Source organism: Ornithorhynchus anatinus, unplaced genomic scaffold (genome assembly GCF_004115215.2).
Source record: "Ornithorhynchus anatinus isolate Pmale09 unplaced genomic scaffold, mOrnAna1.pri.v4 scaffold_264_arrow_ctg1, whole genome shotgun sequence".
In the NCBI taxonomy this organism is placed as follows: domain Eukaryota; kingdom Metazoa; phylum Chordata; class Mammalia; order Monotremata; family Ornithorhynchidae; genus Ornithorhynchus; species Ornithorhynchus anatinus.
Genome location: NW_024396743.1, coordinates 719,289 through 953,048, shown reverse-complemented (window position 1 = coordinate 953,048; position 233,760 = coordinate 719,289). Strand labels below are relative to the sequence as shown.

The window sequence follows — 233,760 nt, the reverse complement described above, 5'->3', positions numbered from 1 at the left end:
ACCCTGTATCTCCCCCAGCGCTTAGAACAGTGCCCTGCACCTAGTAAGCACTTAACAAATACCAACATCATTATCATCTCTCCCAGCGCTTAGAACAGTGCCCTGCACCTAGTAAGCGCTTAACAAATACCAACATCATTATCATCTCTCCCAGCGCTTAGAACAGTGCCCTGCACCTAGTAAGCGCTTAACAAATACCAACATTATTATCATCTCCCCCAGCGCTTAGAACAGAGCTCTGCGCCTAGTAAGCGCTTAACAAATAACATTATCATCATCTCCCCCAGCGCTTAGAACAGTGCCCTGCACCTAGTAAGCACTTAACAAATACCAACATCATTATCATCTCCCCCAGCGCTTAGCACAGTGCCCTGCACCTAGTAAGCGCTTAACAAATACCAACATTATTATAATTATAATATTTATATATTTATAATATATTCATATATTGTATAGCATATAGTTGTGCTGTTAAATATACTAACCGACATTATTATAGTTATGTTTATAATATATTTATATATTGTATGATATATAATTATATTATGAAATACAATAATAATGTTGGTATTTGTTAAGCGCTATGTGCAGGGCACTGTGCTAAGCGCTGGGGTAGACACAGGGGAATGAGGTGGTCCCTCGGGGGGGCTCCCAGTCTTCACCCCCATTTTCCCGATGAGGTGACCGAGGCCCAGAGAAGCGAAGTGACTGGCCCCCAGTCACCCAGCCGACAAGTGGCAGAACCGGGGTTCGAACTCAGGCCCGCTGACACTGAGCCAGGCTGCCAGGGGGCCCACTCCATCACCTGGGATCCCCACAGCGCTTGGCACGTAGTAAGCGCCTAGCAGCTCCCCCCGCCATCCCGGTGGCGAGGGAAGGAAGGAAGCCGGTCCTTTCCCCGGCCCTTTCCCCGGCCCTTTCCCCGGCCCCCTTCGGGCCTCCATTTCCGCCCCCGTTGTCCGTTTTTTCGGGCCCGGCTTCCGGTGGAGGCGGCGAGAAGATGGCGGCGGTTCCCCTGGAGGAGCAGCTGGTGTGCCCCATCTGCCTGGAGCTGTACGCCGAGCCGGTGACGCTGCCGTGCGGCCACAGCTGCTGCCGGTCCTGCATCGAGGATCACTGGGCCCGGCGCGGGGAGGTCACCGACTGCCCGGCCTGCCGGGCGCTCTTCTCCCGCCGCCCCGACCTGTGCAAAAACGTGGCGCTCTGCGACGTGGTGGAGGCCGTGCGGGCCGGTCCTTTGACCTCCGACCCCGCCCCCGGGGCCCGGTGCCCGCGCCACGGCCGGGCCGTGGAGCTCTACTGCCAGACCGAGCGGCTCTGCGTCTGCTGCGCCTGCACCGTGCACGTCTGCCGCGGCCACCGCCGGGCCCTGCTGGAGACGGAGCGAGAGGCCCAGCAGGTGAGCGCTTACTACGTGCCGAGGCCCCCGGTCGGCCCCATTTGACGGATGAGGTCGCCGAGGCCCGGAGACGCCCCCGCCCGGCTGACGAGCGGCGGAGCCGGGATTCGAACCCGTGACCTGTGACCGCTTTCCACGCTGCTTCATCATCACGGTGGTGCTTCTTAAGCGCTTACTCTGTGCATCATCATCATCATGGTGTTTGTTAAGCCCTTACTATGGGCCGAGCGCTGAGGGGGTAATAATAATCATGATAACGGGGGTATTTGTTAAGCCCTTACTATGGGCCGAGCGCAGAGGGGGTAATAATAATCATGATAACGGGGGTATTTGTTAAGCGCTTACTATGTGCCACGCACAGTTAATTATAATGATGATGGTGCTTGTTATGCCGTTACTATGGGCCAAGCGCTGGGGTGGTGATAATAATCATGTTAACGGGGGTGTTTGTTAAGCGCTTACTATGTGCCACACACTGTGGATCATCATGATGATGGTGTTTAAGCCGTTACTCTGGGCCAAGCGATGGGGTGGTAATAATCATGATAACGGGGGTATTTGTTAAGCGCTATGTGCCACGCACTGTTGGTCATCATCATCGTGGTGTTTGTTAAGCCGTTACTATGGTCCAAGCGCTGGGGTGTTAATAATAATCTTGATAACGGTGGCATTTGTTAAGCGCTTACTATGTGCCACGCACTGTTAATCATCATGATGATGGTGCTTGTTAAGCCCTTACTATGGGCCAAGCGCTGGGGTGGTAATAATCCTGATAACGGTGGTATTTGTTAAGCGCTTACTATGTGCCACACACTGTTGATCATCATGATGATGGTGTTTGTTAAGCACTTAGTATGGGCCAAGCGCTGGAGTGATGATAAGCATGGTAACGGGGGTATTTGTTAAGCGCTTACTATGTGCCACACACTGTTGATCATCATGATGATGGTGTTTGTTAAGCACTTACTATGGGCCAAGCGCTGGGGTGGGTAATAATAATAATAACGGTGGTATTTGTTAAGTGCTTACTATGTGCCACGCACTGTTAATCATAATGATGGTGCTGGTTAAGCCCTTACTATGGGCTAAGCGCTGGGGTGGTAATAATAATCATTAGCAGATACCACAGTCATTTCTCGTTACAGTTACTATTATTACGCTGGCCTCTCTCCCCCCTCTATCCATCCTCCACCTCCTTGGCCGGCTTCTAGGATCCCCTGCTAGTTGACTGTAAGCTCCTTGAGGGTAGGGATCATATCTACTTAGCAATCAGTGGTATTTATTGAGCGCTTATTGTGTGCAGAGCACTCTGCCAAACACTTGGCAGAATACAGTACAACGGAGTCAATAAACGTGTTCCCAGCCCACAGCGAGCTTACAGTCTAGGTATTTATTAATATAAACGACAGACATGGGCATAAAAGCCACGGGGCAGGGAAAGGGGATGAGAAACGGGAGCGAGGCAGGGTGACGGAGAAGGGAGTGGGGGGAGAAGAAAGGAGGGAAAGCACCTTGGAGGAGATGGGCTTTCAGTGAGGCTCTGAAGGGGGAAAGTCACCGTCGGACGGTCTCGTCCTCTGGCCTCGGCCGGCCCAGGAGCACCTCAGGGAGAGCCTGGCGGAGAGCCGGAGGCAGGTCGTGGCCGCTCAAGATCGGCTCCACCAGTTGCAGCGGCAGAGTGACGGGATCGAGGTACCGCCGTTGCCGAGGCCGCCCGGGTCCCCTCCCCACCTCCCCCCATTTCCCGGGAGGGGAACCGAGCCCCCCGCGCCCCCACCCCAGTCGCCCGGGAAAGGGACCGCCGGCCCCCCCGCCCCCCATCCCGAGGCCCCGCGGCCGCCCCGTCTCTGCAGGACTCTGCCTCTACCCTGATCGTGGCCGTCACCAACAAGCTGTCCTCCCTGCTGCGGGCCCTGGAGGCCTGGCGGGAGGAGGTGCTCTGGGACCTCACCTTGGCTAAGGCCGCCGCCCTGGGCCAGGCCCAGGACAACCAGAACCGACTTCGGGACCACCTGGACGGCCTGGCCCGGTACCAGCAGCAGATCGAGATGCTGCTGGCCTGCCCCGACCACGTCCGCTTCCTCCAGGTACCTGGGGGCTGGGGGGAGGGGGCGGGGCCGGGGAGGGCTGAGGTCCATGCGGGGGCTGACACCGTCCCATCCCGGGGCTTCAGGAGTCGGTGCGGCTGGCGGCCCCGCCGGCCCTGGCTGCGCTGCCCCCACCTCAGTGGGACGAGGCCGGCCTGCGGGAAGGACTGGAGGCCGTGCTGGCCCAGCTCTCCCGACTCCTGCTGCACAAGGACCCCCAGCCCCCGAGCCCCACTCCCGCCGCCAGCCCGGAGGGTAAGGATGACTCTCGCCCACCTGACCCTGGGTCCACAAGTGTCCACTGAAGGACCCTTCTGCTTCCTTCCCCTACACACCGGGCTTGTGATTGCTGGCCAGCCATCCCCCTCCTAACATAACCAGTCCCTGCTGCACAGGGGGTGAGGAGGGGGATCAAGCAGCTGTGTCCCCTCACCCCGGACCCGTGCTTTGCCCACAGAGACCACCAGACCTACCCCGCTGTCCTCGAGCCCACAGTGCAGACAGAGGAGAGAACTTCAGAAGAGTAAGAGCGCGGGATGATGGTGGGGGGGAGGGACGACAGCTGGGCCGGGAGTCAGGGGTCTGCACGGCCCAGCCCGCCCGCCCCCCTTGGGGGCACCGCTGCTTCCGGGGCCGCTGGGCCTTCCAGAAATGCTGAGGGGACTTCTGTGCCTGCCTGAGGTGGCCCTGCAACCTACCCTTCCCAGGGTTGTCATTCCCCTGCTGTGCCAAGCTTGCGAATGTGTTTCCGTGTGTGTTTGCGCCTACCTCTGCCAATGTGTGCATGTGTATGTCTGGGTTGTGTGTGCGTACACACTTTCCCCCTCCGGCGCTCCAGTAATCCTGGGGTCCCCAAAAAGGGCTGGGGCAGGTGAGGGAGAGGAGTGGTTCCCCCAGCCCAACCCTGAGGACCGACCAGTGGGCAACGTATGAGCTGGGGAGTCGGGAGACCCGGGCGGCTGGAGACCCGGGCCCGGGTCCCAGCTTTGCCCCGGGACTCGTCACGTCACGTCACATCCCTGGGCCTCCGTTTCCCCTTCTATAAGACGGGGAGAAGATCCTCCTTCTCCCTCCCCCTTTGACTGAGAGCCCTGGATGGCCGCCGTCTGTCCGATCTGATTACCGGTCGGTCGGTCGTATTTAGCAAACACTGAACTAAGCATTTGGGAGAGTGTAGTACAACAGAATCAGCAGGTATGTTCTCTGCCCATAAGGAGCTTACAGTCTCGAGGGGGAGGCGGACATTAATATGAATAAATAATTTATGAGATTTAACTTAAAGAGATGTACGTAAGTGCTGTGGGGTTGGGAGTGGGGTGGGACGGATATCCCTTGCATCGGCCCCAGCGCTGAGCACGGAGTAGGTGCATCACAGATCTGAGTGACTAACGAGCCCCGCGGTGACCGGAGACTGTTCATTTATTCATTCAGTCATATTATGGTGCGCTTATTATGTGCAGAGCACTGTACTAAGTGCTCGGGAGAGTCCTGTAGAACAAGAAACAGACGCATTCCCTGCCCACAAGGAGCTTACAGCCTCGAATGAGGTAACTAGTGGAGCATCTTGCTGCCCCGCGCACCCCCCCCCAACACACACCCGTGTCTCCTCACGCTAGATTACCGCAACCTGACCTTCGACCCCGACACGGCAAACCGCTACCTGGCCCTGTCCTGCCAGAACCAGCGGGCCTCGCACGGGCGCAGGGCGGTGGAGCGAGGCCCGGGCGGGGACGGGGAGCGTCCCGGCCGCTTCGAGCTGTGGCAGGTGCTGTGCTCCCAGAGCTTCAAGTCCGGCTGCCATTACTGGGAGGTGCGCTTGTCTGACCACGCCGTGGTGGTGGGCGTGGCCTACGCCGAGCTGGAGAGACGCAAGCGGGGCCACAACCCCAACAACATCGGGCGGGGGCCCTGCTCCTGGGGGCTGCAGGTGCTGGAGGACCGCTACGAGGCCTGGCACAACGGGCAGAGTCAGCAGGTCCCGGAGCCCCGGGGCCCGCCCACGCAACGCCTCCTGGGCGTGGAGCTGGACATGGCGGCCGGCTGCCTGTCCTTCTTCAGCCTGGAGCCCCAGACGCAGCTCCTCCACTCCTTCTCCGGCTCCCTGTTCACCAAGCCCCTGCACCCCGTTTTCTGGCTGTGCGAGGGGCGGACCGTCACTCTGTGCCAGCTGCCCGAGCCCCCCGCCGGCCCCGTGTGAGCGGCCCCCCGGGCTCCGGCCTCGACTCTGGGCCCGGTCCCGGTTCTTCCTCCTCCTCCTGGGGCAGATCTCTGCCTCGGTTTCCCCGGGGCAGCTGTCACAGCGCCCCACCCCGCTGTGTACGATCGGGTCGGGGGCTCCTAGAAGAAAGAAAACAAGGCCCTGTTCTGGGCTTCAAATTACATTGCAGCCTCTTTCTGTCTCTCATTCCAGATGGAGAAATGCTGGGGTCAAAGGGCAAGGCGGAGGGGGCGGTGAAGAGGATTGGGTGGGGAAGGGACGAAGACTGTGAGCTCGCTGAGGGAAGGGAACTGGTGAATACCAGTAATATACTGGTATATTTACTGGTGGTAAATTCCGTTGACCCGAGTTGGAGGGTTGGGGGAGGAAGGTGGTCTGAGTGAGAGTGGTCTGCAGTGGGTGAGGGACGGGGTTTGGAGGGTTGTCTGTGGGGGCGGGGGGGTGAGGCATTGGAGTATTTGGGGCGACAACTGTGGAGGGAGAGGCCCCCCTCTCCCCTGCAGGACCTTGTGGGGCCTGTATCCCCCCATCTCCCGCATCACCCCAAACTCTTCCACCCCAGAGGGGCGGGAGCGACGCCGTGGCCCCAGGAGACTGGATTCCTCCCCTGCCTCCCTATATGACAGAGGCACCTGGGGGGCTTGGGTAGAGGCACTGGCCCGCAGACCACCCCCCTTCCCGAACGGACACCCCCTCCAATAGAGAAGCAGTGGGGCTGAGTGGCCTGGGAGTCAGAAGGACCTGGGTTCTAATCTTGGCTCTGTCACTTGGCTGCTGTGTGACCTTGTGGAAATCACTTCACTTCTCTGTGCCCCGCTTCCCTCATCAAGTAAAATGGGGAATTAGACTATGAGCCCTATGTGGGGCAGGGGCTGTGTCGGACCCAATTAGCTCGTATCAGCCCCAGTGCTTAGTATAGTGCCTGGCACCTAGTAAGCACTTAAGAAATACCACCATTATTCAGCGTGGCTCAGTGGAAAGGGCCCGGGCTTGGGAGTCTGAGCACCTGAGTTCTAATCCTGGCTCCGCCACTTGTCTGCTGTGTGACCTTGGGCAAGCCCCATACCTGCTCTGTGCCTGGGTTACCTCATCTGTAACATGGGAACGAAGACTGAGCCCCACGTGGGTAGGGATTGCCTCTGTTGCCGAATTGTACTCTCCAAGCACATAGTACAGTGCTGTGCACCCAGTAAGCCCTCAATAAATACGATAGAATGAATGAAGGACAACCTGATCACCTTGTATCTACTCCAGTGTTTAGAACAGTGCTTGGCACATAGTAAGCGCTTAACAAATACCATAATAATTATATAATAATACTACAAGATCATCAGGTTGGACCCAGTCCCTCTTCCACTTGGGGATCAAGCGCTTACCATGTGCCCAGTACTGAGAAGCAGCGTGGCTTAGTGGAAAGAGCACGGGCTTGGGAGTCAGAGGTTGTGGGTTCTAATCCCGCTCTGCCACCTGTCTGCTGTGTGACCTTGAGCAAGTCACTTAACTTCTCTGTGCCTCAGTGACCTCATCTGTAAAAATGGGGATTAAAAAAATGTGAGCCCCACGTGGGACAATCTGATTACCCTGTATCTATCCCAGGGTTTAGAACAGTGCTGTGCACATAGTAAGTGCTTAACAAATACCATAATTTTTTTTTTTTAATAAACGCCCAAGTGAGTACAATAAAACAGTCGGTAAACATGCTCCCTGCCATTTAGACTGTGAGCCCGTTATTGCACAGGGATCATCTCTGTCTGGTGCCGAATTGTACATTCCAAGCGCTTAGTACAGTGCTCTGCACAAAGTAAGCGCTCAATAAATACGATTGAGTGAAGAACGAGCCAAAAGTATGGAGAGGAAGACCCACGATAACATAAATAAATTATGGAAAGGGAGGTAAGTGCTGTGGAGCAGAGGAAGCAATCAGAAACGGATAGATAAATGAAGTCGTGTGTAAAAAGGGAAGACAGTCATTTCGTAATTATGGTGCAGCGTGGTTTAGTGGAAAGAACACGGGCTTGGGAGTCGGAGGACATGGGTTCTAATCCCGCCTCTGCCCCTGATTAGCTGTGTGCCTTTGGAAAAGTCGCTAGACTTCTCTGTGTGTCAGTGACCGCATCTGTAAAATGGGGATGAAGACCGTGAGCTCCACGGGGGACAACCTGACTACCCTGCGTCCACCCCAGCGCTTAGAACAGTGTTCGGCACATAGTAAGCGTTTAACAAATACCATCGTCCTTATGACGAGAAGCGGCGTGGCTTCGTGGAAAGAGCCCGGGCTTGGGAGTCGGAGGACACGGGTTCGAATCCCGGCTCTGCCACTTGTCAGCTGTGTGACTGTGGGCAAGTCACTTCACTTCTCTGGGCCTCAGTGACCTCATCTGTAAAACGGGGATTAACTGTGAGCCTCATGTGGGACAACCTGATTACCCTGTAACTACCCCAGCGCTTAGAACAGTGCTCGGCGCATAGTAAGCGCTTTACAAATACCAACGTTATCATTAATCCCGCCTCTGCCCCTGATTAGCTGTGTGCCTTCGGGCAAGTCGCTAGACTTCCCTGCGTCTCAGTGACCGCGTCTGTCAAATGGGTTTGAAGACCGTGAGCCCCCCGTGGGACGACCTGCCTACCCTGTACGTCCCCCAGCGCTTCGAAGAGTGCTCAGCACACAGGAAGGGCTTAAGAAACGCCCCGGCCAGCGTCAGGAGGCCCTGGGACGGGGGCGGGGGGACGCCCGCGAATCCGTCGTGCCTCCAGGCCGCCGGGGAGGAGGGCCGGTCCTCCGGGAGGGAAACTGAGGCCGGGGCGGGGCGGCGGGGGCGGGGCCGGGGCCGGGAAGGGGCGGGAAGGGGCGGCGCCGGCTCGCTCGGGCCCCTCCGGGGCCGGCGCAGAGCGGGCGGAGCCCCCGGCCGGTCCGGACCGTCGCGGCCATGGAGGCGGGCGGCCCCTTCATCTGCCCCATCTGCCTGGAGCTGCTGCGGGAGCCCGTCACCCTGCCCTGCGGCCACAACTTCTGCCTCGCCTGCCTGGACGCGCTGTGGCCTCACCGCGGGGCGGGGGGCGCCGGGGGCACCGGGGGCACCGGGGGCACGGCCCGCTGCCCCCTCTGCCAGGAGCCCTTCCCCGACGGCCTGCAGCTCCGCAAGAACCACACCCTGTGCGAGCTGCTGCAGCTCCGCCACGGCCCGAGGCCCTCGGCGCCCAGCGACCCCGAGGAGGGCGAGGGCGAGGAGCCCCTGGGCCGCCGCGCCGCCTGCCCCGACCAGGGCGAGGGCGAGGGCGAGGACGAGGAGCCCGTGCCCTGCGACGCCTGCCCCGAGGGTGCGGCCCAGCCGGCCGTGCGCTCCTGCCTGCCGTGCCTCGCCTCCTTCTGCCCGGCGCACCTGGGCCCGCACCAGCGCAACCCCGCGCTGCGCCACCACCGCCTGGTGCCCACCCTGCGCCGGCTGGAGGACAGCCTCTGCCGCCGCCACCTGAGCCCTCTGGACCGCTACTGCCGCACCCACCGCCTCTGCCTCTGCGCCACCTGCGCCCACCAGGACCACCGAGGCCACGACCTGCTGGACCTCGACCAGGAGCGCGCCCTCCAGGAGGTCAGCCCGGCCCGGATCCGCTCCTTAAGCGCCGGCCGTGTGCCGGGCTCCGGCCCGAGCGCCGGGGGAGATCCGGGGACGTCGGGTGGGCCCGCGGTCTTCGGCCCCGTCCGTCCCACCTCGGTCTCGCTCCGGGGTCGCCGGGGCGCCGAGGAGTCGCGCGACTCGCCCCGGGTCGCCCGGCTCGTAGGTGGCAGAGCGGGGATTAGAACCGGCGACCTCTGACCCCTAGGCGCCCGGCACCCGCCGCCGGCCTGAGAAATGCCCCCGCCGCTGGGGGGGGTCCCCGGGCGGGGACCAGAGAGCCGGGGCGGGTCGACGCTGGGCTGTGGCAGCAGGTTAACAATAACGCTAATAACGCGGGAGTTTGTTAAGCGCCGACTGTGCCGGGCACTGTTCTAAGCATACGGGGCAATCGGGTGGTCCCACGTCAGGCTCACGGTCTTCGTCTCCATTTGACAGATGAGGTCACCGAGGCGCCGAGAAGCGAAGTGACTCGGCCAGAGTCACCCGGCTGACGGGTGGCAGAGCCGGGGTTAGAACCCATGGCCTCTGACTCCCGTGCCCGGGCTCTTTCCCCTGAGCCACGCTGCTTCTCTGGGGACGGTCCTTCACCCGCCCCGGGCTCAGCCGGCTTCTCCCCGACGCCCCGCTGGTCGGCCCGGGCTGCTGTGGGCCCCGGTCGCAGCCCCGAGCTTTCCGGCCGTCCGCCCTGCCCAGCCTTGAGTCCGAAGCGGGGCGGGTCTACAGATGGGCTCTGTCCAACCGTCCCCGGGGGCCCCCGGCGGGGACGTGTGCGCCGGCCCGCCCCCAGTTTCCTTTGGCCCCGGGCCCGGCCTTAGCGTCTCCGGCCTCAGGATTTTCCGCCTCCCCGCCCGGAGCAGTTGACTCACGCGCCCCCGGAGACTTGCTGGGAAACCCACCCTGGAACGAGGGAGGGCCCCATAGGCGGTGACCGAGGAGGGCGGAGACCCCGCCGGACAGCCGGCTTCCGGCCGCAGCCATGCCCCTGCCTCCGACCCCGGCCCGGCCAGAAGACTCCCCTTCGAAGTGGCTCCGTCGGATGGTTAGAACACGGGCCTGCACGGCGGTGAGGGACAGAAGGACCCGGGTTCTTCTCCCGGCTCCGCCACCTGCCTGCTCTGTGGCCACGGGCAAGTCGTTTAGCTTCTCTGGACCTCATGACCTCATCTGTGAAATAATAATAATGATGATGGTATCTGTGAAGCACTTACTGTGTGCGAAGCACCATTCTGAGCCCTGGAGGGTACAAGGTGATCAGGCTGTCCCACGTGGGGGGTCACAGTCTTCATCCCCACTTTAGAGATGAGGGAACTGAGGGACAGAGAAGCGACTTGCCCAAAGTCACACAGCTGACAAGCGATGGAGCCACGACCCCTGACTCCCAAGCCCGGGATCTTTCCACCGAGCCACACCGTGAGCCCCACGTGGGACAGGCAGAATCGACAAAAGATGGGGCAGCCCCCATCCCCGGAAATGTCAGCGGCCAGTTAGCTGGCCCCGGGGCCTAGGGGAGGACCGACGGTAGGCCAGACGGAGAGCCGCGTTCTAGGAGAGGGGTGGTGATGGGCCGGGCCCTGCCTCTGTCCGCAGGCCGAGCGGCCGCAGGTCCTGAGCGCCGCGGAGGAGCGGCTGGACGAGCTGGGCGCCGGCATCGCGCAATCCCGGCGCACAGTGGCGCTAATCAAGGTGAGAGGCCGAGACCCCCCCCGCCCTCTTCCCCCCTTCCCCTCCCCACCGCGGGCGGGTCTGGTGGGGAAGGGGGGCAAGGTTGGGCCAAAGCAGCATCCCGCCCCCCCATTCCCACCCCCTGCAGAGCGCTGCCCTGGAGGAGCGGGAGAAGGTGAGCCGCATGTTCTCCGAGGCCTCGGAGGCGTTGCAGCGCTTCCAGCGGGAGGTGAGCGGCTTCATCGAAGAGGGCGAGCGCGCCATGCTGGGCCGGGCGCAGGAGGAGCTGCGGCGCCAGGAGGACCAACGCGCCCGGCTGAGCCGGGCCTTACGCACCCTCCACCACGTGCCCGAGGCGGACACCGTCGGCTTCCTGCGGGTGGGCCCGGGCCCTGGGGGTGGAGCCTGTTGGCAGGGATGTGGGGGGAACCCCTTGGCGAGGGTGGTGGGGGATGGAGGCTCCCTGTTGGTGGGTGGGGATGAGGGTTGACCATGTTGGCGGGTGCAGATAATGGTGGAGCCTTTCGGGGGGCGGGGGAGTGGGTGAAGCTGGTTGGGGATGGGGGCCAAGATGGTCGGGGGCTGGTGCTGGAAATATCGGGGAGTGTAATGCTGGGGGCTCCCGCCCCCAAGGGGTAGAGCGGGGCAGCAGCAGCAGCAGAAGCATTTAAGAGCCTATCGTGTGTCGCAACACTGTGCGAAACGCCAGGGTAGACACAAGATACCCAGGTCGGACCCGGTCCCGGCCCCGATGACTGGTGTTTCCCTGGCACAGGAGCTCCTGGCGCTGAGGTTGGCTCTGGAAGAGGGTCCTGGGCCTGGGCCCGGCCCCCCGAGGGAACTGCACTTCACCAAGTCAGCCCAGGCCGTGCGGGCAGTGCGGGATCTGCTGGTCACCGCCTGTGCCCGGCACTGGGATCAGCTGCAGGGGCGGAGCGAGGACGAGGAGGACCCCCCCAAGCCGGGGACCGAAGGTGGGTGTCTCCCCGCAGGTGACTCAGCTGCTCCAGTGCCCCACCCTCAGTCCTGCGTCGCCTCTCCCCCGACCGCATGGCTCCTGGCTGGGAGCAGGAGTTGGAACCATCCCCCCTCCACCCCGCCCTGCGCAGGCCCACAGAGAGGGTGGGGTCGAAACGTCGCCTGTGGCCAGCGGCCCAGTCCCCGCTGGTCGCGGGACTGGTCTGGCACGGGGGGGGGGGGGCGTGTACCGGGCCGGCACCCGGCCTTCCGTACCCCCAGGACGTCGGGCACAGGAGAGTGGCCGTCCGAATGGGCGCGGACACCGGGAGCGGAACCGGGGCTCACGAATGAGGTGCCGGCCCGGGTACGGAGCGGGCCCCTCCCGTCTCCCCCGGTGGGCCTGAGCCATCCTCTTTTGCATCCCTACAGGGGAGGCTGACTCCCAAGACCCAGACAGCTCCAACAGCCTGGAGTGTGAGGAGGCCCGAGATTACTTCCTCAAATGTGAGCGGCTAGAGGATGGGGGCTGGGGACTTGGGGCAGGAGCTGGGGCACGGGGACTGGGGTCTCCCCCGCCTTGCGCTCTGGAGCCAGAAAGCACGCAAGCTCCTGCTGGCTCCGTTTCCAGGCTGGCGCATCCCCTCTCTAACCCCTGCTCTCCCAAGCACTTAAGACAGTGCTCGGCATGCCGAGCCTAGCCAATCGGTCAGTCGCGCAGTGCCGTTCGCTGCGCCCTTAGGTTCTTAGCGCTGTACTACGCGCTGCCCTCTAGGAGCTTCCAGTCTAAGTCCCTTCGGGGCGGGTGGGGACCACCTCGGTGGGTTTGGGTGGGGTGCCCGGCCCCGTAGGCAGCAGGTCGTGACCCCGGTTCTGGTCTGCTCTCCCTCTCCCCCGCCCCGGGCGGTCAGTCGCCTTCATCGTGGACCTGGACAGCGACACCGCAGACAAGTTCCTGCAGCTGTTCGGGACGAAGGGCGTGAAGCGGGTGCTGTGTCCCGTTGCCTACCCCGAGTCGCCCACGCGTTTCGTCCACTGCGAGCAAGTGCTGGGCGGGGGCGCGCTGGACCGCGGCACCTACTACTGGGAGGTGGAGATCATCGAGGGCTGGGTGAGCGTGGGGGTCATGGCCGAGGACTTCTCTCCCCGCGAGCCCTACGACCGCGGCCGCCTGGGCCGGAACCCCTTCTCCTGCTGCCTGCAGTGGAACGGCCGCAACTTCTCCGTCTGGTTCCACGGGCTCGAGGCGCCCCTTCCCCAGCCCTTCTCCCCCACGGTGGGCGTGTGCCTGGAGTACGCGGACCGGGCCCTGGCCTTCTACGCCGTGCGCGATGGCAAGGTCCAGCTCCTGCGGAGGCTGAGGGCCTCCCGGCCCCGCCGGGGCCCCCCGCCCTCCCCGCTCGAAGCCTTCCAGAGCTGCCTGGACAGCCACTTCGGCGGCCTGTTCTCCCGTCGGCTCAAGCCCGCCTTCTTCCTGGAGAGCGTGGATGCCCACCTGCAGATCGGGCCCCTCAAGAAGTCCTGCATCTCGGTGCTCAAGAGGAGGTGACGGGGGAGTAAGGGGAGCGGGGAAGTCTCTGCCCTGCCCGACCGGGACTCCTGACCCTCTGCCCCTGGCCCTGCCCAGGGGCCTCTGGGGAGGTCTCTGTTCTTCTTCCCCGTTAGCCAGCCGGGAAACTTCCCCGGTGCTTTTCAGAGCCCCCTCAGGGAGCAGGGGGAGGTAGCGGCAGGAGCGGTCACCCCGTGTCTTTCGGTGATGCTCTCTTAGACTCATTTTTCTCGGGAGAGAAAATCTGCCGGCCTCCCCCTACCTCACTGCCGGGCTCCCCCTGGAGCAGAAGACGCCCCCGATTCCCCCCATCCTCTTCTCCTCCCCCCACCCCCCCCCATTCAGGACGACAGGGCTTCTTAGGGGTCATCCCGGCCTCCGGCCTGCTCTCCCCACTCCCTTCCCTCCATTGCTGCAGCTGGCCCGAAGGGGCCGTGTGTCTCCCCCACCCACACCGGGGGGGCTCAGCCCCGCATCGCTGCCGTCCTGGACCCTCCCGTCTCCACGTCCCCCACTCCCCGCAGCCCCCGGCCACAGTGTTCTGAAACGGTCTCCATGAGGGCCAGAATCAGGCCGTAACGTTTCCCCGGGGGCTGAGGAGGATCTCGGGGTCACGGGCACAGAACATCATGCCCTGACACAAGTATTCCCCACCCCTCACCTCCTTGCTTTCTCAGTCACTTGCCGGGGGGGCGGGCGGGGACGAGTGGGATACGTGGCCTAATTCGTCTGGGTGTGCAAAGTAACTACAATAAAGGGTTGGATTATGGGCCTGAGGGTCGTCCTTTCCTCAGCCTTCCGGTTCTGTGGCCTGAGTTAATTACGGGAGGGTCCAGAAGGCGGTCCCCCACGCTCCGCGCCCCCCCCCCCCCCCGGGCTCCACACCCTTCTGCTGCAACCACTTGCTTTGCTTTTAAAAAGGAAGATTTTATTTCCCACATTCGAGACCAGAGCGGAAGGCGTGGGCCAAGCCTGGGGTTGGGAGCCCAGAACTCTTCCCTGGTTGTCCCGGTTCTGTTCCCGCTTCTCCCCATCTTTGGGCCTGGGCTGAGAAGAGGCCCCCGGGCCACTGGGCAGCCAGCTCCGGCCCACAGCAGACACAGAGGGCTTTTGAGCCTGGGCCAGGACAAAGGCAGAGCTGTGCTGAGCCAGACAGGGAGGCTATACAAGTCCTGACGGCTCCCTCAGTAAAGGCTAAAAATAGCCCCTCCCTCCCACACCCTTTTCCCCCTGAAATGGGGTTGTTTTTTCCGGAGGTGGAGGGGCCCTCTAGCTCCTTGCCACGTTGTTGTTTTATGCCCCGAGAAGCAGTTCGGTCTAGTGGAGAGTGCCCTGGCACGGCAGTCAGAAGGACCTGGGTTCTGATTCTGGCTCTGCCCCTTGTCTGCCCTATAACTGTGGGCTAGTTGCTTCACTTTTTTTATGGTATTGGTTAAGCACTTAATATGTGTCAGGCACTGTACTAGGCGCTGGGGAAGATGATGGAAGGTGATGAGGTCGGACCCAATCCCTGTCCCACATAAGGCTCACCGTTTTAATCCCCATTGTGCAGATGAGGTAGTTGAGGCACAGAGAAGTCAAGTACCTTACCCAAGGTCACACTGCAGACAAGTGGCAGAGTACTTCTCTGCACCTCAGTTTCCTCAACTGTAAAACAGTGATTCAATACCCATACTCCCCAACACTCTGGGCTGTGTCCAATCGCATTATCTTGTTCTCTACACCTCAGTGCTTAGTATAATGCTTGGCACTTAGTAAGCCATAACAAATGCCACAGTGATTATTTTTACGAGGTGTCCCGGTCCCTGTATGCGGCATGGAGTGGAGAGGGGCTGCCTTCATCTCCCCCTGATCCCTCTCCCATTCCCAGTTCCTTGGACCTGAATATTTACCGCTTTCTGCCGGGAGTGAGGTTCCCACAATAGCCAAAGAGGTTTTTGTGCCCGTGCCCTGGGAAACTGGAGCTAGGCCTTTAGGACTACAGAAACTCTGCCAAAAACCACAGGGGTCTGTGGGAGGAGGGAAATGGTCTGGTTTTAAACTAAATATCCTCCTTCTGGCCAGAGACAGCTCACATTGTCCAGAACTGGATGCTTAGAAGCAGCATGGGCTAGGGCAGAGAGCACAGCCCCAGAGCGAGGAGGGGACCAGGGCTCTAATCTCGGCTCCGCCACTTGCCTCCTCTCAGATGAGTTACTTAATATCTCTGTGCTTCTGTTTCCTCATCTATAAAATGGGGATTCAATTCCTGTTAGACTGTGAGCCCCATATGGGACAGAATCTATTGTCTGAAGGGACTGTGTCGTATGTAATAATAATGTTGGTATTTGTTAAGCGCTTACTATGTGCAGAGCACTGTTCTAAGCGCTGGGGTAGACATAGGGGAATCAGGTTGTCCCACATGGGGCTCACAGTCTTCATCCCCATTTTACAGATGAGGTAACTGAGGCCCAGAGAAGTTAAGTGACTTGCCCACAGTCACACAGCTGACAAGTGGCAGAGCCGGGATTCGAACTCATGACCTCTGACTCCAAAGCCCGTGCTCTTTCCACTGAGCCACGCTGCTTCTCTAGCCACGCTGCTTCTCTGTACATCTGCGCTAAATTACACTTGGCAGATAATAGGTGCTTAACTATTATTATTATTACTTCCTTGGCCCCAAGGACCAGGGAATAATAATAATATTGGTATTTAAGTGCTTACTATGTGCAGAGCACTGTTCTAAGTGGTGGGGTAGATACAGGGTCATCAGGTTGTCCCACGTGAGGCTCACAGTTAATCCCCATTTTCCAGATGAGGTCACTGAGGCCCAGAGAAGTGAAGTGACTTGCCCACTGTCACCCAGCTGACAAGTGGCAGAGCTGGAATTCGAACCCATGACCCAGGGAAATGAGAGTCCTGTGTCTCCCGCTTAACTGGACACTCCTCTAGGTCCGGGATTGAATCTACCACCACAGCCGCACTCCCCCAACCACCCAGTTCTGTACAAGCGGGCAACTCCCCGGCCCCGGTGGGTGCCCAGGACAGTGCTCGGCACACAGTAGGCTCCCAGGAAATGCTGGGGATCCGTCCCTCGGGCGCGGGCGACGACTCGTCAGCCTGGGGGAGGGTGGCATGGGTGGGTGGATGGGGGGCTTTCAAGGAGGACGGCGGGGAGGAGGATGGGGAGGCCTAATGTCAACCTTGATTAGACTGTAAGATCGTCAAAGCGCAGGGACTGTCTCTATCTGTTAATAGTAATAATAATAATAATGTTGGTATTTAAGTGCTTACTATGTGCCTAGCACTGTTCTAAGCGCAGGGGTAGATACAGGGTAATCAGGTTGTCCCACGTGAGGCTCACAGTTAATCCCCATTTTACAGATGAGGTCACTGAGGCCCAGAGAAGTGAAGTGACTTGCCCGCAGTCACACAGCTGACAAGTAGCAGAGCCGGGATTCGAACTCATGACCTCTGACTCCCAAGCCCGTGCTCTTTCCACTGAGCCACGCTCGATCTGTTACCGATTTGTCCATTCCAAGCGCTTAGTCCAGTGCTCTGCACATAGTAAGCGCTCAATAAATACTATTGAATGAATGAATGAGGCCTCAAGTCTTGCCCCGGGCGCGTGGCATGCCGGGACTGGTAGTTGGAGGTTGGCGAGGGGCAGCGTCACGTGACGCGAGGTGGCGGGGTCGCGCGCTCTCTCTCTCTCTCCCCCGCCCCCCGCCCGCGCGCGCGCGGCGCTGTCGATTGGTCCGGCCGTTGGGGCGTCCTCGCGGGGGCGGGGGAGGGGAGGGGAGCGGCGCGCAGGCGCAGTGCGCAGCGGGCCATGGCGCTCAACAAGAACCACTCGGAGGGCGGCGGAGTGATCGTCAACAACAGCGAGAGGTGAGAGGGCCGCGGAGGGAGCGCAACGCCGGCCTCACCCGGGGGGAAGGAGTCAGCCCCCACGAGGGGGAGGTGGACGACGAGGGAGGGAGGATGGAGGAGGACGAGGAAGGGAGGAGGAGGGGGGATGGAGGAGGAGGGAGGATGGGGGCAGATGGAGAGGGAGAGAGATGGAGGAGGACAGGGGAGAGATGGACGGGGGGAGGGTGACGAGGAGATGGAGGAGGAGGGAGGAGGAGAGGGAGATGGAGGGAGGGAGGGTAAAGGGGAGATGGAGGAGGGGGAAATGGAGGAGGGAGGGAGGACGAGGGGGAGATGGGGGAGGGAGGAGATGGAGGAGGACGAGGGGGAGATGGAGGAGGGAGGGAGGACGAGGGGGAGATGGAGGAGGGAGGGAGGACGAGGGGGAGATGGAGGAGGGAGGGAGGACGAGGGGGAGATGGAGGAGGGAGGGAGGACGAGGGGGAGATGGAGGAGGGAGGGAGGACGAGGGGGAGATGGAGGAGGGAGGGAGGACGAGGGGGAGATGGAGGAGGGAGGGAGGACGAGGGGGAGATGGAGGAGGGAGGGAGGACGAGGGGGAGATGGAGGGGGGAGGGAGGACGAGGGGGAGATGGAGGAGGGAGGGAGGACGAGGGAGGAGGTTGACGAGGAGATGGAAGGGTGAGGGAAAGATGAGAAAAGCCCAATTAAGGAGAGGGGCAATGGGGAGGTGGGGCTCACTGACACTCCCCACTTTCCAGTCAGTGTAACGGGCCACCTGCCCCTCGGCAGCCCGGCACCCCCATCACACGTGAACAGCGCCCCGGGGAGCCAGCTGGTAGGGGGTCGGGAATGAGTGCGAGGCAGAGCCCTGCCAGCCAGAGCTCAGCTAGGCCTCCGCACCGGCTGGGCCCCCGGCCCTCTCCCTCCCCTCCTGCCACCGCTCTGGCCTGGTCCGAGTGCCCATCTGCTGCGTCCTTGCCCAGCGGCCTCGCCCCCGTGCCATCCCTCCCGCTCCCAGAGGACAGGGAGAGACTGGTCCTTGGGATCGTGAAATCAGAGAAGGCCCCGATGGCCCAAGGCGGATCGAGTCCCTCCTCCCTGTGCCCGGCAGCCCATTAAACACAAGCCACCAACGTTGGGGAACGGTTCCAGAGATGGTATTTTCTTCCCTCTTGCAAGTCACGGGACCAACGACTGGGGCATAGCTTGCCTCCGACCCTGTCACTTATGTATAATGTATATATCTCTAATTCTATTTATAATGATGCCTGTTTACTTGTATCGATGTCTTTCTCCCCCACTCTAGACTGTGAGCCCGTTGCGGGCAGGGATTCTCTCTCTCTATTGACTGTATTGTACTTTCCAAGCCCTTAGTACAGTGCTCTGCACACAGTCAGCACTCAACAAATATGATTGAATTGAATTAATAATAATTGTGGTACTTTTCAATCTTATTTGTTGAATGCTGACTGTGTGCAGAGCACTGTACTAAGCACTTGGAAGGTAAAATTTGGCAACAGAGAGTAACAATCCGTACCCAGCAACTTGATAAGCACTTAGTGTGTGCTAAGCGCTGGAGTAAAACAAGATACTCTGGCTGGACACGGTCCCTGTCCCACATGGGGTTCATCATCTATGAGGGAGGGAGAACAGAGATTTTATCCCCATTTTACAGATGAGGAAATGGAGGCCCGAGAAGTGAAGTGACTTATTCATTCGATCGTATTTATTGAGCGCTTACTGTGTGCAGAGCACTGTACTAAGCATTTGGAAAGTACAGTTCAGCAATGGAGACAATTCCTGCCCACAGTGGGCTTTCAGTCTAGAAGGGTGGAGACGGCCCTCCTTTAGACTGGCAATCAATCAGTGGTATTCATTAAACTCTTACTGTGGGCAGACCCCTGTACTAAGGACTCGGGAGAGGACATTACGACAGAGTTGGTAGATGCATGCACCGCCCACAATCTTGGAGAAGCAGCGTGGCCTAGTGGAAAGAGCCCAGGGCCTGGGAGTCAGAAGGACCTGGGTTCTAACATCGGCTCTGCCACTTGACTGCCGTGTGATTTTGGGCAAGTCACTTGACTTATCTGTGCCTCAGTTACCTCATCTGTAAAGTGGGGATTACGACTTTGAGTCCCATGTGGGGCACGGACTGTGTCCAACCCGATTATCTTGTATCTACCCCAGTGCTTAGTACCGTTGCCTGGCACCTGGTAAACACTTAACAAATATCAGTTTATTTCAAAAAGGGAACTTATAGCCTATAAGAGGGGGAGAGAGACATAAATGTAAAGAAGTAAATTACGGATAGGGTCATGAGCACTGTGGTCCAAGCATGCCTCAGGGCTTAGTACAGTGCTCTGCACACAGTAAGTGCTCAATAAGTGTGACTGACTGAAAATAAGGGGAAATGGGAGGCTTGTTTCCTTGGGTTCACAGTTGAGGTTGTTTATAGAGGGGCCAGTTGCTGAGCTGTGAAAGGTGGTTAGAGGGTGAGCCTCTGTTTTGAGAAGAGGCCTGTGAGAGTCACTGCCCCGACTCCAATCAATAGTACTTATTGAGCACTTTTTGTGGGGGGTGTAGAGCTCTGTATTAGGAGCACTTGGGAGAGTACAACTGAATTACAAAGATCCCTACCCTCATGGAACTAAACAGTCTACTGAGGGCAGAGCTCTGTCCTGAGCCCTTGGAAGTGTACTTACTGTAGTTAATAAGGACCATGCCCTTAAAAAGCTTCCAGCCTATTATGTGCAGAGCACTGTACTGAGGGCTTGGGAAAATGCAGCCAAAGGTGTTGGTGAGAACCCAAGTGCTTAAGTGATGAGGAAGTGCTGAAGAAAGGGGCAGGTGAGGTGTTTTCGAAGGGGGAGAAAATGAAAGAGAAATCAGGGAAGCCCCCTGGAGGAGCCCTGCCATTTCCCCTGTCTGAATGTCCGCCTCCTCTAAACTGTAAGCTCCTTGTGGGAAGGGATTGGGTCTACCAACTCTATAGTATTGGACTCTCCCAAATGCTTAGTAGGGTACCCTGCACACAAAAAGCACTCAATAAATACCATTGTTTGATGGGGCTCCCCAGGTAATCCAAATCGATGGAGAATTCATCTGTAATTTATTTAAAGTAATGTCTGTCTCCCCCTCTAGAGCGTAAACTTGTTGTGGGCAGGACATGTGGGCAGTAAGCACTCAATAAATACGATTGAATGAATGAATGAATGAATGATTGGTTGATTGATGTGATTTCAAAGGGGCTTGGAAGATGGGGAGTCCGGCAGGCTGTCAGAGGTGCAAGGGGAAGGAGTTCCAGGCAGTAGGGAGGACGTGAGCAAGAGGTCCTTGGCCAGAGAGACCAGAATGAAGCACGTGAGGGCTCCAGAGGAGTGGCGAGAGTGAGCTGGAGTGTGGTGGGAGAGGAGCAAGGATAAGTAGGAAGAAGAGTTTTCTGCCTAATACGGAGAAGGTTGGTGGGTAACCATTGGAGGTTTTTGAGGAGTGAGATCATGTTTCTGAATCACCTCCTGAGGTCCCTTCCCCCTCCCCCACCCCCTCTGGTTACAGCGTTCTCATGACCTCTGACCATGTGGAGGTGACGTTCAGCGACATGGAGCCCATGCAGGATGCCTTCAGAGGGGCCAAGAAAGGCAGCCTCTTCCTGACCCCGTACCGAGTAAGTAGGGGACGCCTTCTCCGCCCGAAGCTCGGGGGATCCTCCAGGCCTCGAGGTCTGGGGGCTCTGCCAGGGTCCTGGGAGCCCGGCGCCCACCGGCCTTTGGAAGAGCTGACCTGGCCACTTGGCTGCTGTGTGACCTTGGGCAAGTCACTTCACTACCTTCGGTTCCTTCATCTGTAAAATGGGGGTTCAAGAGCCTTTCTCCCTCCTGTGTAGACCGGGGACCCCTAGTGGGACATGGACTGTGTTCAACTGGATCGTTTTGTATGGTCTTCTGAGCTTTGAGTACAGCGCTTGGCACGTAGTAAGTGCTTAACCAATACCACAGTTTATATTATTATTATACTTATTATTCCAAGCCAGGACACAAGGTGCCTGCAGCTCTTTGGTGGGCACAGGTCCAGGCCAGGGAATTCTTCATTGCAGGGTTAGAGAGGAAGCTTTTTGTGGACAGGGAGGGTGTCTCATGAATTTCTTGTACTTTTGCTCAATACCAGTCAATAATATTTAGTGAGCACTTACTGTGTGCAAAGCACTGAACTGAGTGCTTTGGGAGTGTATAGTAGAGTTGGGAAATACAGTCCCTGCCCTCAAGAAGCAGCATGGTTTAATGGAAAGAGCATGGGCTTGGGAGTCAGAGGACCTGGGTTCCAATCCTGACTTAGCAGTTTGTCTACTGTGTGGCCTTGGGTAAAGTCACTTAACTTCTCTGTGTCTCAGTTACCTCGTCTGTAAACGGGAATTAAGACTGCGATCCCCTTGTGGGACATGGACTTTGTCCAACCTGATTAGCTTGCATCTACCCCAGCACTTAGTATACTGCCTGATGTATAGTAAGAGCTTAACAAATGCCATTTAGGAAAAAAAAAGTTAGTGAGACTCAATTCCTGCCCAGAAGGATCTAACAGTCTAGGGGATGGAGGCAGACATTCAAATAGATGGCAGATCTGGACATAAGTGCTGTGGGACTGAGGGAGACCACTCTAGCAGGAAAAAGACCACTGTTATCTCTCTTGCCCTTCACCGGGTGGTGGGTCTGAGGCCCGGAGACCGACCAGCCCTGCTCTGCCTCCTCCTCTGACTCTCCCTTGGACTCTCCCTCGTCTTTCCTTGCAGGTTATCTTCGTGGCCAAGGGCCGGGACCCCCTGCAGTCATTCATGATGCCATTCTACCTGATGAAAGACTGTGAGATCAAGCAGCCCGTCTTTGGCGCCAATTACATCCGAGGGACAGTACGGGCTGAAGCGGGAGGTGGGTGGGGCCGCAGTTGAGGAGGGAGGTGGGTGGGATCGTACCTGAATTGGGAGGTGGGGGAGGTCTGGACCAGAACGGGGAGGTAGATGGGGTGTGAGCCAAAACTCTTGAGTTGTGTGGGATGTGAGCAGAAGAGGGAGGTGGATGGGATCTGGGCCAAACGGGGGAGTTGTGGGTGGTCAGAGCTGCAGTGGGGAGGTGGGCAGGGTCTGGTGATCCCGGGCCAGCAGCCTGGAGAGACCAGCCTGTTGTTGGGTTGAGCGTGGCTGGGCCTCAGCTGGTGGCCAGGTCCAGAGGGGTCCCACTGGGGGCAGAAAAGGGCCAGGGGGGCAGCGGAGGGCTGGAGCCTGGCTTGGCGCTGTAGGGGGCTGGGATCAGAGCCCTGGGCCTTTCTCTTTGGCCTCCTTAGCCCAGAGAGGACTTGTGATGTCTGGGGCACGGCCTGGAAGACCTCCCCTCCGCCCCCGGTCTACCCTAATCGGGGTCGGGGGAGATGGAGGACCCAGGCCTCTTTCTTGGAGGTTCGGGAACAACTGGGGACCCGGGTCTCTCCCTGGGAGGTTTGGTGGAGACCTGGGCCTCTCCCTGGGGGCTTGAGGGAGACCAGGGACCCAGGCCACTCCCTATAGACAGTCTATTTTCTTGGTTCAGGCCCCCAGCATTCGTTTCCTCTTTTTTCCCCCCCCGCACAGGAGGCTGGGAAGGGTCGGCGACCTACAAGTTCACCTTTGCGGCGGGAGGCGCCATTGAGTTCGGGCAGCGCATGCTGCAAGTGGCGTCTCAAGGTAGCGAGCCGGGTCTCCACCTCACCAAGTCTGGCAGCCTCCGGAGGCGCCGAGCCCAAGGGTCTGAGCCTGGGGAGGGTGGGGGCGAGCACGCGGCATCGCACATTTCCTCAGCAGCCACCCTCAGATTCCCCCATGGGGTCCTTTGGGGCGGGGTGGGGGACTTCCCCGTTCTCTGACGGCAGTCACCATCGTTACCGTGTAGATTCGACGCTTACTCTAGACTAAGCGCTGAACCGAGTGCCGGGGTCGAAGCGGTGGGATTGAGACGGAGGGAGAGCAGGGATCTCCCCCACCACTTCACGGGATGGATGAGGGGTCTGAGACCCAGAGAAGTGAGATGAAGTGACAGGCCCCCAGGTCAGGCGGGCCTGGGAGTCAGAGGACCTGGGTTCTAATCCAGCTCCTCTATGTCTACTGTGAGACCCTGGGCAAGTTACTTCACTACTGTGTGCCTCAGTTCTCTTCTCTGCATAGTGGGGATGAAGACTGTGAGTCCCATGTAGAACATGGACTGTATCCAACCTGATTAGCTTGTATCTACCTACCAGTTGGTACAGTGTCTAGCACATAGTAAGTGCTTAACAAAAACCATTTGAAAAAAAACAAAACCAAACAAAAAAAAGCAGCGGGCCAGTGGCCAGGCAGAGACCTGAGCCCAGATCTCCTGCCGTGCTCCCCCCGCGGGGCAGCATTGACCCAGTGGCTAGGCACGGTGGCTAATGGCCAGTTCTGTTTCTGCAGCTTCCAGAGGGGAAGTTGCCGGTGGAGCCTACGGGTGCTCCTACCTTCCCAATGGGGCCTACGCCGTCTTTCCCCCGCCGCCAGCTGCCAATGGCCTGTATTCCAACTCCCCTGGCTATCCGTACCCACCACCCCCACCTGGTGAGTTTTGGTGGGGAGGGGCGGGCGGGGAACCCGACCTCTGGGTTTCTGGGCTGGGGGTGGGGGGTAAGGTTGGGGTCTGGGAGCGCCAAGGTGATGGGGGTTGTCTGGTCGTGCAGAGCTGTACCCAGGGCCGCCTCTGACCGCGGGGTTCATGGCACCCCCACCACCTCCGTATCCCGGGCCGATGATGCCCCCTGCCAGTGACCAGGGCGGCCCAGACCTCCCCTCCACCCCTGCAGGTAAGGATCCTCCCAGTGGCAGGGCCGGGGGCCCCGATGGGGATGGGCAGAAAGTACCTCGTCCCTCTGTGCCCCTCCTTCTCCCTCTTCTCTCTCCCCACCCCCGACTCCTTCCATCTATCTTCGGTAGGGGAACGGGGCACAGCAGAAGTCATGATGGGTCGGGGTGGGCAGAAGGCATCTTATCCCTCCATGCCCTCCCCTCCTTGCCTCTTTTCCCCATTCCTTCCTTCCCTTCATCTTTCCCTCACCCCATTCTGGGCCCATAAGGCAGGAGGAGGGAGCTGCAGCTGGGGTACAGGGTGTGTGTACGTGTGTAAGTGTGCACACACATGCGTGTGGGTGTTTTCACAGCGGAAGCCAAAGCTGCAGAAGCAGCTGCCAGTGGCTACTACAACCCTGGAAACCCTCACAATGTCTACATGCCTCCGGTGAGTGGGTCCATAATCACCTTGGCACACCCTGGGCTTATTTTCCCAGACAGGGCTCTCCTGGGCTGGCATGCCCCGGGTGAAAGGCGTGCCCTTCGGGCCAGGCCAGCAGTGGGGGTGGTTGGCGGGAAGCCCAGTCTGTGAGAACAGAGGAGAGCCAGCTCCTTTGGCATTCCTGGTGTTCGTAGGGAGGGCAGGTGGGAAGCGAGCAGAGCACTCTGGGAAGTTCCTGCTTGATTCCTGTTGTTTTCTCTCTGCTCTAGGACCAGCCTCCACCTCCTCCCTACTACCCGCCAGAGGACAAGAAGACTCAGTAATCGGGCGGCTGGCACCTTCCATGGCTGCCCGAGGGCTGAGTCCGGAAAAGGGGGCATCGGTCCGGGGCCTGGGTGTGGTCTGTAGTGGAGGGAAAGGAGAGGAAGGGCCAGGGCAGGTGGGCAGAGCTGCCTCTTCCAGGACTATCCCTTAAGTTTCCCTCAGGAGACGGGGTCTCTCTCCATGCCGCTTTGGGATCATGCCCCGCCGTGCCCTGCCACACCGGCCTTCCCCTCAGGTGGGTTCTGGCTTCTCCAGAACCTAATGGAGGAGTGGTGAAATGTCCAGAGCCTGGTGGGGGACCTGGGGTGATTGGGGAGGGACCCCCCCCCCCAACTTCCTCTTCATCTGCCCCCACCCCCAACCCACTTGAGTTATCTCACTTCTGTGTCCTAGCCCGAGACCTAATGTGGTCCTCAAAGCGTTCTGGTCTTGGCCCCCAACCCTGGTGGGGCCCCGGCTCTTGTCTGGATCACTCACTCTCCTGTCCTCTCCTTCCCCCCACCCCCTCCCCGTGCCTAACACTGATCTCCGAAATGGTTCCCACCTGGGTGTGCTCTGAGATTTACTCCCTGCACCTGGGGCTCTCACCGGGTGCTGCTCCCCAGCTGTGACTGCCGGCCCGGCCTCAGGAGAAGATGCTGCTGCAGCCCCCTCCCCAGCCTAACCCCTCACTCCCCTTGGCTCTCTCCCCCCCACGGTGAGCTTCCAGGCTGATGGGCCCTGCTGGGGTTCCCTGGGTGGGTCAGAGCCAGCTATTTAAGAGAACTCTTTATTTATCCCCCAGATTCCCAGTTAATATATGAATGCGAAGCGTGCCGCACTCTGTTTGCCGAAGCTGTGACTCAGTAAATAACGTTGCTGCTACTGACCCTCCCAGGCTCCGTGTGGGCTGTGTCCGCCCGTCCCAGGGTGTCAGAGTGGGGGGCAAAGGGGAGGTACCTGGATGTTTCTGAACGGCTCTGGAGGGCCTCATCCCAGGCCTCCTCGTCCACCCTTGGGCCTCCCTCTGGCCCCAGCTGCCAGCACCAGGTTGGTTCAGCAGCCGGGCCCCGCCCTGTTTTTGCCCACTAAGATTTCCCGCGCGTTCCTGGCCGGGGTCGGGGTCACCCAGGATCCAGTGGGTGAGCGGCACCGAGAAGGCCGAGCACGAGTCCGTAGTCTCAGCTTTGTGCCAGCTGGGTCCTGGCTGCCCCTTCCACCCTTCTCAGCCACTCCCTCCCCCCAGCCCCCGTCCGGCTTCCGCCCTCCTTTGCTGAGGGACGGTCCAGGTCCCTGGTCCGGCACCAAGAGGCTGGTGAAGGAAGTTCTCATCTGAAGTGGGGGTCGTGATTGGGGGGCCTCCCTCTACCCTGGGGGGGCTTTAGAAGTCTCCCCCTCTCTCCCCCCGACCCCGCTCCAAACACTTCCCCCTTTCCTTCCCCCTTCCTCTGGCCTCACCCCCACAGTGGCTTGCCACGGGCTGGCAGGGGGCCAGCAGTGACAGGCCCCGTCAGGGAAGGCAGGGCAGGGGGAGGAGGGGGCCCGGACGGGGCCTGGAGCCGGGACTGATGGTCACTGCATTTCCCTCTTTACCCTGCAGGGTGGGGCCGGCCAGGAACTGTGGTCAGGCAGGGGAGGGGGCCCGGTGGGCTGAACCCTCTGGCCGGGTGGGGGGAAGAGGAAAGTGCCCGCGGGGCCTCTTCCCTCCAGGCAATGCCACAGTCCCCCTGGCCGGCTGGTCACCGGCCGGTCGGTGCTGAGGGACTCGTAGAGGTGCTGGGCCGCACTACCGGTCGGGGGGGTGCCCCCTTCTCAGGCCACGGGGGGCTCCGGCCCCTGGACTTGGGGGGAGCGGGCACGGTCATCTTCCCTCCCTTTGTACCCTTTGCCCTTTCTCCAGGCCTGGCCGGGAAGGGGTCCTTCCCATTGGAGAAGAGGCTCACCTGCCCCTACTTGTGTCCCCCACTTGGCCCCCGGGGGAGGGGCCTGCCGGGAAGGAGGGGCCGGGTTTGGACGCCCCAGGCACTCGGCTCCAGCCGGCCTGGCACGGGGGATGGCGAAACGCGGCCCCCTCCGCTTCCTCCTCTTCCCCCGCCCCGCCGCGCAGGTGTCTTGCACAAGGCTGCGGGCTGACCGGAGGCCGGACGGCCGCGGCCATGGCGACACCCGCCCCTCGACCCCGGCTCCTTCCCCTCATGCGCCGCGCCATCAAGATAAAGCGCCAGCGGGGGCCGGCTGCCCTCCCCCAGTCGGGCCCCCCGCTGCCCAGCGCCGAGGTAGGAAGGCGCCCCGGGGGAGGGGGACACCGGGGGCGGAGTCTGGGCGGCCCCGGGCGCCGACCGGCCTCGGTGTCAGCGGGGACGGGCGCCGGGGGTAATTAGGGTAACTTAGGAGTGGCCTTTATCTGGGCCGGACACGACAGCATCAAACCGGACACTGCCTCCGCCCGAGCCTCAAGGCCTCAACAGGGAGGGAAGAGATCTTCCCCTCCTCCTTCACAGGGGGAAACGGTGACTTGCCCGAGGCCAGCCATTCGGCCAGCTGGGGTTGTCTCTATCTGTTTGCCGAATTGTCCATTCCAGGCGCTTAGTCCAGTGCTCTGCACATAGTAAGCGCCCAATAGATACTATCGAATGAATGAACCCACTCTCCTCCTCTTCCCACGGGCCTTCCCGTCCTTCCAAATCCCATCTCCTTGTTGGGTGGCGGGCTCAGGAAGGCCCGGGCACCCGTGGAAGGCTTGAGGCACCCCAGAGGTGGCTCTGGATGGGGGCTTGTACAGTGTGTCCGTGTCTATGTGTGTGTCCCCGCCGGTCGGCGGAGGCTTCCCCTCCCGATGCGGGCCCGAGGCCCCGCGCTTCCGCTGGGGCCCGAGCACCGCCGATAAGCCCCCGTGGTTTCCTCCCCGTGGGGAGGGCACGAAGGGAGGAGGGGCCGCGCACGGCACGGCACAGCGCAGCGCAGCTCCCCGGGTCCCCCGGGTCCCCCGGGTCCCCCGGCCCCATGGAGGCCGGCGACAGGCAGCCCCCGGGGAGCCCCGGCCTGGGCGCCCACGTGGAGGAGGTAGCCGGGGGCGGGAGGGGCACCGGGGGCAGCCGGGACCCCGGGCCGGGGGCCTCGAGGACACCCACTCTTCCCCTTCCACGGGGCCGGGCCGGGCACCGAGGCTGAGCCCCCGGGGGCCGCCGCTTCCCGAGGGGCAGTGAGAGAGAGGGGGCCGAGGGCGGAGGCCTCCGGCCCGCTCTTAGGAGGGCGGCCCCGCCCCGTCTCGTTCAGCAGATGGATCCCGCGCCCCACGGCTTTTCCCCGGAGGAGGTACGGGCCGGGGGGGGGGGGGGGAGGCGCGGGGGGCGGGCCTGGGGGGAGGGGGCGGGGGGCGTCCGGGGGGAGCGGCGGGGCCTGAGCCCGGGGGTCTCTGCGTGGCCCCCAGCGGGCACAGCTGTACGAGGAGGCGCTGTACACCGTCCTGCACCGCCTGGGCCGGCCCGAGCCCCACCACGTCACCGACCTGGACGACCTCTTCCGCTACCTGCAGGCGGTGAGACGCCCCCCACGACATCCCCCCCCCCCCCACCGGCCCATTTAGGGGAGGGGGTGCGGGGACCCCTCAGACCTGGTGCTTGGTGCCGCCGACCCCGTAGTGACCCTTCTCGATGTCCCGCGTCCCCTCCAGTGCCTGCCTTTAACCTGAGCCTGGCTGCCCTCGCCCCAGTGGACGGAAAGCCCCGAAAGGGCAGAGAGTATGGGCCTGCCTTCTGCTCTTCTTCCCGCAGCACTCACTACGGTGCTCTGAGCTCGGTAGTATTCAGTAAATACCTGTGCTCGATAGGCTGGTTAATGAGGAACACTGCCCATTCCCTCCCTGCCCTCCTGCCCCCCTACCAAGCCTTCTCCATCCCCTCACTGCCCCTCAGGCCTTTCACACGGAGCCTGAAGAACACAGGCAGCTGCTACACCAGGTTCAGAAGCTTGAGGTATCCCGATTGGGGGGGGCGGGGGGCGTGTCTGTGTTGGGGAGGCGATTGGGGGGGCCTGTCTGTGGTGAGGAAGAGCTTGGTGGGGAGGTGTCTGTGATGGGGAGGAGGTTGGGGGGGCATCTGGTGGGGAGGAGATCGAGGAGGGGTGAAGGATGACCGGACCGGTCCCTTTCGCCTTTGCCCCACAGAAGCCTGTGCTGTGTTTAAAGGCCACGGTGAAGCAGGCCAAAGGCATACTGGGAAAAGATGTCAGCGGTGAGCAGCCGGCCGACCCGGCTGGGGGGAGGTGGGACAAGCCGTGCCTAGTTGTGGGGTTGACCGGGGGGATCTTTGCAACAGCCTGGCGTCACCCGGCCAGACTCCTTGACTGCCCAACCGACTTCTGCTTCTGCCCCCCTGCTCCTCCAGTGTCCCAGCCCCAGGAGGCAGGACCCAGAGAAGGGGATGCTGCCGGGAGGCTGGGCCAGGGGCTCAGGCTGGGATCCTGTCCCCCATCTTGCAGGGTTCAGCGACCCATACTGCCTGCTGGGCATCGAGGGGCGGGGGGTCCCCGGGTCAGGGGACAGCCCTGGGCCCCAGCGGCGCCGGCAGAAGGCCGTGGTGCGAAACACCATTCCTGAGGACCAGACCCACCGCACCCAAGTCATCAACCAGACCCTCTGCCCCGTCTGGGACGAGACTTTCATCCTGTAAGGCTCCGCCCCTCCCTGGCCCCCAGCCCTGCCCACCCCCTTCCTCCTTCATCTCTCCCTCCCGGGGTTCTGGAACTCCTAGCCGGGCTTCACCCCAGATGTGGCTGCATTGTAGGGGCTGGGGGACTCCGGTGTGGTGGTGGTCTGGGCTCAGGGAGGGCGGGAACATGACTTCACTCTCTCTGCTCCCCTCCACAACCTCCCCCACAGGGAGTTTGAGGATGTAACCAGCTCCAGTTTCCACCTGGACATGTGGTGAGTGAATGGTGAGGGGTGGGGCTCGGCCTCCGGTGGAGGCCTATACGTGCTCGGGGCAGGGAGGGGGTCCTCGCACCTGTCTTCAGCCCTCCCCTTTTGTGTCCCTTCCCCTTCCCCCCGATCCTGCCGCCCAGGGACGCGGACGAGGTGGAGTCGGTGCGGCAGAAGTTAGGCGAGCTGACGGACTTGCACGGGCTCCGCAGGTGAGCCAACTTTGCAGCCATGGGCACCTGCGGGCAGAGGGGTATGTGGGGTGGAGGTTACCCACCTGGGACTCCTGGTTTTTGGTGCAATGCCCTCGAAGGCACTGCCAGGATTCTTGAGGTCGAAATACCCAAGTTTGGTCTGTCAGTGAGTCGAATGTATTTATTGAGCCTGTACTAAGTGCTTGGGAGAGTCCAATATGACAGTAAACAGGCACATTTCCTGCCCACAATGAGCTGACAGTCTAGAAGGGGAGACAGACATTAGTATCGTCCCCGACCCTAGCTTCCCCCCCGGCACCTGGCCTCTCAGTGTGTTTTTCTCTCTCTCGCCCCCAGGATTTTCAAGGAGGCTCGGAAGGACAAGGGGCAGGATGACTTCCTGGGGAATGTGGTCCTGAGGTTGCAGGTGGGGGCTGACGGGGCCCGGAGCGGAGCAGAGGGCACGGGGGTGGGGGATGGGGAGGCCAAAGCCGAGCCCCGCCCCCCGTCCCCTCCGTGAAGCCTTCCCTGATTCATTCTCTCATTCTCCCACCCCTCTTCCTGCCAACCCAACGCGCCCCCCCCCCCCCCCCGCCGGCTGCTCCCTTCCACGTTGGTTCATTCATCCTAAGATCCCCTCCAGTCTCACTGGGGCCCCCCTGCCTGCCGGTCCTCGTTCTACCGCCCGCTCTCACTGTCGGGCAGGCTACCAGTTGTCTTTTGGGCTGGCTGTGCTTTGGGCCTGAAAGCACCCTGAGCACAGGGACTGTGTCCTGCTGATGTCTTCTCCCAAGTGTTCGGTACAACTCTGTGTGCCCAGTAGGCATCCAAGTCATGCTACTGATTGAGGTGGAAGGCTTTTTTTAATGGCATTTGTTAAGCACTTACTATGTGTCAAGCACTGTTCTAAGCACTGGAGTAGGAACAAATTTATTCAGTTTGGACACAATCCCTGGCCCACGTGGGGCTCACAGCCAAAGTAGGAGGTGTTTATTTGGGGGTGAGGGCGTGGGAGACACCCTGGGTCCTGATGGTGCCCCTGCTGCCCCCTCAAGAGACCAGAGAGCTGACCCAGGACCCCCATGTGTCTGCCCCCCCCCGCCCCCTGGCTCATCCTGGTGTATGTCCCTCCATGTGTTCATCCCTGGGCAGGACCTACGTTGCCGGGAGGACCAGTGGTACCCGCTGGAGCCCCGGACAGAGACATACCCGGACAGAGGGCAGTGCCACCTGCAGTTCCTGCTCATCCACAAGCGGGTATGTGGTGGGGGCAGGAGAGGAGGATGGGAGGAGTGTCACTGTGTCAACCTCTCCCGCTGCCCAGTGATCCCAGAGTCCTGGTGGGCTTGGACACCCCCTCCACCCTAGGCCCTAACCTCCAGGGCCGATGCCCTCCTGTGAGAGGCAACAGAGAACAGCTTGGAGTTCCTGTTTCTAGTCCCCTTTTCCTCCCATGGCCTGCTGGGTGACCTCAGGCAAGTCACTTGTCCTCCCTGGGCCTCAGTCTCCTCATCTGTAAAGTGGGTAAAAGATTCCTGCCCTCCCGTCCTCGGGGGCTGTGAGCCCCGTGTGGGACAGGAAGGAACGGTGCCCGCTGAGACTAGCCGGGTATGGGCTTGGTGCCCGGCACGGAGTAATGGCTGCGAACGAACGGTTGCAGAGGGCCACCGCTCTGAGCCGCAGCCAGCCCAGCTACACCGTGCACCGCTGGCTCCTGCAGCAGTTGGTCTCCCACGAAGTCACCCAACACCAGGTACGTAGGTGTGGAGGGGGCACCGAGGGCGGGGCCGACATGGCATCCTTCCTGGCGATGGCCCTGTGGTCCCCACCTCCACACCCCCTTCTACAGGCCAGTACCTCCTGGGACGGGGAGCTGAGCGCTCAGGCCTCCACCATACTCTTCCTCCACGCCACGCAGAAGGACCTGTCCGACTTCCACCAGGCCATGGCGTGAGTGGGCCCCCTCCCCGAGGGCCGCCGCCCCCCGGGTGGGTCCCCCCCTTCGGCCCCCGGTCGGGCAGGGTGGGCGGAGTCGGGAGGGAAGCGGCCTTGCCGGGCCGCTGGGGCCAGCGGGTGCCCGTTGCCCGCTGCAGGCAGTGGCTGGCGTACAGCCGGCTGTACCAGAGCCTGGAGTTCCCCGGCAGCTGTCTGCTCCACCCCATCACCAGCATTGAGTACCAGTGGATCCAGGGCCGCCTCAATCCCGAGCAGGTGGGGCCTGCAGCCGAGGGGGCCGGCGCCCGGGTGTGAACGGGGGTCCAAGGGGAGGGTCCCCCCGCCCCGAGGGCTGAAGCCATGCTGTCCTGACCCCACCCCGCTCCCTGCAGCGGGCCGAGCTGGCCACGTCCTTCAGCTCATTGCTGGCCTACGGGCTCCGCCTGCTGCGGAGGCTTCGTGACGTCTTCCCTCTCTCAGCCCCCGGTTCCCCTGCCCGGCTCCAGTCCCTGCTCAGGTCAGCCCTGCTCCTTTGACCCGGGTGGAGTGGGGTGGGGGAGCGGGGAGCGGGCCGGGCCAAGGGCTGGGAGGGAGATGCGTGTGGCACTTTAGCTGGAGATGGGCAGGGAGAGGTCAGAGGGGGCGAGGGAAAGAGCCCGCTGGCAGGAGAGGCGTTCCGGACTCGGGTCCTTCTCACCCGCAGGGTCCTGGTGCAGATGTGCAAGATGAAGGCGTATGGGGAGCTTTGCCCGGACAGCACACCCCTCCCCGAGTTGGTCACTGATGCGCTGCGGGTAACAGCCTCCCCGCCCTCCTGCCCTTCCCTGTCCCTGCTCCCTTTTCCCTCCCGAGGCTCCCCCTCGGTCCCAAGCTCTGACTGCTGCTTGAGATGGGAGGGTCCTGGAGTCCCCGCTCCGCCACCCCACTCTTCTGGAGACTCCCGAGTTGTAGGGGCCGGAAGGCCTCCGCCTCCCTTTTCCCATTCCACGCCCCCTCCACCTTCTCCCCTTCATTCCTCTCTTCCTCCCCGTCCTCCTTCTGGGCTCGCGGCTCTGCCTCCGGCCGACCTGGAAGTGAGGCTGCGTCACGGTCTGACTGGCACTCTCTCTGCAGGTGGGCACCCGGGAGTGGTTCAACATGCAGCAACATCAGCCCATGACGCAGGTGCCAGGCGGCGGGGGGATTCGGGAGGGCCCGTGGCCGGGAGAGGGGAAGCGGGGCGGGGGCCTGGGGTGGGTGGCAGTTACCTTGGATGCCAGGGGAGGACGGATCAGGGTCCTCTCCTGGAGTCCCCCTGGTGGGAATCTTGTTTCCAGGAGGTGCAGGAGATGGGCAAGGCGGTGCTGAACTCGGTTCTGGAGGTCACCGGGGCCCTGCAGCAGACCTTGCGCACCTGGAGCAAAGTCTTCAGCAAGTGAGAGAGGCTGGGCCGGGGGCATGCGGGGTCGGGGGCACGGAGGGAGGTGGGGGAGTGGGGCCCCGGGGGGCATAGCGGTCAGAGGTGCCCGGGAGAGAAGCTCCCCAACCCCCTAACTCAGCCCTTCTAGGCCCTGATGTTTTGTATGTATTATCTACTGTGGGTGCTTAGCACAGGGCTTGACCCAAAGTGAGTGCTAAAGAAATCCCAAATGGCTGGCTGACTGACTGACTGACTTTCTCTCTCCTCCAGCGCCCTGAAGATCGATATCTTCTCTATAACCTTCCTCGAGCTCCAGGAGCAGGTGAGCCGAGCCCCTCCTCCCCTGCCCACCTTTTGTCCTCCTTTTCCTTCTCCTCCTACTCCCCTCCCTCTTCTCTGCCTTTCCTTCCCCTTCATCACCTCTGGCCTCTGGCTTCTCCCCCTCCCCCCGCCCCGAGGACTGAGCTTTCCCACCAACTGATCCTCCCTGGATCCAGCTGAACGTTGCCGCCTCCCCATCCCCCAACCCCCCACCCCCACCGCCCCCGGATTCCCGCTCCATCGGTCCGCCACTCCTGACTGCTGTGGGCTGTGGCCGGGCAGGTGGCCCAGCAAGTGCGGGAGTACACGTCCACAGCCGGGCGCCAGGTGTCCCCGGAGGTCGGGGAGAACCTTTTCCAGCTCTACATCAGCCTCAAGGAGCTGCACCAGCTGGGTGGACACCTGCCCCGCAGGTGTGTGTCTTTGGGGGCGGGTGACGGAGATGAAAGGCCACCTGTCTGTGGGTGTCTGTCCTCAGGATGGGCGGTGGGGACCCACGGCCATGGGAATAGTTGGAAAAAAGCTGGGGAGAGGTGGGTAGGGCCGACTGGGTGGAGGCTCCAGGGGAGCCACGGAGACCCTGGGCAAAACCGCCGGCCTCCCTCCCCTACCAGGGACAGTCCCCTGGCCCTGGATGGCTTCCAGCGTTGGTTCCAGCCGGCCATCCCCTCCTGGCTGCAGAAGACCTACAGCGTGGCCCTGGCCCGGCTGCAGCGGGCCGTGCAGATGGACATGGTACGGGGCTGGGGGGCGGGCCCGGCTGGGGGGCTCTGCGGAGGAGCCGGGCTGAGTGGTGAGGATGTCTATTGGTCTTTTTCCAATCAACTGATCGATGGTGTTTATCGAGCACTTAGTACCGAGCACTGAATTAAGTGCTTGGATTTAGCAGACACGATCCCTACTCTCGAGGAGCCTACAATTTAAAGGGGGAGATGGATATTAAAATAAATGGTAGGGGAAATGGCAGAGTATAAGGATGTGGACCGAAGCGGTGTGAATTTCAGTGTGCTTAAAGGGGAGCACAGACCCAAGTAGACAACATTAGGACAATGTAAGAGGGAGAGAGGATTTATGGCATCTTTTAAACACTTGCTGGATACCGGGCGCTGGACTGGGTAAGAGGGAGAATACCTGCTCCCAATCCTCAAGGGGCTCCCCGCCGTCTTATGAGGTAAGGAGCCAAACGGGGAGACGGGTTGAAGCTGGGGTCACCCGTGAGCTCCGAGCCGGACAGGGCCGGCCTGGCCTGGGGATTATCCGTCCCCCTTCCCAGCGGTCAGAGGCTCCGGACCTCGGGCTCGGAGGCTCTCCCGTAGTCTCCTCTCTCCCGCTGCTCCCCAGCTCATGCTCTCTGCTCCTCCTCATCCCACCTTCTCCCCCTGGTCCTATTTCCTCCCCAGATCCCCACACTCCAACTCATCTGCTTTTCCCCAGTCATGTTTGTTCACCACTGGCTCTCCAAGCACCACCATCCCCTCTCCACAAAACTCCAGTGTCCTCATGAGCACCTACTCTACTATTTAAATACTTTCCACACTCGCTGTCATAATTCCCCCGGCCCTGATTTTTGAGATGGTAATACATTATTTTTGTAAGCAGTGATAGCCACTTGGAAGAGTCCAACAGATTGCATCTCTTTATAGTCTAGAGTCTGTACCTCTCTCTTGCCCCCTCGCCTTTATTTTTATTCTTTTTTTCTCTTGTTCCTATTATCGCTAGGCCCGCTAGACCCGCATAACAACCTCTCTCTCTTCGTCTGGGGTTGCCAAAAATATTCAGTTTATGCAAATAAATAAGGTGTCTATTCTAACTATCTGTCCATTCCCTTTTCCCTCCTTGCTGTAATGTATTTGGTCTGTCTCCTCTGCTAGACTGGAAGCTCCTCGAAGGTGGGGATTTTGTTTTGATGACGTTCCCCTCCCCCGCAATATTGTACTCTGTCTAGTACTCTACCTGCAATAGTTGCTCGGGAAATACTATCGATCAATTGGAGCATAATCAGGGCAGGCCCCCCTGGAGGAGGTGGGCTTTCAGGAGGCTCCCGATGTGGGGAGAGCTGGCGTGCGGCATTCTTGGTGTGCGGGAGGGCCTCAGTGAGAGTCGGTGTGGGCCCGGCTACCTGCGGGGGGAGGGGCTGGGGCCAAGGCCAGGCCCCTGAGCCCCTCCCTGGCTCGGCCCCGCAGCTGGTGCCCCTGGGCGAACTCAGCAAGCACAGCACGTCGGCGGTGGATCTGTCCACCTGCTTCGCCCAGATTGGCCACACGGCCCAGCAGCTGGACTGGCCGGACCCCGAGGAAGCCTTCATGATCACGGTCAAGTTTGTCGAGGTGCAAGGGACACCCCCGCCCCGGGCCGCTCGATTCGCAGGCCATCCAGCTTCACCTACTGCCCCCGCTCACCCTTTCCTTTCCCCTGCAGGACACCTGTAAGCTGGCCCTGGTGTACTGCAGCCTGGTCAAGGCCCGGGCCCGGGAGCTTTCCGACGGCCACAAGGACCAGGGGGAGGCGGCCAACATGGTGAGAGCCCAGACCGGGGAGGGGACGTGTTCTTGGGGTGCCCATGGGTGGGAAAGGGGCTGGGGGCTGAGGCCGGTCCCTCTCACCTCCTCACCGCAGCTGTGTGTGGTGGTGAACAACATGGAGCAGCTGCGGCTGGTGGTCTTACGGCTGCCAGCCCAGCTGCGGTGGGAGGAGCTGGAGCAACGGACAGAGGCCGTGCTGGAGCCGGGGCAGCTGCAGCACACCCTGCACGCGCAGCTGCGGGGAGCCCTGGCCGGGCTGGACCACGAGATCCGCAGCGGTGTCCACACGCTGGCCCAGGAGGTGACCTGCCCCCACCCTGCCCCGCAACGCCCCAGACGCCCCCGTTCTCCAGCTCCCCGATGCTGGGACCTGGCTGGTCCCCTCTGGTCCCTGACTCCCCGTCCCGGCCCCTGACCCCTCCCCGCCCCCCATCCCAGGCACTGACCCCCGTCTCTCTCTCGACCCCGGGGTCCCGCAGCTGGAGGTTGGCATCGCCAAGCACATTCAGAAGCTGCTGAGCTCCAGTGAGGGGACCCTACCCGAGGATGTGAGTGTGGGGCTCGGGGCTCGGGCCTGGCAGGGAACCTGAGGGGATGGGGATTGGTCGTGAACCCCCCTCCCCGGCCCCTCCCCGCTACAGGCCATCCTGCCCCTGATGAAGTTCCTGGAGGCGGAGCTGCAGTACATGAATGGGAACCTGGTGCAGGAGAACTTCAACAGGTCTGGAGGGAAAGGCTGGGCATGTGTCCGTCCTGCCCCGTTCCCCACCCCCCTAACCCCCCATCCCTGCTACCGCCTGCCCCCCATGCCCCTGGACCCTGCCAGGGTTCTGTGCCCAGCCCCGGACTCAATCCAAGACAGGATGGAGAGGGAGAGCGGGGAATCTGGTCCCCATCTTAAAGGAAAATGCAGCCCAGAGATGCTGAGCACCATGCACAAGCTCACACAGCAGGTTGGGGGCAGAGCTGGAGCTGGACCCCTGGGCTCCCAGCCCCGAGCCCTTCCCCACAGGCCATAATGTCTGCCCCTTCCCCGCCCTCCGGGGAGCCCCGCAGTCCCTCTGATGGTCTCATCCCTGCTGTCTGGGGCCCTCCAGCCTCCTGGCGCTGCTCTGGTCTCACACGCTGACGGTGCTGACGGCTGCTGCCTTCCAGCCCCATCCGCCCTCCGCCTACCGCAAGCTGTACATTGCCCTCAAGGTACCCTGCGGGGAGGGAGCGCCCGGGGCTGGGGAGGGGGCATGAGCGGGTGGGGGTGGCCCGGACCGACCCTGCTGGTCTCGCTCAGAACCTGGAGCTCTGCTTCCACGGCGAGGGCTGCGGCCTGCCCACCGAACAGCTGCACACCATCCCCTTCCACGTGAGTCTTAGCTTGGGGGGGCGGGTGTGTGTGTCAGGAGGGGGCGGGAAGGGGAATATGGGACAGATCCCATCCCCCACCTTGCTCTGGACATCCCGTTCACCCCCCCCCCCCCCAGCGGATATGCTCGGGGTCTCCGGCCAAGGGGGCTGACTGGTCCCCATCGCCCACCCCAGGTCCTGCAGGAGGAACTGGAGCTCCGGGCAGCCTCCAGCCACGAACTGATCCAGCGCTACTTCAGCGGCCGCATCCAGAATCAGGTGAGACCCGCCCGGAGGCCCCCTCCCCCTCCTTCCTGCAGCCCCCAGGGCCCCACCCTCCGGAGCCACAGCCCCTCATCTCCTCCGGTGCGCCCGCAGCTGGCCGTGACCTCGGAAGAGTTTGGTGCCATCACGGTTAAGGTGTCGTACCGGCCAGCGGAGCAGAAACTGCGGGTGGAAGTTCTCAGCGCCGTCAACCTGCTGCCCCTGGATTCTGACGGTGAGCGGGGCCCCGGCCTCCCCGCGGGCCGTGGGGGTCCCGGGGAGACAGCGGGAAGGCTGGCCCGGTCCATCCTGGTCATGCCCGGTCCCCTCCCCATAGGCTCCAGCGACCCCTTCGTGCAGCTGACCCTGGAGCCCCGCCACGCCTTCCCGGAGGTGGCTTTGCGTCAGACCCAGCGCCGCAAAAAGGAGCTGCATCCGCTGTTTGACGAGGCCTTCGAGTTGTGAGTGACCCTAGGGGCCCAACCCCCTGCCACCCAGGGCCGCTTACCAGTCACTCCCTGTGTGCAAAGCACTGGACCAAGTACAGGGGCGAGCACCAGCCCAGGGTCTCTGGGCTGGAGGCCTGGCTCCCAGCCCGATCCCCCTGTGCCCACTGTGTCCTCAGCCTGGTGCCCACAGAGCCGTGCCAGCGGGAGGGGGCCTGCCTGCTGCTCACCGTGCTGGACCACGACACGCTGGGGTCCGACGACCTGGAGGGAGAGGCCTTCCTGCCCCTGAGCTCCGTGCCTGGGTTGGGCGGGGCCCCAGAGTCTGGCCCCGTGCCCCAGACCCGCCTGCCCCTCACTCGTCCCAGCCCTAGTGGTAATTGGGCCTGGGCACTGGGCTGGGGGTGTGGGGGGGGGAATAGAGGGGCTGAAAGAGGTTGGGCAAGTCCAGTGAGAGGAGGGGTGAGGGCAGAGGATTTGAGGGCAAAGAGAGGAGGAGTGACTCTCACTCAGCCAGGCTCTCTGCTCCCCGTCCCCTAGGTGACCCGATCCTGAAGCTGCTGGAGAGTCGGAAGGGCGACCGGGAAGCCCAGGCCTTCGTCAAGCTACGACGGCAACGGGCCAAGCAGGCCCGGTAGCGGGCGGCTCGGACCCTGCCGGGCGGAAGGTGGAGGCGGCAGAGGCCTGGCGGTGGATCCACCGTGGCCGAGCACCCAGCTGGAGATGGCGCAGCCCGGAGCAGAGCGGCCCGGCTCAGACACAGAGGAGCCACGTGCCAGGTTACATGTTCACCCTGGGCCCAGCCGCCCTGTTGCACAAGCGGGTGGAGCTGTGCGGGAGAGCAGCTCTAGATTCTTGCAGGGCAGTGGAGCCTCGGCAGCCCACTGTGTCAGGTTGGGGGAGCAGCGTGGTGCCCCCCACCCCCCCCCCCCCACTCAATCCTCCCCACCACCTCTCCCCAGTCAGACACGGGCCAGCTGCATTTTCTTAGCAAAAAAATAAAAATTTATTGTCCTCTTAAAAAATCCATCCTGCTCTTTGCTGCGGAGAGCCAGCCGCCTCCCTGCCAGTTCCACTCTGCCCACCTGTGCCCAGCCCCAGGCGGAGGTCCGAGCCAGGGCCGCAGGGCAGGAAGAGGTCGGGCGAGCCACCCTCCTCCCTCTCCGCAACCCCGGACCCCAGCGGCCCTGGCCCCTGCTGGGGGTGGGGAGGGTCTCTTCCCGCCACCCCCCGCCCCCAGTGACCCAGACTCCCAGAATACCTGTGCTGGAACTGCCACTGCACCTGCCCTCTGGACTGAACCACGCTGCCCTACGCCTTGGACACACCGGCATCCCGGACTTCCTGGCACTGCCGCCTCTAAGCATGTATGTTAACCCTTCCCGGTCTGGGAAGCTCCCTCTCTTTCTCCCCCAAACCCCCTCCACTGCTGGTAGCTGCCCTTGGGGGGGAGTTGCAGGGGTCTAAAGGAGGGGCAGCACCCCCTCCCCATCTGTCCTCCTGCTCCCCATGCTCCATCTCTCTCACCCACACATACACATACACACACACATGCACGCTCGCTCTCTCTCTCTTTCAGACCCATACTGGACTCCCATGGGAGTGAGAGCAGGGTGGACTCTCACGCATGTTTCCCCTCAACCTTAGGCAGTGGGAGCACAATAAATACTGCTGGCGAACAGGCCGCCCCAACACACACTGACACAGCTGCACACACCACACACATGCACACAGGCCCCTCTGCCCAGAGCCTGATGCCAGGGGTCCCCCTCTCTGGCTGTAGGTTCCCCCCCCCCGCCCCGCTGCCCAGCCACACACCTACTTACCCACTAAGGAAATGGGAGAGAAGGGCAGGGAGGTGCCTGCTCTGTGTGGGAACACAACCCCACAAAAACCCTTCCCACAGCCAGGCAGCAGAGCGTGGGGTGGAGGACGGGAACTGACAGAATTGTGTTGATTCAATCTGTTTCCCCACTTGTAAAGAGAGTGTAGGGGTGGGTGTGGAGAATGCCTCACTGAGCCCTCCCCACACGCCGGGCCAAGAGGAAGGATACCACGGCCACAGCCCGGGTCCCTTCCACCAGCCCATGGCTCAGGTTGGAGGAAGTAAGTCCTCCCTCCCGCTGCCCCCTGAGCGATCAGGGTGGGAGGCTGCCCAGAACCCCGCTACCTCCTCCCACCCCCAGGCTGGCTGGTTTGACTCTACTGCCCTTTTCCTAACACAAATTTGGTCAAATCCTCAAGCCCCTTTGAGTGCTGAGGGTAGTGAGGGGGGCCTGCTGGCCAGGCTCTGGACCCAGGGGTGGTCCCTTCACCACTCTACACACACACACACACACACACACACACACACACACACCCCACCACCGGCCCCCGCGGCCTTCCCCTTGGGGGGGGTCAATGGCCAGCCCAGTCAGCCCCAGCCACCTACCCCAGGCCTGACCTCTTCAAAGTGCTTGTAACTACCTCTGCTTTAAGCATGTGCCCACCTCTCTGTACAGATATATATATATATATATATCTACAGATCTATAGATATATATATATACATATAGATACACACATACACACACACTCACAGACAGCCGCCGCGTGCACACGCACGCACACGGACACATATGTACACGGATATCTACTTTAAGCAGCTCCGCGGCGGACGGGCGGGGACGGCGGGCAGGCGGCGTCAGGAGGGCGGGGGCTGTGGGCGCGGGGAGCGGCAGACGGGACAGTCGGCCTCCTGGGCGCACGGTTCGCACAACACGGCGTGTTGGCAGGGCAGCACTACCCGCTTCTGTTCTTGACACTTGAGGCAGGTCTGCGAGCGCAGCTGGAACACGGCCTGTGGCAGACGGGGGTGGGGAGGGGGTGAGCTGCCACCGTCGCCCTCAGCCTGGCTCCCGCCAGGTTGCGGGGGGTGTGGGGGACTCACCTTGTCCACCTTATCCAGGTTGGAGCGCAGTTGCTGCTGGAGGCCGTACAGGGTGGCCAGAGGCAGGGCCTCCAGGTCGGAGAAGGAGCGCGGCGGGGCCGGAGGGTCCGCGGGGTCCGGGGGGTCCCGCCCGCTGTGCAGCCGCTCCAGGTCCCCCTGCAGCTTCCTCACCTGCTGCTCCAGGGCGTCCCGTTGCCCCCGCGCCACCTCGCACTCGACGCCCGCGGCACTGGCGCGCTCGCTGGCCTCCTCGGCCTCCTTCTTCCAGGCGTCGCAGGCCTGCGGAGCCCGGCACAGGAGCATCTAGCCCCCTCCCTCCTCCCCGTCTTGACACATTGCGGGGGCACGTGGGGAGAAGAACAGGAGGGACCGTCCCCGTCGGCCCCCACGCTTCGGCCCTCCCGGCCCCGGCCCCGCACCTGCTTGGCCTGTTTCCACGACTCCTCCCACTGCTTGATGGTGCCGTTGGCTTCTTCCAGCTCCTGGCGGAGGCGGGCCAGCTCAGCGGCCCCCAGGCCCGACGGGAGGGCGGGGGATGTGCCGGGAGAGAAGCTCCCCGAAGGGAAGTGCTCCCAGATGCTGCTGCTCATCCCATTTAAGCCTGGGAGGGGGAGGGAGGAAGCGGGTCAGGGCTGCCACCCCCTGCCGCTGGCACTGTGCCCGCTCCCTGCCCACCCGGCCCCCCCACCCCGCCAACCTCTCACCCAAAGAGCCGTGGGGCGCAGAGGCCCCCAGGAAGGGGCTTTCGGACTGGGGCTGCTGCAGAAAGTGGGAGGACAGGCTGAGCGGCGGGGAGGGGGAGGCCGAGTGGAAGGAGGCGGAGCTGCCCAGGGAGCGGGGGATGTTGACCGGAGCGGAGCTCTGCAGTAGACTCCCGCCTGGAACAGAGCCGGGGGTTGGGGGGGGGGGGGGGGGGGGGAAGGAAAGGTGTGGGGGCGGGGAGCGCAAGGTCAAGGGGGCTGGAGGGGAGCCGGGGCGGGCCTCCCTCAGAGCTTGGGGAGCTGTGAGCCTTCTGGAGGCTCAACCTTTGCCCCACCCCCCCGGCCACGCACCGATCACGATGCCGCCGCCCGTTGGGGGCACGGGGCCGCTGTCGAACGTCTTCTCAAGGGCGGCCACCCCGAACTCGGTGAGGTCCAGATCATCCAGGGCCGACTCTGGCAGAGAGAGCGGGTCCCACCGTCACGGGCCGGGCCTCGCTCCGCCCCGCCGTCAGCTGGGCGGCCCCCCGGCAGTCCCGGGGAGGGTGGGGCAGCGGCATGGGCCGAGGCCCGGCAGGGAACAGGGATGCACCCCACCTGATCCCTGGCCGTCACGAGGGGGAGGGTCGAGGTGGGGGGGCCCCGTTCCAACCGCCCAGCCCAACAGCAGTCCCAGGCTCTACATTTCTCCCCTGCCCCCCACCCCCCCAAAAGCCACTCTGCCCCAGACTCCGCCGGGAAGGTGGCCCTCGCTGCCTGTGTCCCGTCAGCAGTTACCTATGACAGACTCGACCGTGTCGCTGGTGGGGTAGAAGGGCAGGGCGTTGGCGTTCATGCCGGGGGCGCTGCTGGTGCCCGCGGGGCTGGGGGGTGTGGCTGCCAGGCTGGAGGTGAGACTAGAAGAGATGCCGGAGGTGAGGGGGCTGGCCCCGGGGAGAAGGCCCAACAGCTCCTGGAACGAGACAGTTAGGAGGAGGGAGTGAAGCGGAGGTGGCGACAGCGGCAGGCAAGGGGTTACTGAGCCGGGCAGCAGGTGAGGGGAGAGACGGAACGAGGCTCTGGTCCTGGCCCCAAGGGGCAAGGCGGACGCAGCCCAGAGATCCCAAATGGCAGAAATCCCCGCCTCCTCCGTTCGGACTGCTGCCACTGGTGCGGGCTGACAAGCTAAGTGCCCCTGGCCATTACAATGAAGGGGTAGGGAAAGGCTGCCCAGGAGGCAAGTGTGGGGCAGATTTAAACAGGAGGTGGCAGGGATGGGGGGAAGCTGACCCACTCCCCTTGGGTTATGGGTATCCCCAAGGATGGGGAGCGCCCAGGCCCTCGGCCCCTCGGGCGGGCCGGCGCCAGGGCGGGGGGCGAGCGGTCGGGGGCCATACCTGTTGGGACTGCCGCGGGGGCTGGTCTTGGCTCCTGGGTTCCAGGGGGTGCGGTTTCAACTTGGCCTGCACAAGCAGAGCAAGTGGGCACAGGTGGGCAGGGATGGAGCAGCCTCCAGCGGCCGTACACCCACCCGCAGGAACGGGCACTCTCTACTCCTGGCCCACGCCGATCCCGGGCCAGAGAGAAGGCCGAGTGATGAGAGCAGGGGCCCAGGGACCCCCGCCCCGAAGCCGGACGACCTCCACGACAGCCTTGTGGCCTTCTTCCTCCGTTACAGTCAATCTGTCAGATACACTGGGTGCCAGCTGGGGTGGGGTCAGCAAATGACTCAATCCCTCCGTCAGTAGCATGTACCGAGCGCCGACTGTGCTCAGGGCCCTGCACCGAGCACTTGGGAAGACTACCGTAGAGTCAGCGGACATGATCCCTGCCTCGTGGTACTTCCATTCTACCGGCTGCCGAGCGCCGTACCAAGCCAAAGAGAGAACCTAATGGGGTTAGCAGACACAGGCCATGCCCACGAGGATCTTATGGTTCAACAGGGAGACACACAGAATTTTGGAAAGGAAGGAAAAGAGAACTGTCATGAGCGTTCAGGAGGACGCCTGCACAAAGTCGGCGCTCAATAAATACGACTGACGGATCGATCTGCCGCTCTGACCCCATCAGCCCAGGGTACTCAGAGCGGAGAGGCCCTGCCCCTGCCCCGGAGCCTGGCCCACGGTGGCAACCCACCAGGCCAGGTGTGGTCCGTGGGGACTGAAAGCTGAAGGGCTGGGGAAGATCGGGGGTGCGGGAGGGGGAGGCAAGAAGCGGATCAGAACCCAGGAAGAAGAGGAGAGACAGAGGGATCGGGAAACTGAAGGGCCGGGGAAGATCGGGGGCGGGACGCAGAGGGGACTGGGGAACCGGGGCCTAGGAAGAAGAGGGGAGGGGGAGGGAGACGGAGGGGGAGGGGAGGACTGTGGGGCAGGGAATTGAGGGACTGGGAAGGGGCAGGGAGGCAGGAAGCGGAGGGGAGCCCCCCACTCCACAGCCCACAGCCACGTACACTGCTGAGGTCCGGGGCGTGGGGGCTGGAGGGACTGGCGGGGACCGAGTCTCCGGCCGCAGACGGCACAAACAGCACGGGGCCGGCCTGGGTGGGGCTGGGCACGGCCGAGGGCGGCGGCAGGTCGTCCCCCGGCGGGGGCTCTGTGGGAGACACAGGAGGGTGGGGAGGAGTCGCCTCGCCCCCGCCTTCCCGGGGTCCCGGCCCCGCCCGGTCCCCCAAAGCCCAGGCACGTACGGTCCACGTGGGCGAAGGCACAGAAGGGTCCTCGCGGGCAGCTGCCCGACTGCTGCATGTCATTGCACTTGGTCGACTTGTATATCTGGTGGGGGAGGAGGAGTTCTGTCCACTCGGCGGGGGTCTCCCCCATACACCCCCCCCGTGCCTCCACGACACGGCTCCAGTAGCCCGGCCCCAGCCGGGACCCGCCCCTCTGCCCTCTCCGGGACCCCGTGTCCGGGGGCACTGGCCCGCGCCCCTACCTCGGGGTGGAACTGCTGCTCGGTGCGGGTGTGGCAGTGCTGGCAGGCGTCCCCGTGCTCGCACTTGCTGGGGTCGCCCCACTCGTCTCCGTGCTTCACGCCGGGGCATGGCGAGGACCTGGAGGGGAGGGAAGAGGGTCAGCGGCCCCATCCCCGCAGGCTGGGTTCTCCCCCAACCCCGCGCCCCCCCCCGGCAGCGGGCAGCACCTGTATTTGTGCTTGCGGGGGCTGCGGCGCCGGTCCTTGCTGCTGTGGTAGTAGGGGCAGGCGTAGCCCTGGCGGCACAGCCGGGGGGGCTTCTTGCACAGCTCTGTTTTGTAGTTGCCCAGCACGTAGGCAGTGTCTGGTGGGGGGAAGGGGTCGGTCGTCAGGCCACAGTCTCACCTCTGAGAGGCCCCACCGGGTCAGGAGGGTGACTGGGGGGGGGTGGTGGCAGCTCAGGGACCCTTATCCCTCGCCCTCTCAACCTGCCGTGGCCCTTCCCCCTTGTCCCCCCGCCCCAACCCCTCCTCACCCTGCCAGCGGGGCTCCTCGCTCAGGATCTTCTCAATCATGATGTGACTAGCGGCCAGGGCCGACTGCCCCTCGCCAGCTGCCTCTGCCACCGCCTGGCCGTTCTGCAGGGCCTCCATGGCCTGCAGCTCCCTGCCAGGGGAGGGCAGGGGGGACGGACGGACGGACAGACAGGAGAGGGTGAGAGCCGGACCGAGGGGCTCAGGGTTGTGTCATCCCGGTGGGCTCTGCTCCCTCCCCCCGGCCCTCCCCCAGCCCGCCGGCCCACCTGATGTCATAGACGGGGGAGCGGAGGTCGTGGGGGCCGTGGGCGAAGGCGCAGTGGGGCCCGTTCTTGGCGCAGTGCCCCTTCGAGTCCGTCTCGTGGATGCAGATGCCGGTTTTGTAATAGCGCAGGTGGTAGCGCCGCTCCGTGTCTCCTGTGGTTCTGTGCAGGAACGGGCACCTGCCACGGGCAAGAGGGGCCGTCACCCCAGATGCACGGGCCGCCGCCCCCCATATGCCGCCCTCCCGGCTCCTCCACCGAGCCTGTCCAGATGGGCCTTGCGAGGCGGCCCAGCAAGCCTGTGTTTTGTGTGCGACAGGGTCGCTGCTGGGAACCCTTTGGCCGTTTGTGGCTTCTTGGTGTGGGTCGGGGGGAACACGCATTTCTCTGGAGGACGGGAGAGGCACGGGCCCTCACATGGCTGCCTGGAAAAGCCCCTAGAGGTCCTGGCTGGTCCAGGGCACCACGACGGGGTCTGGAATGCCAGATGCTCCTGGGCCGTGGCAGGAGGTGGGGACCGGAACCCAGGTGCGCTGGGCTCCGTCCCTTCCCCTTGACCACCCGGGCTCCGCATCCACCCCCCCGAAGCCCGCCGGGGGGAGGGGGTGACTCACTCATCTCCCTCCGGGCAGAGGCCAGTGGTCTCGTCGTACTTGGTGCAGTAGATGTCGGGGCTGTAGTTGAAGGCCCCGTCGCGGCGGCGGACGGAGCGGCGGCGACGCTGGTTCACAAAGTGCCAGTGGAAGCAGCTGTACGGACGGTGCTGGGCGCACTTATGCTGCACAAACAGCGGGCACTGCTCCGTGCGGAACTCCTTCAGGTACCTGGCGGGGAGCCGGAGGGGGCAACTTCGAGAGTCCGTGTCCCTCCCAGAGCTCCAGTCCTGCCCTGCCCGAGCCACCGCGGAGGGCACGTGCCCTGCTCGGCAATGGCTGACGGACAAGGCGAGGGCGTCGCATGCCGCCCACTGCCCTGTCAGGAAGCTGCTCGCGGTGCCCACTCTCCCGGTCGACCTCTTTGCCGGGCATGTGGCTGGGCCTAGGGGACCGGGCTGGGGCACAGATGGCTCGGGGTAAGCCATCTGGATGCCATCCTCGGGCTCAAAGGGGGTACTGCTGCCAGGGAGGGCCGCTCCTCGGGTTGGGGGCGGGGGCGTGACCGGCTTGTCCCCCACAGCTTTGCAGGCTTGTCAGCGGCCCACCCTCGGGCCTTGGCCCTCGGCGGACGGACAGACCGACCGACCACAACACACTCTCCAAGGGTGACCGCTGGGGACCTTGTCTCCCTTGTCTTTTTTTTTTTAAATCAATATATATGAAGTGCTTACTCTGTGCCGACCCCCAGCTCACGCCCTCCCTCCTCCAATCCGACAGACCACCGCCCTCCCCAGCTTCAAAGACTTCCTTGAAGGCCCATCTCCTCCAAGAGGCCTTCCCAGACTAAGCCCTCCTTTTCTCTTCCCCCATTCCCTTCTGCGTCGCCCTGACTTGCTCCCCTGGCTCTTCCCCTCTCCCAGCCCCAAAGCCCCTATGTCCATATCTGTCATTTTATTTCCCCCTTTGCTTTCCTCCGCCCCCGGGGGTCCCAGTCCCAAAGCACTCATGTCCATATCTGTCATTTTATTTATTTGTAATTATGTCTGGCTCCCGCACTCTAGACTGTGAGCTCATTGTGGGAGGGAATGTCACTGTTTATTGTTGTACTGTACTTTCCCAAGCACTCAGTACACTGCTGTGCAGCAGTAAGCGCTCAATAAATCTGACTGACTGAATCAATGAATGAATGTGCCAGGCACTGTACTAAGCGCAAGCTTACCAGGTTGGACACAGCCCCTGTCCCAGGTGGGGCTCATAGTCTTCATTCCCATTTTACAGACAATTCCGACGGGTGAAGGAGCCGAGATTAAAATCCGGGTCATTAAAACCCAGGTCAGTCTGACTCCCAGGCCCGGGGCTCTATCCACTGGGCTATGCTGCTTCTGCATAAGAAGCTGTGAATTGGCCTGAAGCGGACTTAGCCAGAGAGTCTGGGGGCAACTCCTAGAGGCTCCCCCACCAACTCTGTTATAGCATACTCTCCCAAACGCTTAGTACAGTGCTCAGCACACAATAAGCACTCAATAAATAATAATTATGGTATTTGTTAAGTGCTTACTATGCGCCAGGCACTGTACTAAGCACGGGGTGGATACAGGCAAATCAAGTTGGACACAGGCCCTGTCCCCTGGGGCTCATGGTCTTAACCCCCATTTTACAGAGAAGGTAACTGAGGCACAGTGAAGTGACTTGCCCAAGGCCACTCAGGAGACAACATTTTCCGGGATTAGAACCTATAACTTTCTGACTACCAGGCCCAGGTTCTATCCACTACACCACACTAATTCTGGTATTTGTGAAGCACTTAATGTGTGCCAGGCACTACACTGAGCACTGGGGTGGATACAAGCAAATAGGGTGGGACACAGAGCCTGTCCCACGTGGGGCTCTCAGTTCCAATCTCAGTAAATACCACTGATTGAGACTTTCTTAACAAAGAAGGAGTGAAACCCTAACTTGGCCCCTTCACAGCTAAATTACAGGTGAAAATCGTGAAAATCCTGGCTACCCTGCAACGCCTATCATTTTTCAAAACAAACCAACAAACAAACAACAACTACAAAAAAAACCCACAAAAGTTCTGCCCCATCCCCGGGGCAGAAATTTATGTTTCTCCATTGCATAAATGCCTCTACTGATGGCCCATCCATCTCCACATCAAAAAGAAACTTCTCGCAGACCAGCTTTCTTCCTCCTCCCTATCCTCACTCTATTCCTACTATACCCCAGGCCACACATATCGCACCTCTTAACACCCACACAAAAATACAAACTGTCAACTCAATGGTGCTTCCAGTGACAATGTATGGATCCGAAAGTTGGACGGTGAAAGAAAAGGAGAGAAAGAACATCGATTCTTTTGAAATGTGGTGTTGGAGGACTGCCCGAAAGACAAAGAGATGGATTTTGGAGCAAATTAAACCAAAGTGGTCTTTGGAAGGCCAAATGACTTAGATTAGCATATTTTGAACACATAATCAGGAGGACTAATTCTCTGGAGAAGACACCAATGCTCAGAAAAGTTCAGGGAAAATGTGGAAGAGGCACTCCAGCAGCTAGGTGGATGGAGACCATAACAATGATAACGGAGGAACCGTTTAAACAGTTGGGGCTTACGGCAGGGGACAGGACGGTCTGGAGAAAGTATATCCATGGCATCAGAAACGACTGGACGGCACTTAATAATAATAATAACACAACCTACTCACCGTCTCTTGGAGGCCTTCCCTTAGATTTGCACCGTTTTATTATTCATCCCGCCTTCAGCCCTCATCCGCATAGCACTAAACCGCACTTTAGACTTTAGTGTCTCCCCCTCTAGACTGTAAATTCCTTGTGGGCAGGAAAATGTCTACCAACTCTGTTGCACTTAGTACGGTACACTGCACATAGTAGGAACTCAATAAATATGATGGATCGATCGATTGACTGATTGAGTCTGTTGTGCTTTCCCCAGGGCTGGGGGCGCAAGCAATCCCCTCCTTGCTGCTGCCACTTTAGACTGTAAGCTCATTGTGGGCATAGAATGTGTCTATTTATTGTACTCTCCCAAGTAAGCACTCAGTAAATACTACTGAATGGAGGCCTGCTCTGCCCCGTAGAGGGGTGGGGGTGCCAACCGGTCCCTTGCCAGGCAACTCTGAGGAGAAGGCGCTGCCATTTCGCCCCGATTTCTCTGCCTGGCCCTGGCTTTGAGCTGCCCGTCCCAAACACCATCCGACAGGTGTCTATGGATTGAGGGGGAGCCTGGCTCGGGGGAACGTAGCTGGGTGTAGCTGGGTTCCGCTGCCAAAAAGTTTGTTGGCCGCCCCGGGGGACGATGGCCTGCATTTGATTCCTATATTAAACAGTCCGTTGTTACTTTTCAGCTGTTTCGCCTTGCTCCCTTGCTTTATCTTTTATCCAAAACAGTCCTACTTAGACTGTGAGCCCTATGCGGGACAGGGACTGTGTGGGTCCAACCTAGTTCACTTGTTCCTTCTCTGGGGCTTAGAACAGTGTTTGTCACAACTGAAGCTATTAACAAATACCACTAAAGGAAAAATAAAGTTTATCTTTTCACCGAAAACCCTGTCCTCTTTTGACTTTCCCAATACTGTAGACAACACCACTACCATCTCTGACTCACAAGCGCTGGTATCTTGACAGTGTCCTCGACTCATCTCCCTCGTTCAGGCTGTCACCGAATTCTTTCGGTTCTACCATCACAACATTTCTAGAATCTGCCCTTTCCTCTCCAAACTACCACACTAATCCAAGCACTTATCTCCCGCCTTGACTACTGCATCAGCCTCCTCACTGACCTCCTTGCTGATCTCCCCCCTCCATTCCGTATGTCACTCCACTGCCCACATTATTTTTCTATAAAAAAAATAAAACCAAAAAAATTCAATACATAACTCCCCACTCCTCAGGAACCACCGGTGGTTGTCCATCCATCTCCACATCAAACATAAACTCCTGGCCCTCGGCTTTATGGCACACTCAATCAGCTCTCGCCCTCCTACCTTCCCTCATTGATCTCCTACTACAACCGGACCTACACACTTTGCTCCTCTAACGCCAAACTATTTTCTCTACCACATTCTCATTATTCTACAGCTGACTCCTTGCTTACATCCCCTCCCTGGCCTGGAACTCCCTCCCACTTCGTATCCAAAGAGACCACCTCCCTCCCCACCTTCAAAACCCCCCCTAAAAATCACATCTCCTAGAGACCTTCCCCCAAGCCCTCATTTTCCCTTCTCCCTCTCCCTTCCTTTCATTCAATAGTATTTATTGAGCGCTTACTATGTGCAGAACACTCGGATCTGTATCCTTAAGCACTTGATATTCACCCCACCCTCGGCCCTAAAGCACAGAAGCAGCGTGGCTGAGTGGAAAGAGCGCAGGCTTGGGAGTCGGGGGTCATGGATTCTAATCCCCGCTCCGCCACCTGTCCGCTGTGTGATTTTGGGCAAGTCACTTAAGTCCTCAGTGCCTCAGTGACCTCATCTGTAAAATTCATTCATTCATTCAATAGTATTTATTGAGCACTTACTATGTGCAGAGCACTGTACTAAGCGCTTGGGATGAACAAATTGGCAACAAAATGGGGATTGACTGAGACTCCTGTGGGACAACCTGATTACCCTGTATCTACCCCAGTGCTTAGAACAGTGCTTGGCACATAGTAACAAATACCAACATTATTATTATTTTGCACATCACCCTACACATCCATGATTTAGTTCATAATCTGTCATTCCCTCTAGACTGTGTAAGCTTCTTGTGGGCAGGGATGGTGTCAACCGGCTGTATTGTATTGTACTTTCTAAAGCACTTAGCCACAGTGCACATTGGAAAGAGCACGGGCTTTGGAGTCAGAGGTCATGAATTCGAATCCCAGCTCTGCCACGTGTCAGCTGTGTGACTCTGGGCAAGTCACTTCACTTCTCTGTGCCTCAGTTACCTCATCTGTAAAATGGGGATTAAGACTGTGAGCCCCACGTGGGACAACCTGATTCCCCTGTGTCTACCCCAGCGTTTAGAACAGTGCTCTGCACATAGTATGCGTTTAACAAATACCAACATTATTATTATTAGTGCAGTGTGCCCATTAGGTGCTCAATAAATATCATCCATCTGTTGATTATCCACATCCTGCCTCCCGCCTTCATTGTCTACACCCATTTTTGCCTGTCTCTATTAGACTGCAAGCTCCGGGACAGGAGGGCACCCGTGCCTGTCCCATAACGATGCCGTCAAGCCCTTCCCCTAGGACCGTGCACCGTAGCATAGAGAAGCAATGTGGCTCAGTGGAAAGAGCCTGGGCCTGGGAGTCAGGGGCCGTGGGTTCTAATCCCCACTCTGCCCCTCATTGGCTGTGTGTCTTTAGGCAGGTCAATTCACTTCTCTGCACCTCAGTTACCTCATCTGGAAAATGGGGATTAAAACTACGAGCCCCATGTGGGACAAACTGTACAAGAACAGTGCTTGGCACCGAATAAGAGAAGCAGCGTGGCTCAGTGGAAAGAGCATGGGCTTGGGAGTCAGGGGTCATGGGTTCGAGTCCCGGCTCTGCCACTTAATAATAAGAATAATGTTGGTATTTGTTAAGCGCTTACTATGTGCAGAGCACTGTTCTAAGCGCTGGGGTAGATAGAGGGTAATCAGGTTGTCCCACATGAGGCTCACAGTCAGGAAACTGAGGCACAGAGAAGTGACTTGCCCACAGTCACACAGTTGACAAGTGGCAGAGCCAGGATTCAAACCCATGACCTCTGACTCCCAAGCCCGGGCTCTTTCCACTGGGCCACACTGCCCTTGCCAGCTATGTGACTGTGGGCAAGTCATTTCACTTCTCTGTGCCTCGATTCCCTCGTCTGTAAAATGGGGATGAAGACTGTGAGCCTCACGTGGGACCCCCTGATGACCCTGTATCTCCCCCTGCGCTTAGAACAGCGCTCTGTACATAGTAAGCGCTTGACAAATGCCAACATTATTAACAAATACCAGGTGATTAGTAGTGGACTGATGGGCCACCCCTTCCACCCCACAGTGTGGGGGGAAAGTGACTCGCCCAGGGTCACCGGGCAGGCCCGGCAGGACTGGAACCTGCCAGGCGCCATTTTTTATTTTTATTTTAAGAAAAGACCGAGGGCTTCTGGCTTGGGGAGTCTACTTTTGAAACTCCTGGGCCGGGCTTTCGTCGCCTGATTTTAATCTCCTCAGAACCCGCGGTTGGGCCGCGGTGAGGCGACGTGGGCGGGGGCCGGGTTCGACGGGACCGGTGTCCGTCGGTTTCCCGTCGGGCGGGGCCGGGAGGGGGAGGGGGTTGGGTCATGTGGGTGCACGTGCGTTTGTGTTTTGGGGGGCTCGGACTCCCGGGGCCCCGAGGCCTCGACCGCCGGGCGCCGGGGGCGGCCGCCTCGCCTTTCCCGCCTCCTCGACCGGCCCCGGCAGGTTGGAACCGGTCTGGGCCGGCCGGGGGGGGGGGGGGCGGGGGGAGGGAAGGAGGAGGCCGCCTCGCGCTCTCCCTGCGCGCGTGACTCACGCTGGCCGCTGACGTCAGGCGTGCGCGCGCGGCGGGGGGGCTCTACGTACGTGTAGTGCTGCGGTTTCTCGGGCTGCGCCTGCAGCACCTGGGCGGTAGCGGCCGAGGGCGCCGAGGAAGCCGCGGGGCCGCCGGGCCCGGGGCCCTTCGACATGGTCCTGTCTTCCTGCCTCTCCGCCGCACCCCTTTTATTATTCAGCTTGCGCGGTCCGCGCCGAGGGCTCAGTGCGCCTGCGCCGCGCCATGAGCCCGCCAAGACCCCCCGCGCTGCCGCAGGGGCGGCTGGGGGTTGTAGTCCTCCCGGCCGGGCGAATCATAATGCGGATGGGCGTCGCTGCCGAGCGGAGGGACTACAGTTCCCAGGGACCCCTCGCGGCCGCGGCCCCGGATGTCGGGGTGCGCGCGGGGCCGGCCGGGGGCTGTAGTCCATCCGACTCCACGGCCTCCCCCGGCCCGCCGGGACCGGCTCCCCCATGGAATTCCGCCTTCTTTGCCCGTTTCCATGAATCAAACTTATCGAGCCCCTACTGTGTACTAAACGCTTGGGAAAGTACAGTATAAAAACAGAAGAGCGTTCGTAGGCCCTGTCCACAACGAATTTACAGTCGGGAGGGGGAGACATTACTATAAATAATCATCATTAATAATAAATAATTACCTGTAACCCGGTGTCTGAGTCGTACTTGGTGCCCTTCTAGTCACTTAAACTAGTCAAGGCCCAGTCTTAGTCTAGTCGAGTCCCAGCTCGGCCACTTGTCCGCTGTGTGACTTTGGGCCAGTCACTTCACTTCTCGGTGCCTCAGTTACCTCATCTGGAAAATGGGGATGAAGACTGTGAGCCCCACGTGGGACAACCTGATTCCCCGTGTCTAAGAGAAGCAGCGTGGCTCAGTGGAAAGAGCACGGGCTTGGGAGTCAGAGGTCATGGGTTCGAATCCTAGCTCTGCCACTTGTCAGCTGTGTGACTGTGGGCAAGTCACTTCACTTCTCAGTGCCTCAGTTACCTCATCTGGAAAATGGGGATGAAGACTGTGAGCCCCACGTGGGACAACCTGATTCCCCTGTGTCTACCCCAGCGCTTAGAACAGTGCTCTGCACATAGTAAGTGCTTAACAAATACCAACATTATTATTATTATTACCCCAGTGCTTAGAACAGTGCTCTGCACATAGTAAGCGCTTAACAAATACCAACATTATTATTATTATTACCCCAGTGCTTAGAACAGTGCTCTGCACATAGTAAGCGCTTAACAAATTCCAACATTATTATTAAATCCTCTCCTCTTTCTCTTCAGCCTCTTCCCTCCCTTTTTCTCTCTCCATCCTCTCTCCTCACTCTTTATACCACCCTTAACCAGTCTCTTTTCTCTACTCTCGCCTCTCTTTCTGCCCCCCGAAGTGAAGTAAGGTGCAGAGAAGTTAAATGACTTACCCAAGGTCACACAGCAGGCAGATGGCAGAGCCAGGATGAGAACTCAGGTCCCCCTGACTCCCGGATCTGCGTTCTTTCCACTAGGCCACACCGCTTCTCCTGTTGGTCCTGTTTCCTCATCTCTAAAATGGGGATAAAATACCTGCTGCCCCCTTCCTTTGGGGCCTTGTGAGGGAAAGGGACTGGGTCCAGTGTGGTTATCTTAATAATAATAATAATAACGTTGGTATTTGTTAAGCGCTTACTAGGTGCAGAGCACTGTTCTAAGCTCTGGGGGAGATACAGGGGAATCAGGTTGTCCCACGTGAGGCTCACAGTTAATCCCCATTTTACAGATGAGGTAACTGAGGCACCGAGAAGTTAAGTGGCTTGCCCACAGTCACACAGCTGACAAGTGGCAGAGCCGGGATTTGAACCCATGACCTATGACTCCCAAGCCCAGGCTCTTGCCACTGAGCCACGCTGCTTCTATCTACCCTGGTACTTGGCACAGAATAAGTGCTGAATAAAGATTAGTAGTAGTAGCAATAATAATAATTATCTTGTGAAGAAGGAGAGGGGAAGCCCTCCCAGCCTCAGAGCATTTTAGAGGCTTCAATCCCAAGGTTTATAATAATAATAATAATAATTGTGGGAATTGTTAAGTGCTTACTGTGTGCCAGTCACTCTACTAAGCGCTGGGGTAGATACAAGGTAATCGGGTTGAACACAGTCCCTGTCCCACATAGGGCTCGCAGTTTTAATCCCCATTTTACAGATGAGGTAACTGAGGCCTAGAGAAGTGAAGTGACTTGCCCAAGGTCACGCAGCAGACAAGTGGCAGTAGAACCCAGGTCCTTCTGGCTCCCAGTTCCATGTTCTCTCCACTGCTTCTCTTCTGTAGGTTCTGTGGTTCTGCACTGGAGCTGGTCAGCTTGGTTCCCGGGAGGTAGGGGGCAGAGGAGGAATTTTGCCACAACTCACTCTAGTGTCATGGAAGACAGGGCGTCGTGGAAGACAAGACATCATGGAAGTGTTGGCCCCAGTTAATCCTCTGATTTACTGGCAAAAAAAAAAGAATATTTTCTCCCATTTAATTACGGAGACCATTCCACGATCAAAGCTCCTGGGAAAGTCAAAGATCTCTCCATTCCTCCTATTGATTATTGGTAATACTGCCCCAGCCCAACCCCAAAGCCATTAGGCACCTTATGTACTGTACCAAGAAGCAGGATATTATTTTAGTCAATAATCAGCGTTTAATCATCAGCCTTACCTCCCTAACATGTTCCGGGCCTTAAATATTAGAGTCCTGAACACGAATATATTATAATAGATGCCATGTATTGATGTCCTTAGATATGGCTGAGTTTTATGACTGCAATAAAAACACTGTGAATACATCTGGAATAAATGCAGGGAAGCAGCCTGCTCTAATGGGTAGAGCACGGGCCTGGGAGTCAGAATAATCTGGGTTCTAATCCCAGCTCTGCCACTTGTCTCCTGTGTGGTTTCAGTTACCTCATCTGTAAAATGAGGATTAATAATAATAATATTAATGTTGGTATTTGTTAAGCACTTACTATGTGCAGAACACTGTTCTAAGCGCTGGGGTAGACAAAGGGGAATCAGGTTGTCCCACGTGGGGCTCACAGTTAATCCCCATTTTACAGATGAGGTAACTGAGGCACAGAGAAGTGAAGTGACTTGCCCACAGTCACACAGCTGACAAGTGGCAGAGCCAGGAGTTGAACTCATGACCTCTGACTCCGAAGCCCAGGCTCTTTTCCACTGAGCCACGCTGCTTCCCATTAAAATTAAGATTAAGACTCTGAGCTCCACGTGGGACAGGGACTGTGTCCGACACGATTAGTTTATATCTACCCCAGTGCTTAGAACAGTCTCTGGCACAGAGTAAGTGCTCAACAAATACCACAGTTATTATTATTATTAGCATTACAAGCCTTGGGGTTGCAGACTCTATGCTGCTCTGAAGCTGAGGGCCTGGCTTCCCCTCCCCTCCTTCATAAGATAATAACAAAAACAATAATAATAATAATATTCATGATAATCTTTATCAAGAATTTATTCTGTGCCATGTGCCAGGGTAGAAAGAAAATAATCAGATTGGACAAAGTCCCGGTTCCACACAACGTCTCACAGTCTAAGAGGAAGGGAGAACAGGTATTTTATCCCCATTTCACGGATGAGGAAACCATAAAAAAAAAAATTGGAACTTTAATAGTGTTTGAAGTGATAGATGCGTTTTGGTCATAAAAGAAATTTACGATGTTTCTTATGAATGACTCAATCAATCAATGGTATTTACGGTGTTAATCGGAAGCTTTCAGACCTACTTGAGAAACTCTGACGTCTCGAAGGTGGGACCTATCCCCTCTTCATACACTAGGGCATTGGATAGAGGTTGGAGCTTTGGAAAAAACAAAAGACTTGCTCAATTCACGGAATAGCCAAATCTAAACATTTGCGATTATGGTGCTGCTCTCCTTGCATTAGAAGAAAACGCCAGTGACCACGAAAATCACCTACAGGCACGGCACGCAGCCTAAAAAGGCCAATGAGGGACCCATTATGTGCACACAAAGGCCGTGATGTTTGCAGCACCTGGCCCTGTTTTCACTTCTGCCTCCTTGTCTCGGGTTACCCCTCCCTCCCCCACACCCATAAACATATACATGATTTCTCTCTCCCTCTCTCCCTCTCTCACACACACACTCGGGGGCAAATTTCACCATCAGTGGCAACTCCTTTGACTACAAAGGCCCACCACACCTATACATTTACCTCCTCAATCCTGCTCCATTTCATCTTTAGAAAAAGCAACAAGACAAGTGATAAGATTGGCCAATGAAGGCAGAGTAACAGCCTGGGTTTCCAGCGTCCAGTACAGTGCTCTGCTCCCAGCGGGCAGAGGTGGCCTAACTATAATGATCAATCAACAGACAAGGTTTGCCTGCTCCTGCTTCATCAGGGCTCTGGATGTATGTGTGTGTTTCAGTGCGTGTATGGCTGTGAGCAAGATTGGGGTACACACCAGAGAGGGAAATGGGTGCTCTGCCCCACCATGCCAAGCCTTATTGAAGGCACATCTCCTCCAAGAAGTCTTCCCTGACTAAACCCTCCCCTCCTTTTCTCCCTCTACCTTCTGCATCGCCCTGACTTGTTCCCATCATTCAACACCCCCCGCTCCCAGCTCCACAGCACTTATGTATATAGCTATTTATTTGTTTATTTATTTCTGTATATTAATATCTGTCTCCCCCTCTCAGCCGTGAGTTCCCTGTGGGAAGGGAATGCATCTGTTTATCATTCTACTGTACTCTCCAAGCGCTTAATACAGTGCTTTGCGCATAGTAAGTGCTCCATAAATACGATTGACTGAATGGCGAATAGAGGCTGAGATGGAGAGGATACATTCAGTAGTGACCCCACAGAAGCCCACCCCCAGTAAGTGTGTTTCCCTTGCCCCCTTTGCATGGCCCAGTAAGAGGTGAACTCGGATCCCTGCGGCCTTTAGAAATTATGCGCGATGCAGACCTGACCCCATCGTTCACCTTTTGGTTTTTAATCAATTCCGTTGATGCGGGAAAGAAGGCTGGACCAGTCGCACCCCAGCAAAAGCCCTGGAATTAGAGTCTGAGCTTCTGTCAGAGGGGGATGGCCGACATTTGACACGGAAGCGGTCCCTATTAATCATGTTTGGGCGTTTGGGGCCTTCACGCAGAGCCCTGCGGACAGCTTTAACTCCCTGCAGTCCACCCAAGGGAGATTGAGGCAGGCATCCCATCGGATGCCACACTGATAGACAAGTCATGCTTGTTGGGTGCCTGCCTCTTTAAACAGCACAACAGATTGATTGAACGCCTATTGTATGCTGAGATTGGGAGAGCAGCAATAGAGTTAGTAGACACCATCCCTGACCTCAAAGAGTTGAGCAATGTGATAGAATGGATAGAGTAGGGCCTGGGAGTCAAGTCATGAGTTCTAATCCCCACTCGGCTACATCTGTTATGTGACCTTGGGCACTTCTCTGTGCCTGTCATCTCATCTGTAAAATCGTCAGCGCTTAGAAGAGTGCTTGGCACATAGTAAGCGCTTAACAAATCCCATTCTTATTAGTATTATTATTAGGGAGATTGGGACTGAGTCCCCCTAGGACAGGGACTGTTGTCCAATCTGATTGGCTGGCATCCACCCAGCACTTAGTACAGTGCTTGGCACATAGTAAGACCTTAACAAATACCATGATTATTATTCTCTAGTTGAGGACACAGACACCAAATTAAATGACAGATGGGAAGTTAGAAAGGATTGAGAATGTGAGCCCCACAGGGGACAGGGACTGTGTCCAACCCAATTTGCTTGTAACCACCCCAGGGCTCAGTACAGTGCCTGTCACAAAGTAGTCGCTTAACAAATACCATACAAAGGAGTCAGAGAAGAAACTTGGCATAGCCTGAACCTGGGAATTAGAGGCCTGGGGTTTTAGTGCCAGCTCTGCCACACGCCTGCTGTGGGATCTTGGGCAAATTACTTCCCTGAGCCTTAGTCTCCATACCTGTAAAATCAGGGGTGCTCCCTTCCCCCAAGACTCCACGTGGGATCAACGAGGACCTGATTATCATGCTGCTAACACGGTACTTAGCACGTAGTTAGCGCTTAGCCAAAATCACATTTAATAGTAATCGAGGTGAGAAAGCAAGGGCCGGATATTCCATAGCCCACACTGAAAACTCTTTGAGGACAGGGAATGTGTCTGTTTAATGTTACATTGTACTCTCCCTAGCGCTTAAAGACAATGCTTTGCACAAGGTGAGCACTCCAAAAATAGAACGGAATGAATGAACTTGGGCCACCTGGGTGCAGAGATTTACAATCCTTCCTCTCCGGTCACCGACTACAACTGCGGGATTATGTAAACGAGCGGCCGTGCTTCCCCACACGATATTCCTTCCTTAACGCTATAATCCCCTTATTAAATCCGGAAAGCGCTAGACCCTCCTTTAGGAAAGGACGTTTCCTTTCGAAGATTCAGTTTTGTCATTCCGCTGTCACCTCCTTTGGGGAACTTTGTTTTCCTTGGCCAAGACCGTCACCGGAGGTGTGAAACTCTCCGAGCAAGGAAAAATAAAAGCAAATAGGGGCATTTAATCAGGTCTTTCCGGGGAGGGTATTTTACGTGTGAATAGGGGCTGCGGGTGACTCGGTGATAATAATAATAATAATAATGTTATCCGTTAAGCCCTTGCTACGTGCCAAACACTGTTCTAAGCGCTGGGATAGATACAGGATAATCAGATTGTCCCACGTGGGGCTCACTTTTTTTTTTTTGTGATGTGGGAGGGGGCCGAGGGCACCGCAGGGCCTTTGGCCCGGGGTAAAAAAAAAAAAAAATCCTCCCGGACTCCGGGCTCCGGGCCACCGGGCTCCGAGTGGCGGCCGGGACCAACGGCGATTCATTTGCATTGACTTTCCATTGTAGAGCTTTGCGACAAAGGGAAGGATCCAAACATAGCTCCGTTTCGTCCAATCAGCGTCCCCGCCCGGAGGCCGATGCTGATTGGCCCCTTCCCCTTTCCAAGCGGCCAATCGCCGCGCGACTTTAAGAACCAATCAGCGGCCCGCGATCTTACCAATCAGGGCGCGGGGCCGGCGCACGGCCTTTGTGTCGGGGGATGTCAGCGCGTCGGCGAGGGCGCCGGCCAATGGGAGCCGGCGTCGCGCTATGCAAATGAGGGGCCCGAGACGCAGCGACGCAGCGTGCGGCGCGACTATAAAAGGCGCCGTGCCCGGGGGGCGCCCGGCGCAGAGCGGTTTGGCCGTTGGAGCGGACGGGGGTAAGGCGCGGCGTCGGCGGTTCTCGGGACGCCCCCGAGCGGACAGCAGCGGCGTCGGACGCTTGTGACCGGTGAGTGCGGCTGGCCGCGGTGGGGGGGAGGGGGGGGTTTCCGGGGACCGGCGAGGCGAGGGACGTTGACGGGGGAGCGGCGCCGCCCTCCTGAGTCACCGGCGGCCCCGGTCAGCCCTGCCAGGTGAGCCAAGATGGCCCGTACCAAGCAGACCGCCCGCAAGTCCACCGGCGGGAAGGCCCCGCGGAAGCAGCTGGCCACCAAGGCGGCGCGGAAAAGCGCCCCTTCCACCGGCGGCGTCAAGAAACCCCATCGTTACAGGTAACGGGGGAGGGGAGCAACGGGCGCGCGCGCGCGGGGCCTGCCCCCCCCCCCGGCCGGTCCTCACCCACGTCTCCCTTCCGCCCAGGCCCGGCACCGTGGCGCTGCGGGAGATCCGCCGGTACCAGAAATCCACCGAGCTGCTGATCCGGAAGCTGCCCTTCCAGCGGCTGGTGCGGGAGATCGCGCAGGACTTCAAGACCGACCTGCGCTTCCAGAGCGCGGCCATCGGCGCTCTGCAGGTGAGGGACCGGGGGCGGGGGGACACCGGGAGGGGACACCCCCCCCACCCCCCACCCCCTCTCCCAGCCCCGGTCCGTCCATCCCGGGACTGACCCCCTGCCTCTCTTTCTCCAGGAGGCGAGCGAGGCCTACCTGGTGGGCCTCTTCGAGGACACCAACCTCTGTGCCATCCATGCCAAAAGAGTCACCATCATGCCCAAAGACATCCAGTTGGCTCGCAGGATACGGGGAGAGAGAGCTTAGGCGACGGCGGTTTTTACGGTGTTTTGTAGTAAATTTCTGTAAAATACTTTGGTTTTAATTTGTGACTCTTCCTCTTTTTTTGGTTGGTTTTTTTTTTTTTTTGTAAGAAATTGTTTATAATATGTTGCATTTGTACTTAAGTCATTCCATCTTTCACTCAGGATGAATGCCGAGGTGACTGTCCCCAGACCCGCCGGGCTGGGGGCCCAGGGGCTCAGGAAGGACAAGTCGCTTAATATGCAGAAGGGATGGGTGATCTTTCTCGCTTCTCATGCATGTTTCTGTACGTTCATGACTCGTTGGGTAGCTCGAATCGTAAGGTACTAGAATCGATCTAAATGTGTACAGGGTCCTTTTGCAATAAAACTGGTTATGACTTGATCCAAGTGTTTAACAATTGGGGCTGTTAAGTCTGACCATCACTGTGATCGAACGTGGCTCTCCCGGAGGCGAAGATCCGACCCTTCACCACAGTGTCACTTACAGTTTCCTAAAGACGTAAACCTGGCAGCTAGAGAATACACTATGTGCATTTATAATAGCTATTTTCTATATTGTAGTGTCGACATTTTTAAATTAAATGTTTTACATTCACACGTGAGGAGTCTCGTCATTGAGGGAGAAGCGGAGCGGGGCCGGCCGGCTCCCCTCGCCTCCGGTTTCCGGGTTGCGGGAGCGGCCCGGCCCAGGGCTCCCCTTCCCCTGCCCCCCTCGCCCCGCCCGGGGCCCGTCCCAGCCCGCGCTGGAGGGTTCAGCCGGGCCTTTCGGACACTTGGCCGCACGCTCTCTTCTCCCCTACGGAAGGGAGGTTGGTGGGGGGACCTGCCATCTTGGGGAATCACTGAAAGGTGAACTTCAAAGTGGTTTTAAACTTTATCCTTCTATTGAAGTTTTCAGGTCGAACGTGTAATGTTGACGACAGCCATTTACCAATAAACTTCCTTATTCCAACTAAGTGTGGAAAACTTAATACGCTAGCTAACCTACAGGCTCAAGATGCCGATCGGACACGTGAATTGGCTTCTGAAAGTGGCCCCAGGCCCCGGGCGGGCCCATCAACGGCCTTCACCACAGGAAACCCGTGCTGGGGGGGGGGCAAGGGCAGGCTGGAGGAGAAAGAAGAGGTTCTCCATCTTTCCAGCGGAGGCTCATCTCGGGTTGGGGGACTGCCTGCCGCCCCTGTTGAAGGGAAGGGTCTGGTGGGCAGGGCAGCCTGGCTGACCTTGTATTTCTTCTGAAGTGGGATTGGAAGGGGAGCCCCGACGGTTCCAGCATTTGGTTTTGACTCAAGGGACCCAGAGCCTGGCAGAGACGCTGGCCACGGATGGCCCCGCGTGGCCAGAGAAGCAGCTGTACCCAGGTCTTCAGGTTTGCTCCGGGCCTGCTGCCACCTTCCTCCCTGAAATGAGCACCATCTCACCAACCTGCTGGGCTATCTTGTCACCTTTTGTCAGAACTGGCCACAGAGGCTGGGCATTTAACCCTGGCTATGTTTGAGGGTGTTGCTTCTGTCAACAGCTGAGACAACAGGGGGCTCACGTGGACGGTGAAGGCTGAGACACCCCCGCCCTCCCCCCATCCGTGGAGACAAGGCCCTGTAGTCTAACCTCCCCTTACACTCCCACTCACTGGGCCTCACATCTCCCCCTCTTCACATCTGGCAGACTACCTGACATGTTCAAAGCCCTTCTGAAATCCCTCCCCCTACAGAAAGGCCGCCCTGATTGACCTCTAATTTCCCTATCTCCCTCCTGCAACATCATCACTTCAACTAAGCACTCTCCCACTTGGCATTTATATTCATTCATTCAGTAGTATTTATTGAGCACTTACTATGTGCAGAGCACTGTACTAAGCGCTTGGAATGTACAAATCGGCATCAGATAGACACAGTCCCTGCCCATTGATGGGCTTACAGTCTAAGTGGGGAGACAAAAACAATAGCAATAAATAGAATCAAGGGGATGTACATCTCATTAAAACAATAGTAATCTACGGTAGTAATCCTGTTACAAGTACCATTTTCAGTGTCCAAAGGCCCTCTTCAAGCTCCTATAGTGTAAATTTCTCGAGAGCAGGAATTGGATCTGTTCACTGTACTCTGCCGCCCACTTACTACAGTTCCTTGATCACGGGTTAAGCTCTTTAAGGATAGAGATTACATCCACAAAATCAGCAATTTTTCTTTGGTGTGACCTTGGGCAAGTCACTTCTCCGTGCCTCAGTTTCTGCCTATAAAATTGGAGATTTGATACAGTTTTTCTGTTCTGCTCACTTGGGCTATGAACTCCAATGGGAAAGGGGTTGTGTCTGGCGTAATTATCTTGTATATAATAATGGTGGTAATTAAGAGTTTACTATGTGCCAAGCACTGAACTAAGAACTAAAATAGACACACGATAATCAGGTTGGACCCAGTCTCAGTCCTTCACTGGGGCCACAGTCCAAGAATCTACCCCGGCAATGAATGCCACAATCATATTAGCTGAGTGTTCAAGACTCTGCCCAAAGTAGGCACTCATAATTGATCCAATTACATTTGTTGTTAATAATAGTAATAATAATGATATTTAAGTGCTTACTATGTGCCAAGCACTGTTCTAAGCACTGGGGTAGATACAAGGTAATCAGGTTGTCACACGTGGGGTTCACAGTCTTAACCCCCATTTTACAGATGAGGTAACGGAGGCACAGAGAAGTTATTGAGCACTTACTATGTACAGAGCACTGTACTGTGCGCTTGGGAGACTGTAATAAAACAAATTTTGTAGACTTGATCCCTGCCCACAAGGATTTTATAATCTAGGGGGGAGATAGTCATTGACATAAAAATACAAATATGTACATAAGTGACATAAAGAGTACCAATCCCACTGCAAAGGCAACACAGATGGGAAAAGGAGTAGGGGAAATGAGGGCTTAGTTGGAGAAGGCCTCTTGGAGGTGACGCATTTTTAATACAGCCTTGAAGGTGGGGAGGCTGATGGTCTCCTTGTCTGTGAAGGAGGAGGGAGTTCCAGGCCAGAGGCAGGTCAACGGGCGAGGGGTGGGTGGGTGGTGAGGTAGATGAGATCGAGGTACAGTGAGTAGGTCAGCATTAGAGGAGCAAAGTGTGCGGGCTGGGTTGTAATAGGAAATCAGCAAGGTAACCTAGGAGGGGGCAAGGTGATAGACTGCTTTAAAGATTGATTCTATTTCCTGCAGTCGCAGATTGGCTTCACAGTACTGGGCAGGCTGCAGTCACACACCAGGGGAGACCTTGCCCAGGTCTCAGTGTGGGGAATGAGAATACCGCAGGGGCACCAGAAGAGAGAGAAAACCATCCTCACCTGGGAAGAATCTTCCTCCTGGACAATGACTTCTGCTTCCTTCACGTCACTCAAAGCTTCATATCACATCAGCTCTGGGGGGACAAAAGGCAGGGACCCCAGTGAGCCCATCTGGGTCGGGGGGAGGGGAAGGAGCTCAGAGCCCCAAACCAAACTGGGCCCAAAGTGGGATCCTCACTCCTGCCAGCCCGGGGTGCCATGCGAGGATAATAATAGTAACAGTGGTACTTGTTAAGTGCTTCCTATGTGCCAAGCACTGTATTCAATGCTGGGGTAGGTACAAGATAATGAGGCCAGACACAGCGCCTGTCCCCCTTGGGGCTCACAGTCTTCATCCCCATATTCCGGAGGTCACTGAGGCCCAGGGAAGCGAAACGACTTGCCCAACTAAGCCCTCATTTCCCCTACTCCTTCTCCCATCTGTGTTGCCCTTGCAGTGGGATTGGTACCCTTTATTCACCCCACCCTCAACCCCCCATCACTTAGGTACATATTTGTATTTTTATGTCAATGACTGTCTCCCCCTCTGGATTATAAAATCCTTGTGGGCAGGGATCAAGTCTACAAAATTGGCTTTATTACACTCTGCCAAGCAGACAAGGGTTGGATCTGGATTAGAAGCCAGGTCCTCCGACTCCTAGGCCCGTGATGGGGAGGCGGCCGAAGTCTGAACCAGCATGGCTCAGTGGAAAAGAGCCTGGGCTTCGGAGTCAGAGGTCATGGGCTCGACTCCCGGCTCTGCCACTTGTCAGCTGTGTGCCTGTGGGCAAGTCACTTCACTTCTCTGTGCCTCAGTTCCCTCATCTGTAAAATGGGGATTAACTGTGAGCCTCACATGCGACGGCCTGATGACCCTGTATCTCCCCCAGCGCTTAGAACAGTGCTCTGCACCTAGTAAGCGCTTAACAAATATTAGGGAAGCATGGTGGCTCAGTGGAAAGAGCCTGGGCTTCGGAGTCAGAGGTCATGGGGTCGACTCCCGGCTCTGCCACTTGTCAGCTGTGCGGCTGTGGGCAAGTCACTTCACTTCTCTGTGCCTCAGTTCCCTCATCTGTAAAATGGGGATTAACTGTGAGACGTGGGACGGCCTGATGACCCTGTATCTCCCCCAGCGCTTAGAACAGTGCTCTGCACAAAGTAAGCGCTTAACAAATACCAACCAAAAAATACATTATTATTTTCTGGTCAGGCCGGCGGCAAGATGGAGGCCGGGGAGCCGAGCCTGTCAATCATCCGCTAGCCCCGCCCCCCCCCGGCGCGCCCTCCCGCACCGGCCGCTGGGTGGCGCTGCGGGCCCGCCCCGCCCCCTTCCCGGTCACGTGGCCTCCCTGCCCGCGGGGTCGCCCCGAGGTCTCCCGCAGAGCAGGCGCCCGCGGGCAGGATGCGGGTTGGGGGCGGGGGGGAGTCCAGGTGAGGAGGAAGAGAGGCTGCGTGACCTTGGGCAAGTCGCTTCACTTCCCTCATCCGGAAAATTCATTCATTCAACAGTATTCATTGAGCGCTTACTATGTGCAGAGCACTGGAATGGACAAATCGGCAACAGAGACAGTCCCTGCCCTTTCACGGGCTTACAGTCTAATCGGGGGAGACAGGCAGGCAACAATGGCAAGGAAGAACACATAAAAACAACGGCAAATAGAATCAGAGTGATGTACATCTCATGAAACAAAATAAATAGGGTGATGAAGATATATACAGTTGATCGGACGAGTACAGGGCTGAGAGGAAGGGAGAGGGGGAGGAGGAGAGGGAAAGGGGGGAGAAGAGGGTTTAGCTGCAGAGAGGTGAAGGGGGTTAGAGGGAGCAGAGGAAAAAAGGGGGGAGCTCAGTCTGGGAAAATGGGGATGAAAACTGTGAGCCCCACGTGGGGCAACCTGATTACCTTGCATCTGCCCAGCGCTTAGAACAGCGCTCTGCACATCGTAAGCGCTTAACAAATACCAGCATTATTATTCTCTGGGCCTCAGTGATCTCTGCAAAAGGGGAATTGAGACTGGGAGCCTCACGTGGGGCAACCTGATGACCCTGTATCTACCCCAGCGCTTACAACAGTGCTCGGCACATAGTAAGCGCTTAACAAATACCAACATTATTATTCTCTGGGCCTCAGTGATCTCATCTGCAAAAGGGGAATTAAGATTGGCACCATCACGTGGGACAACCTGAGGACCCTGTATCTACCCCAGCGCTTACAACAGTGCTCGGCACATAGTAAGCGCTTAACAAATACCAACATTATTATTCTCTGGGCCTCAGTGATCTCATCTGCAAAAGGGGAATTGCGATTGGGACCATCACGTGGGACAACCTGATAACCCTGTATCTACCCCATCGCTTACAACAGTGCTCGGCACATAGTAAGCGCTTAACAAATACCAACAGTATGATGATTATACAATGGGGGTTAAGAGGGTGACCTCCAGGTGAGACATGAACTGTGTCCAATCTGATTAGCCTGTACCTACCCCAGCGCTCAGTACAGTGCCTGACACATAGCGGTAAACAAATGCCCAAAATAAAAAGGAGGTTGGTTGCTGTTTCAGCGCCCAGACGGCAGAGTCACCGGCTGGATCCCAGCAAATATTGACTTTCTCTGGGCCTTGCCCCAAGCCCTTCCCTCCCTCTCGGTCCAGGACAGGGAGGGTCCTGTAGGCCGAAAATGGAAGATCCGGGAGGGCGCCACTCCCTCTCCCCCGAGGGTGGGCCCGGGTGGCAGACAAGCTGAGCGGATACCTGCAGGATCCACAGCTGGGCCCGGGGGCGGAAGCCCGAGGGACCGGACGGGAACCCGGAAGTTGAGGCCTCCCCCCCCCGGGGGCGGGGCTGGACCGTCCCACGTGGGCCCGCGCGCCCCCGCAGGAGGCGGGTGGGCGGGAGCGCGAGGGCCGCGAACGCGCCTCGGGAGCTTTGGGCGCGCGCGTGGATGGAACGTTCCTCTTTGTGACCGGCGCGGGGGGGGGGGGGGAGGCGGCGCGAGGACGGAGCGCCCCCGTGGGGACGAAGTGGGGCAGATGGAACGTCCCAGAGAGGGGCGAGGGGATGGATGGGACGCCCCACTTTGTGAGAGGGCGGGGGGGGGGGAGGCGCGAGGACGGAGCGCCCCTCTGGGGACGAAGTGGGGCAGATGGAACGTCCCAGAGAGGGGCGACGGGATGGATGGGACGCCCCACTTTGGGAGCGGGAAGGGGGGGATAGGTGTAAGGACGGAGCGCCCCTCTGGGGACGAAGTGGGGCAGATGGAACGCCCCAGAGAGGGGAGCGGAGATGGATGGGTCGCCCCACTTCGGGAGCGGGCGGGGGGAGAGGTGTAAGGACGGAGCGCCCCTCTGGGGACGAAGTGGGGCAGATGGAACGCCCCAGAGAGGGGAGCGGAGATGGAGGGGTCGCCCCACTCCGGGAGCGGGCGGGGGAGGCGCGCTGGCGCAGATGGAACGATCCGGAGCGGGGGGGAGTAGAAAGTTGGAACATGCCTCTGGACTGCAAGGACCGTCCCTCCGGAGCGATGGGCGGCTGGCAGGACCGTCCCTCGGCGAGGGGGGCGACTGGCAGGACCGTCCCTCTTAAAGGCGGCAGAGACGATGGATGAGTGCGGATGGGGGGGGGACGAGGAGCTGGGCCTCCCCTCCGGAGGCGGGGCCGCGGCTTGCGCCACCCGCACAACGTTGCGCCAGGGGCACGTGCCTGTTCCCGGAGCGCCCGGAGCGAGCTGCGTCCGTCTCCCCATGGCCGCTCGGCGGGACCTCGAGGTCGGGTCGCTGCTGTCCGCGGCCCGCCGGACCTTCCGGGAGCAATTCGGGCACGACCCCCGGCTGGCAGCCTCCGCGCCCGGCCGGGTCAACCTGATCGGGGAACACACGGACTACAACCAAGGCCTGGTGCTGCCCATGGTGAGGAGGCCCGGGGGGCGGTTTGCGGCCCCCCAACCCGTGGTGGTGGTGGGGGGGGGGGACGGGGGCATTGCCCACCTCTCCCCGCCCTTTCGTTCGTTCAGTCGTCTTTATTGAGCGCTTACTATGTGCTGAGCGCTGGACCCAGCCCTTGGAAGGTACAGTTGGGCAACAAGTAGAGACCACCCCTGCCCCACGGCGGGCTCCCAGTCCCCCACTTCTGTTATTTTGTGCTCTCCCAAGCTCTTAGTACAGTTCTCTGCTGTTGTGACCTTGGGCAAGTCACTGAACTTCTCTGCCCCTCAGTTCCCTCATCTGTAAAATGGGGAGCCCCGTGTAGGACAAGGATCGTGTTCGACCCGATCGCCTCTCCTCCTTGATTCTGTTTATCTTGACGACGTTGTCTTCTTTTGGTTTGGTTCCCTTTTGCTTTGCTGTCTTCCCCGTTTAGACCGTGAGCCCGTCACCGGGCAGGGATTAATAATGTTGGTATTGGTTAAGCGCTTACTATGTGCCGAGCACTGTTCTAGTCGCTGGGGTAGATACAGGGGAATCAGGTTGTCCCACATGGGGCTCACAGTCTTCATCCCCATTTTACAGATGAGGTAACTGAGGCACCGAGAAGTTAAGTGACTTGCCCAAAGTCACACAGCTGACAAGTGGCCGAGCGGGGATTTGAACCCATGACCTCTGACTCCAAAGCCCGCGCTCTTTCCACTGAGCCACGCTGCTTCTCATTGTCATAGGGATTGTCTCTTTCCGTTGCCCAATTGTCCATTCCAAGCGCTTAGCACAGTGCTGTGCACATAGTAAGCGCTCAATAAATACTCTTGAGTGAATGAATGAATTCACCCACCCCCATCACCTCCCCGGGACCAGAGGGGCCCCGGCGTCCCCGATAGCAGGGGGGCAGAGTCCGCGGCGGAGGAGGCCCCGGTCACCCGTCCGGTCCCTCCCCCTGACGGCCCTGCCCGCCCCCTCAGGCCCTGCAGCTGGTGACGGTGCTGGTGGGCAGCCCCCGGGAGGACGGACTGGTCTCCCTGCGGACCACCTCGCCCTCCGCCGATGAGCCCCGGAGCCTCAGCTTCCCCTTACCGACGGCCGAGCGGCCCCTGGAGCCCGGGAAGCCCCACTGGGCCAACTACATCAAGGGGGTGATCCAGCACTACCCAGGTCCGGGCTGGGGAGGGGCCGTGCCGGGGCCCGGGAGGCTGGACCAGGTCAGGAACACTCAGCATCTCTTCTTCCCTCCCCCTTGCAGCCGGCCCCCTCCCCGGGTTCAACGCGGTGGTGGCCAGCTCCGTGCCCCTGGGCGGGGGTCTCTCCAGCTCGGCAGCCCTCGAAGTGGCAACCTACACTTTCCTGCAGCAGCTCTGCCCAGGTACGGCACCCCCGCCCCCAGGACGGGCACCTCCCCGGCCCTTCTCCTTCCAACACCCTCTGGGGCTAGTCCGGCCCCCTCCCCACCCTCGGGGCTCCCCCTTCCACCCGGGGTGGGTCCCTGCTCCCCGCACTCCGGCCCCCAGGCCCGCCTGCAGCCTTCCCCGTCCCTGTGCTGTAGACTCTGGGCAAGTGGTGGCCCGGGCACAGGTGTGCCAGCGGGCGGAGCACAGCTTCGCGGGGGTGCCCTGTGGCATCATGGACCAGCTCATCTCCGTGCTGGGGCAGGAGGACCACGCGCTGCTCATCGACTGCAGGTCCGGGGTCCCTCCCCCTCTGCCCCACCCCCCGGCCCTCTGGGCTCCGTTCCCTCGGCTCTGCCCCCGGCGCCCGGCCTCGAACCGGACCCCGAAGGCAGCCTCCCCGGGGCCCCCGCGTGGTGGGGGAGCAGGAAGGCTTAGAGGCATACGAGAGACCGTGCGGCCTCGGCACTGAGCGCCGCCTCGCCCTCGCCGCAGGTCCCTGGAGACCCGCCCGGTGCCCATGTCTGACCCGAGTCTAGCGGTACTCGTCACCAACTCCAACGTGCGTCACGCACTGGGCTCCAGTGAGTACCCGGTCCGCCGGCGCCAGTGCGAGGAGGCCGCCAGGGCGCTGGGCAAGGAGAGCCTGCGGGATCTGTCCCCTGAACAGCTCGAGGGTAGGTGGGCACTGAGGGATGGGCAGCGAGGGGGAGCCGGGGGCCGCGGTTTGGGCTTACCTCTGATACCACCTGGTCCCCAGCCGGGAAGGGGCTGCTGAGCGAGGTGGAGTTCCGGCGAGCCCGGCACGTGGTCGGCGAGATCGGGCGCACGGCCCGGGCCGCGACGGCACTGGGTGCCGGGGACTACGCCACCTTCGGACGCCTCATGGTGGAGAGCCACAACTCCCTCCGGTAAGGCTGGGGGCGTGAGCGGATGGGGGATAGGGAAGGACTTCGGTCTAGCCTGGTGGAGATGGCTGGGGGGCCCACGAGAGGAGTCCAGCCTAGAGCGGGGAGTGACTCCGAGGGAGGGGAGTGGGCATCGAAGGAGCTTGGGGGCCAGTGGAGCGGCCCTTGCCCGCTTCGCTACCTCTCTCTGGGTCCTCCTGCAGGGACGACTATGAGGTGAGCTGCCCGGAGCTGGACCGGCTGGTGGCTCTGGCCCTGGCCGTACCCGGAGTGTATGGCAGCCGCATGACCGGTGGCGGGTTCGGGGGCTGCACGGTCACCCTGCTGGCGGCCGACGCGGCCCCCCGCGCCATGCAGCATATCCAGGTGAGGGGTGTGCTGGGGGTGAGGGGTGAGGGGTGGGGCCTGCATCTGTGCCTCTCCTGATACTTCCTCTCTCCTACAGGAGCACTATGAGGGCACCGCCACCTTCTACCTCTCGCAGGCGGCCTCTGGAGCCAGGGTACACCCCCTGTGAAGAGCCCTCACGGTGCCCATCCTGGCTGCGAGTGGGAGAGGCATTTGCCGGTTGGTCCCAGGGGTGGAAGGCAGGGCTGTCCCCCGTTGGAGAGAGAGGGACAAGGGGCGACATTGCCTGCAATACAGGTGTCACCGGTGGCCAATGGTGTGTATTACTGTGGAGACTGAGTCCTCAGGGCCGGGGCGCTGCTGGGTTGGGCACTGCCCGCTGTCGTTCCTGGAGATCAGCCTCCTGTGAGCCTGGGGAAGGGGGGTGCCAAACCAAGTTGTAGCGAAAACGTTTATTAAGTGCAAAGGAGTGTGCAGTGGCTCCAGGTTTTTGGTTACAGATGCATCTGGGGGTGGGAGTGGGGGCTTGTTTCCCTCCTCCTCCAGGTAGGGGGCTGAGGGCAGCAGGGAAAGGAATCTGCAGGACACCTGAGACTTCCCCGGTCCCCAGCAAGGGGCAGCAGCGACCCAGCCGAGGAAGGCAGGTTTCCCAGGACTGAGGTTGGGGCTCAGGCCTGGTAGAACTGGCGCTCCGTCTGCTTGGTCAGGGTCCCGCTGGAGGTCAGGGTCCGGGACACGAACTCCTGGGTCACCTGCCGCGTGAGGGTCCCGCCAGCCTCCAGCCCCAGGGGGCCCAGGGTCAGGCCATCTGCAGAGGGGAGAGGACGGCGGGGAGCATGGGGGGGTCACGTTCGCCCCTGCCCCCTATCCGTGGTGAGCTCCCTCCGCACCGGTGGCCCCCCTCACCTGTTAAGAAGGTTTCCAGGGTGGCAGGGTGGGTGGTGGTGGAGGTGGTGAGGATGCTAGTGCTGAACTCTCCGGGCAGCGTGCAGAGCTCCTGGCACAGAGTCTGCTGCCCTCCCAGCTGGGTGAAGGGGCCTAAAGAGAGGCGGGCAGGATGAGGGGAAGGTCCAGGCTGCTGTGTGCATCTCTCCCCTCCTCTGATTCATCGGCGATGTTCATCTCAGGGTTTGCAAACGACGGCCCTGGGCCCTGCTTGCATCCCCACCCGCAAGGAACACACACAGACATACACTCCCTCCCCCTTCCCGCTCCTCGCCCCCCCCCCCCCGGACCTCCGTCCTGTGACTCGATGGTGATGACGCCCTCGCGCTCGGGCCCGAAGCCCTGCGTGGTCTTGGCCTGGACCTTGAACTTGTAGGGGACGTTCTCGCTGAGGCCCGGCACGGTCAGCCGCATCTCCGCCTGGTCCCCTTCCACCTGGAACGTCTTGGAAGACCCTGGTCGAGGTCGGGGGGCAGTGGGAGTCAGGGCCACTGTGCCGCACCTACCCGCCTCGCCCCCTCCCGCCTCCCCGAGGGTTGGGGCTACCTCCTTGGCGGGCCATCTCACAGGTCACCAGGTAGCCTAGGATGTCACCGTTGGGCCGCCGGGGCCTCTGCCAGCTGAGCTGCAGCGAATCGGGGCTGAGGGCGGTGAACACCAGGGGCCCGGGGGCGCTGGGCGTGCTCAGGGTGAAGGGCGAGCCTGTGAGCAAAGTGGGCAGGGGGAGCAGGGTGAGGGAGCTTAGGTGGGTTTAGGGATGGGGCTGCTGTCTGCCTACATCCACTGTCCTGGCCCCACTCCTGTGTCCCTCCAAACAGCACCCTGACCCAACTCCAAGGCGGGGGGGGCAGGGCCCAGGGCCCAACAGCTCCTTAGCCCTAATAATTGTAGCATTTGTTAAAAAATTTGTTGGGCTAAGCATGGGGATAGATCAAAAGAATCTGGTCTGACAGTCCCTACCCCACCCAGGGTTCACAGTCTAGGTGGGAGGAAGAGCAGGTATTGAATCTACATTTCAGATGATGGAAGTGAGGTATATGGGAAGTCAAATGACCTGCCCAGGGTCACTCAGCAGGCCAGGGGGTGAGCCAGGAGTAGGACCCTTTCTACTAGACAATACTGCTCAGGCTGGGGAGGAGGGGGAGGGAGTGTGTGTGTGTCCCTTCATGCCACCTGCAGGTCCTTTCCTTGATGCCTGCTGGAGTGGCTGAAGCCCCCCTCCAGCTCTCCTGGACCCTGCTCAGCTGGGCGGGCAGCAGACTCACCTGGCATGGGGCAGAGGGGGCTGTGCGGAAGCACCTGGGACTCAATGGTGATGACCCCCTCGCGCTCGGGGCCCCAGCCCTCCTGGCTCTGCGCCTGCACCCGGAAGATGTAGGAGTGGTTGGGCACCAGGTCTTCAACTACAATGGACGTCTGGGCCGGGTTGTTGATCAGCAGCTCCTGGCTCTCACCTGGGCATAGCGGGCCAGAGGGGTGTCAGGCCTGGTCCAGGTGCCCCAGTGGGGTGGCGGGGCAGTGTTACAGCCGACGGCGGGGGGAGTCCCAGTAGGAGTGGGGGCAGAACCTCACCTCCTCCCAGGAGCTGGTACTCCACCCGGTAGCCCCGCAGCTCCTGCTCGCACTGCGGCTCCTGCCAGCTGACCTTGAGGGAGGTGGGCCCCAAGGCGGAGAAGACCAGGCGCGTGGGTGTGTCGGGCAGCCCCGGGGCCAGGCGCGACTCTGGGGATGGAGAGAGACGAGGCTTTAGAGGAGGCGAGGACCAGGAGGGGCAGGGGTTCTGCTGCAGAGCGGCTGGATGGGGGCCGGCTGGCCTGGGCACGGTCCCCCTCATCTGTGCCCTTCAGTGCCAGGGCGGGCGGGAGAGACTCACCCTGCAGCGCCCGGTCCAGGCAGTGCAGTGCCTCCCGCACCTCCTCAGAGTGAGCGCGGGTCCGGCCTGGCCCGACCCGGCCTGCGCGGAGAGAGGGGCGGGGGGGCCCGGTCAGCCAGCCTGGAAGGGCAGGACCTCCGGCGGGCAGCCCCAGGCCGGGCACCAACGCCCCCACCCCGGCTTCCTAGCCAGTCTGTACGGCGGGCCGCACGCCGTCCCCCCGAGGCCGTTCTGCAGCAGACCTGCTCCCTGCCTGGGACGGGGTGGCATTGCCGGGTGCCGGTGGTGCCGGTGGTGCCGGTGGTGCCGGTGGTGCCGGTGGTGCCGGGGAGGATGAGCAGCCCACGTGGAGGGTGGCGGGGTGAGAGCGAGCCGACACGTGGTACCCCTTCCCGCCCACCCCGCAACCCCAGCATGATAGATGAGTAGTCAGACAGATGAAATGTGAGCAGCCGGGCGGACACAGAGGCTGGGGGTACCTAGGCCCCAGCTGGGCGGCGCTGGCTCTCCGGCCAGGACAATTGATTCTCGGAAGCCACTGGAGGGCGAGAGGCCCGTACCCCGGGCCCAGCTCTGGGGCGGCCGCGGGGGTCTGGCCCTCCCAACCCTCCAGGTGGGAGGGAGGCCTAGTTCGGGACAGAACAGAGAAGAGGGTGAGGGGGGCGGGGTCTGTGGGGGGAGCAAGGCGAGGATCGAGGGTGGGCTGGGCAGAGGCTCACCGTGCGAGGTGACGGAGGTGAGGGTGGAGTAGTCGCGGGGCAGGGTAGAAGAATGCTCGGTGCGGGTCAGTGAATGGTAGTCGCGGGTGGTGAGGGTGGAGACGCTGCCCATCACGGCGTGGGGACCGTGCGGGCTCAGGTGGGGGCCGTAGGTGGAGGTGCTGCTGGTCACCATCCTGTTCAGGGAGTGGACGCTGCCCGGGTACATGAAGTCCAAGCGGCCGTTCGCCAGGTGCTCTGTGGCGGGGGGACGAGGGGGAGGTTGGACCGGGGGACCCTCGGGCTCGGCCCAGAGGGCACAGCCCTCGAGGTCCTGTCGGCCTGGCACCCAAGCGAGGCTCCGCCAGCCCTGCCCATGCTCCCACCACCGGTCCGGGCAGCAAGAGCTCTGGAGGGGTGGACGGGGCAGGATGAGCCTCCCCCGCCCGCCCCTCACCCCAGCCAAAGCATCTCCCCCTTGGCCCAGCAGAGCAGGCCCGCCGGGCACACGGTGCTGATGTGTACCTGTGTGCACGCCCCAGCATCGGTGCTGAAGGACTCTGTGTCTGTGTGTCTGTGTGTCTGTGTGTACACGTGTGTTGGTGTGTGTCAGAGCAGGGTTTCACCTGGGGGCGGCCCGGGCGTCACGCTGCGGGGGAGGCTGCCGTCTGCTTCGGAGGAGAGGCAGCTGCTGCCGGACAGGCGGGGGATCAGCTGCGCGGGCAGCTGCCAAGTGATGTGGCGGAGGTCCAGCTCCTCCCCCAGCAGCGGCACGAACTGCCAGCCGGAGCCGCCTTGGGAACAACGGAGGGGCTGCGTGGGCGGGGTCCCCGGGGACGGAGACGAGGGTCCGGGCCCTGGCACGCCCTCGGACGGGACACATGGGGCCAGACGCCCTGGCCACGCCCCGGGGCCTTCTGGGCTCCTGTGCCCCTGTGCCATGGGCGTGTTGGTGCGCATGCATGTGCCCGGTGTGTGCATGTGCCTATGTGGCCTGTGTATGTGTGCACGGGCCCCTGGGTGTCTGGGCCGGGCCTCCTGCTCTCAGGGCCCCCGCCTCCGCCTCCCCCGGCCCACCCCCCGGCCCTGTACCCGTGTCGTCGGAGACGCTGGGCCGCTGGCTGCCAGATTGGGAGCGCAGGACCTCGTCGCTGTACATGAGGTAGCTGTCGTTGCCCTCTCTGTCCTGCGCGTCCACGATGGGGATGTCGGGGATGATGGGGACTGGGAGGAGAGGGGGCCGGGTGAACGGTGGCTGGGGGCCCTCTCTCCGCAGCCAGGCCCGGCCCCCCAACCCACCCCGCCGTGGCCGGTCACTCACTGGACATGGGGCGCTTGGGCTGGGTGGCCAGGTTGATGGTGGCCTCGCGCTCTGGGCCCCAGCCGGCCCCGTTGCGCGCCTTCACCGTGTAGCGGTACGGCTGTGACTCCCGCAGGTTCTCGATCAGCAGTGTTCGCTTTCTGGGGGAGTCCACCAGCACCTTCTTCATGGGCCCGATGGGTCCTGGGGGCACAGCACCCGCATGGGGATGGTGGGAGACACTCTGAGCAAGGAGCCGGAGGAGGCGGCCCTCCCCTGGCTCCCCGGGGTTTCTGTGACGCGGGCCGTCCGTTGGGGAGGGGGTGCCCCGAACGGTCCCCGGGGTGGGTTGGGGCGGAGGGTCCTTACTGTTGTCGTCGTTGACCAGGCCGTAGCAGACCTCATAGGCCGTGATCTCCCCATTGGTCTCGGCCGGCTCGCCCCAGCTCAGCTGGGTGACGGTGGTGGATACGATGTTGAAGGCCAAGCGGCCGGGCTCGCTGGGCACTGGGGGTCGCGGGTGAGAAGGAGGGGGGAAATCAGTCCAGGGAGTAAACATGGTCTCTCTCTCCCCCGGGGCCAGGCTCTCCTCTGGCTGACGCCCGGCCTGCTCCTGCACGGTACCATCTCTGGGACCTCACAGCCCCACTGGCCCTCCCGGTCACATCACCGTGTGCAGACCCCCTCCTCCAGGCAAATCCTCAGCAAATCCCAGTTCCAGCTCTACTCCCCAGGACTTCCTAGATCTGTTTATGCTTTGGTCGCCTCTGCCTACTTGCCTGTCTTCTCACCATCTCTCATGCCAGTTCTCAGCTGTCTCTCTTCACTCCTGCCGAGAGTACCTCCTCAGCATCCCTCACTCTCAATTCCCCTGCCTCCGAGCCCTCCCTCATGCTGTGCCCCAGCTGGAATTCCCCATCTCCCTTGCCCCAAATTCTCCAGATCACAGATCTTGGGTTCAAAGCTCTCCTGAAATACCACCTCCCCCTGGAACCCTTCTCCAATTAATTCCCCTTAGGTGCTCACACCCTCTCTCACGTATGTATGCAGACTAAACTCTCCCAAGTGCTTTTTTTTAATGGTATTTGTTAAGTACTTACTGTATGCCAGACACTGTTCTAAGCACTGGGGTAAATACAAATCAATCGGGTTGGACACAGTCCATGACTCAAATGCAGCTCACTGTCTCAATCCCCATTTTAAAGATGAGGTAACTGAGGCACAAAGAAGTGAAGTGACTTCCCCAAGGTCACCTGCTTCCTCCACTCACTTCCTCTGTGTGTAAACCATTTGTGCGTGCCTGTTTCTCCCCACTAGTCTGGAAGCCCCCCAGGGGCAGGGACTGCATCTTCTACCATTATGGAACTTGCCCCGGTGACTCTGCACGCAGTAGGTGTTCAGTAAATACTGCCAGTCGGTCAAACGTTAGGTCGACGCCTGGGGCGGGGCATCTTTCTCTCTGCCCAACCCCTCCCAAGGGGCCGGCCCGGGGCTCGGCCACAGCTGCCGGGCAGCACAGGGGACTCACCCTCCTCACTGGTACGGCAGGAGATCTTGTGGCTGTAGGGCCCCTCGCCCAGTGGTCCGAAAGCACACACCTTCATCTCATAGTCGCAGTAGGGGTACAGGTTGCTGAGCTCCACAGAGGGGACCGAGCAGTCCACAAATTGGGCATCTGACTCAGAGTCTCCCTGGATCCAATATTTCACCTGTGCCATGGTGGGGAGGAGGGGCAGTCAGTCACGAGGGGTGGGGGATGGGGGAAGCAAGACTCCCCCTAAGCCGCCCTCAGGGGCCAGGCATTCCTGGCACCAGAGATGCAGGGCCAGGCACGATGTGAGTGGAAGGAAAGCCCGGGCTCTGAGGGCAATGTGACCACATGGGCATGGCTGGCACCCAGTACCTCCTCTTTTCTAGTGCCCCCTAATAATAATTAGGTAACCGCGTCATTTGTTCAGTGTTGACTATAAGCGAAGCACTGTGTTAAGTGCTTGGATAGATACAAGATAAGCAGGTCAGACGCACTCCCTGTTCCCCATGAGGCTCACCGTCTAAGGGGTAGGGAGAACGGGTATTTAGCCTCCATTTTGTAGCTGCGGAAACAGAGGCCCAGAGAAGTTAAGTGGCTCACCCAAAGCCACAAGGCAAGTAAGGGTCAGGGTTAGAACCCAGGTCCCCTGATTCCCAGGCCCAGGTTCTTTCCCCTAAGCCAAGTAGCTTCCCCTGTGCTGGGCTCTGGGGGCACGACTGACCCCTGGGAGGCACCCTCTCCGACTCCTTGGGGCCCTCTGCCTCACCCTGTAGCCGGTGGGTGTGCCCGGGGGAGGCAGCCAGGTGAAGAGGATGGTACGGGAACTAGAGGCCTGGGCGGTGAGGTTCTGGGGCACCCCCAGCTCGCCGGACTGGGCGGCAGAGGACAGGGGCAGGCCGAGGAACTCCTTGTTCTGCTGGTCTGCAGTGGAAGAGAGCATGGCCAGGGCAGTCACACAACACACGCATACAGATGACTAGCTGTTCTTCCTGTGGTCCAAGTCCCTCTTCCCCAGCCACCAACCCCTCCTGTCCACCCCCGGTCTCCCCCACCCAGAGTCCCAAGGGCCGGGGTTTATGGCACAGCTTTGCTCCGGCGGGGCTGGGCAAGCAGAGGGAGAGGCGAGGACCCCAGAATCACCCGCCCCTCGGACCACCACCACCACCACCGGGGCCCTCGGGACGCAGAGAGAGAAGGGGGTCCTATCATTCTATTTATCTATTTTGATGGTATTGATGCCTGTCTACTTGGTTTGCGGTCTGTCTCCCCCTTCTAGACTGTGAGCCCGTTGTTGAGCAGGGATTGTCTCTCTCTGTTGCCGAATTGTACTTTCCGAGCGCTTAGTACAGTGCTCTGTACACAGTAAGTGCTCAATAAATACGATTGAATGAATGAGTCTGCCCGGCCCCAGCTGGGTGGACGAAGGCCATGCCTCTACCCTCGTCGCGGCCACCAGGGGGAGTCCAGCTCCCTAATAATCATAATAATAATAATTATGGTATTTGTTAAGCGCTTGCTATGTGCCGAGCACTGTTCTAAGCGCTGGGGTAGATACAGGGGAATCAGGTTGTCCCACGTGAGGCTCACAGTCTTCCTCCCTATTTTACAGATGAGGTCACTGAGGCCCAGAGAAGTGAAGTGACTTGCCCACAGTCACACAGCTGACAAGTGGCAGAGTCAGCATTAGAACCCACGACCTCTAAACTCCCAAGCCCGGGCTCTTTCCACTAAGCCACGGAATAATGGTATTTGTTAAGTGCTTACTATGTGCCAAGCACTGTTCTAAGCACTGTAGTAGATACGAGGTTATAATAATGTTGGTATTTGTTAAGCGCTTACTATGTGCCGAGCCCTGTTCTAAGCGCTGGGTATCAGGTTGTCCCACGTGGGGCTCACAGTCTCAATCTCCATTCTACAGATGAAGTCGCTGAAGCCCAGAGAAGTGAAGCGACTCGCCCAAAGTCGCCCAGCTGACAAGTGGCGGGGCCGGGATTAGAACACACGACCTCCCACTCCCAAGCCCTGGCTCTTTCCACTAAGCCACGGTGCTCCATGGGCCCGTGGGCGCGGCGCACACCTGACTCTCCGATGAAGATGGTGGTGGAGTGGAGTTGGCCCAGCCGGGCCCCGTGCTTGGGGTGGCTGAGGACCAGGCGGAAGCGCGGGAGGCCGCGCAGCAGAGAGTCTGTCTCCCGCGGGTCCAGCAGCTTGATGTGCACCTCCTTCCGCTCCTCCCCGGGCTGGAACACCAGCTCTCCCTCGACCTGGATGTAGTCCTGTGGGCCAGGGCAGGGGGCCTCAGCCTCGGGCCAGTGGGCCGGACCCCCGCGCCCTCGGCCTCCCGACCGCCCTGGGCCTCCCCCGGGATGGCCGTACCCGCTGGGCCTGAGCCGTGTCGTCCAGCGTGCGGTAGGAGACCTGGGATCTGCTGTTGTCCAGGACGCGCCGGACCACGGGGATCCGCACCATCTGGTCCGTCCGGCTGAAGGTGTACTCCGGCCGCTCGAAGGACACCACACCGGTGGCTGCAACGGCGACATGGGACCATCAGCCCCCTCCTCCTCCCCCTCCCCTGGGGGTCCCCCAGCCCCCTCCTCCCAGCCCTTCAACCTTGCTCCTTGATGATGGTTATGTGGACCAGACGGCGCCCGATGGTGGCGGTGCCCTCGGGCACGTCGATGGCCTCGACCAGCAGCTCCTTGTCGTCGTCATCTTCCGGGCGGATGAAAAGCGGCACCCGGACGTCCACCAACTCCACACCCTCCTGGAACTCCACCATCCCCCGGGCATCTGGGGGGCAGGGGCAGGCCGCGGGTCAGCGCGGGGGAGGGACAGGCCAGGGGGGTGCTCGGATGCTGGTGCCCGCCCCAGGCCGGGTCCCTTACCCTGGTCAGTGGCAAGGGTGTAGTATCCAGGGGCCACCTTGAGGTCTTGAAAAGAGCCTTGGTCCACCTGCTTCTCGGTCAGCTTCAGCAGGTCCGCCTTGGCGGAGCGGGGGGCCAAGAACGCCGTGTCCACGATGGTGAGGTCCTGCCTGAGCTCGGGGACGAGGGGCAGAGTGGTGGGGGGGCCGCCTGGCCGGCCCCAGTTGCCCCCCCCCCCACTCCTTCCTGTCCCCCAGGGCAGGAAGTTTAAGGCAGGAGGGGAGATTCTGGGAGGCCGGAGATATCCTAAGGGAAGGGGCTGGGACGGAGGGATCTTTGAAGTTCGGGCCACTCGGGGGGTCCCTGGGAAAGTCCCTGTTCCAGGGCAGTGTGTCGCCCCATGAGCCTTTGCTCTTTCCTGGGGAGAGGAGGGGATGTGATGCTATTGGGCCAAGAAAAGAAGGGGAGGGAATTTTAAAGCACTAAAGTCCTTCCCGGGGGACAGGCCCTCCCCCTCTAGACAGAGTGGAGGTTGTGGAAGTGACCAGCAGGTTGGGGGGACAGAAGTGACCGGGCTGGGGGGGCGCACCCTCTTCCACCAACCCACTTACTTCTTGCCGGAGTTGGGCTGTTGCCTGGAAGGAGACAAGAGGTTTGGGTGAGTTGTGCCTGGGTGGGGAGTGGGGCAAAGCCTGGCACAGGCAGATCACTTTCCAAGGGGCATCCTTAGCACTCAGTGGTACCCTCCTCTGGTTGGCAAATGCCAGGCTTATCTGGGCATGTCCACTGAGTGTCCCAAGCCTCCTTGATGGCAGTGCTTCCCAGTTGGTCAGTCAACCGTATTTATTGAGTGCTTACTGCATGCAGAGCACAGTACTGAGCGCTTGGGAGAGCACAATATAACAATATAATAGGTACATTCCCTGCCTACAATGACATTTTTTTAAATGGTACTTGTTAAGCACTTACTATTTGCCAGGCTCTGTTCTAAGCGCTGTGGTAGATAGATACAAGGAAATCAGTTTGGACACAGTCCACGTCCCGCATGAGGCTCACAGTCTTAATCCCCATTTTACAGATGAGGTAACTGAGGCACAGAGAAGTGAAGATACTTGCCCAAGGTCACACAGTAGACAAGTGGCAGAGCTTACAGTCTCCCCCCAACCTAGGTACCACCCATGTGACCTGGGGTCATGATGGCGTAGCATAACAGCCTCAAGCCTCAGGGAGATGGGTAGTGGGGGTTGGCACTCACCGAAACTTTGTCTGCTGGAACTTCTGAACTCCCGGGACCTGCCCGTAGACCTCATTGAGCTGTGGGCGGGGAGTGGGGGGAGAGTGAGAGGGGCCAGTGAGACCATCTCCCGGGGTAGGGCAGATGGGCAGTGCCCATGCCAAGGGCTTCTGCTGGAGGAACCTATGCCAAGACCTCGAGGCAGCCGTACCCATCCCGGGCCCGCCCTAAGGCTCCAGGCCCTTCTCTGCCAAAGACCTCTCAGCCACAGTGCCCTCTGCCATGCCCTTACCTTCTCCTCCACCTCCTGGCGCAGCTGGTTACTCTCCCGGGTGTCAGACTTCAGCAGGTTTTCGGTGTAGATCCGGGTGAGGCGCAGAGAGAGGTTGTACAGAACTGTGGGCATAATGGGGGGGTGGAGTAAGGCATCATCAGTCCCGCAGCAGATGCCAGAGTGGCTATGTGGGGGTGAGGTGCTGGCAAGGTGTGTGTGCGGGGGCAGAGGCAAAGTGGGTATAGTGGGCAGCCAGTACAGTGCCCTGCACAGAGCAGACATCCAATAAATATAAATCCCACTGATTGTGAAGGGAGGGAAGCCTCCGGGTAGAGAGTGCCCCTCACCCAGGTCCTGTGGGTTGGCGTTAGCAGCGTGGCCGGCTAAGTTGGCGCGCTGTACGTTGTTGTTGATCTTCCAGCGGACGGTGTCACGGCTCTTGAGGTTCCCGCTGCGTAGCAGGGGCGTGTCCAGGTGGTCAGAGGCCATGAGGTTCTCCCGCAGCATGTAGTGGTCCTCCTTGAAGCCCACCATGTGTCCTGGGGGAGGGGGAAGGAGGGGCTCAGCTCAGTGCCCGCACCTCCCCACGGGGCCCGCGGCACCCGGTGTCCAGCGGGGGACTCTCCCCCCAGATGCCCCTTCCCACGGTTGGATACAAGTCCGTGGCTTAGCGTCCAGGGCTCTCCCCCATTGGACCCCTTCTGCCCCCGACACAGGAGGGCATCCCCTAGGTGGTGTCCCCAATCCCTGCCTTGCCCTGCTCTGGGCTTCCCGGCCAGCCTCCGCCCCTCCCGTCCCCATGCCCTCCACCCTGCCCTTCCTGGTCCTACCTTTTTTACAGCAGGGACAGAGGGCCAGGCAGGCAGCCAGGCAGGCCTAGGAGGCAAGTGCAGAAAGGAGGGTGGGGACCTGGGCCAGAAGCGGAGGCACTCCCAGAATATCCCTAGGGGCCCCACCGCACCCAAGGCAGCCCTCCTAGCAGCCCTCCGTGCCCCAGGGTCACCAGCCTCTCCCCTCCCTCTTGCCAGTGCCCTAGTCTGGACCTCCTTCCCGTCCCCCGTCCACCAGATCTCTGCCCTCTCCCTTCCTCTCCCCATTCTCCTTCTCCTCTTCCTCCTCCTTCAGCAAGTCTTCGCCGATGAGGTCCCATCAGGCCCGTGGGATCCCACCAGCCCTGTGCCCACCGTCCTCTGACCTTGCAGCAGGGGCAGAACTTCCAGCAGAGCAGCAGCAGCAGCGGCAGGAGCAGCAGCAGCAGCAGCAGCAGCGGGATAAGCCACCAGAAGGTGGCCGGAGGGCAGTCTGGGGACAACAAGGCGTCAGGCCGGGGGCCGTCCCTGCCCCCGAGGGCTGGCCGGCCATCCCGGACGATGGTCTGTACTCTAGGGCTCCATGCGGGTGGGCAATTCTCCCAATTCTGTTGGACTGTACTCTCCCAAGCACTCAGTACATCGCTCTGCACACAGTGAAGGCTCGATAAATACGACTGATCGGTCCAGGGTCCCGTCCCAGTGGCTCTGCCCGTGGCATCGTGGTAACTTGCCTGTCCCCCTGTCTAACCCCTCTGGGCTGGGGGGGAACCACGGGGAGCCACGGGGGGAAGGGGTGATGGGAGCCAAGGAGAGGCCGGGTTGGGGGCTCCGCCCTGCCCTCCTTCGGGTTTGGCATTAATAAGAATGATAGTAATAACGGTATTTGTTAAGCACTTACCATGTGCAGGGCGCTCTACTAAACGCTGGGGTGGATACAAGCAAATTGGGTTGGACACAGTCCCCGTCCCACGTGGGGCTAACAGTCTCAATCCCCATTTTAGAGATGAGATCACTGAGGCCCAGAGAAGTGACGTAATTTGCCCAAAGTCACATAGCGGACAGGTGGTGGGGCCGGGATTAGAACCCACGACCTTATGATTCTGTCCCAACCCCCCCGCCCCGCCCCAGGCCCCCTGACCGAAGGCCTCACCCACCCTTGTTCTTGTGCACCAGGACGGTGTCATTAGGGCCGGGGACCCCATCGTTGTCCACCGTGTAGCTGTAGGTGCAGTCGTCCTCCTCGTCCCGGAACGAGCAGTACTCCGTCACCTCTTCCCCTGCGGCCACCGGACATGAGACCACCGTCAGCCCGGCCCCCAGCGGCTTTTCGCCCCACTCGGCTTCCGCCCCTGCTCCCTGCCCCCAGCTCAGCCCCATTCCTCTGCCCAGCCACAGGTCCGGGCCGCCTCGGAGACCCGGCTGGGGAAGGGCAGGCCGTGCCCGGGGGAAGGCAGATCGGGCACAGGGAGCCAGTGGGCCGTGGTACCTTTCTTGAGCTCGTCCACCATCTGGACCTGGAAGCTGCAGGATTCACAGTTCTCTCCCTTCTTCTGCCCCGTGCCCCAGGCCTTGCATTGCACACAGGAGCGCAGGTCCTCACAGAGCCCCAGCAGCATCCCGTCCTGTTCAGAGAACGGCGGGCGCGGGGATGGGGGTCCACCTTACAGGACCCCCACCCACAAGAAGGGTGTCTGTGCCAGCCATGCCCATCTTTCTCCTCCCCAAGCGGCACACACCGACCCCCCCCCCCCAGGGCCCGGTCTCACTGAGTGCTTGATTTCACAGGTGGAGTCGATGTAGGGCGTCATGTGGTCACACTGGCAGCGCCCGCACTCACAGCGGCCGCGCCCGTTACAGAGGCCCTGTGGGGAGAGGGCTCGGCTAGTCTGCCACCTTCCCCGACTCCCAGTCCGGCCCAACCCGGCCCAGCCTGGGTGGCCGGGGGCAAGTTCCGAGGACAAGTATGACGGACCCCACTCCTCCCAGCGTCCAGGCCACCGGCCCCGGGACCATTGGACCGGCCTCCCTCCCTCTGGCCATCCCCCAGCCCTAGCGCCCTCTGGCTCCAATCCCGACTGACCCCCTTGCTGTCAATACAGGTGGCGTTGCTGAGGGGGCACTCGCAGCTCTGGCCCGTCCAGCCACTGGCACAGACGCACTGGCCCATGGAGCATCGGCCCCGATCTGCAGGGGGAGAAGGAGCCCGGCACCATTCGCACCCTGAGCCGCCCCTCCCTATTACCTCTGGGAACCGAGGCATCCCGAGGCGTGGGCCCCCCCACCTCCCGGGATCTCCACCCTGGTATACCATTGCAGAGGAAGCCTGAGGCCCTGGGGCACTGGAAGACGTCGAACTGGCAGAACTGGCCCTCGTAGCGGCCGTCTCCGTAGCAGATGCAGTTTCCGCACTGGCACTCTCCCCGTCCCGAGCAGGGCAGGGTGTCCCCGTCCCGCACGCAGGGCTCCGTGTCGCTGAGCGAGCCTGTCGAGCAGTTGCAGGTCTTTCCGCTCCTGGAAGGGCATTGGGAGCCTCAGCCCGGCCCTCGGGGACCAGCACACATGTGCCCATGTGTGCACATGCACAGCACCCCGTGTAGCCCGGCACTCACCAGCCCTCCCGGCACAGACAGTGTCCACACATGAAGTCCCCGTGTTGGTTGCAGCGGACCGAGTTGACCTCCTTTTGCTGCAACGACATGAGGCGTGGTCAGCGCTCTCCCCCGGGGGTGTGGTGGTGCCCCGGCCCCGAGGGCTCCCCGCACGGGCTCGGTGGGGCGGTCCGGAACCCCGGCCCATACCTTCTCGCAGGAGCACTCGTCACAGATGATGCTGGTTTCGACATAGAACCCGTCGGAGAAGGACGGCTTGAAGTGGATGACGCCATTCCGGTCGCCCTCGGGCAGCTGGCACACGTGCTTCCCGTCCACCGAGTCCACCGCCTGGAGCATCACTTCGTAGGTCCCCTGGAGGCACAGTGAGACCACGCTGGGGGCAGCGTCCGGGGGGTCAGGGACGGAGGTAGGCAGTGCCTGCCCTTCCTGCCCTCGATTCCTCTCCTGGGAGTAGGGAAAGCCCCACAGAGGCCCAAGAGGCAGGAAGGGGCCTGGCGGGGTTGGGCGTTCAGGGGCTAGAAAGGGGGGATTCACAGACTCAGGGCAAGCCAGCTAGGCACTGCCTGAACGTCCCCACCCGACTCCCTTGCTCCTGGGCACCAGGTCTTCCCTCTAATCCCTCCCCATCTCATTCTACCCCAGAAAAAAAGACAATCAATGAGCCCCGCAGCTTCCCGGGGTTGCCCACTTCTTCCCTGGCCCCCGGACTCCCAGAGATCACCTTGGGTACCCCAGCCCCACTCTCTCCCGCCACCCCCCACCCCCTTCACCCCCCCCCCCAGCTGTCCGTACCACTTCCCCCCGCTTGATGGAGAAGGAGCCCATCTCCGACTTCTTGTAAACTTTAGACGAGACCTCGGATTTCAAGCCCCGGGGTGTGTCTAGGGCCCGGATGTCCATCTGGGAGCGGATTCGCTAGGTGAGACAGGGGAGATGCTGGAATGAGCCACCGCCCTCCTCGCCCTGCCCAGGAGACAGCGCTTTCCGGGTGGAAGCCAGCAGGAGGCCTGAGGATGCTTCTTCTCCGTCGTTTCATTTTCTGGTTCTAGTGAAGGCTTACTCAATGCCGAGTGCTGGGTTATCTAATCAGTCCCCCTTCTCCCACGGGCCTCACGGGCTAAAAGGAAGGGACAGCAAGGATCACCTCCCCATTTACAGATGAGGAAACTGAGGCTCAATGAGGGTAAATGATTGGCCCGAGGCCCGGGGCTGGAGCTGGGACAAGAAAGCCAGGTGTCCTGACTCAGGGCCGCCTGCTCTTAGTAGAGGAGCCTTGGGCTGCGGGGGGCAGCTTTGCCACACCTCCAACACACCCCCGCTCCCTGGACCAGCAGGCCACTCCCCGGCGGCCCCCAGCGGCCCCCGCCCCCAGCTACTCACGTTGAAAGCGACTCTCAGCAGCTCCACGATATTGGACGAGTCTTCCTTCAACTCGTCCACTGCCGACACAGGGAAATACTTGTGCAGTTTCTGTCAGGGGAGAGGACACGCCGGCCGGCCGGGCCTCGGCTCGGGGAAAGGGCCGAAGGGGGAGTGCAGCTCCCGTGCTAAAATTCCCAACCCCTCACCCCCTCCCTTGCTTGAGTCCCTGCCAGCCCCCCACATCCATACCTGCCCTGCTTTTCCGCCCAGTGGTACCCAGCCCTGGTCTCTAGCCACTCTTTCCCATCCTCTTTTGCGGGCTCTTCCTCTGCCTCCCACCCCCTAAACTGTGGGAGTCCCTCAAGGCTCAGTTCTGGATCCCCTTCTATTCTCCATCTACACCCACCCCTTTGGAGAATTTACTCGCTCCCACAGCTTCAACTACCATCTCTACCTAGCTGTAATTTATTTTTATGCGTCTCCTCCTCTAGACCGTCGATTCCTGGAAGGCAAGTATCGTAGCTATCAACTCTGGTATTTTATTTTCCCAAGCACTTAGTGCAGTGCTTTACCACAGGAAGAGATCAATAAATACCACCGACGATCACGACTGACAGATTGAGTGGCACCTGGTAGTAACTGTAGGAGTAGTTGGTGACGGCGAAGATGGGGATGATGTTATTCTGGCCGAGCAGGCGCACCAGGGTGGGCACAGAGGGGTAGTCTTGTCCACCGTAATGGGTGTAAGTACCCGTGGCATCCAGGTGGCAAGTCTCATCGTTGCGCTTCACGATGCCCGCCAGCACGTTGGCACCGTCAGCCTCGTAGTGGAAGGCCGACTCGGTGGAGAACACCAGCAGGTGGGTGCTGTCTGGGCGCCAGCCGATGTCCTTCTGCGGGGTGGTGGGCGAGGGGGGTCGGGGGGTGTCCGGTGCCTCCCCGCCCTCCTCCCCATTGGAGATGTACGCAATAATAATGACAATAATTATGGTATTTGTTAAACTCTTACTAAGTGCCAGACACTGTACTAAGCACTGGGATGGATACAAGCAAATCGCACTGGATGCAGTCCCTGTTCCATGTAGGGCTCACAGTCTCATTTTACAGATGAGGTAACTGAGGCACAGAGAAGTGAGGTAACTTGCTCAAAGTCGCATGGCAGACAAGCGGAGGAGCTGGGATTAGAACCCCTGACCTTCTGACTCGCAGTCCCGTGCTCTATCCACTACGCCATGCTGCTCCTCAATCCATTTATCAATCCATCATCAATCGATCGCTTGCCTTGTCCCCCGTCCCCCTGACCCTGGAGGCTCTGAGGAGTAGCACTTGGGGCCTCTTCTAGACTGGAAAATCCCCTCTAGACTGTAAGCTCCTAGAGGGCAGGTAATGTAACTATCAACTCTGTTATATCGTCCTCTCTCAAGGGCTTAGTACAGTACTCTGCATCCAGTAAGTGATCAATAAATTTCATCGACTGATCGATTGGCTGGAGTCCCTCCCGGCGTCCTGGTCTCCAGAGCCCCTGGCAGCTCACCTTGCACACGGCCGTCTGCAAGATGGCGTCGAAGCCGCCCTCGGGGGCGTCCAGGTTGCCAGAGATGCGTTCCCCGTGCAATTTGGTGAGGAATTCCTCCAAGTCGCTGGTCAGGCTGATGACATTCTTGAAGGAGAAGGGGGGGTCGCTGTTGGGCCAGGGCTCCCTCAGCCTGCGAGGAAGAGGTGTGGGGTGGGGGTCAGGTCGGGCCCGGGCCCCACCCCTGGCTCCTTCCCCACTCCCAGGGCCACCCTCACTGACCGCTCTGGCCGCATGTCCGTCTGCGGTACGCTCACTTTGTCCACGAACTTGCCGAAGCCGATGGTGTAGTCATCAGACATCTCCTGCAGGACCTCGGCTGGACGGGCCAGGGGGTTCAGGTCAGCCCAGGGGAAGCAGGGGGGGCAGCTGGGAACCTTCTCCAGGAAGAACCCCGAGGGCCCTCAGCCCCAGAGTCCCCCTCTAACTCTTTCTGCAGTTCCACCCCGGCTGCCCCCATCCACTTCCACCCCTTTATCTCGAGATCCCCTCCTGTCTCATTTGGGTCCCTCCCTGCCTGCTGGCCCTCATTCTCCCTTCCGTTCCCTCCGCCTCGCCGCCCCACCAGACTGCAAGCTCCCAGAGGGTGGGGATTTGACCTCCACTCAACCCTCCCAGACATCCAGAATGGGGCTCCCCCGGTCTCCGACCGGCCCATCTGTCCATCCTCAGTGAGGGCAGACCCCCGTACCCAGGTTCTGGCCCATGTTCTTGAGGTTGTCCAGATCGTCGGACATGGAGTTGGAGAAGTCCATGAGGATGTAGAGGTCCATGGGGCTCTCCTTCGGCTCAAACACCTGCAGCTGCAGCTGGCGTTCCTCCCCGGGCCGCAGCCTCAGGGTCGCCCGCTGCGGGGACACCTGGCTCCGCTTCAGGGACATGTCGATTTTCTTTTCCTGAGGAGGTCCGGGTCCATTGATGTTTCTAGGCCTGCCCGTAGGGGTCCTTCCCAGGAGCCGCCGTCCATGGGAGCCCCACGCAGGCAGGCTGGCATCCCTCCCTCCCTTAGTAGAGTTCAGACCGGGGCCGAGTCCTCCCTCGCTGCCTGGCCCGTGCCCACCCCCCGGCAATCCCACGGGGAGGCTGGGGGGGTAAGTAGGGTAGGTCCTATGCAAACAGCAGTGTGCACAGTCTGGGTTCTCCCTGGAGGCGAGGAGGCAGACTTTGCTGTCTCGGGGCCTCGCGCTCTGACCTGCAGGATGTAGTAGCTACTCTCCATTGTCAGCACGCTGGTCGCCCCGCAGCCCGCGTCCTCCAGCTCCACCCGTGTGTTGCAGCGATGGCCCTGGAACTCCTGGCCGGGAGAGAGAGGAGAAAGCAGTTTGGGCATCGCCCTCTGCCCACGCTCCCTTGTCGCCCTTTTCCCCGGCCCCCGTGACCCTAGGTTTCCCTCACACGCGGCTTTGGCTTTCACTTGGGACCACCTCCTTGGGGGGGCCAGGGGACGGCCATCACCTTTCCCATGCTGTAGGCCCAGTCCTCATCTGTGTGGATGGGACAGGAGGGGTTTAGGCAGAGGGCTGGGGTGGGGGCCGGAGGCAGGGAGTATGAGGTAGGGGGCCGGACCCTCACCTCATCCGTGCAGTAGGCACAGTCCTTGTCCAAACGGATGCATTCGGTGCAGTTCTTCACCGGGATGGACTTGCAGCGATTGGCTGGGAGGGTATAGAGGGCCAGTGAGTGAAGGGCGGCGGGGTGAGTGGGGCCAGGGGTGATCCCGGGGGCAGGTGATTTATTTATATTAATGTGGGTCTCCTCCTCTAGACTGTGAACTCATTGCGGGCAGGGGATGTGACTGTTTCTTGTTACACTGTACTCTCCCAAGTCCTTAGTAAAGTGCTTAGTATAAGTACTTAGTACAGTGCTCTGCACACAGTAAGTGCTCAATAAATATGACCGACCGAATGAATGAATGCAGTGTGGGTGAAGGGAGATGGGAGGCAGACCGCCAGCCAAGTGGAGGGGAGACGGTGGGAGTGGCTGGAGGGTGTGGGTACCCTGGAGGACAGGGCAGGGGGCACCCTGAGAGCAGGGCCTTGGGTGGGGGAAACACCTACCTTGGCAACTGTAACAGAGCCAGGCCCAGACCAGCAGCCGGAGCAGTGCCCCCAGGTGCTGCCCGCCCATCCTCTTCCTCCTGAAACCAGAACCCGGGCCCGGGAACAGGGGAATTCCTGAGAGGAGATTCTAAGTCTGGAAGCCTCGCCTGCAGGAGGACGAGGCGAAGGCGGGGGGTTGGAGTGGGAGAATGGGGCAGCCCAGCTTTGCTTCTTCTGTCCTTTAACTCGATACCCACCTAGCCACAGCTTGGCCTGTTGTCTGCGTATGGGTACATGTCAACCCTTTCTCCCACCTCAGCCCCACCTGCCCAACTCACCAGGGAGTAGTATCCACTTTGCCTACGGCTGCTGCCCCCGCTCACGCCCTCTGCCCCGAGGTAATGGGCAGTGTCCTGGGAGCCCAGAGCCAAAAGCACCACCGGATAGGGAGGAGCCAAGTATCTGATTTGCCGGGCATCGGGTCCAGAACCTCCAGAACCAGAACGTGTGCCACCTCACCCTCCCCAGCCCTACAGTATCCCTCTCCACTCCCCTATCATCCCACATCATCCCCAATAGCTCCACCCAATCTCACACAAACACCCACCCATCCTCCCACAGTCACCTAGTTAGTCACAGGGACCGACATACCCATTTTTCAAATGGGAAAACCAAGGCGCACAGGAAACGCCACAGGGCAGCAGAAGGATTGCGAGAGAAGCCAGGCCCCCACTGCCCCTTCTGGTGTCCCTGCCAGTTGCAGAGACCAATGTGTACCAGGAGTCTCTCTGCCTTCAGCCATCCCCAGTGACACCCCTCAGCATGGCTGAGGTCCAAGGAGGCCACAGCCCGGTCTAGGACCTTGTCTTGGGCTGGCAGGGGCCCAGAGCCCTGTCCTGGGGCTGGCAAAATGACCATGAGCAACTCTTAGGTGGGTACACAGAAACTTCCCCATCCCTACAGGGGTAGTCAGGCCCATCACTGGGCCTGGCATTAGGGTCTAGGAGGGGTACAGGCACCGCCAGACCTGGGCTCCAGACACCTACCCCTCATGCCCCCTGTTAGCCCTTCTTTCTCTGGCTGGACCCAGTCCACCGCCCTTTCCGGCTGCCGCAGTCCCTTCCCTCGGCGAACAGGGGGCAGAAGAGGGCCCGTGGACCACGGCAGTACTCGGCCCTGGGCGCACACTCAGCCCAACCTGACCCTTAGGGCCCACTTCTCCGCACCCGACTCCTGCCCTGGGGGTCGGGTGCTTCACCCAGGAAGTCCCCGGCCCTCAGATTCCCTCTCTGGGCTGGCACAGTGCCCACCCATGCCATCTGCCCACTGCTCCCCAGAGACAGCCCGGCCACGTGTAGCCCCGGTGCCAGAGGGACCCTGCTCTCAGCCTCCCCGACCCTCACAAACTGCCTGTGCAGTTAGATGAGCAGGAAAGGCACCCTCCACCCCACCCCAAAGATTCAGCCACTGCTGGTCCACCCCTCCCCAGCACAGCCCTGGCAGGGCAGGACCCACCCTGTGCCCTCTCCTTCCACGATCCTGGCCTTTGACCCCTTCAACCCCTTGAGCTCAGGGGCTGACAGCTACCCCGGGTCCAGAGAGAGGCCACTGGGGAGGCACGAGGCCCCAGGAGAGGACGGGAGAGAGGACAAAGGGCAACTAGTGGGACCTTCCCTTCTCAGGCCTGTCTGAATAGCCTCTGCCCACAGTGGACAAACTCCACCGGGCTGAGGTCAGGGGAGCCACCTGCCCTGGGGGTAGAGTTCCCCCAGCCCTCCTCTTCTACCCTGAGGCACCGCTGCCCAGCGTAGCCCTCGACCCGGACATACCTGTGCACGAGAACTCCGCCTCTTCCACTCCGCCGATCTCCCCCGCTGCCCAGTACCGCCGCTCCCGTGTCTGGGTGTGCGTATGTGCAAGTGTGTTTGCGTGTGTGTAGTTTAAGGGTGGGAAGAGGAGGGAACAGAGAAGAGGGAGGAGGAGGGAGCGGCAGGAAGGTGGGGGGCGAGCACGGGCCCGGCCTGGTCCCAGCCCAGGTAGGAGGGCTCCGGTGAGTCAGCCTGCCCGCATTCCTGGTTGCTGCCGCAGCACCTGTACGGGCAGGAGCAGCCTGGCTGCGGCTGAAGCGAGGCCCGACCCTGCCTCCCGCCCAGGAAACGGGCCGGGCCCGGGCCGGGCACCGCTCCGCCGGGCCCTGTCCACCGGTTCAGTGGCTCACAGGGAGGGAGCCCACGGGCAGCACGGGACACTGGTCCCGGGGAAAAGGAAAGGGAGGGAGAAGAAAGGGCCCCCAGCCCCTCCTCCAGGAGGGAGGGGAAAGGGGGCTTAGACTTTCATGGGAGAGGAGGAGCCTCCATTTCCCTCTCTCCCACCCGATGGGGGGCTAACGCCTCCCTTGGCCCGGCTCCAGGTTTTCAACAACAGTAAGGCCGGCGTGAAGCCGGTGGGCGCGGGGGCTGGCCTCCTGCATGCCAGGCTCCCTCCAACTGGCCTGCCCAGCCTGCCCCCTCCCGCTTTTCCTCCAGATTTCCTCCCCTGGCAGTGTCGAGATAATCTGTTTCCTAAACTGCTCGGGACCAACGCCGAGGCAGCCGGGGGCAGCAGTCGGTGGGCAGGAAGAGGAGGGGGGTGCCTGGGGTCCAATCTGAGCCAGTGGAGGGTGGGGAATGGGGGTTGGGGGCTGGCCAGTGGGGAGGGGCCGGGTGGACCAAAGCCACAACTCACCCCAGGCTGGGGGGGCCTGGCCGTCCGAGCTCCCAAGCCCTTGCGGCGGGGGTCTGGGCCCGTTGCCCCAGGCGGGGCCCAGCTGGTCCTGGTTTGGACCTATCTAGAGCCCCAAGGCCCCTCTCAGAATCGCACCTGGAGAATCTCCACTCTCGGCTCCTGGAGGGAGAGTCAAGCAGAGGCCTACCCATTCCATTCCTAGCTTGGGCAGTGGCGGCTAGAGAGTGGAAGGCAGTCTCTACAAGTCAAAACTCACCCGTGCTGGGCGGTAGCGGGACGGGAGAGAGTCAAGAGCGGAGACTCGAGTTACTGTGCGGAAGAAAGTAACGGTATATCACTTCCATATTTTGATCGAGAGAAGTCTAAGGATACGGTACCAGAACGACTGCAGATGGAGGTGGGGCGTCTTGGGAGAGATGTGTCCATGGAGTTGCTATGGATCAGAAATGACTCGACAGCATAAAAGACAAGAGCCTCCAGGATTTCAGTGGGCCCAGTTCCCAGTGGGGGGGGCCCACTTCCTGTTAATTATGGTAGAGAAATAACGCCCACTCTGCGCTAAACACTGGGACAGGCACCTGACAATCAGATGGGACCCAGTCCCTGTCCCCCATGGGCAGACTCGCAGCCTACCAGGGAAGGACGGTGGGGACCCGATCCCCGTTTTGCAGAAGGGGACAATGAGGCCTGGAGAGGTGAAATGACTTGGCCAAGATCCCAAAGCAGGCCGGGGACATAACTGGGATTAGAACTTGGATCTCTCCTCTCTCGGCCCCTTGAACCCCCGCTTCCCCCAACTCCCTCCGTTATTATTATTATGGTATCTACTAAGCACTTCAATGTGTCAAGCACAGCTCTAAGCTCCGGGATAGGTATGAGTTAATCAGATCAGACACAGTCCCTGTCCCAGATGGGGCTCACGGTCCAAGTAGAGTCTTAGAGAATCAGTGTCGCCTAGCATACAGTACATGGCGGAGTGGGACTCGGCGGAACCTAGGTTCTAATCCTTGCTTCCCCAGTTGTCTGCTGTGCGACCTTGGGCCAGTCGCTTCACTTTTCTGTGTTTCAGTTACCTCATCTGTAAAATGGGGAGTAAGACCTAGAGCCCCACGTAGGATATGGACTGTGTCCAACAGGTTTAACCAACCCAGGGCTTAGTACGTTTGCCTGGCACACAGTGAGCCTTAAGAAATACACAAAAAAGTAGGAGGATGTGCGTTGAATCCCCATTTTGCAGATGAGGAAACAAGCCCTGAGAAGTGACTTGCCCAAGGTCACGCAGCAGGCAACTGGCAGAGCTGGGATCAGCTCCTGTGGCTCCCCGGCCACGCTTGTTCCACTCAGCCATGCTGCTTAGCAAAATGTTTGGGGAGTCTGTGCTGCCCGAGGGCAAGGGGGCTTCTATCCGTCAACTCCTCATATTGAACATAAAGCAGCTCAGAAGGCGGGCTTGGCCCCTGACGGTGCCTCACCCCCAGAACACGTTCAGTCTACACCAACACCATCAGTGGTGTCTGAATCCAAAAATCAAAGCACAACTATTCGTGTGTACACCACCTCCTCCCCACCTCGTCCCAAAGTGATTTAGAGGCGGTGGGACCTAGACTGGAGCTCCCAGTAACCCTCCTGGGCCTGGAAGCAATGGGGTCTTCCCCTACAGGAATGCAGGTCTGCCCTCCCTCTCCAGGGAGTGGGAAGGAGTGCCTAGGCAGGCAGGCAGGCAGTTGGAAGGGCCAGCAGGGACAACCAGGGGAGCCCAGCAGGGAGAGTGTGGGAAGAGGAAAGGCGGGGTCGGCTGGAATTCCGCGATTAAGGACGCAGCGGCTGCTAGGGTGTAAACAATGGCGGCCCCTCTGACCCCCGGGCTGGTGATTCAACTTCCCAGCTCCCGGGCTCTTGGCGGTCCTGATTCTACCCAGGAGAGGCGAGCATTACCCACCGCAAGGGAAATGCTTTGGAGGAGGAGAGGGATTGCTCAGTTGAGCTGGGAGCTTGGTTCGGGACAGGGCAGGGGAAGGGCAAGGCTGGCAGCCAGGAAAGGCAGCCAGAGCCCAAGCCGCTGGACTGGAAAGCTCTTTGAGGGCAAGGATGGTCTCTTCTTCCTCCACCCCCAGGGAGAACTTGAGCTTCAGGACTCTATGGGAGTTAGGGTTGAAGGGGGAGGTGAGGGACTTGGGGCGGTCCAGCCTTTCGCCGGGGTGAAGGGCCTGCCTCTTGGTAGCACCCCAAGACTCAGCGGGCAGCACCCTAGATAGGCCCCATCAACTCTCTGAAGGTCTGAATTTCAGTCAGCAGAGACGGAGCATGGGCTGGGACCGGCAGCCCCAGGAGCCGGTCTCGCTCCCAGGCTCATTGCGCCCTCTCAACGCTGCCCGGCTACAGGCCGGATGGGCTGTTGGCCCACCAAAATCCGGCCAGGACACCCGGCCGGAGGAAGTCTTGCACTTTATTAGAACGGTTCCCACACCCACAGAGTCCCCTGCCCGTGCCCCCCTGCCCGCAGTGGGGCATCCCTGCTGGGCACCAAGGGCAGTTCCACAGTGAGGGGCTAGGGGCCACAAGCCCCAGTCCTGGGCGACAGCGCCTGACCCTTCTCCCGTCGGCTCACCCGGCCCGTCTCATCGTCCCAGTCACGTCCTGCAGTCAGGGAGCCGGGCTGGCGCCGGCGTCCTTCCCAATCCCAGGGGGCTCGCCCCTGCCGGTTGTCCCCGCCCGCCCTGCCCGTTACTGCTTGGCCTTCTTCACTATGGTGCCCACGGCGGAGATGACAGTTGTCTTGGAGCCGCTGGCGCTAGTGGTTACCGTGACGACCGCGGGCAGGGTGGCTGTGGTTGTGAGGATGGTAGGCTGGGCGATGGTGGTCACGGGGATGGCAGAGTCCCATTTGCTCTTCCGCTTCTGGGCATCTGTGGGGACGAGGGAGCCTAGTCTTAGCAGGGCCAGGGTCCGCCCCTCCGTGGGGGGCCCGGTCAGCGGAGAGCCCCAAGGCCATGAGAACACAACACCTGGAATAGCCGCCCGCCCGCCCAACCTCCCCGGCGGTCCCCCTTCCGGTTCCCTTGCAGGGGCCCGAGGAATCTCACCGGCAACAGCGGTGCTGGCTGTGGTAGTCGTGGGTGCTCCGGGGGCCGCCCCCGCTGCGTTGGTGGTGGTCCCCTTCTTGGTGCCCGTCACAAACTCAATCTGGGGAGGGAAGGAGGAGGAGGTGGAGGACAGCAGGGAGCGGGACCCTGATGGCCTGCTGGGAGGGGCAGCAATTTGGCCGGAAAGAGATTCCTCCCTCTTAAATACTTCCCAAGCAGGAACTATATCTCTTCTTCCAACTCTGCGTCTTCACCGCCAGTCCCCTCTTCCCATGTGTCTGCCCTCCCTCCCTTCCAGGGAACAGCCTAGCCTGGAGCGAGTATGGGCCAGGAGACTGTGGAGCCTGAGTGGCTGCAGGGACACGTGCCAGCCATGAACCGGGGCATGGAGGGGAGGCGGGCATGGGGGACCCAGCGTGCAGCCCGTCGAGGTGAGGGATAGATCACAGAAGACCCCTCAGGGCCGCGCGGGGAGCCACTCCAAGGCTGGCGTCACAGCAGAGGGGGCCGGGGAAGGGAAAGACCAACTGCTCCCTCCCAGGTCCCGCCCCCACCGGAGAACCCCCTGGCTCCAATGACCCAAGCCAGGCCAGGTGTTGGGGCTGAGGCTCCCATGGAGGAAGACGGGGCAGCCAGCAAAGGCAGCGGCCCAGCCGGTGCCCCTTTGAGCCCTGCGGGGGCCAGCTGACCACACTCTGAAATGGGGGAGCACAGAGGGACAGAGGACACCTTCTTCATGCTGAGCCAGGCCGGGGTCTGGAGGGAGCACAGTAGGGCAAAAAGTCTCCTTTGTAGGTCTGGCCCAGCCGCCTCCCTGGGGCTCTCGGTTCCCCCCAGCCACCTCCGTCCACATCCCTACCTTGGTCCTCTCCTTTTTGGCCTTTTCCAGCTTGTCCATTTCTATCTTCTGTGCTTTTGCTGGAAGGAAAGGGCCATCACACACGGTCTGGCGCCAGGCAGCCCGTGTTTCTGCCAAAGCAGAGTTGCCACAGCCTCCCCTCACCCCACTGATACCCACCCCCGCAACCAGGGCTGCAAAGCGGGGACGTACCCAGGGCCTCGTAGTAAGAGTCCTCAGACCATCCGTGGGGGTCAAACATATCCTGGAATGCAGAGGGGTAAGGTTCAGTCTCTTGCTGCCAGGCAGCAAGCACCGACCGCGGGCACGGTGTTCCCCAGGGTTGGGGTCTGAGGAGAGGCCTGGATGCTGAGGCCTAGTCGCAAGGGTGCTTGGGGTCATCCCGTCCCGGCCTGCTGGTCCACCCTCGCCGCCGCCTCCTACCTTGGGGTAATTGGTGCCAAGTTCATCGATGGCGCAGAACTGGATCAGCTTCTCGTAGATGCTACGAACACAGAGGGACTTCGATGGCAACCGGCCCTGCTGTTCTACCCAGCAGCCTCAGCAAGTGGGAAGCCCATCCAGTGCTACGTGAACCACGGCCCATCCGCCCTCCCTTCCCCAAGAAGCTCGCTCCCCTTCTGAGGCCCGGGGCCGACTAGCCCAGAGGGACTGCTGGGGGCCCCGCCGAGCTCTGGCACCGCTGGGCGCTTCTGCCAGAAGTCGTGCCTATGCAACTGATGGGGAGCGAGCAACTGTGACCGACTGGCACCTTGGAACCACCAGTCTCTGCCTGCCAGTGCCCGCGGTCACCGGATCAGCTAGAGTCCAGTAGCGCCTGCCGTCTCAGTCCTACCGGTCAACCCACCTGGGATTGCGAAACTCCTTCTTCCTCTGGATAATGAAGTTCATGTCCATCCCCTCCTTCACCTTCCGCTCATACAGCTTCTGGATCTTGTCCTGCCGTGGGCCACACGGTGATGGGGAGGGGGCTTAATGTCCACAGAATCCCAAAGCCATGACGTCCCCCGGCTCTAACCTCACCTCCCCCCACCCAACCGATGCCAGCTCTCCTCCCTGCCAGGAATCCCATCTCCGGGACTCGTCCATCGTCTCTCCGGCTGTCTGGTTTCACCTCCTTTTCCCGAACAGTGAAATGTTTGTGTGCCTGCCTCCCGCCGTGAGCTCCGTCGGGGCAGGGATCGTGCCTTCTACCTCCACTGTGTTCTCACTGTCCTTGGGTCCCAGTGGGCGCTCGGTAGGATTGCAGTAATGACGGGGATGCAGCCTGTGTGACGGGGGCCCATGGGGGCAACGGTGCATAAGGGCTCTCGGGGCGGGGGGGAAAGAGCTGAGCTCAGTTCTCTAAATATTGGGGCTGCCCACGGGTGACGAGTCAGCCTGGCAGTGAGTCAAGTTGGCCCACAGCCAGCCAGGGGACACCAAGTCTCGTGCCCCTTGCGGACCATGCTGACGGGCGGCACCGTCAAAGCTGCTGGCATGGATCACCTGACTCTCGGGCCAGAGGGAAGCGGCCTCGCCGGAACCTTCCGGGGAGCGACTCTGACCCTCCGTCCCCGTCCTGGGCTATCCCAGGGCTCAGCCCAAACCTCATTCCTACCTGCAAGTGGTTTGAGCATCTGCCGGGAGGCTCTGGGGGGATTTTGATCTTGTCAGGAGACATGTTCCTTACCCTCTCGGAGAAGGAGGCTGTGGGAGAACAGAGAGCCCCGTGAGATTCCTAGGCCCCCCAGGGAGTCCCCCTCCCACCAACCTCTGAGATCCAGTCCCCCCATTCTCTGAGCCCGGGATCAGGCTGGGACTTGAGGGACCACCTCCAGGTCTGGAGAAGTGAAGGGGCTTGGGCTGAGCGAGAGGGACCTAAATTCTGTTGTGGGGGGAGTGGAGGAGGAGGGGAGTGTACATCCCGCCCACAGATCCCTCTGCCCCCTCTGGCGACTCCACAGTCCTACTCGGAATCTGCGAGACAATGCGCCCTTGTAGCAGAGGGTCCCGGCTCTACACTTCAGAACTTCAGAACGACCTCCTGCAAAAGGGGGGCCCTCCCCGCTGCACTGGCCCGAGGCACGAAGCAGAGTGGGGGTAGGCAGCCGAGAGATCGGAGGACATCGTGACCAGGAGACTTTACTACGGCCGGGGCGGCTGGCGGCGGCCAGCGGACTGGGGGTGGGGCACCGGCCTGGCCTTGTGGGGGTTGATTCTGGTCCTGGTGGCTTGTGTGGCGCCGCCAGTCCTCTCTGGTCCCCACCCGCCGCAGCCCAGCACCGACAGCCAGCAGGTGGCACGGGGGAGGGGGGTGGATGACCAATGGATGGATGATGACGCTGCCATCTGAGCCACCTGTGGGAACCAGCTGTTTCCAAGATTTCTGAAGAATACCTGGGGCAGTTTTCCAGTCAGATATCTTCCCCTGACCTTACAGCCCTAGCGGGCACACCCATAAACAAAGTGCTTTAGGGCATAGAACCCAGGCCTCCGGACTCCCAGAGCCAAGGTGGCCCCATGCAGACCAAACAGTCATACTTAACATCCTGGGTCCTTCCGTCTCCCAGCCCCCTCCCTGTGGTGGCAGCTGCCCATTTGGACCCAATGGAGTCCACCCTTCCTCTTAGTGACTCCCAAACCGGACCCTGGTGCCCCCAAGGCAGCTCAGGTTGGTGGTAGTGGGGGAGGATGGTGCTGGTCTTGCTTCACCTCCCTGAGGGGTTTCCACAGCCTGGAAACCCAGGTTAATCCCAGTGTGAGTCAGGAGCAACCCCATCTGGCCCTCAGGATGCCGAGTGGGCAGCCACCACTGAGAGAGGTGGGTGGGATGGGGGTCTGCCTTTGGGCCGGGCAGCAGGGGAAGGAGCCTGGGCTCTGCACGGGAGTCCCGGGGGTTAAATTCTTCCACTCGGTGGTGTGTGAAAGCGGCAAAGCGCCCTTTGGCATTTGCCAAGCATGCCAGAGGAGGAGGGAGGGTGGGGCGCTGGATTCATGAGGACACAGCCACCCCGCTCACATACTGGGGCCCATCCCGCTCCCTCACAGCAGCGTCCCCTGAAGGGAAACGGAGGAGAGGGCGGGTCCCGGGGAGGGGCACTTCGGGCAGACTGACAGGGCACCAGAAACGGGAGGGGGGCTGACGGCCCTGAGAAGTCTGGCTGGGCTTCCCAAATTGCTTGCCACCCCGGGGCCTGGAATTCCCTCCCGCTGCCTATCTCACCTCCCACCTCCAAGAGATTTTCCCCAACTAAGCCCTCATATCCCCCACCGCCCTCCCTCCTGAGTCGCCTCTGTACTCGTATCCATCCCCTTTAAACCCTTGCTAGTCACTCCAACTCTCACCCCGCGGCGCTTATGTACTATGTACATGGCTGTAATTTATTTTGATGTCTGTCTCACCATCCAGACCTTAAGCTCCTTGTGGGCAAGGAGCATGCCTACCAACTGTTGTACTGTACTTTCCTAAGCACTTGGTACAGTGCTCTGCACAGAGTAAGCACTCAGTAAATACCACTGATGGTTTACCCCAGCTCACTCTCCCTGCTCTTCCCAAGAGGTCCGTTCTCACTCAGTCATAATAATGGCGGTCCATGTTTAGCACCTACTATGTGCCAAGCATTGAACTGAGCAACGGGAGAGATTCAAGATAATCAGGTCAGGTCTCCCTGTTCCTCACTTTCACCCCGGCTGCCTCAGGCCCCAGAGGGCCTGTTCCTTCATGCCTGGGACTCCCTCCCCCTTTAACAGCCTCCTAGAATCCGCCCCCTCCGGGAGCCCTGCCCCAATTCACTTTCTTCACCCCCTGGGTCACATCTTCCCAACTACAGCAAGCTCAGCACCTAGGCACGCAGTCACCTGGAGCGCTTAGATCAATTTACGTCTTCTACCACCTGAGCGCTTACTCATCCAATGACCCGTCTTCCCGTCCTCTTGTTCTAACCGGTTTTATATGTGTCTTCATTCCTCCGAGTCCCCATGCCTCACTCCTCTCTCCCTTCCCCCACCTGGAACGTCCTCCCCCTTCACACCCGCCCGACCACAGCTCTTCCACTCTTCAAGTCGCCCCCGAAATCTTATCGCCTCCAGGAAGTCTTCCCCACTTAGATCCTCTCCCCGCCCCGCTGGCCACCTTAATACTTCTCTGGCAATGACAAACCAGTTGCTCACCGTCCCCAGCACATCTGCCACGTCTAACAAGGCGGGTACCGTAACCACTAGCGTGGGTCCCCCTTCCCCCGGTTGGCAAACTGATCCTAGACTCAGGGCTTTGCCTGCTAGATGGTAAGCTTCCGGGGGCCAGGGGCTGGGTCTTTCACCTCCCCCGTCCCTTCTGAAACACTCAGTCCAGTGCTCCGCATACTGGAAGGCCAGTAAATAGAGTTGACGTAGTTGAGCAGAAGGGAAGACTCGGTCACCCAGGCATCTCCAGATTCTGACCTCGAGGGCCCGGTGGCGGGTGCCAATAGGGCAGAGCACCAGGCCTGGTGGGCAAGGGTGGGGAACCACCATGGGGATGTCCTGGTCTCAGCTCCTGCCTCAAGTGCCAGGCCCCTCCTGCCGCATCCTGGGGCAGCGGCCCACAGCAGGACCCGGCACATCCTCCGGGCCCCAGTTCCCTACCGCTCCCCAGGCCCCTCCTGCTCATCTCTGATCAAAGCTCCTTGCCCTGACGAGTCAGAGGCTGCTGGCGGGGGGGGTGAGGGGCGGGGATGGGGTTGGCTCCTGGCCGAGAGGCTCTTCTAGGCTCAGGAAGTCTGCTGCTGGTGGTGATTCACCCGTCCTGGCACTCCCGGGCCCCCAAGGCCCAGGAAGCAGTCACCATCGCCGCCACCGTAGCCAGGGTTCAGCCTGGCTGGGGATGCTGGCTCGTTAGGAAGTAGCCGGGGAGCACCAACTAGTCAACGCCACCTCGGGACCACCCAAACCTCGAGACTGGCCAGACAGCCGCTGCTGCTGCCATCACCCTGCAGGGAATCAGGGAATACTCTCATCTGCCTCTACCCGCTGCAGCTCCATTCTGTCTCCCGGGGACCTCGGTGGCCCCGGCTCGGTGGGGCACACCGGTCTCCTCCTTGGGCCGCAGGCTGGCTGGGAACCGTGTCTGGCCCAGGAGCTGCAACAGCAGGAAGCACAGGCTTAGACGGCGCCCCCGACACCGGCTTCCAGCTCGGGAGGTCACCGTCCGTGGTCAAGCCAGACTGATGATCAGTTTCCCCCACTGCGGGAAGGCTTGGCAGATATGGAAGATAGAGGTGGGGAAGGTGGAGGAGTGAGGATTTCCAGCTTTCTGGCGCCAGGGACTCCAGTAAACACCACCTCCTGGAGTCACCCAGGCCCAGATTTTGGAACTGAGCCACCACTCACGGATGGCGGCATGGTTCACAGCCAGATGGGGGCCAGAACACTTGGGAAAGAGTCCTGCCCTCCTCAATAAAGGGTCCGTGCCGTCCTGGGGTAGGGTACATACCCACCAGCTCCTGGGGATCTCTCTTCTCCAGTTCCGAAAAGTCCTGGAAAAGAGAAATCAATCCTGGGGGTGAGGTGGAGGGGGCCTGCTGTCTCACCGCCAGCCCTTTCGCCCCCTGGTAAGGAGTCAGCCTGAGCCTGACCTCGTCCTCGGGGTCCTCGTCCCCCAGCCAGGACGGCGGGGCCATCCGGCCTGAAGAGGGGGTCACCCCTTGCCGGCCGTTCACTCCCTGGGACCACCCTACCCGGACTGCCTCAATGCTGGCAGCAAGGTGCCGGGGCCTGGCGCTGGCCCGTCCTGCCTTATTGGCACTAGGCCGCCTTGGCCTCTGGTGGGTGAGGGAATGTCAGAGGCACGGGGGTGCTGAGAACCCTGCAGGGCCCTGCGGTCTGGGCACACTGGCACGTGCCGCCCTGGCTGCAGGAGGAGCCAAGGGCAGAGGCAGGCTGCAGCCCGGCTGTTGGCTGAGTCAGCCTCGGGCCCAGTCTGGGCTCCAGGTTGGGAAGGCTTGGGGCTAGCCTAGGGATACACACAATGACTCAGTCCTATCGACTCACCGCACCCTGGCTGCCCCTCCCCATTTCTTTGTACCTCAGTTTTCCCTCTTGTAAGATGGGAGGAAGTTATCCCTCCACAACACATACTCACAGAAAGAGTCCAAAGCTTAAAGGATGAAAATAGCAGCTAGCACCCTGGGGGGAGGGGTTAGCTTCTCCTCCATTCCACTCCTCACAACCCTTCCTGTGAGTGTGAGCGGTCTTGGGGGGGCCGGGAACACAGGACATGGGAGGAGCAGCAGATACACCAAAGAGTTCAGGGATGTAATGGAGGCAGGTAGCCAGATACACCGCCCCTCTCCTCCCCTTGCTGGGAGGGGCTTGCAGCTCCCTCACCCCTGCTTGCAGGCTGCATTCCTGGGGCCCCTCTCACGCTGCCATTGGGGGCAGAGAAGGTGCTCTGCTGGGCGGAGACAGGGCCCCCTGCCCAATTCGAGCTGGCACCGAACACTGGCTGCTTCCCTGCCAGGGCCCGTCTCTCGGGCAACCACACAACAGCCCTTTGTGGCCCAGGTGGGCGGAGCCGAGTTGGGGGGACTGGGTGGCCCCTCAAGAGGGCGTGCTAAGTTCTCAGGGTGTGTGGAGGGGGGCGGGCATGCATGCTTGGCTGTGGGAACCCAGCACGGGGCAGTCTCCCTCCACTGGAGCCCTTCAGCCTCCAACAGGGGGAGGGAGGGCATGTGTGTGAGCAGGGGTGGGAGAGATGGAGGTCAAGACGCCGGTCCTTGAGGGGTGGAGATGGGGAAACCTCTCCCCAGAATGTCGTCCTTCAAACGGGGCCTCTGTGGACCAGCTCTACTGGCCTTGCGGCAATGGGAACTTGGGCTGGGGGCCCACTGGCCCGAATGAGCCTGGCCAATATGGGCCAAGGACTTGAGCCCCATCCATTTGTTGGCTGATATTCAGGGCAATTAGGAGGGGAGAAGGAGAGAGACCCAACTCCCTGCCTGCAAGGAACTTCCCGTCGAGCGGGGGCGGTGGGCCAGTTGGCCGGCGGGAAGTCCTTGGGCACACGGGCAGGCTAGGCCTCTGAACTAGTTCTAGGAAGGAGGGAAAGAAGGCAGAGAGGGAGCTAGGGAGCTCCTTGGCTACCAGAAGTGGGCTCCAGGGGCCCAGCTTCGGAGGGAGCCGCCGCTGGGAGGGTGGAGAGCGGGAGAGAAAGGAGAGGGAGTTTGAGTTCAGAAGAGGCGGGATATTTCCGGCACCGGCCAATCCGATTTGAGCAGACATCCCTTGGGCCTAGGCATGCCAGGACTCGTAGTGGGGCTTGCTGGGCTCAGCGGCAAAGTGGAAAAACCTTTGCCCCGGGCCGCTCCCCGCTCTGGCTCCGATCCGCCCAATCGCGCCACGACACCGGGGGACGCGCCAGGGTCTCCCTTCGCCCCCAGCTTTCTGCCTCTGCGTGGGGGTGCCTAGCGTCCCCTCCCGACCATCGCTCTGTCCACTCTCCCAGCCCCTGAGAGAATGGACCACTACGGCCCACTACGATGTCTAGTCCCAGCTGACGTGGCGGGCCAGACCCAAGACCAAACCCCTGACATGGGGGACGGTCTCCTGGTGATCCTCCACGCCTCTTGTCCCCATGGAAACAAGCCCTTCCTGATCCTCCAGTCCTCTAGACTAAGCTTATTGTGGGCAGGAAATGCTTATTGTTCTGCTGTACTCTCCCAAGCCCTTAGTACAGTGCTCTGCACACAGTAAGCCCTAAATAAATACAATTAACTCACTGTCTGGATGATCCAAGCAGTCATTTTGTAGTGTCCCTGCCCCAGGGGCTTGTAGAAAACTCCATCTGGCCAGACTCTGGGCAAAGGAGGCTGGGGCAGTGGGATGAGCCAGGTGAGCCCAGACACGCATGATTTCTGCTCCTGGCGGGTGGGGACACCGTTGCTGTGCGGAGCTCACCCTTGGATGCTAAAACTCACTGTCTGTAGATCCTCTCCTCTTCTTGCCCCATGAAACTGTATCAGCTAACTCTACCATCTTCTCAGTACAGCGTTCTATGCCCGGAAGGTGCCCGGGAATCCTACTGATGGATGGATTGGCACCCTAGTCATCGGCTCTAATGGCACAGGGTGCCGGGGTGGCCCAGAGTCCGTCACGAGGAGACACGGCTCTCGGCAGGAGTGGCAAGGGCCCGGGATGTGGGATGAGCGACCGGACCAGGCCGAGGGCCCGGTGGGGTCCAAGCAGGACCGGCCGGGAGAAGAGGAAGGGAATCCGTGGGGGGTGGGGGGAAGAACGGAGGCGGGGGTGAGGCAGACAGGCAGACAATGCCAACCGTTCAAGGAAACCAACGGAGCGGCCGCAGCCACGCCCCTGGCTCCCCCCCGGCCATGGCAAACCCGCCCAGGCGCCGATCAGTAGGCTGAGCTCGTCGCTGCAGGGGCAGGTCGAGGGAGGCTCCCGAACTCCTCTCCCTCCCTCCCCCATCGCCCTCCCTCTCCAACCGCCGGGCGCCTCCTAGAACTCAGACCGGGGTGGGGGCGGGGGGCGGAGGCGAACCCGCCCATCACCGCCACCCCCGTTGCCGGGGTTCAGGTGTTGTCCCGACTCTTGGACGGGGGCTCCCCACCCCCACGACAGGGCCCCTCCCAGCCCCCTCCCGGGCCCAGGGCAGGAAATGGAAACAATAGGAAGTGGTCGGGGGCAGATTTACTCAGGAATCTTCAGCCCTGCTGCTCGGCTGGAGGGAGCGACCTTTCATTCCCAGCAAGTGGCCGGCCAAGCCCTTCCCAGAACCGACCGCCCGGCCCTCGGACAAAGCTCCGCTTGGAACCGGCTGGGACAAGGCAGCAGCGCCGCTGGGCTCGGGCCAGAGCCAAATGTCAGCTCCGCCTCTCGGCTGAGGGGGCTCCACTGAAGGGTCAGGGGGCAGGAGAACCGTCCCGGTCTCCGCTCAATCTCTCTGTGCCCTCTTCGCTACCCTGCTAGATCCCACATGCCGGATCCTGAGCGCGCTCAGGTCCCTGGTTGGCATTTATGCAGTGTCTGGCGCTCAGTAAATACCACTTCTGCTACTAGAGAGTGGCCTAGGGGAGAATGCACAGGCTTGGGAGTCAAAAGGTCCTGGGTTCTAATCCCGGCTCAGTCACTCGTCTGTGTGACCTTAGGCCAGTCACTTCACTTCTCTGTGCCTCAGTTCCCTCATCTGTAAAATGGGAATTACGATCACGAGCCCCATGTGGGAGGGAGACTGTGTCCAACCCAGTTTGCTCGGATTCATCCCAGAGCTTAGTTCAGTGCTCAGCACACAGTAGGCGTTTAATAAATGCCACAGTTATTATTATTATTAGGAGAGGCTCCAGGCCCGCTGGAGTGGGGAGCAGCAGCAGGCATGGTCTGCTGAGCATTGGGCGAAGTGCTGCGGCCATCAGAGGGGAGGGGGAAGGCAGACAGGATGAGAACACTACATTCTCTTTCCGCCACCCTGCCTCTCTCTCCGCACCCGCCTCCTCCAGGCCACACTTGTGGATCTGCTGCCCCTCCACCCTGGAACCCGGGAGCCTGGGGGTCGGGGGCACCTCCCTAGGCTGTAGCTCGCCCTGGTATTGGCAACTCAGTAATGTGGTCACTACCTGCCTCCCTTTGCAGGGTCCACCCGGGGCTAAGGGACCTTTGGGCCCTTCCTTAGGTCGGCCCCCAGGGGGCCAGTAGTACCTTGGGGAAACTGAGGCGGAAAGTAAGGAAGGAACTGGGACCGCTGTCCCGGCTGTCCCCCGGAACGCCTGCCTTCCTGATGCTACCCAGTCCCTGCCTGAGATGAGCAGACACAACGGGCAGCTCACCCCCTCCCCAGGCTTCCAGCTGCTGTTTCTGAATCTGTTCAGGGGGCTGGGGGTGAAGAACACAAGAGGGGGACACACCGACAGGGCCGCCATGAAGCTGAGAACAGGAAAGTCAAGTTTTTGCAAGGTGAAACTCCATTTGCTGCACAGCTGTGTTTCAGCGTGCCTGGGGAGGACGGGAGAGAGAGAGATGGGGAGGGGAACGTGGGCCGGGATCGTGTCCACCGACTCTTTTACGTTGTTCTCTCTCAAGAGCTCAGTATGGTGCTCTGCACCCAGACAGCGCTCAATGGATAGCATTAACTGGTCCGCTGGGATGCCCAGCTCTCGGTCACCCAATTCCCACAGCCACGAGGTCCTGGCCCACTTGGAACTGATGGCTGACAGTAGAGGCCTTGGGCTCCGGGAACGGGAAGCTGGAAGGGCAGAGCTCTGGAAAGGCTCGCCCTGGGGGCAGGAGGCCGGCTGGGCTCGCCGAAGGCCACAATCACCCAAGCGACGAGAGGGAGGGAGGGAGGGAGGACACACGCTTCCCGAGGGTGGCCAATGTGTACCCAGGATAGCTCCCTGAGGTCCGTCATACCAGGGGAGAGGTAGCGGAGTGACGACTGGAGGCACCAATCGACTCTCTCGCCACGCCCCCAGCAGAAAGCCAGGAAGAGCCACGTTATCAGGGCCTGACTGCCCACCTGGGAGCAGGATCGGCTTCCCTCTTGCGGAAGCAGGGCTCGAGGCCTCGGCCCGGCTAGGTAAACGGGGCCGTCTGGGCAGGGGCACGGCCCGCCAGATGCCAGGCCCCGTGCCCGATCCTGCTGGCAGCTCCATCGCCCCTACCCCGCCTCACCTGCTGCGTCTGGGGGTGGTCGGCCTAGGAGAGCCTGGCGGAGGGTGGGGAGGGGGTGGCCAAAGCCCTGGACTCTGCGGACAGTCGGGAAAACCCCTTGGTCGGGCGGTCCTTAACCCCTCCGGTGCCAGGAACCCCCGCCCACCGCAGCCTCCACATGCTCCCTGCCGGGGGGGTGAGGTTGGCCGCTCGAAGCTCGGGGTGACCTCTTCCCCAGCGCTGAACGGAGGGCACAGATAGAAAGAATCATCTTCCTTGCCTGTCACTAGCCACCAATTTGGCGGGTGTTTATTTCCAAGAGGCGGGGAGTGAGAGCGCGGGGCGGGAGAGCGCGGGGCGGATCCCTCCATCTCCAGGAATTACGGCCCTGGAAAAGTCAACAAACAAGAGGAACGGGGCGGGGAGCCCCGGGCCAGGACAGTGCGGTGGGGGGAAGGGGCGCACGCCTACCGGAAAGAGAGGGAGATGAGCGTCCTCGCACCATCTCCCGACCGGGACGTCAGGCTGGCCCCGGGACAGTGATGCCATCTGCTGGCTGGCAGGCGGGCAGGCTCCCCGACCTGCCCACCCCGGGTCTGGCGATCCCGGGGGCAGGGCCAGCTTCCCACCAAAGGGCCCGAGCCCAAGGAACGGAGGAGCCAGCACCGCAGCAGGAAGGGGGAGGGCACAGGGGATACGTTCCCGAGGAGCAGGTCTGAATGGACCACGGGGGGGTATTTCTTATTGGTTTTTTTTATGGTATTCGTTAAGCGCTTGCTATGTGTCAGGCACTTTACTAAGACCTGGGCCATAGACAAGTTAATCAGGTTGAACACAGTCCAGGTCCCACATGGGGCTCATGGCCCTAATCCCCACTTTACAGGTGAGGTAACTGAGGCACAGAGAGTGAAGTGACTCATTTAGGGTCACACAGCAGACAAGTGGCTGTTGGGTGGGCCGGGGGGTTGGCGGGTCACGTGGAGGTGTCCCATGCTGCCCTAAAGCAACGCCGGCCCGACATCACCCCCATCTCCCCCTCCCCTATCCAGCTTGTAGATAAAAGACTTTTGAGGCTAGTAGCCCTGTGGTCTAATTCTAGTGGGGTGGCCAGGGCTGCCGGCTCACTGAGCCCATCCGGTCAGAACGGTCAGGAACCGGAACACAACGGCGGGCACGGGTCGAAAGGGAATCGGGACCGGCTCGCTCCGGTCTCCCGGATCAGAGACCTCTTCCACCCTCAACCAGTCCTCGCCGCCCGCCCCGGCCCAGGGTTCCCAGGACGAAGGAAGGGCAAGAGGGCCACCGCCATCCCGACCAGCCCCGAGGGTCAGAAAGGATTCCACAGCCCCCAGGAGGGAGAGCAGGACAAGGGGGAAGAGCAGTGGGGAAGGCCTCCAGCCAGTAGGGGAATGCAGAATAAAGCCAGCCTATGCCCTGCGGGCACGACTCCAACAGGGCACTGGAGGAGGGGGGCTTGAGGGAGACGGACGGGTCCCCGAAGAAATCCCCAAGCTGGCTCAGGCCTTCCCTCAAGCTGGGCTCTTGTTGGGGTCCGGGGTGGAGGAGGATTCGGCAGGAGGGCTGAGCCCCCACAGAGAATACACCCACAGCGGCACGCTCTTCTCGGAGCTTTGCGGTTCCTCCTTTGCTCTCAGGGACCAGGGCACGGGACTCAACGTGCCCCTCCACCCGCCGAGGGAGGCACCAAGCCCTGGCAGCCAGCTCTGGCCAAACCTCCGGTTTAGCCGTCTGTGACTGGGACGGCCAGGCAGGGTCAGGCCGCACCCCCGGGGGGGGATGCCCACAAGGACAGGGATGAGGCCGTATTAGCAGCCCGTCCACCTCCACCCCCTCAACTTCCCGAGTACCTTTAAGTCAGCAGCCTCGGGTCTGTCTGCCTCAGAGTCGTCATCATCCTGCGAGACCCGAATGGACAGAGTTAAGCTCCCGGGGCGGCCTCCTCCATCTCCACCTCTCCACCAGTCCTCGCGGGGCCGGGGCGCCAGCATCTCCTCTGCCCCTGCCCCATCACATGATCCGTGCTGCCACCCAAGTCTGCCCACTCCACACTCCTGCAGGCTCCCAGCCCACAGCCAGCTCCCGCCCACGCCGCAGAGATCCTGGCCACAGCTAGCAAAGGGACAAGAGATGGAGCCACCTCCTGTGATTCCTTCCCAAATAAAAGTGCTGCTTGGGCTACAAATGCCATCTTTCCTGCCCAAATTGCCATGGGGCCAAAGTCAGTGGCATCAGCCCAATAGGAGTCATGGGGGTCTTGGATGTCTGCGTAACCAATGGCATTTGCTGGCTATCAGGCTCAAATACAAAGTACTGAATGTGAATCCAGCATATCTAGAGGGGGCATTCACTCCACAGGCTACCTAAGCTGGACTCTCACACTCGCTCCTCTGACAAGACCCGAGAGTTTCCAGCCTGAGCTGAAGATCCCAAACGGTGGCTTTCCGGCCTGTTCATTCTCTCAAGCCGGTCTCTCTGGCACCCCGCCTTGCCTCCCTTTTGTTTCCCGCGCTCAAAATGGAAAGTTGGCACTTATGACCTACTGCGGAGTCAGTGCACGGAAAAGTCAGACCGGGACCCATCAGAGATGGAGACAACTGAGAGGAGGCACTCGGGAAAAACAAAAAAAATTCCCTGGAAACGGGATTCCTGGGTTAAGCAGCCTTGGGCAGGGGAGACTGGAGGACGGGGATTCATACCGACTGTCTGCTGTTCTCTTCGTCGTCTTCTTCATAACCATCTTCATCTCCCTCCAAGCGGGAAAAGTCATCCTCTCCATAGGCTTCGGAAACCAATCCCCCTTTCTCCTCTAGGACAAGAAATTGTTAATCTTTACGGTGGTACCTCTTAAGCACTTACTCGGTGCCAATCAACACTAGCTATGATACAATACAATCAGATTGGACAAAGTCCCTGTCCCATGCAGGGCTCAAGGTCTAAGAGAGACAGGGAGGAAAAGTTTTTAATCCTCATTCTACACATGAGAAAAATGAGGCACGGAGAACTGATGTGATCTGCCCAAGGTCCCACAGCGGGTCAGGAATGCAGCATGGCCTAGGGGAAAGAGCACAGGCCTGGGAGGCAGAGGACATGAGTTCTAATTCCAGCTCTGCCACGTGTCTGTTGTGTGACCCTGGGCAAGTCACTTAACTTCTCTGTGCCTCAGTTCTCTCACCTGTAAAATGGCAATTAAAAGGGTGAGCCCTAGGTGGCAAATAATAATGATTGGTAATTGCAAAGAGTTTACAAAGTGCCAAGCACTGTTTTAAGCGCTGGGGCGGAGACAAGGTGATAAAGTTGTCCCACGTAGGGCTCCCAGTCTTAATCCCCATTTTCCAGATGAGGCAGCTGAGGCACAGAGAAGTGACGTGACTTGCCCAAAGTCACGGAACTGACAAACGGCGGAGCCGGAATTAGAACCCATGACCTCTGACTCCCAAGCCCGGGTCCTTTCTGCTGAGCGACACTGCTTCTGTGGCCAACCTGATCACTATTCAATACTATTAAATGAATGAATGTTCTGCACAGAGTAAGCGCTCAAAAAATACTATTGAATGAATGAATGCTCTGTCCAGAGTAAGCGCTCAAAAAATACTCTTGAATGAATGAATGCTCTGCAAAGAGTAAGCACTCAATCAATACTATTGAATGAATGAATGCTCTGCACAGAGTAAGCACTCTATCAATACTAGTGAATGAATGAATGCTCTGCACAGAGTAAGTGCTCAATCAACACTATTGAATGAATAAAGGGTCTGCACAGAGTAAGTGCTCAATCAATACTAGTGAATGAATGAATGCTGTGCACAGAGGAAGCGCTCAATCAATACTAGTGAATGAATGAATGAACGCTGTGCACAGAGTAAGCACTCAATCAATACTAGTGAATGAATGAATCCCGTGCACAGAGTAAGCGCTCAATCAATCCTAGTGAATGAATGAATGCTGTGCACAGAGTAAGCGCTCAATCAATACTTTTGAATGAACGCTGTGCACAGCGTAAGCGCTCAATCAACCCTATTGAATGAATGAATGTTCTGCACAGAGTAAGCGCTCAATCAATACTTTTGAATGAATGAATGCTCTGCACAGAGTAAGCGCTCAATCAATGCTAGTGAATGAATGAGCGCTGTGCACAGAGTAAGAGCTCAATCGATCCTAGTGAATGAATGAACGCTCTGCACAGAGTACGCGCTCAATCGATCCTAGTGAATGAATGCTCTGCACAGAGTAAGCTCTGAATCAATCCTATTAAATGAACAGATACCCAAATTATTATTATCATTACGGTGGGCGCTCGGCATTCCTTCCTTCCCTCCGGCGTGTTGATTGAGCGCTGGCTGCGCGCGGCAGGCAGGGCTGAGGGACTGAAGCAGGACCGGCAGGGGTCAAAGGTCAGTGAGGCCATGCCCCTGCCTCCCAGGGCGCCAGGCTTCCGGAAGGGGGTGTGAGGACCCCTCCCCCCCCCGGGGACGCCGGTCCTCACCGGCCACCGGGTTCGTCGCCGTGGCCGCCGCCGCCGCGGCCGCCGCCCCGGCCTCGCCGTCCGACTCGGCCTCCGAATCCTCCGCATAAACGGCCAGCGACGACAGAACGTTCCTCTTGCCCGCCATCTTCGGCCCGTCGCGCGCCGATGACGCGACGGCGAGCCGCTCCCAGAGGGAGCCAATCAGGGCCCGGCCCGCCTCAGGCCGGGGGGCGGCCCGGCGGCCTGACGTCATCAGGGCGCGACGATGGGGGGGGCGGGGCGGGCGTTATGAGGGGCCTGAGCGGAGGGCTGAGGCCAGCAGGGCTTAGCGTGGGTTCTGGGGGCGGCCAGTACGTAGGAAGCCCTGCTGAACTAGACTGAGCGCCCCCGGCCGTCCTCACCCTCCCTAAGAGGCGCCTCTGCTGCGAGCGGGGGACTTCTGGGGTGAGGGGCGAGCGAGAGGCAGCCAGGAGGGAGGCTGGAGCTGGGGAGGATAATAATGTTGGTATTTGTTAAGCGCTTACTATGTGCAGAGCACTGTTCTAAGCGCTGGGGGAGATACACGGTCATCAGGTGGTCCCACGTGAGGATGGAGGGGAGAGGAAGCCTGGGGCAGGGGTGAAAGGAGAAGAGGAAGCCTGAAATTGGGGGCGATAACCATAATGTCCTTTAACTTACTTTGTCCTGAGCACGGGAGTAGCTGCAGTACTGTCCTTGTCTCATTCATTCATTCAGTAGTATTTATTGAGCGCTTACTATGTGCAGAGCACTGTGCTCAGCGCTTGGAATGGACAAATCGGACATCTCGTATGGCATGTGGGGAGGGAGAACAGGGATTGAATCACCATTTTGCAGGTGAAGAAAAAGGCCACAGGGAAGTTGGGTTCCTTGCCCAGAGTGGCGGAGCCGGGGGTTAGAACCCAAGCATTCGGATTCCCAGTTCTGGGCTCTTGACACTAAGCTTCTTTCTGGGGGTTGGGGAGGATGGGAGGAGGAGCTTTGGTGGGGAGGGGCTAGGGAGAGGGGAAGGCAGGCTCTAAGGGAGTTGAGAAGGAAGGAGCCCAGGAGAGGAGGGAGAACTGGAGATTCAATAATATTTGTTGAGCGCTTACTATGTGCAGAGCACTGTACTAAACGCTTGTCATGGACAAATCAGCAACAGATAGAGACAGTCCCTGCCCTGGATACGGGGCAGGTCGGTCGGTCCTGAATTGGGGGGCAGCCGGGCTGCAGATAGTTACCCCTCGTGGGCACTATCTTTTGCTCATCTTCCTACCTTCCTTTCCGGGCCCCAGAACCAAGATGAGCTCCAGGCGTGAGCGCCAAGTCCAGAGCACCCTGAAGAAGGTCTTTGGCTTTGACTCCTTTAAGACGGCCCTGCAGGAGAGCGCGACCATGGCTGTGGTGAAAGGTAAAAGGGCCGGCAGCTCGGCCCTGGGGCAGCCGAGGGTCTGCTGTGTTCCCTACCTCAAGGCCCTGTCTCCCAAACCCACTCCTAATAGGGGAAAATTGGCCTCTTTTGTCGAGGCCCCCCACCCCCAATCTTGCCCGAGTCCTGCAGGTTGGATAGGACAGACCGGTAACTGAACTAGTTCAAGTAGGGTGACTGGACCCTGTGGCCCTGCGGGAAGGAGCTGGGAACCTCTACTCGAACTGGGGCCTGTTTACCTCTCTGAAGTCCAAAGGTCCCATCTGTAATACCCCCACCCCCCGCACCGAGCTACCTGAAGTTACTCCCTCTCTGATGCTAGTGATGTGTATTAAATGCTTACTCTGTGCCAAGTACTGTGGAGTGGGAGTACAAGATACTTAGGACGCAGTCCCTGTCCTATGAGGGGCTCACAGTCTAAGGGGAAGGGAGAATGGGGATTAAATCCCCATTTTATGGAGGAGGAAACAGGCCCAGTGAAGGGCCTCGCCCATGGTCACACAGCAGACAAGTGGCAGAGCTGGGATTAAATGTTGGTATTTGTTGGTATTTGTTAAGCGCTTACTATGTGCAGAGCACTGTTCTAAGCGCTGGGGTAGACACAGGGGAATCAGGTTGTCCCACGTGGGGCTCACAGTCTTCATCCCCATTTTACAGATGAGGGAACTGAGGCACAGAGGAAGTTAAGTGACTTGCCCACAGTCACACAGCTGACAAGTGGCAGAGCTGGGATTCGAACTCATGACCTCTGACTCCATAGCCCATGCTCTTTCCACTGAGCCGCAACCCAGTACCTCCGAGTCCTGTCCCTGAGATCTTTTCACTAGGCCACGAGGGAAGCAGGGATGTTTCCAAGAGGTGGTGAGGCTGAGCATGGGGATTTGCTGTCTTCTCCGCTCTAAGGAGACGGTGAAATTCCCACTGAATGTGTGGATGGTCGGAGAGGCCAAAGTGGGACCCACGGTCCTGGCTGTGCTGTGTACAGACACGCAAACACACACAAACACAGACTGATCCTTGATGTGATTTTGTGTTGCCTCCACACTGCTTGTACTGTACCTCCTTGTCTTCTGGTGCCCGGTGGTCTTCCGGAATAGGAAATCATATTTCAGAGGAGGGCAGATTAGGAACGTCTGATGGATAGTTTGAACTGTTCCTTCACCCCCCTCAGCCCTGTGGAAGTGGGGGTGTTTGGTCTTTACAGGGTCACAGGCCCACTGGGCTTAATCCTTGGGTCATGGAGATGATCGCCCAAGAGTTAGAGGGTTTGGTACCTAAGTTGGGAGTGACTTGCCCCAGGACTTGGGACCCGCACCCCCTCCCCTTTCCTAACATCGAACAGCGCGTCTTCCCCCTGCCTCCCAGTGGTTCCCTGGTGACGGGTCCCTCTCTGCTGTTTGCAGGTGAGAAGGACGTGTTTGTCTGTATGCCCACGGGAGCGGGCAAGTCCCTCTGCTACCAGCTTCCTGCTCTGCTGGCAGCGGGCATCACCATCGTGGTGTCCCCCCTCATTGCTTTGATTCAGGTGAGGCCCGGACCCGTCTCTCTGCCCCTTCCCCCCGCCCTCGGACAACTGGGGCCAGACCTGCTCCGAGGCGGGGCCCGGGGCGGGGGGGCAGTCCTTGGCACGTAGCAATCTGTCAATTGGTGGTATTTATTGAATGTTACTGTGTGCAGAACAGCATTCCAAATGTTTGAGGGACCACAGTCCAGTAGAGGTGGTAGACACAATCCCTGTTCACGAGGACTTTACAGGATAGTGGGGAAGATGGACATTAAAATAAATTTCAGAGTGGGGGAAGTAGGAGAGTATAAGGATGAGGACACATGGGCCGTCAGGCTGTGCGGGGGAGGGTGAATATCAAGTGTGCAAAGAGAACAGCTCCAGGGCCATAGATGTTGCAGAAGGGGGAAGTGAGGCTTAGAGAAAGCCTCTTAAAGGAGATGGGTTTTTAATAGGTCTTTCAAGGTGAGGAGAGTGGTGGTCCATCAGATATAGATGGGGAGGGAGTACCAGGCCAGAGGGAAGATGTGGGCAAAAATTTGGCAGTAGATGAGATGGATAGGTTGATGTTAGAGGTTAGGTTGGAGTTAGAGGAGCAAAGTGTGCAGGCTGGGCTGTAGTAGGAGATGAGTGTGGTGAGATGGAGGGGGACCTGACGCATCCTGCCACTGAGACCACTGTTACTGAAGGGGGTTGAGGGCTCAGTCCTCAGCCTGACCGGGCGGGTTGCGGCTCTCCCCAGGACCAGGTGGACCATCTGCTGGCGTTGAAGGTGCAGGCGGCCTCCCTGAACTCCAAACTGCCGGCCGCCGAGAGGCGGGCGCTGGAAGCGGAGCTGGGGAGGCCGGAGCCACGTCTCAAGCTGCTGTACGTGACGCCCGAGATGGTGGCGGCCCCCTCCTTCCAGCCCATCCTGAACTCTCTGGTGTCGCGCCGCCTCCTAGCCTACCTGGTTGTGGATGAGGCCCACTGCGTCTCCCAGTGGGGCCACGACTTCCGGCCTGACTACCTGCAGCTGGGCGCCCTACGGGCCCGCCTGCCCCACACCCCCTGCGTGGCCCTGACGGCCACCGCCCCCCGCCAGGTGCGGGATGACGTGGTGGCGGCCCTGGGGCTCCGGCAGCCGATCGCCACCTTCCAGACGCCCTGCTTCCGCGCCAACCTCTTCTACGATGTGTGCTTCAAGGACCTGCTGAGCGACCCCTTCGCCGACCTGTGGGACTTCTGCCTGCAGGCGCTGGGCGAGAGGGATGCCCGGGGGGTGAGCCCGGTGGTGGGCCGGGGTGGAGGGGGCACCCGGGGCCCTCAGGGGCAGCCGGCTAAGCCCGACTCTTCTTCCCGGCCAGGCTTTCTCCGGTTGCGGCATCGTCTACTGCAGGACCAGAGAGGCTTGTGACCAGTTGGCCCGGGAGCTCAGCTACCGGGGCCTAGAAGCCAAGGCTTATCACGCAGGTATAGGCCCACCGGCCTGGGTGGGGCATCCAGAGTCCCCTGACCCAGCTGGGGGTGGGGAGGGGCGGGCTCCCACCAGGGCGCGCTCGCATGCACGTGCACCCCCCCCTGCCCCCCGTCGGTATTATACCAGCGTTGGGACAGATACAGGAAGGCCCAGGAGGTTGCGACCCCCTTTGAGCCCACCCTCCCGCTCACTTGCCTCTCCCGCCCCCACGACTGGCCAGGGCTGAAGGCAGCAGAGAGGGTACTGGTGCAGAATGAGTGGATGGAGGAGAAGGTGCCCGTGATCGTCGCCACCATCAGCTTCGGGATGGGGGTGGACAAAGCAAATGTCAGGTTGGTTCCAGCCCCTGCCCGTGAGGATGGGTGTCTCTTTCCCGGGCCGTTCAGCCGGCCAGCCTCTGCCTCGAAGTACCTGGCCGGTGACCTCCCTCCAGGAGGGGTGCCTGTCTGGCTCTTCCACAGCACCGGGTGGGATAGAACGGCCAGCCGCTCCTTGCTCCCCCTCACCCATTCTCACATTCTCAGCCGGGCTAAGCGGGGCCCAGGACCTGGGAACCACGACTCGATCTCCCCTGCCTATTCTGCCTGCCCTTGCTCCCACCCCACCCCACCCCCGAGGCTTCAAGGAGGCACCAGCTTCCACGGAGCAGCCTTGGACCTGGCTCTCTAGAGTCCTAATGGGAATAACTGCTGGGCTGGGATAGCTTTCCAGGCAGAAGGTGTCCCTTCCCTCACTCTCTCCCCTCCCCGCCATTCTCCTCTCCACTGGCAGCCCCGGCTCCTGCCCCTTAATTCACACGAGCTGTGGTGTCTTTGGGACCGGCCCCTAGACTTGACTGGTGGTAAGGTCTCGCCTGGCTCCCCGCCCTGGGCCCAGAGCCGGGAAAGCCGGCGGCCTGGCCTCTGTCTCCGGCTCCTGTGCTGGGCCTTGCGGGGAGATGCCAACCCCACCGGTGCCCGGCCCCCTGTGCCCTCTGACTCCAGGTGTGTCGCCCACTGGCACATTGCCAAGTCGATGGCCGGGTACTACCAGGAGTCAGGCCGGGCGGGCCGGGATGGAAAAGCCTCCTGGTGCCGCCTGTACTACTCCAGGAAAGACCGGGACCAGATCAGCTTCCTGATCAAGAAGGAGATAGCCAGGCTCCAGGTGAGAACCGGGGGTGGGTATGTAGCGGCTTCCCCTTCCTCACGCGGCCTACCGGGCACCCCTGCATTGGCGTGGAGGTGGCGGGGTGGCGGGGCTCTGACCGGGCCTCTCGGCTCGCCCCCAGAGCAAGCGTGGCCACAAGGACTCCGACAAAGCCGCTCTGAAGGCCTTCGACGTGCTGGTCGCCTTCTGTGAGGAGTCAGGGTGAGTGCTCGTTTCTCCGGGCGCCTTAGGCGGGCAGTCTGGACTCGTGGGCGGGCTCGTGACTCAGCCTGGGGGCCGACTTGGAGGGTCCCTCCGGGGCAGCTGCCTCCCCCTCGTCCCCTGCCCCGGCTCTGGCCCCGGCAAGTGGTCCTGCTTGGGGGGCTGAGAGCTGACCGCAGGTACTCTTCTGCCTTCAACGTGTCTTGCTCCCCCTTGCCCCGTCTCCACTCTTTCTGGGGGAGATGAGGGACGCCGTAATGCACGACTTCTGTCACACCAGGAGAGATTCAGTGAGGCCACCAACTCCTGGGCCTGACCGCTGAGCTGACTCAGCTGGTCTAGGTGGCTGTCTCTCTATCACCTTGCCTTCTCTCTCTACTCCCTTCACTCTCCCAATCAGTAGTATTTATTGAGCACTTACTGTGTGCAGAGCACTGTGCTGAGGGCTCTGGAGAGTACAATCCAGTAGACACGATCCCTGCCCAATGGGAGCTTCTGGTCTGGAAGAGGAGACAGACCTTAAAATAAATTACAGATGGATACGTACATAAGTGTTCTGGGGTGGGGTGAAAAGTATTTAAGGGGTACGGACCCGAGAGTGTAGGTGACGCACAGGGGAGGGTGAGTAGGGGAAGGTAAGGGCTTGGGGGAAGGCCTCTTAGAGATGTGATCTTAGGAGGGCTCTGAAGGTGGAGGGAGGAGCGGACCATCATATGAGAAGGGGGAAAGAAGTCCCACGCCAGAGGGTGGACACAGGCAAGGGGTCGAAAGTGAGATAGATGAGGAGAGGTCCATTGAGTAGGTTGGTGTCGGAGGAGTAAAGTGTGATGCACTGATCCTCCCCTCCGGGTCTTGGCCCGCTGCCCCTCCAAGGTGCAGCAGTCCTGGGTTCCGCCTGGCACCACCGAGTTTCTTAGGGACACAAGCCTCCCGCCCCGGAGCCCGCCCACCTGCCCGCCGAACCCGTCCGACCAGCACAGGGAGAGCGGGAGCGAAACTGGCCGGGGCAGTCGGCCCCGTCTGGTCTCCCCGGAGCAGTTCGGGGGTGGCCGGGCTATACGTGTGAACGCGGGCCGCGGAGACCCAGAGCCGGAGAGTCGGCCTTCACCCTGTGCCTAGGGTGCCCGGGGGCTGCTGCTTGGGGCAGCCGGCCTGTTGCGGTGTGGCACGGGCCCGTGTTACCTTGCTTGGGAGACTGAGAGGTGACTGCCGGTGGTGCCTGGGGTTGGGGAAGTCCACTCATTTCCCCTCCGCCCCCCCATCCATGGAAATGTGGTAGGAGGAGGGGCTGAGATCCCTGGTTGTCCATGAGCTGGGTGGTGGCGCCGTTTGTCTTCAGCATTGAGAGAGGTGGGCACAATGGGTGCCCCGGGGCTGCTGCAGGTGCCAGCTGTGAGCCCGAGGCAGCTCCAGCAACTGGGATCCCCCTCCCTGCCGTTCATTCTCCCTGCCCCGAGCTGGGCTATTCCTCCCTGAGGTTGGGAGGCTGACCCCCAGGGCCCTGCGGACCCCTCTGCCAAATTCAGACCCCAGGGAAGGAGGTGGCACCTTAGTGGTCCGTAACCAAAACACATTTATTGCTAAAGAAAGAAGCAGAGTCCCAGAAGTGGCCTATTGGCCTGTAGGGCCGGAGGGCAGCTTCGCCAGGAAGCCAGCCTGGGCAGCTGTGGCACTATACACCTGTTGGCACTTCTCTCCTCCAGGAGCCAAATGGGCACTGGTTCTTCTCTTACGGGGACGGGGGATGGGCGGTGACATCTCGCTGCTGCCCTTCCCTGAGGGAACCTGAGCATCCCTGTGCCCTGGCCTGCAGGCAAAGGGACCCTCTTATCCCCCAGGCATCACCCTTCTGCCTTGGGCACGGTCAGCGTCCTGGGGTCATGTCCCCATAGGGCAGCCACAGTGCCACTCCGGACCCAGGCGTTTCTGGCCGAAAAGGCAAACCATCCCTGGGCGTCTGTCTCCGGGAACTTGGGCAGCCGGGATGGCGGAGGGGTGGCATCCTCTCCGGTCGCAGTGGCCCGACTGGCCTGGCCTAGGGCTTCCTGGCCCGCCGCTCAGTCCGGAAGCTGGGTGAGAAGCTGCAGCAGCAGCAGCAGCACGCCATCCCTAGCAGCAGCAGCAAGGTGGCTGCGGGAGCAGAAGGAGAGGAACGCGTGAGCCCACCCCGTAAATGGAAGTTGTCAGACGTGCACCTCTTGGGAAGCTGTGGGGGGAGGGGTTTCCCCAGGAAAGGGCCGGGGCCTTGGGGGAAATTGCCGTGGGCGGCACGGAGGGAGCCCAAGGGGAGTTGGTGTGGGAGAGGCTGGGCGCCAGGGGTGTCCGGCTGCTCGCCTAGGCCAGGAGGGATTTGGGAGGCCGGGTCCGGTTCTGCCCGGGTGGGGTCCAACCCGAGGAAACCGCCCCTGGGGCTGGGGAGGAGCGACCCTCTCTGATTCTGTGATGCTGAGTTGTGGGGGGAGCCTCTCCCGCTGCCCCTGACGGGGTACCAGGCCCTGGAGGGTGGTAGGGGAGAAAAGGCGTCCAGGGTCGGAGAGCGGGGGCAGGGGTGGGAGTGTCAGCCTTACCGACAAAGAGGAGGATGACGGAGAAGGCGGCGATCTCCACCGGCTCCGCCTGGGGCAGCTGCTTGAGCCTCAGCAAGAGCTTCTGGCCCAGGGACTGCATCTCCTGCGGGAAGCCCTGGGCTGCCATGCTGAGCCCCGAGGTCCCCGGGCCTGCGCGGGTGGAGGGTGGCTCAGCTCCCGAGCAGCGGCGGCCCACCTCTGGCCTGCTGCCCCGGGCCTTCTCGCCCGTGACCGCGGGACCAGTCTGGCAGGTGCCAGTCCTCGCTCCCCAGGGGGAGGAGGGGAGCCGTCGAGCCGCCTCTGTGAGACCGGACTCGGCCCTGGGCCAGCTCACCGGCAGGTGGGGGCTCTGCCCAGGTACCGGCGAGGGTGGCGAGTGGGGCTGGAGTCTAGCACTGGGGGAGGGCCAGCAGCTCCGGGCCTGGGGACGGCACTCCCCGGCTGGCGCATTGGGTGTTCCTCCCGGGGCCCGCCGGAGTGTGGAGCGAGGCTGCTGCCGGGACACCAGCTTCTGTGACGCCCTGTGTTCCGTACCCCTCCCTGGCCCCAGGCCTGTGGCGCCACCCCTTCGGGAATGCCATTCTGCCTGCCTGCCTGCTGCTTGTCCATGTTGTGCCCCCTGCCCCTGGCAGGGCAGGGAAAGAGTCTCATTCACTCAGTCTCTTAATTGAGCACTTTCTGTGTGCCTAGCACTTTGCTGAGCACCTGGGAGAGCACAATGTAACAGAGTCGATAGACCCATTTCGAGATCAGTGGTTGGCTGAACCAGTTCTGAAACTAAGTAGGTCTGCCCTAGTTGGCATCAATCCAGAACCTGAGAAGCAACATGGGCCTAGTCAATAGGGAGTTGGAAGGACCTGGGTTCTAATCCCAGCTCCTCCACTTGTCTGCTGGGTGACCTTGGACAAGTCGCTTAACTTCTCTGTGCCTCAGTTCCCTCATCTATAAAATGGGGATTAAAAGTGTGAGCCCCATGTGGGAAAGGGACTTTGGCCAACCTGATCGCCTTGTGTCTACCCTGGAGCTTAGAACAGTGCTTGGCACATAGTAAGCACTTAACAAGTGGTGCTTGGCACATAGTAATCACTTAACAAGTGCGATAATTCATTCATCACTCACTGCCCTAGGCCCTCCGTGCCACGTTCTCATCTTCGGGCTCTCCCGGTGCGGGGACCGTCTTAGGGAGTCGGGAAATGGAGTCCGGGGGGGTGAGCGTCGGGGGGGAAACAGGATGGGGTAGGGGGTTGGCCTAGTTTTCTGCTCTGCCACATGGCACGGGTGGTGAGCGGAGGAGGCTGGGACTGACCGCAGGCTCCTGGCCGTTCTCCCCTATTTCTCACCCTTTCCCTGGCCAGGGTGCCCTGCCTGACCCCCCATCCCCGCGTGGTGCTGCAGCCACCTAGCTCCACAGGGCTCAGGGGCAGTGTCTCAGGTGAGATTGCTTCTGGGTGGGCCAGGAACTGGCGGGGGGTGTGGCATGTGTTCCTCCCCCCTTCCCGACTGACGGAGCTCGTTCAGCTAGTTGCCAGTCACTCAGCGAGGTCATTGGCGACTGCAGAGATCTGGAGTGAGTGCTTTGGGGTGTGGCCCTAAGTGCTCCGGCCGCTGCTCGGGGGGAGCGGCCTTCAGTGCTCTGACCATCGCTTCTTTGTAGGAGGTGGGTCCGAGTGTTCCCGGCTGCTGGAGCCGATAGCCACAGGTCTTTTTCTAGGCATCCTCCCACCCTCCTGTCAAGCTCTGTTTTCTGCAGGACTCGAACCGTCCCAGGGTAGAAATGGGGAGTGGACTAGGCCGGGCGAGTGAAGAGGTGGGGGGTGGGGACTGAGAGGGAGCGGGGCATGCTCAGCTCTTCCTTGCCCTCCCCCGCACCCTGCACCCCCGATGCCCAGGGCAGTGAGGTAGCAGGTTCCTTCCAGAGAGCCCCTCCGGGCCTCCTCCCCCGAGCTGGGAGCCGCCAGCGCTAATGCTCCTCTGGAACGGAAGCTGGGTGAGGGGCAGGGGCCGGGGGCAGGAAGACTGGTCCCTTGTGTGGCTTCTTCTGGCACAGGGAGCCCAGTGATGGAGCAGAGCGGCTTCCGGCGGGGCCCTCCAGCTGCCCCATTGTGCCCTGGCTTCCTGCACCGCAGAGCTGCGACCGCGGTTTGGGGGTGGTGAGGGGGGAGTGCCTGGAGGGGAGGGAGAGGGAGTTTCTCACTAGTGAATGCAGAGTGCTGAGACATAGATGCCAGCTCTGCGAGGAGCCGGCACTGCCCACTGGTGCCAGCGGGCTGTAGGTCAGGCGGTCCTGGAGCGTGTGGGCACCGAGTGTCCGTGTTGGTGGGGCATAGAGGCCTAGGATCGGGCTGTGCACTCAGGCAGTCTGTCCCCCTACCAACCTTGGCCATGCCCAGAGAGGTTGGCCCTGCCCAAGGGAGAGAGTGGGCATTTGGGGGTCCGGAGGGTCCACCTCCTTGGCCTGTGGTCGGTCTCCGGGATGGCACGGGTTTTTCCAGCATGTCGCGGCTGGGCTGCCGGTGGTCCGGCCGTATGGGGGGCCAGGGTGGGGAACGGCAGCTATGTGTGTGGTGATGGGTACTGTGGGGGTGTGCAAGTGGGGGGGTGGGGGGAGTGGGGGGGTGTCACCTCTCCACAGGAGCCCATGAGGCCCACCCCAGGGGTCATTGGAGGCAGGGCCAGGCTACAGTCAGGCGTGGGCACCTTGCCTTCTTGCCTGGACTACCACCTGCTCTCTGGTGCCCACGGGCTCAGCGTGCCTGGGACCCTCCTGAGGCCCAGGTGAGCAGGAGGATGGGACTGGGGACCAAGAGCTGTGATACAGCTGCCCCCCGGCTCTGGGACCGGGACGGCCACTCGGTGACCACTGTGGGACAAGGGAACCCAGGCCTCTCAGTGCCTCCATTGTCTGCATGCCTCTGGGTTTTCTCAGGGTCTCTCCGGGTTAGGGGAGGTGGCGCAGAGGTGGAGATAATAATAGTAATAATAATGGCATCTGTTAAGTGTTCGCTGTGTGCCAGGCACTATAACAAAGCTCTGGTTTGGATACAAGTTAGGTTGGACGCAGTCCCTGTCCCACGTGGGGCTCACAGTCCCAATCCCCACTTTACAGATGAAGGAACCGAGGCCCAGCAAAGTGAAGTGACTTGTCCAAGGTCACACAGCCGACAAGTGGCGGACCTGGGATTAGTACCTATGACCTTCTGACTCCCAGGCCCATGCCGCATTCACTATGCCATGCTGCTTCCCTCTGTCCACCCTCCCCCTCCACCCCGGTTTGTCTATCTGTCGGTCTGTCCCCCTCTGGGCCGGAAAGGGAAGGAAGGGCCCCGGAGGAGCTGTTGAGTGCAGAAGCCGTGCCAGTTTGACAGAGCGCACATAATCTGGGCCAGGGCCTGGGGTCACCACAGTGAGGAACTGGGGGTGAGCTCCGGACACTGCCCCCCGCACTCCCCAACTCCCCACTGAGCCGTCGGGCGCGGGGGAGAAGCTTAAACTCCCCTTGGCTGGTCAACCGAGCCACAGGGCTCTTCACGGGCGGTTGGCTCTGTCAGTCCTGGCCCAGCACCAGGGTGGGGGGTGGGGGGAGGAAGGGTCCAGCCCACCCTGACAGGGACCAGGCTGCCTCCTGGTCCTTTGACCCAGAAGCAGCAAGGCCTAGTGGCAAGAGCTGGGGCTTGGGAGTCAGAGGACACAGGTTCTCATCCCAGCTCCACCACTTGTCTGCTTTGTGACCTTGGGCAAGTCAGTTAACTTCTCTGGGCCTCAGTAACCTCATCCATAAAATGGGGAAGAAGAATGTGAGCCCCATGTGGGACAACCTGTTTACCCTGTAACTACCCCAGTGCTGAGAACAGTGCTCGGCACATAGTAAGCACTTAACACATACCATAATAATCATTATTATTGACCTCTCGTGGCCCCCCCACGGGGGGGTGAGGGTGGGGTAGGGCTTGGAGTCCAGGGTAACCTCTTGGACACCCCACCCTCGCCTTCCCAGCTGGTAGGGCTGTGCCCACCTCGCCCGGTCTTACCCCGAGGTGCCCTCCACTGTCTCCGCCGGCTCCTGCTTCGGTCCCCCGGGCTGCCGCTGACAGCCAGCTGCTCCTCCTCCTGCTCCTGCTCCCTCAGCCGCCGCTCCTCCTCTGGCCGCCGGCCCCGGGGTTTCGGGTTACAGGCCGGGAGGGTGGAACTCGCGGGAACTCCAGCCCCGCCTTGCATACTCGCCTTCCAATTTGAGAAAACGCCACGGCCGAGGGCCAGGCCCGAGGCATGGCCGGCCCGCCCCCTGCTCCCCCCCCCCCCCCCGTAAGCAGAACCTGGGGTCTCCTGCACCTTCCTCTTAATAATAATGTTGGTATTTGTTAAGCACTTACTATGTGCAAAGCACTGTTCTAAGCGTAGGGGGATACAAGGTCATCAGGTTGTCCCACGTGCGGCTCACAGTCTTCAGCCCCATTTTACAGATGAGGTAACTGAGGCACAGAGAAAGTGAAGTGACTTGCCCAGAGTCACACACTTGCAAGCGGCGGAGCTGGGATTAGAACCCATGACCTCTGACTCCCAAGCCCGGGCTCTTTCCACTGAGCCACGCTGCTTCTTCCTCTTCCATCCGTCAGTCAATAATCAATGGGATTTGTTGCGCAGGACTCTACTGATCGCTTGGGAGAGTACAGTAGAATAGAGGTGGTAGACATGATCTCTGCCAACAGGGAGCTTACAGGGTTGAGGGGGAGGTAGACATTAAAATAAACTACAGGTGGGGGGAAATGGCTGATTATAAAGGGTATGGACGTAAATGCTGTGGGGGCTGAGGGTGGGGCGAATATCAAGTGCTGAAGGGGTACAGATCCAAGCGTACTGGCGACGAAGGAAGGAAGGTGAATTAGTCTGAGCCCCATGTGGGACAGGGTCTGTCAGATCTGATTTATTTGTATCTATCCCAGCACTTAGAACGGTGCATGACGTATTGTAAGCGCTTAACAAATACTACTTAAAGAAAAGTGGAGATGAGAGTTTAGTCAGGGAAGGCCTAGTGGAGATGTAATTTTAAGGTTTTGAAGGTGGGAAAGAGGGGTGTTCTGTCAGATATGAAGGAGAGGGAGTCCCAGGCCAGAGGAAGGACGTGGGCAGGGGTTGGCGGCGAGACAGACAAGATCAAGATATAGAGAGTAAGTTGGCATTAGAGCAAAGTGTGGTCTGGGTTGAGGTAGAAAATCAGTGTGATTTTAAAATGGAGTTAGCTGATTGAGTGCCTTTATGTCGACGGTGAAGAGTTTCTGTTCGATGCAGAGTTAGATGGGGAACCATTGGAGGTTTTTCAGGAGGGGGCAGATGTGGGCAGAATCGTTCTTTAGAAAAATGATCCAGACAGCTGACTGAAATATGGCCTAGAGAGGGCAGAGGCCGGAGGCTGGGGGGGTCGAGGAGACAGTTTAGGCAGGATAGGACAAGCAGAAATATGGACAGAGAGGAAAGTGTGGATTTTAGAGATTCCTTGAAGGTAGAACCGACAGGATTTTGTGGCAGATTGTATGGGTTGAATGAGAAAGCTGTCCAGGATGATGTCAGGGTTATGGGGTTGTGAGACAGAAGACGATGGGGTTGTCTACAGTTACGGGAAAGCCTCAAGGTGGACAGGGTTTCTGTGGGAAGTAGGGGAGTTCTTTTTTGGACAAGTTTGAGTTGGAGGTGGTGGCCAGACTTCCGGGTAGAGGTGTCCTGAAGGCAGGAGGAGCTGCGACATGGCAGAAGAAGAGAGAGATCAGGGCTGGAGGTGGAGATTTGGGAATCATCTGGGTGGAGATGGTAGTTGAACCCATGGGAACGGGTGAGTTCTCCAAGGGGTGGCGAATGGGAGGGGGACTAGAACTGAGAGATGAGGGACTCCGTCGGTTGGTGGGAGGCATTGGAGGAGACAATTATAGACACCTGAGGGGGAGCAGATGGTGCCAGTGAAGCAAAGGTTAATGTTTCTCTCAGAAGGGACAGCACTTGGCCGGAGCGTGAGTGTCCTCCTCACCCCCGGCAACTGTTTGGGGTCTGATCTAAGGCAGCTCGGGTTTGGCGGTTGACCCCAGACCCATGCGGGAGGGCACTTACTTCTTTCTGGGGGTCCCTCCAGCTCTTCTATCTTCCCCAGACTTGGATGGCAGCTTGTTTCCCTGTCACCCCTCCACCCCCCCGAGCCGGACATTCCCCAAGAGTCACAGGACCCCTGAGGCGCAGGGTCTGGCAAGGCAGCACCCAGAGAGCCTGCACCCTGGGGCTGCTCGGAGGGGAGCTGAGGAGCTGACCCCGGCCCTGCTCAAAGGGTTCCTTTCACCCAGGACAAAACCCCAGTGAGTCCGGCTGGCTGCCCGCCACAGCGGGGAGCAAGGGGGAGCGGTGAGAGAAAGCCAGCTTTGTGGCTTTCTGGAAAGGGTACCGATCCCCCCAATCTCCCCACACACACTGCTTGTACCCTGTCACCTGACAGGCCCCAAACCACTTTACCCCTGAGCTCTCACCCACACAGAAATCAGGGCAGTGAGCCAGGGGTGACAGGGGCCCTGCTTGGCTCGGCTTATCCCTTTCCAGGGTCTAGGCCTTCCCCACCCAGCTGGCCGACTGCTAAAGATAGATCTGGCATGACCGACGGCCCCACGCACCTGTTCCGGGCCTCAGGGCCGCCTCCCTGGCCCAGAGGACACGCAGGCTGACCCCCGGATGGCAGCCGGGGGCCGAGGAGAGAGAGGGGGCTGGGGGATGGCGGGAAGCCGTGGTCCGGACTGGAAGGTCCTGCTGAGCTGAGAGGGACGTGGAGTCCAGTGAGTGAGTCCTGTGGGGCTTGGACTTCCATGTTCTCCTCTGTGTCTTGGGGGACAGACCGCCACCATTACCACCACCACAGGGCAAGGACTGTGTCCAGCCTGGTTTTCCCGTGTCAATGCAGGTGCCCTTCTCCAGGGAGCCGTGGGGTGAGAGGGCAGGGGAGCCGGAAGGGGAGTCCTGGGACCCTCTGCCGACGCCCCCACCATAGCGGTAGGGTCCGTGCTCCCGCTCCACTGGCTCACTCTGCTGCCCGGCCTCCAGGTGCCGCCATGCTTCCATTGCCAAATACTTTGGGGACCCCCCGCCGCCGTGCTCCAAGAGCTGTGACCACTGCCGGCATCCCGCCCAGGTCCAGAAGCAGCTGGACGCTCTGGAACGCTGCCACAGCTGGAGCAGGACGAGCCTCGGGCCCTCCAGGGGTGACGCCTCGGACCCTGAGCTCTATGAGGGGGGCCGCCGGGGCTCCCACAGCTTTGGCAGGTGCGGTGGGATGGGACCGGGGTGAAGCGGGGTGCAGGGCAAGGGATGGGGGGATCTTCTGGCAGCTGCACAGGCCTGGGCATCAATACCTGAGTCTTAATTCCGAGTCTGCCGCTGGCCTGCTTGTGACCTTGGACAAGTCACTAGACATCTCTGGGCCTCAGTTTCCTCATTTCTAAAAGGAGAGTTTCCAATACTTGCTCTCCCTCCCCCATAGACTGGGAGCCCCCTGTTGGCCAGGGACTGTGACCAACCTGATTAATTTGTATCTACCCCAGCGCTTAGTACAGTGCTTGGCACTTGATAAGTGCTTAAGAAATACTATCATTACCCTAATTATTGAGGTATGAGGAGGAGTCAGGCGGCAGCGAGGACGAAGCCAGCCGTGAGGGCCGCAAGCGGGAGTGGGACCTCTTCTACCAGAAGCAGATGCAACTGCGCAAGGTGAGTCCGTCCGCCTGGGGTGGGAGGACTAGGCCGGCGCGGGGGCTGCTCTGATCTGTCCCTCTGTCTCCCCCAGGGCCGAGAACCCAAGAAAGAGGAGTTTGTACCCCCAGGTGCGTGGGGGGAGTGGAGAGGCAGGGGATGGCAGGGATTCAGGGGAGGCCGGGAGCACCCTCTCACCCCAAGGCTCCGTGTAGAAGAGTACCTGCAACTCCACACTGGGGGGCTCCCCACACCCTGGGCCCACCCCACTCTTGCCTTCCTGCCTGCCCCTGTAGCCCCGGGGTCGGGGGTGCCCTGGAACGGGATGGTGGGAGACCTGGGGTGCTCAGAGGGAGGAGACTTGGGGCTCGCAGCTTTTGGGAGTTGGGGAGGAGAGGAGTGGGGAGTCCTTTCTCCAAGGGAGCTGCGGGCCGAATAGATGAATGGCATGACCGCTGGGGCCTGGATAACCACAGCCCAGGGCTTAGTGGGCAATGCTTGTACCGTGCCCGCAGAGAGCTGGTGTGCCCCGACTCCCCCAACAGATTCACGGAAGGGCCTGCCCAAACTGGGGCGTAGTTGTGCGGTTTGGCCACCCCTTCCCCTCAATCCGTCAACCCACAGTATTTATTGAGGCCATACCATGTGCAGAGTGCTGTACTGAGCGCTTTGCAGAGTTCATTGCAGTAGAGATGGTAAATGCTTATCTGAAGGGTCTCACCTGACCCTCGCGGGGGGCTACAGGGCCAAGCTTCCTCCATCCATCCGCTCATATTCCTGCTAGTCTGACTGGGACCAGCTGGGTAGAGTGGGTGCAGCCCCTTTCCCATTTTGCCTGCTAAAGCTCAGGTGCCCTTCTAGAGCTGGGCGGGTGTAGGGAGCAAGGGGTCAGCTCAGGAGGGCACAAGATCCTGTGCCAGCTCTGCCCGTGTTGGCAGGGAGAGGGCTTTGCCCTCCTGGAGCCTGGGGCAGTAGAGCAGGGCACCTTTCCTGGACTCAGCCCATTGTGATAAGCCCTGCTCAGTTTGCAGGGGTGAAGAGGGGAGAAAGGGGGTGTCCTCCCACTAGCAGGCTCTCCCTCAGAATAGTATTTGTGGGGGTGGGGATGGTTTGCCCTGAACACTCTCATCTCGTCCCCCTGTGCCCAGCGGTTTGGGCTTAGGCCGGTCCCCAGACAGCAGGCCTGGGCAGCACCCTGGGGCCCGGGCCCTTGCCCAACCACTTCTCTAGCTGTGTCCTGCTGCCCCGAACCCCATATCTCTGGGTCCCCTGTGGGGAGAACCCACCCCCCATATAGTTCCAGGAGTGACTGTTCTTCCCCCAGGAGCTGACTGTCCCCTGAAGGAGGCCTCCAGCAGCAGGATCCCCCGGCTCACCGTCAAGGTCAGGCAATGCCCCAGCCTCACCCTCCTGTGGCCTGTCCCCCGGGGCTCCTCTCCCTGGCGGCGGGCAGGGCGGGGGCTGGCTGTGGCCCTGACCCCTCGTTGCTGGCCCAGGCCCGGGAGCACTGCCTGAGGATGTTGGAGGAGGCCCTGAGTGGCAACCAGCAGGCAGCCAGCGCTGGGGACAGGTAGGAATCCCCCCGCCCCCCATCCAACCCAACTCCTCTGGCCAGAGCCCATGCCCAGGGCCCTGCTCCCTGGCTGGTGCAGTCCCATTGAGGCTCCACAAAGTGGCAGCATCAGTCACCATTCCCCATTAGGGAACCGCGGTGGGGTGGGGACTGCGGGGGGCGCTGGGTTGGGAGCCCCCATCCCCCTGTCCCCCACATCCCCTTTCCCCCTTCAGGCTCCACGGAATCCTTTTCAGTGTCACTGCCTCTCACCCTCTCCCCTTGTGGGTTTGCCCTGGGGTCCTGGCAGCAGGGAGTCTAACCCCTCTGGGAGTCCTAACCAAGAGGTGTGGCCCCAGGGAAGACCCTCCTCCACCCATACTGACCACCACTCCCTCCCTCAGAGTGGACCCCCAGGCCAGCGCGCTGGAGCTGGAGCATGAAGCGTTCCGAGGCAGCAAGGTGGCCAACCTGTACAAGGCCAGCGTGCTCAAGAAGGTGGGGCTCCTGATGGTTCCCTGCCATGGGTGAGGCCCCCCACCCACCGGCCTTGCCCCCGAGGGTCATCTTGTGCCCCACTCTGTGCCCACCCCAGCCCTCCCCATCTCCCGCTGGCCTCGCAGGTCGCTGAGATCCACAGGGCCTCCAAGGATGGACAACTGCACCCAGCGCTTGGGCCCGACTCCTCTGAGGCCCAGCCTGCACCCTCTGCCCCTGCCCAGGATGAGGAGGAGAAAGTGCTGCCAGCCTCCCAGGTGTACTCGGTGAGTGGGGAGGGGGAGGGGGGAGACGGAGGGGACCCCACCCAATTCTGTCCTGCCCCTTCCTGCCTGGTGCCGGAGAAGGAGTATCCAAGGCGGTAAGGCCATTCAGCCTGGTGGGGAGAGAGATGAGCGGGTCTTTGCGCTCTCCCCTCTGTGCAGTTCAAGCCCAAGCGTGTGGGGGCTGGCGGCCAGAGGGGGGGCCCCCAGTTCCAGACAGCGGCCGAGCTGCTGGGCAGGACCCGAGCCAAGGAGCCAGAGGAGGGGAAGAGACAGGTGCCCAGCGACAAGGGCGGGACAAGCCCAGGTCCCTCAGCTGCGACGGAAAAGGGAGCGGCGAAGGCCGCCCCGAGCCGGAGGGCCTGCAGTAGCAGGAAGCAGCAGCTTTTGGCTGAAGCGGCAAGGACTGAGGCTCAGGACATCTCCAAGTTCTTCTCCCGGCCTCCGTGCCCCCAGCCCCCCAGCCCCACCCATCCGGAGACCAGCGAGGAGGAGGAGGGAGGCGGGCACAGCCCGGTCGCCCTGGGTGAGGGCCTGGACGCCAGCCGGGTCCCAAGGTGAGCTGGGCCAAAGCGAGTAGGGAGGGGAGGGGTAGGGATGGGGCCTGCAGGCCCAGGACCCAACTTCCAGCTCCCAGAAGCTGGATTTACGGTGAACGTGAGGTGCTGGGGGTCACTGGCTGGGCCTGGCTGAGCTGTGTGGAACCCTGAGAATCCTGATTGCTGCCTCATCCTCACACCCCACAGCTTGGAGGCTCGGCTCCCCTCCCAGGAGGATGACCAGAAGGGAAAGAGACCTGGACCCCAACAGGTGTGGCTCAAGCAGTCTCCCCCTACATGGGGGGATCCCCAGAGGAAGGAGGCTCGGGGGGCTGGGGGAATGGGGACAGAGGGGTTTGAAGAGAGATCCCCGAGTCTGTTGGACAAGGGTCAGTCCTTAGGGTTGGGTCCTACCCAAAGTGAAGTGCCCTGAAGTGATGTGACACAGGTCCTCCCCTATCCTTCCCTCCTCCCCAGGATCACCCCACAGGTCCAGTCTCCAAGAAGCCTAGGGTCAGACACCTGACCCAGGCCCCGGCAGAGGACCAGGTCAGTGCCAGGAAGAAAGTGACCTTCAACCCCAGCCTGCCGGAGGGCAGGGACCCCGCTCCCTCCGGTCCGCCCACCCCCTGCGTGTCTCTGAAGGAGGCAGCCAACGTGGTGGTCAAGTCACTAACTCCGTTTTACAAAGAGGGCAAGTTCGCTTCCAAGGTAGGACCCCAGCCCCGACCCCCACCCTCAGTCCCTGGAAAAGGGGGATATGCCCACACCCCCCGCCCTCTGGCCCCTGCACCACCTCTAAGGCAGGCCGGACTGGGCCTGAACTAGATCCCTCTTGGCCTCCAGGAACTGTTCAAAGCATTTGCCCGCCACCTCTCTCACCTGCTGGTGCACAAGACACCCGCCCCGAGCAACGGTGAGTGGGGCCAGATGTGCGATTGGCAGGGGTGGGAGGACGGTGGGTTGTCTTGGTCTAAGGGTGAAGCTTCACTGCCCCCTCTCTGTCCCCTCACAGTGAGAGAAGAGGCCCTGACCCTCATCCAGCAGTTCTTCAGAGGCCGAGGACGCTGTGAGAGCACCGATGACTGGCAGGGCCTACAGGGCTCCTCCAGCTGACCCCTGGCTCCAGGGGGATGGACACATGCCTTCGGCGACTACAATTCCCCGTTCCAGGGGGTGCCCCTGGAGCGGGAAAGAAGTGGGGTGCCGTTTCCCTAGCAGCCGTCCTGCCCTCCTGCAGCCTGGGGTAGGGGCCGCCCCTACCTCTCTTCCCCTTGCTCAGGGCTCTGATGGGAGAAGGGAATCTTCTGCCCTGATCCTGGCAGAGGTCAGCCCAGCTCGAACTTCCTGCCGGACCAACCCCCTGCCCCTTCCCGCTGCGGCTGGGCGGAGGGGCCGGGGTGGGACGGCGACCGCAGCGAGAATTAAAGCCATGGTGTTGCTACCGCCCAGTCTCTGGCTCTAGGTTTGTGCCCCTGCTGTCTGCCGTGGCCTCTGCCCCCGCGCCCCCCACCCCAACCTACCAGGTGTGGACACCAGATTCCAGCTGGGACTGGGTTTTATTGCTGCAGCAGCAGCTGGTCCGCTGAGTGGTGAGGGGTTAGGGAGGGCAGGGGTGGGCACAAGGGGGAGGGTAGATGGGGGATCCCAGGCCACAGTATTGTGGCAGGGAGGGGCGCAGTCTGGACCCAACGGGCAAAAGCTGAAGGAGTCTCGGGCCCTGAGCCGCCCAGCCTAGGGCTGGGTACTACTCTCCTCCAGTAGGTAAGCGAGGACGTGCCGCAGTTGCTGAGCCTGGGGGAATGAATCGGAGGGAGGGGAGATGAGGCTGAGTGGAGGGGCCGTCCCACACTGGGCGGGGGGGGCCGCACCCCTCCCTTCCTTGCGGGCCTCACCTGGGGCAGCTCCAACCAGAGGGTCTTGGGGTTGGCCGGCGAGCCGTAGTTGACCTCCAGGCCCGGCATGCCATCGCTGTCCAGGGCGCTCAGCAGCTGCAGCCTCTGCACCTCCTTCAGCGGGATGGAATGGCACGGCTTCTGGGGGGCGGCGGAGCGAGGGGACACGGATAAGGGTGGAGGGGCTAGAGCACCGACCGAGTGCCCCCCGCCCCGCCACTGGGCCGGGACCGTGGCCGTGTCTCTCCCTTCCCTTCCCCCAACCACCCTGCCGGTGGCCGCCCACGGGCTCCCACCTGGGTGGCGGGATCCATGAGGATGAGGTGGTGGTGGTTGAAGCCAAGGAGGCAGGGGGCGGGCAGGCTACGCTCACTCAGCCGCAAGATGAGGTACACGTTGTAGCCAAAGAGCGTCATGTGCTTCATGGCCTCTGGGGAGGACGGGCACGGGCTTCAGGCCCCAGACTAGGGGGCAGGTCCCTCCCCACCCCCCTGCTCCCCGCCACTCACCTATGAAGTGGATTTTCGCCTGCTCGGGAGAGAGCCCGTGCAGTTTCCGGAGCTGCTGAGCCACCTGGGGCCGGAACATGGCCAGGCTCACCTGGGTCTGTAGCACCTGGGGGACGTGACGCAGCAAGTCCTGCCTGGGGCGGGGAAAGCAGGGGTGCCTGGTCAGGGTGGGAGCGGAGGGACCCATCCCCCCGGCCCCCCGTACTCACTCCGAGGAGGGATCTTGCACCCCGAGGCTCAGGAGCTGCATGGCCACCAGTGGGGCCAGCTGGGCTTCCATGTTGGTCACGTGAGGGAACAGCAACTTCCCCTGCAGGAAACTCCGCAGCAGCTGGAGGAGGAGGGGGCCCTGAGCAGGGGCGAGGGGCCACCGGGCGGGCAGGGGGGCACAGCTGCCCAGGCTCCCCACCTCCCTCCCGACCCGCGAGACGGACCTGGCTGTATATGATGCTGATGTAGGTGGGGTTGTCAAAGTGCAGGGGCATGTGCCATGTGAGTCGCCGGACGTGCAGGGTCACGCCCTCCTCCTGGGTGACGCTGTTGACGTTGGTGCCGGCCCGCAGCGGCCTCACTGGCTCCCCTACCACGGAGCATCCGGCATGGTCCGTGACCGCCTCTTGGGGGCCCGCCCTGCCTCCCCCAGTGGCCTGGCCCACTTCCCTGGACTCCCCCTCACCTGGGCTCTTGATCAGGCAGATGGTGAACTCCTGCACCTCCTGGGGGTCCGTGACGCCCATCTCCCCACACAGTTCTTCCCGCACCTCTGCCACCACCTGGTCGGGGCATGAGTGGTGAGTAGGCACGGTGGAGCCACATGGGAGCGGGAAGTTGCCCCCGACCTCGGCTGAGCTCTTAGTATAGTGCTCTACACCCAGTAAACACTCAAATAGGATCGACTGCCTGGTCCCGGGGCCAACTGCCACCCTGACCCATTCCCCTTCCCTGTCCAGCACTCCCCCCGCCCCCTGTCACCCCTCACCGAGAAAGTCCGGATTTTGGTCTCATAGGTCACACCCCCGGGGAGGTAGATCACCAGCGGGCGAACTCCTTGTCCCTTCTGCCAAGGGAAATCAGAGTGAGGGGACAGGGGCTCAGACAGTCCCCTAGCTCCCCCTGCCAGGATGCAGCCATCTAGGCACCCGCCCCCTGCCAGGTCAGAGAGTGGCCCCCTCCCCACGGCCCGCTCAGGAAGCCCCCGGTACCAGGAAGGCCTTCATCTCGCCCACGGGGAGAAGGCGCCGGCGGCCCCCGTACTTGACCGTGCACTGCAGATGGTCCTGGCAGGCCCGAGCCAGCTCTGTGCGGGAGAAGGATGGGGCGTGGAGCTGGGCACCAGCGGCACCCTCCAGCCTGGTGCCCTGCCCCCCACCCCACCCCGGTCCCTATGGACCTTGGTGGCTACCTTGGCTCTGGGCAGCATCCTGCAGATATTTGGTGACATAGGGCATCAGGGTGGCCGTAGGGCAGAAGTAGCCGGTGAGGAGGCTGAGAAGACGCCAGCCCCGGGCACAGCTTTCCCTGTCAGACCGAGGAAAGGGCCGTGGGGCTCGGGCGGGGTCTGACCCTCCTCCTACCCCCCCCAAGCCATGCCAGGCCCCCCCCCCAGACTCACGGATTAGGGTTGACGGTGACCTGCTTGATGAGCTGACAGTAGATCTCGTCCTTCAGGCCCTCCTGCTCCCGGCACAGCTAGGGAGATGCAGTCAAAGTTGTGGGGGGAGGCGACAGGAGTGGAAGTGCCTGCCCCTCCCTGTTCAGGCTAGGGACCCAGGGCCCGAGGGTGCGTTGTGGGGTCCAAGGGCAGGCAGAGGAGGTGGGCAGGAAAGCTGGGGCAGGAGCCTCACCCTGAGCAGCTCGTAGGCCAGGTCCAATTCGTCTTTATTCCGTGGCTTTGACTGGTCTCCCATGAACCGCATCACGACTTGGGCGGGGGGGGGAAGCAATTGTATTTATTGAGTACTTACTGTGCGCAGAGCACCGTACTAAGCACTGGGGAAAGTGCAGTACAACACAGTCGGTAGACCTACTCCCTGCCCACGACCAGCTCACGGTGTAGAAGGAAGATTAGGAGGCCTGCCAGGTCAAGGGCAGTGGGGGGACCTGGTATCAAAAGCTCAGAGCAGCAGGGCAGACTGGCCCGGGCACCGGCTCCTCCCTGCCCACGCCCACAAGCTCCTCACCAGTGAAGCTCTCCACAGCCAACTTCTCCAGCTCCTGGTTCGCGAAGCTGATGAGTGACTGCTGGAGGGGCACCTGGGACAGAAGAGGCAGAGGCAGCAGGGACTGGGCCCAGAGGGAGACACGACGGCAGGGCCGGCAGCCAGCCCGGGGTTTCCTGAAATGGGGCATCGCTGTCCCTTCCAACTGTGCCCACCCAAGATAGGAGTGTAAGCCCTGACCCTGCCCCCCACGCCCTTCTTACCTTAGCAAAGCACACCATGCTCCTGAGGTCTCTCAACTCCATTCCGGGCACCTCCCGGCCTGGGCTGGGAGGAGACAGAAAATCCATTTAGTCGTGGTCACGGGGAGGGGGTCACTGCACAGAGCCAAACCCTTTCCCCATCCTGGCTCTGAGTGCAGGCTTGGGTCTGGCTCTCTGCTCTCCGCCCTGTGGGCCTTTCCATCCCATCCCATCCCGTCAGCCCCCGTGAGGATTTTTTATTATTTCCGTCTCTGTGATGGAAGACTTTCTCCCAGCCCGGATCATCAGACAACAGCCCATCCGCTGATCTCTCCTCTAGACAGGGAGTGCCCTGAGGGCAGGGGCTGGATCTTCTACTTTTACTGGATGGGGCCAGGCACTCAGTAGGCAGCCAGTCTGGCAGAGGCCTGGTCGGGGAGGAGGGTCACCCCGGGAGGGGCCGGGACACTCACGCGGCCTGGCACGCCTGGAAATGGAGCCTGGCAAACTCTTCCATGGTGTAGAGGTTGGTGTCGGCGGGCAAGACGGGGTCCGGGACCGAGTGGTCAGAGCCAGCCGTATCGGGGTTGCCGCCGGCTACCCGGCTCTGGGGCTGGGGAAGTTGCTGGGGGACACAGGAGAGCCGCTGCTGGGGAAGCCCCAAGCGGCTCCCTCGTTCCCCACCCCCAACTCACTCCCCTTCACCTTCCTATCCCGGCTCCTGTTCTCCCGGCCCACCGGGAGGCTGAGGTAGTCCGGGGCCGCGGCCAGCTGCACTAGGTCATTCGGGAAAATTCCAGAGCGGCCACCGAGGGAGCCGAACAGCCAGCCTGCGGGCACACAGGCCGTGAGCCGAACCCAGGGGCACACCCAAGGCCGGCTGGGGTTGAGTTTCGGCGGGGGCGGGGCGAGGGGAGGGCACCTGGCTCCAGCCCGGCCATGGGCAGCAACTTGATGAGGTCTCCACGGTGGAAGCTGAGGAGGCTCCGGTCGTCGGTGATGTAACTGCGCAGGGCGATGACATAGCTTGAGTCCTGGGGTGGGGAGGGGGCGAATGAAGCAGGGGACGGCTGAGGGGGGAGCCCCGGCACCGCCCCGGGGGACTCCATCTCCGGCACTGCCGGCCCTCACCTTCCGCAACTCTTGCAAGAACAGCTCCACGGTGGCCCGGACGGCCTGGGCTCGGGGTGTGTGCAGCACCAGCTGCTCGTTCCGCAGCGACAGCTCCAGGGTGGTGCTGCCCCGGGCCTCCACGGCCAGCACCTCGGCGAAGCTGATCGCGGATGCGCCGTCGGGTGTCGGAGTGGCGGCCAGGCCAGATTCCTCCCCTCCTTCCCCCCCGGCGAGCTTCACCCACAGCCTCAACTTCAACCCTGCCCCTCCTCACCTGTAGCTGCAGAGGGTCTTGAGGGGGTCAGTCCGGAAGGCGCTGCTTGCCGTAAGCTTGAGCAGCCTCAGACCCCGGTGAGACACTGCCAGGAACTGCACGTCGCTGCCACTCTCCCCCTGCCGGGGAGCCGGGGACCCCGGCGTCAGCGGCCTGAGGGGCACTATTGGTGGGGTGGAGGGGGGAGGATGTGGGAGAAGTGGTGGGGAGGAGGGCGATGGCACTGACCGAGACAGGGAAAAAGCGAGAGAAGTAGTTGATCCAGTTGTCCCGAGCTGCCACCACAATGCGCTTCTTGATGCTGTCGTCAGTGATGGAGCTGGCATCCATGCCCACCTGGAAATCCGCTGTGGGCAGGGAAGGCCCACTCAAGTCCTGGTTCCCACCCTGCTGGCCATGCCGCCAACATCCCCCACCACTACCACTGCCCACCCCCCTCACACCCAACACCCTTTGCCTCGATACCCAGCAGATCCTTCATCTTGCGCCGCTCCTCCCTGGAGATGCGGGTGCACGAGTCAGCATAGGTGTCGCGGAGAATCTACGGGCAGGGTGGGCACATCGCCGGGGTGCCCTGGACCTGAGCCCCCGGCCTGCACTTCCACCCTGATGGGTGGAGACCCCCTGGTCCCCTTCCCGGCCTGGGTCTCCCCCTCTCTGCCCTGCCCTGCCCTCCCTCCTCCCAGCCTGGACAGGGTCCCCTTCACCCACTCACACCTGATCACACAGCAGCTGCAGGCAGTAGGGGTGGCTGAAGTTCTCCCTGGGGTAGAAGACCTAGGTCGACAGTTTGGGGGGGAAAGACGAGATTGCTGGGGCTGGAGGGACCCAGTCCTTCTCGTCCTTAAACACCAGCTACTAACTTTCCCTGGCCCCAGGCCTCAGGAAAGGATAAGGCCCCATTGAACCCTAGCAATCCCCCTCCGGCCCCATTTCCCCAAGGTGGCTAGTCCAGAGCCCCCACAAGCTGGACTAGCCCATTTTCCAATCAACTAGTCCTCACTGGACTAATCTACCACCACCACCATCCCCTGGACAATGGACTGGTCCATTTCCACTACTACTCACACACACATTCTGTCTCTCCCTCCGTCTCTCTCCACCCCATGACCCCACTGAATTAGTCCAAGCTCTCCATTGTTGAACTGGCAATGAGAGGGGAGCCAGGGGTGTGGGATCTGCCCAATCCAGACTGTTGGGACCACTCCCCTCCCCTCTCCCCCCTGACCCCCCACCTCCTTCCGCAGGAAGAGCCTCCAGGAGGTGCCGGTGTAGGAGAAGCAGACGCTGCCCGAGGGGCGGTGCAGCTGGGAGTGGCCAGTCTCCTCTGCCATGAGCACGGCCAAGCCTGGGGGATGAGAGGGCAGGGAAGGGAAGGAGCGTCCGGAGGGGGAACAGGGACTCGGGAGCCCCCAGCTTCCCCGTCTCGATGGGGCCCGAGGGAAGACGAGAGTGGGAGTAGGGGTCTCGGTCCAGTGAAGAGCTTGGAGGGGAATGGGGGAACGCTCCAAATCCCTCCCTCTGGCACCCTGCCCCTGACATCTCTTCTCCTGTCCCCCAAATTCTCAATCCCCAGCCTGCCTTTCCGGGACAGAGGCCCCACCCTTGCTGGGAATGCGGAATTCCAGTATCAGGTTCTCAGCTCCAAAGTCCATGGCCAGAATGGCTAAAACCCAGATCAAAAATGTCGCTTGTGTGTGTGTGTTTTTGTGTGTGTGTGTGTGTGTGTGTGTGTGTGTGTGTGTGTGTGTGTGTGTGTTGGAGGGGGTCCTACCCCAGCCTCTATCCCGGCCCCTACCCTAAACCTCTGCCCTAGCCCATATCCGGGGGATTGGGGGGGAGGGTCACCTCCTCACCTCTGGAGTCCTCTGTGCGGGGGGCAGGGGGGCTCTCAGGTGTGGGCAGAGGAAGAGGAGGAGCCGGGGGAGCAGGGGGAGCCGGGGGAGCTGGGGGAGCCGGTGGGGTCTCCGGGCTGTGCACACGCTGGGCAAACAGCTCTAGAAGGGGCCCTTGCTTCTCCTTGATGGTGTTGGACAAGGAGGGCCGCTTCTCCAGCCGGGGGCTGGTGGGCCGCTCCCCAACTGGGCTCCGGGCCGTGGGCTGGAGGGAGACAGAAGGACATCGATGGGCCCGGCTCATGGGGGGCGTCGGGAGCTGCCCGAGAGGGGTGGGGGGGCAGCCTGGCGGTTGACTCACTGAGAGGATGGGGCTGGCACCGTGGATCCCCAGCTTGGCCAGGGCCTCGTCCTTGGGGTCGCTTTTCTTCACAAAGTGCTTGAGGGGTCTCCTGCAGAGGGGATGGTGGCGGAGGGGGCTGTGGTATTGGTGGGCCCCGGCCTGTGCTCCCCTGCCCCCTCCCGGCCCATGTGCCCCCCCCGACCCACACCTGTTGGGCTGCACGGGCACTGGCATGGGCGCCGGACGGCTCTGGTACGAGCGGATGATGTTGCCGATCTCCCGGCTGGGCTCAGGCCGCTGCTGCTCAGGCTTGGCCGCACGGACCACGGGCCCAGGCAGGGCCTCGGGAGGCAGCTGGGGCTTCTTCGCCACAGGCGGGGGGACCCGGGGAGGAGAAGCTGCCAGGCGGGAGAGGAGCGTGGTGAGGGGTGGATGGGGGGACGGCCTCATTCGGAGCCCTTGCCCCCAGCCTCCCGATGTACCCCTCCCCTCGGCTACCCGATGTCAGACCTTCCTCTCTGGGCGTCAGACCTTCCTCTCTGGGAGCCTCTGGGTCCTCCTGCTGAGGGATCGTCACCTTGGGTGGCCGCCGTGTCACTTTGGTCATGGGACTGGGCTCCTGACCTGCCCGGGGGCACGGTGGCATTGAACAGGAGGCGCAGCCCTCCCCTGGCCCCTGGCATTCTTCCTGCCCGAGGCCACCCTCCACACTTCAGCTGGACCCCAGGATTTGTGCCTTCTCAGCGCCCCCACTCTGCCCCCATAGCACCCCACAGTGCAGTGCTCCTACAGTGCTCCCAGGACCCCCGGCTGCCCTCACCCATTTTCTGGAAGAATTCCCTTTTCTGCTGGAAGCTCCTCTGGAAGGTTCCAACGTTCTTGGGCCTCGCCTGCACCTCCTGACAGAAAATTAGCCTCTGGGCTCCACTGGGGCAGGGACCAGCAATCCAAAGCCCCTGCTTGCTCCCACCTGCTGCCACGGGCCGCCCCGTCCTCAGCCACCAACCCCGCAAGGCCAGAGGAAGCTGCTGCTCCCAGTGGGTTGGCTCCCAAGGTGGGCTAGCACCACACCCACCCTGCCACCCTTCCTCCATCCTGTGCCCGGCTGCTACCAGCTCTGGGGCCCGGGTCGGCTCCGGGGCCCATGCCGGTTCCGGGTCCCGCGCCGGTTCCGGGGCCCGCGCCGGTTCTGGGGCCCGCGCCGGTTCATCCCGGGGGCCTGGGGGACTCTTCCTGCCACCGCCGGCTGAAGGCTTGGGTTGGGGGTTTATGGGTGGGCCCGAGGTCTGGGAGGATCGGGGGGACCGGGGGCGTTGCTGCTGCTGCTGCTGCTGCTGCTGCTGCTGCTGCTGCTGCTGTTGCTGCCACTGCTGCTCCTGAGTCAGTGCCAGCACCTGCTGGGCCTGGGGATGGGCAGCGGGGCCACCGGTGAGACCCCCAGTCCCATCCGGACCTCCAGGGTCCGAGGGCATCCCCTCCCCTCCTTCATCTCAGCCCCCACCCCCCATTGCTGCCCACTCCACTTCTGCCCCTCACCAGGATCATGGCCTGCTGGTTAATGAAGCTCTGCTGCTGGGCCGCCAGCTGGTGGGCATCCAATGCTGGGGGTGGCATCACCGGCTGCAGCTGGGGCACCATCATACCTGGCGGGAGACCGCCGAGACGGGTCAGATTGGACCCCCGTCCTGGCCTCTGGCACCTTGGCCAGGAGCTGTGGGCCTCCCCTCTTTCCCCCAGCCCCTCTCACCTCCCCACACCCACAGCTCCCCCACTGCCCACCCACCCCAGTGCTCCTCTTCTAGCACGGGACAAGCACCCCCACTCCCCAGGATGGCTTTAGGCAGAGGTCTGGGAAGCTGAGACCCCCTTAAATCCTCCTACCAACCTGGCATGGTGGGGACCCCGCCCATCGCGGGGATCCCCCCCATCATGGGGACTCCTCCCATCATGGGCACTGGGGCCTGCATCATGCCCGCCACCATAGGCTGGTATCCTGGCATCTGGTATGCTGGCATCCCCGGGTAGCCTGGGGGCACAAGGGGGTACTTTGCCATTGCCTGGGCAGTATGAGCCACTACCGTTCCCCAGGGCCCAGCAGCAGTTGGCCCTCAGCCAGCCCCAGGAGCCCTGCCCCAGCAGAGGTGGAGGTTCAAGCTGGCCTTTCGCACCGGACCCTGGAGTCCTGCCATCCCAGGACACCCCACCGTCCCCTCAGGCTAGCTCAGGAGCATGGCTGGCACCCCCCTTGGCTCCGGCGGCCGCTTTCTGCATTCTCTTCCACGGGCCAGAGGGGCACTAGCCAAGCCCTGATCCAGCTCCTGCGGAGGGACTCTGGGGGACACCTAGGCAGACCCAAGGCCAGAGCCAGCGGATGGAAAGGCTCCCTACTACATGGCTCTGGGGCCGGGGGGCGGGTGGGAGGCTGGCAGGGGCCGGGCAGGGCGTGGCCAGCCCCACCCCAGTCAGGTCCATACTCACCCATGGGGTAGCCTGCCTGGCCAGGCCTGATGCCCCCACCACCCTTCATGCGGAACTCCAGGGATTCGGCTTGCTCCAGGTCCTGAGGGGAGAGTGGATCGGAACCCCCCACACCGCGGCACGGTGAGGGGGGTCAGATGGGAGGGGCTCTGGGGTAGGGGACGTTGGTTGGGGTGGGGTCAGAGAGCACTCACAGAGGGGCCAGGTGACAGCACATGTTTGAAGAGGTTATCCAGGAAACCGTCCATGCTCCCTGGGCCCTGGGCGACCCCTAGGGAAAAACGGGGACCACTTACTTCCCGCAGTTCCAACAAGGACTCCCCACCTCGGTCTTCCTTCACCCCACCTGCTCTCCCCCAACCCCCATCAAATTCCCCCAGGCCCTCGCTCTTTCTCCGTGACCCCCACCCAGACTCGGCCCTCCCTGGAGGCTGGGGGAAGGGGTTGGGAAGCTGGAAGGGACTCACCTGGGTATCCCATGCCCGGCAGAGTGGGGGCAGGCCCCTGGGGCAGGGAAGGGGCCTGAACACTCGGGGCAGGCGGGATGCCTTCATACATCCTACGAGACGAGTGGTCACAGTGGGGTGGGTGTCACGGCTTAGAGGTGACGGATCCTGGGGGCCTCCAAACCCTCACCCCAGCTACCCCTGGATGGCCAACAGCCCGGGGCTAGGCTCACATCCTCCAGGAAGCCTCCCCGGTGAACCCACCACATCCCCTCCTTCCCCTGCCAGTTTTGCCCCAGTGCATTCTTGGCCAGGCCAGTGGTTGCTTCTGTCCTCAGTCTGGTTCTCTGATGGGGTCTCGCCCACACGTCTGGTTCCCGGAGGTGGCAGGGGTGGCTCACCCGTTTGGGGAGGCTATGGGGTAGCTGTCAGGGGTGGAAGGGTCCCCCAGTGCCTCAGTGATCCCAATCAGGTCCAACACGAAGTCACAGCCAGGCAGGTCCTGCCAGGTGTCCCCAGAGTGCAGAGACACTGACCAGCCCCTGGGGACCTGCTCCATGCCCCTGCAGGTGAAGAGTGGAGTCATGGCCTGCCAGAAACCTTTCTGCCTCCACAACAAGTGTGCATGGGTGCTCTCTCGCTCTCTCTCTTTCACACACACACGTCCCCCACGCAGGCCCACAGAGAATCCCATAAGAGAGGCCTTCTCCCTCCCTCCTTGTCTTCTTCTGCGGGGGTAGGTGAGAGGAACAGGAAAGGAAGAGAAAGCAGAAGATGGCATGGGGACAGGGGAGACAGGCCCCCAAGTCCATTCCCTACACCTCCATTTTGCAACCTTGCTCCCCCATCCCCTCATCCACCCCCGATTGGTCTAGACACTCTCCCCAACCTTGACTTCCCAGCCCCTGCCCAACCTAGTTTGCAGAACCCAGCCAGCCCACTGCTCCCCCGTCGTCCATGATTCCACCTCCGCTGAGTAACGCTCCTCTGGGGAGAGAAGAGGGCAGCCCAGGGTCACCGGAGGAGGAGGTGGCCTAGGGTCACCAGGGGGCAGGGGGCAACCCAGGGTCACTGTAAGGGGTCGAGAGCAACCAGGGGGTGATAGTGGACCTGGCTATCAGAGGATGTAGTAGGGCTTGGAGAGGGAGGGCAGGGGGAAGGAGGAAGGGCAGGGAGGGGAAAGTTAGGGCAGGGGGAGTCGGCTGGAGAAGGGATGAGGCCGGCAGGAACGGGGCAGGGTTTGGGGAGAAGTGGGCAGGCCGGATTACCGGTGAAGGTAAAGACATCAAGTGCCATTCGCCCTCGCCGCTGCCCAGCAGTCCACTCCAGCTTGGTAGGGGGTTGAGCACGAGTAGTGCCGGGATCCAGCCGGATCTGCTCCAGGGCCCCCAGCAGCTTGTGCTGGCACGTGGCGGCATAGCCTTCAGGCCCCTGGTCTGACACAAACCTGGGGGCAAAGAGCCAGGCAAGTGCAACCCCTTCCACCCCCAGGCCCTTGAGGGAACGTGCCTTCTGACCACCTCCCCCTGCCCTGACCCCCAGTTACACTCTCAGTCACACCCTGCCTGCCCTGCCACATCTGGACCCCCGGACCCATGTCTTCTGACACGCCCCCCCCCCCCGGCTGCCCTCAGATCCCCACCCCCAAACTCCCCGCCCTGGCCACCCCAGCGTACTTGAGCAGGGGTTTCTGGAGGGTGGGTCCCGGAGGGAAGGCGCTGAGCAGAGCAGTCAGGAAAGCCCACCCGCGCTGGCACTGCTGCGTGTTGGGGTTGTGCCACAGTTGGGCAGCCAGCTGGCTCAGAATCTCGTTGCGCAGGTCCGGGTGGCGCTGGCCCTGCTGGGCCACGTAGGTGCCCATGACTAGCTCCTGCCAGGGTTGGAGCTCCTCATCTCCCAACAGCCTCAGCAGCTGCAACCGCAGACGACGAGTCAGGAGCACTGGGGGGTTAGGGGTGCGAGGGTCTGGTGTTCAGAGAGAGGGGATTCGGCCCGAGGACTCAAGGGTCTCGCGGGCATTGGTACGGTGGCCCCTCCTGCATGTCCTCTCCACACTCTGCCCGGGGGAGCCCTTCGGCCCGCATAGACCCAGCCCCCCACCCTCCGACCTCTAGCCTGACACCCCCCGCCAGCAGCCGCCAGCTCACCCCTCCAGCCACTCACCACTTTGTTGATCTCCAGAGCCCGCTGGGAGCTCTGCCCCTCCAGCCGTGTCAGGGGTCGGGCCAGGGGCTCCCCGGGGAAGGGCAGAGTTGGCTCCTGGAAGGGAGGGGGTTTTAGTGCCCGGGCAGGGCCCCACATGGGAGGCCAGAGAAAGCCCACCCCAAAGGGACCAGAGGGAGCCAAGGGACCTGGGGGACTCAATGGGGCTCAGAAGGGCTCGGGCTGAGCAGACAGGACAGAGGCCAGGGATGGTACCTGGAAGTGTGTGGAGACGAAGGAGGAGAAGGGGAACTTGTCGATGTCGGGGGGCAGAGCCAGGGAAACGTGGGCTGGCACCTCAGGGGGCAGCGTCTCTGTGATGCTCCCAGGCTCGGCATGCTGTTGGCCTAGGAGGATGGGCCGTGGGTCAGGGTCCCTCCGTCCTTGCCCAGTTGGGCACCCTCCTCCTTTCCCGGAAGCTCACTCCAGCCCCCAAGTGTGCCCACAGAGAGAGAGAGCGAGAGCCACCCCTGTTCCCCGCAGCCCCCCCAGGGGCCGGCTGGCCAGGGACTCACCTTCTGCCCTCCTCAGCAGAGCACCCAGCTGCGCCGGAATCTCCAGACGCCCCAGGTCCTAGGCACAGAGGGGGTCATTGGCCTGGGCCCAAGAGAAGGGGAGCAGACCAAATCCCCACTGCCCCCCCCAAGCCCAGGGACTCGAGCGGGGCCCACGCCAGCCCACCGGGGAAGGGCCGGATCCCACCCAGACACCTCAGCTCACAATGCCCGGGATGACCCGAGCCTGCCCAGGCCAAGACCCTAGGGTTTCCGCCACAACCACCGGCTGCCTACCATTTTCGGACCGGGCACCCACGTCTCTCCTGCTGATGTCCCGTCTCTCTTCCGGCCGCTCCTGTCTCTGGGCTAGGAGAGAGAGGGATTCTGGGACCTTCCTAGGGCTCTTGGGGAAGGGAGTTTCCGAGTCAAGCGGGCTAGGGAGGGAGGGAGGGAGAGGCCCGTGGGCAGGGCCCAGCCCCGGCAACCGGCCTCCGCCAGGTCTCAGACGAGGCTGACAAGAACGGGGAAACCAGGAAGAGTGGGAGACTGGTGGGGGGTGGGGGAGATAGGGGAAAAGGGGGGAGCGGGGAGTTGGGCAGTGGGCAGAGGGATCGGGAAGACCTGGAGGGACGACTCTTTCCTGGTCTCCCAGCCCTGCCCAACCCCGGCCGGGCTCCCCGCTCTTCCCGCTGCAGCAGCCACTGGCTCGGCGCTGTGGTCCCCTACCCCGACCCCCCACCATCCCCCGGCCAGTCCCCCCAGCGCTCACCTGGCCCCACGGGAGTGTGCCGAGTGCGGCAGCGGGAGCACCTTACAGTGTTAGCGAGGCAGGGGAGGGAAGAGAGGACGGGGTGCAGGGGGCGAAGTCCAGGCTGGGAGGAGCGGGGAGAGGCGGCGGTGATGGCAGTAGGGTGGCGGGCACTGACCTTTGAGATGCTTTATGACCCCCGCTAGTGGCGTCGTGTGGATCGGAAGGGCACGGGCAAGGGCGGAAGGCATAGGGCAGGCAGTTGACTGGGGTGGGTTAGTGGCGGGTCCCTGAGCACTGGGGGCATCCGGGGGTCTGCCGCCCCCACCCTCCCCCTGACACAGCGGTCCCCCAGTAAGGTCGTTTTTGGACCCAGGGCCGGCCCCATCTGGAGGATGAGGGCCCGGGGAGATGGGCCCTCAATTCCCTGGGACCGGGAGTTTGGGCAGTGCCCCTCCGGGCCGCACCGCCCTGGGTCCCCCCAACCCTGAGTACCCCTGCTTCTCTCACCTGCCGCCATCGCCGTACGAGGGATCGGGTCACCAGCAAGACGGTGCCCAGCCGCCCCCATGCCACCCGGAGCTGCCGACGACGCCTCCTGTTGGGGGAGAGCCGGGGGGCCGTCGCCCATCTCCGTTCCCGTGCCCCAACCGCACCTCTGGCCAGGGCGCAGAACTTAGATTTCACAGATCTCAGATTCCACAGACTCCACGGTTATTAATTATGGATGGGAGGCAAAATTATTAAATACAGATGGGAGGGACAGAGATGTGGATAAGAAAGTTTTTAATCAACAGCTGACATTTCGATCGGTGTCGCAGGTTTCTCGGGGTTAGTGTCCTGCCACCAGATCATCTGTACGTGGATGTCCTGTTGGCACCGTAAGCTCCAGAGGTCCGAAACCGATCTCATCTTCCCTCCCCGTGACATTTCCATCACTGTAGGCAACGCCACCGTCCTCCCCATCCCACGAGCCCGCAAACTTGGCATTATCTTTGTTCCTTCTCTCTCACTTCTACCCACGTATGCGGTCAGTCACTGAGTCCTGTCGGCTCCGCCCCTTCCCAACATCTCCAGAATCCGCCCCTTCCTCTCCATCCAATCTGAGGCCACGATGGACTCCGCCCTCTTCAGATCTCGACTGGGCAGCCTCCTTGCTGACCTCCCTGCCTCCAGCCAGTCTCTCCCCTGTCAGGTCCATGCCTCCCTCGCCCACCCAGATTATTTTTCTAAAGCATCGCTCTGTGCACGTCTCCTCGCTCCTCAAAAACCTCTGATGAGCGCCCCTCCACCTCTCGGTAAATGGAAATTCCTGTTGGCTTTAAGAGCCAGCTCTCTCCCATGTTCTTACTGTCCTTTCTCTTCCACTTCGCTCCTCTCTGTGCCTCCTCTTATTTCTGACAACCGGTCACTTGCTCCCTCCCCCTTCACATCCGGCAAACCATTGTTCTCCCTTGTCTTCAGGGCCCTTCTGCAATCGCCTCTCCTCCAGGAAGCCTTCCCTGATTAATCTTTTACCTCCATGCCTTATGTCCCTCACCTGCAGCTTCAGCACTTCCGCACCACCTAAGCAACTTGTGAACTCTCAACCTCTGGTTACTTAAACACTAAATCCTGCACATAGCCCTCGTTCCTTCTTCCTCCTGTATAAATTACTTTTGGATCTGCCTCCTCCGCTAAACTGCCAGCTGCCTGGGGGCGTGAGAATCATGTCTACTAACTTGTTTGCTCTCTTCCAAGCGCTCAGTTTCTCGAGAGCAGGGATTGTGTCTACAAACTACTATACTCTTCTAAGCACTCAGTACAGTGTCTGCACACAGAAGGTGCTCAGTTTATACTGATTGATAGACTGACGAGTGCTGAGGTGGGAGTTGGGTGGACGTGACCTGGGGAGTTGGAAATAAATTAGAGAAATCCCCCGCCTCAGCTCCAGCCCCTCAGAAGAGCAGGCTCCTCAGTGGCATGGACCATCCACCCCAGCTCCCGGACCCGGATTTGACCCAGCTGACCTGGCCTGGAGCCCCCGGACATGGGCCTGGACACGGGGCAGGAGGCGGAGGCGCCGGCGGGCGAGGTGGGCCCGGAGGCCCTGCTGCAGGGTGAGCAGTGCCTGTGCCCGCTGCTGGGCATAGTTCTGCTCCAGCTGCAGCCAGCCTGGCACCTGCAGCAGCACCTGGAGGGAGGAGGATGCAGGGGCCATTCCCCTCCCTGACCCTCACCCCCGCATCACTCCCCTAGGCTGCCAGCCCAACCTTCAACCCCCAGCCCTCCCCAAGCACCCCTCTAACACTCCCAAAAGTCTCCAGCTCTTCCCAAACTCTTCCCCAAGTCCCGAGCTCCCTACTCAAGCTCCTCACCAACCCCCACAAAAGCCTCCGGCTCCCCTCGAGCTGTTTCCCAAGCCCCAGACCCTCCCCAGCCTTGACACCTTGGTGACCCCCAGATGGCAGAAGGGAGAGCCGGTCCCCAGCACCCAGTTCAACACAGCCCCACACTCATCACGCTCCTCCTTCTCCTCCTTCTCCTTGGAACACCTCGGGGGGCCCAGCGCCCGGAACCTGATACCCAAGGAGGGAGCTTAGAATGCTGCCAGCCTCCTACCCCGGCCCCTCTCCACCATGCCATCCTTCCCCACCGCCTCCCCGCCCAGCCCCCTCCTCACCAGCCCGCTCCCCCAAGTGCCGCCCCACCCCCGGGCTGGTACCGGGTTAGAAAGGGCCGGAAGGGGATGCGGACTGGGAAGTTGGCACTGCGGGCACTCAGAGCCTCCAGGATGCCCCCATGGTGGAGTTGGCGGGCCACATGCCCCACGTCAAAAATGTTAGGGAGCTGCGGGAGGAGGTGGTGGGGAGAGGCAGGTGAGATTGGGGAAGGGGCAGGGGACGGGCAGGATCCTGGAGAGGATCTGGGGCCAGGGGCTCCATGGGGAGAAGACTTGAGATCGGGGCAGAGGGACCGAGAGCCAAGGAAAGGAGCGGAGGCCTGGGGAACTGGCCCATCCATCAACTGAATGTTGAGCACTGTGTAGAGAGCACTGCACCGAGCAAGTGCTCCGGAGAGTACAACTGCAGCAGGATGCCTGTTCCCTGCCCTCAAGGAGCTTTCCCTGGAAAGCAAGGGGAAGGACAGGGGATGACTACTGAATTTACAGATGACAGGAAGAATAACCAGGGCAAACCAGGGCAGGGAGCCAAAGTGTCGGGATGAAACATCCGAATAAAGAGAGGAGTATGCAACGGTGCACACGGGTGGGCTTAGGAGGGCAGGGGAGGGCAATGCATCCAATAGATAGGACTGATTGATTGACTCACTAGTTGACTGATGGATGGACTGTCGCGGGGGAGGATCCCGGGAGGATGCGGGGCTGGGGGGAGCTCAGGCTGGGGGGGAGAGCAGGGGCTGAGTCGGGGCTGGAGGCTTGGGGTCATGGGTCTGCGGGTGGCGGAGAGGGCTCAGTCCCGACCTGGCTCAGGTGCCCATTTGGACCCCACTCAGGAAGAGCCTGGAGCTCCCATGGAGGGGAATTGATTGGGAGGGGTGGGGAGGGGGGTTTCTCACCTTCCTGGGGTTGGGGCTGAGGCAGCGGATGAAGCTGACGGGCCTCCTGATGGCAGAGGGGAAGGAAACATCGGCGGGCCCCGTGCCCAGGGCCCCACCCCTCCAATCCTGCCCAGCGCCCAGCACCCACCTGGCCAGCCAGGCCACGAGCCCCTGTAGGGACTCCTGGAAGCGCAAGGTCAGGGTCTGGGCCGGGCAGGTCCGGCCGAGGGGGCCCAGTGGGGTCCTAGGCTCCTGGAACAGGCGGCTCACCAGCTGAGAGGGAGAGGGCAGGGGGAGAGCGGCAGGCAGCGGAGCCCTTCGCCAGGCCCGGGGGTGGATCCCTCCGGACCCCTCGACCTCTGGTCCCTGGAGCTCATCCCCGCTGACCCCGCTCTGTGCCCCTTTTTCAAGCACCTGGCTGTGCCAGGAGACAAAGGACCCTAGGGCCCAGAGGAACAGGCCCTTGCCCTGCAGGGGTGGGCGGGGGGAGGGGAAGGGGCCCGGTACCTGCTTTCGGCTGTGGCTCAGCAGCTCCAGGACAGCAGGGTCCAGCTGGTCTCGGTTTTTAACCAGAAATTTACAAACCTGCCAGAGATAGCATCCTGTTGGGGATGGGGGAGGCGGGGGCTGGGGGCTCTGCCCCCCCTTTCACTGCTCCCTGCACACCTTGGGGCAGTGTGACCCACCAGAAAGGACCCAGGTCTGGGTGTTCTGGTCCCAGCTCCACCCCAGGCCTGCTGTGTGAACCAGGTCTAGTTACCATCCATCTCTGGGGCCCCTCAGTTTTCTCCTGGGAATAGGATCCCTGCTCTCCCTTCCTCGTGGGACACTGAGGGAAAAATTAAAGCCCCTGAAAAGCGCAGGGGTTCCTCCCTCTACAAATACCTCCCCACCATGCCAACCCCCTCTGCCATCTCTGCTCCGAAATTCCCTCCACCTGGGCTGTGGGCAGAGGTGAGTGGGCTGGTGTCGGTCCCCTTCCGTGCTCGTCTGTGACCGTCCCAACCCTGCCCTGGCCGGGTCCCTTCTTCCCTGGCTCTGCACCAGCCAGTGACCACCGGTGTGAATGCCCAGTTGGAGCGGGGGCTGCCATCTCCCCAGTTGGTCCCACCCAAGAAGTGCTGAGAGTGCACCCCACCCACCAGCCGGCCCCCCGCAAGCCCCTTGAAGACAAAAAAGGAGAGACAGGAGTGTGTGCTGAGGAGTGGGGAAGCTGCAGATTTGGAGGGAGGGTGGGGGCTGGAAGGGGCACCTGGTAGGTGACGGGCCCAGCATAATGCTGCACGGTGAAGGCTGGCAGGGGCCCTTGGGGTTTGGTGTAGTGGGGGTTGTCACCATGGTGATAGTGACACTTCTGGAGGAAGGTATGGTCAGTGGCCTGATAAGAGAAATCCGTGGGCACAGATCTGTGGGGGTGTGTGCGTGCCCACAGGCACGCGCACACCCCCACACCCCCACACCCCCACACAAAGCCATGCCCGGAATCACGCCAATCCAGGCTGTTCATTCCATAGTAACTGATCTTGGCTCCCTCCGGCTCCCCCAAAGCCCAAGGCTGGAGTCAGGGCCATGCCAGGCAAAAGGCTCAGCTGGGCAGACTGAGTGTGGATGGCTCCCCAGCCTGGTCCTGCTGCCCTCTGTGCCAGCCTAGCTGGGACAAGACAGAGCTCTCTATGGAAACTGGCCACTCCTCCAGGGAGTGCCAGGGGGTGCGACCTGATGCTCTCAACCCAAATTCCAGGGCTGTTGGCCCCCAAAACCTAGTTGAGCTCAGACACCTCCTCTCCAGCCCGGGGCTCCGCTCCCTCTTCCCCCTCCCCGAACCCCACCCACCTGGGCCAGCAGGGTCTGCGCTTCTAGGACCGGCAGGATCCCGTAGGGGTGGGCACAGAGCAATTCCACACACGTGTCTCTGGGAGCCTGGGAGCCGGCCGCCCAGGGCAGCTGTTCTCGCTGACACTCTTCCTAAGGCAGACCCCCCTGCCGTCAGACCACCGGGCCACACTCTGCCCTGCCACCAGCCTCTTTGGGGCACCCCCAACCCTCCACCATGCCTGGTGCCCAGCCCAGTGCCCACACCTCCTCCTGCTCCAGCAGCCTCTGGGTGAGGAACACTTGCAGCCGCTCATTAGCCAGGTTGATGCAGAGTTGCTCCAAGCTGTTCATGCCAAGATCCTGCGGGCACACCAGAGGGGGGCACAAGGGGGCCACCCTCCCCTCCAGGCAAGGCAGGCCGGAGAACCAAGCGCCCACCTCCCCTCTCCTGCCCCCTTGGCCCTAGGGAGAGGGAGCAAGTTCCATGCCCCGGTGCCCTCCCCAAGGGAGATTATGCCCCTGCCTCAGGCACCCGCAGCGCTAGATCAAACGTCACGATGTGAGTGCTGGCCCCCTCTAAGCGCCCCCATGGCTCCCGACAGCCTCCTGTGTGCCACGCCCAATCCCACCCCCAGCCCTCCCTCCCAGGGGAGCACGGGGGGGGGGGGCAACCTCAAAGCCATAGATGTCAACTATGCCCAAGGCCAGGCCTGGCTCTAGGGGCTTCAGCCTCTCGTTGGTCCTCAGCAGCAGCCAATCAAAGAGCCGGGAGTACAGAGTCCTGGCCAGGGCATCCCTGGGGTGGAAGGGGAGAGGCAGGGGGGCAGCGCTAGAAATACAGAGTTCCATCAGAGCTAGAAATACAGAGCCTCGGCCAGGGCATCTCTGGACCAGGAGCGGGAGAGGCAGAGGGCAGCAGGGGCCCAGCCCCACACCGCAGCCCGGGCATCGCCGGTACCGCCAGTTTACCTGGCATCTATGGCACATTCTACCGTCAGGGGCCGGGTGACCCGGCCATAGGGCGTGTCCTGGCAGCGGGGAGAGGAGAGAGCTTCGGTCCAGGTGCCCGGGAGCTGCTCCAGGCTGGCACCGGTGCCCTGCCCCGTCCTCCTTCACTCCCCTCCTGCCCTGCCCTGGCGCACCATGACCCTCTGCGTGACGGCGCCCTCCAGTGGCCCCGCAGGCACCCCGAGCAGCCGGGCGGCCGTGTGGATCTCTGCCAGGCCGGACACCCGCGCCCCTTCCTGCAACTCCCTCTGGGGGCACAGATGGAAGGGTGGGGGGCAGAGGAGTGAGGGCCGGGGGGCGGGGAGGGGAGGGACTGACTCCCCCGCCCCTCACCCGCAGTTCCCTGGCCCACCTCGGAGGAGGAGAAGCAGATGTTGCCCAGCTGCAGGAGGGCGGCCAGCAGGGCCCAGAGCTCGCCCAGCTGGTCGGGGGCCAGGCCCAGGGCCTGCAGGGCTCCCACCAGCCCCTCAAAGTCCCGGTCTTCCTCCTTGTCTGGCAGCAGGCAGGCCCCACCCTGCCCAGCACACGGGAGCGGAGGGAGGGGGACGCTGCCAGCGAGGGCGGGCCGGGGCGCCCTCCACCTCCGCCGCCTCCTCAGCCCCCCTCCCCAAGCCCCTCCGCGCCCCCCCAGCCCCCTCACTCCCTCACCCTCTCCGGTGGCCCCCGGCCGCACCTGGTTCAGGTAATGGCAGGTCTCTGGCCCCTGCAGGCCCAGCTGCTCCAGGGTCTGGGGGTCCAGCCCGGCCAGAAGCTCATAGAAGACGTGGAAACTGCGCTCCCCTGGGGCCTCGGGGGAGAATGGGGAGGTTGCGGGGTCGTGGGCCACCTCTCCCCCCCCACCCCGACCTTCCCCAGCACCGTGAGCTGGAGCTTGGGGGAGAGGGGACGGACAGCGCAGGGTCAGCAGGGAGAAGGGAGGTTCCACAGCAGGAAAAGAGCAAGTGCGGTGGGGAGACTCAAGGCCGGGCCGCCCAAGGCATTGGACAGCCAGGAAGTCCCAGGAGTAGGGAAGTCCCAGGAGTAGAGGAAGAATCCCAGGCAGAAATGGCATGTCCCAGGAGTACAGAAGTCCCAGGAATCCCAACAGGCAACTGGGGGAAGCATCTCACCTGAAACACGACCCGCGACGTCTCCAGGAGATAGTGAGAGATGGAGGCCCCCACCACGACTCCCCTGCAGGGCAACAGAGCTGTGCCAGGGCAGGGGACCACTGGAATGGCTTGGCCCAGGCACGGGAGGGCAGTCTGGGACCCCGGGGTCCCAGCCAGCTCTGGTCTGAGGGAGAGGAGTTAGGAGGTACAGGCTGCGGAGCACAGTGGACGAGGGGCCAGGACCGTTGGGGAACCAGGACCGTTTGTGCCCGATATCCCACTGCAGAGCATGCCTGAAGAAGCAGCTGCGCCATGGGGAGTGACCCCTGCCCTCCCGCAGCCAGACTCACCTCTGCAGGTGGAGGTGCAGAACGTGACCAAAGCGGCTGGCGTTGGCATTGAGCCCCGTCTTGGCATGGCCAAAGCTGTTCATCACAGGCAGCACCTCGCCAGGCTCGGGGAGGGCACAGGGTAGGGAAGGAATTCATCAAAGTCCTAATCCCCTTGCCCCATCCCACCTCGCCTCGTTACTTCTCTTACCACCCAACCCGCACATTTCTCTCCTCTAAAGCCAATCTTCTCACTGTACATTGATCTCGTCTTTCTCGCCCCGACCTCTCGCTCAGGGCTCTGTGCACAACAAGGGCTCGATTATTACCACTGACGGACTGATCGGCCCCCTTTGAGACCCTTTTGCCCCTCACCTGGCACGCCTTGGCTTCCTCTGATCCCGGGCTCCGGCTGGTAAGAAACCTCACAATCTCTCTGGCCACCTCAGTCTTCCCTGAGCCGCTGGGCCCACTGGGAAAGAAAATATCAAGCTTGCTACAGTCTCCCTGGAGCACTCACTCGGTGCTACACACCGAGGTAGAAAAGGTTAATAGGGTCAGACACTTGTCTCTTCCCACACAGGCCTTCCAACTAAGAGGAAGAAAGAGTGAGAACCTTAACCCCCTTTTACGGGGGGGGAAGAGAGGCCCAGAGAGGCTAAGTGAATGGCCCAAAGTCACTCAGGAGGCCAGGGGCAGAGCCAGGACTAGATCCGAGGTATCCTCATTACCAGCCCTGCATTCTACCCACTAAACTCTGCTATGGACAAGATTAGGGGAGAGGGCCATCAGCCTCAGAGACTGTGCCAGGGAGTCTTTGGCCACATAATTGGCTGGAGAAGGCAGTGCCAGGGCGCTGAGCCAGGGTGAGCAGGTGAACTACCAGGCTCTGTCTCTGGTAGAGCGGCCCCCTCGTAGAGCGGCCCCCTCGCCAGGCTGGCAGAGGGCCGGCTGCCAACCCGTAGGAGGACAGTCAGTGAATGGGGCCACGCCCCAGCCCTAGACCTCAGTCAGTTCTCCCACCCTAGACCACCCTGCTCTCACCCCCCACCCCAGTGCTCACTTTCTTGGCGGCCAAGGGGAGAAGGGAAGACCTTGGGCTCTACCTGATAAGGATACAAGACTCCTGTCCGGAGCTCTGGGCCAGGGCACACGCTGACTCCGCCACAGCAAAGATGTGTCTGCGGGCAGGGGAGGGTGAGGGGAGCCCAGGGAGGGTCTGAGGGCAGGGATGGGTAAGGGGAGACCGAGGCGGGTCCGAGGGCAGAGGGTAGAGAAAGAGGAGGCCCGGGCTGCACCACACCCATATCCCCACCCAGGGCTGAGGGTCTGAGCTCCCGGAAGGAGGGCCGCCAACCACGCGGGGAAGCGACTGGTGGGGGGGCGGGTATCCACATACGGGGCAGCATTGGGGGGTGCTCCCGGATGGGGTGCTGCGGTCTCGGCTGGCAGGGTCTGGTAGGGGTTCATGGACAGCAGGAGAGGACCCACTGAAGTCTGAGGAGAGAGCAGGCTTCTCACTGGGCCACCGGGCACGAGGGCAGAGGATTTGGGGAGGGGAGATTTTGAAGGAACTACTCTCCGCTGGACCTGCCAGGTCTCCCCAAGAGCCCGCGTGGGCAAGGCCTCCTTCTTGGGGGTGGGGGTAGGACATGCCCAGAGTCTGGGGCGGGAGCCACCCGGGGCCCAGCGGGCACTGGAGAGTGGCAGAAGGGGCTCACTGGCTTTCTGGGTTTTGCCCCAGGCCCGGGGAATGGCGGGCTCTGCCCCGGCCGGCGGCTACACGTACGTGGAGGCGGCGGCGGTGGAACCGTCTCTTGAGGCAGAGCAGCACGGCGCTCTCGCACACATCCCTGCCGGGGGTGCGGGGTCCGGGGTCACGCAGGCCCGGGGTCACGCAGGCCCAAGACACATGGTCCAGGGTCACGGGCGTCTCGGAACCCCAGGTCCACGGATCCGGCACAAACGGGCAGAGAGGACCGTGGTGGTGAACTCGCGCCAGGCTCCGGGGTCTCCCCTCATGCCTCCCTCAGCCCAGTGCAGGGTCTGCCATGGGTCTGCATGTGTCTGCCCATGTGCCATCCAAGGACACCGCGGGGGCCGTGCTCGGCCATGTGCCCGCCCACGTGCCCTTCAATGACACCATGGGGCTGCAAGAGCCCGGCCCGCCCCTCACTCACTCCAGGTGGGTCAGGTCCTCCAGCTCCTCCAGGCCCTCCCCACGGGTCCGGCCCGGCCTGCCCTGGGGAGAGGGGTGGGCAGCTTGGACGGCGTCCCAGAGAAGGGGTCCCCGGGGCACCCCTTCCACATGCATGCGCACCTCCAGGTCCAGCTCCAGCGCTGCTTCGGCCTCGTCCTCCGTCTCCCAAAGTCCCCCGGCCCGCCCAGCTGCCCTCTTCCCCGGCCTCAGCTGCCCTGCATGGACGGGCTCCAGGCGGAGGCGAGGGAGCAGCGTGGCCAGTCCAATCCCGGGGTCCCCATCGGGGTCGGGTCTCTGCGCCCAGTGCACGGCCCCGGCCCCAGCCTCCTCCGGCCCTTGGCTGCTGCTCGAGTCGCCGTCGCCATCTGGGCGCGGGAGGCCACCGGGCAGCCCAGCCGGTCCTGCCGCAGCCGCCACCCTCCCGCGCTCCCCCGGGGGTAGCCTGACCCCACCGCCCTCCACCCCGCCCACCCGCTGGACCGTGGGCAGCACGATGGCAAACTTGGGGTCACCCCCAAAGGGATCATCCACGGTGGCCGGCGGTGATGCTGGCGGGGAGGAGGTCGGCTGGCTGGAGTCCTTGGCGGTGGCCCGGTGCCCGCCGGACAGCCTGGCCGCTCCAGCCATCCTCAGGGCCAGGAGGCGCCGCGGGCCCGGCCGATGGACCTCGCTCCGCCGAATCTGGCGGGCCCCAAGCCTCTTCAGGAACCAGGCGGCGATGCCTAGGGTCCGGGCTGCCCGCAGAAGCCGCTCCTTCAGCCCAACGCGTGGTGGGGCGGCGGGGCTGGACTCGGTGCTGGGCTTGGTTCTGGGTTCAGATTTGGACTCGGGGCTCCGGCCAGGCCTTCGCTGCCGGAGCCTCCGGATGGCCAAGAGAGCAGTTAACGGAGGGGCGAGCCGGGGCTCAGGCCCCTCCGGCCTGGGTTGGGAGCAAGGACCTGCCCCCTGCTCCGTGCCACGGGGCTCTGGGGCCCGGGCTGCTCCGGTCCCTCTCCCGGGCCCTCCCGCCTCGACGCCGCCCCCCTCCCGGCTCTCCCCGTCTGAGGCGTCTCCACGGTCACTGCTCCTTCCCCGGGCCCCGCGGGGCTCGCCCTCCCCTGGGCTGCCCAAGCCCTCCGCTGCCCGGCCGGCGCCTACAGCCTCGCCCGGCCCATTGCCGCAGGTTTCCTGCTTGTCTGGCTGGGGTCCGGCCGTGCTCGACCCCAGCCCCGCATTGTCTGGGACCCCCTTGTCGGCCACTACCCCCGCCCGGCCCCCCAGACTCCTGGGCCTCCCTGGTGGCTGCGGGGTTGAGGCCCGGACCCGGGCCACCTGGCTGCTGCCACTGCTGCTACTCCCGATCCTCGCCTGCCCCCGTGGCTGTCCCGGCCCCCTCGGCTCCCGTGCGGCTCCCCCGGTTGCAGGGCGGGGGTCGTGGCCGGGGCGGGCTGGCCGGGGCCCTGCGCTTCGCCTCGCTGTCTCGGCCCTGCTGCGGCCCATCCTGCCACGCCCCCGGCAAAGCACTCCCCTCCAGTCCACACCCCTCGGGGGTCCCCCAGGCTCACCGGACGCCAACTGGAACCCCCACCCCGGGCCGGGGCTCAGCAGTAACAGATGGTGGTTCCGGCCCTGACCCGGCCCTCACCCCACATCACCAAGCCCGGTGCCGGCGGCAGCTGCAGACCGGGACCGCCCTCTGCCAGGAAAGAGGAGCCGCCTTGGGCCACACAAAGCCCAGGAGGGAAGGGGAGAGCGGCCCCTGGGCTGCTGACAGCCAGGACTGGGCCGTGGGCCAGCGCCAGACCTCCGGCCTTCCCCGCCGCGGCTCAGACTTGAGGGCATCAATGGGGCAGTAGCGGCCCACAGGGGCCTCGGTGGACCAGGGTTGGTCCTCTGCCCCTTCCTGCAATGACCTCCCCCTCGGGCTCAGGGCTAGAGAAAGCGGGCACCTCATCTCTTGTTTTGATGTCTGTCTCCTTCCTTCTAGACTATGAGCCCGTTGTGGGCAGGGATTGTCTCTATTTGTTGCTGAATTGTACTTTCCAAGCGCTTAGTACAGTCCTCAATAAATATGATTGATTGAATGAATCTCCCCCTTACAGAGGGGAACGAGGACAGAGTGAATTGATGAAGGTCTCAGCGGGGGATACCCCCTGGGACTCCGTACTTCCAGCTCTGTGCCCCTACTCCTAGAGTGGGCTGCCAGACTCTAAACGACAATTAGGACCATTTGTTAAGCGCTTACTATGTGCCAGGCACTGTACTAAGGGCTGGGGTGATAGAGCGAGGGTAGAGCTGATGGTGTGGCTTACAGTTAGCTCATCCTTCTGTCCTCCTTCACGACTGTCCATGTTCGGGACCAGAATGGATTCAGGAACCGGGCTGGGCAGCCCCTGCTGCAATTGGCATGGGTCAGGGGGTGTCAAGCTAGCTGGCAGGCTCCCCACTCTTTTCCTTGGCCAGTGGAGGCCCGGGACTTACGAGCCAGCTCAGTGACTGTAGGGCCGGCCTCACTGCCGCCCTCCTCATCCTCATCCCTGTGCCTCCTCACCAGGGGAAGGCTATGGCTCTAGGGAGAGGCCCCACCCTCCCCCCATATTCTGTGGGGGGCAGCTTTCTCCCATCCCCCCACAAGGGGAAAGGAGACAGACTGCAGGAGAGAGAAAAGTTCCCATGGTTATTGCACAGAGAATGGCAGACTGCCTCATCTCTGCACAGATATATGACCTTCAGTCATTTGCTATTTCCCCTACCCTTAATACTTACAATATATAATTTAAAGATACCTACATTAGTTACGTTCAAGCCTGTCTCCCCCTCTAGGACTCAAAACTGATTAGGTGTAGGGAGTGTTTCCACTAATTCTTTTATACTCTGTTAAACCCTTAGTACAGCGCTCTCTGCCCCTACAAAGCGCTCAGTTCATTCTTTCAATCATTCAGTCGTATTTACCGAGCGATTACTGTGTGCAGAGCACTGTACAGAGCGCTTGGAATGTACAATTCGATAAATACCACTGACTGCTTGAATGGGCCAAGTCTGTTTCTTCACATCCGGCTCTACCGAAGGGAGTTTTACATGATGGCCGTCTGCAAGAAAAGCACCCGACCCAGCCCAGAAAAGAGGTAATTACGCATTTATTAAAAATTCTTTTGCACCAAGAGGCAGTTAAAAATTCATAATTTAAAACCCAGCCACTAGAAAAAGGAGGAAGAAACAAAACTGTGCAAATGTCGAGAAGGAGTGGAGGGGGGGTGGAGGCCTGCGGCCTGCCCTGGGGTCTACCAAGCCCCTGGGAGCGGCCCCTGAGGCATAAAGCAGCAGCAGATGGAGGTGGGGGACTCGCCCCTTCCTCTCCCCCTCCGGGCTCTCAGTAGTGTAGTGTGGCACTTGGTTGGGTTGCTTGGATGCAGCCTCGCCACTCACTCAGCTGTGGAAGGACACAAGGGCACAGGGTGAGCGGGCACCCTGGCCACCCCGCAGCCATCCACTACGGCCTCCCCAGCCCAGACGCCCCACGGGCTGGTGGGGGGAGCCAGGGGAGGAGGACAGGTTTCTGCCTCCCTCCCCACGGGAACCTGGGAGCATTTGCATTAACCTGCCCAGATCAGGCTGTCGGGGAGCACGTGCACACCCCACACCCATCAGGCTGCAGGGTCACCGCGCCAGCTCCTGGGCGGCCCGTCCTGGGCCCGGTGGGGTTTCCACAACTCGATAGCCCGAGCGCAAGGGGATGGGTGAGAGATGGGGGTCGGTCTCCCCCAAGTCAAGTCGGAAGTCAGCAAGACGCCTCCCTTTCCGTCATTCTCCAAACCACCTACCTCCACCGTTGCTGAGGCCGGGTCCCACTGACACCCCTCGCTGGGGCTGCCACTCCCCACAGCTCCTGCAATCACACAAGGTTGTAGGGGAGGGAGTGAGAGGTGGGAGCTCTGGGAGGGTGGAAGAGATGGGTCCCACAGAGTTGGGGAGGAGAGACCGAAGGCTATCCCGAGCTGCCCGTCTCCCACAGGGCCAGTGCCGGCCCCGGACTGTGGTGTTCTTGGGGGGCCTGGGTGACACACGGGCAACTCACCCTCGGTCTCCGCCCTCCAGTGTCATCCGGATCTCCTTCAGGACTCCTGCAGCCAAAGCGAGAGGGCAGAGGTCCGCATCTGCCACCCCAATCTGGTGCCGGCCCCCCACCCCTCCCTCCGACCCCTCCTCGTCTGCTGGGGGCAGGGGGAAGGGGTAGGAAGGCACAGATCCCAGTAACCTCCCCAGCTAAAAGGTGGGACCTTCCCCTGCCCTCCTCACTCACTCTCATCGCTGAGCAGTGCACGTTCCATTGCAGGCTCCGTCCGGCTCGCTGAAACAGAACGGCGGCCCCCCGGCCCCACTCAGTGCTTGTGCTGCCTACCTGGGCAGACGGTTCCCAGCTGCCCACCCCCCCAGCCCCAGGCAGACCGCTCGCCTCACCATCACCGTGGCCTGCTCCGCTGGAGTTCCTGCAGGGGCCCCTGTGTGCCGGGGAGAAGAAGGCCACCCTCAGAATAAAGCCAGAGAGGCCGCTAGGACCAGGGGGCGGAGGGGTCCCCAGGCTCCCGGGGAGCGGCTGGGGGCGTGTCGGGGTGGGGAGGGGTGTTGTTGAAGGTTCTAAAGACCGGATGGGTGTAGGGAGGTATGGTCCAAGCCAGCAGGAGGGACTGGTCTCAGGGATCCAAACCCTGTCCTGAGTCTGGGCCTCACTGGGCCAGGGCAGAGTCAAGAGATGCTCTGGCTGGGGTGGGAGAAAGGGAAGCGCGGGACCCCTTTCCGGAAGTGGGACCAGGACCAGGGGCCCAGATCCCGCCTCCCAACTCCCCGGCCCCCCGCCCACCTACCTGGCATTGGGTGAGTCCTTCTCGGTGCCGGCCCCGTGGAGGGTGGGGCTGCCGCTCCCGCCGCTGGGGAGGCCCACCAAGCACCGAGGCTCAACCAGCCACTTGGTGGAGAGAGAGAAGCGCTCAAACTCGGACGGGGAGATCAGATAGAAGCCTGTGGGAAAAGCAGGAGGTCGGGGGGGGGGGGACTGAGGCCAACCTCCCAGCCCCCGCCCCTCGCCAAGGGAGGCGTGGGACAGGTCGGGGCAAGGGGAAGGGCCCGTTGGCAGTTGCAGGGTTGGAGAGGCGGGGGGCAAATACCTTGTCCGTACTTGGTGAAGACGCAGGAGGCGATGCCGCTGACGTCCTCCTTGCGGATGCAGCCGTAGCGCACCTGGGGCTTGAGGCAGGGCAGGGAGATGACCTGTACGTCTCCCAGGCTGGTGAGCACTGCCAGGTGGTGCTCCCCGTACTCCTCCGCCTGGCGGCTGCCGAACCGTGCCGCGCTCACCCGACGCACCCGCGACCCCTCCAGGGCCGTCAGCTTCAGCTTCAGCTTCGCGTTCACCTTGGGCAGCGTGAACACCTGGGTTGGGGGCGGGGAGAGGGAAGGGGAAGCATGAACACCTAAGGGAGACCCCACCCAACCCTCCCCCCTGACCTCCCCCTTGGCCCACCTTAAACTGCTCCTCGGACACGACGAGGAGCTGGTGTCCGCCTTGCATGTCTGGGCTTTTGGAGAGGTCATGGGCCACTTCGAGGGGCTCGGGGAGGGGCACGCTGTGCCCGTCGAGGACGAGGAGCCCAACCACAGGTGCCCGGTGCATCAGCTGGATCTCCTTGGCTGCAGGGTGGGGGCGTACAGGGTTGAGGATGGGAGGGTGGGCCATCCCCTCCCTCCACTTAGGAAGGTAGGGATTTTCGTGGGACCAAGAGCCTCCTGCACCCCAGGCGCTGAGGGCAGTCCCCTCCCCGACCCCCTTGCTCACCCTGCTCCGCCCGGACCGGCTCATCCATCCTCCTCTCGGCCGGGGGGACGCGCAGGGAGAAGGCGTAGACTGTGCCCCCGTTGGTGCCCGCCCACAGGGAGGGGCAGTGATGGGAACCTGCAGAGGGCAGAGTACTTGGGCCACTGGTCTCTCCCAGGAGGGGCATCCAGGACCTCCCAGCCTGCCTCCTGGGGGAGACCCACCTGAAGCCCCCCACCACACCCCCCGGCCACCCACCATCCCGCAGGAAGGTGTCGGCGAAGTACAGCGTGCGCACGAAGCCGGTGAAGGAGTCCTCGGCTGAGCGGGCCTCGATCCTGCGCTGCACCGGGGCCAGCTCCATGTCCTGTGGAACCCCAGCTCCCAGCCTGACGCCGCTCTCGGGCACCTGCGGCCCACACCGGGAGCGGGGTCAGAAGGCACCCGCCAACTCGGGGGCCTCTCCGCCCCTATCTTGACCACACTGGGGGACTCCCACCTGTCCAAGGGCATGGATTCAGTGTTTTCTTTGTACCAAGCCCCGCGCTGAGGCAGAGGCAGGGTGGGTCCCTGCCTCCCACAGGGACCGCCGCCTCCCCCCCAACTCTGCAGGAGGAAGATCGGGAGGCTCAGAGAGGTTCAGTGACTTGCTCGAAGTCACAGAGTAGGCCAGGCTGGGGGCGGGGGAGCTGGGACTAGAACTCAGGGCTCCTGACTTCCCCCGGTCGCCATCCTCTCCATCCCCTCTCCCCCTCCAATCCTGCCACCCCTCCCCGCATCACCTCCGAGCCGCTGGCCATGCGTCGCTTGCGGGTGGACACCCGGCTTCGGCGCATGCGGCGGAAGGACTGGCGCAGAGACTTCTTCAGGGACTTGACCCGGGAGAGGGGCCCCTCCAACGCCAGCTGGTCGCTGGGGTGCAGGGTACACCTGGGGTGGGGGCAGACAGACCGTCACGCCTCCCACAACTAGGGGATGGGATGTCAAGTGGTTCCTCATGGAATGGCAGGGGACGGTACTAGAAGTTCCCTGTGGCCGCTCCCGACACGGTAGGATATGGATGTGCCAGGAGGCCCCCGGCGGTCCCTCCCTCCCTCCCCGGTGAACGGCAGGGGGAGGGACACTCACTTGACGAAGACCTGGCGCCTCTGCTGGAGGTCAAAGAGGCCGAAGCCGTGGCTGGTGCCGAAGGCTACGAGCTTCCACTCGGAGTGCAGGGCCAGGGAGGTGACCACGGCCGGCGGCTGGCACTGCACCAGCACAAAGGGCTGGAATCCCGGCTCGAAGTGGACCGGCCCCTCCTGTGGCCTCAGCCGCTCGTGACCCTTCCAGCGGTAGCCCTCCTGGTCCTGCAGCAGGTCCGCCTCCACTTGCACCACCGCCTGCTCCGCCGCCTCGTCGTTCAGCTCCATCACCAGCACCTGGGCGGGAAGGAGGGGATCAAACACGGACATGCACACTCTCACACCCACACACTCCTCTCCGCCTTCCCCCCGGATGCCCGAGTCTAGCACGGCCCAGTGAAACCAACACGGGCCCGGGAGTCAGAGAACTTGGGTTTTAATCCCAGCTCTGTCACCAGTCTGCTGGGTGACCTAGGGCAAGTCACTTCACTGGGACTCAGTTCTCTCATCTATAAAATGGGGATTAAGGCTATGAGCCCCATGTGGGACAGGGACTGTGTCCAATCAGATTACCCTGTATCCACCCCAATGCTTAGAACAGGGCTTAACAAATACCACAGTTATTAGTCAGTGCACACTCAGTTCCAGTGGCCCCTGGGGGGGGGTGGGGGGCACCAAGGCAGTTTAGGAAAGTAAAACAGAAGCTTAAGCCGTTTCCTGCCCACAGGGAGCTTCCTCTCAGGCCCCCTTGCAACACCCCTTCCATCCCCACCCCAAGGAGCTGAGCACTTGGGCTGGACGCACCTGCCCCGCCGTCCCTGCCACAGCCAGGTAGCCGCTGTACTTGCAGAGAAAGATCTTCTGAATACCCAGGCGGGGGTCATCACTGTACGGGTCGAAGGACCCCACCTGTGGGGCAAGAGGTCAGGGGCCGACCGCCAGACTCATCTCCTTCCTCCCCCGCCCCCCGGCCCCACCCCTCCCCGGCCCTCCACCCGGCCCGGACCTTGCGCAGGGGGGGCCACTCGTCCTCACTCAGCGAGTTGAGGTTGTCGTTGTGGTCGGCGTCGGTGAGGAAGACGCCCACAGTGCTGAGTTTATACAGCAGCTGCAAGCACACGCCCGAGGCATCCCAGAAGCGCACGGTGCCATCTTCGTGCCTGCAGGCAGAGGAGCAGGCCAAGGCCCAATGAGCCCACGGGGTCCCCCATCCTCAGGGGGCTTTCAGGCAGGAGGAGCACAAGTCAGGGAGACGAGGGAGGTGCAGGGGTACCCAGGGAAAGGGGTTAGGCCAGGAATGCTGTCTCTGGATTGAGGGGCCGCAGTGGTGGGGGGAGGGCGGGGGGGGGGGGTGCAGTTATCAATCCTTCATTAGCAATGCAAAGGAACAAATTGCTGCTTAAAAAAAAAAACTTAAGTAGTTGTAAATTGGTGATCCTTGAGGTGCTAATAGAGAGGCACATCAGGAGGATCAGCAAGGGGCAGTAGCTCCTTTTTCAGCTGCACAGAGGTAAAGACAAGCTTTGTAAACTTCCTCTTCTCCCTCTGCTGTTCATCTTGTATTGTATTTGCACCCCTTATTCAAACCTCCCTCAGCCCCACAGCACTTATGTCTGTCTCCTTAATTTCTACATGTATATTAGTGTCTGTCTCCCCTGCTTTATATTATAAGCTCACTGTGGGCACGGAACTTGTCTACCAATTCTTGTACTCTCCCAAGCACTTAGTACAGTGCTCAAATACAACTGATTGATGGGATAATAATAATGATGGCATTGTTAAGCACTTACTATATGCAAAGCACTGTTCTAAGCGCTGGGGGGGATACAAGGTGATCAGGTTGTCCCAAGTGGGGCTCACAGTCTTAATCCCCATTTTACAGATGAGGTAACTGAAGCACGGAGAAGTTAAATGACTTGCACAAAGTCACACAGCTGACAGATGCAGAACCGGGATTAGAACCCATGACCTCTGACTCCCAAGCCTGGGCTCTTTCCACTCAGCCACCCTGGATAAACTGTTTGCCTTCCACAACCTTCTGGAATGTCTCCAGAAGGAATGAGTGTGGTGGTGGGGTAGGGGGGAGCAGTGGGGTTTGGAGAAGCCCCCTACCCGGTGAGCAGCAGGTCCCTCTGGGGTGCATCTGGGGCGAGGTTGGTGCCCCCGTTGATTGGCCATGCCTGGAAAAGACCCCGGGAAACGCTAGGTGAGATCTCTGCCCAGAGGCCAAGTGGCAGGCAGAGACTGGGGGCCCAGGGTGGGCAGTGCCAGCTCTCCTGGAGCCAGCGCCCGACCCTTGCGGGTGCTGATGGGCCGGGACTGGGTGTGTATGCCCGGGCACAGACCTACCAGGGGAGAGTAGTGCGTGTTCTGCTTGGCGCCTGCCCCGATGATCCTCTCCCACAGCTTCAGGGGGATGTTGGACACGTGGTGGGAACAGGTGATGGCCGAGCAGTGCAGCGAAGCCAGGTACGGTGGCCGCAGGGTGGGCCAGCCCGGAGACCGCAGGTCCACCACCACCAGCTCCTCTTCCGCCAGCACCACCAGGGCGCAGGGGTCGTCGAACTCTGAGGGCAGGTGTGAGGAGCCGATTTAAAACCCAGGCGGCCGCCCGTCCCTCTGCTGGGTCACAAGCCCTGAGCTTAGCCCAAAACCCAAGCTAATGAAGATGCCCGCTAGAGCTGTGAAGCTCTTATTACATACCAGGAACCGTGTTAAACACTCGGGAAGGTCATCAGGTCAGACACAGTACCTATCTCACGTGGGACTGATGGTAGGGCGGGGGGAGGGGGGAAGGTAGGAGGGACCTGGGGGGACCTCGTTATGGGTAATTAGGGAAGGAGTTCTGCTTCCCCTCCCGCTCTTTGATCTTGGCCACCCCCAACCCCAACCCTGGGTTACAAGACTGAATCGTGGTCTCCCTTTTCTCAACCTCCACCCCCAGCCCATGTCTCTCTCCTCTGGATGGGGGTCTCCACAGCCTCAGAGCCCTGGGGCGGGGTTCCCCAGGCACTCCCTACCAGCCGTCGGGTCGTGGACCAGGACGGTGAAGTCAATGATGCGGGAGGTGAAGTCGAAGGCTGTCTGCTGCCCATCGTGGAGGACGGAGATGCTGTGGCGGTCTCCGTAGCTGGCCCGGGGCAGCCCCCCTTGGAACAGGACAAAGGGCAACCTGGCAAGGGCACACAAGGCCAGGGACTCCGGTTAGGACCCACCCAATCCCACCCGTTGGATCCCCGGGACCCAGCCCCCTGCCCCTTAGTATGCAATGGACCGACGGGGTCCAGAGGGGTCAGCGTGTCCACCCCTTGCAGCAGGGATGGGGAGGCCTGGGGACTCTCACCCTTTCTTGGTGGTCAGCCAGAAGATCTTGGAGATGGCTTTGCAGGGAAAAGGGCCTGGGGAAGAGCAGAGGTTTCCAGGGCCTCAGAGAGATTCAAGAGGTGGGATCCAGGCGCTAGTCCCCCTGCCCCCCACTATCTGCCTAGGTCAGGGCCAGGCTTGCTGGGGCTTGGACAGCAGCTCGTGCTAACTGGTCCATGTTTCCTCCCTTCCTGCCCGGGGTGGGGCAGTGTGGTGGGGGGCGGTGGGAGGGTACAGAGGGAGAGACAGAATGGATGTGTGTGTGCTGGGGGGAAAGGGAGAAAGGGACAGACACCCCTCCATCATGGGAGAGCAGGGAAACACGGGCACCTTTATTGGGGTAAGCAACATCTGTAGTCAGACCCATAGAGGACTGGTCCACCTTCCCTCCCTCCCTCAACCCGGAGGCCGCCCCTGCTGACCGTAAGGCACCCGGCTCTCCAGGGGCTCAGGCGACGGACCGTCCGCGCTTGACAGCGGCCACAGGCTGTAGCTCCCGTCCGAGTGGCAACTGACGATGAGGCGCCCGTCCCGCTGCCAACACACGCTCTCCAGCTGCTGGAGGGAAGCCGAGTGGTCGGACCCCCTTCCTGGGCCCGACTCCGACTCCAGCCAGCCTCCTCAGACCCCTGGGCCCCTCCACCCCTTTCCCCGAAGTCCAACTTTTCCTCCTCACTCCCAGCACCCTCCCCCAGCCCCCCACCCCGGGCTCTGGCATCCAGGCTCTCCCTGCCCCCACATGCAATCAGCAGCACTCATTTATCTCCATTCGTTCGCTCTACTCCCTTCCCACCCCTTGCGCTCCCCTTCTGCTCCCATAAGCAGGAGCTAATCCCTGCCCACCCGCCCCCTCCCTCCTCCATTACAATGGAAGCCCTGGGAGAGCAGGGTCTATATCTCTGGAAACTGGTGGTGGCCCCTGGATGCTCAATCCTGGAGCCACCCGCTACTCAGCTCGGCCCTAGGAAATCCACAGTTCTGGACCGGTGTGGTAGCGCCCTCCGCCCCGGATGCCCTGCCAGGTACCTGACTGCCGAGGAAGTGCTGGATCGGCCGGTTCTCGGCCAGGTCCCAGACCACCATGAGGCCGCGGCTGTACCCGATGAGGACCCGGCTTGGGTCGCGGGGGTGTTCCTGCAGGGCCTCCACCGTCTCCAAAGCCCGCCGGAGCCGGGCATCGTCCGGTAACCTGGACCGGGGGCCGGTACGGTCAGTGGCTAGCCAGGGGCCCCGCCCAAGCCCGCACTAGACCGAGGGGGCGGACCGCGCCTCCGGCGACCAGCAGCCAACCCCTTTCCCACTCCAGGCCCGGCCCTAGCAAGACGACGTCGGGAAGACCTGCCAGGTGCCCCCAGCGTCGGCTGTGTTTCCGTCCGGGAGGTCCGGGGCGGCTCCCCCCCAGCCCACTCACCGCTGCAGCACGTCCTCAGGGCTGATGGTGCGGCCCTCCGGGACCTTAAAGGCTGGAATCTCGACCCCAAAGACGCTGCCGCCCTCGGTGCCCAGGTACAGCAGCTCCCGCGAGGAGTGGGGCAGGATCACCGTAATCTGGGTGGCGCTGGGCATGGCCCTGGTAGTGGAGGGAGAGGCCCAGGAGGGGGTGGCGGGTGAAGGGGCGCGGAGCCTGACGCCACTCCTCCCCAGGTTTTCCACTCCCCATCCCCAGGGTCAGCCCCCGGTCACTCTGCTGCAGACCAGGGGTTGACCGCGGATACTGGCGGTGAGGTCCCGGGCCCCAAGCAGCCCCACGAGCCCACCCACGGCCTGGAGTCCCTCTCACCCCGGGGGGCCGCGCAGGGTGAAGCACCCGTCCTCCTGCAGTTCCGACACCTCCTCTCGCCGCTGCAGGCTCCACAGGTGCAGGCTGCTGTCGTCCAGGACGGTGACCAACTGGGGCTGCAGGAGGGACAAGGCGTGTCCCGTCGGCCACCCCCGTGGCACCTCCGCCGCCGCCCCCCGGACGGTCTCGCCCCCGGCCCCCTCACCTGCCCGGGCAGGAAGTGGATCAGCAGCACCGCGTTGTTCTCCTTGTGCAAACCCATGAACTCCACACCGGGGGCGCCGTAGCTGGGAGCCGTGGCTCAGGGTCACGAAGACCACGACTGGAAGACCCTTCCCCTCCCCACCCTACTTCACCTGCGGTGCCCCCCCAAGCCCCAATCTCCCACCTTCTAAGGCAGGCCCTGTGCTGACAAGGGGAGTGGGGGGAGGGAGAGGATACAACGCGGTAGAAGGACAGGGATAGAGGAGAGGATACAGTGCAATGGAAGGAGGAGGGGGATGAGGTAGAAAATACAGCGCAATGGAAGGAGGAGCAGGAGGGGGGAATACCACATGACGGAAGGAGGGATGGGCGGAGGGCAGGCGGCCGTAAGGATACAGTTTGATGGCTCCGGAGCGGGTCCCGATGGCCATGAGGCGCAGGGTAGGGCTGTAGCCCAGGGCGCTGGGCTGGTGAGGAAACCCATGCTCCACTGTCTGCGAGACAAACACAGCCCCCCACCCCATCAACAGCAAATCAGCCGGCGGTCCCAGGGATTACTCCCGGATGCTGGACCCTCACAGACGTCACCTGGGTCAGGACAGAGACCCAGGCTCAGTCTGCCCAGCCCCAGTCTCCCCTGGGCTGGGAGATGGGGTTATGCTACGTGATGGCCAGTCCTGAGGTCACCCATGCCCTCCCTGGGGACTCTTGTCACTTGCCACGTTTGCCCAGAAGCAGGCATGTGGCAGCTGGTCCTGGTGGGGATCTCGATGCGCCCCTCTCTCCTGGGCGGCCTGTTCCGGGCAGCGGGGACCCCCGAATCCACCGCCCCAGCCCTACCAAGGATGGCGGTGTGGCCCAGAGAAGATAGCTTGAGGCTGGGGTCAGAAGACCAAACTGTACACTCCGAGCGCTTAGTACAATGCTCTGCACAGAGTAAGCGCTCAGTAAATACTACTGAATGAATGAATGAATGAAAGGAGCCCTGGGTTCTCAGCTGGGGCAAGTCTCTGGGCCTCCATTTGCTCGTCGGTAAACTAGAGAGGAGAGAACGGCTCTCCCTCCCAGTTACACTGTGAGCCTCGGGTAGGACGGGGACCACATCAGACCCGACTCTCTTGTTTCTGATCTAGTGCTCGGCCCAGGGCAGGCACTGAACCAGGCGGTGTAACCGAGGCCCAACAGGTGGGTAGTGGCTCTCCCAGCCAGTGAGGGCTTTGCCGGTCAGTCTCCTAAAGTTTCCCTCATAGACCCCCTCCCCCCAAGTCCAACCTAGCCCAGCCCCCTGCATGCAGGGGGATTCAGCAGAGGCAGATGGGTCTGTGACCTCTGACCTCCCGGACCAGTTATGGCAAAAATTTCAGGAGTCTGGAGAAGCTGAGATTAGGTAGCCGAGTATCAGGAATGTAAACAGACCTGGGGAAAGGGGGAGGGGAGAGGGTCCATGCCGTGACGGCCCCAGGCTAAAACCCAGACCTGAAACTTGGGGTGGGGGTGGGGCAGGGGGCAGACCTGGCACCGGCTCATCTTCCCCCTAACAGGGAGGCCGCGGCCACCTGGGAAATCCCACAATCTTCTGCTGGAGCCTTCCCTAGAGAACATCAGACACATGCCCCTGCCTCAGGGCTGGGCGGCCAGCCAACCCTCCTAGGTGACGGTCTAACTTTGATCCCTCCCGCTGCAAGGCCGGCCCTTCTGGTTCCCAGCGTGACCTTTTTTGCCTGCTCCCTCCAAGACAGGCCCACACTTTCAGCCCCGCTGTCTGGCTGAGGGTTGGGTGTGGGGGGTGTCCTTCCCCAGCCCCCCTGGCTGGTGGCAATGCAGGAGCAGAGGAGAGGCAGAGCCTAGTGGGCAGAATGAGGGGTTGGGAGTTCAGAGACCTGGGTTCTAGTCCCAGCTCTGTGCCAAGTTCCCTTGAACGAGTCATTGAATGACTCTGGGCTTCGGTCTCCTCATCTGTAAAATAGGGACTTAACAAATATCCACTTCTCCCTCCTTCCCTATTAGACTGACAGCTCCATGTGGGACAGGGATTGTGCCTGATGATTACCTGGCGCCCGTCTCAGCGCTCAGTACTGAGTGAATGCTTCAAAATAATCATAAAGGAGGCAGTAGCCTGGACTCTGGTGTGAGGTCCCCTAGGTAGGGGGAAGGGTAGTCCCCAAGAGGCCTCTGAGAGGGGCCTAGGAGGTGTGGAGTAAGAAGAGGATTTCTCCTGCCACTGCAGCTGCCCCGGTGGACACATGCCTGTACGCGTGCATGCGAGACCGTGTGCTGAGGGGTGACCCGCACAGCCACGGGGTCGTTAGAGAGGAGGCAGGGGGCTGGACCAGATGACCTTCTCTGGCTGAGATGGCCAGAGCGGGAACTGGGGTGTGGGTGACGCACGGAAGAGAACCCCAGTAGGCCCAAGCCAGGACAGGCCGTCCTGGAGAGTTACTGACCGGCAGGAGCCCCCCGGGCCAGAGGGAACGGACCGGTGGTGGCCTGGACCGGTGGAGGCGAGGAGAGAGGTGTCCGGGGCCGGGCGTGGGGGAGGGGGAACAGGGAAGCGGTGGCAGCTGCTGGAATGTGACTCTGTGCACGGAGCCTGTTTTGCTGGTTTCTGTCTGGGACGTTCCGCGTCCCGGGAGAACCTGGAACCTCGCCCTGCCCCTCCCCGCCGGATTCCTGCCATTCTCCTGCCCAAGGGGGCCAGGGTCACTTAGGGAGGAGGAGGCCGGAGGAGGGAGAGGAGGGGGACGGGACCCTCAGTCCGGCTGCTTCGTTAAGACGGTCCGGCCCCACGGAACCTTCCGACTTCTGCCCAACAATAGAGGCGTGAGATGCCCGTGCCGGGCCTGGGTGTTCCCTGAGGGCCAGGACCGTGGCTTTCACTTGCACGGTCTGTGTCCTAGTGCCCAGGTCCACGTCAGGCCCACCGCGAGGGTGCAGTGAATTTGGCGGGTGCCAGCACTGTGGGCGTCTCGGCAGACATTTCCACAGCAGTCCCACCGGCCGACCCCAACCCCTCGGGATCCCCCCGGGCCACGGCTGTCCCAGCCAGGGTTCCGAGGGGCGGCGAGGACCAGGCCAGAAGTTGGAGTCCCTGAGATTGCCCCCCCTCGCTAGGGTCCTGCCCCAAGAAGGCCCTCCCCTCCAGTCCCCAGAACCCCCCACCCCACTGAGCCTACCTTGTTGAACTGGAACAGGTCCCGTTTGAGCCTCTCCCGGGCCGGGTCAGGGCCCGACCTGAGAAATCTCCTCATCTCTCCGAGGCTCCTCCTGCCCCACCTGGAAGTCAAAGGCACAGGTGAGTTCCTGGTCGGCCTGGGGGCAGAAAACCGCCCCCGTGGGCCCGCGGGGTCGCTCCCTGACGCCGGCTGAGGACGCCAGCCGGGCCCCATGGCCAGGCGGAGGAGGCGGCGTGGCCTGGTGGCAGGGACTGGGAGGTCAAAGACCTGAGTTCTAGTGCTCGCTGTGGCCCTGGCCTGCTGTTCGACCTCGGGCAAGTCAGTGACTTCTCTGAACCCCCATATCCTCTTATCTAAAATGGGGAGGAGAGACCCCTGCTGAACCCCATGTGGAGGGTGAGCCCCTGGCGGGGGGCAGGGACGGTGTTGATCTGATCACCCCGTGTCTGTCCCATCAACACCATCCGTGACCCACGGACCACCTCCCAGGGCGGGCGACTGGCCCGGGAGATCCCCACCTCCCTGACCCCACCTCAGCCCCTCCACCTGGGCAGGAGGGAGCCCCCGCGTATGGGTGGGAGCGTGGGGGAAGGCGGGAAGCCAGGCCTTTACTTCCGGAGTCAATGAGACTCAGTGAGCCGGAAGGTTCATCGGTTAATCATTAACCAGAGTTAGAAAACCCTGGAGAGCCAGGCCTGGGAGCTGCAAGAGAAAGGGGTCCCCCAGTCTCAGTTTCCCTGGGTCAGTAGGGTACTGGGCACTGGCGTCGAGGGGCCCACTCTCTGGGAGTGAGGGGTCCTCCACCGAGCAAGCCAGACACCCCAGCCACCCTCCACCTCTCACCACAACAGAGAGTTTCCCTAACTCAAAGCAGCAGCTCTCTGGCCCGCTGTCCCTCCCCGAAAAATGGGCAGTCGTCCTGGAGCTGTGCCCCATCTCCTCGATCCAGCGGCGAGCCCAGGCCACAGACACCGGTCTCGGGCAGTCCTCCCAACAACACCCCACATCAGAAGGGACCCCACGGTGTCTAAGTCACCAGGAACATCACAGGGTCACAGACAGCATCCCCTAGGCAGCTCTGGGGTCTCTGCAAGGCAGCGGCAAGACCCCTGGCTTACCAGCCCTCAATCTCCTCCACATGGGTGCCAAAACCCAGGAGGAGGAAGCGAGGGTAAGGAAGCCTCCCGCTCGAGATAATGACCGCCCACCCGTCCGACCATCGGCCGGATGGGGCGGCACCACGGGCATCTTCTGCCTTGGTGACCTTCATCCCAAGGAAGGGCCTGGCCCTGGGGTGATAGGCACCATAGCAACTCTGGAGCCCCTGGGTGGCCTCTACCTTCTCCTCCTGCCCGCTGTGACTTTGGGAAAGCCGCTTAACCTCTCTGCGCCCTGGGAGAGGGTGTGGAGTTTCTCCTTGCAGTCTTGGCTTCAGCCCCCAAGGGCCTGCCCCCGACCCCCGCTTGCCCGCAAAGTGACACCAGCAGGGGAATCCCAGGCTCCACAGGAGCGCTCTGGGAGCGTAAGCTCAGTGTGGGCAGGGAACAGATCTACCAACTCTGTTATAAAACGCTCTCCCCAGCGTTTAGTACAGTGCTCTGCACACAGTAAGTGCTCAATAAGAACGATTGATGGAGTGATAGTAACTGAGCAGACTGGGAGCCCGTTGGGGAGGGGGCCTGGACCCAGTGCACAGTTAGCGATCAACTGGTGGCAGCGCAAACAGGTCGATCCCCTGGAGCCCTTGCTCGACCCCGTCCCGCCTCCATCGTCCCCGAGGATGTCCAAGCCAATCCGTCAATGTTATTTATTGAGCACTTACTGTCTACAGAGCCCCGGACGCAGAGCGCTTGGGACAGACCAATACAACAGGGTTGGTAGACACCTTCCCTGCCCACGAGGAACACAGAGTCCTAGATGGGGAGACAGACATTCAAATGGACCAGGGAGGGGGAAATAGCCGTGAGGGCCCTGGGCCCAGCAGGCCAGATGAGAGCAGCTCTGGCACCTCATCGCCCCCGGACTCGTCATCTGGATTGACCCCGAAGGGGCCCGGCAGGCAACCGGAGAGAGCCGAGTCCTAGAGCCGAAACCGTCCGAGAAACCGTCCTTGCTCGACTCCAACCTCTACCCACCCAGCTCAGCTACTGCTGGTGGCCGCCCTTAAAGGCTAGTCCAAACCGCTCTCTTTCGCCTGCCCTGACCCAGAGTTTGTGCCAGACTTGCTGCTCTCTGGGCAGCCCCCTTGCGATCCCAGCCCGGGACCCCTCGGAGACGCCCAGCCGTGCCAGGGCGGGCGGGCAGGACTCTCTTCCGTGCCCCGACCTCCCTGCCCGCCGGGCCACGTGCCCGGAGGAGCCAGAAGGAGGAGGCGGCTTGGTGGGAGGGAAACAGGCCATTTTGGATTCCCAGTCCCTTTGGGAAAGTTCATCAACTCGGCCTCACGCACCTGCAGGAGGTAGGGCGGGAGTGGGAAAGTAACAGGTGGTGAGGGAGGGAAAGAGGAAGGGAGGAGGAGGAAGAGAGGAGACGGGCGACAGGTGGTGGAAGGAAGGGGGGGGCAGGTGGTGGTGGGAGGAGGGGACGGCTGGCAAGAGGAGGGGTCAGGTGACGGGAAGAGCAAAGGAGGAGGGGAAAGGTGATGGAAGGAGGAAGGAAGGAAGGAGGAGGGGACGGGTGATGGAAGGAGGAAGGAAAGAGGAGGAAGGGAGGTAAGGAGATGGGGAGGGATGGGGAGCAAGTGCTGGGAGAAGACGATGGTGGCAGGAGAGGGAGGAGAGAGAAGGGGACAGGGGCAGGGGGAGGAGGGGGGAGGGATGGGGGCCGGGGGATGGGAGAAGAAAGGAGGCGGATGGTGGCAGGAGGTGACGGGAAGGGGAGGGGAGGGGTGGAGGGTGGACAGGTGAGGGGACGGGAGAGGAAGGGATGGGGGCAAGAGGAGGGGGACTGGGGGCAGTGGGACGGGCGAGGGAAGGGGAGAGGAAGGGCCGGGGGACGGGAGGAGGGGCGTCCCTCAACCTGGGGGGGCTGGGCCCGGGCTGCCTCCGGCCCCCGGCCCCTCCTCACCCCCACCGCGGCCGGGGCAGGGGCAGGAACAGGGGCAGAGGGTCTGCCGGGCCTCCGTCCCACCTGTTACCTCCGGGGACCGGTGGGGCGAGGCGGCCCAGGCCAGCACGTGGGGGCGGGCGCCGACCCCCCCCCGGGGTCACGGCAGCCGCCCCCTGCTCCTCCGCCCCCCAGCCCCCCTCCGCCAAGCCTGCAACCGGAGCTGGAGCGCGGCGGGAGGATGAGGCGGGGCCAAGTTTGGCCGCGAAAGGACGACGCCCGCTACAGGTGTCGGGGCCGGGACCCCCCGCCTCCCCGCCCCCACAACTGCGGGGACCCCCGCTCCCTTCCCCTCCCCCCCGCCGCGAGGGCAATAGGGGGGTTGGGGGGGGGGCAACTCTCCTTAGGCGGCCCCCCCACGCCCCCTCACCTGAGGTCTCGGCGGCTGCTGGACCTCCCGGCCGGCTGCGACCCCCCCCCCCACCCTCCGCTGCTGCTGCTGCTGCTGCTGCTCCTGCTCCTACCGCCGCCGCCTCCTTCCTGGTCACCTCCACGGCGGGGGCGGGCCGGGCCGCGCGCCCCCTATTTACATAAGTGCGCGGGGCCTCATGAATAATCAATCAGGGCCCGCTCGACCCCGCCCACTCCCCCCCCCCCCCCCCGCACGCGCGCCACCGCCCCCTTCCTGGTTACCTCGACAGCGGGGCGGGACGCGCGCCCCACATTTACATAAACGCGCGCGATAGGTGGAGCCTCATGAATAATCAATCAGGGCCCGCTTGGCCCCCGCCCCCCACGCCGCCCTGCTTCCCTCCGCCGCGGGGCGCGCGCCCCATATTTACATAAACGCGCGCGCGGGGCGCGGCTCATGAATAATGCATGAGGGGGCGCTCGTCCCCGCCCACGCGGAAGGAGTCGGAGCGCGGAGAGGACCAGGATTGGGGGCGGGGGGACAACGATGCTCTGGCCAATCCGAGAGCAGCAGGGAGCCAAAGGGGGCGGGGCCTAACGTGAATATTCATGAGCTCCCCTCACGCCTCTCTTACCTGGTCGTAGCTGGGAGGCGACCGACCCCCTCCGCCGCTGGTGGAGGAATAATAATACTACTAATGATGGCATTTGTTAAGCGCTTACTAGGTGCAAAGCACTGTTCTAAGCGTTGGGGAGGATTCAAGGTGATGAGGTCGTCCCACGTGGAGCTCACAGGCTTCATCCCCATTTGACAGAGGAGGGAACTCAAGCACAGAGGAGTGAAGTGACTTGCCCAAAGTCACACAGCTGACAAGCGGCAGAGCGAGGATTTGAACCCATGATCTCTGACTCCCCAGCCCGGGCTCTTTCCACTGAGCCACGCTGCTTCTCATCGTCCCTCTCGGGGGGGGGGGGAGCTCCCACCGGGCCCCCACCCCCACTATAAACTTTGATTTATTCTGCTCCCTCAGTTTGGAAACCACGCCCGCTGCGGGGCAGGGATGGTCTCTCTGTTGCCCAGTTATCCTTTCCCAAGCGCTTAGTACAGTACTCCGCACACAGTAAGCACTCAATAAATACGCTTGAATGAATGCCTACCTCCCCTTTTATGGCACTTAAGCACATATTATGTGCAAGACACTGTATCTGGGTAACAGTGGCATTCGTTAAACCACTTACCATGTGCAAAGCACTGTTCTAAGCGCTGGGGGGGATACAAGATGATCAGTTTGTCCCAGTGGGGCTCACAGTGTTAGTCCCCATTTTAAAGTTGAGGTCACTGAGGCCCAGAGAAGTTAAGTGGCTGGCCCAAAGCCACACAGCTGATAAGTGGCGGAGTTGGGATTAGAACCCACAACCTCTGACTCCCAAGCCCGCGTTCTTTCCACTAAGCCACGCTGCTTCTCAAGGGAAGTAGCTTGCACAAAATCACACAGCAGACACGTGGCGGACGTGGTATTCTAACCCAAGTCCTTCTGATTCCCGGGCCTGTGTTTGTTCTAGTCACTAGGCTACGCTCCTTTTTAGTTTAGACCGTAAACTCCTTGTGAGTTTACTTACCATACTAAGTACTTGGCACTTACTATGTGCCAAGCACTGTACTAAATGATGGGGTAGATTACAGAGTAATCAGGTCAAATATACTCTGAGGGAAAACGTATTTTAATCCCCACTAAACAGTTGAGAAAACTGAAGCCTAGAGACAAGAAATGACGTGCCCAAGGCTGAAGACGGCAGATGGTAGAGATGACTGTAAGCCCTGTGCGTGTGGGCAGGGACCGTCTCTCTTTATTGCTGAATTGTACTTTCCAAGCACTCAGTACAGTGCTCGGCACACAGTGAGCGCTCAATAAATATTGAATGAATGAATAAGTGAATTAGAGCCCTTCTCCTCTGACTCCAGGTCCTGGGCTATTTAATAGTAATAATAATAATAATGACAGTATCTATTAAGCACTTACTATGTGCCAAGCACTAAACACTGGGGTGGGTACAAGGTAATCAGCTTGTCCCACATGGGGCTCCCGGTTCTTAATCCCCATTTTACAGATGAGGTAACTGAGGCACGGAGAAGCCGAGACTTGCCAAAGGTCACACAGCAGACAAGTGGTGGAGGTGCGATTAGAACCCACGTCCTCTGTCTCCCAAGCCCGTGCTCTTGCCACTAGGCCACGTATTTACTTGCTTGCAGTAGGGACTCGGGAGATAACACTGCCTGGTTACTGCAGCCCCTCCCCTAAGATGAGCCACCCCCACCACCCCATCGGGGAGTAAATCCAGGATGAGAGAAAGCCCCTAGCTGATTCTCGGAAGTCCCTGGCCTCCCGGCTGCCCGTCTGCAAAACAGGGACTTGTTCGCTTCTCATCCGTGGAATCTCCATTTAAGCACTGACCCCGGTAGGGGAAACCAGGGGGCCCCTACCCCATTTCCGAGGGGTGGGAGTGAGAGTCAGCCCTTCGGCCGTCCTCAGGACCGCCGACCCCTCCCCGTGGCAGGTCGCTGAGGGCCAAGCTCCTCTCTCTGGAGCACAGACGGACGGCCAAAAGGTGTAGGGGTGAGCAGCGGTGCCGAGGCCGCGCCCAACCCTGACCTTTGTCTGGGGAATAGCGGGGAGAGGCCGAGCTGCCCAGAGGAGCTGGATGGAGGGCAGCCTGACGGGGACATGGAGCTCAGCTCTGGTCCCTGTCAGAAAGAGGGCACGCGATGGGGCAGGGATCAAAGTGCCCCCTGCCCGCCCGCCCCCAAGGCACACAGATTGCCGCAGGGGTGTGAAAACGGTTTCGTGGCTTTAATTTCCTCCCGACCAAGAGCAGCCCTCTCCAAACCCCGCCAAGAAAGCACAGGAGCCAGGCAGCCTCATGCTACCTGTCTAGTGAAAGGTCCTTTGCGAGCAGGGGTTAAAGTCTCCCACCGGGCAACGGTGGGCTCAGGTCACTGCACAGAGAGTAGAGGGGTGGAGGTGCAGGGTCCACTACTGCAGCAGAGCCCAGGAAGGTCCCAGGGAAAACGGTGAGCCCGGGGAAGGCCGGAGGAGGTGCCCAGACCCTCTCCCGCGCCGTCCTTGGCGCGAGGTCCCCGGTAGAGACAGGCAACCAGTTCGGCGGGGCCCCCAGGGCGGTGCCCTGGGCGAGTCGGGGAGGATGCCCGATCAGTGGGCCAGGTCTGTGGGCAGCATGAAGTCCCGGAAGCTATAGAAGGCGATGTCTCCGTGCTCCACCACGGCAAACACCAGGGGCACGTTCCCGCTCTGGTAAGACAGCTGCTTGATGGCGCGCAGGTCTGGGAGAGCCTCGTCAAAGCTGCGGAGGGATGGCGGTGACAGAGCGTCCCCTCAGCCTGGGGCCGGACGGGTGCCAACCCCATCCACTGGGGTCCCCTCTCTCTGTCCCGCCCCCCCGGGCCCTCGGCCAGGTCCTCTACGCTTTAGACCCTAAGCTCCTAGGAGACGGGCCTTGCGTCTTCTACTTTTACCGCAGAATAAAAACTGTGCTATCTGCTACGGGCTTACGACATGCCAAGCAACGTAATAAATTTCCAGGCAGGTTGGACACCGTCCCCGTCTTGCCAGGGTTTGACAGACTGAGGAGGAGGGAGAACAGGTATTAAACTCCATTTTACAGATGGGGAAACTGAAGCCCAGAGAAGCCAAGTGACTTGCCTTAAGGGCACACGGCAGGCTAGTGGCAGAGCTGGGATGAGAACCCAGGTTCCCTGACTCCCAGGCCCGGGCTCTTTCCACTAGACTGCGTTGCTTCTCTTTAGGTACAGAGTAAGTGGCCCGGCCAGAAAGAGAACGTGGTCGACGGCAGACCGGGCTCAGGTTTCTACCTGCAGACACACATCCTAGCGTAGGGCTGGCCTGGGGAGTTCTTCCGGAAGCTGGCCACGGCGTCCGCCTGGTAGACGTCGAAGCTGATCGCCAGGTCCTGCGGGTTGTCCAGGCTGTGGGCCGGCAAAACCCCCCTTAAGACCAGCAGGGCAGTCCCCGGCCAGCGGGAAAGGGCCTGATCCATCCCCTCCCCGGCATGGCACCCCAAAACTGACCCTTCCAATCCCGCCTCCTCCTCCGGGAAGCCTCCCCTGGTTCAGTCCCGGCTGCTGGCACCCCACCCCCAGTCATTTATGTCTGCCTCCTCCCGGCTGAGACTGGCCATCCACGGAGGGCAGGCGCCTCGTCCCTTGCTTCCGAGGTCCTCTCCCCACTGCCCGGCCCCGTGCCCGGCCTTGCGCCCGGCCCCCAGCCCAGAACCCGACCCACATTCCCGCTCACCAGGCTGCTCCGTCAGCGAGGCGAGAGGGCTGCAGCACGGCGATCTGCTGGAGGACGGCCTCTGGTTGGGGACGGGGGAGAGACGTGAAGCAGGTAAATGGGGCGTCTTCTAGTGACTTGGGGTGCAGGGGAATCCTCTGAGCCTCCTACGCTGGTTGGCTTGGCTGCCCCCTTCATACCACGTGACCCCGGGTAGGCCTCTCCTACACGCCCCCAGCTGGGTCCGCTGACCCGTGCCCCCAGATTCCAGGGCAATGCCGACAACCTCCGACCCCGGCCCACATCCGAGCCCTGCGGGAAGGGGTGTCCCGGGCCAGGTTAAAGGTCAGACAGTCACCTGGGGTGGTTGCCCGTCCTGGCTCCGAAAGAGGGGTGACGGGCTGCTCCCACAGATGAGGTGGGTGGCTGTGGTCAGCCTGCAGCAGCTGCCTCCGCCGCAGCAGCGCCTTGTAGTCCCGCCAGCCGGGGCAGCGCCGCACCTCGGGGTCCGCGTTGACGCTGCTCCGGAAGCAGCCGGCCGGCTCCCGCCGTTCCCGCCGTGAGCCCTTGTCCTCCCGCCGGTTCAGCCGCTGGCGCCAGGGGCCCACGTCCACCTCACGCCCAGCCACGTGCGGGGGCAGCAGCTCCGAGGCGGGGGCCGGCAGGAGGGCGCGGGTGCAGTCCGGAGCCACGTTCGGGAAGAGGATCTGCCGGAAGCGCCCGCTCAGTGGGCGGGCGTCCTCTCCGGCACGGTCCCCGGGCGTCGGCCCCTCGGGCTCACGGGGTTGGGAGAGACCCCCCGGCCCCTCCCCACAGGTCTCCGGGGGGTCCCCGCCCTTCCCCTTCTCCGCCTGCGGGCAGCTTTGCCGGGGGCTGGCGCCATCCGGGCTTGGAGCCATCGGATCCTCAGGGACTCCAGCGGGGATCCCAGACACTTCGGGACAAAGGATGCCAACGGCCTGGGGTTTCTTGCCGTCTGACCTGGTGGAAGAGCGAGACCCCGGGCTGTCTGGTCTCCAGAGTGGGACGGTGCTGCCCCAGCCCGCCCTGCCACCCCGGGACCGCGGAGGGAAACATCCCCGATGCCCAAAGGGAGACGGCTCTCTTCCAAAGACCGAGCCAGGGGCCCGGCCCACCAGAGCCCCCATCGCCCCCACGCTCGCACCTCCCTCCCCCCCGTTTTACTGAGGGCTGGAGCTCCTCTTCCTCTTCCTCTTGTTTCGCTGCTTCTCCGAGCTCCGGCCGCCTCCGCCCAAGTTCAGCTGCTTCTTGTAGGGGGACGGGGCGGCGCTGCAGACCCGGGGAGAGGAGGGTTGTGAGAGGCCGGTCCTTGGCCTGGAATTCCCCATTTGGGCCCGGTGCTGGTGGGCAGTGAGTCGGGACTGGGGCCTGGAAGTGCGGGTCGGAGGGGGGTGGCGAGGAGGAGAAGGAAGAGGAGGCCTTGCTGACCCGCAGCTCGGCTCGGAAAGGTGCTCGGACTGAAGATGGGAAAGGGAGGGAGGGAGGGGCTTGGCTTTACCTGGGCTGGAATCGCCGCACCACGAAGCCCAGTCTCTTCAGGTGGCTAAAAACCTCCAAAGGAAAAGGACAGGTCGGTCTTCCTCACCCAGCCCCCGGCCGGCTCCATTCCCTGGCTCCACCCCAAGGGTGACTTTGACCGAGGTCACTTCTTGCAGTTCCTCAGACCCCCCGTGGACACTACTTCCATTCCTCTGGCCAGGGCTCCCTTACCCCGTAGAGAATGGATCGATCAATCCCCATCACTCAGGGTCATCTGAGGAGGTTGGGAGAGGGGAAGTGGCTCAGAGGGCTGCGAGAGGGGGAGGGGCTCAGGGGGCTGCCGGGACTGGTGTCCATCTAGGCAGAATCCAGGGCACTGTTGGGCATTGCTAGGCAGTGGAGTGTGCTCCGTGGGCCACCCCCCGCCAACCGCGGCGGCATGGTACCTGGTACTGCAAGAAACTTGCTGACCCCGGGGCCAGCAGGGTCTCGTAGGCTTCCTGGATGGACAGGGGCAGGTCCCTGTAGAACAGCTGGATGGAGCCCTGTGCGCGGGGGAGGGAGAGGTGGGAGAGAACACAAGGCTGCTGGGTGGGCTTCCACGAAGGGGAGTGGGAGAGAAGGGGGAAGAGGGCCGATCCCCCCTCCGCCACCCAACTCCAGCCCCTCTGGGCATCATGAGAAAGGAAGCAGCGAGGCCTAGTGGAGAGAGCCCAGGCTTGGGAGTCGGGGGACGTAGGTTCTAATCCTGCCGACTCCATTTGTCTGCTGGGTGACCTTGGACAAATCACATCACTTTTCTGGGCCCCAGTTACCTCATCTGTAAAATCGGGATTAATACTGTGAGCTCCACATGGGACGACCGGATTACCTCGTATCTACCCCAGTGCTTAGAAGAGTAAGTCCTTAACAAACACCCTAATTGTCATTATTATTATGAGAAGCGGGGAGTGGGGCAGGAGGAGGAAGAGACGAACTCCCCCTCCTCCTCCCTACCCCTGCGGTGCCAGCGGATTCGGGGGGGTGGGCTGGGGGGTCCCGGGGCCCTCTCCCCTACTCACACACTCCAGCAAGTACAGGGCCTCTTCGGGGTGCAGCCGCTGACGGCCCTGCTCCGAGAAGCCCATGGTCTGCCAGAACTTACCCTGCGCCGGCGGGACAAAACACGGGGTCAGAGGAAGGGGACAAGCAACTGCTTAGTGGGGATTAAATATGTGACTTCCCTCCTTAGAGTACATCTGACCTGACCCAACCCCACCTCCCACTCGCCCTGCTGGGGACTCTATCCCGGGCCACTCGTTTATTCCTTCAGTCATATTTATTTACTGCCTGCGAAGCACATTATGGGAGAGTACAATCTAACAATAATTAGATTAGACACATTCCCTGCCCAGAAAGATCTCCTAATCTAGAGAGGGAGCTAGACAATATAACTAAACTATAGCATATATATTGCATGTAAAACTGGAGAAGCGGCATGGTTTAGAGGAAAGAGCAGGGGCTGCGGAGTCCGAGGTCGTGGGTTCTAATCCCGACTGCGCCACTGGTCAGCTGGGTGACTCTGGGCAGCTCACTTCGCTGCGCCTCAGTTTCCTCATCTGTAATATGGGGATTATGACTGTGAAGCCCCACGTGGGGCAACCCGATTACCCTGTACCTACCCCTGCGCTTAGAGCAGTGCTTGGCACGTAGTAGGCGCTTATCATCATCATCATTAAATCCATTACACTTACGGCGGCCGACTTCAGCTCCACCACGTCCTCTTCGGGCCTCCACTCGGCCGTCACCAAACTGCCCCTGGGGAGTGGAGGGTGGGAGGATCAAATCGGGTTTGGAAGTCCAGGTCCCGCCCCTCGGGCCTCCGGGGTCCACCCCTCGCTGCCCCCCACCCCCGGGCCGGCCCCTTTCGATGATAATAACAATAATAACAACAACAATAACAGTATTGCCACCTAACTACTGGTTTCGTTTTGTTGCCTGCCTCCCCCTTCTGGACCGTGCGCCCGGTGGGCAAGGATCGCCTCTACCTGTTGCCGAATGGTACTTTCCAAGCGCTCAAACTTTCCAAGTTAGTGTACGGCTTTCCAAGTGTAAAGTGTACAAACTTTCCAAGTGAGTCCAGTGCTCTGCACACAAGAAGCGCTCAATAAATACGCCTGAATGAATGACGATAGTGGTTAAGCGCCGAGCACTATTCTAAGCGCTGGGGATAGAAACGAGGTATTGAGGGGGTCCCACGTGGGGCTCCCCGTCCTCACCCCCATTTTAGAGAGGAGGTCAAGAGAAGTGGAGGCCCCAGGCCGCCTCGCCCCGCGCCCCCCCGGTGCCCCCCGGTGCCCCCCGGTGCCCCCCGGTGCCCGTACAGACGCTCCACCCGCTGCTCGGCCAGGAGGCGCCACTGCTGGTCCCGGCAGCGCCGCAGCCGCTCGGCCTGCGCCTCCGACCCGTCCGGGACGAAATCCTTCTGGCCGCGGGCCCGCGGGGGCGGCTTCGGGGCCCGGGCCCGGGACCGCGCGGCGAACAGCTCGGAGGGGCTGGGCGGGGAGGGGGAAAAAGACACGGTCAGAGGGACGGGACGGGACGGGACGGGACGGGACCCCACCCCATCCCCCCCCCCGGACCTACCCCCCCGCGGCCCCGCCACGTGCTCGGCTCCCACCGGCGCCCCGGGCCCCACCTGAGCACCGGCCCTCCGGGCACTAACACGGTCCCGGTCCCGGTCCCGGCCGAGGCCTCGGCGCGGGGTTCGGCGCGGGGCCCGGTGCGGGGCCGCGGCTCCATCGGGCCAAGGCGGCGACACTCGGGGACGGCCGGCCGAGCGCGGTCCTAGCGCCGCCTGCTTCCCTGCTCCCCGGCCTCCCTCACCCCGGGTCCTAGCGCCGCCGTATTCCCGGCTCCCGCCCTCCGCCTGGGTCCTAGCGCCGTCCGGTTCCCCGCCCTCCGGCCTTTCCCCGTCCTCCCTCACCTTGGGGGGGGGTCCTAGCGCCGCCCTATTCCTGCCCCCCGGCCTCTCCCCGGCTCCTAGCACCGCCCCATTCCCTGCTCCCCGGCCTCTCCCCGGGTCCTAGCGCCTCCCCATTCCGTCGCTCCCCGGCTCCTAGCCCCGCCCCATTCCCCTCTCCCCGGCCTCTTCCGGGGTCCTAGCGCCGCCGGATTCCCTGCTCCCCGGCCTCTTAACCCCGCCCCGGGTCCTAGCGCCGCCGCATTCCCTGCTGCCCGGCCTCTCCCCGGGTCCAAGCGCTTCGGGGATGGGGGAGGCGGGGGCACAAGGTGATGAGGTTGTCCCACGTGGGGCTCACAGTCTTAATGCCCGTTTTACAGTTGAGGTCACTGAGGCCCAGAGAAGTGAAGCGACTTGGCCCCAGTCACCCAGCTGACAAGTGGCAGAGCAGGGATTCGAACCCATGACCTCCGACTCCCAAGCCCGGGTTCTTTCCACTGAGCTTAACAGATGTCATTATTGGTGTTGTTATTAGTAGTAGTAATTATTGTTGAAGGGGGAGTCAGGCGGAGTCTGCCAGCGCCCCCGGCCCCTGCCCCGTTCCCGGGGCGGCCGCTAGAGGGTGCTGTGGTTGGGGGGGGGGCGGGAGCGCAATGGGGGCGTCCCACGGGACCCGGGCCGGGCCCCCAAATCCTCCTCCTGGACACGTCCGAGTCGGTCAGACAGGGGCCTCGGGACGCAGCCCCGCCTCGCCCTCTCTCTCCTCCCGCGTCTAGTGTGGCTCAGTGGAAAGAGATGGGGTTTGGGAGTCAGAGGTCACGGGTTCTAATCCTGCTCTGCCACTTGGCAGCTGGGTGACTGTTCGTTTTTCATTAATAGTATTGATTGAGCGCTTACTATGTGCAGAGCACTGGACTAAGCACTTGGAATGGTCAGATCGGTAACAGATAGAGACGGTCCCCGCCCTTTGACGGGCTCACGGTCTAATCGGGGGAGAAGTGACTGTGGGCAAGTCACTTCACTGGGCCCCTCATCTGTGAAATGGAGATATGATAATGTTGGTATTTGTTAAGCGCTTACTACGTGCAGAGCACCGTTCCAAGCGCTGGGGGAAGATGCAGGGTCATCGGGTGGTCCCACGTGAGGCTCACAGTTAAGCCCCATTTTACGGAGGAGGGAACTGAGGCCCAGAGGAGCGAGGAGCCTCACGGGAGGCTCACAGTTAATCCCCGTTTTACAGAGGAGGGAACTGAGGCCCAGAGAAGTGAGGAGCCTCACGCGGGACCACCTGATGACGGTGTATGTCCCCCAGCGCTTAGAACAGTGCTCGGCACGTAGTAAGCGCTCAACACATCCCAACATGATTCTTTTTATGATTATCCTTCCCGCCCCTGCGGCAGGTGGGTGTCGGGCTGGCTGCCTTCCCCGCGGGCCGCCTCACCTGGGCGCATGCGCCGTGGCCGGCCGGGGGGGGGGGTGGGGGGTTGGGGGGGGGGTGGGGGCGGGTCGGAGTGACGGGTGGGGGGCGGGCTCCCAATCCGGCGGGAGGAATGGGATGGGATGGGATGGGGAGGGGGAGGGGCGGGATTTCCTGCGGGAGGCGCCGACCCGGCCCGGCCGACGAGAAGGAGGAGGAGGAGGAGGAGGGAGGGAGGCAGGCGCGGCGGGAGCGGGCCGGACCCGGGAGAAGTGCGGTAACGGTGCGGTGCGGTGCGGTGCAAAACTTTGTTTGCGGGCCACCTCTCCCCCCTACCCCCCACCGGTCCGGTCCTTCTTTCCCGCTCCCGGTGGCGGCCCCCTTCCTCCTCCTCCTCCTCCTCCTCCTCCTCCCCTTGCTCCTCGTCGTCCTCCCGCTTTGTTCCCCGGGCGGCGGGGACCCGTCGGGGTCGAGGTCGGCCAGGGCGGTGGAGCGGAGGGCCAGTCGGGGTGCGGGGGCTCCGGCTCCCCCCTGCCCCGGAGGGGAGGGCGACGGGCGGAGGCCGGGCCGGGCCGGGCCCGCCACGGGACAGGTGTGGGCTCGCCGAGGCCCGCCGGACCCCCGGCCCGACTCGGGGGGCCCAGGTCGGACGGCCCCCCTCGGCCCGCGGGGCGCCGCCCCCCTGCCTGCCCTGCCCTGCCCTGCCCTGCCCTGGCCTGCCCTGTCCTGGCCTGCCCCCCTCCCTGCCCCCCGCCCGTGGGGGCCCGGGGCCGCCGCCAGGAGGGCCGCTCCTGCCCCACGTCTGCGGCGCCGCCAGATGCCCCGTGGGCACGGGTGACTCAGCCTCCCCTTCCCAGAAGCAGCCCGCCGAGCCTCCTCCCGCCGGCCCGGCCTCCGGCCTCTCTCCTCCGGCCTCCGTCCAAGTCCCGCAGCCCCCAGACCCGGCCGGCCCCGCCTCCGGCCCCCAACTGCCGCCGGCCCCCGGCCCCTGCCGCCCTCACCTCCGGCCTCCGACTCCCTCGCGGGTCGGACCCCTCCGGCTGGGCCTCCAACACCCGCCCCCCCCCGACAGTTGTGCCTCTATCCCCCAATTCCCGCAGGCCCCGCAACCCCCCTCCGGCTGTCCCTCCATCCCCCAGTTCTCGCAGACCCCGCACCCCCCCACCGATGTCCCTCCGTCCCCCAGTTCCCGCAGGCCCTGCACCCCCCGGCTGTCCCTCCATCCCCCAATTCTCGCAGACCCCGGACCCCCTCCCCCAGCTGTCCCTCCGTCCCCCAGTTCCCGCAGGCCCCGCACCCCCCCCGGCTGTTCCTCCAACCCCCAATTCCCACAGACACCCCCCCGGCTGTCCCTCCATCCCCCAGTTCCCTCAGGCCCCGCACCCCCAGACCCGACCGGCCTGTCCTCCCCGCGGCCCCCCGCCTTTCATCCGTCCATCCCTGTCTGACCTTACAGGGGCTGCAGCTGCCGCGGTGACCCCCGGCCTCCGCCGGCCCCCGAGGACCGCGGCTGCTCCCTGCGCCCATGTGAAGGGGAACTGCCCCGCCTGCTCGCCCGGAGCCAGCGAAGACCTCTCCTCCCCGCCGCCACCACGCGCCCGCGGCCCGGGCGGGTTCCGGCGCGGAGCAGGGTGGGCGTCCCAGCCCGGAGTCGTTTAAACTTTCAAACCGATCCCCGGCCCCGCGTCCCGCCGCCTCTGGGAGGTGGGTCGTCCCGCCCGTGCCGCGGTGGCCGAACCCCGGGCACCGAGGCCGAGAGCCGGGCCCGCCCGCCTCCTCCTCGCCGGCCCGCCCCGGTCCTCGGACTCGGCCCCCCGGGGGGCCCGTCCCGGGCCCGGACACTCCGCCGCCACCGGCCCGGACCCGGACGACCGGACCGACGCCTCGAGGCCGACCCGACGATCATGGCTCCCTGACGCCTGGGACTTCCCGGACGCCCCCACCCCCGTCCTCCGCCCTCCGGACCGCCGATTTCCGACTCCGCGGCTGGGATGGGGCGGGAGCAGGATCTGATCCTGGCCGTGAAGAACGGGGATGTAGCCGGCGTGCAGAAACTGGTGGCCAAGATCAAGGCGTCTAAAAGCAGTGAGTGTGCCCACCTGTCCCCGAAAGAGGTGGCCCTCGGAGGGCCGAGGGAGGGAGGGTGAGCAGGGGGCAGGAGCGGCAGTGACATTTACCGAATGCGGGGCACTGTCCTAAGCACCTGGGAAAATTCGAGGGAAGCAGCGTGGCGTAGCGGATAGGGCACGGGCCTGCGAGTCAGAAGGACTTGGGTCCAAGTCCCAGCCCCACCACTTGCCTGCCGGGTGACCTTGGGCAAATCACTTCACTTCTCTGTGCCTCAGTTTCCTCATCTGCAGAATGGGGTTCCAGACTGTGAGCCCCATGCGGGATAGAGACCGTGTCCAACCCCATTTGCTAGTATCCACCCTAGCGTTTAGCACGGTGCTTGGCACGCTGTAAGCACTTAACGAATACCGGAATTATCATCATCATCGTTACAACAGAGGCACACAGAGCTTTTTCGTTGATAGTCTTGCAGGTGTGGGAGGGTAAGTGTCGCCTCTCTACTCTCAAACCGGAACGTTCTTATTCTCCAGCTCCGCTGTAGGCCGTTCTTAAAGGGGGCTCCCTGAATGGGCAGGGAAACTGAGGGCTTATGGGAGGGTGAGACTAGTCTGTGTCTGGGCCTCGCGCTCAGATCCCCCACCTCCTTTTTGTGGGGGCCAAAAGCTCCGAGCCCCCTACTCCTCCGCTTCAGTCACCGTCCTTGGCCCACCTAAATACTCTGAGGTCTCTTCCCACCTGAGCTGTGAGGTCATTTCCCATCTGAGTTGTGAGGTTACTTCCGGTCAGGATGTGAGGGCACTTCCTAAGAGGATGGGTGGGGGAGGGAAGGAGGGGGGGACCGCGCGTTCCTCGGCTTGTACGCGCGTGCACGTGCCCATCCGTTCCCATGCTCCTTGGGTGACCTGGGGTGGGGGGGGAGGGGTGTCGGTGTAGGGGGTGAGGAGCCTCCCTGGGTCCAGGTTGGGCTGTGATGGGCGGGGCTCGGGGGAGGTAGGGGGCTGTGGGGGTGTGCGTCGGGCCTGCCCCGGGACCCCTCCCCATCCGTCCGTCTGTCCTTCCCCTCCCCGCTCCCCCCCGGGTGGTCCTCAGCCCCGTGTCTGGCCCAGCTTGGTTGGCCACCGCCACCTGCCCTCTGCCCGAATCCCCCGGGGGCAAGAATCGGGGCTGTTGGGAGAGTGGGAGCAGGGCACGAGCAGAGCTGACTTCCCCGCCTCATCCCCGTCCGTGCTCAGCCCAGGGGCTGGTGGATCTGAGCATCCCGGGACGGGCGCCGTTAGGCGGGAGAAGGTCGACCACCCCTGACCACTCCGGGTGGCCGGGGCGGTGTCCCTTCCTAGCCACCCCACCCAGCGGGGCTCCCTCCACGATGGCCGGCCCTGCCCCGTTCCTTTTCCCAGCCCACATTGCACGACCCTTCCGCCGCCCCAGCCGTGAACGGTGGGGTCAGTCCAGGAGCGAGCGGTCTCCATCTCCCTCCCTGCCCCTCCCTGGCCCGCAGCCTTTCCTGCCATTGTTCTGGCCCCGGCGGGGCCCTCCCTGCTCCCCCGCCCCCCCATCCCTGCAGCCACTTCCACTCTTCCCCAGAGCAAACCGCTTCTGGATGTGGCCGGGGCCTAGGGCGTACCCTTTCTCCCCATCGGTTGTGTGGCAAGGAGCCCCGTCTAGTGCCTGGCGGGTCGGCAGGGAAACCAAGGCCTGGAGTAGTGACCTTGATGTCCAGCCCGGGCTTGTCCCTGGCCTCCCCGCCCCGGGCTTACTCTGGTGGTTCCCCAGTCCCGACTTCAAGGGTCTGATCTCTCTCTGGGAAGGGAGGAGGAGGGTGTAAGGGGTAAGAACCCCTCCTCTTCTCCTCCCGGCCGCCCTTCAGTGTCCCCATGGCGTACACCCTGCCCCCCTGGCGCATTCTACGGGCCGGGGAGGGGAACGCCCCTTGAGGGGAGGGAGCCAAGTGGTTTTGCCCCTTCCCAGGATGCCATCTTGGCTGTGCTTGGGCCCGGGCCCAGCCTGGTCCTGTCAGAATTGCCAAGCATTTGGTGTGTGTGTGAGCGGGGGCGGGGAGCGTTCGGGGCTGTGGGCAGGCCTGGGCCAACTAGCCTGGCACCCTGCCCAGCCTGGAGCGGGCCGGGCCTCCTTCCCAGCAGAGGCGGGCCCAGAGCGAGGAGAGAAGCCTGGGGTTGGACACCCCCTCCGGGCCCCTCGCTCCTTCCCTTGGGCCGTCCCCCCTTCCCTCTCCTCAGCTGCACTCAGGCCAAGGCAGGGGGTTGGCCCTCTCTTGGGTACTCACACTGAGGCACTGTCCGGCCGCCATCAGCGAGCTGGCACAGGCCCTGCCCCTTGTGTATGTAGAGGTGCCCAGTGACCAGCTTTCTGCCCTCCCTGTTGCTGTGCCTGGCTTTGAACCGGCGGTGTTCTGAGGGTCGGGGTGTGATCTTTGACAACACCCCCTCACACACACACAGCCGGTGGTATCTGGTCTCTTCTGAGGCTGGGGACCTAGGGGGCTTTGGGTCTCTGGAGGTGGGCTTGGGAATGCCATCCATGTACTCTGCCTAGTGGGCAGCGGTGCCCCGACCCTAGAAACCAAAGCCAAGCTGGACGGCAGTGAGGAAGCTAGATGGAGTGGGGGGCGTTGCACCGACCCTGGGTTCTCTCTGGTGGTTCTCCTCTCCCGGGAGTGGACTGGGGGCTCCAGGAGGGCTTGCAGGCAGGGCAGAGGATGAAGCTGATGCTGTCTGGCATCGAGGGTGGTCGGGGACAGGCTGTTGGGGACAAGCTTCTGAACCCCAGTCCCTCAACCGACCCACCCACCCTCTCTCTTCCCAGAACTGCTCGGCTCCACCAAGAGGCTCAACGTGAACTACCAGGATGCCGACGGGTGAGCGGCACCGCTCGGACCCCCCTGACTCCACCCCAGGGAACCCACGGGCTCCTCCCCTGCCCCCGGCATCCCGGGGGCCGAGATGGGGAGGCTGCTGTGGACGGAGCCAGGCACCCTCCCCCAAGCTCCAGCCCCGGGGTGACACTCTGTCTCAGACTGTCCCCTCGGGGGGGGTCTCGGAATAGGGGAGACGTGGGGTCCCGTCCTCAGTGCTGATGGCAGAGCAGGGTGTCTGGTGCTCAGTGGGAGAACGCTGCTCTCTGTACCGCCCCCCCTACTCCCACCCCCCAACCCCACCCCCGCAGAGGCAGCGCCCTGAATCTGTCACGCCCGAGACCCACGGGGTAGGGGATGGCAAACAAAAGGGTCTCTGATCGCAGACACTGGGCACTTTCATGGCCACAGCCCACATCATACTCCCATGGGGTGGCGGGGGGGTGGGGAGGAGGCAGGGTTGGGTCACGGGAGGAGGGGGGCGGGGGGGAAGGGGCCGGGGGCGGGGTCCTCGGTCAGGGCAGGGGTCCTGAGACCGGGCCGCCCCGCCCCAGGTTCTCTGCCCTGCACCACGCGGCCCTGGGGGGCAGCCTGGACCTGTTGGCGCTGCTGCTAGAAGCACAGGCCACTGTTGACATCAAGGACAGCAATGGTGAGTGCCCCCACCGGCTCTAGGGGTTCACCCTCTTTTCCCCTAACACTGGACCTAGGGGGTCGTGCTCCCCTTCCCGTCTGGACCTAGGAGCTCCCTCTCCTCCCTGGACCTAGGGGTTCCCCTTCCCCCAGCCAGCGAGCCTGCCGCGTGCCCCCCCCCCCCCGGGCGGCCTGGCCGCCCACCTTCCCCCTGTGCCCCCAGGGATGCGGCCCCTGCACTACGCGGCCTGGCAGGGCCGGCTGGAGCCGGTGCGGCTGCTGCTGCGGGCGGCCGCCGCCGTCAACGCCGCCTCGCTGGACGGGCAGATCCCCCTGCACCTGGCCGCCCAGTACGGGCACTACGAGGTGGTGAGTGGGACGGGCCTCGGAGGGAGCGGGCCGTCGGGGGCCAGGCCGGGACTGGCGGGGGCGGGGCCGGGGCCACCGGAATGGGCGGCCAAGGGGACACTCGCCCCCCACTACCCCCCCGTGGGTCTGAGAGCCCTCTTCTCCGCCCTCCAGTCCGAGATGCTGCTGCAACACCAGTCTAATCCCTGCCTGCTGAACAAGGCCAAGAAGACCCCTCTGGACCTGGCCTGTGAGTTTGGGCGGCTCCAGGTGAGGCTCTCCGCCATCCCCACGGCCTCCCGGATCCCCCCCGAGGCTTCCCCTGGGGCCGCGAGGGCCTCCCTGGCCCCGGGGAGCAAGGGGATCCCCACTCCCCCCGGCTCTGGCGAGCTAGCCGGCCCAGGTGTCTATTAGGTTGTCGCACTGTACTCTCCCAAGCGCTCAGCACGTTGTCCTGCGTGCTGTGAGCGTTCGATAAATACGATCGACTGACCGATCTGGGCCCACGCCCCCCAGGTGGCCCAACTGCTCCTGAACAGCCACCTGTGTGTGGCCCTGTTGGAGGGAGAGGCCAAGGACGCCAACGACCCCAGCTACACAACCCCCCTGCACCTGGCCGCCAAGAATGGCCACAAGGAGGTCATCAGGTACCCACCGCCCGCTCCCTCCTCTGCGTCCGCATTCTCCCGCGTCCCCCCCCCCCCGCACCCCAGCCCAGTCCCGCCTGCCCCCACCCCAGGGTCACAGGCCCCGCCCCCGCAGGCAGCTGCTGAGAGCCGGGATCGAGATCAACCGCCAGTCCAAGACGGGCACGGCCCTGCACGAGGCGGCGCTGTACGGGAAGACCGAGGTGGTGCGACTGCTGCTGCAGGTGGGCTTGGGGAGGGTGGGGGGACGTGGCAGGGGAGGGGGCGTCCCCGCACGAGACGGCGTCGTAGGGGAAGATGGAGGTAGTGCGGGTCGGGGCTGGCGTCTAGCCACCCGGGCGGGGCGCTGGCGCTGACCCGCAGGCGCCCACAGAGCGGAGTGGACGTGGCCATCCGGAACACGTACAACCAGACGGCCCTGGACATCGTGAACCAGTTCACCACGTCTCAGGCCAGCCGGGAGATTAAACAGATGCTGCGGGGTGAGCGGTCGGGGCCGGGGAGTTGGGGGGCGGGGCACGGGGCGGCCGGGGGGAGGGGCTGGCCGCCAGCTACCCGTTCTTGCTCTCTTCCCCTCCCAGAAGCCTCTGGGATCCTGCAGGTGCGAGCCCTGAAGGACTTCTGGAACCTCCACGACCCCACGGCCCTAAATGTCCGGGCCGGGGCCGTCATCACGGTGAGGGGCCACGGGGCTGGGCACCGCGGGCGGGTGAGGGGCCTCGGGGCTGGGCACCGCGGGCTTCCGGGGGCGGGTGGAGTGGGCCTCCTCCATCCCGCTGGACTCCCCACAGCCGGCCCCGCTCCTTCCTGTCTCTCCACCTGGTTCCCTCTGCTCCTGGCCTCCACTCGGCCCCGCCGCCTGAGCTAGTTGGCACCACCCACAGGTGCTGGAGCAGCACCCCGACGGGCGCTGGAAAGGGCACATACACGAGGGCCAGCGGGGCACGGACCGGGTGGGCTACTTCCCGCCGGGAATCGTCGAGGTGGTCAGCAAGCGGGCGGGGGCCTCCCCTCTGCCCCGCCCACCAGCCGGACCCTCCCCCACGCCCCCGGGCCTCCCTCGGACCATGCAGCTCCCGGCCGACGACCCCCAGCGCCCGCGGGTGGGCGTCGGTCCTGACACCCCAGGTGAGCCACACCCTGCCGCTGCCCCCCCCCACACTTCCCTCTGCTGCCCTCCTCCCTCTCTTCCTCCTGCCACGGCCCCCACCCCACAACAGAAGTGTCAACAGGAAGGCCTGCCCAGCCTCCCCCAACCCACCATCCCGTCTCCCACCCCTCCGCCCCTCCCCGCACTCCACCGTCCTCTGCCTCCCCCCGAAACACACACTTCTACATCTCCTGTCCCTTCGCAGCCGGTGACAGGAACAGCGTGGGCAGCGAGGGCAGCTTGGGCAGCGTCCGGAGTGCCGGCAGCGGGCAGAGCTCGGAGGGCAACAATGGGCACGTCCCGGGTCTCCTAATTGAGAACGCTCAGGTACCGGGGCCGGCACAGGCGGGCAGGGGGCACGGCCCCCGACCGGCCGCACCTTCCCCTCCCTACCCGCCTCTGAACCCTGCCTCTCCCCGCAGCCGCTGCCCCCGGCCGGAGAGGACCTGCCGCCCTCCGGTCTGCGTTCCTCGCCCCTGCCAGGTGAACGGAAGGGGCGAGGCTAGGGGTGGGGCCGGGGTGATGGCGTGGGGGGGGTGGGAAGGCAGGGAGCGAGCACGGCCCTCCTCACCCCAGCTCCCCGCCCCCTGTGCCCCCGCAGTGATCTCGAGCCCCGCCCCCTCGGCCATCAGCCGCCTCGGGGAGCCCATCTTCACCCGGGACGTGAGGCCCGAGCAGCTGCTGGAGGGGAAGGTGGGTCCGGCTGGGGGTGGGGGTCTCCGGGGGCTGGGCCGGCGTGGGAGGGGGGAGGGGGCCCGCCCCGCTGAGGCTGCCTCTCGGGGTGGCCCCCCGCTGCCTTCTCAGGACGCTCAGGCCATCTACAACTGGCTGAGGGAGTTCCAGCTGGAGACCTACACGGCCCACTTCCTGCAGGCCGGCTACGACGTGCCGACCATCAGCCGGATGACGCCCGAGGTGGGTGCCGGGGCAAGGGGGCCGGGGACCCGGGTCGGGCGGGGCTGGGGCCGTGGGAGCCGACGGGCGCCGCCCTGTGTGCCAGGACCTGACCGCCATCGGGGTGACCAAGCCCGGGCACCGGAAGAAGATCGCCATGGAAATCGCCCAGCTCAACATCGCCGAGTGGCTCCCCGGCTATATTCCGGTGAGGGCTCCCCTGGTCTCCCCCTGGCCTCCACGGGGCCGGGCTGGGCACCTCCCCAGGGTGAGGGGCTTACAGTCCACCGGGGGTGGTTCTGAGCCCCGTGTCCGGGGCACCATACTAAGGTTGGGAGAGCACGGTGCGGTCGGTAGTCACGATCCTTGCCCTCACAGAGTTCCCAACCTAACCATCGCTCTTGCCCTTGGCACCCCGGGCCTCACCCCCTGTGGCCCAGGCACTGGGTCCCTTCCCCTCTGGATCTCAGAGCTGGGGTCCCCGGCCCCCCCCGTCCACCCCCACCCCGGTCCGGGGAGGGTGGGGGCAGGGAGATGACGCCCGGTCGACACCCCGTCCCTCAGGCTGACCTCCTGGAGTGGCTGGGCGCCCTGGGGCTGCCTCAGTACCACAAGCAGCTGGTCAACAGCGGCTATGACTCGATGGGGCTGGTGGCCAACCTCACCTGGGAGGAGCTGCAGGAGATCGGGGTCAACAAGCTCGGTGAGGGGCCGGCCCGGGGCCGCCGCGGGAGCCGGGCTGGGCCGGGGAAGGCCCCCTTCCCTGGGCCACCCCCAGCCCGCGCCCCCTCCTTCCCTCCGTCGCCGCAGGCCACCAGAAGAAGCTGATGCTGGGCGTCCGGCGGTTGGTGGAGCTGAACCGGAGCCCGCCGCAGGCCGAGGGGCCCGGGGGGGGTGGCCGGCGCCCGGCGGGGCGACCGGAGCTGGTGGCCATCGAGGCGCTGGAGAACGGAGAAGGCCCGGCCGGACCGCGGCTCGTCACCTTCCAGGCCAGCGAGCTGAGCCCCGAGCTGCAGGCGGCCTTGGTAGGGGGCCCGGCGCCCCTCCTGCTGCCGCCGCCGCCTCTAACCCGCTCACCCAGCCTCGAGAGCATCGGTGCCCGCTCCCGGGGCTCCGGACGCTCCCAGGAGGCGCTGCCGGCCCGGCCCGGGGGCGGGACCGGGAGACACCCCAGCCCCCCGCGGGAGAGAAACCTGCCCGAGGGCACCGAGCGCCCCCCCGGCTCGCCCCCCGCTCTCTCCGCGGCCTTCTCCTACCGGCCCGGCCCCACCCCCACGCCCCCCGACCCCCCACGTCCCAAGCGACGCTCGCACAGCCTGAGCCGGCCGGGCCCCACCGAGGGGGAGCCTGAGGGGGAGGTGGAGGCGCCGGTGGCCAGCGCCCTGGGCAGCTACGCCACCCTGACCCGGCGCCCGGGCCGCAGCGCCCTGCCTCGGCCCGCCCCCGTCCGGGGGACCCCCCGCAGCCAGTCCTTCGCCCTGCGGACCCGGCGCAAGGGACCGCCCCCGCCGCCCCCCAAGCGCCTCAGCTCGGTCCCCGGCCCCGAAGGGTCCCTGGCCTCCCCTGAGCCCCCGCCCCCCGGGGCGGGAGCCGGGGGGCCCCGGAGACGCACGCTGAGCGAGCCCGCTGGCCCGTCCGGGCCCCCGAGCCCGCCCGCCCCCCGGGGCCCTTCCTCCGACACGGAGGGTGAGGAGGAGGGGGGCGTGCCGGGGCGAGGGGTCGAGGGCACGCCCCCCTCCAGGGGCAGCTCTGGCGAGGGCCTGCCCTTCGCCGAGGAGGGCAACCTGACCATCAAGCAGCGGCCCAAGCCGGCTGCCCCCCCGGCCCCCGTTCTCGACTTCAACCTGACCGAGTCGGACACGGTCAAGCGACGGCCCAGATGGCGGGAGAGGGAGCCTCTGCAGACGGCGCTGCTGGCGTTTGGGGCTGCCAACGCATCCCCAGAACCCACCGGGCCCCCAGCCTCTCCCCCCAAGAGTCCCGCCCATGGTCCATCTGGCTCGGAGGAGCGCGGGTCGGGTCGGTGGGCCACGGAGACGGGCAGCCCTGGGACCACCCTCAAGGTGCCGGCGGCAGGTATGAGGCGGTGGGGTCTTGGGGTGAGGCGTAGGGGGCGTAGGGCCGGGCGTAGGGGGCCTGCCCGCGATTGGTGACGCCTCCTTCCCGGCCTCACAGGTGCAGCCCCCCAGTCCGTGTCGGTGGCCTGCACCCAGCTGGTGTTCTCGGGCCCCCGCCCTACCCCAGCCCCCAAGCCCCAGGGCCTCTCGAAACCCAGTCACGCCCGGGCCCAGCCAAGGCCGGAAGCGGGTCCGAGGCCGGAGCAGAGGCCGGGATCGGGACCGGAGCAGCGGCCGGGGCCGAGGCCGGGACCGGAGCCCAGCCTGGAGCAGAGGCTGGAGCTGACCAGCTCTTCGCTGGTGGCTACCCTGAAGGCAGCTGAGCAGAGCGTCGCCACCGCCGCCCAGGGAGACGGGTGAGGGGCGCCGGGGAGCTGCTCCGGGCAGCGAGGAGAAGCGGGCAGGGGCAAGACTCCAGGTGGCCTGGGGGAGGTGGGGGGCGGGCGGAGAGAGGGATGGGTGTGAAGCCCTGCTTTCCCGCACCTTCTCCCGGGAGGGTCCCCGGGGCAGGAAACAGGCAGGAAAGCCACCTCGCCCCATCCTGTTGCTGCAGGCCGAGTGGGGCTGAAGGAACCGAGCGCCGTTTCCTGGCCCGTCCCCCACCCCCCTCCCCCCCAGCTCCGGCTCGTCCTCCTCTCCTTGACCTCTCCCTTCCCTCCCACCAGCTCCGGCCCACCTGCCGCCTCCGCCACGCACATCCTGGCCGACATCAGCACCATGTTCGACGCGCTGGCCGATCAGCTGGATGCCATGCTGGACTGAGCCCTGGTACCCAACCGACCATCCGCGTGATCGTCCCGACGTCAAAGGGGTCCGACCCCGCCCCGAGTCCGGCACGGCCCCGGGAGAGCGGCTGGAGGAGCCGGGCCCCTAGTTAGAAGCGGGCTGGGTTCACAGGCCGGCGGGAGGCGTGCTCTTTCCCCAGCTCTCCCCGTCCCCACCCCTGGCACTGCCACTGGCTGCCCTGGAGCTGCTGCGGGGAGGAGGCCAGGGGGCTTGGTATCTCTTTCCCCACCGAGTCCAGTTCCTTTCAACTGTAAATGTTATTTTTTAAGCAGAGAGAATTGTATATATTTTAAATGGAATTTTATTCTATATTAACTAACCTGGGGGAGGGGTGGAGCAGCCCCCCCCCAAGCCCTCCCACCCCCAGACCCATCTGGGCCACCTCCCACCAATGAAACCGTTCACTCCAGCTCTGGCAGCGGCAGCTGTGTCTGTCCGCCTGGGAGGGGGTCACTGGCGCCTCCCCCGCCCCCCACCCTTAACTCTCTCACAGCAGTCACTGCCAATAGGCAACTTAAGGAGATTTAATACAAATCAGTCTTTACATTCTGCCCTGAGAGGCTTGTGTCCGGTATAAAATCTACAGTGGTAAAAACCCGGCTGAACCCTGCTCTCCTGCCGCGTTGAGTGTGTGTGTGGTTTGCGGGGAGGGGTGGTACGGGGGGGGGGCGCCTGGGCAGTGGGGTTCGCCCAGCCAGGCTGGGGCTTACAGCTCCAGTGCCAGCCCGAGGCCTGTGGCGGGCCAGGGGAAGATGCAGGGGGCAGGGCTGGAGCCCACACAGCAGACCCCGGGGTACGTCCCACGCCCAGGGCTCCGCTCGGGTGGCTAGATGGAAAGGCCAGGGCTGTGTCCCCCGGCGAGGCGGCTCAGAAAGGAGAGTTCATGCCCAGCTTGGTTTCAAACTGCAGCTTCTGCCTCTTCTGATAGCGGACGCGTACTCTGCGGGAGGGGGAGGGCAGGGGTCAGGATGGTCCCCGGAGGGGAAGGGGGAGGGGCCGAGGCTCAGCCCAGGAGCACCCGCTCACCGGATCTCGTGCAGCTTGACGATCTCGTTGGCGACGACCACGAGGAGGAGGGAGAGGGAGCCCAGCAGCCAGGTGAGCGGCGGCACGTCGCCCAGGCCAAAGGTCGCCTCGCCGTCCCGCCCCCTGTATGTCCACAGCTGCAGGTCCACGGCTGTCTGGGCCACCTGTCCCAGCAGACTGCCCGCCCCAACCGTGCCAGGCCCGTGAGACGGGACTCGGCCGGGGCCCTCCCGGCTCTGCGCCACGCCACCCCTCAACCCCCGCCTCTCCCCGCACCTCCCTTGGCTGCCTCCGCCTCCCCCTTACACCACGGGCAGGGTCAGGGTCCACCACACGTTGGAGAAGGGGCTCTTCCTCCACAGGGGCTGGGTGCGGTGCACGTGGGTGATGGAGATGAACACTGTAGCAGGGGGCAGAGGGGGAGCCTGTCGGCGGAGGAGGGGAGGGGGTGAGGATCCCCCGGGACTCAGGGGCTGGGGGCACTTAGGAGCTTACCCGTGTGCAGGACGATGAGGGCGGCTGTGAGCTTCTGTGCCAGGAGCAGCCCGTTGGGGAAGCCACGAACCCAGTCGGGGGCACCGGTTGCGTTACTGTGGGCGGATGGGAGAGGGAGCAGGGGATCAGCGGGCCGGGCCGCGGAGGAGGACGGGGCGGCCTCGGCGGTGGGGACAGGGCGCACCTGGGCAGCAGGATGGAGGTGCAGTTGGAGAAGCCTCGGTTGTGAGCACGGGCGACATCACAGAAGTTCTGCAGCGTGAAGCCGAAGCAGATGAGGACGGAGCCGATGGTCAGGCTGAACTTGAGCAGGAAGCAGAGCAGGAAGTAGTGCTGGGTCTGGGGAGGACGACCAAGAGGGCGAAGGGAGCCCCAGTGGGGTGGCGGAGGGGGCCGGCCCCGGACGCCCCGATCCGTGCCCCGGACCCCGGCCCTCACCCGGCTGCTCTACGGGCTCTCTCCCCACCTCTAGCCCCCTGGGGCCGGATATCCGTGCGGCCGTGGGGACGCTGCTGGGGGTCTCCGCCCCCACGAGGGGCCCTATTCTTACCTTCTTGGGAATGGACAAGAGGTTCTTTCCCGTGGCCACAGACATGATGGAGCTGTGGGGGGGCTTCCCGAGCAGAGAGATGCTGGAAGGCAGAGGAAGAGGGGGGCAGTGGCAGCCTCCGAGGCCGGAGGGAAGAGTCGGGGGGAACCCGGCCGGACTGGGGTGCTCACCTCAGCAAGGGGTAGCAGAAGCAGGAGAGCCACAGGATGTCGGTGGTGCTGAGGACCGCAGGCAGCTGTACTAGGCAAGACAAGAACTGCGCCCAGGCGCGGGGAAAGGCTTGAGGTGGCCAGGGGCAGGATGCCTACGAGGTGGCCAAGGGTTCCTCCTCTCTCCCGGTGCTCCCTCCCTGGGGCAGAGCCCCAGCCAGGCCCCTGCCCATCCCCACTGCCTCTGACCCACCCCCCAGATCCACCTCCCCGTCGGGGAACCCGGAAGGAGAGCCCTCCTTTCCTCCAACCTGTATGACCACGAGAGCCAGCTGGCACTGCAACAGAAACAGGAAGCATTTCCGGATGCCATAGGTGGCGTGGCGAGCCTGGGGGGACGAGGTCGGTGTGAGGACAACCCAGAGGTCCACCCCAGAGCCCGGTCCCCGGCCCCATCCGCGTCCCACCTGCTCGATGAGCCGGATGATGCTACAGCTCTCCTCCTGGCTGAGGGCCATGGAGCAGGCCAGGCTGTTGAGCTGCCCGGACAGCTGCAGGGGCGAGAGGCCGTCGGAGGTCTGGGCCATGCTGGTGCTGGTGGCATAGCCGAAGGTCTCCCAGGAGCAGCGGGATGGGTACAGGGGGTCCAGGGCGATGCTGGGGAGGAGAGGAAAGATGCCACCTCAGGGCCACTTCCCTTCTGGTCGCGCTCCCTCCCCTAAGTGCCCTCGCCCCCACTGAGGCCGCCCCTGGCTCCCAGCGAGTCCGACCGCCCCCGAAGGAACCCGATCCCGGGTCTCCCCATCCGATTCCTCTCCCCGGCCCGTCGAGGCCGGGATCTCAACACCGACCTGATGTCACTCTGCAGGAAGAGGCAGCTGTTATGCAGGCTGGCTGAGCTGCCCAGGCAGCAGGTCACCTCGCCGAACTCCTGCATGATCTTGATCATCTCGCACATGGCTGGTCGAGGCGGGACGGGGAGAGACAAAAAATAAGAAAAGGGGCGGGGGGGCACGCCGAGGGGGCAGACACTGCACCGCCCCCCTCCCCAAAACCCCCGGTGCCCGTTCCCACAGGACTCACTCTCGGGGGTGCAGTCGGTGAAGAGGGGCACCAGCAGGGGCACGTTGTCAATGTTCTGCAGGTGTGGCCGGACCTGGTGGATGCCCCGGGGTAGTTTGGCCTGCAGGGATGGGGTGGGGGCAGTGAGATGAGCGCTCCACGGACCGGCTCTAGCCACAGCCCGGCCCCACCCCTACCCCAGCCCGGGTCCCCCGACCCCCGCTGCGGCCCCGCCCCAGTGCCCCGCACCCGGTTGCAGTCCTCCAGGAAGCTGGGGATGTCGCTGTCGGTGGGCTGGAAGCTGACGAGGTCCGAGTGTCCCTCCTCCTCGGTGAGCAGCAGCCCCTCGGCGTCGTCCCGGGACACTGCGGGGCGGGAGGGGGAGACGCCCCACGGGGTCGGCCCCTGCTCCTGGGCCTCCGGGCCCCTCGTCCCCACCCTCCGAGATCCACCCTCGCTCCCCGCTCCCGGCCCACCACCTCGCCGCCGCCCCGGGGTGGGCCTGACCCTGGTTGAGGTCATCGTGCAGGGAGCCCGCCTGGCTGGGGCTGGAGGGGGGGACGTCAGAGCCGGGGAGCGCCCCGTTGGGCGTCAGGGAGATGTGGCAATTCCATCCCGTCTCCAGGCCCATCTTCTCCGCGAACACCTGTAAGAGGGAGGGAGGGAGGGCCCCCTGAGCGCAGGGGGTCTCTGGGGAGCAGGGTGGAAGCGGGACCGGGAGCCCGGGGTGAGGGCGTATGGTGAGGGGCGGAGCCAAGGCCGCTGAGCACAGGTGCCCTGGCCCAGGACAGAGCAGGTAGTGGGAGTGAGTGTCTGAGGTCCGGAGGTGGGGAGCGGAGGCAGGGAGCGGGATCCTGAAGGCGTGGGGCCGGGAGGCGGGGAGCGGGGTCTGGCGGCACGGACACCTTGCTCTTGAGCTCGTCCTCCAGGGAGAAGTAGACGAAGCGGATGCAGGCATTGACGAGCGCGTCGATGAGACGCACGATGTCCAGCCTCGCCTGGTACTGGGATGACACCAGGCCCATGAAGATCTGGCCGCTCAGTGCCTGCACGCAGTCTTCCGGCTCCAGAGCCTCCCCGATCCCTTCTTCACGCCGCACCGCGCACACCCCCAACACACATGGGCCCAGATGCACACATGCACACAGAGGTCCCGAATGGATGGGGGCGGGGGTGTGCGCACACGTGCGCGCGTGCACACACACATACCCCCCCAACCCACAGACCCAGGCAAACCCCAGTCACCCGTGTGGGAGGACAGAGTCACACGCAAACCACACACATGCGCAGGTCAGACCAGACAGGCAGATGGATGGACATACAGGAGAGAAGAAACAAGGCCACCATCAGCTGGTAACGGGTCACGCGGGAGTAAGGTGAGGATGGGGAGTTCGGGCACCGGGAGTCCACGGAGACCGCCCCCTGGAGTGGGGGGACAGGCCGGGTCCAAGCCCAGAGGCCCGCCCCACCTTGGGGGGGGGCAAGACCCCATCCCCTCTCCCGGCCCACAGCCTGACCCTCCCCGCGGCCCGCGGCGTACCATCTGAGCTGCAGCTGCTGCGGCGGGAGCTGTGCTTGATGGGGGTGGTGCCGGGCAGCTCACAGGAGGTGAAGATGGCGCTGTGCCCGGGTGCCTGGGTCAGCTCGATGCATTTGCCATTCAGCTGGGTGGACAGAGCACAGTGCATGGGCTTGTAGGCGAAGGCGGAGCAGTAGCCGGACAGGCAGGTCCGCTGGTAGAAGTCCAGAACCTTCTTCCTACCGGGTGGGGGGCGGGGGGCAGGCTGAGCAGGCCCAAGGGAGCCACCCACCATCCACACCAGCCCCGGCATCCCTCTCCCCCACGACCCACCTGTCTGAGCCGGAGAGCGGGTAGATGTCGGTGCCGTCCCAGAAGTCGGTGCAGGCCTCCAGAACCACGTCAGCAGTGCCGTGAGACAGCATCTGCTCTGTGCCTGGCACATGACAAGGGAAGGGCAGGTGGATCCCCAGGCCTCTGATCCCCACAAACCCGCTCTGCACCCTGGGCTGGGACATCTGGGGCTCTGGGCCTAGCTGGGCTGAAGTGAGCCACCCTGGCAGAAGGGTTCTGGGGGCTGGGGCCGAGAAGAGAATCTGTGGACTGGGTCCCTCCTCCGGAGCCCGGTCTGGCCCCATAACTGAACTCTGGGAACCCCTTAGCCTTGGAATGGTGAAGAAAGTCAGGAAAGGGAGGGGCTCACTGGTGCTGGTATCCTTGATGAAGAGGCTGATCATATGACTGAGGGGGGGACGCCGCTTGGTGACACAGGTCAGCTTCCCCAGAGCCGTCTCCTTGACCATCTCGGCGCTGGGCAGCCGGTACAGGGCCAGGTGCTTCTCCTGCCGGAACAGTTCCTTGGCCCCAGGGGTGAACCCTGCAGCACAGACCGGGGGGAAGGGAGAATGTCACGGGGTCAGGGGTCCCCCTTCCCGCCCCCGAGACCTAGGGCCATCAGACTAAGCAGTTGCTTCCACCCCTCCGGCAGCCACTGCTCCAGGCCGGGTGCGTCTGACGCGGCCCCAGAGGGGCGGCGGCCCAGGATGCCGAAGCTGGGGAGGGCCCCTGGCCACCAGGAACACGGGCGTTTATAACAAAAGCACAATTAGGCCAGCTGGCGTCTCGTTCCGAGCCAAGGGGCAGGTGCTTTTTTTCTTCTTCTTCTTTTTTAGTTTTAAAGATACAGGTATGTCCCATCCCCGCTGGCACTGGTTGGCACTGGCGGTGTGACCCTCCCATCCCGCCGGAGACGGACCGGCCCCCCGCGTACCGATGAGGCGGGCCAGCTCGCAGAGCCCCCAGGGCACGTGGACGGGCAGCACGGCACCGTGGCCGTCCTGGAGCGCGATGCCGCAGAGGTGATCGGAGAAGCGGCACAGGCGGTCGGCGACGCTGGCGTCGCACAGGGTGAGCAGCACGCTGAGCCCCAGGGGCTTGAGCGAGGCCAGGTGCAGCTGCCAGTTGGAGTCGTCGAACTGGATGCAGGAGGGGTTCTGCTGGTCCTGCGACAGGCTCAGCATCTCCAGGTGGTAGTCGCACACCAGGTCCTCGGCCTCCACCTCCAAGGCGCCGCTCTCCCCTTGGCCGATGGCCTGGCCGGGGCGGGGAGCGGCGCCGGGGCGAGGTCACCGGGGGCCACTGGGACCCGGAGGCCTAGGTCCAGCCCGCCCCCCGAGCTGGGACCCCGCCCAATCCCATCTGGCCCCGTGCCGGTCACGAGATACCGGGACGGGGAGCGGACGGGGGTCTGGCCCTGCTCTCCCTGCCATCCGACTCACCTTTCTAGGCTCCTCGTCCTCGCCGTCCCTGCCGAAGCTCACGTTGGAGCCGGAGGGGTGCTTGCTGCGCCCCGGCGGCCTGCGGTGGCTGGGAGGCTCCAGGGGTTTGGGCCCGTCCCCCAGCCAGCCGCCACGCTCCTGCTCGCTGACCAGCTGTAGGGTGTCCCCAAGGGGGCCGGAGAGGAGGGCGTCGCACTCGTGGGGCTGGGGAGGCCGGGGAGGGTGCAGTCAGGCCGGGGTCTGGGTGGCCTCAGGGCTGGGGGTCCCGCCCCGGGTTCCCCGGGCCCTCCCGGGCCGGGCCGTGGGTGCCGGCCGTACCTCCTCCTCCTCCTCCTCCTCTACCTCAGGGTGGCCGAAGGGGCGGGCGGACAGGGCCTCGTCATCCTCCTCGGCCAGGTCTTCGTGGCTCCCTGCCGGCAGCTCCATCTTCCCGCTGAAGAAGAGGACGGTCTCGGGGCTGGGGTTGGGCCAGGACAGAACCCCCTGCTTGTCCACGCAGCACAGCACCTGGGTGGAGGCGGGGGCCGGGGCGAGAGGTGAGCGCCGGCCCATCCCCCAAGGGTCATCTAAATCCGGTCGGGAGAGGGGCTGGGTGCCTGGGCCTTCCACGGACCTGCGGGGGCCGGGGGGGCCTCGCGGACAGAGAGCAGGTGGTCTGTCTGCTGGATCCCAGCACCGGAAGCTTCTGTCACCCAGAAGGTGGAAGGGACCCCCAGGGCCCACCCATCCCGGAGAGTGGGCCAGGTTCTCTCCCCGTGGGTGGGAGTTCTCCCTCTCTCCCAAGGAGGCGGGGGGGGCGGCGGGGTCTCACCGTGACGGAGCCCAGGCTGTGCAGCAGGCTGGAGGTGTAACTCAGGGTGGGCGACTTGCCCTGGACGACCAGCAGGAAGTGACCCCAGATGCAGCGCAGCATTTCCTGTGGAGCGAGGGAGAGAGAGAGAGAGAGAGGGCCTGTCAGTCCTGGGTGGGGCAGAGGCCCCGAGAAGTTCCTCGGCTCAGGAGCCACGCCTCCTACCCATGATGCTGGCCCTCAGACCCCCTCGACGTCGCTCAGTAAACAGCGCTGATGCAGGGGGAGCCAGAAGGCGGGGAGAGAGAGTGAGCGGCCGGCTGGGTGGGCCCGAGAGGGAACTGACCCCGACTGCGACTGGAGGTGGGGAGGCGGGGAGTGGAAGCAGCGGGGAAGGCGGCATGAGAGAGGAGCCACAGGCAAACGGTACCTGAGGGGAGACGGCGTCAGTGTAGCTGCTGAGCGTATCCTCTGAGAATTTGGCCAGCTGCAGCAAGGGAGAAGCGGCACTGTCACGAGCAGCCCTGGGCCAGGGTGGCTGGGCACCGCTCCCCCAAGGTAGGAGCCTCTTCTATGGGGGGCCTCTCCCATCACCCCCCAATGGCGCCCACCTCCCTCCAGTCCCTCCCTGCCCCCACCGGGGCAGGGGTGCCCACCAGGGAGCTGGGTGGGGCCTTGCTCCGCTGGGCCAGGACGCGGGCCTCGCCGCAGGCTGTGGCCAGAACCCAGAGGACGGGGAAGAGCAGCGGGAGGATGGGGAGGACGCCGTTCACCTGCGGGCAGAGGTGGAAGGGATGGCAGGGGGCGGGGGTAAGAGGGGAATCCAGCAGGCCACTCCAGAAACCCCTGTCAGCCCAGCTTCGGGCCTCCGGGACCACCCACCCTTCCTCCTCCCCCATTCAGGGGCCGGAGGGTTTGCGGTGTAGGGGCGGGCTCTGAAGGCGGGGCTGTGAGGGGGAACGGGATGAGTGAGGAGGGGGTTCGGGGAAAAGAACCACCCCGCGACCCCTCCACTTGGAGCGGGGGAGGGACGAAGGGGAGCCGAGGGGGTCGCGTACCTGCAGCTGGAGCAAGGTGTGCTGCCAGGAAGTGACGCCGGGGGCCGAGAAGATGAAGCGCAGGGCATTGGTGACCAGGAAGCCAGCCTGTGGCACAGCGGCCGAGGCCCCAGGGTCAGCAGCCCGGCCGGCCTGACCTCCGCCCCACCCCTGTGCCCAGGGTTCCCCGTCCCCAGCACCAACCAGGACCACAGGCACCGCGTAACGCAGCATCACGCCCTGCACCGTGAACCTCTCGTTGTCCAGCGCCGTCACTGGCCGCGACAGGGCCATGTCCAGGCACCACCTGGGGAAGGAGGGAAGAACCGTCCCAGCAGGAAGGGGTTGAGCTCCCCCACCCCTTGATGTCAACCACAGAGGGAGGGGTGGAAAGGGGAGAGGGAGGGGCCTCCCTACCTGACGTTGTCGATCACTGGCGTCTTGAGGACGCGGAAGAGCCGATGCTGCTGGGGGTCCTGAGGCCCTTTCTTCTCCTCTCCTCGTGGGGATGGGGGTGGGGAGAAGGGCGGGAACAGGTCCCCAGGCTCCAGGACAATGTGTTCGTCATCCTGATGGTGTTTGGGGGGTGCGGGGAAGATATGGGGGTGACGACGACAGGCTCGGTCAGCCAATGGGCTCTGTTCCAGCCAACCCACCGGCCCCTTCTCAGTGGTCACTCGTGCTCAGGCCAGGCCTCCAGCAGTGATGGGTCTCTGCCAGAGGGCCTGGGGGCACCCCCAAAGGTGCCTGCGGTACCTTGATGCCCCTCAGAGAGGCGAAGGACTCTTGGCCGGGCCGCAGGGCGATCACGTCCCCCTCCACCAGCAGGCTGACGGGCAAGTTGACCAGGTGTCCGTCACGGTATGCCCAGTGTAAGGACCAGGATGGGGCAAAGGGCATGTGCAGGTCAGGATACATGGCGTCAGACCACTTGAGCGTTTGGCTGTCCCTGAGAGCGTCTGGAGGGTGCGTAGCAAGGGGAACGGGTGACTCGTCCGGGTCCCGGGCCCGAGGCGGTCCTCTATCCCCTTCGGGGTAAGCGTGGGGTCATCGGATCGGGCCCAGTCCCCCACGCCACCCAGGGTTCACGGGTTCAGGGGGAAGGTGAGTGGGGAATCTCATCTTCATTTTGCAGAAGGGGAAATCGAGGCCCAAAGAGGTGTAGTGACCCTCCAGAAGTCACAGGGCAGCGGGCCAGTGCCGGAGCCGGGACTAGAACCTGGGTTTCCCATCTTTTCCCTAGGCCACTCGGCCCCCGACGTGGTCCAGGATGCCCACGGCCCAGAGAGCCGCCACCACCTGAGCCAGCGGTGCCCCGGCCCGGCCGCGTCCGGCCTCGGGGCGGGGCCTCACCGTGGATGCCATCGATGATGCCCTGCAGCCGCCTTGCCACCTCACAGCGCTTCAGCCGCTCCTGCTGCCCGACCACCAGGAGGTTGAGGAGCAGCAGCAGGACTATGGCCGCCGCGTTCACCACCTCCACGCCCTCGCTGGTAGGAAACACACGCGACAGCCGGTCGGGGGAACGGTACCGACTCCCTCGTGCCCCCTGCCCCACGGCCCGCCACACCTCCCCGGGCTTTCTGGGCTCCGGTGGTCCCTCACTGCCCACGCGCCCACCCCAGGCCAGGGAGGGAAGAGCCTCGCACCAGCCCCCGTGGAGCCTGGTGGGAGAGGTTTCAATGGGGTGGGGAGTAGGGTGGGAAGGGCTGTGGGGCGAGCACCCTGCGGTACCTTCCCAGCGGCTGGCTCCGGCGACAGCAAAGCAGCAGCAGCGCGGCTAGCAGCATGAGCAGCGCCCCCGGCCAGTGGAAGCAGGAGCGCCGGTTCCCGTGGTACAGGAAACTGCTTGTCCACACCTCCTGTTCCAGGATGACACACCGGGGCTCAGCAGGACCCCCCGCAGCTCTCCTGGACAGGGCAGAGCCAGGCCCAAAACCGAGGGGCGCCAGGGCCTCTCCTGCAGGTGTCGTATGGCCTTGTGTCCTCCCCCCTCCCTTCCCCAGGTAAGGGTCCGGGTGGGTGCGATCGTCAGGCCCTTGAGGGCAAGGGACGGAAGGCTGCTTTTTGTTGGGGTTGGGGAGGGGGAATGGGAACCGACCTTCCAGGTGACAGTGTTGTTGCGTTCTTTCAGGTGGGCCTGGAGCACGGCACTCAGCTGCTCCTTCAGGATGGTCAGGGCTCTCCTCGTCGACAGGCCCAGGGCCAAAGGGGGCTCGGGCTGGAGGGGTGGGGAGGACAGGGCCCCAAGTCTCTCAGCAGCTGTCCCTGTGAGCCCACCCCTTCTTGGGTCTCCCTCTTCTTCTCCTCCTCCTCCACCCGCAGAGAAGGGGGGCTTCTCAGTCCATGAGCCCAAGCCTCCCTGGGTCAGTAAAGGGAGTAACCCCCCCTAAAAAGTCCCACACTCCTTGCGGGAAGATCCAGGGAAGAGGCTCCAGCTTTGGGGAAGACCCTAGGGACCAGTAGGGTACGTCCCACCCCCAGCCCCGGCAAGCAGGACTGCATTCCACCTTGGTCTCTCCAGATCGGCTTCTCACTGTGGTAGGGGGCTCCCCAGACTCCGGGGGAAGGCCCGGGGGACCATACTTGGGCTAGAGGTGTTCAGCTCAGCCAAAACCTTTCCCTCCTAATTTTTTTCGGGGAAGATGTGGGTACTGTTGGGTGAGGACAATGAAGGAGGGAGGAGAGGGCAAGGAAGCAGGGGGGCGGTAAGGGCACTCAATGAGGCATGGCCGCTACTAGTCACGGGGGGCTGGACTTGGGGCCTTCTCGGTCTTGGGGCCACAGCAAAGGGCCCGGAGCAGGGTGAGCAGACACTGCCACCTCCCCGGGCCTGCCTCGGTGGGCGGTCTGCGTTCTGCCCAGGCTGGGACTCTCCAGCCTAGAGTGGGCGGGGGAGACAGAGGGGCTGACCGGTGGCCGCACCCTCACCTCCGGTGTTGTGTCTGGCCACTCCCGGCTAGACTCTCCAGACCAGCAATTACAGAATCACTGGCTGGGGGAGGCCCAGCCCTCAGGATTGACGCCTCCCCCGGGAGAACCAGCTGGCGTGTGGGAACTGACTGACTGCCCGGCTCCCCACTACCCCAACCTGGACACCCTAGTCACCCACCGCCGCCCCCCTGGGTCCTTGCCGCCCCAGGGGCCAGAGAAAACGTGATTTCTCCTGTAGGCGGCCAGCACCGGGGCCTGGGCCCAAGCCAGGCTGCCCAGTGACCCCCTCTGGACTCCTGCCAGTCCTCCCACCGTGGGGCCGACCCATGGGCCGGGATGAGGGAGGCGGGGGGGCAGGCAGACTCTGCCAGGGTTTCTAAGTGCCAACAGCAAGCCCGGGCTCCCGGGAGGAGCCGGTGGCCTCCAGGGACGTGGTTTGTTTTGGCAATCAGAACCCTGTCCTGATCTCGGTCCATCAAGCTTCTGAGGCCTTCCTTGTCTGCAGAAGCAGCGAGCCCCTTGGCAAACCCACCCAGGTCTCTCCCCTGTTCTGAGCCTCCCAAACACCACCGGGCCCCTCAAACCCTCTGGCTTGAAGGGAGACACAACGGGGGGCGGGGAAGGGGCCGGGGGCAAATGAGGTCTTAGAGGGAAGTGTCCTAGGCCCCCCGGCTGGAGCCTCCCGAGGCCAGGATCCGAGTCTAATTCCCATCTGTATACTCTTCCCAGCACTCAATACAGTGGTCTGCACAGACTAGGTGCTTAATAAATATTATTACTACTACTCCTTGCCAAGGCTCAGCCTGGGCCTTACTGGGATCAGGAGGAGGGCAGGAGCAGGCTCAGAGGGCTCAGCTGAACCCCGGGCACCAGGCTGCTGTCTTGGTCTCTCCCCTCCTTCCCTCCCTGCCCACCGTTGTCGACCCCCAGATCCAGTCCAGGCCTAGGTCGGCTCTGCCGTCATTCCCCTGCCTCCCCCACCTTCCAGGGCCTCCTCACTTCTCTCATCTTTGGGTTCCCCTCCCCGCCAAATCCCTAGGGCTCCATCCCCCGCTATTCCTGCTCCTCACTCCACTCATCTCCGGGGCCCCAGCTTCCCAACCCCAGGCATTCATTCCATCTCCCCCGATCCCAGCTTCCAACTTGACATCAGGAGTCTCACTCAGGCAACCTGGACCCTTCTTCCTCCTCCTCCTCCCTGGGGGAGCCCCTGCAGGCAGAGGCATGAGCTCCCCGCCAGGTGCCCCCGATGACCAGGCCCCCTCAATTCCTCTGACTCCAGACCCGGGCCCTCCCTCCACCGGTAACCCGCCTCTCTCGGCCCCCGCCCGAGCCCCGGGACCCCCGGAATCAAACCCGGTGGCTCCAGGGGTCCCCGGGGGCGGGTAGACCAGGTTCGGCGTACTCACTTTGGTGCCCTTGCCCTGCGGGGGCAGCCACAGCTCGGCCCACTTAATGACCATCGGGGAGAACAGCTGAGCCCCAAGAGTCCCCTAGACCAACTGCCGAACCTGTCCGCAGACACAGGGTCAGAGATACGGAGACAGAGCAGAGACAGACTCGGGGAGATAGCAAGAAAAGAGGAAGAAGGGGAGGACGAGGAGGAGGACAGAGAGAACGGGAGAGCACCAGTCTGGGGCTGCAGAGGGAGGGAGGGAGGAGCGGCAGAGTGAGACTCTGCTCTGCTGATGAATTCGGCCTATTTCCAGTCACGCTGCAGATTTGCCGAGGGAGGAGGCGGCGATGGCAACGAGCAGGGAGGGAGGAGGGAGGAGGAGGAAAGCAGCGGCAGGGAGCAGGGAGGGAGGGAGGGAAGGAAGGAGAGAGGGAGGGAGAAAGGTAGAGAGCAGAGAGCCGGAGGTTCTCCCTGTCAGTCGATCGATTCATCGATCCAGCGCCCGGAGAAAGATCCTGTCAGATGGAGCAACGCGGCCACCTTGAGCCCCACAGCTGTTCGCCTGGGGAAGGGGCTGATTGATCGACTGATTGATTGAGCAGCCGGGGGTGGAGGGGAGCGGGGGAGCTGCGGAAAGGATGCAGAGGGGAACAATGGGCACCGGGCTGAGAGCATCAGCAGGTTGGCAGAGGCCGAGGGGGTCAATTTCACCTCCAGCAGCACCAGGGAGGAGCCTAGGGGTGCCAAGAGTGAGGCCCCCTCCCCCAGGGCCCAAAACAATCCCGGCACAAAGTGAGGAGGAAGGGGGGAGGGCGAGGAGTGTGGATGGGAGAGATGGGGAGAGGGAGAAGGGCAGGGCATGGCTGGCAAGGGACGGGGTGGGGCATGGCGGGGAGGGGTCTTGCCCAGAGGATAATAAGCAGCCGTGTTGGAGGTGGTGGTGGCAAAGGCTGTCCCGAGGACAATGAGGGCAGGAGAGACAGGAAGCAGTGGAGGGACAGACTCCGGTCAGTAAGGACAATGGGGAGATCGGTGAGAAGGTCAGCAGGAAAAACAACGGGAAGGATGGGACTCTGGGCTTCCCTGGGAGGTTCCGAGCGGTCGGCGAGGGAACGGAGCCTCCGGGAGCACTGAGTGGTCAGCGAGGGAGCGGAGGCTTCTGGAGCACTGAGTGGTCAGTGAGGAAGCATAGCCAGTAGGACTGGGTGCTGACTCTGCTCAGGACAAGGGAATGGAAGGGATAAAGGGGATGGGGAGCAGGGAGGGGGTGAAGAGGAAGGGTCAGAGAGGAAGTGGACCTGTTTCTCCAGGCCCAAGTTCAGGAGTCCAAGCTCCTCTTCCTCCTCACGAACGCAGAGGGAGCAGAGACGTGAGGGCCGGCCCGCGGGAAGGCCGGACAGAGGGACAGGGGATGGACGGGGGGGCCCGCCACTATCTCCCTGATGACCCCATTTGGTGTGGCGGGACTACAGGGGGGAGCACCGGCCTCAGACTCCCCACCCAGGCCAGCAGCTCAGCTCCCAGCGGGGCCCCAGCAGAGCCAAGGCAAGGTACACGGCAGGACATGACACAAGGACAGGAGTCCATGCGTTTCCCAAATCGAGGTCAGGGTTTCTCCGGCGCTCGCCTCCCCACCCTCTGCCTCCATCCCCCACCGCCAAGCCCGACCCTGCCCTCCTCCCGTCCTCCCCACTCCCCTACTGCCTGCCCAGCCTGGGGAAACACCAAACTGAGGCCTGCTGGGGCTCCCGGGGGTTATCCCGCATAGCAGGGTGGCCAGCCCGGGCCCACATACCCCTTCCTTGGGATCAGTTAGAGACCTCGCCGCCAACTTCCCGCCATCCCCTCCGGGACGTAATCTTTCAGGGCCCCACCGAGTCCAAGACGTCGCCTGCCCCAGGTCGCCCGCTGCCGTGCCAGGCACCAGAGGAGGGTGGCAGTCTGAGAAGGGGCCAGGGCCGGCTGGCATCTGAGCACACAGCCTCCAGCTCTCCCGGGCAGAGACTCGCCCCGTCAGAGAGGGATTCGGGCCGGGCCCCCGGGAGCCTTACCTGACACTTCTCTTCGCGGTCCATGGCCCCAGCACGTAGCGGGCATTGCTCGGCGGGACCCAATCACCCCCGGGGAAACGGCTCCTCCCTGACCCGGACGGGCCCCGACGGCCTGATCATGGCAGCAGCCGCACCTGTAGAGACACAGGGTAGGATTTGGGAATGGGGGAGGATCCCCGATGCCTGGTATTCCCCACTGGGCCCCGGTCAACTTGGCGGCTCCATCCTGGGCTTCCCCTCGTGCCCCCACCCCGTTCCTGCTGGCCGGCTCACAGTCTTTCATCTGAGATGACCCTCGGCCTGCTGGCCCTCAGGAGCCAGAGGGTTCCCCCCAAGGTCCCCAGGGAGTCAGTGACCTTGATGCAAATGGTTCAGGAGTCCCGACGCCCTACTCTCTGAGCCCCAGACCGGAGCAGGGGGAGGAGGGAGGCACTCCTGGGGGGGTGGGCGTCTCTATTCCTTTCAGGGTCAACTGAAGGGGCTGGGGTGGCAGGGGTGCAGGCCCAACAGTCAGAGGCTGGATCAGAGGCTGGAGCTAGTCAACCCATCAGGAGGCATAAAAGCCACGTCCTCAAGTCCCAGCTGGAGGGTTCTGGAGTCCGGGACCGGGACGGGGATCAGGACTGGGACCAGGACCAGAACCAGCCAGTCTCTTTCAGAATGCTCCAAGCCCGGCTGGGGGCCGATGCAATTCAGTCCAGGTCTGAGGGCTTTAGAGCCCAGCATACCCTGCCATTCTGCACCTCCCCTAGCCAGCCAGTCCTCTCCCCTCCCCTCTCGCCACCTCACACGGGCTGGGGTTGGGGGTGTCCCTCATTCCCCTGGTGATGGCAGAAGCTGCTTGGGGGATGGGGGAGGGGCTTCCAGTACCTGGCGCCTCCTCTGTCTCCCCTACTCTCACCCTGTGAATGTCTCTCCCCCTACTCCCAGCCCCCTGGGACAGGATGTCATGGGGACACTGCAGCCCCTGCGGCCCCACTCCCGAGCATTCCATTTCCTGCCACTGCCGCCGGTCTTCATCCGTCCCCCGGCCAGCCACGGCCGCAGCTAAGGGGGAGCCGGGGAAGGACCGATTTTAACTTCCTCCCAGGATTCCGCAGCTCCAGATGGGATGGCTCGTGGAAATGGGAGTTTGTCCTTCCGGGGAAGGGACGAAGAGGTCGCCCTGGAAAGCTGTGCAGCCTCTCCTCACGCTCTGACAGAGCGGAGGTCCACTCAGTTGGACGTGTGCTCTCCCTGACTCACAGATGCTTCACCATCACAGCAGACTCTCCCTGAAGGTGGGGAGCATGGAGATGGTACTCCCCTCCCAACCCCTCAGTGCTGACCTCAGGGCAGCATGCCCGAGGGGAGGCGGGGAGCGTGATCATGGTACCATCCCCAGCACTGACCACAGGGCAGCATGCCCAAGGGGAGGCAGGGAGCGTAGCCGTGGTGCTCCCGACAGCACTGACCACAGGGCAGCACTGCCAAGGGGAGGCAGAGAGCTGCTCATGAAGTCCCATTCCTGCTTCACCCTGGCTACTGCTGTAGGCCCAGTGGCCACTCAGGGGCCCAGGTCCAGAACCAGGGTAGCGGTAGTCTGGGATGAACAGACGTGTCAGCAACCAGCTGTCTGCCAGGACATCGACCTAGGAATCTGCTGGCTGTTGGCTGCCCTCCTAGCCCCCTAGCACGCACACACACACACACACAAGAAAAACTTGCATACAGCCACAAACTCAGTTGCATTCACAAACTCACATACACAGACTATGGTTAAGGACGCATACACTCAGACTGTACACATACACATAGATAAGTACACAGTCACATGCACTTACACCCTCAGTTACACATACACAGATACACACTCAGAGATGAGTAGACACACACACAAAGTAGACACACACATACACAGAGTCTGTCAGTAAGAGGGGATGACAGGCAGGCAGCGACGGAAGAATCATTATTCCATTCGCCACTGGCTTGGCTCTCGGAATGGGAATCTCAAGGATCTGAGCTGGCACTCCCCCGCCCTCATCCCCACCCCCACCCCTGGCGAGTCCTCAAAATAGAACTGAAAAGTATTTTCTTCCCCCTCCTCTTCCGCCGTCTGCCCACCCCCACCCCCCTCATCCCAGCTCGTTTCCCTCCCCCTTGTCCCAAAGTCCCAGTCATCCCGGGCCCAGAGAAAGCCAAAGGCCGGAACTGCAATTCTCAATGATCTTTCTCTGGGCTGGTTTCCTTTGCCCCCGGAATGCTCTCCTTTCTAGGCCTTCTCCCCATGCCAAAGGCCTTTGGGAAAGGGATGGTCAGGAAACAGAGTCTGCCGATTTGCTCCCTGTGGCAACTCAAGTCAGAAGAGATTAAGGGGAAGGAAGTAATGGAGCTGGCCAAAGTGGGTTCGGATTATGTGCCTATTGCCGGTGTCCAGTTTAGATCATCTATGGGTTTCAGGTGTCCATGCCACCTGGGACCTCCTGAGGCACTGACGGTCTTGGGTTGGCCACTGCTCTAACTTCCAAAGAGGTCTAGCCTAGCAGACAAAATGGCAGTTAGGAGGACCCAAGCTCTTGGCCTTCCTGGGCCTGGGTTTCCTAGCCCCTTGGAGCACTGTCTCCTGGCCTTTCTGGGCCTGGATCTCCTGATTTCCTAGACCAATATCTCCTGGTCTTTCTGGGCCTCGGTTTCCCTGAGCAGTAAAATGGGAACACTGTCCATTTTACGGGAACACTCCGAAGATAAAGTGGTTGAAAACTCATGACTTCTTCTCCTTTGCGTGTCCACCTGGGACTGGGAATCATGTGCACCCAGTTCTTGGCTCACAACAGTGATAATAATAATAACAATAATAATAATAATAATAATAATAATGGAGCAAAGAGGGAGTCCCAGAGCCATACAAGGACCAAGGAGTGGAGTGGTCCAGGTTTTTCTGGAGGGACCACTTTGGGGTGAGGAGGGTTCACTCCCGATATCTCATGTATGAATTTCTTTCCCAGTGCTTAGTACTGTGTGTTGCACACAGAGCTAAATCAACCCTATTACTACTACTCTCCCCACCCAGGAGGAAGAGGAAGGTTACAGGCAAGGGCACAGTGTGGCTATGAAAAGGGAGGTAGGGGGAGTGGAAAGGAACAGGAAATAGGGAAATTGGGTGTGGCCCGGGGACTTGTCTGAACCTACTGTCCTTGTCTCCTTTCTCCAGCCTTGGGAACAGTGTTTGGAGCCCACGGGCCGGACGACTTCTGAAATAAGGATGAGGAAGTGGATAACGATAAGATGAGCTTGGGCAGCAAGGGGGCACAGCGAGACCAAGAGTGGGGAGGGACTACAAGCGCAGATGATCACATCAGAGTGATAATAATGGTATTTCTTAAGTGCTCACTATGTGCAAGGCGCTGAACTAAGAGTAGAAACCTACCACATCAGTCAGAGCCCATGCTGGGGGGCAGTGTGCAAAGAACCTGTGCTTGGGAGTCAGAGGACCAGGGTTCTAATCCTTGTTCTGCCACTTGCCTGCCGTGTGACCTTGGGTGAGTAATTTCACTTCTCCAACTCTCCATCTATAAAATGGGGATTCAATACCTGATCTCCCTCTTACTTAGACTGTGAGCCCCATGTGGGCCAGGGACCATGTCTGACCCGATTAGCTTGTATCCACCCCAGAGACTGGGACAGTGCTTGACGCATAGTGAGTGCTCAAAGGATGACACAATAATTATAACTATTATTATTATTTATTGAGTACTCACTTGGTGTACTGCACTGTACTCTGAGCTTAAGAAAATTCAAACCAAAGAAGCGTCATGTTCCCTGACCACGAGGAGTTCATATTCTGAGGGTGGGGGAGACAGATACAAGTGTAATCAAAATAAATGATGAATACAGATATATATAAGTGTGCTGAGTTGGGTATAGATGGGTTCATAAATAAGTGGTTACGATGGCTGGTGGGAATCGATTGAGGAAGGCTGGTTGGAGGAGGTGGGATTCCAGGAGGGACATGGATATGGGGAAATTTGTCACCTGGGGGGCGAGGGGTGCATCCTAGAATGGGGGACAATGAGGGCAGTTTTCTTGGGGGTGAGGGGAGGGAGAGTGAGGAATGGTGAGATGGCAGGCTCGGGAGCATCGCACACAGAGAGTTGGGGGGGTTAGGGGGTGACAAGATTAGCTGTGAGGTGGGGCCTGATGGCAGAGCGCCTCAAAGCTGATTGTGTGAGGTTTTGTGTGATGCGTAGAGGCACAGAAAGCTGGAGGACATCTATGAGAAGAGGAATGGTGAGTGTCAGAAGATGCTTGCGGGAGGAGAGAAGGGGAAGGGAAGGAAGCAGCATGGCTCAGTGGAAAGAGCACAGCCTTTCATTCATTCAATAGTATTTATTGAGCACTTACTCTGTGCAGAGCACTGTACTAAGCACTTGGAATGTACAATTCAGCAACAGCAACAGATTCAGCCTTGGGAGTCAGTGGACATGACTTGGAATCCCGGGTCTGCCTCTTGTCTGCTGTGTGACCTTGGGAAAGCCACTTCACTTCTCTGGGCCTCAGTCACCTCATCTGTAAAATGGGGATTAAGACTGTGAGTCCCAGGTGGGACAACCTCATTACAGCATCCCTCAGTGGGAAGAGCCCGGGCTTGGGAGCCAGAGGTCAAGGGTTTGAATCCCGGCTCCGCCACTTGTCAGCTGTGTGACTGTGGGCAAGTCACTTCACTTCTCTGGGCCTCAGTTCCCTCATCTGGAAAATGGGGATGAAGACTGTGAGCCTCACATGGGACAACCTGATGACCCTGTATCTCCCCCAGCGCTTAGAACAGTGCTCTGCACATAGTCAGCGCTTAACAAATACCAACATTATTATTATTATCCTCTGGGCCTCAGTGACCTCATCTGGAAAATGGGGATGAAGACTGTGAGCCTCACGTGGGACAACCTGATGACCCTGTATCTCTCCCAGCGCTTAGAACAGTGCTCTGCACATAGTAGGCGCTTAAATACCAACAGTATTAGTAGTAGTAGTACCTACCCCGGAGCTCTGAACAGAGCTTGGTATATACAACAGCTTAACAACCCCCTTATTATTATTAAGGGAAGGAAAGGAGGAGAAGGGAAGGAGAGGAGGGAAAAGAGAGAGTGGGGAAGGGAAGGAGGAGAGGGCAGGGGACAAGAGGGCCTTCTCGTACTCACCGGGCCTTGGCCGGTCCTTCTCGCCGCCCCGTGCTTCACTTTCCCGGGGCCTGGCCGAGGCCCGCCGCCATTTCCAGTGCTGGCAAGCCGAGGGCCGCCTCCCCGCCCGGACATCGACGAGGTCGGGCGGACGGCCAAGATCCCGGACTCCTATTGGTCAGAGCGCAGAATCCCGAGCTGCCATTGGCTCGGACGGCCGAGGGGCTGACGCTACATCCGCCCTTCCTCGGCGCCGTGCTCTATTGGGGCAGAATTAGGCGCGGGAGACGGAGTCCGCTGAGGGAAGGAGCGGCCTGGGCCTGGTCAGAGGTCATGTGTTCTAATCCCGGCTTCGCCACCTGTGTGACTTTGGGCGAGTCACTTCACTTCTCGGTGCCTCAGTTACCTCATCTGTAAAATGGAGATTAAGACTGTGAGCCTCACGTGGGACAGCCTGATGACCTTGTTTCTACCCTAGCACTTAGGGCTTGGCACATAGTAAGCGCTGAACAAATACCAACATTATTATTATTATTAAAACTCCAAAGAATAAGACCTGGTAATAATAATGTTAATAATGTTGGTATTTGTTCAGCGCTTACTATGTGCAGAGCACTGTTTTAAGCGCTGGGGGAGACACAAGGGAATCAGCTTGTCCCACGTGGGGCTCATAGTCTCCATCCCCATTTTACAGATGAGGTAACTGAGGCACAGAGAAGTGAAGTGACTCGCCCACAGTCACCCAGCTGACAAGTGGCAGAGCTGAGATTCGAACTCATGACCTCTGACTCCAAAGCCCGTGCTCTTTCCACTGAGCCACGCGGTAAAGTGAGGAAGGCCGCCGCTGGGGGAGCGGAGGAGCCCCGTGTGGGTTGCCGGTGCCTGGACTCTTCCTGCTGAGTTCCAGAACGTGGGTTGGGACTCCCGGTTTGGAATCGGGCCGTGGGGTGCAGCCCAGCATTGCCCCGTTCCGAGTCTGGGGAGCGGCAGATGGGCTGGTTGCTGGGGTAAACTTTGCGAGGCAGAGGCCCCGGCAACACTCCCGAAATCTCCCAAGCAGCGTCTCAGGGCTCGCTGAAGCGAGAGCCGTCACGGATGAGATGTCGGGGTCTGGCGAGTGATGGGGTCCTTGTGGAGGCTTTTAAAATGAACTCAAGAACTCAGGGGGTGGGATGGGGTGACGATAATAATGACGATAATGGCATTTATTAATCAATAGTATTTGTAGAGCACTTACTTTTTTCGGGTATTTGTTAAGTGTGCCAGGCTCCGTTCTAAGCTCTGCAGTAAATACAAGGTAATCCCATTGAACACAGTCCGTGTCCCCCACGGACCTCGCAGTCTTATTCGCCATTTTACAGATGAGGTAACTGAGGCACGGAGACAAGCGGCAGAGCCGGCATTAGAACCCAGGTCCTTCTGACTCCCAGGCCCGGACTCTAATTGCTAGACAAGCTGCTTCTCCATGGGCAGAGCACTGTACTTAAGTGTCTGGGAGATGTCAGTACAACGAAATTAGCGGACACATTCCCTTCCCACATTGACCTTACAGTCTAAAAGGGGAGATAGATATTAAAATAGATCAGGCGTAGGTGAAATAGTAGAGTTTACTATGAGCCTGCTGCGGGCCGGGGTCTGGGAGTCAGGACACCTGGGTTCTAGCTCTGTCACTAGGGGAGGGCCCAGCGTTCCTTCCTCAGACCAAGGAACCCACTGAGGCTTTCTGCGAGGTGGACGGCCCCAGCAGGAAGCCTGGAAAACTGTGGGGCCAGCAAAGACCACAGCGGCTACCCTGGCAAAGCCCCGTCAACTCATGGCACTCTGACACAGCGGAGGCAGAGTGCTGCGGTCACTTCAGCCATATAACGGGTCCTGCAAGGAAAATGCCACCGTGGACACTTGGCAGTGTGCTGCCTGCCTACTTAATAAGTCAATGATATTTATTGAGCACTTACTATGTGCAGAGCGCTTTACTAAGCTCCTGAGCGAGACTATACAATAGGGCTGTGCTCGTTGTGCCTCGTAACCTGGAGGTCAGGGACAAGAGAGCGCAAGTGGCACCGCCTGAGTCACCAACACAACATTAATTTCTCCAAACAGGTGCCGGATCCTGCCCGTGACCTCTCCAGGACAAGCCAGTTCCCTGCGCCTCCTCCCAAATCCCAGAAGATTTCTGGGCCATTCTGGAGTGTAGCTGCCAAGAAAACCACTGGAGAGGAGACAGGGCCTCGGCCTTTGAGGAGATTGTCTCCAGAGAAAAGCACGCAGGTTAGGTTTTGTTTAGATTTCGGTTTGAGGTGTGGTATGTGGCAGCAATGATTTCAGGTTCATGAACTCTGTCACACCCAGGATGGATTTATTGGCCTGTAACTCAGTTCAGCAGTCAGCCACTCTGGTGAACCTTGGATCTGGGAGACACTTGCAGCCCATCCCACCTCTTACTCCTTCGTATGCACAGTATTCCCCGGAGATAAGTGGGCAGATGAAGAATTATTTGCTCCTACTGTTCTGGATGCGGAACTTGAGATAAAAAGCTGTGAAGGGTGGGGAAGTTTGGCAATGAGCCGGTTAATCAGATGCATCAAGAGAACCAAAAATATCACGCCTGACCCAAAGTTGTTTTTGTGGCTGGAATAATCTAAATGGGTTGCCTCCATTCAGTCGATCAGTGGTATTTAATTGAGGGCTTTTTGTGTGCAGAGCACTGTCCTAAGTGCTTGGGAGAGTACAATACAAAAGAGGAGGTAGACAGGTTTCCAACCCACAAGGAGCTTACAGTCTATTGAATAAACTGCCCAGATATTTGGAAATTTCCACCTCACTTTAGACTATGGGAGTGAGGCACGGCACAGCCCCATGGCTTAGTGGAAAGAGCCCAGGCTTGGGAGTCAGAGGTCGTGGGTTCTAATCCCGGCTCCGCCACTTGTCAGCTCTGTGACCTTGAGCAAGTCACTTAACTTCTCTGTGCCTCAGTTACCTCATCTGTAAAATGGGGATGAAGATCGTGAGCCCTACGTGGGACAACCTGATTACCTTGTATCTACCCCAGATCGTAGAACAGTGCTTGGCACATAGTAAGTGCTTAACGAACACCAACATTATTATTATTATTCCCTGATTTAGCATTCCTGCCTTTGGGAGGGAAAGTCGGGAGCCAGGGTACGTGCTCGAGGATTCGCGCGTGGCCGCTCGGCGTGCATGCGCCTCCCGGCCGGCCCGACTGGACACACTGCGGCTGCGCCCAGCGAACCGTCGGAGCTCCGCTTAAAGGTCCAGTACCGAATTTTATCATTTAGCTCACTGATGACCTGCTGGACCTTGGTCGGCGGGGAAATCAGGCCCTGGGGTTAAAAAACTATAACATGGAGCAGTAGGCTTCTGAAAAGGGAGACGTCCCTGAAGGTGAATTCAAACGGGTTGGTTAAATTCACAATTTAAACAAAAGGGAGAATTCATCAGAGACTCATTTATTTATATTAATGTCTGTCTCCCCCTCTAGACAGTAAGCTCGTTGTGGACTGGGAATGTATCTGTTTGTTGTTATACTGTACTCGCTCAAGAGCATAATACAGTGCTTGGCACATGGTAAGGGTTCAAAAGATACAATCAAATGAATGAATGAATGAAATATGGTATTTATTCGATTCAGTAGTGTTTATTGAATGCTTATTGTGTGCCGAGCACTGTACTAAGCGCTTACCATGTGCTAGGCACTGGACTAAGTGCAGAGGTAGATGCAATTTAAACAGATCAGACACAGTTTCTGCCCCACGTGGGACTCACAGTCCAACTGGGAACAAGTAGACTTGCGTATCCATTATTTTTCTGCAGACGGGACAGAGGTATTAATACCTGGGCTTTTCAAAATGAGAGCGTAATCTATCGGTCGTATTTAATGAGCACCTACTGCGTGCAGCGCACTGTACCAAGCGTTTGGGAGAGTACAGTATAACTGAGTTGGTAGAAGCATTTCCTGCCCACACAATGAATTCACGGTCTAGAGGGGAGTAATCAATCTCTGCATTGCATTCATTGAGCGTCTTCTAGGTGCAGAGCACTGCACTAAACAATTGAGATATTTACTAGACATGAAGCCTATTCTCCTGAAGTTTAGATTGGAATTGGGGAGACAGACACTGAAATAAATTACAGGTAGGAGGAAAAGGGAAAAGAGGATAATAATAGGGATATTTATTAAGTGCTTACTGTATGCCAAGAGTTGGGGTAGATAGGAGATAATCAGATGGGACTCAGCCCCAGTCCCCCCAAGGCGCACTATCTGCGAGAGAGGGAGAGCAGGCATCTCTGCATTTTACAAGTGAGGACACTGAAGCCCTGCAAGGTTAAGCGACTTGCCAGGGGTCACACAGCAGGCCAGGGATGCAGCTGGGACTCATGCCCAAGTCTCCTGCCTCCCCTTGCCTTTTCCATAATAATCATAATGATGGTTTTTGTTAAGTGGTCACTATGCATCAACCACTGTTCTAAGTGCTGGGGTAGATACAAGCTGGACATAGTCCCTCATGGGACTCACAGTCACCATTTTACAGATGAGGTAACTGAGGCCCAGAGAAATTAAATAACTTGCCCGAGGTCACAGAGCAGAAAGTGGTGGAGCCGCGATTAGAACCCAGATCTTCAGACTCCCAAGCCCGAGCTTCTTCCGGTACCCCGCTCAACACAGCCCCACCAATCTGGACAAACTTCCCGTAGGAGGCACGTCGAAGAGGAGACTCGGTTTCTGAGCCTGCACCCCGTGGCGGATGTGACCCTGGGCTGCAGCCAAATGTAATTGTAATAATTGTATTTATGAAATGCTCACTATGTGACACTGGGGTAGATACAAGGTCATCAGGCCCCTCATGGGCCTCCCAGTCTAAGTAGGAGAGTTTTAAATCCCCATTTTGCAGTTGTCGGTATTTGTTAAGTGCCCACAATATGTCTATATGCCCATTATAAGCTATTCTAAGTGCTGGGAAGATACAAGTTAATAATAACAATAATCAGGGTAATTGTTAAGCACTTACTATGTGCCAAGCACTGTTCTAAGCACTAGGGTAGATACAAGGTAATCAGGTTGTCCCCCGTGGGGCTCACAGTCTTCACCCCCATTTTACAGATGAGGTAACTGAGGCAGAGAGAAGTGAAGTGACTCCCAAAGTCACATAGCTGACAAGTGGCAGAGCTGGAATTAGAACCCACGACCTCCGACTACCCGGCCCAGGCTCTTTCCACTAAGCCATGCTGCTTCTCCTATCAGGTTGGACACAGTCCTTGTCCCATATGGGGCTCACGGTCTTAATCCCCATTTTACAGATGAGGGAAGTGAGGCACAGAGAAGTGAAGTGACTTGCCCAAGGCCACTCAGAGTCTGGATTAGAACCCAGGGCCTCTGCATCCCAGGTCCTCGTGCTTTCCACTGGGCCCCACTGCTTCTCAGGTGCCTGAGGCCATGCTCCGGTTCCCCCCCCCCCCCACCTCCAGCCACTTGGCTATTCCCCAGCAGCGATCCCGGCCTTCCCAGCCTCACGGTGGCCATGGGAACGGGCAGGAATGTGGGGTCGGCGGCCCCTCTTCCCCCCTCCAGTACCATCGCCGTGTTTGTGGCCTTGTCCACAGCCCCGTGGTGCCCCCCTGCGGGACATCCGTGGCTGCTGCTCCGGCCTCCAGTCGGCTGGGAAGATCCAGGGCTTGGGAGTCAGAGGTCCTGGGTTCTAATCCCCCCTCTGCCGCTTAATAATACTAATAATAATGGTGGTATTGGTTAAGCGCTTACTAGGTACCAAGCAATGTTCTAAGCGCCGGGGGAGATACAAGGTCATCAGGTTGTCCCTTGTGGGGTTCACGGTCTTCATCCCCGTTTTCCAGATGAGGTCACTGAGGCACCGAGAAGCGAAGTGACTTACCCAAGGTCACACAGCGGACAAGAGGCAGAGCTGGGATTAGAACCCACTTGTCCGCTGTGTGACTTTGGACTAGTCACTTCTCGGTGCCTCAGCGACCTCATCTGGGAAATGGGGATGAAGACTGTGAGCCCCACGGGGGACCACCTGATGACCTCGTTGTCTTACATCAGTGCTTGGCACATAATAATGATGGCATTTGTTAAGTGCTTACTATTATTATCATCCACTGATCCATCGAAGGGTCGGAAGTCAGTTGGCCAGGTTGCTTTGAGGGCCGCCTCCAGGGGAGTCCCCCAGCCTTCAGGGGAAGAGCACGCTCCCGGGAAAGGTAACCAGGCCATGGGCCTGCCAGCCCTCAGCCTAACCCCAGTCAAAAATAAAAATTGTAAAAATCGTATTTGTTAAGGGCATGCCGTATGTTAAGCGCTGTATTAGACTGTTAGACTGTCGATTAGACTGTAAGCCCGATTAGACTGTAAACCCGTCAAAGGGCAGGGACTGTCTCTGTCTGTTGCCGACTTGTTCATTCCACGCGCTTACAGTACAGTGCTCTGCACATAGTGAGCGCTCAATAAATACTATTGAATGAATATTAAGACCTGGGATCCAATCAGACTGGACACGGTCCCAATCACAGTCCAGAACTGTGATTGATTAGCTGAGCTTAGCTAAACTTGATTAGCTTAGTGCTTAGTTCAGTGCCTGGCACGTAGTGAGCGCAAACTGAAGCACGCAACTGGCCCCAGGTCATCCAGCAGCCACGTGGCAGAGCCAAGATTAGAACCTAAGACCTCCGACTCCCAGGCCTGTGCTCTTTCCACTAGGTCACCCCGCTTCTCAATTTAGGTTATTTCCCGTTAGGGAAGGGGACGGAGAGGGCAGCACCAACGTCGTAGACTCATTCCAACATTCTCCTTTTGCCAAGCCCACATTCTCAGCATTCCCATTGGGACCAGCCCCCTTGGCTGCTGGGGACGGAGGCACCAGGAGGGCGGGGAATAGGGCTGGGGTTGGGGAGGAGCCGAGGAGGGGGTTGTTACAGAGCTGCACCTTCAGTTGATTTGGCATCAGGGAGACAGATTGGGAGAGAAAACTGACAAGGGGCTACAAGGGGGGGAATCCCCTCCATGTTTTCCAGGAATCCACGACCATCCAGGGCTGAACGGGTCCTGTCCCTAAACACACCTGTTTAGTGGATTATTCCAGATGGCTGTCTCCAGGCTTGGAATAGCATGTGCATGTGTGTATGTATATAAATATGTGTGTGTGTGTGTATATATATATAGAGAGAGAAGAGGGAGAGAGAGAGAAGGAGGGAGAAAGAGAGAATTAGGGGGTTGGGGGAGGTCCAGATCCAGCCTTCTAGACTCCCCCCCCCCCCCCCCCCCCCCCGCCACATACCTGTTCCAGAGAAACGAGTATTTCTCGAAGGATGGAAATTGCTCCCACTCTCACCTTCCCTGTTTCCGGGTTGTGACTCTCCTTACCGCCCAAAAGTCCTTCCTTGAGTCTAACCTGATCTTCTACTGCTTCAAACTCCTTTTCTCTCTGGTCGATCCTCAGTCATAATCAGGGCATGCGTTCAGTGCCAGGGATGATACAAGGGCGTGAAATCAGGCATCGACCCTGCCCCCTACGGGGCCTGGGATCTGTCTTCTCCTCCCCGTTTGACGGATGAGCATGCCGAAGCCCAGAGAGGTGAAGAGACTTGCCCAAGGTCACACAGCAGGCAGGTGGTGGAGCTGGGACTCAAACCCAGTTCTCCCAGTCCCACTCGTTTTTCTCTGGGCCTCGAGTTGCGAAACAACTTGGTCACTGTCTTCCAGGGAATTCATTAATCCCTTGGAGACATGAAAACACTTACTCTCCCTTCCGCCCTTCAACCTTCAAGAAACAAATTCCAAATCCTGTATTGCTAATAATAACGATAATTGTGGCATTTGTGAAGCCCTAACTATGGGCCAGGCACTGTAATAAGCGCTAGGGGGGATGCAAGCACATCGGGTTGGTTACAGTTCCTGCCCCTCCTGGGGCTCACAGTCTTAGTCTTTCCTTTCCTCCTTTCCTCTCCTTTCCTTTCCTCCCTTTCCTCTCCACCCAAACGGCTACCATACTATTACGGGCTCTCGTTATATCCCGGCTAGACTACTGTGTCAGCCTTCTCTCTGACCTCCCTTCCTCCTCTCTCGCCCCGCTCCGGTCTATTCTTCACTCCGCTGCCCGGCTCATCTTCCTGCAGAAACGATCTGGGCATGTCACTCCCCTTCTTAAACAACTCCAGTGGTTGCCTATCGACCTCCGCTCCAAACAAAAACTCGTCACTCTAGGCTTCAAGGCTCTCCATCACCTTGCCCCTTCCTACCTCTCCTCCCTTCTCTCTTTCTACCGCCCACCCCGCACACTCCGCTCCTCTGCCGCCCACCTCCTCGCCGTCCCTCGGTCTCGCCTATCCCGCCGTCGACCCCTGGGTCACGTCCTCCCACGGTCCCGGAACGCCCTCCTTCCTCACCTCCGCCAAACCGATTCTCTTTCCCTCTTCAAAACCCTACTTAAAAATCACCTCCTCCAAGAGGCGTTCCCAGACTGAGCTCCTCGTCCCCCTCTACTCCCTCTGCCATCCCCCCTTTACCTCTCCGCAGCTAAAGCCTCATTTTCCCCTTTTCCCTCTGCTCCTCCACCTCTCCCTTCCCATCCCCACAGCACTGTACTTGTCCGCTCAACTGTATATATTTTCGTTACCCTATTTATTTTGTTAATGAATTGTACATCACCTTGATTCTATTTAGTTGCCATCGGTTTTTACGAGATGTTCTTCCCCTTGACGCTGTTTAGTGCCATTGTTCTTGTCTGTCCGTCTCCCCCGATTAGACTGTAAGCCCGTCAAACGGCAGGGACCGTCTCTATCTGTTGCCGACTTGTTCATCCCAAGCGCTTAGTACAGTGCTCTGCACATAGTAAGCGCTCAATAAATACTATTGAATGAATAGTCCCCCTTATATAGCTGAGGTAGCCGAGGCCCAGAGAAGTGAAATTACTCTCCCTAGGTCACACAGCAAACAAGAGACAGAGTAGGATTAGAACCCAGGTCCTTCTGAATCCCAAGCCTGTCCTCTATCCAGTAGGACCCGGTACTTCTCCTCCTAGTAGTATTTCCCACACTTGTTTCCTCCCCTTGCTCTCCTCCAGGTCCATTGCCTCACATTCTTCATCGGTTGTTGGGCCCACAGATAGATAGCCCAAGAAGACCTGGTGGAGGCCAATCAATTAATCAATCAGTGAGCTGTACTGAGCACTTACTATATGCAGAGCACTATAGTTTCCCCTTGGGAGAGTACAACACACCATCCCTGCCCACGAGGAGCTTACAGTCTAGAGGGGTAAGCCACTCTCAGCCTACCCGCCTGCTTTTTCCATCCCCCTAAATGAAAATTATTCTGGGGTCCGTCTCCCCCACTTGAGTGTAAAATCCATGAGGAGCCCATGAGGAGCAGCATGGCCTAGTGAAGAGAGCCTAGGCCTGAGAGTCGGGATACTTGGATTCTAATGCCGGCTTTGCCGCTTGCCTGCTGTGTGACCTTGGGCAAGTCACTGCACTTCTCTGGGCCTCAGTTCCCTCATCTGTCAAATGGGGATGAAGCCTGTGAGCCCCACCTGGGACAACCTGCTGACCTTGTATCCCCCCCCAGCGCTTAGAAGAGTGCTTTGCATATAGTAAGCGCATAACAAATATTATTAATATTATTATTATTAATTATTAATTATGGCCCGGCTGCTGAAACGGCTCACTGCTGTCCCCTTGTGGAGGAGGCCAGACGAATCTTCCCTCACTTCCCTCTGCTGGGGACCGGGACACCGGGGTCCGGGACACCGGGGACCGGGACACCGGGGTCCTCTTTCCTCATTTCAGGAACTTCCCCCCTCCGTGTTGATTCCAGGGCAGCTGGGCGGCTCTTCCAAAGCCACCTTTCCCCCGCTTTGACCCCACTGCCCTCCTAGGAAGTGTCTGCCAAGAGCCTTCCAGTGTTCCTTTTTGTGGTTCCTTTACGGTATTTTTAAAGCACCTACTATGTGCCAGGCATCGTACTGAGCACCGGGATATTTACAGTCCAGGTCCCACATGGACCTCACAGCTTTAATCCCCCTTTTACGGGTGAGGTCACTGAGGCACGGAGATGTGAAGCGATTTGCCCAAGGTCACCCAGCAGATATGTGGTAGAGCCAGAATTAGAACCCAGCTCATAGTAAGCGCTTAACAAATACCACGATTATTATTATAATTATTATTATTACATCCTGCGGGCATCTCCTCACTCCTCAAAAATGTCCAATGGCTGCCCAGACCTCTCCGCATCAAGCGGAAACTCCTGACCGTCGGCTTGAAGACTCTCCACTGGCTCGCTCCCCTCCCTGCTTCGGGTCTGGGAGTCAGAAGGACCTGGGTTCTCCTCATCCTGGCTCTGCCACGTCTCTGCTGTGTGACCTCGGTTCACTCACTTCACTTTTCTGGGCCTCAGTTACCTCATCTGTACAGGGAGAATTAAAGATTGTGAGCTCCATGGGGGACCGGGACTCCATCCAACCTGATTACCTTGTATCTACCCCACTGTTTAATACAGTGCCCGGCCCATAGTTTAAGCGCTTAACAAATACCAAGATTATTATGATGATTATTATTAGAGAAGCAGCATGGCCCAGTGGCAAGAGCATGGGCTTGGGAGTCAGAGGTTGTGGGTTCTAATCTAGGCTCCACCACTTGTCTGCTGTGGACTTTGGGCAAGTCACTTAACTGCTCTGTGCCTCAATGACCTCATCTGGAAAATGGGGATGAAGACTGGGAGCCCCATCGAGGGCAATCCGATTATCTTGTGTCTACCCCAGCACTTAGAACAGTGCTTGTCACAGAGTAAGCGCTTAAAAAATACCATTATTATTATTATTGTTCTCTGGGCCTCAGGGACAACATCTGTAAAATGGGGATAAAAATCCCTGAGCCCCATGTGGGGCAACCTGATTACCTCGTATCTAACCCAGCGCTTAGAAAGGTGCTTGACATATATTAAGCACTTAACAAATACCGTCACTGTTATTTATTATTATCATTATTGTTCTCTGGGCCTCAGTGACCTCATCTGTAAATGGGGATGAAGACTGTAAGCCCCACGTGGGGCTACCCGATTACCTTGTATGCACCGCAGCACTTAGAACGGTGTTAGCACATAGTAAGTGCTTAACAAATACCATTATTATTATTATTATTATTATTGTTATTGTTCTCTGGGCCTCAGTGACCTCATCAGGAAAATGAGAAGCAGCGTGGCTCAGTGGAAAGAGCACGGGCTTTGGAGTCAGAGGTCATGGGTTGGAATCCCAGCTCTGCCACGTGTCAGCTGGGTGACCGTGGGCAAGTCACTTAACTTCTCTGGGCCTCAGTTCCCTCATCTGTAAAATGGGGATGAAGACTGTGAGCCCCACGTGGGACAACCTGATTCCCCTGTGTCTACCCCAGCGCTTAGAACAGTGCTCTGCACACAGTAAGCGCTTAACAAATACCAACATTCTTCTTCTTATTCTCTGGGCCTCAGTGACCTCATCAGGAAAGTGGGGATGAAGACAGTGAGCCCACGTGGGACAACCTTGTGTCTACCCTCGGCGCTTAGAACGGTGCTTGGCACATAGTCAGCGCTTAAGCAATATCACCCCTATTATGATTACTATTAGAGGAAAGAGTCTGGGCCCGACGGGGTTAATCGACGGAGGGGCGGCGCCTGCGCAGACGCGAGAGGCGGCGGCGCATGCGCGCGGAGGGGGGGGCGGGGGTCTCGCTGCGGGAAGGGCCGTGCGCCTGCGCGTGGCGCCTCCCCCGGGGAGATCTCGCGGGGCGGGGCGGAGTTCTCGCGGGATTTGGGCCGAGGAGCGGAAGGAAGCGAGGAGGCTCCTGCTGCTGCTGCTGCTGCTGCTGCTGCGGCGAGCGCTGCCCGGTGGGCGGCGGGGTCGGCGGCCGCTCGCAGCGTCGTTCGGGGCCCCCGGCGGACCCCCGCCGGCCGGGGAGCGGAGCCTCACACCCTCGGTGAGTCGGGGCCCGGCCGGGAGGAGGCGGAAGAAAAAGGAAAAACACGGCCGCCTTGGATTTCGCTGTCCGTCCTTCCCCGCCGAGCGTCCTAACAATAACATTGCTATGGGTTAATAATTAATAATATTGGCATTTGTTAAGCGCTTACTATGTGCAGAGCACTGTTCTAAGCCCCGGGGGAGATACAGGGGAATCAGGTTGTCCCACGTGAGGCTCACAGTTTATCCCCATTTTGCAGATGAGGTCACTGAGGCCCAGAGAAGCGAAGTGACTTGCCCAAGGTCACACAGCAGACAGGTGGCAGGGGCGGGATTCGAACCCGTGACCTCTGACTCCCAAGCCCGGGCTCTTTCCACCGAGCCACGCTCAGAGGGTTAGGCGCCTCCTCTGTGCTAAGCTCAAGGTAGGGCTCCCGGCCCCCACCCCCGCTTTCCAGATGAAGCAGCGGGGCTCGGTGGAAAGACCCCGGCCTTGGGAGGTCATGGGTTCGAATCCCCGCTCCGCCCCTTGTCGGCTGGGTCACTGTGGGCGAGTCGCTTCACTTCTCTGGGCCTCAGTGACCTCATCTGGAAAATGGGGATTAACCGTGAGCCTCACGTGAGACCACCTGATGACCCTGTATCCACCCCAGCGCTTAGAACGGTGCTCGTCACGTAGTAAGCGCTTAACAAATACCAACATTATTGTTATTGTCTGGAAAATGCGGATGAAGACTGGGAGCCTCATGCGGGACCACCTGATGGCCCTGTATCCACCCCAGCGCTTAGAGCAGTGCTATGCACGTAGTAAGCAATTAACAAATACCAACATTATTATTATTATGAGGTCACCAAGGCCCAGAGAAGTGAAGTGGCTTGCCCCGGGTCACACAGCTGACCAGGGATTAGAACCCATGACCTCTGGGTTCTTGCCACTGAGCCACGCTCCTTCTCCCGAGCCCCTCGAGGGCTGCGGTTTGGGATGGTCTCTATCTGTTGCTGAATTGTCCATTCCAAGCGCTTAGTCCAGTGCTCTGCACAGAATAAGTGCTCAATAAATACTATTAAATGAATGAATGGGGCAGGGACTGTCTCTAGCCGTTGCCGAATTGTCCGTTCCGAGCGCTTAGTCCAGCGCTCTGCGCATAGTAAGCGCTCAATAAATACTAATGAATGAATTGGGCAGGGATTGTCTCTAGCTGTTGCCAGATTGTCCATTCCAAGCGCTTAGTCCAGTGCTCTGCACATAGTAAACGCTCAATAAATAGTATTGAATGAATGAATGGCAGCGGAATCTCCCGAACGCCCAGTACAGTGTCCTGCACGATCGATGGGTCGACGGCCCGGAGCCTCTTTCCTGGCCGGTCCTTGGCCAGCGCTCGGTCCAGCCGTGGAGGAAGGATGCACGCCCCACCCACCACCCGCTAAAGCCCCGCCGATTCCTCACCGTGTCCTCGGATAGGCCACCCCGGAGAAGCATTCAGCGTAGGAGCAAGTGGCTTTAATGGGAATTTCGTGGTTTTGGAAGGGACCCGATGTGGTGAGGACAGGCCGGGCTTCGTCGCTCTTCCCGTGCGGAGCAGGGTGGAAGGGCAGCCCCAGCGCGTTCCCAAATTCCGGCCCGGAACAGATTAAGGAGGTTAAAGAGGAAATCTAATTTCTGAATTCTCCATTTGAGGGGGTTTTCACTACCGCGCGGAGACGGAGGGCAGCTTGGGGTAAGAAGCTAGGCCAAAGGAAACATCTCCCTCAAGTCCGTGCCGTTTCCTCTCCTATCTTCTGATCTGGTCTCCCTCCCCTCCGACTGCCCCCAGGACCTCATCGTATTTGCTTGGACGGGGATGTTCTTGCGTCTCCTCGGCCCTCTGGCTTCACTCCTCCTCTCCCCGCTCCACCTCAGCTTCTCCAGCGATTGAGAAGCAGCGTGGCTCAGTGGAAAGAGCCCAGGCTTGGGAGTTAGAGGTCACGGGTTCGAATCCTGCCTCCACCGCTTGTCAGCTGGGTAACTGTGGGCAAGTCACTTCACTTCTCTGGGCCTCAGTTACCTCATCTGGAAAATGGGGATGAAGACTGTGAGCCTCATGTGGGACAACCTGATGACCCTGTATCTACCCGAGCGCTTAGAACAGTGCTCTGCACATAGTAAGCGCTTAACAAATACCAACATTATTATTATTGCCCCTGTCCCTAGGCTTAATGGGCAGCTCTCCTCCATCATCCATGAACCTTTCCCTCTCCCTCCAACATGTTGCTGTGGCCTGTAGACCCCTCCCCACCTCTCTGGTACGGAGCTTCTGTGGTCCCCCGGGGACTTCTTTTTTAATAATATTTGTTCCATGCTAACTATGTGCCAGGCACTGTGCTGAATCCCGGGGTAGATTCACAAAGTAATCAGGTTGGACACAGTCCAGGTCCCACATTCATTCAATAGCATTTATTGAGCACTTACTATGTGCAGAGCACTGAACTAAGCACTTGGAATGGACAATTTGGCAGTGGGGTTCACAGTCTGAATCTCCATTTTCCAGCTGAGGGAACTGAGGCCCAGTCATTCAATCGTATTTATTGAGCGCTTACTGTGCATAGAGCACTGTACTAAGTGCTTGGGACAGAACAATGTAACAGTAAACAGTGACATTTCCTGCCCACATCCAGCTCACAGCCTAGAGTGCGAGAGGCAGATATCAATAGGAATAAATAAAATGACAGATATGGATGTAAGTGCTTTGGGGCAGGGATGGGGGAGGGCAAAGGGAGAAATAAAATGACAGGTATGGGCATAAGTGCTTTGGGGCTGGGAGGAGGATGAGCAAAGGGAGCAAGTCAGGGCAACGCAGAAGTAAGTGGAAGGTGAGGAGAAGTGGGGCTTAGTCTAGGAAGGCCTCTTGGAGGAGATGGGCCTTCAGGAAGGCTTTGAAGCCGGGGAGAGTGGTTGTCTTTTGGATTAGAGGAGGGAGGGCGTTCCAGGCCAGAGGCGGGACGTGGGCCAGGGGTCGTTGTCCAGACAGGCGAGAGCGAGGCACAGTGAGAGTGTGGTCTGGGTTGTAGAAGGAGAGAAGCGAGGTGAGGTAGGACGGGGCAAGGTGATGGAGTGCGACTACCTGGCTAAATCGAATAGTTTCTCCCTTGACACTGTTGACCGCTCTTCCTGGAAACTTTTTCTAGTCTTAGTTTTACTTATACAATGTGCTTCTGATTCTAATCTTTCTCTGACCACTTCTCAGTTTGCTTTGCAGGCTCTTCTTCCTTTAATGCAAACCTTGACTTTCCCTCAAGGCTCTATTCTGATCTCCAACACTTCTACGACAAATTCATTAAGGTAGCTCATCCATTCATATATGAGGTGCCCACACCTTGGTGCTCCGTATCTATCCGAATGTATCTGTAGTTCATTTATTTATTCATTTACCTATTGATATTACAGTCTATCTCCCTGTCTAGAACTTGAGCTCGCTATGGGTAGGAATGTGTCTGTTGTTATACTGTACTCTCCCAAACGCTTAGTACAGTGCTTTGCACACAGTAAGCGCTCAATAAATACAATTGAATGAATGAATGAAAGCTTTAAAGCTAATGGAGAGGAGTTTTTGTTTGATCCGGAGGTGGATGGGCATCCATTGGAGTTTTTTGAAGAGCGGGGTGTCACGTCCAGGACGTTTTTATAGAAAAATGATCTAGGCAGCAGAGTGAAGTATGGGTTGGAGTGGGGAGAGACAGGAGGCTGGGAGATCAGCAAGGAGGCTGGTGCAGTCCAGGTGGGATAGGATGAGTGATTGTATTAATGTGGTAACAGTATGTATGGAGAGGAAAGGGAGGATGTTAGCGAGAGATTTTAGCCCAGAGAAGTGACTTGCCCAGGGTCACCCAGCAGACAAGTGACGCAGTCGGGATTAGAACCCGGGTCCTTTGACTCCCGGCCCCTTGATCCAGCCACTAGGCCTCGTTGTTTCTCATGACTTCCAGTCTCATTCTGATGTAGAAGAGCGGTGAAGGGGTCGGGATCCCGGGGTCCCATCTCACACAAAACCCCCTGATGTCCTTTCCTTTCTCCCCCTGGGCCCCCAGACCATGGAGTGGATTTCAGTCTGGAGACAATGGAGGGAAACCCTTCCATCCCGCCCCGTCCCGGCCCCTGCTTGTGAGGCATCCGAGTTTGCACGGTGGGACTGGCACTTGAGGTGTGTCTGTACCTCGCCGGGCATTTTACCGAAGTGTCTGATCCCTGGACCGGTGAAAGAGGGAGAGGGTCCTTCCCAACCATCCATCAGTCCGTCAGTGGGAGTTCTCCAGTGCCACTGTGTGCATAGCCCTGTGCTAAAGTGCTTGGGCAATTCGAGTTTCCAGAGTTCGGTCGGATTGGTGGGGTCCGCGCACTGTCGGTCGGCAGTTCGCGGCTGGGCTTTCGGCCTTATATCGCTCTTTAGCACCAGCCATATCCAAGGCACCCCAAAGTGGCTGATTCTGGCCCACCGGCAGCCCGGGAGGGCCCAGAGGGGTGGACAGAGCCGGAGCAGAGGGGGCGGAGGCCCGCAGCGGAGGGAGGGCCCTGCCCGGGGAGCAGAGGTCATCCCGTTCTCGGCTTGACCCCCGGGGATCGATCGATAGGGCGACCGTCCTTATTGAGCGCTTACTGCGTGCGGATGACTGTCCTAAGCGCTTGGGAGAGTACAACACAACGATACAACGAACACATTCCCTGCCCTCAGACTAGAGAATTAAGTTCTCTGGAGAACCTTCTGCCATCTTTCAGCGCCCTGAGGTGGTTTTTCGGTTGTCTCCCTCTCGCTGGCCTTCTTCTTCAAAGTAGCCCCAGCCGATGATCCTCGTTGGAGCCCGCAAACTGAGCTGCCAACTTCACTTCTCCTTTTTAATATTTAGAGCCGTCGGGTGGGGCCGAAAGGGGGAGACTGGAGCTTGGGGATCAGAATCAGCCGGCCCGGCTTGTGCGTTGTGGAGAGAAATCTAGAGCGGCCCGAGTAGGTTTAGAGCGGGAGTGTGGGATCGGTGGTTTGTTGGTTCTCTGAGGATCTGGAACCTGTTATTTTTGTGCCTTGTGAGCGTTTTTTTACTAGTTGGAAGGGTGCGATGGTTGGGGCCACATGGGGAAGCCTTTTTGTTGTGTTTTGTGGAGGGGGGGGTTTGGTTTGTTTTGTTTGTTTTTTTGGACGGACCCGATCCCTGCTCGTCTTTCCCAAGAGGCTCCCCCCGAACTGCTGTGTTGTGCAAAGGTTCAGGGGACCCGGGGGCGGGGGAAGTGACCCCTGCCGGGACTGTCGGCCTAGGCGAGCAGGGCCGGGGAGAAAGAGAGGGCGGGCGCGGGGAGCAGAAGATGCCGGATCCTCGGGACGGTTTCTCTGCTTCGTCTCCGCTGCGTGTTTTGGAAGCGTTGGGCGAAGGCGAAGGCTGCCTGGAGTGGCAAACCGACCAGTCAGTCAGTCCTTCGATCGTGAAGCAGTGTGGCCTAGTGGATAGAATAAGGGTCTGGGAGTCAGAAGGACCTGGGTTCTAATGCCGGCTCTGCCACTTTGCTGCTGTGTGATCTTGGGCAGTTTGCTTCATTTTCCCTGGGCCTCAGTTCCCTCAGCTGTAAATGGGAATTAAGACTGTGAGCCCCATGTGGGACAGGGATGGGGTCCAATCTGATTAGCCTGCACCAGCCCCAGCACTTAGTACAGTGCCTGGCATATAGTAAGCGCTTAAGCGCCACAAAAAAAATCATCACAAGAATTACACCAATAAGAGTAGCACTTTGTTGAGCACATGCTTAGCACAGGGCACTGCACTAGGTTTGGGGGGGTGGGGCGGAAGGAGGGAGCGTAATAGTATTTATTAAGCACTTTCTGGGTGCAAAGCATTGTGCTGAATGCGGGAAATTAGAGACCATAGCCCTCCAGCCGCTCCCGAACAAAGAAGAGAATGGGGAAGGGGACAGGCGACCAACACACACGAGGGAAAATAAAACAGGAAGAACTGCCAAAACAACATCAAAGACGAGGAGGGGGCTCAGGGCAAAAATCAAGTGACGAAGAAGCAGTGGGGTGCCGGGGGCAAAGGAGGAGGGCGTTGAACCGGGGTCTCTGGGGCACCTCCAAGCACCACTGCAGTCCTCCTTGCCTCACCTAAGACCCCCACCCCAGCCCCCG

At 61.3% G+C, this 233,760-nt stretch overlaps 16 protein-coding genes and 1 long non-coding RNA gene across 31 annotated transcripts; 8 read left to right on the top strand and 9 right to left on the bottom strand.

Moving 5' to 3' along the window:
* The first annotated feature begins 944 nt into the window (after nucleotides 1–944).
* On the top strand, nucleotides 945–5,867 carry TRIM65 (tripartite motif containing 65). Its single transcript, XM_029057087.2, has 6 exons — nucleotides 945–1,399; nucleotides 2,996–3,091; nucleotides 3,253–3,486; nucleotides 3,573–3,741; nucleotides 3,944–4,009; nucleotides 5,103–5,867. Exons 1-6 carry the CDS (start codon nucleotides 1,001–1,003, stop codon nucleotides 5,681–5,683), a joined length of 1,545 nt encoding a protein of 514 aa, XP_028912920.1. The 5' UTR covers nucleotides 945–1,000; the 3' UTR covers nucleotides 5,684–5,867.
* Nucleotides 5,868–8,584: 2,717 nt separating this feature from the next.
* On the top strand, nucleotides 8,585–14,261 carry TRIM47 (tripartite motif containing 47). The gene is made up of 6 exons (XM_029056716.2): nucleotides 8,585–9,294; nucleotides 10,909–11,004; nucleotides 11,132–11,362; nucleotides 11,759–11,957; nucleotides 12,373–12,447; nucleotides 12,852–14,261. Exons 1-6 carry the CDS (start codon nucleotides 8,632–8,634, stop codon nucleotides 13,487–13,489), a joined length of 1,902 nt encoding a protein of 633 aa, XP_028912549.1. The 5' UTR covers nucleotides 8,585–8,631; the 3' UTR covers nucleotides 13,490–14,261.
* A 2,996-nt stretch (nucleotides 14,262–17,257) lies between these two features.
* On the top strand, nucleotides 17,258–25,795 carry WBP2 (WW domain binding protein 2). 2 transcript variants are annotated; one of them, XM_029056845.2, is made up of 8 exons: nucleotides 17,258–17,359; nucleotides 20,900–21,008; nucleotides 22,128–22,263; nucleotides 22,959–23,051; nucleotides 23,796–23,936; nucleotides 24,056–24,178; nucleotides 24,533–24,609; nucleotides 24,873–25,795. In XM_029056845.2, the coding sequence occupies exons 1-8, from the start codon at nucleotides 17,301–17,303 to the stop codon at nucleotides 24,924–24,926; spliced, it is 792 nt and encodes a 263-aa protein (XP_028912678.1). In that variant the 5' UTR covers nucleotides 17,258–17,300; the 3' UTR covers nucleotides 24,927–25,795. The 2 variants fall into 2 exon arrangements, with proteins under 2 accessions (XP_028912678.1, XP_028912679.1); XM_029056846.2 differs by lacking the exon at nucleotides 17,258–17,359 and adding an exon at nucleotides 18,056–18,580.
* A 58-nt stretch (nucleotides 25,796–25,853) lies between these two features.
* UNC13D (unc-13 homolog D) lies at nucleotides 25,854–39,271 on the top strand. Its single transcript, XM_029056839.2, has 33 exons — nucleotides 25,854–25,956; nucleotides 27,014–27,182; nucleotides 28,183–28,221; nucleotides 28,337–28,444; nucleotides 28,821–28,880; nucleotides 29,072–29,138; nucleotides 29,386–29,572; nucleotides 29,786–29,830; nucleotides 29,968–30,036; nucleotides 30,376–30,445; nucleotides 31,171–31,275; nucleotides 31,679–31,771; nucleotides 31,868–31,968; nucleotides 32,112–32,229; nucleotides 32,346–32,470; nucleotides 32,657–32,747; nucleotides 33,067–33,117; nucleotides 33,270–33,367; nucleotides 33,623–33,674; nucleotides 33,956–34,086; nucleotides 34,288–34,408; nucleotides 35,857–36,000; nucleotides 36,092–36,190; nucleotides 36,290–36,496; nucleotides 36,675–36,743; nucleotides 36,837–36,916; nucleotides 37,293–37,395; nucleotides 37,484–37,555; nucleotides 37,732–37,815; nucleotides 37,915–38,035; nucleotides 38,138–38,261; nucleotides 38,426–38,622; nucleotides 38,787–39,271. The coding sequence occupies exons 1-33, from the start codon at nucleotides 25,871–25,873 to the stop codon at nucleotides 38,882–38,884; spliced, it is 3,384 nt and encodes a 1,127-aa protein (XP_028912672.1). The 5' UTR covers nucleotides 25,854–25,870; the 3' UTR covers nucleotides 38,885–39,271.
* On the bottom strand, nucleotides 39,229–52,958 carry UNK (unk zinc finger). Of its 3 annotated transcripts, XM_029056841.2 has the most exons (15): nucleotides 52,749–52,958; nucleotides 46,182–46,391; nucleotides 45,571–45,747; nucleotides 45,304–45,434; nucleotides 44,997–45,132; nucleotides 44,790–44,907; nucleotides 44,545–44,629; nucleotides 44,308–44,450; nucleotides 43,253–43,318; nucleotides 42,654–42,828; nucleotides 42,228–42,332; nucleotides 41,880–42,053; nucleotides 41,595–41,776; nucleotides 41,176–41,454; nucleotides 39,229–41,085 (listed from the first exon to the last, which is right to left on the bottom strand). In XM_029056841.2, exons 1-15 carry the CDS (start codon nucleotides 52,850–52,852, stop codon nucleotides 40,930–40,932), a joined length of 2,241 nt encoding a protein of 746 aa, XP_028912674.1. In that variant the 5' UTR covers nucleotides 52,853–52,958; the 3' UTR covers nucleotides 39,229–40,929. The 3 variants fall into 3 exon arrangements, with proteins under 3 accessions (XP_028912674.1, XP_028912675.1, XP_028912677.1); XM_029056842.2 differs by lacking the exon at nucleotides 41,880–42,053; XM_029056844.2 differs by lacking the exons at nucleotides 44,308–44,450; nucleotides 44,545–44,629.
* A 6,959-nt stretch (nucleotides 52,959–59,917) lies between these two features.
* LOC100077438 (histone H3.3A) lies at nucleotides 59,918–61,384 on the top strand. Of its 2 annotated transcripts, none has more exons than XM_029056758.2 (4): nucleotides 59,918–60,040; nucleotides 60,156–60,302; nucleotides 60,391–60,544; nucleotides 60,660–61,384. In XM_029056758.2, the coding sequence occupies exons 2-4, from the start codon at nucleotides 60,175–60,177 to the stop codon at nucleotides 60,786–60,788; spliced, it is 411 nt and encodes a 136-aa protein (XP_028912591.1). In that variant the 5' UTR covers nucleotides 59,918–60,040; nucleotides 60,156–60,174; the 3' UTR covers nucleotides 60,789–61,384. The 2 variants fall into 2 exon arrangements, with proteins under 2 accessions (XP_028912591.1, XP_028912592.1); XM_029056759.2 differs by having other exon boundaries at nucleotides 59,926–60,040; nucleotides 60,165–60,302.
* Nucleotides 61,385–61,784: 400 nt separating this feature from the next.
* Nucleotides 61,785–66,925, bottom strand: LOC114808824. Its single transcript, XR_003756589.1, has 3 exons — nucleotides 66,851–66,925; nucleotides 64,118–64,191; nucleotides 61,785–62,187 (listed from the first exon to the last, which is right to left on the bottom strand). It is a non-coding gene; the product is annotated as an uncharacterized LOC114808824 (long non-coding RNA).
* A 320-nt stretch (nucleotides 66,926–67,245) lies between these two features.
* On the top strand, nucleotides 67,246–70,977 carry GALK1 (galactokinase 1). The gene is made up of 8 exons (XM_029056756.2): nucleotides 67,246–68,004; nucleotides 68,988–69,177; nucleotides 69,266–69,385; nucleotides 69,566–69,701; nucleotides 69,903–70,084; nucleotides 70,168–70,318; nucleotides 70,519–70,681; nucleotides 70,761–70,977. The coding sequence occupies exons 1-8, from the start codon at nucleotides 67,696–67,698 to the stop codon at nucleotides 70,830–70,832; spliced, it is 1,323 nt and encodes a 440-aa protein (XP_028912589.1). The 5' UTR covers nucleotides 67,246–67,695; the 3' UTR covers nucleotides 70,833–70,977.
* Nucleotides 70,978–71,100: 123 nt separating this feature from the next.
* On the bottom strand, nucleotides 71,101–92,079 carry ITGB4 (integrin subunit beta 4). Its single transcript, XM_029056760.1, has 40 exons — nucleotides 91,610–92,079; nucleotides 89,799–89,878; nucleotides 89,314–89,396; nucleotides 88,934–89,035; nucleotides 88,433–88,637; nucleotides 87,964–88,060; nucleotides 87,703–87,874; nucleotides 86,798–87,061; nucleotides 86,187–86,276; nucleotides 85,599–85,721; nucleotides 84,993–85,157; nucleotides 84,804–84,880; nucleotides 84,503–84,705; nucleotides 84,275–84,378; nucleotides 83,961–84,056; nucleotides 83,681–83,816; nucleotides 83,349–83,471; nucleotides 82,578–82,684; nucleotides 82,213–82,258; nucleotides 81,730–81,921; nucleotides 81,401–81,504; nucleotides 81,130–81,188; nucleotides 80,486–80,509; nucleotides 79,896–80,044; nucleotides 79,621–79,800; nucleotides 79,387–79,535; nucleotides 79,088–79,286; nucleotides 77,777–77,931; nucleotides 77,008–77,188; nucleotides 75,849–75,986; nucleotides 75,501–75,683; nucleotides 75,272–75,403; nucleotides 74,806–74,973; nucleotides 74,201–74,437; nucleotides 73,181–73,330; nucleotides 72,874–73,062; nucleotides 72,155–72,310; nucleotides 71,899–72,063; nucleotides 71,570–71,701; nucleotides 71,101–71,471 (listed from the first exon to the last, which is right to left on the bottom strand). Exons 2-40 carry the CDS (start codon nucleotides 89,866–89,868, stop codon nucleotides 71,332–71,334), a joined length of 5,445 nt encoding a protein of 1,814 aa, XP_028912593.1. The 5' UTR covers nucleotides 89,869–89,878; nucleotides 91,610–92,079; the 3' UTR covers nucleotides 71,101–71,331.
* Nucleotides 92,080–94,931: 2,852 nt separating this feature from the next.
* On the bottom strand, nucleotides 94,932–111,721 carry LOC100090865 (SAP30 binding protein). Its single transcript, XM_007662853.4, has 11 exons — nucleotides 111,571–111,721; nucleotides 109,784–109,893; nucleotides 108,935–108,982; nucleotides 101,899–101,941; nucleotides 98,047–98,135; nucleotides 97,294–97,385; nucleotides 96,870–96,930; nucleotides 96,639–96,690; nucleotides 96,447–96,505; nucleotides 95,588–95,687; nucleotides 94,932–95,410 (listed from the first exon to the last, which is right to left on the bottom strand). Exons 1-11 carry the CDS (start codon nucleotides 111,695–111,697, stop codon nucleotides 95,229–95,231), a joined length of 963 nt encoding a protein of 320 aa, XP_007661043.2. The 5' UTR covers nucleotides 111,698–111,721; the 3' UTR covers nucleotides 94,932–95,228.
* Nucleotides 111,722–111,831: 110 nt separating this feature from the next.
* RECQL5 (RecQ like helicase 5) lies at nucleotides 111,832–131,873 on the top strand. Of its 2 annotated transcripts, XM_029056999.2 has the most exons (20): nucleotides 111,832–111,996; nucleotides 112,848–112,963; nucleotides 114,385–114,506; nucleotides 115,228–115,746; nucleotides 115,832–115,937; nucleotides 116,165–116,276; nucleotides 116,928–117,090; nucleotides 117,215–117,294; nucleotides 126,930–127,148; nucleotides 127,493–127,592; nucleotides 127,669–127,705; nucleotides 128,899–128,957; nucleotides 129,071–129,144; nucleotides 129,531–129,624; nucleotides 129,750–129,890; nucleotides 130,050–130,444; nucleotides 130,634–130,697; nucleotides 130,904–131,137; nucleotides 131,273–131,342; nucleotides 131,442–131,873. In XM_029056999.2, the coding sequence occupies exons 2-20, from the start codon at nucleotides 112,855–112,857 to the stop codon at nucleotides 131,540–131,542; spliced, it is 2,799 nt and encodes a 932-aa protein (XP_028912832.1). In that variant the 5' UTR covers nucleotides 111,832–111,996; nucleotides 112,848–112,854; the 3' UTR covers nucleotides 131,543–131,873. The 2 variants fall into 2 exon arrangements, with proteins under 2 accessions (XP_028912832.1, XP_039766961.1); XM_039911027.1 differs by lacking the exon at nucleotides 126,930–127,148.
* SMIM5 (small integral membrane protein 5) lies at nucleotides 118,851–124,065 on the bottom strand. The gene is made up of 3 exons (XM_029057000.1): nucleotides 123,890–124,065; nucleotides 119,862–120,011; nucleotides 118,851–119,424 (listed from the first exon to the last, which is right to left on the bottom strand). The coding sequence occupies exons 2-3, from the start codon at nucleotides 119,986–119,988 to the stop codon at nucleotides 119,330–119,332; spliced, it is 222 nt and encodes a 73-aa protein (XP_028912833.1). The 5' UTR covers nucleotides 119,989–120,011; nucleotides 123,890–124,065; the 3' UTR covers nucleotides 118,851–119,329.
* Nucleotides 131,874–131,992: 119 nt separating the features above from the next.
* On the bottom strand, nucleotides 131,993–156,629 carry MYO15B (myosin XVB). The gene is given in 65 exon segments (XM_039911006.1): nucleotides 131,993–132,220; nucleotides 132,322–132,462; nucleotides 132,618–132,751; nucleotides 132,831–132,964; nucleotides 133,040–133,161; nucleotides 133,265–133,410; nucleotides 133,507–133,603; nucleotides 133,810–133,887; nucleotides 134,033–134,127; nucleotides 134,233–134,348; nucleotides 134,443–134,519; nucleotides 134,675–134,751; nucleotides 135,011–135,083; nucleotides 135,253–135,316; nucleotides 135,705–135,856; nucleotides 135,937–136,061; nucleotides 136,154–136,265; nucleotides 136,363–136,504; nucleotides 136,619–136,737; nucleotides 136,847–136,965; nucleotides 137,084–137,159; nucleotides 137,336–137,395; nucleotides 137,854–137,966; nucleotides 138,222–138,284; nucleotides 138,424–138,430; nucleotides 138,557–138,680; nucleotides 138,774–138,902; nucleotides 139,005–139,194; nucleotides 139,617–139,723; nucleotides 139,909–140,049; nucleotides 140,141–140,193; nucleotides 140,315–140,439; nucleotides 140,682–140,822; nucleotides 141,275–141,356; nucleotides 141,469–141,545; nucleotides 141,742–141,833; nucleotides 142,122–142,283; nucleotides 142,635–142,707; nucleotides 142,989–143,167; nucleotides 143,397–143,632; nucleotides 143,884–143,979; nucleotides 144,139–144,269; nucleotides 144,438–144,555; nucleotides 145,663–145,765; nucleotides 147,177–147,340; nucleotides 147,596–147,725; nucleotides 147,872–147,996; nucleotides 148,726–148,980; nucleotides 149,215–149,292; nucleotides 149,960–150,085; nucleotides 150,541–150,672; nucleotides 150,787–150,882; nucleotides 151,195–151,318; nucleotides 151,492–151,550; nucleotides 151,665–151,778; nucleotides 151,883–152,044; nucleotides 152,204–152,317; nucleotides 152,640–152,703; nucleotides 152,972–153,075; nucleotides 153,326–153,422; nucleotides 154,057–154,131; nucleotides 154,266–154,447; nucleotides 154,740–154,803; nucleotides 155,131–155,177; nucleotides 155,271–156,629. Coding segments are annotated over 65 exon segments (8,532 nt in total). The 3' UTR covers nucleotides 131,993–132,160.
* A 1,617-nt stretch (nucleotides 156,630–158,246) lies between these two features.
* LLGL2 (LLGL scribble cell polarity complex component 2) lies at nucleotides 158,247–174,101 on the bottom strand. Of its 2 annotated transcripts, none has more exons than XM_029057071.1 (26): nucleotides 174,058–174,101; nucleotides 170,583–170,682; nucleotides 167,806–167,903; nucleotides 167,411–167,492; nucleotides 167,206–167,321; nucleotides 166,837–166,995; nucleotides 166,452–166,614; nucleotides 165,848–165,983; nucleotides 165,406–165,460; nucleotides 165,083–165,234; nucleotides 164,412–164,629; nucleotides 164,175–164,242; nucleotides 163,069–163,222; nucleotides 162,867–162,971; nucleotides 162,067–162,359; nucleotides 161,721–161,868; nucleotides 161,197–161,347; nucleotides 160,960–161,076; nucleotides 160,648–160,814; nucleotides 160,292–160,556; nucleotides 159,992–160,145; nucleotides 159,588–159,628; nucleotides 159,430–159,477; nucleotides 159,205–159,250; nucleotides 158,951–159,015; nucleotides 158,247–158,559 (listed from the first exon to the last, which is right to left on the bottom strand). In XM_029057071.1, exons 2-26 carry the CDS (start codon nucleotides 170,655–170,657, stop codon nucleotides 158,552–158,554), a joined length of 3,084 nt encoding a protein of 1,027 aa, XP_028912904.1. In that variant the 5' UTR covers nucleotides 170,658–170,682; nucleotides 174,058–174,101; the 3' UTR covers nucleotides 158,247–158,551. The 2 variants fall into 2 exon arrangements, with proteins under 2 accessions (XP_028912904.1, XP_028912908.1); XM_029057075.1 differs by having other exon boundaries at nucleotides 165,848–165,980.
* A 2,765-nt stretch (nucleotides 174,102–176,866) lies between these two features.
* On the bottom strand, nucleotides 176,867–182,629 carry TSEN54 (tRNA splicing endonuclease subunit 54). The gene is made up of 11 exons (XM_029056730.1): nucleotides 182,526–182,629; nucleotides 182,212–182,382; nucleotides 181,582–181,645; nucleotides 180,910–180,993; nucleotides 180,295–180,393; nucleotides 179,868–179,920; nucleotides 179,534–179,638; nucleotides 178,707–179,329; nucleotides 178,370–178,430; nucleotides 177,928–178,041; nucleotides 176,867–177,398 (listed from the first exon to the last, which is right to left on the bottom strand). The coding sequence occupies exons 1-11, from the start codon at nucleotides 182,627–182,629 to the stop codon at nucleotides 177,248–177,250; spliced, it is 1,629 nt and encodes a 542-aa protein (XP_028912563.1). The 3' UTR covers nucleotides 176,867–177,247.
* A 1,773-nt stretch (nucleotides 182,630–184,402) lies between these two features.
* Nucleotides 184,403–196,273, top strand: CASKIN2 (CASK interacting protein 2). 4 transcript variants are annotated; one of them, XM_029056862.2, is made up of 20 exons: nucleotides 184,403–184,483; nucleotides 185,663–186,291; nucleotides 189,100–189,151; nucleotides 189,703–189,800; nucleotides 190,005–190,150; nucleotides 190,304–190,399; nucleotides 190,646–190,776; nucleotides 190,892–191,000; nucleotides 191,150–191,258; nucleotides 191,358–191,452; nucleotides 191,661–191,904; nucleotides 192,132–192,253; nucleotides 192,349–192,409; nucleotides 192,528–192,619; nucleotides 192,731–192,841; nucleotides 192,927–193,028; nucleotides 193,385–193,523; nucleotides 193,631–194,896; nucleotides 194,996–195,293; nucleotides 195,603–196,273. In XM_029056862.2, the coding sequence occupies exons 2-20, from the start codon at nucleotides 186,198–186,200 to the stop codon at nucleotides 195,697–195,699; spliced, it is 3,462 nt and encodes a 1,153-aa protein (XP_028912695.1). In that variant the 5' UTR covers nucleotides 184,403–184,483; nucleotides 185,663–186,197; the 3' UTR covers nucleotides 195,700–196,273. The 4 variants fall into 4 exon arrangements, with proteins under 4 accessions (XP_028912695.1, XP_028912697.1, XP_028912693.1 ...); XM_029056864.2 differs by having other exon boundaries at nucleotides 184,403–184,489; nucleotides 191,850–191,904; XM_029056860.2 differs by having other exon boundaries at nucleotides 184,403–184,489.
* TMEM94 (transmembrane protein 94) lies at nucleotides 196,230–215,778 on the bottom strand. Of its 6 annotated transcripts, none has more exons than XM_029056856.2 (32): nucleotides 215,685–215,778; nucleotides 210,511–210,644; nucleotides 206,231–206,350; nucleotides 205,864–205,991; nucleotides 205,483–205,619; nucleotides 204,886–205,088; nucleotides 204,547–204,698; nucleotides 204,334–204,436; nucleotides 204,151–204,237; nucleotides 203,749–203,865; nucleotides 203,523–203,579; nucleotides 203,114–203,218; nucleotides 202,621–202,809; nucleotides 202,303–202,506; nucleotides 201,795–202,116; nucleotides 201,228–201,401; nucleotides 200,858–200,960; nucleotides 200,546–200,763; nucleotides 199,911–200,092; nucleotides 199,513–199,651; nucleotides 199,255–199,370; nucleotides 199,027–199,126; nucleotides 198,795–198,903; nucleotides 198,411–198,600; nucleotides 198,255–198,332; nucleotides 197,965–198,050; nucleotides 197,795–197,876; nucleotides 197,429–197,583; nucleotides 197,245–197,339; nucleotides 197,056–197,149; nucleotides 196,750–196,926; nucleotides 196,230–196,663 (listed from the first exon to the last, which is right to left on the bottom strand). In XM_029056856.2, exons 2-32 carry the CDS (start codon nucleotides 210,532–210,534, stop codon nucleotides 196,591–196,593), a joined length of 4,119 nt encoding a protein of 1,372 aa, XP_028912689.1. In that variant the 5' UTR covers nucleotides 210,535–210,644; nucleotides 215,685–215,778; the 3' UTR covers nucleotides 196,230–196,590. The 6 variants fall into 6 exon arrangements, with proteins under 6 accessions (XP_028912689.1, XP_028912690.1, XP_028912691.1 ...); XM_029056857.1 differs by lacking the exon at nucleotides 215,685–215,778 and adding an exon at nucleotides 214,891–214,933; XM_029056858.1 differs by lacking the exons at nucleotides 210,511–210,644; nucleotides 215,685–215,778 and adding an exon at nucleotides 208,473–208,718 and having other exon boundaries at nucleotides 196,750–196,872.
* Between the last annotated feature and the right edge of the window lie 17,982 nt (nucleotides 215,779–233,760).

Coding starts and splice junctions, on each gene's coding strand:
- TRIM65 (XM_029057087.2), top strand. CDS start 1,001: ATGGCGGCGGTTCCCCTGGAGGAGCAGCTGGTGTGCCCCATCTGCCTG. Junction 3,092..3,252: donor GGCAGAGTGACGGGATCGAG/GTACCGCCGTTG, acceptor CCGTCTCTGCAG/GACTCTGCCTCTACCCTGAT. Junction 3,742..3,943: donor TCCCGCCGCCAGCCCGGAGG/GTAAGGATGACT, acceptor CTTTGCCCACAG/AGACCACCAGACCTACCCCG.
- TRIM47 (XM_029056716.2), top strand. CDS start 8,632: ATGGAGGCGGGCGGCCCCTTCATCTGCCCCATCTGCCTGGAGCTGCTG. Junction 11,363..11,758: donor ACACCGTCGGCTTCCTGCGG/GTGGGCCCGGGC, acceptor TCCCTGGCACAG/GAGCTCCTGGCGCTGAGGTT. Junction 11,958..12,372: donor CCCCAAGCCGGGGACCGAAG/GTGGGTGTCTCC, acceptor GCATCCCTACAG/GGGAGGCTGACTCCCAAGAC.
- WBP2 (XM_029056845.2), top strand. CDS start 17,301: ATGGCGCTCAACAAGAACCACTCGGAGGGCGGCGGAGTGATCGTCAAC. Junction 22,264..22,958: donor AGTACGGGCTGAAGCGGGAG/GTGGGTGGGGCC, acceptor CCCCCCGCACAG/GAGGCTGGGAAGGGTCGGCG. Junction 24,179..24,532: donor CCTCCCCTCCACCCCTGCAG/GTAAGGATCCTC, acceptor GTGTTTTCACAG/CGGAAGCCAAAGCTGCAGAA.
- UNC13D (XM_029056839.2), top strand. CDS start 25,871: ATGTTTCTGAACGGCTCTGGAGGGCCTCATCCCAGGCCTCCTCGTCCA. Junction 31,276..31,678: donor TCCTGCTCATCCACAAGCGG/GTATGTGGTGGG, acceptor GAACGGTTGCAG/AGGGCCACCGCTCTGAGCCG. Junction 36,497..36,674: donor TCCACACGCTGGCCCAGGAG/GTGACCTGCCCC, acceptor GGGGTCCCGCAG/CTGGAGGTTGGCATCGCCAA.
- UNK (XM_029056841.2), bottom strand. CDS start 52,852: ATGTCGAAGGGCCCCGGGCCCGGCGGCCCCGCGGCTTCCTCGGCGCCC. Junction 42,829..43,252: donor CCCCGCGGCAGTCCCAACAG/GTATGGCCCCCG, acceptor GTCTCGTTCCAG/GAGCTGTTGGGCCTTCTCCC. Junction 41,086..41,175: donor ACCTGGATAAGGTGGACAAG/GTGAGTCCCCCA, acceptor CGTCTGCCACAG/GCCGTGTTCCAGCTGCGCTC.
- LOC100077438 (XM_029056758.2), top strand. CDS start 60,175: ATGGCCCGTACCAAGCAGACCGCCCGCAAGTCCACCGGCGGGAAGGCC. Junction 60,303..60,390: donor AAGAAACCCCATCGTTACAG/GTAACGGGGGAG, acceptor CCTTCCGCCCAG/GCCCGGCACCGTGGCGCTGC. Junction 60,545..60,659: donor CGGCCATCGGCGCTCTGCAG/GTGAGGGACCGG, acceptor CTCTTTCTCCAG/GAGGCGAGCGAGGCCTACCT.
- GALK1 (XM_029056756.2), top strand. CDS start 67,696: ATGGATGAGTGCGGATGGGGGGGGGACGAGGAGCTGGGCCTCCCCTCC. Junction 69,702..69,902: donor GCGCTGCTCATCGACTGCAG/GTCCGGGGTCCC, acceptor CCCTCGCCGCAG/GTCCCTGGAGACCCGCCCGG. Junction 70,682..70,760: donor GCGCCATGCAGCATATCCAG/GTGAGGGGTGTG, acceptor TCTCTCCTACAG/GAGCACTATGAGGGCACCGC.
- ITGB4 (XM_029056760.1), bottom strand. CDS start 89,868: ATGGGCGGGCAGCACCTGGGGGCACTGCTCCGGCTGCTGGTCTGGGCC. Junction 79,536..79,620: donor AACCATCATCAAGGAGCAAG/GTTGAAGGGCTG, acceptor TCGCCGTTGCAG/CCACCGGTGTGGTGTCCTTC. Junction 73,331..74,200: donor CACCTCCGTCACCTCGCACG/GTGAGCCTCTGC, acceptor CTCCATCCCCAG/AGTCGCGCCTGGCCCCGGGG.
- LOC100090865 (XM_007662853.4), bottom strand. CDS start 111,697: ATGGCGGGCAAGAGGAACGTTCTGTCGTCGCTGGCCGTTTATGCGGAG. Junction 109,894..111,570: donor GGCGACGAACCCGGTGGCCG/GTGAGGACCGGC, acceptor TTCTTGTCCTAG/AGGAGAAAGGGGGATTGGTT. Junction 96,506..96,638: donor CTCTTACTACGAGGCCCTGG/GTACGTCCCCGC, acceptor CTTTCCTTCCAG/CAAAAGCACAGAAGATAGAA.
- RECQL5 (XM_029056999.2), top strand. CDS start 112,855: ATGAGCTCCAGGCGTGAGCGCCAAGTCCAGAGCACCCTGAAGAAGGTC. Junction 115,938..116,164: donor AGCCAAGGCTTATCACGCAG/GTATAGGCCCAC, acceptor ACGACTGGCCAG/GGCTGAAGGCAGCAGAGAGG. Junction 129,891..130,049: donor CAGCCTCCCAGGTGTACTCG/GTGAGTGGGGAG, acceptor CCCTCTGTGCAG/TTCAAGCCCAAGCGTGTGGG.
- SMIM5 (XM_029057000.1), bottom strand. CDS start 119,988: ATGGCAGCCCAGGGCTTCCCGCAGGAGATGCAGTCCCTGGGCCAGAAG. Junction 119,425..119,861: donor CGTCATCCTCCTCTTTGTCG/GTAAGGCTGACA, acceptor CTGCTCCCGCAG/CCACCTTGCTGCTGCTGCTA.
- LLGL2 (XM_029057071.1), bottom strand. CDS start 170,657: ATGAGGAGATTTCTCAGGTCGGGCCCTGACCCGGCCCGGGAGAGGCTC. Junction 164,630..165,082: donor GGTCCACGACCCGACGGCTG/GTAGGGAGTGCC, acceptor ACCTGCCCTCAG/AGTTCGACGACCCCTGCGCC. Junction 163,223..164,174: donor AGGGACCTGCTGCTCACCGG/GTAGGGGGCTTC, acceptor CTCTGCCTGCAG/GCACGAAGATGGCACCGTGC.
- TSEN54 (XM_029056730.1), bottom strand. CDS start 182,629: ATGGAGCCGCGGCCCCGCACCGGGCCCCGCGCCGAACCCCGCGCCGAG. Junction 181,646..182,211: donor GAGCAGCGGGTGGAGCGTCT/GTACGGGCACCG, acceptor TCCACTCCCCAG/GGGCAGTTTGGTGACGGCCG. Junction 180,394..180,909: donor CCCTGTACTTGCTGGAGTGT/GTGAGTAGGGGA, acceptor CCCCGCGCACAG/GGCTCCATCCAGCTGTTCTA.
- CASKIN2 (XM_029056862.2), top strand. CDS start 186,198: ATGGGGCGGGAGCAGGATCTGATCCTGGCCGTGAAGAACGGGGATGTA. Junction 190,400..190,645: donor GTGAGTTTGGGCGGCTCCAG/GTGAGGCTCTCC, acceptor CACGCCCCCCAG/GTGGCCCAACTGCTCCTGAA. Junction 193,524..193,630: donor GATCGGGGTCAACAAGCTCG/GTGAGGGGCCGG, acceptor CCGTCGCCGCAG/GCCACCAGAAGAAGCTGATG.
- TMEM94 (XM_029056855.1), bottom strand. CDS start 208,526: ATGGTCATTAAGTGGGCCGAGCTGTGGCTGCCCCCGCAGGGCAAGGGC. Junction 204,437..204,546: donor CCAGTGATCGACAACGTCAG/GTAGGGAGGCCC, acceptor CTCCTTCCCCAG/GTGGTGCCTGGACATGGCCC. Junction 202,117..202,302: donor AGGACGAGGAGCCTAGAAAG/GTGAGTCGGATG, acceptor CGCCCCGGCCAG/GCCATCGGCCAAGGGGAGAG.